Here is a 255,036-nt window from a genome sequence, read left to right on the forward strand (position 1 = left end):
ATGATTTTATAGTTTGGTTTTATATATTTGCTTTTGCACATTTATTTCTTTAATTTTAGTTGTGTTTTAAGAGATGGTCATCACAAGAAAAATGACAGCTTTGTCTTTTTGTTTGTTTTAAATTATTAATAAAGTCTTTTATGTATTTACTTATTTTATGACAAGACAATCATTTCCTGTCATTTCTATCTTATCATTTATCATTTTTAGAATCCCACTGTGCTCACATGCAGGTGACTTATGTGTGTGCTTATTTTGTTCTCAATGCCAACATTCAGTTGAGCAATAATAACAATATTGATTAACTTTATTTCTATAGCACCTTTCACAACCACAGTTACAAATTGCCTCACAAAATACAATACCATACAAGCAGATGATAAAAGAACAAGAAAATTTTTTTTACAAAGAACAGCATGCGCAGAAAATGCAATGAAAACAGGGAGTTCAAGAAGTGGTCGAACAGAAGTATAAAACAAAATATAGAAGCAATAAAATATATTTTTTTAAATTATAGACATTATAAAAATATTACACAAATGCCAGGTGGGTTTTTAAAAGCGATTTAAACTGAGGCACTGACTCAGCTGATTTGATATTGTGACATAAGTGTGACATTGTTTGCTAGCAATCCATTAAAGTCAGAGTTGCAGCTTGAGTTAGTTCTAAGCGGCTTAGATAGTGCAAATAGATTCTCCACAACTCAATCATTTACTGCACCAACTATGTTATGATATGTTAACAAGAGAGATGGAACAGAACTCTTTACCTTGGTCATAATATCTGAACATGTGTCTATTCCTCGATTATTTATATTCCTTTAGTCTGTAAGGGTCCACAAATTAAAATAATCAATTGGTTTTCCATAAAAATGAATCCAACTTGAAATGACAACGGCTACTTTTCCAATTGTCATTGGAACAATATGAGTTCATGTTGGTCACATCGAACAAAATGTGTTTACTGTTACTGAGCTTGCTTTCATATGTTAACAGTGTGATAAAAAAAGCATAGTTTCATCTTCAAATTACCTCGTCAGGAAGAACCATAAAATGGTGAAAATAAATTGAGTGCAGGCAGGCATCGAGAGAGAACAGCGGGGGAGACACCTGTGGCATGCTACAGTAGCTCCTCCAGGGCTCTTCACCCCTGGCAGTGCTGCTAGCAATGTAGCAGGCCGGCAGCCAGAGGAAGGACCCCAGTGCCCATTCATGAAAAAGTCCCCCCGGCAAAAATTTCACAAGCAGTAAAGGATCTTCATGACTCCTGGGTGGAATATTCTCAGTCAGTGAAGATGCAACTTTTTGTATGCATTTCCTAAAGTTGTTGGTACAGTTCTCTCTTCTCACAATTAATATTGTTGCAATATCCAAAATAAAACATACCATTATCAATGAAGCATTGTATCTCTACTGAGATGCCCTTTTCACTACAGTGAAAGTGAAATACAAAAATGACATCTCATCACAATCGCAATCTCTGTCAAAACAATGACAATATGTTTTTTTGCATATAGTTCAGCCCTACTTCTGTTTGCTTTTAGCCGTTATTCTTAGTGAGTAGTACTTTTGAATTATCAAAAATGTTTTTAGTAGGCATATAATAGTTGAAACTGACTTTCAAATGCATACAGCTGCACCAAACCTTTGGTATTCCTGTCTTTACGACAAACTCCATGGCCCCACCAAGACATAATTAAGTGCCACCTGTACAAACAGATAAGTAACTTAACTGGCCAACTGGTAGAGTCAACTGTTTTAACTTAAACAGTGGCTTTCAATTGGAAAAGGTAGTGGAAGTAGGTCAGGCAGACTGACAAGTAGGTGGGTATGTGTGTGTGTGTAAAGGGCAGGGATGACAGGACATGCTGGCGGACCAGCTGACTGAAAATAAGGGACGGGAAAGAGGAAAGATCAGAGATGGTGAAGCGAGGCAGGTTTGCAGGATATACTGCAAGTGGGTCATGTAGATTGACAGAAGACGGTGGGGGTGATGGGGAAGCGGCAAAGAATGAGAGAGGGCAGGTGAATTGACAGGCAGGCTCTTTCATGTCTACAAGTGACGGGTTATAGGAAGGAGGGGAGAGGTTGATAGAAAAGGACTTGAGGGGGTGAAAGTGGGAAGGGGAAATGGAAAGGTGACAGGAATACTTGGGGGTGACAAAAGTGGATGAGGGTGAAGGAGGGAGAAAATGACAGAAAGGGGCTGCAGGGGGTTGTAGCTGGAAGAGGGAGAGACAGCGAAGGAAGCTACAGGGAAGGAGACAGAAAGTAGCAGGTGTGAGGATTAGAGGAGGTCAGGTGAAAAGGTCACAGAAAAACGGTGGGGGGGGGGAAACTGTAAGCAATGACACTGAGAGTGATGGAGGGGAAAAGAAAGAGGGAGCGGAGGAGGGACGTTCCAGCTCCAGCTGCGACACCGTTCACCTCCTGTGATCTCTGTTTCTCCCTCAGCTATCAGGTATGCTGGTTTGTGTGTGTTGGAAGATATTTTCATCAGCTGTTGTGTGTGTGTTGGGGAGCAGTGAGGAAGTATCAGAGAGGAAGGCCTCCCAGGATGCTTGCCCTATCGTAGCGCTGGTGGTTTTCAGGCGGTGTAGAGCTAGGAGGCCTCTCCCAGAGTGATGGGCCTCCACAGCAACCTTTCCACCGGGTCGCCTGTCAGTCAGCGCTATCTCTTCCAACTGACGCCAAGAGGAAGACTCCCAGAAATAGTGAGCTCCCTTGATGGTGCAAGCATGGCGTATATAAAAAGTGTTTTTATTCTTACTTTCTGTTTCTTTTTTATCTTTTTTTTTGGAGCCCCACCAAACAAACAAAGATAATTTCAACAGTCTCAGGTGGGGCAAGTACCAAGTAATAGACAGATCTGGCTGAGATATGGCTTAAAGTTGGCACAGTTAGCATTGGACCAGCACTGGATAAGGCATACACATGAGCCAGACGTGGTCTTTCTAGATAAAGAATAACATGGTGGCCAAGTTATGAGGAATCAAGAGTGCGTTCACAAGTTAAGAAGAGAGACCCAACAATTCCCACCATGAGCAAGCTCATCACACTCAAGAGAAGATCCCAGTCGAGTATCACCTGAAGAGGTCGACAGTTACTTTACATCTGCTGTTAGTGTGGGTTAGAGCTGCTCTGCAGACTTTAGACTTCAGACTTTAGACTACTAGAACTGCTTCTTGACTTGGACTTTGATTTACTTGATACTTGAGAATCTTTGACTTACAACGTTGATTCCAGACAGCTGCTGTGAGAGTTGCAGCATGACGGCAACAAAGATAGGTTGGCGGTAGTTGGGGGAGCGAAACAGCTCAGGGATGGTCACCGTCTTCTCCCTCATCACCTGCTGGCTCTCCTCCTTCATCTCCTGCATGTCCTTGCTCACCTCATCAGTGCCCCACAGCTTCACCAGAACTGCAAATCAGAAGTTCACGTCATACGTCACGACATCCACGTCGGCCTGGAAACGGATTTACAAAGCTGCCACACAGCTGCCTGATACAGGATATATGCGGTCAAACAACAATCTCCATCTGTATTGTTTACGTCAAACAACAATCTCCATCTGTATTGTTTACGTCAATCTACACTCCATTTGCACTTGTTTACTGTTTTGCACTGTTTACTGTGGCTACTGTGTTATAAGTTTTTTTTTTTTTTTTTATTTTATTTTAATATAGATTTAATGTATGCATATTTTATATGCTACTGGATAATTGAATTTCTCTCGGGATAAATAAAGTATACATCTATCTATCTATCTATCTAGAATCAGAAGGAGCTTTATTGCTGTCACACTGTGGGCGTGTCTGCTCTGCTGGTTATTCAGTTCTCAGTCAGTCCAGTTATTTGTAGTCTTTTCTGTATCTGGGTTTTTTCTTCCATGTCTTTGTTCCTTGTTCTGTGCCTTAGTTCATGTTGTATTTGCTTCTAGTTCTTTCTCTGCATCATTTTGGTTTAGTCTGCCCTGTACTTTGTGTTCTAGTTCTGTGTTCTCGTTTAGGTTTTGTCTGTTATGATCCCTGTGTTATAGTTGATCAGTGTTTGTCTGTTTACATGGGTTTCTGTTATTGTCTGAAGTTCGATTTTTGTCTGGTATTTTGTAACATGTGTTCTGTCTGTGTTGGTTATTAATTTTGCCCCATGTCTGCCTGTCAAGTGTTCCGTCTGTTCCCCCAATTCTCTATCGTGTCGAGACTATCTCTCCACCATTACATATTCCATATGTACAGGGATGATCCCCTAAGGTCAGGTACGTGGAAACCTCTTTAAGACACACCGGCTTGCCCGGCCACGCCCTCTAGGTCACCTATAAAGCACCTGCGGCGGCGTGAAATCACTGATTGTCTGCCTTGGGTGAAAGCCCAGGTCAGCGGAAGACGCCAACTCCCTCGAGCGTATTGCCAGTGTTCTGTCGATTTATGCTACCTATCAAGATGTGCTACTTAGTGGTTCTGCGCATGCGCATGGGCCGCCAACACATGCATGGATTGTTTTATATTGCCACCACATACTAGGGAGGCCCGCTGCTGCTTCTTTGAAAGAAGGCGAGCGTGCCCCTCTCTTTCTGAGGAGCCCTGGTTGAAAATGCGCAGAAAGGCTGATGCTAAAACAGACAGAGGGGAGTGTTCAGGGTCCTGGCAGGTTTCCCTTCCTCCCTCTGCTCTTAGACCTTCACTAGGCCTGTTTCATAACCCCCCCCCCACCACCACCACCTCCATGTTGGAGGAGAAGGATGTGGATGTGGAAACTGTGTTCTCCTCCGAGGACGGTGATATGTCCTGCGGGCAGAATGTGGCAGCGCATTCAACGATTCGGAGCTTTGAACAGCTTCTCAGCAGGGCGGTCGCAGCCCTGGGTATTGCCCCCCCCGAAACCCTGACGACGGTTGCCTGCGGGCCCCTCCCTCCGATGGATGAAGCCCTCTCTCCTCTGGTCTCTCCCTCCAGCTCAGCGCTTGGCAAGGGCTGCCTGCCCTAGCAAGAACTGCAGGGTTATGGATGGCCTGCTGGCTAAGCTGCATAGAGCTATGGCTACGCAGACCTGCTTGGCTAATTCTGCGGCCATTATGTCTCTCTACCTGCTCCACATGTCTCATCAGGTGTTGGAGGGTTCTGTCAGCCCCAGTCCTACAGGGGAGCTTCAGGAGGCTTCCTCCATTATGAAGGAGCAGGAAGTAGCTGCAGGCAGGCCTTGGAATCTTTCACAGTTGCAAGGTGCCACCTGTGGCTGTCTCAGTCCCAGCTCCAACAAGCGGATTGTGATTGTTTGCTGAGACTGCCAGTAGAGCCTTCGGCTATGTTTGGACTGGATGCAGCTAAACTGTTGCAGCAGGCACAGGAAAGTTGCCGCTGCACACAGGTGATTTCTGGTAGCTTCTCAAGGCACCCCAGTGGCTACAGGGGGCAGGAAATCATGTACCTCAACCGACGCCAGTTCCGACGTGGGGTTAGGGGAGGCAGCAGGAGGCAGGGAAGTCAGCTGGAACCCTGTGAGGGATGGTGGCGGCGATTAAGGTAGTTCGTGTTGGTGCTTCCACACTGAACGAGCATGACTGTTCCCTTATTTCCCGGTTTCTCAGAGGCTCTCAGAGGCTGGCGGTTTGTAAGACCAGACCTTCAGTTCCTCTTTGGGATTTGGACGTGGTCCTTGGGGCTCTTCAGCAATCCCCCTTTGCCACGTTGGCACACAGAATACAGAATGTCCTATTCTTCCTGGTGGGGCAGCTTACAAACGGAGCTACTGGATCAGCGTCCTGCTTGCGCTGGTTAGATAGTTACTGAAAGCAGCAGGCAAGCTAACAATGTAGCACGTCGGCTAAATGCAGTAAATGTACCGTGATCATTTAACAAGCATGGATTAGTTCAACCTGCAGCTGATAAAACTATTACTGTCACGTTGCAGTACAGGTTTACCTGAGTTTCCAGCATGTTGTGTGAAGCAGTCTCCCTGCCTGCCTATAGCCGCTGTCACTCCGCCTTTTGTCAGGGAGGATTGCGCCGATATGCGGCTCGATGCGCTGAATGAAGCAACGTTATGGAGCTGGTGTTGATCTGCCTAGGACAGGAACGTTGAAGTAACAGAGCCTGAACATGTCTATGTGAAAAGCCACAGCCTGCATGCTGGTGTTTCTGCGTTTATTGCAGGATTTCTGTATGAAAGTGCTTGTGTTTCGGATTATGCTCGCTCATGAGTTCAAGCGAGCACGCGTACGAGCACATGCCTGGTTGCAATCTTAAAACCGCACCACTAGAAACTCCATAATGCCCCTTTAAACCACATTTTCTTTGTTTGTTTATTCTTCTTCTTCTTAATCTTTCTGTTTCTGTTTTAATATAGCAATTCATAGTCATTTTATTTATTTATTCATGCTTTCCCCTCTTCCTGAAAATTAAAAAACATTTATTGCAACATTTCCCTTGTCTATTTCAATGGGTCTATTTCAATTTTAAAATATTTAATTATCACCGAAGTAATTAGATGGCAAATTTTCTTCTTCTTTTGTGTTATGCTGCAAATTTTAGCATATATTATGGTTGTTGATCATTTGAATTCGTTTCTGTTTTTGAAATTACTAACCTTTACTTTGTTGTCATATTAACGTTATCACCTGTGTATGTGCGTGTGTGAATGTGTGTGTGTATGTGTGTGTAATTTACATATAAACCCAAATCGTCCGTTTGTCTCCCTTCATATCTTTATCTCCTTGTTTCTGCTGGTTCCCTTCTTCCCCTGTGGCCCTGTTCTTCCACCCTCTTCCTTGACGCTTCTTCTTCCTTTTTTCCACTCTGTCGGTATAGAACGTGTGGGTGTGTTTGTTTAAATAGTACACATGAGGATTAATATATGTACTGTACATGCTGGATGCAAATTCTTTGTGTAGCTGTGTGATAAGTCTTTATATGAACATGTGAGAGTTTATGTGGGTGTGTACAGGTGTATAAAATATGTGCAAATACATGTTTGCACTTGTGAACATTTGTATATTCGTGCTGCAGGTGCAAATGAGTGTGTGTGAGGGGTTTTGTGTGACCTGTTATATCCACAGCTGTCTCTGAGAGCAGAGAGCTGACTGCTGCATACAAATGATGTCAAAGGGTACAGAATATACCAAGTAATGTTGATTAAAGCTTATGTTACAAAGATAAGCTTGATTAAATCTGCCACTTACTACAGGTTGACAGCCGAACAGATACTGCTAGTTCATTATGAACCACTGTCAAGAGGGAGAACTCTCCACCACCGATCCATGTTTGATTAATTCAGCTCAGACGGATTCCTGATAAAACAGCCTTATGCAGCAACACATTCATTATATTAACTTTAACTTTAAATTCTTCACCATGTAGTTTAATTAGCTAAAGCAGAACTAATGAAAAAGACTAAGTGCCATTGTTAGTATTGTTCCTTATATGTTACCAGGTATATTTCTTCTCTAGCCTTGATTTTTGTCTATGAAATGGGCTCAAACTCATCTCAAGCACATGTGTGTGTATGCACCTTAAGGCAAAATTCTGGTTGCATACAACTTGTAGTTTTGGCTTTAATTCCTATTGGTTATTATAACCCTGTAATACTGAGCTCTAGGAATGCTGCAATTTCGGGAAACAAAAGAGGTCAAGATACAGGGATATAACAAACCTCAAGGTTAGCCAAACCTTGTAATGTAAACCTTGTATGTGCCAAGCAATAATGAAATACAGACCAACTTCCTGTTTTTTTCTCCTAACAAAGTGCTTTAGAGGAACTTTGCTGAAGACAGGGGTTCACATCCTGGATCTTTGTTTAGGTTAAAGGAATAGTCCACATTTTTCCAAGTCTCTCTTAATTCAGATCTTAATTGTTGCTTATTTCCATGCCTCTCGCAGCAAAGGGATTTCAGTGTAAGTGATGCTGGACAAAACCCACTGTGCAAAAAGTAATTTCAAAGTTCGGCCACATGAGGCTATAGCAGTCTGGGTTAGTCAAATCAAATTGATACCTTGCAAGGTTATAGCCTCTGCAATTTGTACAGTGGAAGGATAGTAAGAAAAAGAGGATATTTTGTGCTAAAAAGATCCTCCACACCCTTACTTTCAGTTTTGCTGCACTACATACAGGGCACACAACATTCATTAAAATGAACCTTCTGATTAATAGCGGGGGTGGGGCAGGGAGGTGGGGAAATAGGATGAATCGTCTCCCCGTTAAAAAAGACACTGCACATTTACGCACATACCTGTTCCCATTCTCACATGCTTGCTTTTCTCTGTTGACAGCTAGTCTAAGTAACATTACATAAACCTTACAAAGCCTTGCTGCAAAAGGGCACAATGAGACCATGAAACGAGTCAGATGATGACACAGAGCATCAAAAGTAAGATCTAACCAGCTGCTGATCATTTGTGTGACACACTAAAACTAGAGAGAAGAAGAAGTATCCAGGGATTTTGCCGGAATACAAGGAACTAAGGGCAACCCTACTGGGTACCTTTTTATTGAAACACATTCAACTTTTTGAAAACGTCGCTCTTCAGTTGCCAGTTTGCCAACATGTGCTTCTTCTAGCCAGCCTCATCCTACAAGCAACCTTTGTTCTATTTATTTACATCTATTTTACTAAAGTTATTGTTGTAATATACATATTGTGTGCGATATTTGTTACTTCTAAAGCACTGCTAAACATTACGCATTAAGAATTGTCACAAGCAGATATTGTAGTGAGAACCAATGTCTTTTTTCAATAAACATTTTATAGATGTGTTTACTGTAAACCTTTTGCAACTTTGCAGATATATTCATTAAAAGCCTTTCCTTAATATGCTGTCTAAAAGTAATGTAATCTGGGTGGCATTGCCTGTCTTTCAATACGTATTTACTGTCAATTACTGGCGTAGAAATGTAATTTTCAGGGTTGGCCCATGTTCCTTCAACCTGTAGGACTTTGTGATGTCGCCACTTTCCCAGCTATTATCATAACCAACAGATACATGGAATACTGAAAATAAGACTTGAGTTGTAATAAACCGGATTTTTCCTTTAATAGCCTCAAACAGAACTCATAAAAAAGGCTTGAAGTGCCACAGGCCCCCAGGTAAACAAATAATGAAATAGCTTTTTTCTCACAAGTTTTTTTTCTGAGACTGGTTAAAACTCAAGTCTGAACACAGTGTGTACTATAACCTGAAGTGAACTCCACAGTGTTATAGCACCATAGAAACAGAAGTCAACATTTATATACCCACTCAGAGGACTCGAACCCACAGTGCATAATGCACCCTAACCCGCTGAGCCCCTGTGTTCATCACCGTCAAGTCCTGGATTATAAATAAAGCATCCTCGTAGCGCTGCAGGTATCACAGACCCACAGGAGCACACCTGCTCCGAGGACTCGAACCCATGGCCAGATGCACAGGGTGAACCTTAACCCACTGAGCCACTGTGCTTCTCCGCAGCTGAATATGGGCTTTTTTAATAAAGCAGCTTTATAGCACCACAGGTACCAGAGGCCCTCAGGTAAACAGCTAATGAAATCCCTCTCTCCCTCTCTGACTAAATCATCCAAATAGCAACCGGCACCTCAGGCACAGAGGCAGACGGATGGCAAAGAACCAGGGAGCGACAGAGAGCAGCGGGGAGAGAGGGAGAGTGAGATGTGGAATGAACAGAGAAAAAGATTGGAGGAGTGAGAGCGATGGAGGGAAACCATACAAACAGGTGGGGGGGGGGGGGGGGGGGGATTAGAGTAAAAGAGGGAGAGAAACTGAAACATAAGGTAGAGAAACTGAATGTGTCATTGTGTGTTTATATACTGTTACAGGGTGTTGTAGGGCACCATGGAACAGTAACATTAGATTGTATACCTTACTCATCTCAAGTGCTATAAATCAGTACATTAATAAACCCGGCTCTTGAGATAGCAGGAAGCGTCTGACTGTTATGAATCGAGCCTTTAAGGCCAAGTTGATGAAAAGTAAATTTTCATCAACTTGTCCTGATCCATTGATCGGAGCTTCCACTTTGTGGTCTCACAAATGAGCAGGCCCGTGTCAATGAAAGGGGAAATGTCACTTCATATCCGTTATTACTAGGGCTCAGTTGCAAGTCTTATTTCTTAGTAAAGTAAATTTTTCCTAAATTGTTCATCTTTGGTGTTTCACTTATCGAAAATAGTCCTACAATTGATGTGTCTATATATTAAGATTACTTATATGGCTGTTTTTATATGATTTTTGGATTTAAGAAGTAATTTGCCATTACAATTACCCACCACTTTTGTCCAGACTGAAAGATCACAACAACTATTGGATGGATTACCATGGAATTTGGTTAATACATTCTTTTCCCTATCAGGATGGGACACCAACAACTTTAGCGATCCTCAAACTTTTCATCTAGTGCAATAATCTGGTCAAAATTCCACTTCTTTATGTATATGCAGGGTACGATTTGCCAGGGGTGATGCGTGGGATTTATCCCTTTCTGGTTTACATATCCCTACCTCTGATGAATTATTTTTACCCTCACCCCGCAGAGTTATCAATGCAACTTCACTAGTGATGCAACAGATCACAAAACTCACTGTTCGGATCGATCTGTGGTTTTGTTAGGGTTATATTTATTTTGAAATGCGCTACTTTGGCTCCGATCTAGCTGCCTCTCTCTTTAATCTTTATTTATAGAGCGCTTTTCAAAAAAGTTCTTTAACAAGTGTAAAGACAATAAAACACATAAAACAAATACATGATAAAAGCAAGAAAACACTTAAGAGACTAAAATACACGTTTTTAAAGTAAATATAAAATATATATAAAATACAATAAAATAAAATTGGGAAATGGAACCATAAAACTATGGTTTAAGAAGGGACTTAAAAGAGTTCACTGACTCAGCCGACCTGATTTCCTCAGGCAGGCTGTTCCAGAGCCTCGGGCCCCTGACTGCAGACAGCCTTTAGTTTCCAGTCGAGACTCTGCAACAGACATCAGGCCTCTGCCTGAGGATCTCAAGGTACGTGCTGGTGTGTATGGGACTAAAAGGTCAGAGATTTAACAGGGTAAGAGGCCAAGAAGAGCTTTAAAATGTCGTCATATTTCTTTCTTGAGTTCTGGACAGTCTGGAGTTGATCAATAGATTTTTGGGTCAAGTAAGTAAAAAGGCTGTTGCAGTAATCCAGTAATCCAGTTGATAATAGCCTATGAATAGATTTATTTTCATAAAAAAACCCATCCCCAACTCTGTTTTTTTTTTCTTCACAAATCGCACCCTGTGTATATGGCTTGTGATATACTTGCTAGTCTTCGGTAGGGCCGAAATTAACATCATTTGTTTAACCTGCATAGCCTAATTATAAATAATGTTGTAGAAATATTGTGGTTCTGTAATCCCACACCACAAGTGACAAGCTAACAGGTGACATTTCTTTAGGGCAGAAGCATTTTTAAAACGTAGGTAACAGTGTCACTGTTGGTGCTATATCCAAAATGTTTCCACCCATTACTTGGTTGGTTAGCTTCTTTCAACATTAAAGGAATAGTTTGACATTTAGGGAAATGTGCTTATTGCTCTTTTGTCCAGAGTAAAATGAAAAGTTTGACACCACTTTCATATTTATTTTTACAAACTCCCCCTGCTGGATTACAAAGCTCAGCCCTACACACTGTGAATTTTGAATTTGATATAAAAAATAAAAGATGGAATATCCGACGTCCAAAAGTGAATGTTTTTGAGCTTGCGGCTACGTCACAATGTTCAGAAATTCAGCATCCACTTCACAGTGGAGAGCTGTGACCAGTAGGCAGGCCAGCAAGCCAGGGAGCTGGCTGCACAGCGGAGACCTGTGCTTCCACACTGGAAGCCAATTTCACTGCTCACTGCAGTTTCCTGGTAACCTCTCTGCTTCAAATTGGGTGTAATTTGGTTTTGAGTCCACATTTCTCTATATTTTGGTCCTGGTTTGTTTCCATTGCACCAGTAAACTGTTGTGATTTGGTCTGGGGTTGTTTTACATTTGATATATTATGTTATTATGTTTTCATTTGGTTTCCGCAGGGGGGGGGGGGGATCAGTTTACTTGCTGTGGTTTCCCACCAATGCTGAATGAGTAAAGTTAAAACTGATCAGCACATAGTTCAACAGTTAAAGGTTCAATGAAGTAGAACAAAAAGCTGGCAAGACATTGAGCGCAGGGAGCTGAAAGTTGGAAAGACACCAGCAGTTTATTTGATGAGGCGGCTTCATTGCATCTCTTATTACCGTTCACAGATTGTCTGCCAACAGATTTTCTTCCAAGGAGAGGTCTGACCTTTCATGCAAATTGTTTGATTGTGTTCATTCTAGTTTGTTTTTTATTTTATTTGTTTTACTGGATAACATACAGTGAATACACAGTCTGGTAAGTGGGATGTGAACTAGTGCACCAAAGAAACAAACCATTAAATCGTGTTTTTCAGGAGCAGCATTTTGAAAGGGAACCACAAACTATTTCTCATCTGACATCAATTTAAGCAACACAGTTTATTACAAAATATTATTTTATGGTTTGTTTCTCCAGCTCCCTTATGTGTATTGTAACCTCCCCTGCTCACAGTTGTTACATCCACCAAGGAGGTTATGTTTTTGGTCCCATTTGTTTGTTTGTTATTTAGCAGGATATTTCAAAAACATGTTAACAGATTTCAATTAAGTCTGGTGGAAATTTGGGCCACTTGCCAAGGAACAAGTGATTAGTTTTTGGTGTGGATCCAGGCATTCTTAAAGGGATAGTTCAGGATTTTTGAAGTGGGGCTGTATGAGGTACTTATCCGTAGTCAGTGTAGCAGAGAGTTTTATGGGCACTTAAGGTAAGTAATTTACTGTTGTAGACAGGGTCAGCAGCAAAATATATTTTAGCCACCTAACAGAAGGCCCACCAAAATTAAAATAAAAAAATCAATCAGTTCAAGTATACACATTTTCAGCGCTCAACTCCTTGCCATCAAACAGTTGTTTCCTTTGTTGGAACTACATTTTCTCAACAGTAGAACCTCCGTATTCCTACACATAAACAAACTTGGTTGCATACTGTATAACGCCACTGGAGATCAGCTGTTTGCTTCAGAAAGTGTTGCAAAATCAGTCTGAAATCAAACTTCACTTTCTAAAGATTTAAACAATGTGCTTGTGTTTTTCCAGGCTGTTCAAACAAATATACACTATATGGACAAAAGTACTGGGAAACCTACGCATTATTTCTATAAAATACTTAATCCATATCCATATACATCCGCATTAATATTTGTGCCTACTAGTACTGGATTTCTTAACAAACAATGAAATAATGAAACAGTACTGAAAGTCTCTGGGTGTCTGGGAGCTGCACCTTAGTATAATCTGAAGAGCACTCAGGAGATGTTTGTGTTGGTAATGCAGTTGTCTGAGTGTTGGTTTGTTGTTGTTATTGGTCTGATGTTTGCTGTATGACACACTATGAATTTCCGAAAGGACTAATTAATGACTATCTATCCATCACATTCTCACTCCTGACTCATCACATATTGATGCTTGGTCAAGGCCCTTTGTCGTCGCTTTTAAGCAACACTTAGCAACAACAAATATGCAACGTCCAGTAAAATTAGCAGCAACAAATATGCAATGTTAGACTTTCAAAATAAAACGCTACCATTTCGAAACATCGGCATTTTGAAATGGCACGTTATTAAAGTTGTGAAACGTTGCAGTTTAGTTTGAGTTTGACAGGAGAGGGTGTCACATAAAAAATCACAACAGCATATAGACCCCATAGAATTAATGCAGGTTTGGGTCTTTCCTCTCCTAAGTCAGCCAGAAAACATCATCACATCAGTATTAGTCTTCCTTCAGGGGCTCCCTGCAAATTCAGACATTGATTACAACAAGGCATTAAATGCTCAACAATACATCACCCTTTGACTTAACCAACATAAATCTGCTCAAGCTTGAACTGGTTGTGGGACTACTTTTCACTCACCACACGTCAGAGGAAACAGCAGGAGGCAGAGCCGTCTCCTGCAGCGCCTCCTCCGTCCTGAACAAGCTTAATGTCGATATCTGTCCGGAGGCCAGAATAAAGGCCAGTTTGTTCAAGTGAACTTAAAATAATAATAAAAGAATTTCATTTAAATACATGACTGTTAAGTCAATATCTATCGCAGAATGAGGTAAGACAGTAGTGATTGAGTCTATGACCCACTGATGAAAGCTCTTGCATTTGCAGTGTTATAAACTGTGTATCTGTAAGAGAAAATTCTGTATTAAGTTACTGCTAATGCAAAACGAAAATGTCTTACTGCTGCAGCTTCACATTCATAGTATTTAACTGTTGACTTTTATTGTGAAGTAGTCACATTTAAGGCTGTGTTTGTCAGTGAGATTAGCACTGAAAGCTATCATTCTACAAAACCAGACAACGGCTATTTTTGTCATTTTTTGACAGGGGATCAGTTTAAATATTGCAGAGATTAATGGAGCAAGAAGGAGCAGCCACAGTGAGCTGTTAGATGAAGAGCTGCAGGCAGCAGGCTGCACACCTCCAACTTCTCAGTGAGGTAACCAACTCCTTTCACTCTTACTGTTTATAGACTCATGTGATGTGCAGCATAAAATCAGATCATGGTTTCTCATGATGAATGATGGAAAAAGGCCAATCACTGCCTGACTTCTTACTTAAAAGGACTTAAAATAGTTTGTTTTGCTGTCCCCAGAATTCTGGGACCTGTAGTATTAAATTGTACTTGCTGTCACCACCAGAAACAACATGTGTTGCCAAATTAACCAGAAACAAAATTTTAAGGATTACAATTTACTTTCCCTGCTGTTACCCAGAATTAGGGGCTGCCACTCAGTGCAGCGCCCCGAGCAGTTAGGGGTTCGTTAAGGCCACCTTCGGCAGGAGGTAAACTGGCACCTCTTCAGCTACCAGTCCACGCTCCACAACTCTGGTCCGACGACCATCCGGTTCCCAGCCTAATCCTTACGGACCGAGCTACTGCCGCCCTCTCTGCTTGGTTCTCTGCTGTCGCAGACACTCACACACAACTTGTTTTTGTCACTAAAATGGGGCATCGTATTTACTTACATTCTTTTTGTCAGTATGCTTCAAAGAAAGTGCTCGGTTCTAACAGCATCTGAAACCCCATCCTCCACAGCCTTCCTACATCAAAACTTGGGGCATGCGTTCAACAATTTCTTTCCATAACCGACAATCAGACAAGCATACACATTTCACGTAGTGATTGGTCAGGTGTGCAGAGGTCAGAAAGTAAATTGAGGTATTCGAGCTTCTCTCTTAAGCTCTCTTTTTTCATTCTTAAAGCAACTACTAATTTTCTATGTGCACAAACAAGTGCAATGCCTTGATTGCCTTTGAGACTGTCCAAAAGTGTGCACGGAAACACCTATTTGTAAAATGAATGTAGTCTCACCTGTCTATGTGTAGCCAAGGAATCCAGGGGTACAGAGCTCTATAGTGTTATGTGGGGAAAAATGTTATGTAGTTGCAGGTAGGATTACTGCAGCAATAGTGTTCCCCTTTCTGACAGGTCTCAGGGTAAGCAGAAGTGTCGGCCCAGCGGAGTAGAGTAACTGCAAGAGGTTCATTTTGGTTCATTGGTGGGGAGGATATCTCCATAAACCAGGGTAAAATACATAAATAATCATTAAGAATGACCGAGGAAAGAGTGAATCAACTAGCAGGCTGGGGTATGTGCGTGATGATTGGGTGTTCCAGCTGATTCCTCGATTGATAGCCGTGTGTGTGTGTGTGTATCTTCGCCAGTAGGGACAGCGTGAGTGATGACAAAGTGTATTTTACAAACAAAATCACATAATGTCACACAACTCAGAGATAACTGTTGTTGTGATTTGGCGCTATATAAATAAAATTGAACTGAGTTGAATAATGTTAGTGTATACTGACGTTGTAAATAAACAATATGTATTTCATACTTTTCTGCTGATTTAGAAGGGAAATACGGGAAATACAGAGTTCCTGGTTTGTGTGTGTGGGCTTGTCCTGGGGCACACACTGCACAATAGGTGAGTTACTGATTTGTTTATATATTATAAATCCTGAGTTTCTGTACAAAGTGTTGGCCAAATTATATTTTATGTGTGGAAGTATTTTATGTTTTCTGGTTAATTTAAATATTGTACTTTGAGTTTATGACTATGACTATGTGCATTGTGTGGCTGGATGAATGTATTTATTTATATTTATATCCTTTTTTAAATTTTCTTTATTTAGAAAAGGCCTCTACTGTTGTCTAGATTCTAGATTGTATATTCAAGAGTTTAAGGTCTAGATTGCAGGGTCAAGAGTTTAATGTCTAGAGTTCCTGTTTAGAAGTAACTGAAGTGTACCAGAGTGGGTGTAAACCAGTTTTTGGTAGCTGTTTACATAATGTGATATGATGAGGTACCATAGTGTACTGTTAAATCATATAGTTGAGATCAGATGCAACAAGTGGATAGTAAGTGAAAAAGTATTTCCTGTGTTTTGTATAATCTCCAACTTCAATATCACATGCTGTTCTCATTTGAGTCCAGTCGGGGGAATAAAAACCCAACAATTTTTATTGTGTGTTTGGCCTCATCATTCTTGGTTGGGCCACATATGACAGCAGGCTTTTTGCCCAAATGTGCTTAGCATAGCCATTTGTGTGTAAACACTATTGCCTTAAGACATGCTTGGATGGCGTTCTGTACAAAGTAATTAGTTTGAAACATAGTGAAACCTTTAATCATAATTAAATGTGGGCATTCAGACTGAAATCATTCCTGCGTTAACATGATTTAAGCGAATTGGTTAAGGTACCAGTGAGACAATTGTGGAAAGTTCCCACAATGTACAAACATTTAATTTTTTTGTCACAACAATCGTGAGGTAAACAGTAGAAATGCAGCATTCACGTTACAAATGTAGTACTACACAAAGAAATCCACCATTTGTCCAAGTGTTTGCCCTTGAAACTTTCCCGGTAAATTTCATATTGCTGAAATTCTGCTACATGTTAAGAGCAGTAAAACTTACTTGTCTTCCTGAGACAGCAATCAATAAATCAAATGCTCTGAATCCGCAATCTGTAGCTGACGCAGGACTGTAATAAGCACGGATGAAATGATTGGCTGTCTACCTGCCAGCCTGCACTCTTGGGGGAGTAGCTTTGGACAGAGACCTGAAGGGAGAAGATTTTTGTGTGTGGATACTTTCAAAATGTAGCAGTCTATTGCTAGGTTCTCCAACGTTGCCTGTACCCTAACTTTAACTTGACCTGACTACATTGGCCACATGTTTGACTAAAACATTTGTGATGCTTTGAGTGCTGCTTGTGTTTTATATTGTGGTATGTGAAAACTTGATTTCTCAAATAAAAAGGTAAAAAGGTTTCCAAAGTGTTTCAGTTTAGCATCAGTAATTTTAAAACTGAGCAAGTAAATGAGAAGTGTAACCTCTCTTTCTCCAACACCCAGAGCAATTTGCGGAAAAAATAGTCCCACTCCTGCCATGTAGGGACCATTTATCGCCCCACAAGCCATTGTGTGTACTGGCCCATAGTATAAGAACCCTTTTAGCAGAGAATAGAAAAATCAGACAGGACCTTGGACTGTGGGAGCATACCGTTGGCTGCAAACCAGGAATGAAGGCTTCACTTGATGTCACTTTAATCTACACTTTTTATTCCTTACTGTGTCAGCTTTGTTCATCAGAGGACTCAGCTCTTCAAAGCCTTTCAGCTTTCGACCAGGACTGCACAAACTTTATCCATTTCATTTTTATTTAAGTGCAAACAGATAACATCTGCAAGTATAAATCTGCCAGTAAAGAGGGGGGAAAGTAACTCGTGGCCTTGCGGGGAGGTTGGAGACACACACAGAAAATTGTTGTCAAGCTGAAGCGCATGAAAGAATCCATAATGATTTTATCCAAACGCTGACAGTTCATTCCTCATTCATAAGTGATGGCTGCTTTGCTTGTTCCTATTGCCTGCTGCCTTTTATTTTTACAATTTTCAATTTTAATTCAATTTCAATTTTCAATTTTATCAATATTCATTATTCGTTTTGATCAATATTCAATCTATATTTATATTGAGTGGATAGCACTGTGGCCTCAGAGCAAGTGAGTTCGCGGGTTCAAACCCTGGTCGCCCCGACCTTTCTGTGTGGAGTTTGCATGTTGTCTGCGTGGGTTCTCTCCGGGTGCTCCGGCTTCCTCCCACTGTCCAAAGACATGCGGACTAGGTTGATTGGTGACCATAAATTGTCCTTAGGTGTGAGTGTGAGTGTGACTGGTTGTTTGTCTATGTGTGGCCCTGTGATGGATCGGCGACCTGTCCAGGGTGTACCTTGCCTTTCTATGTCAGTTGGGATTGGTTCCAGTCCCCGCGACCCTGTACACAGGATAAGCGATGAGTGATGCAGTTTGATGTTTAATTATATATACATACATATACAGTATATATATAATTAAACATCAAACTGTGATGGAGGATGGTTTGGTTTTTGGTGATATACTGCATTCCAGGCAACTAGAAAAAGTAATATGGAACGACACAAGTCGGATTTCTTACTTGTGAACTCGGACAAAAAATATCACAAGTAGCAGCCAAATGTCGTCACATAACAATGGCAGCTCCCATGGAAGCACACATTGTAAATGGTAAACCATAAACTCAAAGGCAAAGTATAGTATTAAATTAAAATAATACATACTAGTATCAAATAGTAAAACTTGTTCTGCATGTAAAGTGTAGAAATACTATCAATGTTATTAGGAAGCTGGTTACAGTAAACAATCTTTGAAAGTAATCTTCTATAACTAAAAGTTATTCAGGAAAATGTTAAAAATGCCCAGAAATGTGTAAACATTTGGAAATATAGCCTACAACTTAACTTTTGGTGACTTTTGAGTATTAACCAACTGATGCAACTTGAAGGATACACAGTTAATGGGAAACGTAGGTTTATCACTTGTTTTTTATAAAATGCCCATCCTTCTAATTACACCAAGTGCACTGCTGAGGGTTTAACTGTGCATAAAACTGCCAAAGAAACATAAGTTTGTCACGGTCAGCCATGTTTATTGTTTACATTTGGCATCATGCACCACCATGCACCTGAAATTTCCCAGTTCCGATCAGTCTGGAATTATTAGATATAAATCTCCACCTTGAACTTGGTTGTCAGCTGACTCCTGGTCAATGACCAGTTGATGGAGTGACTCACTTTAGTCACATGTTAAAGCTTGACTTTACTCCTTTTGCACTGGAATAATTGGTTAGCCAATGACAACATACGTTATTTTTAAGAAATCTTTCAATAACGAAATATATGACTTTTATTCAGCTGAAAGTCACACAATGCAAAACGATGCAGGAGCATTTTGAAGTGTTGCTTGCATATTTTTGTTGTCTTGTCTGTCACCTTACACTCATCTCAACGAGAAATATTGCCACATTTTATTATCGCGAGATCCCGTGGCACGATCAGGCTTTTGATAAGCATATGAAATCAGTGGCACGTGCATGTTTTTTCATTTAAAAAACACTGCCAGACTCAGGTCTGTTGTATCACCCCCTGAGCTAAAGATGATCATTCATGCTTATATCATCCCGGCTAGACTACTGCATTTCCCTTTTCGCCTGCATCAGCAAGTCGTCCCTGGACCGTCTCCAAATGGTTCAGAACGCTGCTGCAAGGCTGTTGGCCAGGTGCAGCCATCCTGTTGTCATTTACATCAGCTTCACAGCAAGTCCAGGATTCATTTTAAGATTCTTGTTTTCACATATAGAGACCTGCGTGGTCAGGCGGTCTCTGTTGATGCCTTTAAAACACAGCTGAAGACCCATTTATTCAAACAGGCCTTTGTCTTGCCTCATACTTCCTAGTGTTTGTAGTTATTATTGTATAGTCTTATTTTACTTTTGTGTAGCATGTTGTAACCTTGTTTTGTGAAAGGTGCTATATTAAATAAACTTTACTGACTTATAACTTTACTTATTTATTTATTCAGCAAAAACATGAAACATTTTCTGGTTCCAGCCTCTGAAAATGTCGGGATCTGCTGCTTTTCTCTGTTTCTCATCTCTGTAATAATATTTATTATTTAATCAGGTAAATCAACAGTTGCATTATTCAGAGTTTACCTGTCTGCATGTTTAAAAGTGACTGAGCATCTATAGTGTCACGTGAAGTATCAGCTCGTTGTTAGTAGTATGTACAGAAATGTCCTCACCCAATCTAGTTACATTACGACGATTATATTATTTACCAAAGTGGTTAAGTTGGACGGCGTCAGAGCAGTTCCAAGTCAAGCCTCAAGTTTTTAAAAACATAAGTATTGTAATGAGTCGTGCGGCTGCATTTGGCTAGTATTAACATATATTAACATAAAAAAGGATATAAGATACGAAGCTGTGAAGCTCCAGATGATTTGTCAGACAGCTGCAAATCCTATCAACAGTGTTCAATATCAGAACATGGAGAATGTCTCCAAACACGTGCGACTTTCAAATGCAATAATTATGTATAAATTAAAAGACACGCCTTTAATTGTGTGTGAAGAGCTAGGTAAACTTGCTGTAGGTTTCATCAGTGAAATCAGAAACAGAGCCACCACCAGAGGATCTATGTGTGCTGGATGGAGAGGTTCAGTTTCAGCCTCTTGTCCGGCTCTGTCACGCACAAGTTATAGATATAACCAGGTGAACCAGTGTTTGTTTAGCTGTTTGTGATTTAAGTTTGTGATTTAAGGAGGTTCACCTTGAAATGATCTGCACTCACCATATTCTTTGAGCTAAAGCTTGTTTGAGGGATTTGAACAAAAATGATGAAGGCATCCAGTCATCCCCCATCTAATTTTTTATGATTAAATGCATTTTACGCATGTTAAGTGAAGGATATGGATACTTAATCATCTAATATAAAACCATGGCATGCATCACATTGACATAGCCAGCTGTTATTCAGACATTCTTGTCATGATATGTGGTTGACTGTCGTCATTTTCGTACGTTTTACATTTTCCTGTGAACAATAACACAAGATAATGAATTTCTATTTTCAATTTCTTCAGTGGAGAGGCAACGATTAACACATGACAGGAGACAGCTAATTAAATATGGCTGAACACAATAAAACACACAGAGAAAATGACAGCATGTTGAGCCATGAGAGAAGATCGTTGGCAAGAGACCAGAAACTAAACATGTCACCACTCTAAGCTATTTTATTCCAATTTCTGGTGCCTGCTGCCGTGTTTTGTTTACATACCACATCCAATCATAAAAGGCATGCAGCTTCTGCCCCCACTTGCATAGTGCATGGTTTTGTTCTTCCTTCAGTTTAACTCGCTTCTCTTGTTTGTGTAAACAGATTGAGAGCAAATGTCTAAATCTTCAGAGGAAAAAATAAAACCCTTTGTGGCCTTGGAGAGAAAGGAACTTAAACAGTTTTCATAATGCAGAGGCTACAGCGAAGTTTCCTGCTGTGTTTCCTGTCTTCATTGAAAAGAGCATTCACAGTTATAGTATTACAGACTTTCTTTGTCAGCTTTGGGATTAAACATTGCATCTTATTTCATTATAAACATAGTATATAAAAGGTCAAATAATAAACATCTTTATAAATACTACACTACAGAGAGAGAGATTTGACCATATTAACAAAATAATAATGTGCAAAACAGTTTTGACATCCCTGAAATGTGTCTTGCAACAACTCATGGACATTTAAGCCGGTTGAAAAATGACGCCCCACAGAAGACATTGCACGATGAAGACATTTAGAAACACTGTCTACACATATTTATACATGCAATGTGTTAGATCACAGTGTACCGGAACACAGGCAGACTTCCTTAAAAGAGCAGTATGTCATTAAGACTCAAGAGACTGCAGGTTTTTCACTATTACAGTAGTTGAAGCTGTGCTGATCTGAGAAAGCAGCTGCTGCAGTTGCTTGCCTGGGAATGAAAACCTGTGTTCGCCTGAGTCTGGATGAAACATGGTTGAAAACAAGAGTTATAGATGATAAAACTGCAACAGAACATCACAGCAAATAAGCCTGGAAACCCTCTTTTCTGTAGAGAAAAGGCTATTTTGGATGAGCATGAAATACTGATCCTGCTTTCTGCTTCGTGCAGCACTGCATGATTTGACAAATATCCCATGATTTAAGACACTAGTGATGCTAAAAGTGAGGACAGAGCTCAGCTTGTTCACATCCTAGAATAAAACAGACCTGAGCAGAAGAGAGCAGCAGAGAAAGGTGAAAACTCTAGGAAAAGCCCGTCGTCATCCCAGGAAACTATGCCTGAAGCACTAAAATGCAGAAGCTTGCGAAAGCTGCCCTGCAGCGCTGCTCTCCAAATGCCAGCTAGTAATGTGCCACCTGTTTAAATCTGGAAATTGGACATCCGCAAGCAGAGCGCTGAGCTTCCCTGCTCCAGCCAAAGCCTTTATCCACAGGAAACCACTAGCTTAGTGGAAAAGACTGACCACCAAGGATGAGCTCTCGGGCCTCACACACGCTGCAGAAACAGATTACACTCCTCCTCCTCGTCTTCTTCTTCTTTTGTTTGTGTCTCCTAACTGCAAGTGTGTTTTTTTTAGATCAGCTTTTTCAATCACATGCCAGCCAGCTGTGCACTGGCTTGTGCACAGCTGGTTGAGGTTTAAAGAATTACCCACGTCACCTTGCCAGGTGGAGTCCAGCTTGCTGATGGGCGAGAGCTGTTACATCTTTATCTCCGTCTTCCTTTAGCTTATGTCCTCTATCTCTTTTAGCTCAGCAAATAACACCATTTTTGTTGTTTTGCTCCATCACACACACACACACACACACACACACTATGAGAATAAAACATTCTTGCCATCCTGCTACCCTCTTCTCCTCTCCTTCCTCTCTCCTTCTTTTTCAAATTCAAATTAGTGTTATTGCAAAACGACGGCAACAAAGAAACAAACACTAATTCAGCTTAGTAAAATAATTAATGAAAATACTATCACAGAACTTGCTGCATCTTCTCTAATCTCCCTTCGCTTGAATCTCTTTACCTCACTCCACCAAGCCTCGTCTCTACTATCACCCCCCCACCCCCCTCCTCCTCCTTTGCCTCCTTCTCTTCCTCCTCTTTTCTCAGCAGGATGACTATTGGCAAATCGAGCGAGGCAGGATTAATTGTACTTCAATGTCTATTACTGCCAGTGCTGCTTAGTTCAAGCCACTGCCGTAGGTGAGGAAAGATAGAGGAAGAGAAGCAAAAAAAAGGAGGGGAGAGAAAAGGAGGTAGAGATACAGATGATTGTGAGAGAATTGGAATTAGGGATGAAAAACTGGACAGGAGAGGAGGGTGGAGAGGAAAGGGGAGGAAGGGGGAGAAAGGGGGAGAGATGCCATCTCAATAAGGTGGGGGAGGAAGATCCTGTACAGTGAGAGACAAAAACAGACAGCACCCTGCTGTCAGCAAGGATGTCCAGACTGTCCATGCCCCTGACATTTCCCCCTTGTCTCAGCACAATCTCAGGCCTCATGCTGAACAACACCCCCTCCCTCTCCATCACACACAAACACATTCCCACAACAGCATGAGGAGAAGTTACACACCAAGGGCGAAACCTCCAAGACCTCCAGAGTCAGATCGAGACAAGACGTCATCTGCTTAAAAACCCTACAATGCCTAAACTGAGTTGTGTTTGTAGATGGACAGATAGGTGGTGATGATACATGTAAAATACAACTAACAAAACAATTTCAACTCAAGGTTCACTTACTCCCCTGATCCGTAGCTTTTAACCATAGCTCACAGTCTTCATGAGCAGCCAACATAGATGAGAAGTCCCTGAAAGAATCGTGCAAGTTCTCCATGACCAGTGAGCACCTCCATTTGCTGATGAAGACGTTGTGTGTTACGTTTGAAAGCTTCTGAACCAGTGCGTAAGTGGACCTTGAGTTGAGATTGTTTGTTGAGTGAAATGTCAGTCTTCATGTGGTACAAAAAAAATGACATAATAATAAATGCGAAATTATCATGTTTGAAACAGTGTCCCTCACGTTACAAATAAGGTTAAATTTGTTTTATCATGTGTCCTCATCTGTAACAAAAAATCTAAGAATAAACAATGAACTAGAATAAAACGAATAAAAAAAAAACTTCTAAGACCATACTCGAACGTTAAATATGTTTTGAATATACACTGTACACTGTGTGTATCAAAAAATAGGCATGTTGTCAACAAATACCTAAACATTCAAACTCTTAAGTAATGATGAATTTTACCATCCACCTTCAGTGATCTTCCTATACGGCATGTAAATCTGAAGCCCTGAAGTGAAGTGCAGTGAGAAATCCTGTGATAATAGCTGCATGTTAAACACCTCCATCCACAGCTGATCTTCAAATCATATTATCATATTATCACTTCTGCTGCGATCGAAGGAAACCTGTCACCTGGCGCTATCAGGAGCAAAATGTTCACACCACAGATCGCTGTTGAGTAATGACTGCTACCCAGAGAGAGACCCCACCACCACCACCACCATTGAATTGCACTTAAGATTAATGTGGATGTAAACTGCACCTAAAGCAAAGAGAAAATTGGGAAACAGTTGGAAATAGAAAACAAAATGGACTGTTTCTTGCAGGAGGACTGCAGACTGAGCTCACTGCTGAACCTTCTAGTGGCAAAAACTAGAAAATATTTTTTATTTAAGTTACTGAAATAAAATGTTAAAGCAAAGAAATGATTGCACTTTACATCTCACCCTCTTTGCATTTTGTCTGTTGTTTTTTCTCATATTAAGACATAAATGTAACTGCAAAATGTGACTACTGCTAACCAGAGTGACCAGGAGACTCTTGCTGGCTGCATTACCTTTGGCAGTACTGGGTGAGAAAAATGGATCAGGAAACAACCGAGAGCCCAGCCTGAAGCAGGAGGAAATGTTGGCACCACGCAGTCAGCAGCAGCCAAGCTCACACAAACCACTGTGTCAACAAAAAATACAAATATTGTAACAAAAAAAACTCAATGGAGGGATGGAAGAAGGACTCAGTAAAAACATCTTCCTTTAAGGACTGTGGAGCGGAAAGCTCACAGCAAGTAAACAGTGAGTGATTGAACGAACATGTGACTTTGTGCTAACTTGCATCTAAAAACAATGAAACCATCAGAAATTATAGAAAATGTCCCTGCAGTCAACTGCAAAAGACAAAGTTGCATTTACAGATGCACAAGTCAATATTTATTTAAAAATTCTAGCACAAACCTCTTAATATTTCAGGATACTACTAAACAAAAAAATAAACTGTTAAATAAATAGTTTGGAAAATAGGTCTCTCTGTTGCCAAGAGTTAGATGAGAAGATTGATAACACTCTCATGGCTGCTAAGTATGAAGCTGCAGCCAGATATGCAAAGCTTAGCATAAAAAAATGTAATATGTGCTACAGCCTGTTACTCACTTTGAAACCACAAAATGTTGTTATTACTCACATTTGTGTCACATGTTAATTAGTTAATTTGTGTTGGTTGGTGTATTTTTTAACTTTGGAGAGAAGCATACTTGATGCTTAGTGTTTGTTTATTTATTGCCAAGCTAAGTTAAGTCCCTACTGACTGTAGCTCCATTCTTTTTTCAAGATCATTTTTTATTTATTTTATCTGACAGCCAGTAGAGAGAAAGAGACAGTTAATTTGCAACATGTCATAGCTAAACGCCAAAAATGGATCAATTGTCAAATGTCCCAGTACCAGTACCAGTACAGTGACAGCCGTACAGTACCTAAAGTGCGTTACGATAGTCGTGTCACCTAGGTCACGTGACATTTTGACTTGTGAGGGCGGGCTGAAATATGGGCAAAGAGAGGTGTATTGTGGTTTTGTGGTACTTGTGTCTTAACCATTAGGCGGCTGTAGTTCCATTCTTATCATACAGACATGATATCTATATTCTCATCTAACTCTCATGAGAAAGAGAATCATTTCCCAAAATGTTGAACTATTGCATTAACAGTTTCCTTCTGTTATCTTGTAAACTAGTTGGTATCCTCAAATATATATAACAAGATGGTTAACCTCAAGAGTTTTATCCTTGAATTTTGAAATAAGTGTTTACTAGCAGATCTCTGATTGCATTCCACTTTGTACAGCAAGTTTCTGTGTCTACCGCAGCTGGAGATCCTGCAGGAACATTTTTTATCATTTCTGACAGAAACTTCTTTATCCACTTTCTTTTATGCAAAGCACGCTGAGGATCAAGAAATTATTCCTTCATGAAGCTTTCGGTAACACTTGTAGTGCAGTTCATAAAGTATTACATGGCATAATAAGTGCTGTATATTGTAAGTCTATTGTAAGATTATTAGTGTGAGAAAAAACTTTCCACTTAGTTCAACACTGTAATATATAACATATTACAGTAAAGTACTTTTGCATTTAGATGGCTCATGTGATTCTACTGTGAGAGGTTTTTCTACAGTTGTATATTGTCTGTAATGAGCTCATATTCCTGTAGTTGTGTGGCAGTATAGTGCGCTTTAAAGTGTTATTGAAGTTTCGTATGCAGAATAATTTCCTCTATGTTCAGCCTGTGTATAGGTGTCAGTATCTGCTTCTGGATTGACAGAGAGAGAGAGAAATAAACAGGAGAGGAAGGTGGAGTGGGGGGTTAAGAAAAGAAGGAGCATGAAAACATGAAGAGAAATCAAGAAACAAGGGAAAGAGGTGGACAATGGGGATCCAGAAGAAAGGAGGTAGAGAGATGGTGGAGGAAGAAAAAGAAAGGGAGACACTGAAAGACAGTAAGAGAAAGGTGAGGGAGAGAGAGAGAGATCGAAAAATAAAGGTATAGTGGCACTGAAGGCACGGCTGCTCAGGTCTGCGGTTTGTTAAATAGCTTTTTGATGGAATTGGTAAAGCAGTGAAGCCTGTGACACTGTTAGCTGGCACACCACAGGGAGGGAGGGAGAGAGAGAGATGGAGAGGTCAACAGAAAGAAAGAAAGAAAGAAAGAAAGAACAATAGATGCAGGTTGAAGGTAGGGAGTGAAAATAAAAAATCAGAGGGAGTAAAGGAGAAAAACCTTTTTATTTTACTGTGGAGTCATTCTGCCCTCCAGAGGTGATGAGTGTCATAGCAGATCTGCTGCACCTGAAACATAATGTGTGTTACAGCACTAAGTGTGTGTGCTGATAAGCTGACTGCCATTGGTTGTTTGTTGAGCATATTGCATGTATATTATTGTTTTCATGTGTGCACATGTGTAATAAATGATTTGCCTGTTGATGACATTTGCAGCTGCTTTCTTATGCTAACACCTTTTTATTTGTTTGATTCATAATATTCTACTTAAAGAGTAGAACGAGGAGAACAATTTAAAAAACATATAACATAAAACAAAGCACTCTTCAGGTGTTTCTGAATAATTCACAGACTATGGTCACACACTTGATTGTCTTTTAACCCTGGTTTTAAATTCAATTTAAATGAATAATATGTTTCACAATCTCTAATAACAGTTGGCAGAATATCCCATGTGTGAGTTGCTCTCACTGAAAAAGCTGACTGTCCGAATGCAAGCCTCCTCATAGGTATCTTGCTACAGACCTAGTGTATAATCTCTTTTATTTGTTTGGATTCTGTGTTGTTATCTATTCCCTATTGCAACAGGAACAGATCCCTAACATCTTATTTTACTGCATCTTTTTCTAGAAAGACTGTCACAGTGGAACCATGTATGACAATAGACAACGTAAAGTATTACATTAGTACCTTTCTATAATACTAGTCCATATTCTCTGTATCCATCCTACAGCCACATTCATTTGAACATTTTTCATTAGCAGGCGTTTGATAAATGCTTAACCCCACAGGAACTTTCTTATAACTTATAACTCATTTGTGCAGCTGTATTGTTATAGATACAACTCCATCAGGAGGCAAACAAGGTGCAACACTTCCTCTCCCCACTACCTCTCAATTTATTGATAAAAACGTGATGTTTAGGGCACGGAACATAGATTCAAATCCAGTTATTTAAGAGATTTCCTCTGATCAGTACAATACACAGCTACCCCTTTTGTGAAAGTGTTTCTATCTGCTGTTTTATAGAATATACATCCAGTAAATGGTGTTTTTTTTACCTGTCAAGCAGGGACAAACTGGGACGAACAGGTTTGGAATAAACAGAGGTAGAACTATTATCCCGCGCAGTGTGGCAGAACAGATATAGAAAAGAGTGTTGTCTACATAAACTCAAACTTTATCAACAGAAAATAAGATAAAGATAAATAAGATGTCACAGTTGTTGTGGTGAAATTATATATGATTTCTTGGAGGTGTTATGAAAAAATACCAGAGGAATGACGTACAGCCACGGATGTAATAGTTCAATTTATCTCAGTTGTACAGAGAGTTTTGCAGCTGCCATTGTGTTTTTGAACATACATGGACATACAGAGGATGTGTATGCATAATTACTGTGAAATGTTAAATGTACAAAGGCTTTACATCTGTTTCATGTCAGTTGGCAGTCGTGCCGACAGCCACAGGACACATATTCTACAAACATAGTAATATATAAATAAATAAATAAAATCTCTTTCCAAGAAAATACTTTGACACAAATTTTTTGGGGAGTTCAAGCTTTTCTTGCTGTCAGTCACACAAAGTATTGAAAAGAAGCCCGGTGAACTTCAACTGCTTAAAAACGAATTTGTCTTGTGTTTGAAAAAGCACCATAAGCCAAAACATAAATCGATGTTAATGCGAAAAGTGGGGCTGAAGTTGTTAAATGTGTTCTCAAACTGTTTCTAATTTGTTATAGGCAAGTGGATACAATATTTTACATCTTTTATCTGAATAGATTTTAAGCTTTGTAAAAGGACCCTGAATGCAGCACTGCTCTTGTAACCAATAGCTCCCTGCTGCTGCTTACCCACCATGATACACACACACACACACACACGTTCACACACTTAAAAATTCATACATACGTAAGCCTCTGCTCTTTTCTGCTCCGAAGGGTAAACTTTGATTTCACCCTAAAAATGCTCCTGACAAAATAACACATCACAGCATCAAAGCACTATAAAGAAAGTCTATTTTTGTGATTTTTCCCATTCCCCCTACTTCTCTGTTCCAGATCGATTTGTTTCTTTGAAGACGGATTGTGAGAAGAAAACAGAACGGCTCAATCCATCATTCTGTCTGCCTGAGGCCCTGTGCCATAAACAATACATTACTGGTGGTATCTGAAAGCACCCGTAGGAGCCTGGCACAGTTCAAAGCTATAACCACAAACAAACAGAATGGAACCACACAACTTATTTCAGATAATTCATACCGCTATGCGCCTCTGCGCGAGCTTCCTCTGCTTCACACCACTTAGGATCACTCTGAAGAAGCATTTAGCGCATGCATTTATCAGACACTCTTAACGTGGAACAAGAGGAGACTTAGTCAGCATTCATGATTCACCGTGCAGCCGAAACAAGCTGCTCTGCTCCATCACAGGAGGAACGAGGGAAGCCTGCTGAACAAAACCGGAACAGATGAAGGGTTCAGGATTACAGCTTCACAGATTTTAAGGCTCTGATGTTAAGACAGGGAAACAGGAATCTACATAGTGAGATGTCTGATGTTTTTAAGACTTACAGATGAGATGAGAATGAATTTCACAATGTTATCAACATCTTTATAAATTATTATCATCGTTTCATAGTCCTCATTTGTCCTCAAAGATTAATTAACAATCAGTTTGCATCTTGTTCCCTAATCTTAGGTTTATATTGACCTGAATTCACCTCATCAGTGTATTTACAGTAGAGGACAAGGCTGCTGTTAATTTTGATAGTGTCCACAAAACTACTGAAAAGACCAAAAACATTATGGTAACATTAGCCGATATATAAATATATATATACAAATGTAAATATTTTCATTTCTGTTAAACAGCTGGACAATGGTGTTTTTTACAAACAGACTGGAGTAAATAGTGCATTTGTTGGTGACTATTTTAAGCTGCGTATGAATCCACATTTGGTTCTCAAGAGAGTATTTCCAGCAGCAGAACGGTGTAGGACTGAGTCAAAATAAATTACAATGTGTGTGTTCATGGTGATGAAGGATCATGTCACACAGTGCAACAGTGAGGCTTACTGATGTGTTTTTAACAGTTTTTGGACAACAGTGAAGCTCTATGGCTCAGAGGAAGAAGATATTTCAGGCTTTGACTACACAGAAAATACTAATATCACCAGATTTATCCTTGTCCTTTCGGTGTAGTTCAAAGCTTAAATTTCAAGTAAAAGAGATACAGACATTTTAGCACACAATATACATATTTGCCCCTTGTTACAGCTGTTTACAGCTGACTTATACCTTTACTTTTATTATTTAATTGTCTTGTATTCATAATGTGTTAACTCAAGTCCTGACACATGTTATAAACCAGTTTTTTTTTAATACAATGCTAATTCGTACACTCATTTATTTGTTAATGGTACTCACTGGCAGCCTGAAGTTTCAGTTGTTATTATAGCTCTACAAATAATACATTATGTGTGCACATTTTATATTAATTTGTACACTTTTTATGCAATTTAAATGCAGATCTTCTACACTTTGTACACAACCAGCAAGTTGAATGCCTACATTACAACAGTCACCTGCTATTACCCTAAAACCGTCCTTATGTACAGGCTGTATTTTTGATTCTTTGTTAATTATTAAAGACTGTAGAATTAGTGTTCCTGGAACCAAACCACTTAACAAGATTCAAACCAAAGACAAGTGGAACAGAGTGAAAGACTGACTCAAGGGCAGAAGAATTGTAAACAAAGAAATCGATTCCAAATATTTCTCTTTCACAACAGAATTCAGAAAACAATAAGGTCAAGAAATATTTCTGCTCTTGGCCTTCAGCAATGTTGTTTCAAACAGAAAGGCCATGTCCTGAAACAAATATTTCTCTGACTCAAATTACAATGGATTTTTTTTTCTTCAGATTTTTTGCATCACCAAATAAAGAACTTCTGCTCATGATAGCTTAAGTTTAAATGAGGACATGTCTCATTTAGCCTATGTAGCACAGATACTACTGTTTTGCAAGAAATAACATCCTAAACTCAATGTATTTAAATTATATAATTACGAATAATTTACATTAATTATTTACTTGAGGAAACGTTAAGCGTACTTGGCCTAATTTAAAGAAAATAAGGTTTTCCAGACATGAAAAACATCATTTCTGCTCTTTGCCAATTAGCCACTGCAGCCATCCTCATCAGATTTATGTTAAAGAACCATCTACCATTAAACTGTGCGATACAATTTATTTTGTCATTGTTTCTCCACTGCATGTTACCAAACGAATGGCTCGCTGCTTTAAGGAAAGTTAACCACACGGTCACTTTCCTGAAAACAAAGGATTCTCTGGGTAAAGGCTGGAGATCGGCGCTGGTCCACAGGCTTGTTAACCAGCATCTCTTCTGCTCTATTAGCTGTAATAAAAAAGGTCCCTGAAGGTGGCGGCCCTGTTACTCTCTAGTCCTAGAGACAAAAAGGCTACTTACACACATACTGATCCCTTGAGGCCTCCCAGGTCTGGTTAGCTGGCACAGATGGAGGTCTATTAGCTACTGGTGTTTTTTAATGGAAACAGGGGTTAGTTGCATCAGAGACAGTCACTGAGTGTGACAATGCTGGTGCTTGCCAGTCCCCCAACTTTACACACAAAACAAGATGTCTGCTTCTCTGTCACCAAGACAAAAATAAATACCCTGCTGCTTTCAAGGCCCTGAGCAGAGAAATCTGCTACTTGCTCCTAGTACAAAACACCCACGATGTGTTTACCTTCAACTAACAGGCAGCATAGTTTCCAGAGGCAGAAATAGTTTGCAGTTGTTGTTTGTTTTAACAAAGGCTTTCATTGCCAAAGCGAAGGAGCTGACAAGTTTGGACCGTCAAGAAAGAGACAAGAGAGGGCCTCTAGAAATCAATACACAAACAGTTTATTCAGTCATTCGTTTAGACACACAAGTGGCCCCACAGAAAGACAACCACCTCCTCAGGAATGGCTTGTCTTGCCTCACTCTCTGTCACAAACACTACACACATATCACACAATACATGATGCATGCACACTCACATTAAGCCACATGCAAGTTGGGACCCATGATGTGTGTGCAGCAGTGTGCAAACTATTCCATAGCTTTAGGGGGAGCTCAGTTTTTTTCCCCGGGACGGGGGGGAACAGACTGTGATTCTTACTGCTGAATCATTAATAGCTGCAAGCATGTTGGCCTGGGGCTGAGACTGTGAAAGTATCAGGCATGCTTGTCTTATTATTATAATCATAATTATTATTATTATTATTATTATCATATGTAGACATTTTTCTACAATTACGCTTCACACAACAGTTGTTGCTGTGTTTGCGACCTGACCTTTCTTTTCTCCGTGTGAGGAAACAATTTAGAAAGTTGCGTTGCGCTGCGGAGAGCCCGCAGCTGCAGTAGTAGGCCTAAAAAAGTTGGACCTGGCTCAACTATTGCCAGATCGCAACGCAATGTCCAGCAAAGTGTTGGACAATCAAAGTTGTGCATGTTCCTGTTAATTTACTTTGTAATGTGAACACCACATTTCTATTGTTTGCCTTGGGATCGATTCAACAAAAAAAGCTGCTTTCCTGGATCGAAAAATTTATCATCTGTATAAAGAGACATCATCTTGATATTAGAAAAAAAGTTTGTGCCTAAAACAATCTCACACTTGGTCAACATTAACACATACACACAGGTTTGTGTGCTGTGGGTGCCATCACATGCTGACCTTCAGGGTTACAGCCTTCTAAATCTAGTTTTCTTCCCTTATGCTTAGTTTACTCCTATCGAGCCTGGCTTTAGGTGCTTTCAGCTTTATGTGAGAATCCAAGGCCTCATTGTCTCTCGTTTGGATATCTAATTCATTTGGAATCATAGTCGTCACCCAAACTTCCCCTCCGGCCTCCCTGGCTAGGTGTGTGTCTTTGCACAATGTGAAGTGTGTCTGTGTTCTTTACAAAAATGTGAAGGCAGCAGCATGACAGCGACAGCCTGATTGAGAACACAGAACCTCTTCTATCAATAAACACCTTAAACACTGTTCTAATAAACATGGTGGACATTACCCTCATATTTAGTAGTTATCAAGCTAAGAATATGGAATATTCAAACATCATGGCAGCCAGTTTCCTTCCGAAAGTCAACCTTGATTTCTCTTAAGCATGTCCGCAATCCTTCCGTCTTCTTTTAATCTTGACTGAATGTTCTCTAACCTAAACAAAGTAGTTTTTTTTACCCCCAAACAACTCGGTTTTGCCTAAACACAACCAAACCATACCAATGGGAGATCAAAAATGTTAATATGAATATTTTTGTAACTGTGATTTGTAACAGTTCTGGAAAACATGGACAAATCGTATCAAGCTAAAAGCAGTGTCAGATCAGAAAACGTGGGTCATTTTGGAAAGCCATTAAAATGATGTACTGTATTTGGCGTCTTAGTTTGGAGGACATGTTGACAAATATCACTGACATTGTACAAACTAAATCAAGCTTTACCTGTCAGCCTCCGTGTTGTCACCAGTCTAATGTTCTTCTCAGCACCTTGAAAATAAAGCTCAGGCGGTCATATCTTGGGCTGGCATTGGGAAACATAAATACAAGCATGTTTCTAGAAGGTAACACAATGCAGGTGATCTCATGTCTCTTCTCTCAGAATGAGAAATCAATGCAGCAGCGCAGTATACAGTTTAACAATGAACAATGGGATTATCTCCAAAACTTGTTCATTGGTGCATATGATTAGGTTCATTAGCCGTAATTTAGACTTTCACTGACCTAATATAATGTTTGACCGGTTTGTAATACCGCTGTTTTTATGCCTCTTTATTGTTTTTAAATCATGCTCGTAATACTTCACTAACTTGTGCTGTAAAGATATTTGGCTTGATCTGGACTGATGGATGCTGTCATGTCCTCAGTGAGGAGATGTGATTGAACGGGTCATTTGGTGAAGGCTGAGAAGTCTGACTGATGGACTGTACAGGATGTTGGACTCGGAGAGAAAAGCGGCTTTTAGTCCTCTTCGTTGCACTTCATTTTCTTTCTGGCTTCATCTTGATGCCATTGGCATTTTCATGTAATACATTTAAAAAAGAATTATAATTAAAAGCATAGTTCTGACTAAACCGGTGTTTAATTTCCTGACATTACAGTTCAGCATTCATTAGAGAATGTGATTAGTGTGTTTATGTGATGATTTTTCAAGACTGTGGATTGTGACCTGAGGCTTTTTGTTCACACAATTCTGTCTCTATTTTATTTATGACTGTATGTTTAACTTCTCTATAAAATCACATGACTTTTAAATTTCATACTTGTTGTTTCCTTTACATTCTCCCTGTTGTTCTCTGTACACCATCAGTGCAGGTGGAGAAATCCAGATTCATTTCTTATAGCTTCACAAGAAAGTCATTTATTCTTGTGAAGTGTGAAAAACAACTTCCACAGATTGAAAATTGCCCAAGCTCGATAATCCATCTCACCAACTATGAAGTACTAATTTATTTTTGTCAAAGTTTCTTATTCATCATTATTTCACGGTGCCCATGTTGAGCCTTTTTAAAATATCAGTGTGTGGATTAAGTAACGCTCTGCTTAGTGTCAATCACCTGACACCCACAGGGAGAAATGAAAGGAAGTAGTAATCCCTCGAAACCGCACAAACTTTGTCACGTCCACGCACTCATAATGAGCATGAGGTTTCTTTCTTCAAAACAACACTAGTTTCTTGTTAAATCTCCTGTTCACATCTCTTGACTACACATGCTTTTATTTAACCCCTTCTATCCAGTTATTCTTTAAACCTTTAAAGGTGCTTTCAGACGGCAAGTGGTTGTTTGTTAGTCTGTTGTTCCCAGCATAAACATGATGGCTATTCACGACTGTCGCCAGAGCTGATGGCTGACGATTGACCTGTGAAACCATGACAAGAGGCGTCGCACAAAAATCTGGGCCCTGTACATAAGTATACTCTAAGAGCCCCTCCCAGCATCCACAGCTATTAGTTCTAGTATCTTTATGGGCCCTCCCAGTATGGTCAGCATTAACCCCACCACCACCAGTCCAACACCCCTGACCATGACAACCAAAGAAACAGCACAAAGGCAAATAATGCACGGGGTAATTTCACTGGTCTCTATAGGTTATCTGAATTACACACCAGCAGTGAACACATCACAAAAATCATTGTTTAAGCAACATGAGCTTCAAAGTTTGATGATCCAGTCTGGGCCAATAACACTGTTTATCATATTACTTAAGCTAAACCTGCAGTGTCATTTTACTAACACTGCCTATGTTACAGATTAGAGTAGGTGGATAGCTAGTTGGGATCATAGGTGGGATTTACACTGGGGACGCTGGGGACATGTCCCCACCACATTTTGAAATGGTTGATTTTGTCCCCATTACTTTTTGAAAGCATTTATTAAAAATGTCCTGAAAATAGCTTGCACCAAGAACTTAGTTAAAACCAAGTTAACTAACAAATGAGAAATCATTCAATTCAATTTAAATAATATAAGTAACAAATGTGCATTGTCCAAAAAAGTAACTAGCTAAAATAAACAAGCTGCTGACTACTGCATTATATTTTTATATTTATGAATTGTCACCTTCAAGCTACATTTTTTGTTTCCCTTTACATAAATAGACATTTTCACCATAAATTAGAGAAGAAAATGTCTCAAGAATGCAGGAAATTAAGTGTTTAATGCTCCAATTCATTTTCGTGCATCGTCATGTCTTGTATAATCACGCCCCTACTCTGAGCCCTTATATCCCCACCACTTTTTAACACAAAGTGACGCCCTTGGCTGGGATGATGTTTGCATTGAGTGACTTTGAAATCCAAGACTCCATGTTGTTAATGGTCATCAAGCAGTTGACAATTTTAAACATATTTCCCACATTTCCATTGCTTAACTGGTAACTCCACAAGATTTTCCCAAAGAAGGTTAAAGTCAAGGGCAACTGGACTTGATTGAAGATACTAGAAGATGCTTCGTCCCCCATCCAAGAGACAATTAACTTCTGTGGGGTCGTTTGTCAAGATAATCAATACCGCTGGTTTGTTAGTGCTCCTGGCTGTGGTAACGACAGTCATTATGGTCGTTACCACGGCTGTGCTACTTGTGTTTATTTAAGAGGTTAACCGGGGGGAGATAGTGATTACAATCCGGCCTGGCCAAAAAAATAGCAAATACCTTACAACAACATGAGACAGGCCACAAATTCAAAATCATCCACAATCCACAAATCTAGCTAACATCCAGATGAATCAGAAACAAAAGCACTGTGTGCAAGTTTCCAAGTCTTTTAAAAGAATAGGTTAAAAGCAGAAATGAGCGTATTTGCTTTCTTTTTTAACAATACTCTCATGTCTGTTATGAGGCAGAGCTGGGCGGACATTAAACTATCTTAGTGTAAAGACTGAAGGCGGGGGGAACAGCTGGCCCGGCTTTCTCCAAACTTCAAAAATATGCCTGTGCTGTTGTTTGTCTTCATTCTAGGCTAATTGCCTCCATGCTTAACAGATATGAGAGTGGTATCACACTTCTCATCTAACTTAGTATTACACTTTTACTAAGCTTTAGAAGCTTAAGCTTTTGAAATAAAAGTCCTCCCACATCTTTCCCCCACACTCTTTAGCAAACCTTGTCTAGAGAAGCTGTTTTCAGACAAAGGATTCAATTAGAAGTGTAATTGTTGAAGAATATCAAACTCATTAACAGCCAACGATTACTGTGAGTGACATGTTTACATTTCCCTCCAAAATCTATACAATGTAATGCTAATTGTGCATTTCATTCCAGCTCTGCAATTGTAATCTGGGTCTTGTAAAGTGGCACTGGTTGTGAGCTAATTACAGCCTCTTGGGAAATGTAAAAATCTAATTGAATGAGTTTCGCAGGGGCTCGTTTCACATATTCAGTTAAAACCAATCTATCCTCACCGCTTGAAACATATGATTAGAAAGAAACTCTGGCTAAGTTGACACACATATCCCTAACCACCCACACGCTGTACACACTTACGACTACTATGACTTTATGTGTGTATGTGTGTGTTTCATAATAGTCCATCAGTGTGCAGTAAAAACACAAATTAGTTGAGACGGAGAAACAGACCCACTGGGGTTCAGAGCTAATATGTAGTCATAAAACACACACTCTCATACAGTGTGTCAATATAGATGTTTAACTGAAATATTACTGAGTCTTTGCACAGCAATGTTAAACATTTAGTTTCTGTTCATAAGCGCTTCTCTGTGTTCATATGTGTGTGTGTGTACGTTAGGTTGGGTAGGGTTACACAAATGTTTTTGGGATGTGCTTGTGTGTGCAGTTAACTCTTAATGACTAGGATGTTGAAAGGAAAAATGCAAAATAAAGAGAGTGCAAAAAATTTGACAGACATTCGTTCATTGGCCTTTTAGCGTTGCTGGGAGACAGAAAGAGAGACAGGAGACAAGAAGTAGCAGAGGTCATTATTGCTCTTCTTCACTCCTCGGAGTGAAAAGGAGAGATCATTATGCGTCTCTCTTTTAAACACAGCAGAGAGCAAAGACGTGTCATAAGAGTAATTTTGTGTTTAAATTGCAGAGGTTAAGCTCTGAGTTAAGCTAAGTAAAGAGCTGCTGCTGCTCGCAGAGGGCCGTAAGGGGCAGGTTTCACTTTCTGTGTTTCGAAGTCACTGCTGCTGTCTTCATGCGTATGTTACTCTCAGATAACAGCTGAAACGCTTCCATCTGTAATTGTAGTCTGGTGGCTAGCAGAGGAGACAGAAATGTCAACAGGACTCGACAGCAAATTGCCAGAGCAACTTTTTCCAGATTGTGTGTGTGTGGGCTGGTATTTTTTACTTTTGTGTGCGCTTGTGTTTATTTGGTGGTTATTTCACATTTAATGGTGTGTGTGTGCGTGTGTGTGTGTGTGTGCATTTGTTGTGGAGTGCTCTTTGAGTGTTTGTGCTTGTTTGGCGGTTATTTCACATTTAATGGTGTGTGCTTTTGCTGTGGAGTGTGGACCTATTCTGTGGATTTGGGACAGCTGTCTAACTGGGGAAAATTATTTTCCTCCATTTTGTTTTTTGCAGTTACATTCAGCATCAGCATTTGATTGGGGTTATATTAAAGAAACAATGTGACCGTCTGGTGCATCTCTGACAGTTTAGAGACAGTTTCTGTCCACAGTGCAGAAATAGTCCAGGGGCATATTTAGCCTAGCTTTGGACAGTCTGGTTGCTCAGTCAAAAGGAAATACAGCTCCAAGCCTGTCTACTTTACATGATGTGTCTTGTTAATTTATACAAATATAAAATGTAAAAACAAAACAGAGCAATTTCTATCACAATGTAGGATTTGATATTTTTGGGCTTTGGTGCCCTAAAGACACTGGCATTTGTTTGGCCACTTTGGGGCCATGCAAACAAGCAGCAGACATGGAGCAACATTAACATTTATTTAAAGTCACGTTTCTGGCTATTCTGTTAGCTCTATTTTGTTTTCCACATACTCCTGAGTGAAATATCTGGATCTTAACCTGCTGAATACTCCACTATTTTCACCAGCTGGTCACTAACTCTGTCTGTCTGCTATTTGGTGCTGAGCAGGTAGCATGCAGTCAGTTTTTATGGCTTTTTTGCTCAAAACTGCTGCCTGCTGTGGCTGGAAACCTTACTGATGAACCAAAACAGAAAAGTTACAGGCTGTTATAACAGTGATCTGTCTTCACTTGAGTGTAACAGAGCATGTGTTAGTAAATGGTCTAGCTACAAATATGAACTATTTCATCTTCCCAGCTCGGGACTTACCGTTTTTGTCTTTGACCATTTCACCCTTCCTGCAGCTGTACTAACAAAGACTGTACTTCCTGTTGAGCTCTTGTGTTTTCTGAACAATCTCCGGCTCCTTCTCACAATAAGTTTCCGCACACAGTGTTTTCCGCAGAGAAAGATGTTAAAAACGAAATGGAAAAAGGTTTGACAGCTCAATTTCTCTTGGCAACACGCAACACTTGTGGGGAGCCATCTCAAACCCATGGATATTGCACTTCACATTTTAATGCTTTCTGTGAGGGGATTTTTCTAAGAGGGCTTGATATGGATAAAAGGCGAGGTACTGGGTCATTTACCATTCGTGCCCCGACTCACTTAAAAGTAGAATGACCTCTGTCTCTCTAGCAGTAGGTCTACCGCTGTCTTTGTCTTTGGTTGCATGATGAAGGCACGATGAGGCGTGTCTAAACAGCCAGACAAGAGATATGACGTTCTTCTTCAGTCTAAGATAGGTCTCCAGACAGACTGTCTTCACTTAGAATGTAATACATGATTTGAACATCCAATAAGTGGTTACACATATTTAGGCCAGTAAATGACTTTGTAGACTCTATAGGGACAGTAAAGGGATAAATATTGTGACATCTTCTGGAAACCTTTATCATTAATAAGAATTGACTAGCTCACAAGAATTTCCTTTACACTTGAGTGTTTTTCCCAAACCATTATTAAGTTAGAAACTAACACAAACAGGACTTCTTTAATTGCAATAACAGTACAGTGAATATGCTGAAAAATAAACGCATTGTTTTTGTATTTCTGCTGTGTGGACAAGATGTTATGGCTCATGTAAAACATTAAACTGAACAGAGACTTCACCACTTATCTGACGCCTGCAGGCAAAGCCATGTCTTGACTTTTATCAAATAACTGAACAAAGATGTATATCTGATGTGAATCTGCTATAAATCATGACCCTCTAACTCAGTAAAAGCCAAACAAATTTGTGGTGGGTAAGCACTGCGACAGTCTCAAACTCCAGGTGAGAAAGTGATTGAATCATCAAGAGGGAGCATCTCCTAACACTTCAGGAGAGGAGCAAAGCAACCAAAATAGAGGATTGCTGCTGGGGAAAAAACAAGAAAACAATAGTTTGACTTTATACAGACTTGTCCCCTCCCTAACACACACATTAGTAATGAAGTCTCTCACCCTGTCACCCAGACTCATTTAAAACATATCAACACTCTTGTCATGTCACAACCCAGCAGCAGTGACTCACCGCATACTTAACTTTAGCGGCACGAACTCTAGCACCGAATTGAAAAACGATCTCTTCTTGTTTGCTAAATCGCCTTGAATTTTGCATTGATTTTGTGAGACGTTTGCCGCTGGCTGATCAAGTAGAGATTAAATGCCCTGCTGAGTGGCACAGCTTCTCATTGTCTCCACGTCCATCTGAATGGAGCTCTCCTCCAGCAACTTCAGTTTCTCCATCTCTCTCCACGAAACCCATCACAAAGATCAAATCACTAACACAGCTGAGTGTGAGAGGTGGGACAGGACACACAAGGTAGAAGAGGTCTTATTTCATTTCTAAGATATGAAACAGCCATATCTCTCATTATGTCTTTATTTCTTTTTCTGCTTCCTTCACAAGAGCAGTTTTGACCTTACCAATGTACTGTGTGTGTGCATCCATCCCTCTCAGCCCTCTGCTATTACCGCTAACTACTCCAGGCCACAGTAGTTCAGGTATTGATTTTTCTCCTTGTTCATTCTGTCTTTCTGTCCCCTCCAAACCACTCCCTTGAGAGTGTGTGTGCGTGTGTGTGTGTGTGTGTGTGTGTGTGTGTGTGCTCTCATACGTTTATCTCTGTGCAGACCAATTTCAGTTTTAGAGTGTTCGCACTTTCTGTGGCTTAGATGCTAAATTGCACTTTGTTTTATCGAGGCCTATTTTGTGCAATAACAATAAAGTTAATCTTGAGTCCATTTATGTCAGCGAGGGTCCTCACAAGCATAGAAGTACAATTGTGTTTATGTGTGTGTGTAATTTGTTAGTGGTAGAGGGAAAGAGAGATAGAGAAAGCATGGTCCGTGGTTATGTGACTGCATCGTCTAACTGTTGCACCGCCACCAACTAGAAGAACTGGCCCTTTAAGTCACTTATCTTAATCTTACTTTTGTTAAGTCTGTGTTTGTGTGAATTCAGAACTCACCAGTTGTTATAATCACTCCTTAATATGTGCGTATACTGTCTGTGTGGACATTGTTGTTGAGTTAAAAAAAAATGACAAGAACTGTTGGAGGTGTGTTGTGTGTTTATGAGGAAGCGAGAGATAGAGAGTAAAAGACAGAGAAAAGCGAAAGGAACCAGAGGAGACATAAGACAGACATGGGCGACAAAAAGAGACCATTACTGCATCCCTGAAACAACTGTAATGACAGGAATTGTCCATAAGATGGCGGCAGAGGACTGTGTAAACGTTTCTTTTTTCAATAAAGTTCACTTAAAATGGGCTACTCACCAAATATGCTTTTAGTATCCTGTGTTAGGTTATTATCATGAAAGGCACGGATCATAGTCTATCAAAATACCACATGAGTCAAATGACTTTCCAAAAATCCTTCTGATTATGAGATAAACATGTGAACCGTAGGAGATACACTCGACAGGATAACAGATCTTTAGTGTTAAATGCTACAACAAATTCTAGACCTTAAGTAGTCAGTTGGTCTTACACCAACCTTAAATCAACCATCAACATGCAAAGATTCAAAGATTTGAATCTATGATATCTTAAAACCAACCTTAAATCAACCCTCAAGATTTGTTTGTCACACACATTTGTTTTTATTTAAAAGGGACAGTGCACATTAAGAAACTTTTCAGCTTTTCATCAACATAAATATGACAGGTTTATCTATTTTTCATCTGTAGTCCTCGGCAGGTTGTTACAAGGTCAATATAAAAAAAATTAATAAAATGAACAGAATACACCACAATATACTGCCATTATGCTTTGCTGTGCAGATCATGAGCTGGTTGCTAAAGTAAATATGTTGTAATTCAAAATGTTGTTGTTATGCAGTCTGTAGCAGTGGTTCTCAAACTGATGTGGGGCTGGGGTTTGGATGTTGAGCAGACCTAAAGTTGCAAGAATATGATTCATGTGGTGACATAAACAAACAGATCACAGCTTTGTAACGTATATTAAATGTACTATATGAGATACTAACACCAGATCACACCTGCATAGGATACACCACCACCACCACCACTAGTTTCATCCTCAGTAATGAACACATAGTTGAATTAATACCTCCCTGAAGATTATAACGACCCCAAATTTGGAATTCGTGGAAGATCTGTTGTTTTGGATTACATCAAACTGTTCAAGTGTATCAAAGTGTACCCCTGTTTTTTGACAGTTAACAGTGGGGTTGATCATAATAATAATAATAATAAGCCAAGACCAACAGACCCAACATAGTAGTGAAGGCCAAGAGGGGGAGAACTTGCTCATCGACATGTCCACACCGAAAGAATGCACCTCCCTGAAGACCACAGAAAAACTCTCCAAATATAAAGATCTGGAGATATAAATTGAAAGAATGTGAGGGATGAACACCTCAACAATTCCAGTAGTAATAGGTGCTCTAAGTCCATCCATCCATCCATCGTCAACCGCTTATCCTGCGTACAGAGTACTGGAGCTAATCCCAGCTGACATTGGGCGAAAGGCGGGATACACCCTGGACAGGTCGCCAGCAGGGCCACACATAGACAAACAACCACTCACACCTAAGGACTTTGGATGGTGGGAGGAAGCCAAAGCATCACAGAGAGAACCCACGCAGACACGGCGAGAACATGCAAACTCCACACAGAAAGGCCAGGATGACCAGGGTTTCAACCCACGACCTTCTTGCTGTGAGGCGACAGTGCTAACCCCGGGATGGAAAAGTACATGAACAAAATCCTCGGTAACATTAAGATACAAGAAATCCAGAAGACCATCCTCCTAAGCACTGCTCACATTTTAAGGAGAACATAATCCATCAAATAACTCCATCACACCCTCATTGCAGCCTCAGGTCCATGGAATGGACTTGGCTCTGTGAGTGCCAAAGACTTAAATAATAATAATAATGATAATAAATTGGAAGGTATATTTAAATTTATGCATATTTTTTAATATGCAAAACGCAGGAACATATGAAGTTACATTATTTTAGTTGAGAGTAGGTAAATGGTGTTTTTATCTGTAGTACCATCGATGTCCTCTGGAGGCAGTAGAGATCCTGAGAACTGTTGTTGCATAATAGCAGAAGAAGAGGCTTCAACGCCAGTGGAGGGAACTGACAGCCGCCAGTTTAGTGTAAACATCAGTAAGTCTTCAAACTATTTCACTAACCGCTAAGGCAACACTAAAGGTTTGTATCAAACACTAAGGGAACATTTATTAGAACGTCACTAACATTACACATAACGCTAATTTAGCTAAACAAACTGAAACATTACAGCGGACTTGCACAAATGAAGACATCTTAATTTACGATGTGTTTTGGATCAGTTGGAAAATTCCTATAACGTTACAGCAGGCAGACGTGTGTTTGTTGTGTTTGTCCGTGGTTTCAATGTAATGGGTGGTAAAATAACTACTAACTAACCTTAAATTACTAACGTTTTTTTTTTTACTAACAGGCTTTTTCACTCCCCCTCATTTATATTTTTATTTATTTTAATTCTTGCTCTGGACTCCTCCTCTTTTAGGAAAGCAATGAGTGGAAAGGAATCTAGGAGAGGCTCATGGAGGGGGGAGAGAGGTGGATGGAGAGGAGGAAGGGGAGGATGGAGAGGAGGTGGTGGTGGATGGAGAGGAGGAGGTGGTGGAGGAGGAGGATGGAGAGGAGGGGGAGGATGGAGGAGTAGACCATGGAGAGGAGGATCGACAGGTGGAGGAGGAGGAAGAGGTTCAGGGGGAGCAGCAGCAGCAGCAGCAGCAGGAGGAGGAGGAAGAGGGTGGAGAGGCGGAGGTGGTGTTGCGGGAAGAGGATCAGGAAACTATCAGAGAGGTGAGTTTTATTTGCTTCCATAAACCAGCTTTGAAGAAATTATGTATTTTTGTTTAAATATATCTGCAAAATAAATACAACAAGGATATCTCTGTGTCTGCTGACAGCTTCTCGGAACAATGTGCTCTGTTTTTCTGCATAATTAGAGAATGTGGGGAAAAAACATTGTTTTAAATTGCAAATGAAAAGCTACAACAATGTGTCATAATTTAACTGCCTGTCTACCTCTGTAGTCCTTTGTCAGGCTACCTTAGATGTGTTGTGTCCGTACAAAGGATGGACACTCTACTTCATAGAAGGTACACGTGTGTGTTTATTGCTCCGTTTCACATGATGATAAAGCATGCTATAGACATGGGTCAAAGTCGGTAATGTGTATGTCTCAATGTGTCTTTTTATGTGCAGGCTTCATAGAGAGCTCACCCAGTGTGGCGAAGATCAAAGTGTTTGAGAAATATTTCACCTCCAAGATTCACCTGTATGACAAGGTCGGTTGTCTGACTGTCTGTCTGTCTGTCAATGACATGCATTTTTCTTCAGTTCAGTTGTATGTTTGTGCACAGGATGAAATTGAGCGCCAGGGCAGTGTATTGGTGGACTATGCAGACTTGACTGGAGACAAATATGTGCTTAAAGCACTTCCTGATCTGACCAAAGAGCTGAAGGAACAGCCAGAGGTGATACTCAACTGTTTGGGAATGGCCGTTCACCAGGTACACACACACAGCCGCTATTACACACGTCTTCCTCCACAAGTTACAGCTAAGTTATGATAAATTAATATTTCATGTGTAAAGGCATGCTGAAAATGTCTCTAAATCTAGAAACTATAGAACTGAAACTTTAATCTGTGATGTTTGTGAAGAGGCAAAGCATGGAACTGCTCCACCGAGAGATAAAATACTACAGTTTGATATAATGTGAGTTTGTTTTTCAGGTGCTGACTGTAGATTTGGAGAAACAGGCTGCTGAACTACAAGGGGAAGAGCTTCCTGTCGCTACACCAATCAACATCCCTCACATTAGCGCGAGGTAATGCACACAGCGAAGCACAACCCGTTGTTTGTTTGACTAACCGTACAACTGCCGATCATCAAGATGACTGTATGAATCATCCACAGGCTGTATAACTATGAACCGTTGACTCCGCTGCGGACGCTGCGTGCCAGTGTGTTTGGGCGGCTGGTGTGTGTGAGGGGAACAGTGGTCAGAGTGAGCAATATCAGACCTCTGTGTACCAGGATGGCCTTCAGGTGCCTGGTCTGCTCGAACACACTGTCTCTGCCACTGCAGCATGGGAAATACACTACACCTACCAAGGTATGCCCACACACAGCTAGTGTATGCTAATGTTTCAACAACTTAGCATACACAAATAGTACTGTATACATACAATTTCCTTTCAGCATACACACATAACCATCTTTGACATCATTGCTTAAACTTACAGATTAACAGTTATTTAAATGTGTGTGTTTGTGTGTGTGTATACACGTCTTTAAATCACCTAGTGTATCAAGCCTGACTGTCGCAGTCGTTCCTTCGCCCCCAGCCGGAGTTCTCCTCTTACTCACACAGTAGACTGGCAAATCATCAAGTAAGTATGTCATGTACCAATGTATACAATTGAACGATCAGCAGTGATAAACTGGCGAGACAAGATTGATTAAAATCCTTGTTGCAGTTGGAAAGAATGTAATGTATATGCTCCAGCTGTGTTCTGTGAAAGATGCTTTGAGGTTATGTTTTCAGATCAAAAGTAAGAGGCTTTGCCATTTAAATATAGGCACTAGGAAGACTTGCATGCTTATATTAAAACAGAAAATATCTAAATACAGAAAATATGTCATTATAAGCTGTGCTTAGAAAGTTTGAGTAGGGAGGACACTGGCTGAGTTACATGGGTTTGGTTAGAAATTAATCCTGTTTCACTGTGGCAGTTATTGCCTCTGATTATTATGCAAAATATCTTTTATCAGCAGTGGCACAAAATGCTGACAGATTATCTCGACTAAAAAGTGGATTATTCTGGGAAAGTCACAGCTTTTTTCAGAATGTATTCAAATGCAAAAATGCAGAGCTGAGTCATCATTTCCATACTTGGTTTAAAACGATTTTTTTGTGCTTCTTCAGGGTGCAGGAGTTGATGGGCGGAGAACAGAGGGAGACTGGACGAATCCCGCGTACAGTGGAGTGTCAACTGACCTCTGACCTCTGTGACAGCTGCGTCCCTGGAGACACAGTTACAGTGACAGGGATTGTTAGAGTTACCAACGATGGTACAAACACACTGAAACACACACATTTTTTAACCAGGGCGGGAGGAAGTTTGGGGAAAGCGTTTGCCTTTTACTGGTAGTTAACCAATATGTGAAGATTTATTAACTATATTGTTATCTATACAGTATAAACTATAAACCCATATTTAAGTACAAATGTCTGGTAAGAGGAAATGAATTAAGAAGTGCTCTCCTGCCTTCACATTCAATGTCACAGGGGCCACAAACAAAGAGCACACAAAACTCACACTTATTATTTGTATGCAGGGACTTCGCGGGGGAACAAGGATCAGTGTATGTTCCTCCTCTACCTTGAAGCCATTTCAGTCAGTAATACTAAAGGTACTGAACTTTGTTTTTTTATTTATTCATTTTAAAGTTGGTCTAAAATTGTGTAGAAAAGTTATATTTTTTAATGTAACAGAGCAATAAGGTGTTATTTGTTGTTAATGTGTAGGTCAGCAGTCCAAGTCAGGTCAGGGGTCAAGAGGGTCGCTTGAAGATCGATCTGGGGGGGAGGAGTTCAGTCTGAAGGAGCTGTATGCCATCCAGGAGATCCAGTCACAGCCTGACCTACTGAGACTCATAGTACAGTAAGATATTTATGACCTACACAATATTACATATTTACTGTTATGGCATTTTCTCACACAGAGTTTGAATAACATGAGTCATTGTGAGACAGTTTAAAAAATGTTTAGTGTGTTTGTCATTTTTTTCGCCTCCTTCAGCTCAATGTGTCCCGCCATCTATGGCCACCTGGTGAGCATTTTCATCACAGCGATGTCATTCACACCTAAAAAAACCCCAGCATTTTCTGTCCCCTTGATTTGTCAAAAATCATAAAAGTTCAGTCACAACATCCTGTGTTGTTGTGTGTCCCCAGCTGGTGAAAGCTGGTCTGGCGTTGGTGTTGTTTGGAGGCAGACAGAAACACATGGACAAGAACAGCGTCCCAGTTAGAGGAGACCCACACATACTGATGGTGGGAGACCCTGGACTGGGGAAGAGTCAGATGTTACAGGTAACACAGAAAACACACTAAACACTTTGAACAGAGCAGCCGGCAGCTGGCAGAGATCAACAATGTAATTTTGTTTTAGTTTCAGTGTGTAAATGGAAACTTACATGTTCATGTGTGCTCTGTGTGTAGGCAGTGTGTAATGTGGCTCCCAGAGGAATCTATGTCTGTGGCAATAGCACCAGCACCACGGGTAAATAGTCTTAAAGTATTACTCTGCCTAAATTAAGTTATATACGCAGGTGGTGATGACTCTGGACAGTTATTCAAACCTGTTACAACATAATAAACGTGTTTTTTTTTTTTTTTAGGACTGACGGTGAGTTTATCCCGGGACGCAGGGACAGGGGATTATGCTCTAGAGGCCGGAGCCTTGGTGCTGGCTGACCAAGGTAGGAAAGAGAGTGGAAACCCTGTTTTGTGAACTCTCTGTTTTGACCTTCAGGCAGCAGTAAACCTTCCCTGACCGCAGCAGAGAAAAAAGTTTGTTGTTAAGGGTAATTGAGATCTTTTATATCCCTCTCGGTCCTTGTCCTGCACCTCATGGTGTAACTGACATTTAAGTCTGAAGTTGACATCTGACAGGCAGTCAGTGCTGTTTCCAAACCAGTCGGTGATTTTGCCTGTCGAAAATCTCTATGGTGCAGATGCTGAAAGTCTTTACCACCTTGCGCTAGGGCTGAACTGTTAATCGAAATATATTCTACATCTTAATATATGGCTGCAATTCTTTGATAAAGGTAAAATATGTCACAACATACCATTATAAATGAAGCATTGTGGTGCTACAGAGATGCCCGGTCTACAGTTCATGCTCTCCAGATGTAAGGGAACAGCCCAGCAAAAATCACATCATCGTAATTTTCATATTCAGTGAAAATGAAAGGGAAAAAAATACCATGCCTCTTGGTTGTCCAGGTTTGTGTGGAGAGTCAGACAGACCTCTCAATTCAGAGGAATTAAAAAAACACTTTGAAGCGAAACCTTAGAAATCAACAGGATTAGAGATCCATGATTTCCACTTAGCACTCACTGCCTGTTAGGGCTGCAAGCTTGCAGAACTGCACAAAAAACACGTCTCAACCCCCCCTTCCATCTGTCACTCCTGCTTGTTTCTCTTTTCTTTCTTTCTCCACCTCATGGTCGTCTTCTCCTGGCCTCATTCTTTTTTTTATTCTCTTCCCCTGTCTGCTGTCTTTAGGCCTGTGCTGCATTGATGAGTTTGATAAGTTGGGCCACCAGCAGCAGGCTTTGCTTGAAGCCATGGAGCAGCAGTCTGTGAGTCTGGCTAAGGCTGGAATAGTTTCCTCTCTGCCTGCCAGAACGTCAGTTGTAGCTGCTGCGAACCCCACTGGAGGACATTACAACAGAGGCAAAACTGTTTCTGAAAATCTGAAGTAAGTTAGCTCAACAGCGAATCAGTAAATTATTTGTAGTTTTACACAAGTATTTATAGTGCATTCTTGTCTTTAGAATGGGCTCAGCTCTTCTCTCTCGATTCGACGTTGTCTTCCTCCTTCTGGACATCCCAGATGAGTCACATGACCGCCGCCTGTCAGAACACGTTATGGCAAACAGGGCAGGAAGAGGCAGAACCAGCAGCGCCATAGTTACCAGGGCTGATATCGAATTAGAGACCTCCATCCTACTAGAACACTCAGACATGCCACTATCTGAACGTTTACAGGTAAAATAAAATAGACCGTACTCTACGACCAGTACAGTGATGTCAGTCAAAAACCATTTGCATTTATGTAATGTGTGTATCTGTGTCAAGATCCCTGCAGGTGAAACTATAGATCCCATTCCAGCTTGTTTATTAAGGAAGTATATCAGCTACGCTCGTCAGTATGTCCATCCGGTGCTCTCCCCTGAAGCAGCACAGACACTTCAGGACTTCTACCTGTCACTGAGATCTCAGGCACACACTGCTGATTCCACACCCATCACCACAAGACAGCTCGAGTCTTTGATTAGACTAACTGAGGTAGGCTTCTGTGTGTTTGGTGTAATCCATCAGCAACATACTATGGGTTAAGAAACTAGATAACATCTTCTTTTTTGCTGGTATAGTTGTGGTGGTGGTAGTGGTATACATTCATGAGTTTCCCTCTAGTTTCCAAGTACTGACGTGGTTGACTGTCTGTTTTTGAGCAGGCAAGAGCCAGGTTGGAGCTCAGAGAGACAGCTACCAAGAGTGATGCTGAGGATGTGGTGGACATCATGAAACACAGGTGCCACTACAGGAGTCTCTGTGCATTAGGGCTTAAACTAACAAATGTTTTAATTGTCAATTTAAATCAGATTATTATTTCCTCAAGTCATCTATTAATAGTTCGCTCTATAAATTGTCAGAAAATAAAGAAAAATGAAATCACAAAGTCCAAGGGGATGTGACCAACAATCCAAAACTTAAAGATATTCAGTTTACTATCACATAAGACAAAGAAAAGCAGCCACTCATCAGAAGTGGCTCAAATAATAAATCAGCTATCCAATTAGCCAATTATTTTTTTGTCAATAAACTAATCCATTAATTGTTCTCTGATGTATATATGTAACCTCAAACAGTTAATTTAAGCAGAGAAAACTTGGATTTGTCCACATGTTGCTCTCGCCTCTGGCAGCTAACGGTGTCTGTTAAGTTCAGTGTAGTCCTCCAAAAGATGATAAAATGTATAAAAACAAATATATACTAGCTCAATATACTCCTACACAACCATTACATAACTGATAACTGTGATGACATCTAGTAAGAAAATGCATCTAAGTGTGCAGTCCTCACATTGAATGTACTGTCCTGGGATGTAAATTTCTCTCTCTCTCTGTGTATGTGTGTGTGTGTGTGTGGTTTTGTTTTGCAGTCTGGCTGATACATACTCAGATGGTCTGGGCAATCTGGACTTTGAGCGCTCTCAGCTTGGATCAGGCATGAGTCAGCGCAGCGCTGCAAAACGACTGGTCAACGCACTACACTTGCATGCTCAGAGGACCAGTCAGAAGCAGTTTGACCTTCAGACGCTTCGAGCTGTGGCCAACAAACTGAACATCAAGGTGAAAGAATTCAGATGCACTGAGAAACACCTGCACTATATAAAAACAGTCACGTTAAGACAGTAGGCCAGATTTACATAATTACATAATTGAAAGGCACAAACACCTCCATGTCATTTTCACTCACCGTCTCTGAGAAATTAGATACTTAAGCAATCTGTGACAGGGACTGTCATCTAGGCAAATAAAGCAGACCTCAAGAAGGGCCCTAGTTCAGCTGTAGGGCTTATCAAATAATTTAGTTTTCAACTTGCTATGGATGAAATGAAAAGTTAGGACTTTATCCACCTGAGGAAAAGTATGTGGGTGTCTGCTTCTCATAATCTTAATGCAGTAGGAGTCACTAAACCAACCCCTCAGGAAATGAGAAAAACATAGAATTACATTAAGAGATGCATAATAGAAAGATTTCTGTAGGTTTAAATGTCTCCTTTCAGCACAAACGTTCCCAGTAATCCAAACCACGAGTCTATACATACATGCAGTAAAACCTGATGCTACTCTAAAAACTATCATTGCATGCATGCTGGATAGTTTATTCAGTCATTGGTTGATTCCCTCCAGGTGATGGATTTTGAAGGTCTGGTGAGTTCCCTGAATGAACAGGGTTTCCTGCTGAAGAAAGGAGCCAAGCTGTACCAGCTGCAGACAGTGTGATCACTGGCAGCTGCAACAGAATCAGAAAACACACCTGCTCCTTCCTGCAGACCTCACTACAAGGTCAGTGTTCGGGATGAATGAAGAGGGTCTCTCTTGATAGAAAAGAAGGAAAAGACTTTATGGGAAACCTATTATCCAGAACACTTTCACCAAACCACCAACAATCAGACTGTGTAACTACTAAAACCTTACAAAGGGTATCTCTCTGCGGGAACCTTGCAGAAACCACTATTTCCTGAATTAGCTCAGATTTCCTGGCATGATGGGCCTGACTTGAGATTTAGTTGTACCTGCACCTGTTAAGTGGGACTAATACCTTTTCAGAATTTAATAATACATCTGGGTTTAGACAAGTTTACCCTAAAACAAAAGTTGTGTAGTTGAATTTTGTTTTTCAAATTTCTTTGACAATGTTCTGAACATCTGATAGAAGTGGTGATACTTTACATTCAGTAAATATTTAATAGGTGATTATACTGTCTCACCGTCAGTTGTTTTATACGGTTTGTTTTCCACACGGGGGACTTTTTTGAATACAGTTAAATTTGACTATATATTAAATGTCACTGTTATTTTTATGTACATGAAATAACATGTATGTATTTATGTATAAATGCACAGTGTTTAGCAGATTGGTAAAGTTAAATGTCATTGGAACAGTGATGCAGTGGCACCATGTTGCTATATAACACAATGAACATTCATCTACTGAGGTTCTCTGATCCAACTCAAATACTGAACAAATACAGAACTTTTTTTTTAATGCCATCATATAAGTATCATTAAAAAAATTGCAGCCAATTTAAAATCAGCAATGGCTGAAGCAGGAAGCTTGTTTAGGATTAATCTGTTGATACAGCACCGATATTACTTTCCCTAACCATAATGCAGACTTGTACTGATGGGGTGTTGCCAGTGTATTATCAAATTTTTGGGCGTTGGCCTGAATGATCCCGTATTGGTTGTGTAGTATGTTTATCTAAAATCAAGTGTACAGTATTTGGTTCTCAATTCTTTCTCAAATGTTCTGTATTGTGTAATGTTTCTGGTTTCTCTTTGTATGGTAGGCACTTTATTAGGAACATTCAGTTAATAAATAATTATTTTCCTGTAAATCTCTGCATTTTCTAGTTTTTTACACTATTACACTACAAAACGGGGTTTGATAATACTTTAAAAATAATATTAATTTGTTTAAAATAGTTACTTTTTAATTAATAGCTTAACTCTATAAAGTTATGATTATGGTGTAAAACTTTCAAAATAAAAGCCTTGGTAAGGAAAGTCTTACCGGGGATTTTACGACGCCGTACGCTGGATCAGTTTACGGCAACATGGCAGCCTGCTGGCTTGAGCTGGCAGTCCGTCGGTTCTGATGGTCAGAATCTGAGCATTTATAATGGAAACGATGACGGACAGGTCGGTACCGGAGGGCTGGTGAAGATGATGATGTTGTGTTTACGGAGGACTTCCGCTCCGTTGTGCCGCAACGCAGCAAACGTCCGCGGCCCGGTGCCCGCGACGCGTGCGGGCGTGTGTTGGTTCGAGTCTGCGTCATGGCGGCGGTGCAGACACGCACCTATTACTGACTGCGCGAGGTTGAAACAGTCCCTGGTTAGCGGCTCGCGGTTCTTCACTCTCAAGGGGACTGACAACCGCGTCGCGTGCTGCACCGGGATCCTCCAGCAGGTAAAAGGGACACCTTGGCACGCGCAAGAAGCCGTGCTTCGAGGTCACGAGAGGTCGGCGGTCAGTTGTCTGTTGTCCTCCAAAGCCCGTGGGTTTTGCAGCGGAAAGACCGAGGAGACACCGGAAAGGTCCCCTGTGGCGGACGGGAATGAAGCCAGTCCGGTACCGGAACACGGTTTATTCAAGTTCAAAGAGCTGGTGAGTACAGATCTGCCTCACTGTGGGACAGGCACGTGCAGGAATGTGAAGGAGAAGATGGGGGTAAAGCAACCTGTTAGACCTGTGTTCAGATCAGTGATAGACTTCTTCAGATCCTTAACAACCATTAAAACAAACTCTTGTAACTTTACATGTTTTAAGTAAAAGTATCAAAATGTTATCATAATGATCAAGTTTTAAAAGTGAAGATACTCATTTTGCAGCAGACTGTTCTCTCATTGGGATATAATTAAATATTACAGCACTTTATTGGATTGTTAAAACTGACAGATTTATCTAACACTGTATTTGTACATTAAGTCTGGTGCAGGGAAAAAGTAGCTGTGAAAAGAAAGAATAACATTTCATTCTTAAATGTTGTGAAGTTGAAGTATAAAGAAGTATGAAATGGATCGACTCAAGTAAAGTAGGACAATAGAACTGTAATGATCTGACATTTTAGTCGGTATATTTGCTCGTGAAACTGCAGTACCGATAAGTGAAACGTATGTTACAGGGAATTTAGAAACGGATGAGGTTATTTTTCAACTGTACTGTCTCTTCAGTAGATATCTTTAACAATTCTTTAAAATCTTATTATACGCTGGTGGTTCTAAACGTGGTTATTATGAGTTCTTCATTAATCTTAATAGTTGGTGAAAAAACTGTGTGCCTCCTCTTAAATAAAAAATAAAGAATCGAATCAGAACCCACTCATGAAAAGTAGGTTGATGTGTCTGACACATACTGAGCTTAGAAATGTTTCTGGAATAGGTTTAGGCTGGTTTACCTGTTGGAACCACGTTGGCACTTATTACATGTCTCTGATTTATCTATCTCACTGTTGATCTATGGAGTAACGCATGTTTCTGATTTATTTTTCTGTAGTATGAGAACCCGTGGACAATCCCCAACTTTTTGTGTGTGTGTCGGATTGTGCTGGCTCCGTTTCTGGGACATCTGATCATCCAGCAGCACTTTAACCTCAGTCTCGCTCTGTTCGCACTGGCCGGAGCTACTGACCTGGTAATGCACTAAAACACTAGTTGCAGTTTTTCCAGTATGGAGCTACAACGCAGTGCTAAATTCAGTCCATTTTCATCTACGAATAATTGCAAATGTGTAAACATTTGCAATGGTTTTGACTGAATGTCTGTCCAGCGCACCTGAAACTATGGGCAGAGTTAGGGACTGTCTCAAAAGTGCAATACCATCCATTTCAATCATCACATTTTTGTTTTTAAATATAAAAATCTCAGACAACTGCCAATATAGATAGTGATCACTCATAAACATTTCACAAATGTGAGTTTGTAAATTTCTGGTATCGTGACATCCCTAGTAGCCACATTAAGACAGTTATTGTTTTAAAAACTAGGACTCCTGTACTGATCTGTCTCAAACCCTCTGAAATTGAGTTGAGTTAGAGTCAAAAGACTAGTTTGATTTCTGTCTTGACATGACTCAGAGTGACAAATCGGCTCACTCAGCCAGCCATGTTGCCAGACAGCCTACAAAATGATGGTCATTAAACATGTTTGATAATGATCAGGATAATCGCATACATGGTTAGTAGATCAGAGTGGCGATTAAGAAGGGCCTACCTTCTCATTGCAAGCAGGAAACCGCTCTATTATAACTGCGGATGTCCAATTCTGACATCTAGCAAACACCCAGCATGAGGTGGGCTTGACTCCAGGCCAATATTACTAGGGATGATTACAAAACCCAAGGTTCGGATCATACCGTGGTTTTGGTTCACGGATCTGAAAATTTTTCGGATCACCAAAATAAAAATTAGGGTAACGATTTTGGCTCGGATAGCCGCCTCTTCCTGTCTGTAGTCACACTCAGCGTCCTGAAATCTGTTTAGCTACACGTCACAAGTAATAACTTATTAAGACTGAAGGCTACTGTGCCACAGATGGGCAAAAGACTGGAGCTGCTCTGGTGAGCGAGCAGAGCTGTGTCTCAAAGCTGCAGATACTACTGAAGCTGTTATAAAGATCACAATCATATGATCTGTTTAAATGATCACAAGCGGTCCGGTGTCCCAGCTACACCACTGAAAATGCCCTAACTCACAGGGCTACAGGGTTTCAGTCAATTGAGGTGAAAGCGACAACTTTTAAAGGTTTAGTGTATAATATTTAGGAGGATCTATTGACAGAAATGCAATATAAATACTAGGGCTGACCCCAAATAGTCGAAGATCTGATGCTTTGATGGGCGGAGCCTGCAAAAAAACTCTGCACAAGACCGGTGAATGGCAGGCGATGGAGAGAGAAAGAGAGAGAATGGTCAACAATAAGCCTCAGTTTAGCTTCGGCTCGCAATGGCCGTGCACAAGAAACACACATGGTTCGACTATCAGTCGACTATAGGCAGGACTTGACGATTCTGATTTGACTATGTAAATCCTTAGTGGGGGACAGCCTTTTAATATACATAATTATGTTTTCGGTGGTGTATAAAGACATTACATTATGAACTGTTATGTTTTTATTACCTTACAATGAGCCATTTCTATCAACATACTGGGACTGAACGATTAATTGCATTTGCAACATTATCGCGATATGATAAAACGAGATTTTCTAATCGCAAAGGCTGCGATAACGCTCTGGTCACAGGACACGCGAGAGTAAGCCAGTCTGCAGAGGAATCATCAACTGATACACATTACGCTGTATTGACTTGTTGTTGTACAATAGCCTTAAGCTTGACAGAAGCTGACACTAAAGAAACTTTAGTGTCGCACAGGGAATGCAAGTAGCACCCTCCTCCCGCGGCTTTGACGGACAGGAAAAATTCACAACAGAAAGACAGGTGTAGTAAGGTAAGCGTATTGTGGCGATCGATATCGCAAGCCAAAGTACACACAGCCACCAGTCAGCTCAGGAAATATCTGTGAAACAGCGTTTACAGCCTGGTTACAGCCAGTGCGCTGCTTACCAGCATCGGAGGCTGCTAGAGGACCACATGTACAATTTAGCACAAGAGCTGACAGAGTGTGTCGGCCACCGTAGATTCCCTTGCGCGCTTGGAAAGGGAAGGTTGAGCGTTGCATTCATGAGGTGTTTGAATAATTAATCTTAAATCTTTATTGCAATAGGAGAAATGAACTGTATAGGGGGCATAAAGATAGATACTGTACTTTGATTCGTGCAAAATCTCGTATTGCATGTACATATTTTACAAACGTGATTTGTAATATGGTTATAAAGGTTAGTTTGCTTCCCATGTAAATTAAACAAAATGTCTGCATGCATTGTATATATGCTCTGAAAATGCTAATCCAACACATCTTTGTAGCAGCATCCATGTTGAGCACATAAACGCACACTAAAGTCAGAAGAACAACTTCAGAACTCCGGAAATATGACCATCTGAGGAGTATGTGAATGCACCATGAGCTGCTGGTTGCAATTCGCAACCCTCACCACTAGATGCCACTAAAACTTGCACACTAAACTAAATTAGTTACTCTCCCCTAACCAAATCATTGACCTTTAAAAATAAACATAGCCTGCACCTGTCTTGCACTGCAGCTCTGCATCACGATTTATTAGTCACTTTTATTACATTTATTACTCATATTTATTATCACTAAATATTACTCTCAGATGGGTTATTGTTGGCATGAACTTCAGTGCACTCACCTGATATGAAAACTTGTACGTTGCTACATTTGCTTGGTTATTAAAATGTGTCTAACTCTCTTCTCTTTGACTCAGTTGGATGGTTACATTGCGAGAACGTGGCCCTCTCAAAAGTCGGCCCTGGGCAGCGCTCTCGACCCATTGGCTGATAAGATTCTCATCAGTATTTTATATGTCAGTCTTACCTATGCTGAGCTTATACCAGGTATTGGACTGTATTTCACATGACAGTTCCAGCAGTGATTACGCCATGTTACAAGATTATTTATCATGTTGTTTGTTCTGTTTTTAGCTCCACTGACGGCTCTAGTGATTTCTAGAGACATCGGGTTGATAGCTGCTGTGTTCTGGGTCAGATACAAGACTGTGCCTCCACCGGTGAGAGACTTTAAATTTCACTCTAAACAAGCACATTTGAACACTGAGCATATAATGTACAGTATTTGGTGCAAGACCTGCTAGAAGTAGAAAGTAATTTAAATGTAATCTGGCTTACAGTGGCTGCCAAATGAATCTACTTTTACAATCTCTCCCTCTTTTTCCTCCAGGTGACTCTTAGTAAGTTTTTTAACCCCTGCTACACCACAGCACAGCTCAAGCCAACACTCTTCAGCAAGGTGACCCACACTAACACAAACCACCCACATACTCTCACTGTGTTCTGTACTGGGCTGGATAGTTAGCAATAAATGAGCCTTAAAACACAGCATTTAATGAGTGTGTGTGTGATAATCTTATTATTGTATTTTCTGGCTCTTTACAACCTGTGCAATCACCAGATGCAGGAACTGATAACCTGGCACAGTGCATTACAGAATCTGCACTAGAGCTGTAACAATTGATTATCGATTAATCGGTTTGAGTGGAAATTGTCTAATTTCAGCTTCTTAAATGTGAATATTTTGTGGTTTCTGCAGTCCCGCATGACAGTATTCTGAAAATCTTTGGGTTGTGGACAAAACAAGACATTTAAGGATGTCATCTTGGGCTTTGGGAACTGTGAATCAACATTTTACACCAATTTCTGACATTTTATAGACCATATAACTAATTCATAAATCGATAAAATAATCAATGAAAATGATCGTTAGCTGCAGCCCTTATTTGCACAAAATTTTACTGTCATTTTTACTTATGAAGAGTTGATGTTTATGGAGGTAGCAGATTACAATTAAAATCCAAACAACGTTATTGCAGAATTTTCAAAGAGCAATGTCATAATCAAACCAAAGTTACAGTTTCATCACTCCCACCTAACTGATTATTGCTGTCTCCTTGACATAAAAGTCATCCCTTTAAAGTTTTAATACCCGAGTCCACGATACCTGGAATGCCAAACTCTGTAGCATGAATGCAGAAATCTGTTGTGCAAAATCTGACACATTAAAATTCATCGTCAAAATGTTCCTTTATGGCTCCACCACAAATCCTGCATAATTTATGTTAATACATTTGATTATGTATAGAATACATTGCTGAAAGAAATGGTGGCTGGCAGGAGAAGTTTTTCTTTTAAGCTGCCAGAAAGTGTTGTTTTGTTCTTGGACCCAGCCACAACTCTTGTCACATGCGCAAAAACAAGTTGTCCCAAAAAATAATGAGCTAAGCTTTATATGTTAGAGAAGCAGGTGAAAGGTTTGTGTGCCTTTTTGTTTTATTTTTTAATAATGTTTTTATTTTGACGTGTGTGTTGTCTTTTGTTTTTTTCCTCAGTTGAACACAGCCATCCAGCTCTTTCTGGTTGCAGCTTCTCTGGCTGCTCCAGTCTTCCACTATACAGACAGTGTCCCGCTGCAGTGCTTATGGTAAACCATACACTATATCACATGTATACAAACACAGGTCGCACACATTTGACTTTAATTTCCATAATGTCCTTTTCAGTGGAGTGGTTACAACAGAAAATGTTTATTGTGCAAAGGGGTTTTGAGTATAAATGGTTTAATCTCAGTCAAGCACATAAATTGGGGTTAAGTGCACTGACTCATTTCAATCCACAGCTCCTAGTGAGTTGGAGTAGAGATCCTACTCAGGACAAATATTTTATTGTGTCACAGTAACCTACATTTTTATACAAATTCAGCACTGTTAGAACTAATCTTCACAACAACAGGCATCTCTGTTGCTTGTAAAACAGGAGCGCAAATGTTTGATTGTAATAATTTTTCAGTGGTTGATTTTAAAACACATTTTGTAAATGTATTAATTACATTTCTATTTAAATGGTTCAGTTTTTAAAAAAAAGGTAAATTCATCATAAAATGTACCAATAAATACTACTTTCTTATTTTCTTTAATGCTGGATAAATGAAATAAAATTAAAAAATTAAATTATAAAATTTCCCTTTTCTTCATTTAATAGCATGCATTGCCTCTCCCGCCATGTTTTTTCTTGGCACTACCATTGGGGGGTGCAAATTCACACATTTTCCCAATTTCATTGCAGAATTTATTATTATATTTAACAATTTATTAATTCCTCACATAACACAATAATTATCTGGTAAGATGAGGAAAACTATGCTTTTTAAAATAAATAAATTTGACCAATCAGATGGCTCGAATGAATCTGTTGTTTGAATTACAGTATATGTGATGTGTTGTATTACATTGCAGGTATGTAACAGCGATGACCACGGCAGCGTCGGGCTATAGCTACTGGCACTACGGCCGCAAGACTGTCCGGGTGCTAAACAACAAATCACAATGACAACCACACCAGGAAGCACCAAAAGGGCAGAACAAAAGCAGCGAACAGCCGCCGTAGAGATGCTGAACAGCCGTGGCAAAAGTGGACAGACAGATGGATGATCGCCAGGAGCTTTGAAATCAAGTAGCTGTGACAAACTATTTATGAGTTGCCAAGGCAATGACACACGGAAACCAACCGAGGCCGCAGATGGTTTACTGCAACACTACAGAAAGGCCTAACAGCAGCTCTGCCTCTGGACTGGCTGTGTGTCTAGAGACACATGCACACAAATAGAAACGGCAAACACAAATATAGACCATCCTCCCGCTGACACAAACACAGATATATACTCAAACATATACGTTAAGTGGTCTGATAAGAGCTTGTATTTTTTTCTTTAAATCAACAGGTGGCAAAGTCAGCCCAGTCAATGTCACACAATTGTCAGTTTTGTAAATCAATGATTTATGATTAAAAAAAAAAAAAAAAAAGGGCTTTGGTTTGTCTCTGTGTGTGAGAGAGAGACTGTGTGAATGAAAAGAAAAATATTAAATCTTATGAGACACAAATCTGACAGTTTATCCACTGGAAATTAGGATTGAAGAATGGGTATAAAAATGTGATGACATGCTGCCAGTGTTGCATCAGGACCAGCACGCCCTGTTGGTCCTGATCCATGTGGTGGAATGTTGCAAATTATAGTCCTTATTCACTAGAGCTAAAACAATTATTCTATTCATTGATTAATCTATCAACATTGCCCCTTTGTGTTTTATATCACTGTAAATATTTAATATATTTGCGTAAATGGCAGATTAATCAATAGAGAAAGTAATTATTGGTTGTAGCCTTTTGATTGAGTCATCTGGGATTTTTATTTCTTTTTGGTTAATCATAAAAAAGGCCCATCACAAGTTGACCATGCCAGTTCCCCTTCCTTTAGAGTGAAAGATCTTTAAGGCTAAATCTGGCACATTTGCATTGATCAATATCGCCCAGTATAGATGAAGAGGCCTCCTAAAATTGCTTATTTAGTTACACAAACAGTCAAACGTCTTAAGATATTCCATATAAAATAATATAAAACAGACAAAATCAGCCAAACATCACATTTGAGCTAGCTCGCCAGCTCTATCCTGTGAATGTTTAACATGTTCGTATGACTTTATACGAGTTGTCAGTTTTCTCTAATTGTTTCAGCACTGCAGTATATGTCTCTTACTCAGTTGCAGCACTTGAATCTGAATGGTTTGCTTACTTCCCTGCTCACTGCTGTGTATTAAAATAACCACACATGCTGCAGTGCTCCTTTCAAGTCCTAGTCTCAGGATCAATAAGCCAGAGGTTTATCCAGCTACTACTAGACCTTTTTCACTGAACTCCTCAGGCGGGTTGTATCCGACACTGCTGCTTATTTTCCCTTCAAAAAACTTTTTGAACTCCTCCACATGTTTCCCAGCAATTTTCTGCACCACTTGGGTAATGCTGTTTAATTAGCGCTTGTATGCCGATGACTGCCACGCTTGTGCGAACTGTTTTCGTAGCCTTGTGTGGGATGTCTGCTCATTATCTCTTCACTGAATAATTGAATAGAGTCTTATTCTAAAATGAGATATCCATCACTAGGAACAAATTGATCGCTATGCTCATTAAGTGACTAAAAAGAAGTTCTGGTGTCTTTTTTTTCTTCAGAGAATAGTAACTTAAGTCAATATTGGAAGTGTTTAATTTGAAAGTACTTGATGATGATGAAGTGTTTGGTATTAATTAGTTGTGCCTCAGATGAAAGCTTAAAAAAAAAAAAAAATCAAACTGTTTTTTTCTTTTCAAGCTCTCATCGATGAACATTTAAATTTGCCAGGCTGCATGTCATCATGATTGACAGCTTTTTATTTATATAGTTTTCATTAAGTCAGGAACGCTATTTGATTAGTCTAAAAGATTGAAGATTGATGTATGAATTGAAGCTGGAAAATATCTGATTTATTTTTGATAAAGACTCTGTCGTCTTTGTTTTAGGAGTTTTTACTTGAAATAAAATTTAAAACTTTTAAGTGGTTAAAAAAAAAAAAAGCCACTGAGCAAAATCCATGCAAAGTTAATGTGTGACTTCATGGTTTTTGTAATTATCTGGCCACATTGGAAAGTCATTCCTCAGAGAGCCTCGCATATGCTGAAATCATATTAAGCTATTAGAATTATGTATCCATTAGCCTAACACTGCTCTGTTGATGTAAATGTTCTTTTCCGGTCGTATTCAAAAAATAATGTTTGCCCTCATCTCAGGAAATGACTCCCACTCGCCTTTTGAAATTGGAGTAGATTGAATGTAAAATGAAAGGATTATTTATCTGCTGGTGCAAAGCTGTTGTTTCGAGTCAGTAGAATAAGACACAGGTCAGACCATCATTACAGGGCGTCCTATCAGACAACACTACATTTCAGTGTTACTCATATGCAGCATTTAAATTACAAAAGAAAAGAAATACAATGAAGTAAAATGCAGCTTAATTGTGATTTGATTAAATATGCGTGATGGAGAATAGTCAAACCTGCCATGTTTATTTAAAATATCAATTAAATGAAGTCCAGTTTTTGTCTAGTAAAATAATAAAATGCTTCTGATGACTGCAGCAGCAATAAAACAAAAACTGATGTGGACACCTGTAGTGTCGCACCACGAGACTGCAAAGCAGCTTTTTCCCCCCAAGCTATCAGACTTTTAAACTCAAATTCATCCTCACCACTGCTCCACTGAATATAGTTTATTTCTGTTTACCATTTCTATGATTGCTTTTGTATTACTGTATGTTGTAGTTACAACCTTTACAACCTGTTGTAATTTCACAAACAAACCTACCTTGTACTTGTATTTAATCTCGTCAGGTACTGCTAAAGTATCAGAACTCTGCAGCAAAACCTGAATTCAGTCTTGTTCCTTCATGGGGCCCGTTCACCCTGCTATGAGCATATTAAGGAAGCCACTGTAAGGCCTTTCTCAACCACTACATGGAAGAACCAGATAGATACTGTTAAGGTATAGTAGAGGCCGTGTTCACCCTCATTACTGTTTTCACTGTGGAGGAGGGAGATCCTGTAAGGGAAATCATATCAGGGCATTAAATTGTGTAATGCTGTATATTAGATTAAATATTTTGGAAATTGGATTTAGTCATATTCCATTAGGTTTGAGGTTTCTGTCTGATCATAGCTGCGTGAAGTGTCTATAAAACTTGATAAGCAATTAAAGCACATTAAGCATCAACGTTTTGAACACAAGACCGATTGACAGATTGTTTGCAACAGCAACGAACAACAACTAATTCTTAGTCATTAATGATGAAGCACACACAGTGATATTTTTAGAATTTATAAATAAAAATTTTTGTGACTAACTAACTAATAATCCAGTTTGTCTCAATGCGTTTTCTGTTAGATCCAAAAGCTGTTCAGAGACTATTTCCACCATGACAGGAATATTGTTTATTTGTAAGTGAAATACAGAATCCCAGCCTGTTTTGAAAATGTTTATGTGCAAAATATAGTTTACTGGCAATTTCAAAGTAACAGTTGTGCTGTCAATCAATGTTGCATAACATGCTTTGTTGACTTACTGAAAAGATGCAGGCAAATTTGATCACTTCACCACAAAAGAGACTTTAGAAAGAAATCAGGAGACGGTGGAAATTATGTTAATTTGGCCCTGCTTTCAAAACAGTTTTGCAGAGAGAATTTATTATTACTTGTTTTTTAATGTGTTTATTTTATACATTTCCTTACTCATTCGTTAAACGCTGATCGTGTGTTTGTATTGTGTAACATACTTGTGCTTCCATTTTCAACTAGACAGAGATCTTAGACCGTAGATCTCCAGGGACCATCTTTGTTTTGAGAACATGAGTCTTGGTTTCAAAGCGGCAGCAAGAACCAGTAAGAGTAAAACAGTGATACAGATGATTTAGTGATGGAGGCGAGAGCAGCCAAATTTGGCTCCACACTTCACAGCCCGGCTCTCTAGAACCCACAGACAGGCTGAATCACACTAACAAGGACAAACTTTGGATCTGTGTGCTTATGTCAGCACGGCCCTCCAGCTACCGTTCACTGCCGCAGTCAATCCTGCATCAAGTGAGAGAATCCCGTCTCCAATAGAGCTAAAGAAAGCTTAGCTCTGCTCAATAGGATTGATTCTTTGTTATCCAATTTATTTTACTGAGCAGGAAATAAGATTCATTTGACACGGAGAAGGTAAATGCCAAAACCAGCAGAAATATTTTGCTGTTGTACATTAAGCTTAGCCAAAGGCCAATCAGGTAGAAAGCTTTAGATATGCTCCCGCTCTATTATTTATACCTTTTTCTCTGCTTACAACTCAGAAAGCTGACACTGCGTTGTCCCACTTTACCTGAACCAGTCTGATATTTCTCTGTTTTCTCTTCTGCTAAGAAATTGTCTTTATCGTTCATCATCTTACCTGTCAAATGACTTCTGACCATGGTTTTGAAGTGGCTAACAGTGTGTGGGATTTCTGGTTCCTTTTCACTTGACAATAGTTTTTGGTCCTACACACCAGTAAACAAGCACAGTTTTTGTTTCAGCCAGAATTTAAAACCATTCCTTTCTGGGCAACATCAGTCCATTTCAGTCCAGGCTCCGGTTCATCAGAGACACTGTCAAAAATGTTATCCATCTCCAGTCCAATGAAATTGTCGAAAATCTTGTTTTACACCAAAAACATCCAGCCCGACAATGGATGTTGCCATCCCTAGAGTGTAAGTTTTAGTGGCATCTAGTGGTGAGGGTTGAGAAATGCAACCAGCAGCTCACGGTACATTCACATGCACCTCAGATGGTCCCATTTTCTGAGTCGTGAAGTCGTTCTTCTGATTCCTGTGTGTGTTCATGTGCTCTTAATTTGGAATGTGGAATCAACATGGACGCTGCTGTTGGACTAGCACTATCAGAGCATATAAACAACACACAGACATGTAGTTCACTCTACATGGAAAGCAAACTAACCGTTATAATCATATTACAAATGACATGTTTGCAAAATACACTGAACAAAATTATAAACGCAACACGCCCCTATTCATCATGAGCTGAACTCAAAGATCTAAGACTTTCTCTATGTACACAAAAGGCGTATTTCTAGTGAGCACTTCTTTGCCGAGATAATCCATCCACCTCACAGGTGTGACATATCAAGATGCTGATCAGACAGCATGGGTATTGCACAGGTGTGCCTTACAGATTTTGACAGATTTGTGAACAATATTTGAGAGAAATAGGCCTTTTGTCTACATAGAGAAAGTCTTAGATCTTTGAGTTCAGCTCATCATGAATGGGGGCAAAATCAAAAGTGTTGCATTTATAATTTTGTTCAGTGTATGTTTATGTGATTTTGCACGAATCAGAGTTCTGTATACTTCTTTATGTCCCATGTACCCTTTATTTCTAGTTTTGAAATTAAAGATTTAAGGAGGAAAAAAAAGATTTGGATTATTCCGACACCACTTGAATGCACTGCTCACCCCTCCCTTTCCAAATGCGCAGCAGAAGCTACGGTGGCCGACAGACTCTGTTGGCTCTAAATTATACGTGGTCCTCCATTAGTCCAAATTTCTCTTACTTCTAATAAACCAGTTGACCACGACTACTACTACTAACGGTACTTGTTGTTTGGGCTACTGTAGAAACAGGGTGGCGCAACATTTCTAAGGTAATAAAACATATCAGTTTATTATGTAAGGTCATTTTACACCACTGAAAACATAGTTATGTATATTATATTGCATTTCTGTCAATAGATCCTCCTAAATATTACACACAGAACCTTTAACCCCAAGAGGTAAACAGTCATGCAGATAGTTTTGGTTTTATTTGATCAGATTTGGAGATTTTTTTTTTTCTGCCTCCACCCAATGTGGCGTTGAATACAGTTTAATTTGTGGTGCTCACAGCATTGACCAGTTACATTTACAAAACTCAGTAGCAGCAATGTGTCTTTTCAGAGACTGCGTCCACCCCTTACTCTGTATATTCAACAATACATCTCAGGAAATTCAGAGGGGCTTTTTTGGGAGAACACTGCAATTAAAAGAAGGCTTTGGAAAGGCTCTTATCAGAGGTGTGAGGGAAGCGTTGCTGCTGCCACAACATCCGGGTGCACTTGACATGTCTGTGGCTACAACAAGTAAACATGTAGGAATTTTCCAGTTGCTACACAGCTCTGTGGGATCGCTGCCTTTTAAATGTGTGTGCAGGCAGCTCCGGGGTGTGACTGAACACGTCGTAGGCACAGAGACTCTCTGAGCTGCCAGAGGTTCTGAGCCAAACTTCACTTCAAACTTGACTGGTTATGAAACCCACTGAATCAGAGTCCTTAAAGTCCTTACAGCAGGCCTACACACACACACACACACACACACACACAGAAGCACCAATACATATCCATATGGATACTATAGCCATACGCACACACACAAACACTCACACGCTCACACACATGCACACTTACGTCTTTGCTGGTCCTGAAATAGCTCTCAGCCTCCCACTCTCCCTTATATAAGCTCCTACCACAGAGATCTGCTGGTGAAGACTGGGGTGTGTGCAAGTGTGTGTTAGTGCATGTGCCTGTTTATGTGTGTGCACGTGTGCGCCTCTGTCTGTGCGAATGCCAATGTGTGGGCAGTAGGAGTGTCTTGAATTTTGTGTGTTAAGTATGTGTGGAAACATTTGTATGTGTTTCTGTCAGTGGGCTTCAGCTGGTAATGCAGTGTGCGGCGAAATAGAAAATAATTTCTTGAAGGAGAAATGTCTATTTTTGTAGTTTTGGCCGTCGGCTTATATGATGCCTCTGAGATTTTGTGACATCACAGTGCAGTCTGTCAGGGCAAGCAACACATGCAGTCAGACAGTGGGATAAGTTATAAACAACCCCTGTTTTGACAGTTATCTGAACCAATCTTCAAAGGAAAGGTTCATATTGTCCATTACATTTAAAAACTCAGCTACGGCAAGTTCCACAGGTCACAATCACAGTGATTTTAAATAAATGATATACGGTAGGGCTCTTGATTTTCTACATTTGTTCAAATTATTTCAGCTTATTTGTTTTTATTGTAAAAAAAATAAATAAAAATTACTACTATTACTACTAAAAAAATACTATTTGTAGTACAACCAGTCTGCAGTTTACCTGTTCCATAGAGGGACACTGGTGCATACACACCTCTCCTTTGCATTTTATCCCCATTTTTCCCATTGTATTACCAGAAACATATTTTGAGCTGTCTTTGTTGCAGACACACCTTGTTTATTGTAAGCCATTAAAAACAGTGCCTTCTTGTAGAGAGCAAAGCAACAAGTGTTGCGGGGATATCAATCCCTTTCAGTAAATTAATTTTTTTCTGTTAAAGCTGACAAAAACTGAAAAGAATGATCTTTAATTATATTATAAAACTGGGAATTCATTTACTGCACCTGTTTTGTCTAAAAGCTCTTGTTGCTCATCCTAATAGAGATAAGAGGTTGCAATCGCCATATTAACTTAGGAATGTAAAAATTCATAGGAGGAATCTCTGCCATAAACCGGCAGTACTTAACTACTTACCCATTGGTGGTAGTGTATGTTTTTATTGGACTTTCTGTGTGCAAATTCAGCTGGAAATCCTGAACTGAATCTTTCTGAGACAAAACCTCCCGCCCCTGCTGTGGGAGCTCCTCAATGCCTCCGTCTCATCTCACTGAGGTGCAACACAGAGCACCTTAACAGCTCTTTTGTGCTGACAGCCGTAAAACTGTTCAACGCCTCCCCAGAGGTTACTGAAGCAAAGCGCCTGCTGTGTTTATGTGAACAATACTGTATTGTTATCTGGACTAAATCGCATTTTTATTTGGATTCTGTAAAATCTGTTTAAAATTTGTCCTTAATTATGATCTGATGATGATACTGTAGATGTAAAGACAACGCTCATGTACATCATCTTTTGGTGCAGTGCCAAGTTTGCAACAGTTTTAATTATTTTGGATATTTGCCAGTACATTTGGCTCTGGCACTGATTGGCACGGACTAACAGTATCAGGTTCGAACTCACAGTGTCATGGCAACATGAGTCTCTGCACATGTGTTTTTGTGCATTAAAATGTGTGCGTAGGAGTCTGCAGGCTGGTAAAGCGAGCCTCCAAAGAGTGTATGTCAAAAATGTGATATATTATATTTGTGTGTAAGGCAGTGTGTAGGATACGGGGTCAACCAATGACATTGGCAGGATGCTGTATGTTCTTGTGTCTTATACACTGTACATGTGGAAATCAATATTTTCCTGCATGCCAAGCAAGTAGGCATGTGTGTTAAGGCAAACAGCTATGTGGTTGGTTAGCAGTGTTTGTGTCGTAATGCAAAAACACTAATGGCACTTAAAGATGCTTTAATCAATCACAAAAGCGGATTGGAAGAAAAAGAAAAGTAATTTTTGTTAGTATTGTTTGTATTTTTAGTAATTTAATAAAAATCATTTAAAATATTAATCCAGCAAAATCAACAAACATTTTCTGTGTTTTTCTCTGTTTTATATCGCTGTGAAATTAATTTGATATTTTTGGCGCTTGGATTTGGTCGAACAGAACAAGCAACGTGAAGACGTTAGCTTTGGGCTCTGGGAAGTTGTAATGACAATTTTTCACAATTTTATGACATTTTATTGACACACTGATGGTCCAGTTAATAAAAAGATCATCAGAGAGTATGTCAAATTAGATTATTTATTATTTGCCTCTGTAGTTTGTTGGTTAGTTTTGGTGTTATTCGCTCAGGTTTTGAGATCTCTGCCTCATCAGCTCCAATACAGTTGAAGTAAAAAAATCAACAGTACCTTATCTTTCCAGAAAATGTAGAAGCTAAATCCAATTTCAGACTTGCTAAATCAAAATTACTACACAGAAAGTAAAACATTTTGATTTATCATAAATGATTTGACATTGTATTTTATTTTACAACTTTTCATTCGATTTTTACCTTTTCTAGCAAAAATGGGTGTAATAATGTCTCTTTTACTCTGAATAATCCCCAGACTGCACTGTGAACAGTTTTTATCAGAACTACTTTCTACTTCAAAAAATAGTTGATAAAACTACTGCAATGAAAATGGCAAAGTCTGTGAATAATCAATAATTACATCCCTGCAAAGAGAGATAAATACGTAAGCCACAGACGTCACTGTGATATCAGTGAGATGCATTTTATTGTATTTATGCGTCTGTGTTGTCTGCTGCTCTGCAAGGACATGTTTTATTGAGATTGCTTTACAGGAAACATGACTGGATTTGAATCCACTGATTATTGTTAAACACAACACACAAGGGCAGATATTACAGACATTCACAGGGTCATGTCCTTAAAAGTCCTCATTTGCCTCTCGATGCTATGAATCATTACACACTCTGAACCATGCTCTGTTATTTACTGGACTGTTCATGCACCACAACTGCCAATATCAGATTTTGTATTTGGAGGCAGAAACACATTGTTACTGCTTTCTGCCTGTTTGTCATTGACTGTATATTTTTATTTTTACAATGTTTTTCCAATATTCAATTATTCAATCTCCGCTGTCTCGCCCACTCTCCTCCTTCCTCTGTTATAATTAGTTGTGCATGTGAATATAAAAAAATCAACCTGTGTATTTTTAAGTAGCCTAATAGGGCTTTTCACACTGCATATTCTAAACCCAGGGCAAAAAAGGTTTGGGCTATACGATTTACTCTGCACTTTACTAGACCTGGGTCATATGTCCATTGGAACATGTTTTTACATTATGTTTATATTCGGTTTACTTTAACCCCGTTATACACTGGCACTGTTTAGCCCCGTGTTTATTGTTTTTCAAGGGATAGCCCCCCAAATTTAGGGCTAACCCTGCGCTGGATCAGGGCCAGCAAGCCCTATAGGCTAAAGTCGGGGTTAGCCCACTTTGCAATGTGCCAGTATTATGCAGTGTGAAAACTTTCTGGGACTAACAGGAGGACTAAGCCTGGGGCTTAGAATGAAGAATGCTTTTAGTCCTGGCCTGTGCAATGTGAAAAGTCTCGCCAAAAGTGTGTGGACGCAATCATACATATTTTCTGTTTTGTTTTTTATAATAACAATTAAGGATGATCATAATGTTAAAGCATAGATGAATATTTTAAACAATAATGTGTTTCCAAGACTCTTTTTTGTTACAGCATAACAATTTGTAGGGCTCAGCGATACCACAATATGGGGTTTCTATCCGACATCAAGTAAAACCAGCTCCAGAATCAACACTATTAATACTGATTCAGATATGTTTTATAATCAAAAGTGTCCTATATTTAATGATGTAGGGGACAACCATGTGTCCTTAATTATGAGGTAAATGCATTATGAATAGGTTACTTCTGAATACACATACATTCTCCATTTTACTGTCTACTGTTAATTAGATGTTAAAACGCAAGACCTCCCAACCTTAAAGAGATGAAAGACTTTTGCCAGTTTGGTGGGGCAGAACATTTGCCTGCAAAGAGCGTGACCTTAACTAAATACAATGCCAACTTTGACTGCAAGCCAGGCTTTATCGCCCAATATCACTGCCAAATCTCACTAACGCTGACAAAGAGCAAATCTCCTGAGCCTGGTTCCAAAATCTGATGGAAACCAGAAGACGAGATAAGGTTGGCAGCTGATTAATGCCAATGGTTTAGGACTGAGTATTGCATAATGGTGTAATGTTCGGCGTCCACGTACTTTGGGCATTGTGGTGTATATTCAAAAGTGGCCTCATTTGACTGTAATCCTGGTTTGGTTTTATTCACCCTCCACTGAATTGCCCACTCTCTTTCCCTTTTCTCCCACTACCTCTTTATTCTCTCTCCTCTTCTTTTCCCTCCTTCCTCTTCCTCTCTTTTCATTTCTCTCCATCTCTCCCACTCTCTTCTTTCTTTTTCTCTGTCTCTCCCTGTCGCTCCTGCTCTCTCCCTCTCTTATCCCTCCCCCATCTGTGGGAAGCTGCCGTTGTGCGCATGTCGTCGATGAGTCAATTTGTGGAGGCAGTGCACGCACGCACACACACACACACACACACACACACACACACACACGCGTATCCTGTCTCCCACGAAGGCATCTGTTTCAGTCTGTCTCTCTGTGAGATGCAGCACCAACAGAGGAGAGAGGGGGAGACAAACAGAGGGAGGGAGGGATAAGAAAAGAGAAGAGAGAGGAAGGAAACACAAATCAGAGAGAAAGAGGAGAGGGAAGAAGAAGAAGGACTGAAATTAAAAAGACTGGAAAACAAGTGCAGCCAAGACAGGACAAAACCTGATGGATGAGGATAAGATGCTGCTGCATCTGAGCGTCTCTGCCTGACTTCTGAGGAGTTTGGGCTCGGACATGACAGAGATGCAGCGTCCAAGTGTTTGAGCCTAAGCATCTCCAGTTTTGTGTGTGTGAGAGTGTGTTAATGTGTGTGAAGCCATGGCGAGCGCTCAGCCGGGGGTCCACGCATTGAAACTCCAGCCTCCCTCCGTCTCTCACACACTGAGGAACGGAAGCAACTTCATTAAATGGGACGAGGTAAGGGCACTGATTTTCTTTATTGTAAGTGCTTAATGCCAAAATACAGAAGCTTTTTGTTTTTTTTTGCTTTTATACTCCTATAAATTTGGGGATTTATTTTTATTTTTGGTAATGTCACAATATTATCAATATTATGCCCAATTTCACTGTATCCAGTTGAATTGAATTTGAGTGAGAGAAAAGGAGGAGGAAGAGGAGGAAATGTGCCATGTTGTCAGATGTGTTTACTATTCATTTGTTGATTGAGCTTTGGCAGTAAGTACCTGTGGATTAGATGCCAGCAAGACAAAAGGAGTGTGTGTGTGTGTGTGTGTGTGTGTGTGTGTGTGTGTGTGTGTGTGTGTGTGTGTGTGTGTGTGTGTGTGTGTGTGTGTGTGTGTGAGAGAGAGAGAGAGAAACGCCACTGTGGTCAGTTTCTTCGCTGCCACCTGTTGGTATGGAATTCATTAATATACATTTACTGTACTCTGAGTGCGTGTGTGTATTTAAATGTGAATAAAACACACATGCAGATCTCTAATGCTGTCATGTGCACAGTCAAACACATAATAATTATAGGTATGTGTGGAGTGTGTGTGTGTGTGCGCGAGTGTGTGCGTGCGTTGGTATGCTGGAGTACGGGCCCTGACTATGAGAAACGTGCGGTTGCCGGTTACCATGGTAACTGGCATGGTTACCACCACCTAAACAGATCTGATGTGTGTGTGTGTGAGAAAGAATGGATGTTTGATTGGCTGTGTGTGTGTGTGTGTGCGTGTGTTTGCGTGAATCAATGTCACTGCCGTACAATATCACGCGCTAATCCAATATACTGTTGAATCTGCTCGCCATGATTGAGCCTTGTGTGTTTTCATATTTGAATTTCTTGAATTTGAGCTTTGCGAAAAATAGAATTGGTTGCCATGCCAACAAGTGACAACCAGGCATCTAGTTAACCATCTTTTGTTTTGATATGTATGCTGCACTGAAGGAAAAGCAGTTCAGGCAGAAGAATCCATGACCTTTTCAAAACACATGCAAAGAAATATACAGAACGTTATAAGCGCTGACACCGATACAGATATTGTAGCACACAAAGAGATCCAGCCAGGATGAAATAACAACTGGAGTCTTAAAGCTGGTCACCATGTCATATGTTAAACCTCTCATAGAAACTGTAGATCTATTTCTAATTTCTAAATAATCCCAAAGTTATTGTATAACTCTGAACAGACGCAACATTTTATGTGGAATGAGATATCTGTTCCTGGAGCTGCCGTAACAAGTGAATTTCCCAAGTGCTGGATCAAAAAAGGCGATCATGTCTTATCTTATCTTGTGCTCTTCCTTTAATGTTTTAATGACACGTTCCTCTCCATAAATATGACAGGACTGGTTGTCGGTTCCAACATCTTAAAACAACTAACTGTATGTTTTGTTTCAGTACCTAAACCCAAAGTAGAGTCTTATCGCTCAGTGAAAAATAAAGGTGTAGAGGTCCTTTGCTAGCCTTCATCTCACGTAGCAATCATAATTTGCGTTAAATGCTAACGTCACCTGTTATGCATCATGCGTACGATGCATAACCTTAACAATAACAGTTATTTCTTTGTCATGACAGTAATTTTTCCCTAATCTTAGTCAGCTAGTTTAATTCCCCATTTCTTTTACCTATTTTAAAATTACCTATTTTGTCCTTTATATGAAGTCATATTGTGTCCATCCGGATGCTGCTTTGAACACGTGGAAAGATGAGGACAGATTTCAGTTTTAACGCAACACTGTCTTGTTGAGCATTAATCTTGTTTTGAGCACAGATTAGCTCCGTCCTGGTTCCCATTCTGTAGACCTAATTGTTATAAAATGTTTATTTTGGTTGCAGCTTTGGTTCCATGCAGCTTAGGTTGCTGAATTCAAGTTATATTTGACCACATGAAGCATTGTTAACTTCTAATCTTTGCTTCTGGACATCTCATTTTGAACCAGCTGAAAGTTGGAAGCAATTTGATTCTGAAATTTTAATTAAGTCAAAAGAGTTTCCACTATTATCTCTAAAATTAAACCTCGTCCAACTTGAGGCTATCAAAACCATTTAAAAAAACACTAGTTTAATTGTATATACTATATTTACGTAATGCCTAAGACAGTTTTGCTAATTGGATTTTCACAGAGTCATGCATGCATTGCTTTGTTGTGTGTTTATTTGTACATTTGTCTTAATTCTTGCCTCATTCTTGTTATCTTTTCATTCTGACTTCATTTTGGCTGCAAGCTTAAAGACATCATATTCTTTAACTCCCCTTATGGCTGCCATACTTGCTGCCAAGATTTGTATGAAATAATTTTAGGACTCACACAGCTTAACCCCTGTTTATACTAGATTTAATAGCATCTGAATTTTGCTGAGTGCACACTGTTTTTTTTACACTTTTCCCCACATGAACTGGTCCTACGACGCCTCATATTAAGTGCAAAGGCTTTTCAAACAGCAACACATCAGGACAGCTGCATGGCCTTATTCCACCTGGAGCCAATTACAAACTGTCATGGTGGGTTACTATGGCAACAGGGACAATTGTTGGATGTCATGACAAGTGAACTGAACTTTAGTCTGTAACATGTTACGCTGTGTCCACTCGCTCAGTGTTCCCTGTTTAATGAGCACATTTGAAAGTTGACTTTGGTGTGAGAAGGGAAAAGGAGATCTGGACTTTTATGATCATCGCTTTGCACCGCAGAGTTGCGTAAGGCCCTGATCAGACAGTGAGAGACGTCTTTTTCCAGTTGTTTTCTACAGTCAGTAAGGGTTTTGTGTGTTCCTCTTGCATCCTGGGCGCCTGTCATTTTAGATGCCCTGCGCGCCTTGTGTTTTTGCAGGAGTGCTGTTTTTTGCTCTGAAAACCTCAAGTTGAAAAAACTTGAGACCAGAAAAACGCCCAACGTCATTTATATTTTTTTCCCGTTGTCCAATCAGTATAGATTTGTGAATTTAGGCTAAGTATATGTAACAATAAGCTTCTCTTTTTTTAAATTGTAGGCTTCAACACAAAGCAAAATACAACTGGTCTGATCAGGACCTAATAGTATTTTCACCTTTTCTACTGAAAACACACAATAATGACCTATTCGCCTTTTTGTTTTATTGTGGGAATTTTTGAGTCTATAGTATAGTGCAGAAAATGTTTGCTCTTTGAAAGCTGTTTACTGTTACTGTCATGATCTTTTGATCTTTTTCACTTTATATCTTTCTCTTTAGGATCTGTCCACCGTGACTCCAGTGACTCTACATGTGGATCAACATGGATTTTACCTCTACTGGACTGACCAAAACAAGGTTGAACACACATACACTGATTTGCCTCTTCATGTGGGCCCATATTGTTAATTAGCCAAATGATGTGGAACAAATTTAACTTCATCCTTCATCCTGAGTAGTCAAGTCATCAAAAATGGGATTCAATTCAATTCAATTCAATTTTATTTATATAGCGCCAAATTGCTACAACAGTTATCTCACAGTGCTTTTCATAAAAGAGGAGGTCTAGACCGTACTCTTTGATGTTATTTACAGAAGCCCAACAATTCCCACCAAGAGCAGCACTAGGCGACAGAGGCAAGGAAAAACTGGTTTTAGACTTGGGTCAAAGACTAATTACATGTTAGTTGAAATATAGCAGAGCCATGGTTCCTTTCCTTTCACTGGTGGGTTGACAGCGAATAAAACTGACTACAAATTAACTTTAAAAATGTTTTTTCGTTTAGTAAGCTCCATGATGCTGAGGTTTTTTTGCTTTTACATTGCATTATACGAGAACTGTACAGACATACCGCAATGAAAGGCTGTAGAAACAATAGAATATGTATTATAAAGAGCAATAATATAGACAGCATGTGATCATTGATTGTCACAAACACACACACTCACACACTTTCTCTTCAGGTGGGCTTAAATCCTTAGCAGGAAACAGGATGAAGCATTTACCTCCCAGTAAACAGCTGACTCTGTGTGTGTGTTTGTGTTTCCTTTAGGAGACGGAGTTGTTGGACCTGACTCTTGTAAAAGATGTCAGAACGGGGAGAAGCACCAAAACACCCAAGGTACTCCGCTTCATCTTTCACCCTTGATTCAAGTCAAGTCTATGCTATCTCTAACCTGTATTACCTCTCCCCTGCTCTCTTCTACTCGCCAACTGCATCTCTGTGACCTCTTACTCAATGGCTGCTTATGCTGTTTTAATTATTCAGTTTTCAGTAATTTAGTGCTTGTATTATTCTTTTATTGTGAGTTTGGCTTTTCTGTACAACAAATGAATCTTTTATATGTTTGTCTTATTCTTTTACTGAGATTTTGTACTTTTATTTATATTTTTCTACTATCATATGTTCGGTGTTGATGTCCTGTGATTATGTTTGATCTTTCTACCTCTGGAAAGCTTTTTGTGTATGTTGCTTGAAAAGTGCTCTATAAATAACAAATAATGTGATATTGTTCAGTGGCAGCTACAGCCACACCACTTTCCACCTGACTGGTGTTCCTTGAATGATTTTAAATCATGATTACAATGGCTGCTTCACAAATTTCCCAATAATCCCCTCCCTCTGTTCCTCCACTACCTCCACCTTTATTTTGTCACCCAGATATTGATGTTGATATTTTACGTTGATTTCTGTAGCAGAAGAAAAGCTCCTTAAAAGCTGAAAACTCACTAAGTCTCATCAGTCTGTGCAGGGGAGGGAATTAAAGTTATTGTAATGACCACAAAATTTGTTTAAAAATACATTAAGAATGTTTTAATTCCAGCATTGAATAAATTCAAGAGTCAAATTTGTGGAAACTAGGTCCACTAATAAAAAAGGTAAATGAAGGCATGCTTAGACTGTTTCATGGTGTATTTGGAGTATTCACTTTATTTCGATGATATGGATCAAAGGTGCCTGAGATTTTTTCATGACTAAATCAATGTTGTGTATTGAACATAATGGATAGTGCAGGGCCAATCTTTTGTGCACTCCATTGGCTTTTTGCACGGAATCAGCAGAGTTTTTGCGCTAAATAGCACATGTCACTTTGCCAGCTTAAAGTGCCAGCTTCTTCAGCCAAGAAACAAACACCACATGTAATATTGGCATGGCAAACAGCATGCACATGTCTTTCAGATATTTTGTCATAACTACGTTCAAATGTAATAATATTACTGTACTGCATGTGTGCTGCAGGCTGTCCTAAAGTCAAGAGTTTTGCCGAGGTGGTACATAGACCCCAATGATACATAGGTACACAGACCCAGTTTAAACAGCAGTTTAAAGGGTGTTTTATGTTGAACCACCTTATATGTCACAGATTTTAGTAGTTTAGAATAAGAATCATTACCACAGCCTCTACCAGCTGATAGTTTCTAATGTTCCACCTGCACTCAGTTAAAGCAGGTTTCCACACCCTCGCCAGTACATAACATGCAGCACACCGGCTCCGTTTGTTACAAATATAAAATTTCACATTGGATGTAATTATCTGTGAGACCTAAAATGCTCTTACCATAAGAACAGAACACTTTGTCCATAAGCAGATGAAGCCAAATGGCCTCCACCTCCCCTCACCTCATCGGCCTCCTCTGTGTGTGCGCCTCCAGCATGGCTTTGCTTCAGCTGACAGCTTTTATTCTGTGTCGTCCAATAGGAGGCCAAGCTGCGGGAGCTGCTGGATGTTGGGAATCTGGTTGGCCGGCTTGAGAACCGCATGGTTACCGTGGTTACGGCTTCAGACCTTGTCAACGTCAACCAGCTCAACTTCATTGCTTCACAGGAGGACGAAGCTAAGGTAATGACTGAGCTCACCACAGTGACGATGTCAGGGACTGACGGTGATGGAAATGATGATGATGATGATGATGATGATGATGATGATGGAGTGTCTGAATTCGCTAGGTGTGGTGTGAGGAACTGTTCTCTCTGTCTTCCAACCTGCTGAGCCACAATCTCAATAGAGACCACAGTCTGTTAAAAGCGTGAGTATACACCCACACACACACACACACACACACACACACACATGCGTGTACACACTTTATGCACACTTTTATCTTTAGTCTATTTGGTGGATAAGTCTAGATATTCTTTATCTTTCTTATTGTCAATGACATACAAATCCAAAGTAAAGACCAAAACTAACAATGAATGTACCATTCATGTTCACGCTTTCTGTCTGATCGGGGCCTGATTCTTCTTTGGTCCCCAGGTTAAGAACCACTGCACTAGAGCATCAAATGTGTATTAATCTGCTTCTGAAGATGGTCACCAACAAAGCACTATTTCCTCATGTTTACATGTTTGCTGAAAACCACAATTCCAAGCTTTTTTTAGATTTCAAAAATGAAGCTATATTTGTGACATATTTTTTAAAAGATATGCATCTTCAGCAGGAACAAAGAGGCTTGAACTGATGCATTGTTATTTTTAATCCTTTTATGGGATTTGATAACAGAAATAAAAATGTTGGTCAGATTATAGGTCATATATAAGTCATATCCTAAAAGCTAAGTTTTAATGGTTCTTTGATTTTATATTTTATAAACTCTAAATTTTGTTCTTAAGAAGAATTTATTTAACCAGACAATAAATCCACTGTAAACAGTCGACCAAGTTTTTTAATGACCAATGCCAATATATATAGAGCAGTGCAGTAACCCCAATAACAAAACTTCATGTATAATTCCATTATTCCATGCAGAGTACAGTCTAACATACATGATTATCTTAACCAGTGACGTGTTCTTTTCAATGGATTTTTTTTTGTAATTAATGAAATATAAACATAAATTGAGGCATAACCCAATTTATTTTAAAGGCGATGGACTGGCGACCTGTCCAGGGTGTACCCTGCCTTTCGCCCAATGCCAGCTGGGATTGGCTCCAGCGAACCTGTACGCAGGATTGCCGATGGATGAATTAGATTTCAGAACATGACTGGTCTTTAATAGAAAGTGGGGAAAAGTAGTTTAGCACCATCTCTATAGTCTAACAATATATATTTAACGATAGCCAGTAATGCTGTTTGATTAGATCAGCTGTCCTTTAGGATGATATATTGGCCTTAATTGGCCGACTGATTAATCGGGCTATCACTAATATTTACATCAGATTACAGATTGAAATCTCCAGAATACTCCTACTGTGACATAAACTGTATGTCTTCTAGGTGTCCATGAAATGACAAAGAAATCAAATTTATCTCTTCAAGGCCAGTGCTAAAACGTTGTTGTCATACAGCTCTGAACTTGTCCTCTCTTTGTTTCAGGTACGTCAGATTAACTCTCCAGCCGAACGCAGAGGGGAGAATCCCTGTCAAGAAGTGAGTGCCTGATTATTATTACTTTCCTAATCTTTAATCAATGGCTCTGTGTTAACTTTGAGGCACATGTTACATAAGATGGTTGAGCATGTGAGAAAATAGCCCGACGAAATCTGCAGAGACGTGCACAAACTGAAACTTTGCTCTTTCCTGTCCCTTGCTTCCAAAAATAAACTTAATTCCATGTGCACTTGGGAAAGCAAAAACAGGGACAGGATTCATGAAGGTGCTTAATTCAGCACTGACCTGGTAATCAACTACTGCCAGAGCATGAGATGGATAATACAGTGATGAAGGAAAGCTGTATTTTAGAAGCAAACCAGGAGCTGAATTAAGGCCAGTTGATAATCTTGGAAGTCAGGGGAGGAAAGGTGAAGTTTTAAGAATGTAAGAGGGTTTAAAGTTTGGGTAGTTGAAGGAGGGTTCAAGGAGAGGGTTTGGGGTAGTAAGGACAGTAAGGACGTTCAAATTGTTCGTGTAACATTTGTTGAAGCGACATATTTAGAGTAGGTTTAGGGAAGATAGATTGTGATAAAGGAAGTTTCGTGGAGTTAGAGACAGGTATTTGGGGATGGGGAGGAGAAATTATAAGAAGTCTAAATGTAGGTTTTGAGTTGGTGACATGTTGTGGTTGAGCTGATAATGGTGTGATGTCATTGTCTATTGCAGCATTGTTCGACTGTTTTCATCAGACAGAAAGAGAGTAGAGAATTCCCTGGAGAATTGCAGGCTGCCCTACGGACGGGTAAGCACTTCAGATAAGTTTGTATTATTATTAGTGTCAGTTAAACAGTAGATACACATTAGAGTTTAGAGTTTAACCAATTAAACTTTACCATGGACACATGTTTTGAAAAGCCCTCTCTTTGGATAAGACACACATACACATACACTGTCTTTTTCAACTTTATCCTTCTCTCGCCCCTTTTGTATTTGCTATTGAGGCTTTTATCGGATGCTTTTTGTCCAGAATGTCTCACAGTGCATGGAGGGGTGAAATGAGCTCAAATATCTGGGCCATCAAGTTTTGAAGCAACAAGTGAAAAGCAGAAATGTAGGAGTCGGATTCTTTGCTCAAACAGAATCTCACATTGATTATTCCTCACAGAAAGATTTTTTTACTCCTCAGAGGTCACCACTCAATGCATGCTCGGTAAAATGGGCGGAGCGAGAATACATCCGGGTATTTACCTGTACTTGGCTAAATGTGGACTTTTCAATTGGAACAGTACTTGGGCTGCGACTGATGACGTTTCAGAAGTCCACAAGTACAGACAGCTAATGTCTTTGACACTGGCAGTTTCTGTTCTTGCAAATGTAAAAATGTCCATGTCCTTTATATTTGACAGGGTGACAGTATCAAACTGGAGGACTTCACACTCGAAGTTTACAGGAGCTTTTTGGACAGTCTGTGTCCTCGTCCTGAGCTTGGCAACATCTTTAAACTGCAGTAAGTATTTAGTAAATCTTTTACCTCATTTACAGCTACAATTGCTGACCTCACATCAGCCCAAAGACAGCTCAATGTTGAACAAGCTACTCTGCAAGATAAGCGTGTTGTTATTAGATTCAGGCCATTTTTGGTGTCAAGAATGTTAAGAATAATGAATAAATATTCATCCACACAGAGACAGATTAAAGAGAGGCTGTATCTTTAACTTAAACATTATTATCTCTGTTGTTTTCAGAACATTTAGTCAGGCTGCAAGTAATTAAAATGTTGGTTAATCTGTTTATGATGATAATTGGAAACAACAACGACTGATTGTTTCTAATTTAAACAGAAATTATTTTTTTCTCTAGGGTAATGAAATAGGTCTGTTTATTTGTCAGCTTTTAGTTCAATTAAATTCAATTAAAGAAGGCCAAGCTTATGTGAAAATAACATGGCAAAACATGTGGACCTCATAAACTATATTGGACATCATATATTTTAATACTTTTAAAGGATAATGTAAGATGTTTTTGAGGATCTGTAGACATCCTGTAGCACCCTATGACCCTGCTCTGCTCTGTAGAGGAGGGGATGATGGGACACTGTCAGTCGATCAGATGACAGAGTTCATCAACAACAAGCAGAGAGACCCGAGGCTGAATGAAATCCTCTATCCGCCTCTTCGTCCTGCACTGACAAACTCTCTGATGGAGAGGTACCAACAGGACCAGGCACTGCTGAAGCAAGGTGCACACACACACACACACACACACACACACACACACACACACACAAACACACATACACACACACACACACTGTTGTTGTAGTCTGACATTGCTAGATATTACTTTGAAACACATTTGTTACAGGAAATGGGATCCGGTGTTAATTTAAACAATACAATTGTGTTTCAAGATTCACTATATTTCAAAAAACCTCAATATGATTTCACTATTATACAATATTAAGTATTTATATGTTCCTCTGCTTTTAGCTAAAAAATATTTACATTAGGCATAAGAAGAGAAAAAACACAACATTTCAGTTTATATTTGTGTTTAATCTGTATGTGGTTTTATTTGTCTAAATGTGACCATCAGCAGATCAACACAATCATATAGGTAGATATTAACTTTTCTGTCAAGTTTAATAGGCTGTGTTTTCAAAACTAAAATATTAGAAAACCAACAAGCTGCCAAGAAAGACTCTACAAGGGACCCTTAAGGGTGCATAAAATATTTATACCAAAGGAAATGCCACAAAGATGAATTAGCTCACTCTGATGCTTTATCCTTTTTTTTACCCTTTTTTTTGTTGGAATGTGTTTCTTACTGTTATTTTAATATTATGCTGTGTGTGTGTGTGTGTGTGTGTGTGTGTGTGTGTGTGTGTGTGTGTTTGTGTGTGTTTATGTAGGATTCATCTCTCTCCAGGCATTCTCCAGTTTTCTGTCCAGTGAAGAGAACGGAGTCATCCCACCAGAGAAACTGGATCAGTCTGAAGACATGAGCTTCCCCCTGTCTCACTATATCATCAACTCATCACATAATACATACCTGACAGGTGTGTGCGCACACACACACACACACACACACACACACACAGACAAATACTTTATTTATTTTAAATTTAACCCTTTCAGTCCCAGAACAAAACTGCATTTTTGTACTGCTGCCATTTATCAGCCTCTTTTATTAGCTTCAAATATGGATTTTCTTATTCAGTTCAATAACCAGGACTGCTTGAAAATGAATATTTATTCGATGTTTGTGAAGATTTTTAGTCATCCAGGTCATAGTTAACCATGAAGGGTTGAGTCAAGGACAACTGGACTTGGTTGAAGATACTTGAAAATGTTTTGCCTCTCATCCTCGAGATTTCTTCAGTTCTGACTGACTGGCAGGGAATCCCAGCCATTAAACCCTCTGTGGTTGTTGTCTAAGTGATGGATACCGCTTGGTTCATTAGTGCTCCTGGCTGTTGTACCGTCATTATGGTCGTTAAGAGTCACTTACATATACATTTACTCATTTGGCAGACGCTTTTATCCAAAGCGGCTTAAATTTACAATCATTAACAGAGCATAAAATACAGCACAAGATCTACAACTGACAATGCATATTAATAAAAGCAGCAATAAATACCAGTAAGCGCTAATGGCACATATCGCACCAATGGGGTAACTACCTAGGGAAAGAAGTTAGAATTAACAAAAAGTGCAATCAATACAAGATAATTGTAAGGGATAGAAGAAGAAGAGCACAGGAAGTGCATGTTAGATGTTAGGAGTTAGAGGTGTTATAAGAGGAAGTGTTCTCAGAAGAGATGAGTTTTCAAGAGCTTCTTGAAGTTAGAGAGGGACGCCCCTGCTCTGATGGCGTGTGGAAGCTCGTTCCACCATTGTGGTGTCACAGATGCGGACAGCTGGGACTGGGATTGCTTTGTGTGTAGGGGTGGCAGAGCCAGACCGTGTTCGTTGGAGGAGCGTAGTGGCCGAGAAGGAACGTAAACTTGTACTATGGAGTTTAGGTAGTTGGGTGCAGACCCAGTAGTCGCTCTGTATGCAGCATTAGTGACTTGAATCTGATTCTGGAGGCCACGGGTAGCCAGTGGAGGTCACACAGTAATGGAGTGACATGTGTCCTTTTGGGCTGATCAAAAACCAGACATGCTGCTGCGTTCTGAACCATTTGTAGGGGTTTCACCACACAAGCTGGAAGACCCGCTAGGAGGGCATTGCAATAGTCGAGGCGAGAGATAACCATGACACAACGGCGGCACAACCGAGAGACAGCAGCAACGTGGTCTGAAAAGGACAGCTGGTCATCAATCATGACACCCAAGTTTCTCACCAACCTGGGTAGAGTGATGGTTGAGGAGCCAATTTGTAGTTTGATGTTATGGTGGATAGATTGTTTGGCTGGAATGACCAAGAGTTCAGTCTTAGGGGGCTTTCACGCCTACCTCATTTGGTCTGGACTTTCGGACTTTTCAGTTTGGTCCGAACCAAAAATACAGGTGTGAAATCTCCCCCGTACCACAGTCCGGCACAAACAGATGAAATTTGGTCTGACGAAAAGAGGTAGTCTCGGTCCGGATCAAACTGAACCATGGTTCGGTTTGTTTCTGGTGTGAAAGTATTTTTTGGATGGTTCGGACTTTCAGACCATTTACAGGAAGTTCGGCGTTTGCCATGTAAACCGGAAACAAACAAATGCACGGAGAAATGAGGACACAATTATAAACCTCCCGTGACAGATCATCTTCAAATAAGAGGGCCATTATAGAAGCACACTGCCACCCATCCCTTTAGTCTCTCCTCAAACGGAGGAGCAGAAGGACTGCTTGCTGTCTTCTCCTCCTGTCCTGTCGGCAAAGTTATAATGTTCGCACAACGAGGACGTTTAATTGCTACTAGCCTTCAGTATAGTTGGTGCTGCAGGTAGTAATGCCATAATAATAACAATATAGTGGTGGCAGATATGCAGATGTTCATTTTTTCTTCATTCATTCTTGTCAAAGATACCTGCTGAACTGTTTAATAAACCAATCAATGTCAAGTATAGAGAGACGCAGCCCACATAGATGACAACAAGACGCAAGTGTGTCATGTAAAGTCCTTTAGTGCGGTCGCAGAATTGCAGTGTGAAACCAAACCAAAACTAAACAAATGTATCAAAATGTATCAAAACATGACATTTTGTTCGGACCTTGGTGCGGACTTTCAGATGTGAAAGCCCCCTTAGAGAGGTTTTGTTGAAGGTGCACTGAGCCTTGGGGTACACCTGTGGAGAGGCAGTGGGAGGAGGATAATTGTCCTTGCCACAAAACATTGTTGGAACGCCCCGTGAGGTAGGATTCGTACCACGGGAGTGCTTTACCCGAGATGCCCATTGCTGAGAGTGCGGATAGGAGGATCATGTGATTGACTGTGTCAAAGGCAGCTGATAGGTCAAGCAGGATAAGAACCGAGGATTGGGCGGCAGCCTTAGCTGACCATAGAGCTTCTGTTACAGACAGAAGAGCTGTTTCAGTAGAGTGGACACTCTTAAAACCAGACTGATATGGATCTAGGAGGTCATTCCATGAGAGGAATTCTGAGACCTGTTGGTAATTGGTAGAAGAGAAACTGGCCGATAGTTCTCAACTTGAGTTGGGTTGAGTGAGGGCTTTTTAAGCAAGGGTGTAACCCGAGCCCTTTTGAAAGTGGTCGGGAAGGTTCCTGAAGCCAGAGAAGTATTTATCACATGAGTGATTGCCGGGACCAAAGTAGGAGATATGGCTTGGAGGAGATTCGTAGGAATTGGGTCCAGTGGGCATGTAGTGGGACGGCTATGGGTCAGGAGTTCTGATACTTCGTTCTCCGTGAGAGGAGTAAACGAGGAGAGTGAAGTGCCATTGTACTGGGATGGCAGAGGAACAGATGTAATAGGGCTGCTACATGTTAGCCTTGGTGTTGAGCCTTTTGCGCCATTTCCTGAGGGAGATGAAGGGAGACATGTATAAGGACTGCTACCTGGTTTTCCTGTGCTGTGTTCACACAGTGGGAGCTGACCAGGGCAGGAATAGAATGGTTGATTTTGAGTGATTTAGAGAATTGGCTAGTTGTATCCGCCACTTTGCCTGTGAAGAACGCAGCAAAGGTATCAGCAGACAAGTTTGTGGGTGGAGGAGGATTTAGGAGCATTTTAAAAATGGAAAATTAATTTCAGTGAGTCAGCGGCACTGCTTATTCTGTCATTATAGAACGCAGTTTTGGCAGCACTGATGCTTGTTGAGAAGGAGGATAGGAGCAGTTGGTAGCACTTAAGGGAAAGTCTAAACGATCTTGATTGGCATTGTCACATGAGGCAAAATGTGAGTGTCTGTTCAATCTCCTGGGAAGTGATGAAGGGACTGTAAAGGCCAACTCTTTGAACCAGTTGAGACAGAAGAAGGACAAGCAGGAAATGTGTAGGTTGAAATGCGATGCTACCAAGCAGACCAATCACAGTTCTTGCTTTGTGTTTGCGTTGCTGTGACGTGTAGTTAAATTAGTTTTTGGGGGGCGTGCGTCAGGCTATGGCAAAGGTTACAGGGCTATGCATAGACTACGGCATAGATTTGACACAGAATTATAAATTGGCCTTAAGAGGGGGTGGTAGACGCCATCCCCTGTTGAGAGATGGTATCTCTACTTTGGTGTAAATGGTTTCTTTTACTCCTCTTGCAAACCGTTAAGTTTATTGTCTTTATCCTGACTTTTTTGAGTTTGTTTGAAAATCTTGATTGTAAATTATAAAATCAATAAACTATGTAAACAAAGGACAACAAATAACCATTATTATTATTACAAGCTTTTATTGATTCACAGAATATAATGTTTATTTTGACAACGTGAACAAGAGGTATCAGTGTAGTTTGCTGTTGTCATAATGTCTTAATTTCTTGTGTTTTAGCGGGCCAGCTGGCAGGGAGCTCCTCAGTAGAGATGTACAGGCAGGTGCTTCTGGCTGGATGCCGCTGTGTGGAATTAGATGTGTGGAAAGGACGAACGGCTGAGGAGGAACCTGTCATCACGCATGGGTTTACCATGACATCAGAAATCCCTTTTAAGGTGTGTACACATGTAGTAACACAAGTCCCTTAAGCTTCTGATTAATTTCACAGAACAGCTTGACAGAAGGTCATTTTAAATACCAATTTAGCAATTCCTTGCCATTTAAACAAGTTAACTAGAGAATTTGAGTTTAATGAAATTCAGTTAAAATCAAACGGGCCTTATTGGCATGGGAAACAAACGTTTACATTGCCAAAGCAAGTAATTGCTCGCCTTGCTTCTGTGACTACTTCAAAATGCTGCTGCCAGACTGTCAACAAGAAAGAGCAAATGTGATCACATCACACCAGCTCTCAGATGCATCCTCTCTGCACTGGCTGATTACAACATTTCACACATTACCCGATCTCTCTCTTCCCTCATTTCATTTCTCTCTTGTTGTTTGAAATAAAGTCATAAAATGCCCAAAATGTCACAAAACTGTATTTGTGTCTACAAACCTCTCACGTCATCTGGCACAGGCTTTCACATTCTTCCAACTACCAATTCATTAGTTGACGAAGCTGCTTTTTGGTTTTTATGGTCTTCGCTGTTGGAATATGTTTGTATGAGTTGTGTTCCAAAATAATAGGTGTGTAGTCTGAAAACACACTCATGTACATTTGATTGTACATTTCTCTTTTTGTGTCTATGTTTATGTTTTAACAGTATCTCCTCTGGAATGAAATATGTAATAAAAATATTTTGCTTGCATGCTAACTTTCTTGCTACTGTCTGATGTCATTTTGTTATTAGGAAGTGATTGAAGCTATTGCAGAGTGCGCCTTCAAGACTTCACCTTTCCCTGTCATACTCTCCTTTGAAAACCACGTGGACTCGTGAGAACCTCTGTCATTATTAATTTGTTTATTTATGTGACAATTGATCTATGGGTTACACTGTAAGAAATCTATCTATCTATCTATCTATCTATCTATCTATCTATCTATCTATCTATCTATCTATCTATCTATCTATCTATCTATCTATCTATCTATCTATCTATCTATCTATCTCAGTTTGAAGCAGCAGGCTAAAATGGCTGAATACTGTCGATCTATTTTCGGAGATGCGCTGTTGATTGACCCTCTGGACAAATATCCTGTAAGTAACACACACAGGACAAATGTTATATTAAACATTTAGTAACTGTTGAACAAATGCATATTGTGTGTTCTAAGTTAACTACAACCAGCGATTGTCATCTCCATTGTGTATGTAGCTGGAGTCAGGCGTCCCCCTGCCCAGTCCTCAGGAGCTAATGGGCAAAATTCTCATCAAGAACAAGAAATCCCACAAACCCTCCAATAACACGGACACCAAACGACTGACGGATCAACCTGCCAATCAGAGCAACGAACAAGTGTGTCCTAGCAACAACACGGGAGGTAAGACACAAAGACTTTTTCAGCCTAGAAATGCATGTGAAAAGGGTTTGGCTGTGACACACTGACAGTCTTTTTATCAAAACACAAAACAGACTATAATGACTCAGGCTGCCAGAACTGCACATGGCTGGAAAATATTAGTACAGAGATTTCAAGCCTTAATTTAGTGGCAATAATAATGAAATAGAGTTTTATATTTGAATCTTTCAAACTGTTTTCATACAGCAAATATGAGTCACCACCAAATTAGCTTCATTTTGAAAAGGTAGTGATGGCGTCAGCGCTGCCACTGGTGGCTGCTGTTGAGAGATTTAGACAACAGAGATTATTTTTACATATTTATTGAACAAACTGACGGAGAGAGAGAAGAAGGATTTGGAGAAAGAGGGCACAATGTGACAAATATCATCGGCTGAGCGTCATTAATTTCTATTTTTTTATTTAAAAGACTGCAGGAATATCATAAGCTTGGCGTTACAGAGTTTATTTTACTGTAGCTTAGAAAAACATATTTAAATTAAAGTTAATAAATGTAAATCAGTTCGATTATATGGTTATCGCACAAAATTATTCTGGATTCAGAGTCTTCTTAGGAGTGCCTCTGTCAGAGGACACCTCTCATTATTCAGCCATAATTTCCATCAAGATCTTGGCCAAAGTGACAAATCTGCTTCTTCTGCCCACACTGATGTCTTTGATGTTCTTCTGCAGTCCGCTGCTCCTCATCAGGGATGTTTCAGTAATGAGCAGGACATCCCAGAAGAGGTCAGAAGCTCAGAACAGCAATTAAACAGTGGCGCAGGGGGAAATTAGGAAGCCTTATTGACACGTCTGACGTGCAGATCCTGAAAACAGGTCTGGGACTGAGAGCCCAGCCGGTACACAAAGAGCTAGACTAGTAGCTGTGCTTAAGTACATACTCATACATCACTATGACCCTTCAGTTAGCGAGTGGGCTGAATAATCACCTGCAGACAAGTTAAAGCAGTGGGTTGTTTACAAAACTACAGGCATCTGTTTGGTTTATGTTCTCTGCAAAAATCTCTTACAGACTGAGAGAAAGTTCTCCTACATTTCTACAAAAGGACATTTCTTAAAATTATAATAAATTTAGCATATTGCCGTGTAGTTTCTGGATGATCAGTTAAATCATATTTGATCAGCTGTTTTCCTGAACCTAAATTTCCTCCACAGAAGGTATTTTTTATCCTGACCCTGACTTGCCACCATCTTTACTCTTAATAAATTGAAGTGATCATGTGATGGTGTTTTATTTGCAGTGATTCTACAGGTCCTAGTGACTGATTACAAGTCAGCCTTGTAATCAGTTATCCTGTATACGCAGTGTATTTAGGGGCAAAAAAGAAGAAGGGATGAAGAGACGATGAGGATGAAGACTTTGTTTAACTTTAATTTTAACAGAGATCGAGGCTGAGAGTGAGGAAGATGATGATGATGAAGATGATGATGGTAAAAAGGTCAGTGGTGACATCATACTAAGCTGAGGGCGGGTCACCCTCACTGCTGTCGCCATTTGTTAATGTTTACAAGTGTTGTTTACTGTCATTGTTTGTTTGCCTTTTCTTTATGCCATTGTCGTTGTTAATCTTGTTATGTTCTGTAAATGTTATTCGTGTTGTTAACAGCTGCTGCTTTTCTCTGTCTTTTTTGTTTTATTTTTGCTGTTGTCTCTGCAGTGTGTAACTGTTTAGTCCTCTTCTTGTTGTTGTTTATTGTTAATGTTTTCTTGAGATTACTGTTCGCAGTGAGCCTGAGCTTTAGCCATAGAGGCAATGATGGCTTACTGTCTACAGGTGTATCTAAGTTTTGATTAAAAAAGTACTCTACAGATTTAGCATTGCTTTCTTTTAACAATAGTAAAAAAAACTCTAAATCAATACAGTAGAACCAGAGAAACAGTCTTTTTTATTACACACATTTTTCTTCCCAGTCAAAACCTGGAGCCTACATTTCCCACAATGCAACTCCACCACAGATAGTTTGATCTAAGATTTGGTTGTGTTATGCTAGTTGCAGCTAATGTAGCCTCCAGCCTCTAACCTCAAGCAGAGAGTTGGTTGCAGAGGTCTGGTAAGCTTGAGGGACTTGAGGCAATATATCAGATTTTGCGCTGCTCCCTCTGGAGCCACAAAAGGCTTCATACAACTTTTTTTCACATATGCAGCTACAACCTGTAAACACACTTTAGGCTCTTCTTCACACACAGAAACAGGAGAGACAATCTGGTAAAACGGACAGATAGGTGTGTTGGGTCACTTTAGAGCAGAGAATAATAGGACGAAAACTAATGCAAACAAGAACAAGAACGGCCGAGGAGAAACCGAAAAGAAAACCAGGCCTGCTGTGAGGGAAGGTTTGTGTGTATTTGAGTTTGAACGTGGATGTCTTATAGGAATTGGTGCTGTTTATTCTTGCTGTGACGTTGATGTTACTGTTCACTGTCAGATGATGATGCTGTTTTTGTCACTAAGTGCTGAAAACTCTAGACTACATTTTGTTGAAGTACTTGTGTATCTGCCCTGTGTATCTGTTAAACGTGTCCCCCCCAAACATTTGCCCAGTTCATGTTAACTGGAAATCACATGCAGTCATCAGTCCATTAAATCCAGAACCGTGATTTCAATATGTGAAACTTTACTCTTAAACTTTATTCCTTTTGTCATTTATTTTTAGGGCTCAGCAGAGCGGGAGGCAGTGGCTACGGAGGAAATGTCAACTCTAGTAAACTATGTTCAGCCAACCAAGTTCACCTCCTTCGAAGCCTCCAAGAGTAAGAAAAACAGATCAGAATCCATCCCTGTACAATGACAAACATTTCTTCTCACAACCTTGAAAATTTACAGTGGCAGAGCAGCAATGTCTCCGTCATTGATCTCATTGTTTTCTTGAAATGACATGATTGTGAAATGATTGTGAGTAAAATTGTGAGTAAAATAAGAAGTCATCTGATGTTTCATACAAGGAATGCAGAGTTTGGGTCCTTGCATTTTACCACAGTGGCATAAAAATTACTTAATGGCAGAAAGTTATTGCAGTTAATATCCAAACAAAATGTGGGAATTGTTTTGTGTGTGTGTGTGTGTGTGTGTGTGTGTGTGTAGAGGCGGCCCGCTGTTACCACATGTCGTCTTTTGTGGAGACCAAAGCTTTGGAGCACCTCACAAAGTCACCAGTGGAGTTTGTTGAGTATCCTTATCAACAATTACCACAGTTTCTCCACTCCATGTGATCTTCTTCTCTCTTTTGATGCCTTTTTTTGTATAAACCTTCAGAAAATCTGTCTAAGTCTCTGAGTGACTTTTAACATTAATTTTAATTTAAATAATAGCAGTATTATCAGTAAGTCTCTGTGCCAGTGGGAACCAGTTATAATGCATTTTACCTGTTTGTATGTGATGATGTAACAAGTAGTTTTAATAGCACAGTAGTGGTAGCAGTTATAGTAATATTTATACTAAAGTGCAGTGTGTATGTTTTGGTGGCATCTAGTGGTGAGGATTGTGAATTGCAACCAGAAGCTCACTCACCGCTCACCCCTCCCTGTCCAAGAGCGTAGGAGGAGCTATGGTGGCCTAAATAATAACATCATTATATAGCTGCAGTGCCGGAGGCTGCACGTCTACCGTGAGGCCGATATGTGCGTTAACCGGTCGACACGCATTTAATCAATAACTTAGGTTTGGACACACACTCGGTGATGGTTGTGGTAAGGGTAATTGGGTTCGGGGGGCTGTCAAGAGTAACATAGCTAGCTAGCTAGCTAGCCAGCCAGCCAGCTAGCTGGCAGTATCAAAGTAAACAAGGGTCCTAGAAATGCAGTTCCGGTCCTAGGATTGCAGTCCTGAAACTGCAGCCTCCGGTACTGCAGCTACATACTACTCAATAATACGTGTGGTCCTCTATTTGTACAAATTTCACTTCTCTTTTTCTAATAAACCAGACAACTGCTACTAATACTTCTTCTTGTATGTATTCAACATAGTGACGAAATACACTCTTTGAGTAGTTTGTCCAATTGGGCTACTGTAAACATGGAAACATGGCGGTCCAACATGGTTTCATCCATGTAAGAGGACCTGCGGTGTAAGTAAATATAAATGGCTCATTCTAAGGTAATAACGATTCATTATGTAAGGTCTTTATACACCATTGTTCTTAACCTTACATTAACCAGATATAATAAATATCAGTTGAGTCGTATCTATCCAAAAGGAACCAGAGTCGACTCATCCAACTTCATGCCTCAACTCTTTTGGAACGCCGGCTGTCAGCTGGTGGCTCTCAACTACCAAACTATAGGTGAGAGCCTGAGCTTTGACCACCAGATTGTAAGTGTAGTAAAAACCAAAGCACCATAGTAGACATAGGCCTTTCTTTTCTGAAATAGAGCAGTGACGATTTTTATACTTTATGAAAGGTTGTGACCAGTTCAACCACAATGAGATTCTTCCTTCTCAAGTTGTTAGAAGCATAAAGAGTTAAATGTTTCAACTAATTCACAAGAAAAGGACACAATAGACAAAAGCTTATTATAACATAATTGTGTGTAACAGAAATACAGTATGTTTTTATTTATATACAGTCTATACAAAGGATGTAGTCACCATGATGTCACCTATTGGTTTGCAGACTACTGTCTGGTAGCCTCAAGTTTGGCATTTTGGCCATTTTTTTGGAACCAGACGTGACTGGACGTGACCATATTTGGACAAGCTAGCTAACTTGGTTAGCAATAGCGGATACGATTCACCTCTATCCTGACTTAGAGGTCGTCATAGTAGCAACTTGCCAAACACAAGATCACGTCACGCCCCAAAGCATCTCCTTTAGGCCTATCGTCTGTTTTCCTTTAAATAGGACAATAATTAAATTAAATTAATTAATTAATTGTGGTGGTGATGGAACAGTGGATAAGACACATGCCTTTGGTGTGAGAGACCTGGATTCGAATCCACTGTTAGACACCATTGTGTCCCTGAGCAAGACACTTAACCCCTGTATAGCAATTGTAAGTCGCTTTGGATAAAAGCGTCAGCTAAATGAATAGATGTAAATGTAAATTTACAAAATGAACATCTTGCTGTTTTGAACGAAACTAGTGACTGAGACCATAAACTCACTAGTAAAGTGCTTACTGAGGTAATAAATCAAGTGAGAAGTAGGGTCATTTTGCCATCAAGTCCAATGCACTCTGACTTATTTTTGCAACCAGTGGAGTCGCCCCCTGCTGGACATTAGAAAGAATTGCCAGCAGGCCACTGGCTTTACTTTTCATACCCGGAGGTTGCCGCTTGGGGGGTAAATAACACCAAGGTTGGGAACCACTGCGATAGTGTAATCCAGTAAGTGGAGGTGCAGATAAATTAGCGTTTTAAAGTTACCTTTGTCGTCATCAAAATGGAAACACAAGACTCCTGGAGTATTATTAGTAGTATTAGCTAAAAGTATGATAAATTATGCTCTGGCCAGTGGTTATGATTAATTTAACTCTTTTTCAACAGCCATTACAAACATTACATTACATTTACTTAGCATCAATAAAGCATCATTACAGTAAGAGATTAACAACTGACAATAGATACTAGTAAGAGCAGCAATAAATATTAGTAGGAACTAATATCACATACAGCATCAATGGGGTAAATACCTAGGGGAAGAAGTAAGAGTTAACAAGTTAGCTCAATGGCTAAAGGATTGCAACAAGTCACCTCAAGCCTTTGTACCCCTAAACTTAATATTAGCTTTTTGTTCCAGATTTGTCCATGCAGCTCAATCTCTTCATGTTCGAGTACAACGGTCGGAGTGGCTACAGACTGAAGCCTGAGTTCATGAGACGGCCAGACAAACACTTTGACCCCTTCACAGAAAACACAGTGGATGGTATCGTTGCCAACACGCTGTCTGTGAAGGTACAACGGCAGAAGTTTTGTTTTGCTAAAGCCTTTATTGTGATTATAGCATCCTGCAACTTCAGAAAAAGAAAAATCCTTGTTAAAAACAGACAGACATTATTTTAGATATTTATTGGCTGACTGATGTGTTTGTATGTCTGTTTCTATGTCTCTGTGTGTGTTGTAGGTGATTTCAGGCCAGTTTCTGACTGAACGGCGGGTGGGTGTGTATGTGGAGGTGGAGATGTTTGGACTTCCTGTGGACACCAGAAGGAAAGCGCTGAAGACCAAAACCTCTCAGAACAACAACGCCATCAACCCAGTTTGGGACGAAGAGCCGATCGTCTTCAAAAAGGTGAGATGCAGCAGAGAGACAGAAAGGGATTAATGCTGAAGGATCCAATCTGACACTACAACTACGTAATCTGTCTGTTAACGGTGTGACAGGTGATTCTTCCTACTCTGGCGTCTCTGAGAATTGCTGCTTTTGAGGAAGGAGGGAAGTTTATTGGTCATCGGATTATTCCAGTGACTGCCATAAGACCAGGTTGTTATTTTATTCACTAATCCTTTTATCTCTGACTTTCTCTCTGTCTATTGTGAAACTTTGGTTATCTGTGACCTCTTGGTTTTTGGTTTTTGATGTACTGCTCGCTGCTGGATTGTTTTCTGCACTGCAACTCCCAGATATCCAGTCAGTGTGGCGTCTTCATCCATTTATGTCCGTAAAGTTTGAGTTTCTATATATTTCACTCTTTTCTTTCCACTCCAGTTTTAATTAAATTGGCTTTTGCGTGTGTAAATGCCAGAAAACTCAACAGACGATTGTTTGAAACAATCAAAACTAGAATTATGATAAATTACTATTGTATTATGTCAAAAAGTAGTATTGAGTGATAGAAATGGACATGAAAATGCGACACATTATTATGTTAATGCCTAACTTGAAAGATGAATACATGCATACTAAATTTTCCTGTAAATTGTATTAGTTGTAATGTATTTGTCCCATTATTTCCTGCTGTCTTCATCTCCTGGGAGACACATCCTGGATCCCACTGTTTTAAGAAAAACTAATTTAAAACAGCTTGCAGAGACATGCTGCTTCTTTGAAAAATGTCATCCACCACTTTAAATGAAATTACTGGTAATTTTTCCTTCATGTCATCATTACATGACTGATGTTTGTGTGAACTCAACTGCATCTCTCTCTCTCTCTCTCTCTCTCTCTCTGTTGTTTTTGCCAGATTCACTGTTCACCCTAAATAACCCAAATGATCATAACATCAGACTCTTTGTTGGTAAATGTTTCCTTTAGGTTACCGTTACATCGGTTTGAGGAATGAGAAAAATCAATCTCTGATTCTACCAGCTGTGTTTGTCTACATCGAGGTCAAAGATTACGTCCCAGACACCTTTGCAGGTACACATTTCAAGTCAAAACTTCCATTTGACCAACACTTTGGTCTGTGACTTAAAAGAGTAAGAAACACTTCCCATAGAGTTGCTGCAGATATTCATGCAAGGAGGATATTTGCGCGTCACAAGAAATCTAAATGTCAAATGCACAGATTGTCGTGAACTCGATTGAGCAAATTCATGCTCCCCAGCTCGCTAGAGCCACCCACAGGATAAACAAGGAACAGAAGACAGACCGCTAACAAGTTCCCTGAGTTAAAGCACCTATTTGTCAAGTGAAGTAGCAACAGATTACTCACATTCATATTCAGGTGGTGGAGGACATGTTCAGAGTGATAATACCACAGTGTAAAACTGCTTTGTTACCAGTAAAAGTCCCGTATTGAAAATGTTCATTAAGTATGGAAGTATAATCAGGAAAATGTTTTAAAATTAAAAGTACTCAATGTGGAAAAATGTCCCCTGTGATTGTTGTACCATTATGGGTTCTGTCATTAGATTGTTATTATGTGGATTTTTACTGTTGCAATTGTTCACACCTTCGCAATCTGTTTTTTGTCCAAACCTCAACATTATTAAAAATAAATAATTAAAATGATTAAAATAATTAAAATGAAAAGCAGTAGTTTGTAGTAAGTACAGTACATGAGTAAATGCACACAGTTATATTCCACCACTGGCCTTTTCTCTAGCCTAGGTGTTTAAACACAACACAACATGAATGCTTTATTATTATGGGGTGTAAAGTTGCAGCATCAGGGAGACTTTACGTTTGAAGTGTCTTAGATATAACCAGGTCCGTGTAACTAACTTAGACCCTCTCAGGCACAACCACCTGCTCAGTATTTATCTATTTCTATATATTTCCTGTATAGATGTGATAGAGGCTTTGTCCAACCCCATTCGATATGTCAACCTCCTGGAGCAGAGGTCTAAACAGCTGGCGGCTCTGACACTGGAGGACGGGGAGGAGGACACGCAGACCGAGGTCAGTCCTCCTTTCCGGTGTTTTTCTGTCTTTGTCTTGAAAGCAGGACATTTGGCCATAACTCAGGCTGGTGATGTTATTCAGGATGAGGCTGACACTTGTGCAGAGCGTAAGAACGATCTGAAATCAGCTCCACTGGAGAACGGTTTGAGCCCCGCCTCTGGCCCTACAGGACACACCCCCATCACCACGACGCCCAAAGCTTCCGCAGCCAATCAGCAAGCAGCTACGACAGGTAGCATCCACCTATATTTTTTGATTAAACCTAGATTAAAGTAGATCTTAATACGCTAATGTTAATAATAATAAAAATAGCACCAGCACTAAAAGTACTGTATTTTTATTGTTGTTATTGATACTGTGATTGTGTTTTTTAGATGCAGCCAAACCAGCAGCAAAGAGTGAAGATCTGGTTTTAAGTATTTTGATAGGTCAGTATACAAATTTCTTTTCACTAATCATCAATTGCTGGTATGCAATCAGTTAATTATAATTAATTAAATTAATGTGAATGTGTAGAAGTGGTAAAAGAAGACGGGTGAAACCATAAAGCTGATGATACACAGGGCAACTTTTTCAGCAATGTTGCTGGGCAATCGTGCTGGTGGCAAGTACGACGATGTTTTGAAGAGGTAGCAGCAGGGCGGGCATGGGGGTTTACAGTAGTAATCTTTATTCATTAACACTGACGGTAACATTGCTCTAAAAGTTGCTCTGTGCATCATCAGCTTAAGAGAACTCTCAAAAATAATGAATGCTAATACAAGCTTGTCCAAGCTTTAAAGGTATTGTGTGAAGCTATTTACCATAAAACTTCAATTATCAGACTGGGCTTCTATTTGCTTCAACCATTGAACTCGTGCCTTTATTTGTCTAAATCCTTTATAAACTCTTGCTCTGCACAGATGGGAAATAGACTACTATCAAATTATTTATTAAAGTCAGTATGAATATTACTTGTATAAAAATTAGGCTATTGAATAACATCACTTACGAATCATTCTTTTAATCTACCTCGAGAGACAGCCCATCGAGGCCAACCTCATGCACAGAGATAGAAAGAGGCAGGGAGTGACAGAAAGGCCGTATCAAAATAGTGTAGCCTACCCTAAAAAGGATGAAGGTTGCCATAGTTTGTTCAATTTGCATTCATTTTTATGAAAAACAGTTTTGATTCTTTTGATCTGTGGACCCTTATGGAGTAAAGGAATAAAAATAGTCAAGGAAAGGCCACATGGTCTGACTTTATGACAGCTTCAACGGTAGAGAGTCATCATTTTTTATCCCTCTCTCTTGCTTACCATGTCAGTAATAGGGATGCAGCGATTACCGGATTTCACTATTATTAACCGCACTTCAAAACGTCATGGTTAATTAATCGTAAAGGCTCCGCTACACCGAAACTGTGGCAACTTGCACCAAACGAAAACAAAGTTACAGGAGCGGTGCACCAGCTTAAGTGTTGTGCTAATCAGAGGCTACTGCACACTGGCTAAACTATGACAGAGGGATCAAACTGTGAAGCTTTAGTTCCACCAGAAACAGCTGAAGTCAGCAGGTACACCAAGTCTGACCAGGGCCTTTCTGAAGATGACAGATCACCTGTTCAAAAACTTGCCATTAAAATGTTCCTGCTAAAGGAACTAATAACTACATTAAACTTCACCACCCAGCTTTGCACGCCCAAGTAAAGTAAAGACCTAATACATTATATTAAATAACGTAGCAAGTTGGTAGGGAATTAAATATAAACGTGTCACTTACAGTCGAGCTTTCAGTGCAACGTAAACAAACAAAGCAGGTGTAACCTTTCAGACCCACCACAACGACAGCCCTGCTGTGCTACTTGGCCCTTTATTTTGCCAGGTTGGTTTGTTGCTGCGTCGAGCAACGTGCACCAGTCAAAGCAGTTGAACTTTGGCGCTGAGCAGCAGTGAAAATCGCTTATTTTCTGAAAGAGCCTTTATGGAAGACAGAACATAGTCCTCTCAAGACCTTCAGTCACTGAACATTTTACATTTTAATGTTACATCGTCCTGTCTGTGCTGAGAAAATGTTGCCAGATGTAAAACACTATACATCAGGAGCTTATAGACTTTCAGGACTATGGGCTACTGATTAACTGCATTTCAGTTATCATTTTCACTAAAACACATGTATGGATGAGAGTTGATGACAGTAACAGTTCAGTTTATTCCCTCCTTTATATCAATTTCCCCTGGAGGATAAAAGTTAATATTCCTCTTAGATTAATAATACTTACATATTATAGAAATATAATTGTTAATGTAATTAAAAATCAACTTAAGTCCTTACTAGTGTTATGAAATTAATTAATGCATAATAATCTTAATAATCGTGAAACTGTGATTATTTCTCAAAATCTGTAATCCTTGCATCCCTAGTCAGTAAATCTGAATCTGATTTATACTTTGATGCTGGGTAATCCATAAAATGAAATTAACTGAACGTTTGAATTGTGGAGAATCTAACAGATCTAACAATGTGTAGCATGTCCATATGGACAAAAGTTTAAGCATTTATATTTGTATGCATGATCTAAGCAGTCCACTATATCTCCCGCTCCTGATCGGAGCTGCTGTAAATCACCGGGGTGCTATATTCCCTGTCCTCAAACTGGCCTCTGTCAGTCTCAGAGGCTGTGTTCGGTCCCGGTCTGGTCGTGTTCAATGTTTTGGCTGATACCCAGGATGCTCGCTTGCACCTACAGAGCAACGTGAGCAACAGGATGCTGACTGCAGTTCACTCAAGGACCATCAGTGTCAAAAAAACAAGGCTATTCTGGAAATTCCACATAGTACCTTTAAAAGAAACACAAGAAAGACATCAGAGTTTTATTAATCCATCCATATAAAGGCCTGTTAGAATATTCTGTATGTTTACTTGTGGTAACAGATGTCCCAGTGTGCACCATAGAGAGTCTTCAGCAGTCAAAGGTTTACCAGAAGGAGCAGAGACGTCAGTTTAAAGAGCTGAAAGAGTTAGTGAGACGGCACCAGAAGAAAACCTCAGAGCTCCTCCGAGAGTTCAACAACAAGTACAAGAAGATGGCCAGACAGTGCAGCAAGAGCAGGTAAGCACACACAGTGTGATATTATTTTAATTACTGTATTTCCTCGTCTCTCTAATCATCTTATTACTTTAAAATTTAATCAATGTGAAAAATATTATTTCATTGTACAGATTCCAAGTGTCTTAGTACAAATATAAAAGATCAGTACCTTTTCTTGTTCAGTATGAAGTGAGAGCTGCTTATTTATTGTAATGAAAAGGTCTGTACTTTTATGTAAAGCACATCTGTGTGTTTATTTATGTGTATTCGTTCATCAGGGCTTCGTGTTCGGACAGTGAGAAAGACGACTGCCTCCAGCGGCTGAGAGACGAGCAGCAGCAGCAGCTCTTGGCTCTGAGGCAGGAACAGTACTACAGTCAAAAGTATCTGCAGAGAGAACATATTAAAATGGTAAAGTCTTACAAATCCTACTGGTGTTGCTGACCCTAACCATAGTCAATAAAGTTTTGTTTATCTATTTTTGGAATTTGGATGAACTAAAGCTCTCGCTCTGTTGAAGGAAGTTCATTTGACATGGGAAGTTCAAAATAAAAAAAAATTCAAAATGCTAAATAAGTGTCATTGAATGAAGGACAACATAACAATATAATGAAATTAATAAAAACTTGATTTCATTAAAAAGCTTCTGTTCTGTGAGATTAGGTTATATGCTGTGTTTTACATTCAGGGTTTGAGGAACCAGGTTCTGTGGTAATTAGTTTTACGTTCCACAGGCCCTGTCTTAGGTCGGCCCAGTATGCTTTGCACAGTAATGAGATAATAAATAAATATCAAAGTAAACTGTTGAGAAGTTAAGAGTTTCTGTTTCCTCCAGCTGACAGAGCGACTGAGCAATCTGGCGGAGGAAAGTCACAACTCCCAGATGAAGAAACTCAAAGATATCTGTGACAAGTAAGTTACACATGTGGGACTAAAATAACACACATTAGGGTGTTAAACATCCGTGGGGAATTACACAGAGAATTAAATTGTTAAGAGCTACTTTCATAGCAGCCGTAGCTTCAGGAGCATTTCCTCCGAGCTGTTCCAGAGCTACTTGTCATGCTCACAGTATGTACTAGTAAAAAGTCTGATGCCATGACATTGAAAAAATCTGAAAAGTAAAGCTTTAAGAAACAAATCCAAAACATGGTTATGTTTGCAACTTGAAAATCTAGTTTTTTAAGATTAGAAGTAGAACTGACATGTTGACTTTGACCAGGGACATCTTTGGATTTTAGAAAGGTCACTTTCCCACCAAGAAATATCACTCTTACAACATCTTAAGGTTGGCCAGTAAGCACCTTTTACCACTTTTTACTGTAACATTTTCACATTTTAACACTTTTCCTGCTGCAGATTCAACCATTTTCAACTCCGAACACACCTACCTGTAATTTAGCATTTTATGTTTGCCATATGCAGTATATACACTTTTTGTTTGGATGCTTTTGTACCATGTAAAGCACATTGACCTGCCCTTCTGTATGTATAATTGTGCTATACAAATAAAGTTGCCTTTCCTTGCTGCTACAGGGAGAAAAAAGAGCTGAAGAGGCAGATGGATCGAAGGAGAACAGAGAAGATCAACCAAGCAAAGACCAAAGAGAAACATCTGGCTGAAGAGTACGATCCATAAACACACTGACACACACCGATATTAATCTACTGCAGCTCACCCTAGATACCTGCTGCAGCTCCTTCATCTACTTCATGCACTGATCCATCCAGCTAGTCTTTTCAGAAGAGAAAAATATTTAGCTCAAACCCCTCTGACTGTGTGTTACCAGGGAGAAGATGGAGATCAATAAGTCCTACGTCAATGAAGTCGTCCAGAACATAAAACGGGTGAGCAGAGGATGGAGAATCTGAGCAGCACAGGATTTTTAAATGGGTTTTTCTATAGACTGATGAATACTGTTGTGACGATGATGAAAATGTTTGGGACATTATCTCCCTGTCTAGCTGTATCCCAGTCTCTCTTCAATCATAAAACGCTTCATTAGACTCTTAGACTGTTTGTCTGTTTTTTTCTCCAGCTTGAGGAGACTCAGGCGAAGCGCCACGATCAGCTGGTGGAACAGCACAGCGAGCTCCTGCAGGAGATACAAGACCAGAAACCAAAGGTAAAATACACATGTAAATTGTCTTTTTCTAGTCTCTGGTTTGCCAGTTTCTGTATATTATGAGGTTAATTTAATTGTTCTGTCCTGCCTCAGTGAAAATGCACCTCCTACCACTTTGCATACTTCACTCGAATGCTCCACACAGCAAGAAATGTCTTCTGCTGCTGCTGTCTGTAGCTCCACATCTACACAGCTTTGGCATCACTACTGACGTCAACATAGGGCGTTGCGTAAATGTGTAACCCATCTGTATCAACAGTAGGAAATGAACAATGCAAATTTCTGTGTTTTAACTGGGAACTGAGCCATCACCAGTACCTTTAACTGATTCGATTCCTGATTTGTTTACAGCAGTAGCTAATCGTGGTGTCTGCTGAACAAACCATCAGCAGGCAATCTGTCTGAAAGAAATCTGTAATCAATTATGAATCACAATTCTCTTTTCTCTCTTCAGCTGCAAGGGGCCGTGGAGGCAGATTTTCAGGAGAGGTTCCAGTGTTTGCCGGGAGAGATTGAAGACTTTCTGCAGGACAGGAAGACAGAGGTTAGAGGTCACAGCAAGTCCCGGCCATCGACCCCACACGAAGCTCTGTCAGAGGAGGACTGAAGAGAAACAAATGTGCAGACGAGTCATGGGAGTGTGAAGAAGAAGAATCGATGAATCAATGGAAGCAGAGTGGAGTGAATCAAGAAGTGGATCAAAATACAAGGAAGTAAGAAATGCAAAAGGGAAGCATTGATGAAAGGCTAGTGCGGGAGTAAATAAAAGCAGAAGAGATATCAAGATTATAAAGACTGTTACTTTTCTTTTTAATGGAAGAATGCTTTAATGATGTATTTTTTAATTCCATTCAAGCATGCACTTTGCTGTACTTCAGCATTTAATCAGAACCCATTTAGTCTTATTTTCTTTCACTTGTTATTTTAGAGGACAACTGAATCAATCTATCTATCTATCTATCTATCTATCTATCTATCTGACAGTTTGTACTATTTATTTGTGTTCATACATTTGAATATCAGTGTACATACATCAGACTCGAGGACGGTCTCTATTTTATATGCACATGGAGAGATGTTACACAATGTTACACAAATGCTACGAATCCAAACCACACATTTTTTTGAGCAGCGTTCAACAAACTCTAAGCAGCTATTTTATCTTCTTATTAGTCAGCCACCGTGGCGGCCTCGACGACTTCTACAATGGGCACTGCTAGTTCCTCAGCTGTGTCTTATAAACACTTATTTATCATTTTTTGCAATGCTCTCTTTTCATATAGTTGCACACATTCCCACTCTGAAACTTCTGATGCATATGGATAGTCTGATCTTTTGGCCTCTGAGCAGCTTTGCTGGAGCATCTGGAGTTCAGTGGTAATGATGGAGATTTATCCACCACATTTTGCTAGTTTGAAATAATGTAGAATTAGAAATGTTGCATACTTTAAAAATACAGAATGATGTACGCAGCAGTACAAGATAACACACATACCATAGCGTAATGTCAATATTATATACTTTTCACTGATTTTTACGGTCATGGTTTTATGTTACATCAGTGCATTTAATGCCATGTAATATTTCAAGAGCATATTATCAGGCCGTTTTATGGGGTTGTTTTTAAAGCTGACAGTCATCTGTGTAACAAGTAAGACCTTAACAGGGATAAAGCCCATATTCAGACCATGAATGAGTATGTTGACACACTTGTTGCAAGATTTATGCGATAGGCGACTGGATCATTTATTGAATCCTCACTTATTTGCTTTGATTATGCACTTATTTATTTATTTATTCTTATTTATTTATTTCTTCTTGAGATTATTGGAGAAAATGTATCTCAATGGAAATTTCTGTTAAGTTATTAAAATTATTTTTCATAGCATGACTGTTAGCCTAAGACATTTATGGATTGATGTACTTTACTAAAGTTAAGGGAACTAGGAGGATTTGCACAGAAAAATTATGCGATAAAATTCACCTATTTTTTTTTTTTTAATGATCAGAGTTTTCTGACCAGTAGCAGCAACATCCCACCAGTTCCCTTCGCCTGCTGTACTAATGGTCTGACGGTTGGATGTCCTGTTAGATGTGGAAGAGCCTCAAAGTTTGCTGCCACTGCATGATTTATTTGTTTTGATGTGAAAGTTGTTTTAACAGAGTCATCACTCGGATGATCTCTTTATTTATTGATTGTTATTTTCATGATAATTAAGGATCAACAACATAAACAATTTATAAAACTGTTAAAATAGTTTTAGAGTGCAAAGTCAACCTTTTTTTTTTGTAAAAATGTAAAATGATCGGAGCTTGACACTCTTTGTACAGTGATCTTCTAGAAAATATCTGTCGGAACATTTTCCATGTTTTCCTTTTCTTCCGGACGTATACAACTAAGGCTTAAGCTGTGTTCAACAACCTTTTTTGCAGGGAACCGTTTCTTAAAATTTAAGCCACTGTTGATTGAGATTGAACAATCTTGGCCACGGTCTGTACCCGACCTCATTAAGGTAGCCTACACTGCAGTTTCGATGGCAATATTTTAGACTCAGCTGCTAACTCTGTGTGCTAACATTAAAGTACCTCACTATTCTGTCACCACTGTAGGTCAAAATTATCTGTTAAAAACATGTTTAAGTCTACAAAGTGGCTGAGGTTCTCCAACAAAATGTCTTGCTGAACGCACCCTTGCTTTAGTGATTAAACTGAGCATGCTTTATTGTCTTGGATTTCTCTGCCAGTTGAATTGTTTCTTGGTTTTACTGAATGCTATTTTAATTCAAAGACTATTAAAAAGATTTGATCTAAAAAATGAGGTGTTAGCAGTTGATATTACGAGTGCTACAGTCCTATAGGATCTCAGCTGCATTAACTTTTAACATGCTCTGGTGAGGCGTGTGAGAGGAGGTAATTGCTGTTGTCATTCACATCAAGACAAACCCACTGCACTCGTGTCTGTACACAAAACTCTGCTGTTGCTGTAATTTTGTGTGTGAGCAAGATAATGTGGGCTTTCACAGAGAGGCAGTGTGCTATGTACTCGTCATGGGGGAGGAAGGTGGAGGAGGGTTTCAAGCTGAGAGATGGTCTGTCATTATTTTGTTTGGACTACAATAAGTAAACTTTCTGCCTGTCTAAGTCACTGACAGTATGGACATTTAATAAATAAATTGAATATATATATAGTGAATATATAAATTTGGATTTGTTGCTTATTGTGGAAGGCTTATTTGTTTGTGTATTTATTCAAAAAGAAGACATCAACTTTATTAATCTCTCTATGAGAAATTAATTTGTTTTCTTTCAAAATGTACGGTATTTGTTTTATTTATTTTTGTATTTACCTTGCAGACCTCACTTGTGTCATATTATTTGCATTTTTTCTTTAAATAGTCCATTTTAACTTAACTTAAGTGAACCTTCAGTAAGTCAATTATTACATGTTTAAACCCACATTTAAATTACATTACATTTACTCATTTGGTCGCTTTTATCCAAAGCGACTTATATTTGAGGAACAACATACAAGCATCAACAGAGCATCAAATACAGCAGGACAATACATACTAGTAAGAGCAGCAATAAATACTAGTAAGAGCTAATAGCACATATCACATAAATGGGGTAAATACCTAGGGAAAGAAGTAAGGGTTAACAAAAAAGTGCAGTCAACACAAGATAATTGTAAGGGGATAGAAGAAGAAGAGCACAGGAAGTGCATGTTAGATGTTAGGAGTTAGAGGAAGTTATTTTTTCATTTCTACTCATGATCACAAGATGACCAAAGATATTAAATATGTCAAAGTAATTACAAATAATGTGTTTAAAATGATGCACAAGAACTCTTCAATTAAAAGCCAATAGAAATTTGCATCCGAGATTCTAAACTTCACTAATCAATATTATTTAATAATAACATTGGATTAATGAATCTGTGTTATTTGAAATGGGTTCATCACATTACCACAGAAAGTCACCAGTTGTGCAGTTTCTCAGATCTTTTTTTAGCCTCTTTTAGCTCATTGTTTGTTTTACTGCATATTTGCTGTGATTCAGACTCCTCTCTTTCTCAACCTCATTTCCAGCAGCAACTTTAACAAAAAAGCTCTGATACATTTATTGACACTTCCTGCGCAGCACCAAACCAGCTGTAAAGACAACACTAACGTATTATTTCCTTTTCATAGGTATGGGGAACTTGTTTGCCAACAGTGTCTTATTGCACACATCCAGCAGTCACAGAGAAGCAGCATCATTCATTTTGGATTCATGTTTGTGACCATCTGTCCAGTATTCACTCATTTTAGCTCTGAGTTTAGTTTCCACCAACTGCTGCTCTTTGGTGCTGAGCATGTGATGTAGCCTACAGTGGATTTATCACAGAGCCTTTTCACTAAAACTAGCTGCATGCAGTGGAGAGTGCTGAGAGAAACTTCAGTGTAGGATGATCATTCCCTTCTTATGCAAGTACCGTAGTCATGTGAGCTGTTGTTACTATAAAAACACTGATTATTGCATCATTGGGGTCTTTTTTTGGCTTTCCTTTATTTTGTTATATATTTATTTTGTATATGTATTAAGTTTGCAAATTGAAAAAGCCCAAATTCCGCCTCAAAGGAATTTATTTACCGTCTCCCACAGTAAACACTGCTCCTGAACTGCCTGAACAGCTTGATTGTAGTCCAGCCTTAACTTCTGTAAACTATCTGCATTAAGGTATGCCACGCCCACAGAAACGCTGGTGAAAGAAACACACTGAGCTGCAGAGCACCGTTACAAGACGTACGCCCACTCCCCTCACCTCCACCCTCCCTACTGCACTTACTCTCCAGGCTGTCAGTGGACATAAAGTTGTTGTGATGTAGAGACACAGTTATTAAAACGTAACGTATGAAAGATAAATTAAGAACTTTACTTCACTCTACTTTGCTGGCCCTATTGGCGAGTTGTCCTTACCTACGTACTGTACATGTGCAACTCCCAACAAAGATTTTATAGAAGTGAGATGCTTCACTTCGTAGCTAAAATGGAGCATTTAAAACAGGGTGAAAAGCAGTGCTGCAGCAATGTGCAGTGTGACAATAATATGGTGTTTTTTGAAAATTATACCATGTAAATCTGTTCTCGTACAACCCCTAAATAAAAATATGAATCTAAAAATTAGCACAATATGACCTCTTTAAGGTGATATGTCAGAAATGTGTGTGTTTCAGCTTGCTGAATGGTTCTACTGCCCCCTAGTGGCCATATGTCAAGCATTAATCATTGGGGGAAATTAGCTAATTGGCGTAATGTGGGATGTTTAAGGAGAAATTTGATGCTCAAACATTCAAGCTATTATTTTCTTTAAAATTGACAACTTTGGGAATTTTATACAGAATAATTAGGTCCTGTTAAAATCGCTTCACATCCAGAGTTATCTAGAGTAATTAGAGTAATGCTTTTGCAAAGAGGTGTTGCCCTTATTTAAAAAAAAATCAAATTAATAAATGTTATGTGAACCACAAACAAAATTCAACTTTCCTTTATTTTATGTGAGTGGGCGCTAAATCTAAGAGACGGATATCACCACTACAGGTAATCGAGTAAATATAATAATGTTTCTTTTTGTAAGTCTGTTGTTTTTTGAGGCCCACTTCTAGATCAGTTCAGTTTAGTTCAGGTAATTTTATTATCCCAACTGAGAAACTTGACTTGCAGTCACGGTAGCTGCAAGATTAAAATATCTAAGAACAACACATGAACAAAAACAAAACAAAACAAATACAAAACATGTGACCAGTACAGTAGGCTACACTATATAAAAAAAACACCCTACAAACGTAAAACAATCTAAAAACCACTTAACTTTAACTAGACTGTTAGCCTCTCCGATTGTTTCCAGCAGATGGTGGCAATGAGCCACAAATGACCTTTCTCTCTCCGCAGAAGAAGAGCTGCAGCCTCTCAGCATCAGCACCCATCAGCACCAGACGTCAACCCCTCTGCTCTGCTCTCCTCTCCGTCCACTGCGGAACATCGGCCTGTTTTCCTCCCATCACTCCTCCAGCGGCAGACCCAGCTCGCCATGGACAACACCGGCAAAGAGAAGGAGGCCATGCAGCTGATGGCTGAAGCCGACAAAAAGGTCAAAGCGTCTGGATCCTTCCTCGGAGGGATGTTCGGGTAAAGGATGCCCTCTCTTCACTGTCTCTGTTTACCTCTCTCTTTCTTTCTCTCTCGCTCTCATTTTGGTTTGGTGGAGAGATTGGGGCCCATCAAAGCCTCTTAAGTGCTTCTGATTGTCTTGACGGAAAAATTTCTGTAACATCCTTATAATATTAAAGGCCCAGCCGTATTGCGTTTATGTGGTGCTTTAGCTTTAGAGGCCCGATCAGACCCTGTATTGTTAAATTTTATAGGCCTGATCAGATCGTATACTCTTGGAGCTGATAACTTTCACTATGACATTGTGTCCTCCTGAAATATTTCTCCAAGGATTACCAGAGCTTCCCTTTTCAATGATTGTGTGCCAAAAATGAACTGTCATCGCAGCATCGCAGATAATGTGGCCTGCGTGTCGTGGCTTGTGATGCAAGAGAAATGTAAAAATGTGGCACATCGCCTGCTGCTGCTGCAGGATGTGAGCGGGCTCGTACGGAGCGTGAGGCCGGGTAAGAGATGCAGGGAGGCGGGGAGAGCAGCGCAGCAAGGACGGTGTGCCAGAAGACAGTCGGTGGTGATGTGGTGATGCGGGGGCTGGTTTTTTATGTGGTTTAGGTGTGTGTGTGTGAGAAAGAGAGAGAGAGAGAGACAGAGAGAGAGACAGAGAGAGAGAGACAGACAGAGACAGAGAGAGAGAGACAGAGACAGAGAGACAGAGACAGAGACAGAGAGAGAGAGACAGAGACAGAGAGAGAGAGAGACAGAGAGCGCAGATGGGAGTGGACCTTAATGTGTGGGAGTGGCGGATGTTTACAAGTAAAATGGAAAGACTGGAATATAAATTTGAAATGATGTAACCAGATAGATATATAGGATCGAAATTGTGGATAAATGCAGAAAGTGGAGTAAAAATTCACATGAAATAGATATAATAAAAGGAACTCAAAAGTGGACTGACATACAAGGTTCACGGCTCAATTAATGCCTGAAACTTGATCTACAGGAATATTTTAACACATTTAAACACTATTTAATATGTGTGATAATAATAATTTCCGGTTTGGATTGTTGGTAGGACAAACCAGAGATTTGAAGACATCCTTGCGCTTTAGGAACTTGTGACAGATATTTTCTGACATTGTAGCAAACAATTATCAATACTTAAAATAATTGTTATCTGCAGCTTAAAGCGTAAGATATAGATAACCACAAGAATACATGTTGAAGAAATATAAACTAAGACAATATATATATATCAGTTTCACATCGAGGTATAAGAAGTTTTAAAACATTAACCAAATTAGTAAAATTCAAATGTAGTTACAGCATATTGTACCACTTTCCCTTGCAACCCCCCCCCCCCCCCCCCGCTGTGTTCACATTTTTCATCTTCATGATATTAAATCAATGTTACAGATAAATAACATCATACCACTTGATTCTGTAATCAGGCAGTGGTCCTCAAATTAAAGTGGGTCACGTCTGTTTCACCCACATGAGCACCAGCATGTTTTTTTAATGAGCCTCAGCACCGAGTTAGTTAAGAGATGAAGCAAACTCAGCGGGGGTCATTTAGTGGTTTTGGCAGGTTGTGAGAATCCACTGTGCATCAACGGTAAATAAGTGTGTGATCTTAAAATGTGTGTAGACTCGCCTTAAAGTTGCAAATCCATATGTTCATTTTGACTGATGATACAGGAACCAATACGTTTCATTTCAGTGGTATAAACTAGAAATGTGCCTCTAAAAAAGACAAGTGTTGGAAAAGCTACCACAGAACAAATGATAATAACAAGATCCCAAACATTGTCCACTGCTCACAAACCAGAACACTTTATTTATCAAACAGACAGCGTTGCAATCTGATGAAAATCCTTGATTGATTAAAACCTTGTCTGTTTGATAAATAAAGACTTGAACAAGATACAGGATCTTCATTATTGGCATAATGAACATTTTTTAATATCTTTGTTGTTGCATGTTTTTTCTACAGCAGATTTCTCTGTAAGATACTGACTATCACGCTTTTACCCGAAGTAAACAACAAACTGGAGGACTCCCTTCAACCATATTCAGAAATGCACAGAGAGCCAGATATTAACTTTACTGAGTTCTGTTATGGCAAATGAAAATACACACCAATGTTATGTACTTCAAATCTGAATTTGTGACCTTTCTGTCTCTACACTGGCTGCTTGCTTCACCTTTGTCCATGTTGTTCTTCTCCATCAAACAGATGCAGAACGGCAAAGCCCGAGCTCTGTGCCATGGAGAAAACACTGTGTGAACTAGTTCAAGCTGCAGTCACCTGGCCACACACAGATATTTATGTATATATATATATATATATATAGTAGAAGAGTCAGATACACAAATTAACCTAATTCAAATATGAAACTGAATTCCATTTGAGTTTTATATCTATTCATACTGCATTAAAAAAAAGGAGAGAGTTTAGAGAGTTTTGGCTGCAGGGTGAAAGTATCCTCAGCTGCTGGACCACACGCGCTAGTTGCACGTCCCCCAATATGCCCTTTCATATTGGGACAAAGTTAAAGTGGGGCGGTTTTCCCCCTAGATTAAAATAAATAAACAATTAGAATAAAAGAAAAGTAAACAAATACTTTTGTTTGTCTTTGCCTTTCGTGTGTGTGTGTGTGTGTGTGTTATACAGGGGAAACCATAAGGTGGAGGATGCCTGTGAAATGTACGCCAGAGCAGCCAATATGTTTAAGATGGCAAAGAACTGGAGTGGTAGGTGACACACACACACACATATATATATGTTATAATGCATACAAAAAAACACACTGTGCACAAACAAACAAACTCCCACATAAGCACCCACACACACATTTATTTGAATATTTTGTTCCATCCACATTTTAACAGGATATAAATGATTCAACAGCCTGAAGGCAGTATGATATTACCATTTACAGCGATAAGATCTTTAAATATATACATACATACATACATGTAGGTAAATTCAGGACAGTATGGACAGATAAGGGAGACATTCTTGGCTGCAGAAACCAGTGTGTGCTCTAGATGTGCCAATAATAGCTCATGCTAAGCAGAGTTTAGTGTTTAGTTGTGTGTTTTGATGTTTCTGCAGCCTGATGTGTCGACAGACAAAATTGTGAAACAGTCATGTAGATCAGCGAGAGTAACACAGGTTTAGTACAAATAGAAACTGAATTTGGATTACAATTGCATTAATTTAGGCTTTTCCCACTCAAACTGCGGCTGTGTGTTTGTGTCTAGCTGCGGGGAATGCTTTCTGTCAGGCCGCTCGGCTCCACATGCAGCTCCAAAACAAACTGGACTCTGCCACCAGCTTCGTTGATGCCGGCAACGCCTACAAGAAGGCCGACCCACAGGGTGAGCACTGCTGTCTTACAAACACACACACATGGTGGAGTCAGTGATCGAGGATCTTATCCACTGCAGCTCTGTTCTGTCGCAGTTACTCCTACAAACTTAAATGCCATGTTTTCCAAAAAGATGTTAAAAACAGAACATTTAGTCTTTATATTTCATACAGTTTCTTTCTTTCTTTTCCTGACATAAAACATGTTTATCACTTTTGTTATGTAAGAAAAGAAAACATCAGGCGTAAATGCATGGCTAAAAGCACATAAACAAGTAGCTACACAGATGATTGGGCTTATTATATGTTGGATTTGGAGTCTAGTTTTGACAGGTTGCTGTTTATAATCCTGAGATAAAATCAAAGGTTCATATCAGCTGGGAGTTCAAATAATGTGCGTATGTGTTGTTTATAAATTTGTTTGCTTTCCGATCAAAGTCACTCTCAGTCCTTCCTGTTGCGGTTGCCATTTCTCTGCATCCACCATTTCACGCAAATTTGCCTTCTTTTCTCAGTTTCTTCATCTTCATCTCATAAATAAGGAATTGATAGATGTCCATATCTACATTGGTACAGGCGCTTGCAAGAACTTGTGTTTTCACTGGATTTGAGGTGCTGCTCAGCTCTTCGTTATTTGTTATTCATTCTTTTCTTCTGTAACTACTGAGTTGTCCAGTTGTGGTGTGTGTTGGCAGAAATCAGTCTTTATGTGTTCCCAAATTTACAGATGCTTAAAGACCTGATCTAAAATATTTTTCTACATGCTAATCCACGTGTGTGTGTGTGTGTGAACCTGGAAACCTTATTTTTTGCCTGGAGTCTCTGACTATTGTGGCAGGAAAGTGTGGCGTCAACACAGGATGTGCACCTGACTATATCGGGTGCAAGATGTTGTATGGTGGTTGTATTTTTTTTCAAAGCTAGTCACAAAAGAGCCTCTACACTTTGTCTATGTAGGAGCAGGCAATATGGGCAAACTCTTATATTAATGTACATGTCATTTCTTTCATAATTTGATTTAATTTGCTTCAAAACAATGCACAAGATATTTTCACATTGTTGATCGTTGGCGCTAAGCTAAAGGAGAAGGAAGGAAACAAACAAACAACAAAAATAAATAATAAAAGATCTTACAAAGGACACATTTAACACACATTTATACTCACTTTCCCTCAGTTACTATTTTGTACAGGCAAATCATGTACACACATATCATATATGTTACATGGATATGTCAGGAATGTCTCCTTCCCGATTTGAATTAAGTCAATTTGATCACCGGGTCATTTATGAGAGGTTGCCATAGATCTGTTATCCACCTATAGTATATCTGATCTCAATACCATTGTGCAACACTAGAAGGTTTTTCATGGATATAGTCAAATAGTATGCATTTTTTTCATTCAGATGATTGTCTATTTTTGGCAAACACACTGAATATAAGTATTTTGCAGAACATTTTTCAAACACATTACAGCCTAAGGAGAGGAACATATTCTCCCTGATCACCTTTAGCCTCTGAATATTGTGCTCAGCTGTGGTGGTTGCTGCTTCGTCATCGTTCCTCAGCTGCTGGAGGTATTTGGATTGGTCAGATTATTGATTTATTTTGGACCTGGTTACTTGCAAGATGTGACCCAGCAGTAGCAACCCAAATCAGGGCCTCAGGCTTTCAGTGATATCACGGCTGATCGATCCATGTTTTTATACAGTCTAAACAGGGAAATTCTGTTAAAATGTGTTTAGCGGCGCTGCAAAGAAGTCAAGAACAATTATGAGATACTTTCTGCTGCTTTACACTAAATTGATATAATACCGTTTGCAGATTGAGATTAATAATCATAGGTGTCATTTACACAGGGGACGCCGGCGAAATGTCCCCATCACTTTTTGAAATGCCGATTTTGTCCCCGTCACTTTTTGAAAGCATTTGTTTAAAACGTATCTAAAAATACCTTGCACCAAAAAATGTTAACTAATAAATGAAAATACTCTGAGAAAGGTTTATTTGCACAATAAGAAAATATGAAATGCAATTTAAATATAGAAGAAAGAAATGTGCATTGTCCAAAAAAGTAACTTAAGGCAAAAAAACAAGCTGCTGATTACTGCATTATATTCTGTTATATTTTAATATTTATGAATTGTCACCTGCCATCTGAATTTTGTTTACCTTTATATAAATACATAAACTGGAACAGAAAATTCCTCCAGAATGCAGGAATTAAAGGTTAATTGCTCTAATTTTCTGAGTGAGAACCCCCAGACCTCCCCCCATATATTTCAGCATTTACCATTTCTATTATATCTTCAAAATAGCATTGTCACATCTTGTGATCCAAGTGTATCATCACACCCCTAATCTGAGCCCTTATGTCCCCACCACTTTTCAACACAAAGTGACGGCCTTGTTAATAATACGAAACATAATCAACAAATAAATTATGATAAATAATCATAGGTGAAGATGAGACTTTATTGATCCTCAGACCTAAATTCACAAGCTCCCCAGCAGAATATAAATCAAGTAAAATTAGCTCTGCCTTTACCAGCTGCAACATTAAAGTGATTAATGCATCAATAATTATAATCCAATAACATAGATTATTCTGAAATGGGCCATTCTGCAATGAGTACTTTAACTTCTGGTAATATAATATTTTAACGAATACTTTATGAAAGTTTGAATGCATAACTTTTACTTCTAACAGAGTATTTCTACACTGTGTTGTTGCTACTTTTACTTAAGTAAGAGTACTTCTTCCACCACTGGTGCTTTGCTGCTTCTTTTTCTTCGTAAATATGAGGGGAAGCCTCTCACTGTATCGCTTCTCTTCACAGTGAGAGTTGGGACCCTGAGGTGGTATTGTTGGAAGATTAAAATGGGTCCCTGGGTTGCTCTAGGAAAACTGATATCTGGGTTATGTTGCAACAGCCCTCCTGCCTCTCCCTGTGATGAGCTTAATAAAATACTGTGGGTTAGCAGGTTAGTAGTCGCAGGGGGAGAAAACTGAAAGAGTTTTAATTTGAATGAGTGGACTCGGAAGGCTTCAGCAGACTCTTTTCATTTTCTTTGTATTTATAACTTCCCTCCTCACCCCCTTATCTGTCTCCTTCCAGAGGCCATCAACTGTCTAAATCAGGCCATTGACATCTACACTGACATGGTAAGCTTTGCCTCAACCACCCATCTGCTCCCTGAGACAATCATTCTTGTCTTGATAATTCTCTCTATGTGTGTGTGTATGTTTCAGGGTCGGTTTACCATCGCAGCCAAACATCACATCACTATAGCGGAGGTTTATGAGGCTGAGCTGGTTGATATTGAAAAGGTTTGTCTCAGTAGATTAGTGATTTTTGATTATGTTTTTGTTTAGTATAACTTACGCATGAAATCAGGTTTTTAAATTTAAACATAAATGGTGATCTACTGTGCTGACTTACGTGTTTTTGTTTTGTTTTCAGGCCATTGCTCACTATGAGCAGGCAGCAGACTACTACAAGGGAGAAGAATCTAACAGGTATTTGTGTCTGAAACGAGTAGTTGATTAATCAGTCAGCCTGTCAGTGGGACATTACTCTGCAACTATTTTAATACTTAAATAATAATTTAATACTAAGTCAGTTTTTAAGCAAAAATGGCAAAAATTTGTTGCTCTTACTTTTCTTACATTACAGTAATGTGAATATATTTCGATGTTATACCATTTGTCAGACAAAAAAAAATATTTGAAGATGTCCCCTTGGAAATTGTGTTGAGATCTTTCGTTATTTCCTGATGTTGTTTAAACCAAAACATAATAATAAGAATGATGACAATAATAATAATAATAATAATAATAATAATACAAAGTGCTTTAACAAGTGCAAAGACAATGAAACACAGATAAAAACAAATACACAATAAAAGCAAGAAAACACTTAAGAGACTAAAATACATCATATATATAAAAGAGAATAAAATAAAATCATCTAAAATCAGGAAAGGCTCTCCTATAAAAGTATTCTTTAAGAAAGGACTTAAAAGAGTTCAGTGACTCAGCTGACCTGATAATTGCCAAGCTGACTGATTATCATGCATGAATATAAATATAAATATTTTCACTATGTAGCTAACTTCAGTTAGCCTTTTAGCACAGATATTTGACCGGACTGTGGACTAAATGTTGTTGACACTGGAGCTTTGAGTCACACTAAAAAGTGCAATCCTGTAACAATATGATGAGGTGGTCAGTGCATAATGTTGACTCGCAATCCCATAGATGTATCACAGCACAGCCAGTTGGCCTTTACAGTATGGTAATACAACTTCCATCATCTAAATTAGACTTCTAATATTTGCTCGGCCTCACAAATATTCCTGTTTTTACTCTCAGGCGGTGAGGATATTGGTGGAAACATTTGTATGTACAATATGCATATTAACCTTTAACTCGTGGATTTCTTTGTTTGTGTGTTTCAGTTCAGCCAACAAATGTCTTCTCAAGGTCGGACACTACAGCGCTCAGCTGGAGCAGTACCAGAAAGCTATTGAGATTTATGAACAGGTATCAGCTGAGTACAGAATAATTAGCTCACCTCTGTATGGTACTGCAAAATCTAATAAATATTACATTTGTTAATGTTCAATTCTGATTTATTTCTGTGGCGTCAGAGAAATATTGACTTAACTTCATACAGAGACTGTAATTTGTGATTTTTTATTTGACAGCGTTGAATTGTAAGGTGTTAAATTAAATAGTTTTTTATAATATGAATAAACATTATTTATCTAGAACCTTACTTAGCCAAGTCTCTGAGTGCTCCAGTGTGTAAAGCAAACACCTATAAACATGTACACACAGTAAAACAAAATATTTGTGAAACCCCATGAGATTATAAGAACATACGATCTGATCACATGCTGCCTTAAAGGTCAGTCATTTTGTGCATTTCTGTATTTGTTTCAGGTTGCTATGAGCACCATGGACAATCCTCTGTTGAAGTACAATGCTAAAGAGTATTTCTTCAAGGCTTCACTGTGCCACTTCATAGTGGACGAACTGAACGCCAAGGTAACACAAACACACATATTGAACCCATACTGAGACTGTCAGGCAGCCACTTGCATACTGACACACACAAACGTGATGCATAGTTATAGTTTTAAATATTTTAAAACGTTGTATGGTGACCTTATTTGTGAATGTAAGCAAGCATCCACAATTTTGTCCTAATATGCATACATTTGTGTGTGTGTGTGTGTGTGTGTGTGTGTATTTCAGCTGGCCATAGAGAAATATGAGGAGATGTTTCCAGCCTTCTCAGACTCCAGAGAGCTCAAACTGTTAAAGGTACATTTATTTCCATATTCTATTCTAACATTTTGTAAAACATAAACATGCTCGGCCCAAACTAACACGAACACAACAGACTGAAAAGTACTTTTTCATGAAGAGTTTTAGTGTGTCATTTAAAAAGGTGTAAAAAATGTATTAAAAGTCACATTTGCTACTGTTATCAGCAGCCAATAATAAAACGTTTTAATTATTAAGGAATATTAAACAAGTATTTTGTTGGTTAATTTGAACATTTTTATTAAAGATATGAGCTCTTCCGTGTTCAATATGCACACTCATCATCCCTTAGTGTTATTAAAGTGTCATGTTTTGTTACCACAGAAACTTCTAGAAGCCCATGAGGAGCAGAACTGCGAGGCGTTCACGGAGGCCGTCAAGGACTACGACTCGGTGTCTCGTCTGGACCAGTGGTTGACCACGATGCTGCTCCGCATCAAAAAGACCATCCAGGGAGACGCAGGGGACCTGAAATAGACAAATGTAGAGATAGGGGACGAAGGGAGGGAGACGGTGGAGAGGGGTGGTAATTAAATGACAGGTAAGGGAGTGTAAAGATGTATTTTGGTAAAAAGAAAAGGTCAAAATGAAGATAGAAAGGGAGGCAGAAAGATGAAAAAAAAAGGTGGGTGGGACTGAGGAAGTTTACAGTTGTACATATCAGTCTGCATGTGACCCCCAACTAGCTAAGCATCACCTTTACACCACCTTTAGATGACTCCGTGCCCCCTGGTCCTACAGTATTGCTCTCATAACACTGGACAGAATTGTATTTAAAGAGGAAGAGTGGAAATAAAAAGGTGTGTGTGTGAGAGAGAGAGAGAGAGAGAGAGAGAGTGTGTGTGTGTGTGTGTGTCCATTGCAGTAAAGTAAATTATACTATTTGACGGGAAGCTCATATCAGATTTAAGGATATATGTTACTGAGAAGAGATAATAATGTTATTTATGAGATTATTGATATTTATTGCCAATACTAAAAATATTTATTGTTTATTATGGTGCTCAGTGTTACTATTTGTCTTAATATTTTAGGTATTAGCCCCTCTCTTCTTTTATTCTCCTTCCTCTCCTCATTTTTTCTTCCTCCTCCTCCTCCTCCTCCTCTCATCCCTCTCTGTCTCCCCTCGTCCTCTCCTCACTCCCACGCCCCATCAAGTCAGTGATATCACCTCTTGTGATTGGTTGGTTCTTTTTGTTCTGGCCAACAGTTGGTCGCCGCAGTCAGCCGCCAGTGCTTAATCCTGTCTACTGCCTTGTTTGTGCATGTCTGTTGTCATGGTTGATGTGAGTGTTCTCCGTGTCGTGCTAACGTGTAACGAACATACATGTAGCCTGGTATCATTTGTGTGAAGTAAAATATGTACCTCAGATACCGAGATGAAATAAAAAACGCCATCGCTCCACATATCTGATCTTTTTGGTGTTTTTTCCCCCCCGGCATTTAGCATGAATATAAGCAGATGGTTGGACCACTTGGCGTACTTGCAGCAATGAGTGGTTGTAAAATCAAGGTCACATCATGACTGTAGCACTGAGAGGACTTTGTTTAATGCAACAACTAGCTGGCCATGACGTCATGCTGCAGCAATGGCAGCTCCCAAAGTACAACGTCACTCTGGACTAAATTGATGCTTGATTTTAACACAAAACAAGCTTGTTTTAATCCCTTAAAATTACATTTAAGGGTGTTTTAGGTTATAGAAAAGCAACTCTGAACTGTAACTGTCATTGCTTAGGTATGGAGTGCTTTCAATGGTGACAGCAGGTAGGCTAGAGTCTTTACTTGAAATGAAATCTTGGCACATGATTGTGCATACTTGAGTGACCGGACAGTGGTAGGGAACAGGGAGAGAGATAGGGGACCACATGCAGCAAAAAATCCTGCAGGATGGACTCAAAACGGGCAGCTGCAGTAAGGATGTGGGCACTCTGCCAAGTGAGCTCACCACACTCATAAACAGACTTTTTAAAAATACTACATAGGTGTAAGCAAATGTATTGGCAAATGATTTTACAGTAGACTTATTACAAAAACGACATAATTAAGCCCTGTATATTATTCCTAGAACTGCTGGTGGACTACTACTGTGCACCTGGCTGTTAAATATCTGTATTTAATACATAAAGTGATAGGACAGGTTGTAAAGGTTTATGGTAGCATATGACATTATTAAACTATTATGTTTTTATGTGTTTGTCTTAATGAAACAAAATTCGTTATTATCATTTGTTGTAATTAGTCTCCGGTGTGGAAATTTGCAGATGTATCTGTATATTATATTTTAATTTTAAAAGCGTGAAAACAAAGCACAGATAGATTTTGATTTGTACAGGTGTTACGTCGAAGTCTGTTCCCCCTTCGAAAAGTTTCCCCTTAAACCGTTGGCATTTGGGGCCAGAGCCTGTGTTATGTTATTAGTAGGCGTCAAAAAGATAACTGGTTGGGACTGGGGTAATGTTTTGATTAGTTTATGATTATTTAAATTAAGTTTGGGCTCCAGTTGTGGTAAAGCGGAAACATTATTCCGCTGGAGGGGGTGACAGATTTCCTCGCTTGTAGAACAACACCCACAATACATTGCGGCGGACCCGTTTCCGGTGTGGTGCACGCTCGTTGGTCCCTCGCATTTCTCTGTGTGTTGGATTTCAGTTTGAGTGTAAATCGTGACCGTCATTTATATTCTGAACTGGTTGAGAATCAGTTATAACAGTTTTACTGCGGGAGGAGAGAGAAACGAGCCGCAAAGATGCCGCGAATTATGATAAAAGGAGGCGTCTGGCGCAACACTGAGGTACGTGTTTACACGGCTAGCTGCGTTAGCATAGCGCTAACCGCTCATCGTAAACCTATGAGGCTTAGTTAGCATGAAGCTAGCTGCTCACTTCACGGACTTTAGCTCGCTTAGCAAGTTTTTGGTTTATTTGTGTTGCTGTCAGCGATTGCGAAAGACTTTAGTAAATACTGCTTTTGTGAAGTGAACAGTAACGTGTTTAGTTAGTAAATATGGCTACGTCATTAGCAAGCACTACTGCAACCTGCAATACTTTGTAAATGTTAGCAAGAGAGCTAACGTAAAGTGAGAATAATTGACAGCAGTGGGTTTGTCTTATGGTGATTACAGAATGTGTTGATTCAGGATTCAAGAAGGTTATTGTCATAAGCACAGTAAAAACCGCAACGGCTTGGACCATACAACGAAAATCTTGTTTTGGAAGTAAAATATTTAACGTTTCTTATGTCGATATATGCAAAAAACATTAAATACAACAACATATGCAGACTACAAAATAAAGTTAGGCGCAGCAGAGTAGGTTCAAGTGGAAACAAAACCTAGGAGCCTTGTGCTACGGAAGGGCAAAAGTCAGCAGGAGTGATGGAGAGTGGAGCAGAAGGTTGTAATAATAATGTTTTATATAAAGAGGCTTTCAGAACACTCAAGGTCACCTGACAGAACATAATAAAACAGTATAGCAATAAATCAATAAAATTAACAAAAACTGAAATTACAGTGCAAATAATCAAGGTAGATAAACAACTGGAAACATAAGATCGCTGTGGCCAGAAGAACAGTGATCAGGTTGGATAGGCCGGTTTGTAAGATGTGTTTTAAGGTGGGATTTAAACATGGGAATGTGATGTTGGGTGTACTGTTCAAGAGTCTGATGCACTGTGGGAAAAAGTTTATTGGGAGTCTTTTTGATTATCATCAGTGTTCTGATTGGATTAAAAAAGGTGATAGGATCATACTTTTGTGACTCTTTTCTAATCTGCACATCTATCCAGGATGAGATCCTCAAGGCAGCGGTGATGAAATATGGGAAGAACCAGTGGTCCCGTATCGCCTCCTTGCTGCACCGCAAGTCTGCCAAACAATGTAAAGCCCGATGGTGAGTCAAGAGACAAAGACATGTGCTGCAAATAACAGCAACTTCATTTCTAAAACTCTAATGTTGGAAGTTTTTAGAGATGTCCATGATTTTTTCAGATGTTTGTACGCATCAGCTTGTTTGTAACTGGCTGTGTTTGTTGTGTGTCTCTCTTGATCGTGATCTCAGTTAGATTGCCTCTTTAATTAAATGTCCTGCACTTCGGCTTTGTGTCTGTCTGTCTGCAGGTACGAGTGGTTGGACCCCAGCATCAAGAAGACAGAATGGTCCAGAGAAGAGGAGGAGAAGCTGCTTCATTTGGCCAAGCTGATGCCGACTCAGTGGAGGACCATTGCTCCTATCATAGGACGCACTGCTGCCCAGTGTCTGGAGCACTATGAATACCTGCTGTACGATTTTACACTATTTAAAACACATTTATAATCAAATTGTTAGTTCAAAGCAGACTCTCCCAGACCCTTGACCTTTATTCTAGAGTTATTTGCAAAGCAGTGTCTGGAGCACTTGGATTAAGTGTATCACGATTAGTGCAAAATGCTGTTGATTCACAATTTGTGTGTATTTATGTGTGTGTTTAGAGACAAGGCAGCTCAAAGAGACAATGAGGAAGAAGTGGGAGACGACCCCAGGAAGTTAAAACCAGGAGAGATTGACCCTAATCCTGAAACTAAACCTGCCAGGCCTGACCCTGTGGACATGGACGAAGGTATGTTCAATTAAGACAATGATGGCGAGACTGACTTTTTAATTAAACTTCATCCAACCCAAGGGACAGAATGCACCCGGGTCCTGAGAATATCTACTCTATATGTGCTCTCACAGTTGTCTTTTACATTTCTAGTAGTAGTTTTTATTTACTCTTAAATGAAGAATTTCAAATCTAACAGGTTAAACTTAAGCCTAGTTCGCACTACTTGATTTGCCAGTCAACAAGCTCACCGACCGGTCTGTTGTGTTTGCGGGCAAATCAACGTGTCTTACTCACCTCCAACTCTCCATGTAGCACAGACAATCCCTGCTACCCGCATGTGCTAATCCATTCTTTTACCCACATTGTTTGTCTTTAGGACGTTTACCTCTATAATAATTAACAAATCCTGTTTTGTGTGTAGATTTGCACATTTCCCGTTTCACATTTCACCTTTTTCTTGACAAAATGTGGTTTGGAGACCAGCCGTCAGGTGATAGTCGTTGTCAGTTTCTGTAGTGTGAGATCAATCTCGTAGCATGAACACCATAATGATTTCAGTCACAAGCCAGCAAGTCGTGTAGTCGGAACAGCACAGCTATCTGCCAGCGTTGAAAGTCATGTAGTCTGCACGAGCCTTCAACAGCATCTTGTGTCCTCATTAATTGAGTCTGTCTGTCTGTAGATGAGCTGGAGATGCTGTCAGAGGCCAGGGCTCGACTGGCCAATACCCAGGGCAAGAAAGCCAAGAGGAAGGCCAGAGAGAAACAGCTGGAGGAAGCCAGGTTGGATACACACAAACACAGTATTTACAAATACTGAGTTGTTATTTCTTTATTCAAACGGCTTTCTCTGAAATGTAATCATATTTTTTCATGCTTAATGTTTGTGTTGTTACTGTAGGTATGGGAAAGTTGCTGACAAGTACAAAATAATTGAATGTCCCTCACTTTGTGCTGCAGACGGTTGGCTGCTCTGCAGAAGCGCAGAGAGTTGAGAGCGGCAGGAATCGATGTTCAGAAGAAGAGGAAGAAGAAGAGAGGAGTTGACTACAACGCTGAAATTCCCTTTGAAAAGAAGCCAGCACAGGTAACTTTTAATTGATTTTGTTCATTTGAACAGAACCCAAAACAACAGCACAGCATTTGGGCTCAATCTAATTTTATTAACTGTGTAATTTCTTTTTTTAACTTTAAGGGTTTCTATGACACCAGCATGGAGCAGTACGTCGGACTGGAGCCAAACTTCAAACGACTCAGACAGCAGCACTTGGATGGAGAACTTCGCAAGTCAGTAATATTAGACACTACAATATTTTACTACATAAAGTTTGGATGGCAACACACACGAGGCTTATAATAATAAAAAGTACAGTAAATACACAACAAAGATATACGCAGAACCGTTAAATCACAAAGTCATGTTCAGCTTCATATAAACAACTACAATATTAAAGTTTAAACAGAAAACAGAAACACTTAATTAACAAGATTGATGCACATCGTACACAATAAAGACACACACACACAATCAACCCGTGGTCTTCATTCATAAACCTGCTTGTGTTTGTGTGTAGTGAGCAAGAGGAAAAGGATAGAAAGAAAGACAAACAGAAGATCAAGAAGAAGAAAGAGAGCGATCTTCCATCTGCCATCCTGCAGACCAGCGGCGTGGCTGAGTTCACCAAGAAACGCTCCAAACTGGTTTTACCTACTCCACAGGTAACCCACTACGCACAAGCACCTTTTAACTTTAATGTCCAAAAAGTCTGTCAAACCAGTGTAGGTACTCCTGTTTAAAGCACACTTAGTTTGTTTAATTGATCCTCTTTTACCAGATAAGGTCTTTTTAATTGTATTTAATTTAACATTCTTCATAGATCAGCGATGCTGAGCTGGAGGAAGTCGTGAAATTGGGTGTTGCTAGTGAGGTCGCCCGTCAAGCTGCTGAGGAGAGCGAAAGCGGAAACTCCGCCTCCTCGGCCCTCCTGTCAGAGTACAGCGTCACTAACAACATGGCGACGGGGCTACGCACCCCTCGCACCCCCGCTGTCCAGGACAGGATACTGCAGGTAACAGACACTCACACGGAATATTTTGATACTTTAAACACACATGCTGAATTTATGAGCACATATTAAAGGCTCAATACGCCACTGAAGTATTTAGATTCTCAATTTTAAGTATTTCTAGCTGTAGTATATTTCAGGTGTGTATATATTATTTTTATTTATTGACTACATGATTGCATTGTATTTTATCACTGATGTTTTATGAAATTTTGTTTATGTTAAAATTAGGCCTGGACGATTAATAGTTTTCAAATTGAAATTGCGATTTGAAAGAACGCGATTGTAACTGTGAAGATTGTGATTAAAATGTAGGTTTATTATACAGCACATCTGACCCAATGTGGGATCTTCAACTAAACCTCTCTAAGACTGAACTCTTGGTCATTCCAGCCAAGCAGTCTATCCACCATAACATCAAACTACAAATTGGCTCCTCAAACATCACTCCAACCTGGTTGGTGAGAAACTTGCGTGTCACAATTGATGAAAATCAATTGTGACACGCAAAATCAATGACCAGCTGTCCTTTTCAGACCACGTTGCTGCTGTCTCTCTGTCGTGCCGCTTTACTCTATACAACATAAGGAAAATCAGGCCCTACCTCACTCAGTATGCCACCCAGCTTCTGGTACAGGCCATGGTTATTTCTCGCATCGACTATTGCAATGCCCTCCTAGCAGGTCTTCCAGCTTGTGCGGTGAAACCCTTACAAATGGTTCAGAACGCAGCAGCGCGTTTGGTTTTTGATCAGCCCAAAAGGACTCATGTCACTCCATTACTGCAGCCTCCAGAATCAAATTCAAGTCACTAATGCTGCATACAGAGTGACTACTCGGTCTGCACCCATCTACCAAAACTACATAATACAAGTTTACGTTCCTTCTCGCCCGCTACGCTCCTCCAACAAACGCCGCCTGGCTCTGCCAACCCCGTTACACAAAGCAATCCCAGTCCCGGCTATTCTCATCTGTGACACCACGATGGTGGAACGAGCTCCCACACGCCATCAGAGCAGGGGCGTCTCTCTCTAACTTCAAGAAGTTCTTGAAAACTCATCTCTTCTGAGAACACTTCCTCTTATAACACCTCTAACTCCTAACCCCTAACATGCACTTCCTGTGCTCTTCTTCTATCCCCTTACAATTATATTATATTGATTGCACTTTTTGTTAACTCTTACTTCCTTCCCTCGGTATCAACCCCATTGATGTGATATGTACTGTGAGCTCTTACAAGTATTTATTGTCAGTTGTAGATCTTTATTTGATGCTCTGTTGATGCTTGTATATTGTTCCTCAAATGTATGTCGCTTTGGATAAAAGCGTCTGCCAAATGAGTAAATGTAAATGTCAGTGTTGGCCATCATGCATCAAAACTAAATCTACAGCATATACTTTGAAGTATGTCTCTGTCACAGCTCAGTGATAACCATATTCAAAGATCCTCACTAAATGGGTGTGTTTATGTTCAGGTTTATAACGAATATTTTCAATAATCTTTTTTAAATATTTACTACCTGCATCTGTCTGTATCTTCAGGAAGCCCAGAACCTGATGGCTCTGACCAACATTGACACTCCTCTAAAGGGAGGCCTCAACACGCCGCTGCACGAGAGCGACTTCAGCGGAGTGACACCTCAGCGCCAGCAGATACAAACACCCAACACTGTTCTCAGCACACCATTCAGGTAAAAGTGCCATCACTTCTGCACTGATACAGCACTGTACCAGCCCGTACTGTAAATGTTAACGTTCGTGGTCGTGTCGTCTCCAACAGAACTCCTGGACAAGGTCAGGGGCAAGAGGGCATGACCCCTCAAGGTGTAGGAGCGATCACCCCGCGCGGGGCAGTGACCCCAAGTTTGACCCCCATTCGCACACCGCTGAGAGACAAATTGAATATTAACAGTGAGGATCAACTGGCTGACCCTGCATTCGCTAAACACATGGTAATCCTTGTACACATGTAGTATTGTAAATACACAACTCACTTCTGAATATATGTAAGTTTTCTGATGCCAGATACTCAGTTGTATTTAGTAAATGTTACCAATTGAAACAGGTCAAATAAAATGTCAACAAAACTTGTCACTAATAAGGTTAATAATAATTAAAATAATGAATTAACTGCTGTCTCTCTTCCCTCACACACAGCAAAGAGAAAGTTTGCAGCAGTTGAGGCAGGGCCTGATGTCACTTCCTGTTCCCAAGAACGACTTTGAGATCGTTCTTCCGGAAAACGCAGAGAAAGAACTGGAAGAGACAGAAACAGAAACAGGGTTCACGGAGGACTCTGCAGACATAGAGGCACGCAAGCAGGTATGCATGTGCAGACAACGTCGGAGCACTTTTGAGTTTCGGTTAGGGGATAACATCATTTTCTTGAGTGCACAATCTCATTTAATGATATTCAGATGCTTTTTGAAATATTTGAATATCGAGGAACAGTTCCTTTGAACTATACTGAACCTGCTGATTAGAGCTCTTCTCAGGTCGACATTTCTGTATTATCAATTCTTTAAGTCTGTAATATTTTGATATACTGGTTTCTATGAAAACTTTTTGTTTTAATCATCAAAAAACAAAACAAAAAATCATATAATATTTCACTCTGTCTAAGGAATCTAGAATATATGAGAATTTAACTTTGTTAAACTACAGAAAAATCTTAACTTTTAACTTTTCCCCAACATTCAAAATTTTTGAGATGCACCTGTAAACCTTTGTTTGACAAACCTTTGTTTGACAAACTTTATTTAAACTAAAGGCATACTAACAAGGGTATACATTTGTTGTTTGTGTGTGTTAGGCCCAACGTGACGCAGAAAGAGAGAAGGAGCTGAAGCTGCGACACACTCCCGTTCAGAGGGCTCTCCCCAGACCCACTGAGGTAACAAACACTCGTTTCCTGAGGGCATTTCCTGCAGTAAACAACACAGTGTGTTGCTTTTCTGATGAGAAAACTCACACAGAACAACTAAGACCAATCTTCTTCTTACCTTTAGCTGGCATTAAAGGTTCAGTGTGTAATATATCTGAGGATATATTGACGGAAATGCAATATAAGATCCATAACTATGTTTTCAGTGGTGTGTAAAGACCTTACATAATAAACACATTATGTTTTTATTACCTTAGAATAAGCCATTTATATCTCCATAACCGCGGGTCCCCCCTTTCATGGTAGTCGCCACATTGCATCGTCATTTTCAAGAGCACGTTTCATCACTACAGTCAGGGCTCAACGTTGAACTTTTTTGCAACTGGCCCCAACGGGCCATTGGGTTTGAAACTTTACTGTCCCTCCTTCCTGAAGTTATTTATCAGTGTTACAACAAAACCAAAGACTCATAAGTTATGTTATACTGTTAACACAAGTACTAACTTGTCAATAATCACATTGTTCAGCATTTGAAAGTTTGCTGTAGCACGTCACACTTTTTTTTTAATGTCCTGCCCCATCCAGGCTGTGATTGGTCGGTTAACAAAAAGTGAAACTTACAGGAACGTCGGCTTTGTGAAAAGTTGAACAACAAAAGGCACCGACACAGCTAACGTTATATAGCCAGCAAGCCAAATTAATTATTGTAATTATCTTCTTTCTTACCTTTAACTTTCGACGACGTCTCTGTCACAGAGCGACCGGGTCAGACTATGTAAACAATTAGTGGCGGGGCAGGGAGGGGGTTACAGTAGGTTGTTGTCTTAAGGTAATCGCACACTGCTCATAAATAATTTTTCTCATTGCACGTAGTCTTATCGGTTTTAAGGGCTCGTGCGAGAGCCCGGTGTGGGTGGAGATAACGTCTCTAACGTAGAGAAGAGAGCGCCACATACACTTTTTCTCATTTATTAAATCGCACACTTACGTAATCACACTTGACGACATTGCGATTAAATTAATTTTGCAGCCCTAGTCTTAGCAGCAGGGTAGGAGGCAGTGGTACACTGAACCTTTTAAAGAGTCGGAAATACATGGTCAAGACCTTTTAGACCCCCTGCCTTAGTGTTGTTTTGATGTTTAAACCTCAAGGTTTGTTTTCATTGTTGTTGTGTTGGAGTAATCCAGGAGGATGATGAATATGAACATCTGTTAATTGTATCAGCATGATGATATCACCTTGTTATTGTCCGTCTCTGCAGGTGAACGAGTCCGTCCTCCGTCCCACCTCCATGGAGCAGCTCTCGGACCTCCAGCTGGCGGAGGAGCTAATCAAACAGGAAATGATTACCATGCTGCACTACGACTGCCTGCACCACCCGCCAGCCAACGCAGCCAGTCAACTGCAGCGCGGCAAAACCAGGGGCCCCACCTCCACATCTAACAACGCGTCGCATATAGCGTACCTGGATACACAACCTTACAAGCCAGTCAGTACAGAGGAGATGGAGCAGGTAACACACACATCGCCAACATTGTGTTCGCTTATAAACGTGCACAAACAATCTGCTGATCATTGTGACAGTGATGTGTAACCTGTATACTGTATATAAGACGTGGTAATTAATGATAACCATCACGTGCGTTCATGTGTGGTGTTAATAAACAGGCAAAGGTGGCACTGGTAGCAGAAATGGAGGTGGTGAAGGCAGGAATGGGCCACGGTGATCTCAGCATGGAGGCCTACAGCCAGGTGTGGGAGGAATGCTACGGACAGGTAAGCATATCATCTGACCTTCATCCTCTGAACATCAACCCTTCATCAGTAGCTGTTTAATTCTTATCTGGTCTGCCTCTCTCTTTCTGCAGGTTTTGTATCTTCCTGCTCAGAACAGGTACACCAGAGCTAACCTGGCATCAAAGAAAGACCGTATTGAAAGCCTGGAGAAGAAACTAGATGTGAGAAAACACACAGACACTTGGAGAGCTCGTAGACCTTATATTAGAGCTGTGGTCTGAAACACTGAGGTCGCTGTATCCGTCTCCCTCCAGGTAAACCGTGGACACATGACAGCAGAGGCCCGTAAGGCAGCTAAACTGGAGAAGAAACTCAAAATCCTGCTGGGAGGGTTTCAGTCCAGAGCCCTGGGGCTCCTGAAGCAGCACAATGAACTCTGGGAACAGGTACTGAACGTGACAGGAAAAGTTCCCTGTAAATTTAGTCCCACACTTTCCCTCTACTCTAGACATCTGACTTGTTTGATTTGTCATTTTACAGATCATATCTTATCAGTGAAGAATTATCTCAAAGAAGCTTTATGAAATATGGAATCTTGTCCTGAACAGATAAAATACTTACTTTGTAGTCAGTTTCCCAGCAGACTGTAGATTATCGTCGTGTCTAAAACAATGTAATTCCTATAAATAACAATAAACGAGTATTGTATTATTGTAATAACAATAATATTGTACTTGTGATGTCCACCAGGTGGAGCAGGCAGCCACAGAACTCCAGACCTTCACTCAGCTGAAGAAACAAGAGGATGCTGCGATTCCCAGGAGAAAAGAGGTAACACACACACACACACACACACTACTGTACAAGTTTATATTCAATTTCCAACATCATTCTGATCACAGTGAACAACAAGCTTGCGGTGTTCTGGTGCTGAAACAATTAGTCTATTAGTCAATTTTGACAGTTGATTAATAATTTAGGCCATTGATCAAGCTTAACAACAGTTGGTTCCAGCTTCTCAAATGTGAAAAAAATGCTATTTATATTATTTCTTAGTGAGAAAGTAAGCATTTTGTCAGACTAACATATTATAGTCTGAATGTTTGTACATTTTATCGCTTCTTTTCTACCAGTGGCCATCAAACTATAAATCCTTTCCCGTTTTCAGGAAGGACAGCTAAAACATCGGACACTGAATATCATGTGCAATATTACTCTTTTTTTTACTCTTTGTATTTTAGTTTTTTATTAAATTAGACACATATTTATGACTCTTATTTTTATGTTACTGTAATCTTGAGCAATTTCTGTCTCAGATATATCTTATTAAATATTATTATCGTAGTAGTTCCTTTTTTCAAAGTGGTGGCAGGTTAGAAATATTCTGTTAAACATTTGATCATCTTTCTGTGTGTGTGCGCTTTAGGCCCTGCGGGAGGACGTGGAGAGGCAGATGGAGAGAGAGCGAGAACTTCAGCAGAGATACGGAGAGCTGCTGATGGAGAGAGAGGCGCTGCTGAACAGTGCTCAGAAATACTGAGCCACACATTCATTCATTCATGCTACTCACACTCACTCATCAATGAGACACCGATAAAGCTAACACCTGCTCTGAGAAACAACAAACAAGTTTTTGCGCTCTTCAGCCCTCAAGTTGTCATATTGACCTTTTTTTTCCCCTCATTTTTCATTGTGGCAATCCCAGAGATAAGTCCCGCCTCTGTGTGTTCATGTTGCTGTGATATCACAAGCTGAGTTTTGAACATGCTCAGTTGCCCCTTGCGTTTCTGTATTAGTGACCAATAAAGTTTCTTTTCAACAATGACAAAGCAGCGAGTTGCAGTGAGTGTTTGTCTGCCAAAAAAAAAATACTAATCTGGTGTATTTTAACAACGCTAACTCATGAGAGAAACATTCGTGAGCTTTTCTGTCAGAAATACAAACAAACTTACTGAAAAGTCTTTATTACAACAATAGAACAAAAAAATTAGTGCAGGTAAGATTGTGTTGCATCTTCAGCAGGCAAGGAAGGCCATCCCACTCCTCCAACATGAACTCTGAGAGAGAAAAAGGAGGATTTGTTTTAAACCATAGCTTCATAAGTGTCTGGTTTTAAAGTAGACATTTTTCCCCAAAGTCTTATCTTAATACTACACTAAAAAATGAAGTTGACCCACTTTATCAGTCTGACTGCTGAAGCATGTTATTTAGCGTTGAGTAAACTTGCAGATAAAAAGGACAGATTTTTTTGTTGTTCCCCATCTCTTAAGGTGCAATCACATCATTATTTCTGTAGGAATGATGTAGCCAATTACTTTCTATATATAAAGTGAGCATTTTATTGAGACTTAAATACTCCAAACTGATCTCTGAAATAAGTTATGTATAATAAAATGTGAATCTGATGATCAGTGTTGTGTCTGTACACACCGTGTGTCTGTAGTTGTATCTTCTAATAGCCTCTCTGATGTGACAGGGCAGGATGGCTCCGCTGGGAGGTTCCACTGTAGCCGGAGAGCTCTGAAACAAATACTGTATTAATACAACATGGGACACCACGGTCATGTCTTTGCTGTGGTTTGTGTGAATTTTTGTTTTTAAAAAACTGAGAAGTCAACATTTAAAAGATAAAAACAGATCACATACGATGGGGTTTTAAATTATTCAGATATTTGTTGCACTCAATATTAACATTTGATTTCAATAAAACAGGGATTTTTATTTACATTATTTACACACATGTATACATATAACACACACGTAAGACTGGTCACTGTGTCACGACCTCTCTATGACTGCGTTCATATGTTATTCTGACACCAATCATACCTAAAAAAAACAACCTGTTTTTGAGGTACAAGCAGGCTAAAACGCACACCTTTTTGCGTTTCCTCTGTCGCGCCCGGCCGTCCAGACTGCCATTACCCTGCAGGAGGGGCTTCGAGGAATGGGAGGAGCCTGGAGTGGACGGGGGGGTAGCTTCAGGTGAGTCTGGATCTTTCTTTACCTGGTGGAGAGAAAAACAGAAGACGGAATTTATTTATTTCAAACATAACTGTGGTTTTAGTGATTTAAAAAAAAATCTGAAGGTGGGAAAACTGCATTTGTGTGTGTGTGTACCTCAGCATGAGTGTTGTAGTGGATGTAGCTGGCAGAGATCACATGACTGATGGGATTGCTCTTCGCAGTCATTTCCTGCTTTACCAACAGAGACAAATCCACAATCTGGAGAGGGAAGAAAATGGAAAGACACAGGAGACAGATTTTATCACACACATATATATATAAAGCATTAACATGATATGTGCGACATCCTGACTCAACACATTACCTGGGCAACAGTCTCATAGGCCAGGTAGGACAGGATCTCCATTGCAATGCTGTTGGGTTTCAGCTCTAAACTGCTGCAATCCAGCCAGTCCCGAAACTTTGACGCTTTCTTAGCTGGAGACACATTCACACACACACACACACACACAAACAGACCAGGTGGACAGCACATACACAAGCAAACAAAAAACATAACAAGGAATTAAGATTAGCTCTGTGTGGTTTTGGTGCCATTTTGAAATGCTGAATCATCAAAAGTACAGTTTAATAAAGCACCTTTCACAGAAAAAAGTCACAAAGTGCTTTAAAAGAGTAAATATAAAAAATAAGATCATCATCAAAAATTATTATCAAAAAATATTTTTATATTATATTATAATAATAAAATCTATGCATCAACATCATAAAAACAATAATAATCAGTCAGTAAGACATAAGCAATAACAGACCTTAAAACACACGTTTGCACACTGCAACACAAAGGCCAGTTTGAATAAAAGTCTGGAACGTCTGGAACGTCAGCAGATGGCAGAACGTAAGAATGGTCTTCCACAGTGTCGGAGCCACGACTTCAAATGCACGATCACTTTTTGTTGTTAGTCGAGCACGTGGAACAACTACTTAGACCTAGTGGTGATTTAGGGGTTAAAGCAGGTCGGAGATGTACCCAGGTGCCTGACCATGCAGGGCTTTTTTATGTGAAAACGAGAAGCTTAAACTGAATCCTGGTGTAATGTGACCGGTCCTGCTGAACCTGACCAACAGCCTTTCAGCAGCGTTCTGGACCAGCTGTAGACGGTCCAGAGACGACTTGCTGAGGCAGGTGAAAAGGTGAAAAGGGAATTGTAGTAGTTTAATTGGGATGAAAGCACGAAAGCATGAAAGTATGAACGATCATCTCTAGTTCTGGTTTTGACACAACAGGTCTGACATTTTGGACTGTTCTGATATTGGGAACATAGCTTGAGTTTTGACTGTATCCCTCATTGATCTGCACAGGAAACAAATAATTTTTAAATTAATTATATTTGGTAATCTGAAATGATAGGCACCTGTTAAGATGCTTTGTTTTAAATTTGATTTAATTACCATTGACCTCTATCCTTGTGCATCATCAAACTGAACACCTTCTGTTGTGAAGACATGGAAGAGGAATATTGGCTTTGAAACTACATACAATCCAGCAGGATAGGATAGCAAAGACTAGCTACATAAACTACATCTGTGTGTTTTTTTCCAGACTTCCCTAAAACTATGATTATTATAGAGGTACTTAATAACTTGATTAAAGTCTTACCAAAGCTGAGCTGTCGACTCTCACAGAACTCCACGTACTGAGCCTGGTCCATAGCTCGAGTCTGACGCTCTAAACGCTGAAGATACATAGACACACAGAACAATTAATTATCATTTTAATGGTCATCTTCGTCATATCTCATTTTAAAGAAACATAAATCTGCTGATGCCTGCGGTCGAATCTGTGCTACCAGTGTGTCATCATGGACAATAAAAATGGTGAAGAACAGAGTGATCTTTGTGCAGACGACATCAAAATAACCTCTAACCTCCATCCGCTCTTGTTTGATGGGGTCTACTTCCTGCCGCTCAGCCAATGACAGGAGGTCGCCCGTCTGATCCATCCACACCAGAAAATCCTGGGCCAATCGCTGCCTCCGCTGGTTACCACCGGCAGCAGCACCTGCAAACACATGACAAAACAAAAAATGAAATTAAAATTAAAAACAATTCGATCTTCTCTGTCATAGATAGTGTATGTTGTGGTGTACCCGTTTCTTGCTGCATGTCTTCATCCTCTACAGTCTTGAGTAGTTTGGATTTATAATCTCTAAACTGAAGATATTTTATTAACCTCGCCACTTTAATCTGGTCAGGAGACATTGAGGCAGACAGACAGAGAAAGAGAGAAAGAGAAGAACAGAAAGAACAGAAAAAGAAAGGTGAGGAGAATCACTATTCACTTCAAAGCTATATACCATTGATGATGCTAATATTTTGTAATATAATAATATAATTATATTTTAATGTGGGGTTTCATTTGTGTGTTTTGTTTACTTTGTCCCTCCTCATCAAGAACAGGATGTCCTCGGCTGAAATGACCCTTGAGCCACGAAGAGTTGCCCCCTCGCATGCCTGATGCAGCTGATAAACAAACCAAGAAGAGGATATGATCAGACTCTTAGTGCCTTACATGTCGCTGACATTAACCTTATGGAATCAGAGTTACCACAATGACAAACAGCCTCATATTTTCTCTCATCTGTATACATGAAAATAAATCCCACTGAAAGTTCAGATTTTAGTCTCTCAACTGAAACCACACTGAAGTCTATACACTGAAAGGATAAGTGTTGTGTGATGCATATAAAATATATAGTATATTTTATATATCTAGTTGTAATCTTGTGTTTATTTGGCACAAAGAGAATGTTAAATCAAAAGACTGTTCATAAAGGAAAATGACAGTAATGAATTATTGAGTTTGTGCAATTGAATTGTAAATTCGAGCTGTAGTAAACTTCAAAAAAAAAAAAAAAAGACCAAAAAGGATAATTTCGGCCCTTTTTTTACACATATTGGTGTGGAAATGACTAATAGGTACAAAATGTTTTGGAATCTGTGCAGTAGATGGTTATAGCCTGCAGCAAAGAACAGGCTGCAGAGGCTGCCATGTGTTCCTTCGGGGCAATTTTCAAAGTCAAAGTTACATCTACAAAAAGTGCTTCTTTTTGCCACCAACAGGCTCAGACTTTTATACCAGGTATCGGACAACACCATGGAAAGGATCCCTATGTGTGGCACCCGGTGACACCAGCCGGATTGTGGCAACTATCTTCTGCACAGATTCCCAAACCTTTTGTACCTACTTGTCATTTTAACCACAAAATATGTGAAAATATGGGCCCAGGTTTAAAAATAGCAAATCAACCCTTTATTAAATTGTTACATTTACAGCTGGTTTAAAAAGTCTTACTTCCATGTGAAAACTGCTAATTTTCTATTACCACCATTATATCTGCGCACAAGAGTACACTATTTATGTTACCATAGTAATGAGCTGTGTGTGCACAATGTCCTCCACCAGAGCGGCTGTCTCGTGCAGAGGCCTGCGACTATCTCCCAGAGCAAACCTGAAACACACACACACACAAAACAATAGCACTAAAGACGTGTATGATTAAACCTAATTCATATATACATTCATACATTCGCAGTATAATACTACAGACAACAGCACTAATGACTAACTTACTGAGTACTCACACCACATTGGCCAATCCCTTTAAGTACTTAAATATAACGAGGTATTAAACCACAATACTTTTTCAAAAGCAAATACCACAAACTACATGTACTGCAAGCTGGTATTGAATGTTTTAAATCTAAATTCTGATGATTTTTAATACAAAAACAGTCTTCTTTTTGCTAAACTAAAAACATGCTTTTATAAAAATAAAATAAAAACAATCGGTACTAAAACTTTGTATCTATGCATTAATGTATTGATTTTTATACTCCGACCTTAAGTTGAACACATGAGCATAATGTAAAACCTTAAACACCTTAAAACAGGAGTGTAAAATTAAAGTTACTGTAACACGTCAAATCTCAAGTAACAAAACAATAAACATGTCGCTGTCCAAATACAGTAAACACAGAGCTCTCAAATGTATTTGTAAGTGTCACGCTGAGGTCGACAAGCCACACACACTCTTTGACCTCAGTTTGGTCAAAACTCAATTTGCATCCAGAACAGCCACTTCCATCATGCCAGACCAACCTAAACCCACATCCTGAAGCTCTTTCCATCTTTCATTTCTTCCCTTTCCCTCTGTCTCTCCATCTATTCTTTCCCCAGACAACCCGCCTTGTTGACTCTGCCCCCCCCCCTTATCTGCACTGTGATTGGCTGATTGCAGCTATCAATCACACAGGTGAGCATGGCTTTGGTTTGGGGTTGTGGGCAGGTAGGCCTCAGGTTCAGAGCTTGGCTTTGGGTTGAGCGCTGTTTTTAGGTTTTGGGGTTTAGTTGGGTTTCAGCCTCTCTGACCACCAACACCATCTCTCTGCAGTCCACACACACAACAAGGTGAGTACGCTAAAAAAACACACTCACTCGCTCACACTTTCATTAGTGTGAGCGAGTGAGTGTGTAATTTCGGAAAGAAGTAATCTGTGACAGAAAAAAAACTTGCTTTTTCCCAGTACAGATAAAAAAAAAAACTGTTAAATCATAGTGACAGCGTAAATGTTGTACAAGTGCACATTGCAAATATTTCAAGATCAAGATTGTCTGTAAAATTTAAAATCCATTAGTTACAATAGCAAAGACGTACCAATTTCTGCTTCTACCATTTTCATTGAGTACAATCTCAGCACAAATATCTTTATTGTTTCCTCCACTGCAACTTAAGGCTGCAACTAACGATTATTTTTATCATTGATTAATCTGTCTGAATTCCTTGATCGATTGTTCGGTCAATAAAATATCAGAGAATGGTGTCAACAGTTCAAAATCCAAAGCAATTCAGTTTACCGCAGAGTAAGACAAAGAAACCAGCAAATCCTCTTATTTGAGAATCAGGAACGAGGTAACATCATCTAATGTTTGTCAAACAATTAATAAATTATCAAAAAAGATGATGATTAACTTTAAGCCAATCGACTCATGGATTAATCGAGAAATCGTTTCAGCTTTACTGTAAAGAAAAAATATGTCAATTTCAGCTAGACTTTATTGTCATACTCTCCTGCTGCTGAAGTGTTTTTTGTTAATGAATAATCAAAGTACATTTTTTTGTACTTGTTCTATTAATTAGTTCTCAATTTTTAGAAACTTTACTTGACATTGTTGTGAACTGAAAGTCTATTGATGATTTCTTAAAATGTGCACTGATTATTATTATTATTCTTGTTATTAGGGATGATGTAACTGTAACATTTCTTTTTACACTTCATTTAACATGCCTTAACAATCCAGCCATCCGCTTTATTACATCAAATGGTTTGTTTAGTTTGTGATAACTTTCTTAATTAAGCTCATACTTTGGCAAGTAAACACGCGCTAACTATATTTCTTTAATAATGCTTTGAGTGTAAAACATGATGTATCAAAGTTAGGGGTTGTAGACTGTTTTAAGACACCTGTGTTTGTTTTTTATTATCCAGATTTTGCAAAGTATCATTAGCCAAAACACGTCCCAGTGTGATTACACTCTGTCATTTGTTAAAAACAGGTTTCTATGGCTTCAAACAGTCTGTTCAGCAGCAGCAGTCCGATGCTGTACTGGGGTGAGTCTCTTTCTCTGTGTGTGTGTGTGTGTGTGTGTCTCACATCATGCTCTGTAGCTCTGGAATGAAGCTGGTCCTGGAAACTGGACGGTCTTTAGAGGTGGAGGCGGCGGAGACAGCCATGGGACTGCTCATAACCACACCCACCTGATGACAAGAACAAGACAAAGAAACAGAGCTGCGTTAAACTAGGGATCGAAATTAACTGAAGTAGCATTTTAACTGACTCCTTTTTGTAAATCCAACCAGATAGCATGTGTTGTATATCACAACGTTAAATAACGTCAAGATTGATATTTGACCTCTGGAAACACTTTTCTCCCGGCAGATAACAAAGATGCTGCACAACTTATCCAACCTGTAAACCTGCATCATCTAGTAAATATTTAGTCATTGCAAGTGTCTCATTGTCACATCTTCTGCTGCTGTGACGACCTGATTTCCACCTTTAAAGCCTCAATTAATCCAATTCTGTAAGTCATCCTTACCTAATGCAATAAGAACACAGACCCAAGCCTTTTTAATTCTTTACTTTATTAATGTTTAAAATCATGTTGTTCAGTTGTCTTCTGTTGTTTTAAAGCTGTGTTGTAAAGCCAAATACAATTCCTACAATGTGGAGGACAAAATAGTTTGAAACTAATTAATATTCATACTTGGTATTTTGGGCAGACATACACTCAATTGCTGGTTTATTAGGGTCCAAATAGCTAAAATTAATACAGTCAATGCATTAGTCATGCGAGAACTCATTACATTAACTGATGCTTTTATCCAAAGCAACTTACAGTTACTATATATTTATGTAAGAGGTCGCACGCCTCTGGAGCAACTAGGGTTTAAGTGTCTCCCTCACCAAAGGCACATGTCTTATCTGCTGTGCCATCAAAAATCCTACCTCCTCTTACCAACAACCACTTTTAGAGGTGCTGATTCAGCTAGTCATACTGCAGACTGTGGTTTGTGGTGCTGTTGACGTGTACTGCATTGTTCAGTAAAAACGAACATTATAACCTTTATGAACAAGTTTATTAAAGTGGTTTTGGTTAAGCTTGGTGCTCTTATTAGACTGACAACTGGTGGTCTGAGTGTTAAAAATCTTTAAGATGTGAAATCCAACAAAAAGACACAATCACTGTTCAAAATGCAGTCTGTAATGTGCATTTTGGGCTTTTGGGATCATTTAACCAAAACAAAACTAGTCAGCTGTGTAGGACAGAACAGAAGCCGAGAGCCTAAAATAACAATATAGCAGAACAGACATGAAGCAAATCAACACACACAAATATATATACACACATATGTACAGAGGGAACAGGTGGTGTGACCGCAGTAACTTCCCCTCCGCCAGTAAAATCTGAATGACAATACAGCGCAGTTCCCTCCTATTCAAACACTGCGGTGAGAAAAACACAATGCAGAAAACGAGAGGAGCAACAGAGAACCAGAGAGGCGGAGAGAGAGTTTAAAATCCTCACCAAAGTCGTTCAAGAAAAACGCTGCTGCTGCTCCTGTTGTTTACACTTTTCTGGGTGTTTTTCGGCGCGATTTGATGACGTAAATCGGCTCAGAAAGTGCGGGGTGTTTTTTGGTAGTTGTAGTTTTCTACACTTTCTGGTCATGAAACGTCCTCTCAGTTTCCCCACGGTTGTTGAAACTCTTAAAGGTTTTATTTATTTATTTATTTATTGAGAAAACACCAGCTGGACGAGGGATGAGCTATAATTAGTGGTGAACAAGGGGAACAACACTTTGCTGCAACTTTGTCCAAATTAGCAAGCAAGGAGGAGGGTACCAGCATGCTAGGCTAATTAAATATTTCAACTAGGCTTAATTGTTAAATACCAGTTTTAAAAAAGCAAAAGACTTCTTACCAACGTGGTTTTAGACTGAGGAATTGCAATTCAAGTCATATTTCACAGACATACATTTTTAACATGTATTTAAACCTATGAATTAAATTATCTTTTTCTTAATAAAGGTGGTAGCAGCACTGATGAAGTCTTGCTTGACCTTAATATCAGGTTAAAAGCTGAGTTTTAGTCCCTACAGGGAAAGATGTGTCAGACCACAGTGAGGGAAAATATTTCACCATTAGATCACTGATTCAAAAGAAAGTTTGATATCTAAGTTAAACATTTAAGGTTTATGGTAAACCATCGTCATTGGGAACTGTGCATAGTCTGGCTTGGAAAAGTAAGATATAGCCTACAAAGCAGACGTCTTATTCTTTTTCCTCTGCCTTCCTTCATTCACCTTCAAGCTTTTTTATTGCTGGATTACAAAGATTAGTGTGTGAATGCAGGTTTTTTTTAATTAATTAATTTGTATCATGTCTTTATACAGTTATGGTCTACTACATGAATTTAGATTTAGAAACAGACACATTAAAGACAGATATCTGGCTGCCATTTCAGAGGACTGAGCAAAAAAAATGAAAGACAAAGGTAGAAAAATCTTTCTATTGTTCCCTCTCAGATCCTGTTTTAAAACGTCGGCCAGCAACATCACCCACCGGCCGCCAACTGGAGGACCAGCGCAGCACAGCACCACCCAGAGGCCTGGTACAGACCGACAGCCCAAACTTCCTCTGCAGTGGCCTGCCGCAGCACTGGAGGTGTAACAAGACCCTGCCGAGAACCTTCACTGTGAGCATCTATCTATCTATCTATCTCCCATCTCTCATTGAGACTGGCTTCAGTTTATAATGTCAAAGGTCATCAGAGGTCAGTGGGACATTTTGCCCTGATCCTTCCAGGCTGACCATTTTCCTCAGACTCTTTACAAATCCCCTTTTTCAAAGTTAAAGGACCAGTCCTGACTTTTTTCCATCCTCCAGGTTGTCGCCCTAGGCAATGACGTGCCAGACGGCGTTGCTGTCACAGTGATGGCTGGCAATGAAGAAAATAGCAGCGCTGAGCTACGCAACGCCACAGCAACCATGAAGCAAGGCTACGCCCACTTTAATGACCTCCGCTTCATAGGTCGCAGCGGGAGAGGTAAATAGACAGATACACTACTGATACAATAATTAAATACATAAACAGAGTATCAGAAGCTTGTGATGGGGCGCTGCAAAGTGGCCGGTTATGAGGTTCGAGTCACACTGGAGGGTCAACACATTGAAGAAAAACAGTAGCTACCCCATTGATTTTGACCTTTTGTAATTGAAATGTCTTCCCTCACACATAAATTAGGCATTTTGTCTTGATCTTCTCTCCAATATGGTGGGATGTGCCATTAGACGTTTGCCACTTTCTCTTACAACACCTCTAACATGCACTTCCTGTGCTCCTTTTCTTCTGTCTCCTTACAATTATCTAGCATTGATTGCACCATTGTTAACTCTTACTTCTTCCCCTAGGTATTTACCCCATTGATGCACTAATAGCTTTTACTAGTATCTATTGTTGCTCTCAGATCTCTTACTGTACTGATGTTTGTTTGTTGTTCCTCAAATGTAAGTCGCTTTGAATAAAAGCAAATAATTAATGTAAATGTAGAAGGATAAACAGAAGGAAGACAGGAATGCTTGTCCTATTCAATCAGAAATTTATTAGTATCAATCTTGTGACCATCAGTCAAGTTTATTTATATAATCTAAAATTAAAAGTTTCTCCTCCATTGCAGTAAATTTTTTCCAACATTTGACACCCTCTATACTTAGGGAAAACTGACTTGATTTAACTTTAAACAGCCTGTTACACTTACCATAACAAGCCACCCTATGTAATTATATTGTTGTGTGTGTGTGTTATTCTTTTTAGGCAAGAGTTTCACGCTCTCCATCAATGTGCTGACCTCGCCTCCTCAAATCGCCACCTTACACAGAGCCATCAAGGTGACTGTGGACGGACAGCGGCTGCCAAGACGTCAGTGCACACCAGAGAAAATGATAGGATGGGTTTATCCAAGCTTTCAGTCAGAAGTACCATCTTCTTCCCTGTCTCTCTCTCTCTCTCTCTCTCAGGGCAGAGGCAGAAGGAGGTGAAGTCAGGAGTGTTCAGGTCATCCTGCAGCGGCACTGCATCATCAGGTATGAGAAGAGGGACGGTATTTAAATCCCGACAAACCATGTCAGTGTGAACTTTCACATACAGGACTGCAAATATGGAACAGTGTGCACATGTGTAGTGTCTCCACAGAAGCATGTTTCAACCTTTATTTTTTTATCAAACAGAGCAGAACACACTATATTTCCAAGTACAAAGAGTGAAATAACAGAAAATACCTCATAAAGTAACTCAAAACTGCACTACAGTAGTTTAATAAATACATACTATGACTGAAGGAAATGGAAAATTGATAATAGCAGCAATTTATTTTAAATAGCAACCAACTAAAGTAGAAAATAATGGAAAACAAATGTGCTCAACAAATAAAATTCAAGGTCCACTTAGCTTTTTGCCTGACCTTTCGACCGCATCTCACGTGTTCAGCTGTTATAACGATGGGTAACAAAGAAATTGGACTAACTCCATCTGCTGAAGACCATTTGATGTAGTTGAAAGCTCTGGAAAAAAACAGCAGTCCTTAAAGTAAGTTCATTTTAGTCAAAGGTCAAGAATGGACTGTCATGCTGTTGATGTTGTCTCTCTCCAGATTGTAGGTCCTTTTCCTCCACCCTGTGGACCAACGATTCTACGTTCCTGGGCCAGGTGAACTCGTTGACTTCCTCCTTCACTCCAAGTCCCAGAATGCACCACCTGCCTGCGCTCTCCTACTCCACCCAGCACACACCCTACAGCTCCTACCTGTCTTCTGCTGCTCCTCCTCCTCCTCCTCCTCCCCCTCCGCTGAGCCACAGTGGTCCGTTCCAGCCGGGCAGCTTCTACTACGGACCGAACCAACAGCTCCAAACAACAGGGGAGGACCGCAATGTTGTCGCAGCACTGACTAATTATATTGAAGGGGCGTGTCTTTCCATAAGAGGGGAAGAGCCTGTCTGGAGACCTTATTGATGATTAAATATTTCACTGTTTTTTGGAAAGTTTTACTTTATTTTCACTCTTGGACTCTCTAAAATAAAAAAAATTAACTTCTCTGTTGTTTGTCAGCAACTGTAACTTCTGTGTACTACGGTGATTATGCTGTTCTTATTTACTGTAATGCATTATGTATTTATTTGATTGTTTATTATTATTTAATACTTCTACATATACAATGGGTTAAACAATAAATTAATAATCTTATTAAATTCATGTAGCAGCTTCCCTTTTGATATTAAAGTCAGGATTTCACAAATACTTTGTTGTACAATAGTTGTGTTTATTAAAGCAACAGTGTAAAAAAACATTAACTTCAAAACCTGGATACCCTAAATATAATATCTCATTAACAATTAAACAATTAACCCTAAATCAAACTCCTATTATGACAATATAGAAAGCAAACTGTTGTGTAAAGTAGATTCATATGAGATGTGGTGAAACTATAAAAATGTTGTCAGGAAGATAGGGTTACCTCTACTCTACCTCTGTACTTAAGATTAAAAGGATCCGTGTCACTCAATGAATACACTTTATGTTTTATATAACTGCGGACCACTTTTCAAAGTACCAAATATGGGTTTTCTCCAGGCAGAAACTTTTTTTTAATGAAGTCTGAACTTGCAGAGACTTAAACTTGCTTGAGAAAAGTAATCATCCAGCACAATATGTGTTTACTGAGCTTTATTCATTTATTGCCTAAGTTGCAATATTATCTGATGATAATGGAAGTACAAAATAAACTGTTTTTTTTATGTGTTCTGCTGTTTGCATAAAACAAATAAATTGTGTTTTGTGTAATTGTGGGCCACGTTTGTACATCAGCTGGGTGAATAAGCTCAGTCTGTGGGGAGTTAGCTCGGGAACCACACGGTTGCACACTGTTAAAGGTGCCCCTGAGAAAGGCCCTGAACCGCTAACAGCTCCCCGGGCGCTGCGCAAAGGCAGCTCCTTATTAGGAGGTGAAAATGCAGAGGACACATTCTGCATTCATTGCACTGTGTGTAAAATTGTATGCGGCCAAATTAAGTTGATTATGGCGGGATTATGTAGTGAGAGTACTTTGAGTAATGAGTGAAAAGGAGACTACTGTATAATGGATTACATCTTCCCACCACAGCAGCAGTTCAGTGTTGACTGTCCACCTGTAAAGTGCTGAGTTCAGCCACTCTTTTGCTCCACTCTTCTTCTGTCATTTCTTCTTCTTCTCCTTCTTTAACATCCTCCTCTACATGATGCTCTCCTGAAACACAGATGACCATGTTACAAAGATAAAAAGAAAAATATCACCAGCTGCCTAGCAGTGAGGGAAACCTAAACTCTCTAAAATCTAGAAGCAGCCAAATGTATCTACCCAAATTATTACAATATCCAAATTAAAGTCCTCACCGGTGCAGGTCAGAGCGGTGCAGACCCAGTTTCCACAGGCACACACACACTTGTTACACTCCATCTGAGTCTCAGCTCCGTCCTCGAACACTTCATCCTCCAGAGCACACTCTTCATGCACACACATAATATACAGGTAGTAAATGGGCATGTAAGAAAAACAGCAAAAACTGCTAACACAGTCTGAAAGGATTTAGCATTGTTTGTTTGGAGTTTTGTGCTGAAAAATGTGTGTGTAAAAATTAAAATTATTGTAAAATTAAATGTATTTGTCAGATTCAGCACGGGATTATATATTTATATATATGTATATATATTTAATGTCTGTTTACATTTTATTTGGTCCTAGGAAAAAGAAGTCAATATGTCATTTGTCAGGATCAATCATACATACCGATGACACTCTTGTTTGAGTTTGTGTGTGTGTGATTACTTCTCTCATATGGATGGTAGGTGGGTGTCAGGCAGTTGATGAACTCAGTTAAACTCAGCTTCCAGTCTGCGTTTTCATCCGACAGCTCGATCAAAGCGTCGACACACAGAGACCTGAGAGACGGACAGAGAGTGAGTGAGCGACATTAATTAACTACTTAGACACTAAGGATTCATTTACAAAATGAGCACGTTTTTTCAGGAAATCACATTGAAAACAAAATGTGCGGTTCAGACTTTACTTGCAGCTGTGGCAGAAAAGCTGTGTTATGTTTAGGTTTTGTTATGTTGTATTTATTTTCATTAATCCGCTCTGTGTCTAATCATTTCCTGTGTCTGTATTCTTGTTCTTTGCCCTTGATTCTTTTCTCCTGTGTTATTTTGTAGTTTTCTGCCTGTTGTGTCTTGTCTTACTTTGTTTCCTCTCAGTGTTGATTGAAATTATCCCTTGTAACTCATCCTGTGCCCCAGCTTTTTCCTGTGCATGGATTTTTTCCCAATATGGATTTTGTTTTTTTGTCTATTGGATCACTGCTTTTCTGTTGGTTTCTGGATTGTGGAGATACTTTGCATTTGGACTGCCTGATTTATTATTTATTTATAAATTAAAATATTTATATTTTTTTCACCATAGCTTTATTAAACGTTATGGACTGTACCTGCTCCGTCTTGGTGTCTGCATTTTGGGTCAGATCCCCTGTTTCATTGAGTTTACGCTTGGCAAAACACAACAAGATAGGGCTATCGTTTCAGTCTCAGTCTCATTTATTTTGGACAATTTCAGAAGAAACTTTGGTGTGTATAAAAGGATTACATTAAATAAAAAACAGGATGGAGATTTATTTTTCCAAATACATGGAGTCTTTTCATCGAGAAGCTTTTTGCATGTTGCTAATCCCAATATGAAGTTTTGAATCATACTTTGTACATTATGTGATGCTTAAAACCGAATATATCATGACTGTCTTACCCATGATAGTTAAACAGACCCAATGGTGGAAGGTAACTAAGCACATTTACTCAAGTACTGTATTTTGAGGCACTTTACTTTACTATATTTATTTTATTTACATTTATTTAAAATAATACAAATATAATAAAATAAATGTATTATTATGGGTTAAGAGACTTTATTGATCCCGGGAGGGATAATCACAAGCTACCCAGCATTAATGTGATGTAAACATTAATGCATCAATAATTATAATCCAATATAATTATTCAGAAAGGTGCCTTTCTGCATAATGAGTACTTTTACTTTTCACTTTAAAAAAATTCAGATGCATGTCTTTTACTTTACTTGACTTGGGAATTGTTGGGCTTCTGTAAATAACATCACAGAGTACGGTCTAGACCTGCTCTTTAATGAAAAGCACTGTGAGATAAATGTTGTTGTTAATTGGGCGCTATATAAATAAAATTGAATTGAATTGAATTGAACTTGTAGCAGAGTATTTTTACACAGTGGTATTACTGCTTTTATATACTTCGTAAAAGATCTGCGTACTTCTTCCACCACTGAACAGACCTTCTTTAACCCCCCTCCAAATTTTCTAATTCTCATAACATAACATAACATATTAACAGTTTATTTTATTACATCACACTATTGTATACCTCAGTAGCAAGTTAGTCTCCAGAGTATTAGAGTATGTGAGGTTGAGGGCCGTCTCATTATGTTTCAGGAAGCTCAGGAACTCTTTTGAATCGAGCTCAGAATCCCCGTTGTCATACGCCTGCAACACACAAATAGTTCAGTCAAATATGTTGTATTTTAAATATCTTCTTCAGTTATTCTTAAGTAGCTGGAGTACTGTTGGCTCATTACTTTATGCAAAATATGCACCTGATATCACACTTAAAAACAATATTTTTATTATATATTCGTATTTTTTGTTATTTGAAATTAAGCTCATGGTCAGTAAAACTAGTCTACTGGGATAAAAACTGATGATTGTGAGAGGGAGTGAAAAGTTTTCTGACTTTGAAATACTTTTGCAGGAGGTCGTTGGCTGAGGACACATTTGAGGCCAGGTTGTCCGATTCTACCTCCTCTTGAATCCACTGGATCACTCGTTCTCTGAGCCAGTCACGATCAGACAGGAAACACACGACTACACATTTAAAATAAGATGGTTAATGCAAATAAAATGGCAAAGGAAGGCTACAGTCCTTAAACTCATGAGTGTTAATACAAATTATTAACAGGAAAGGATTAATCAACAAAACATGTCTGTAATAATGCTGCAGACTTACTGGGGCTCACGTCTGTCTTTGTTGGCTTCTCTGCAAATAGAAACACACAGACCACTGTCTCAAATCACAGACTGTACACAACTTTAGCTGTTTGTACTTCAAAGGCAGAGAGCAGTAACTACAGAAGTGAAGTTGAGAACAAAAGGTTGGAAGTTTTTTTAGGTTGGATGGCAAACTTTAAAACAGATACAAAGATTCTTCCCCTCATTCTACCCAAACAACACCTAAAAAAACACAGAAACTTTAGCTTTATTATATTTTACATAGCTTTACGTATAGGAATCAAGTGTTTAGCTAAGTCTGAGTTATATCAATAGCCTATTTATATTATACATTAATTTACAATTTAATTCATTTAAGTATGTGATTTAAAGAATCACAACCAGAAAAATCACATGAAATTCACTAGTCAAAAAATGAGATAGGAGCTATCTGCTAAGCTAGCAAACTTTTTAAAAATTGATTTAGCTGCTGCCTTTTTAATTATGTGGAATAATAAACTGACTAACCAAAATGTCAGTTCATCAAAGTTTATATTTTTCCAATTACAAAAAACCTGGGGGGAAATAACTAACTAAACTTAGTTTTTGTAAGTTTAAGCCAAGGCTATCTCACAAACTAGCTTTCACTACAAAGGTAGCACTCTTATTGAAACTGTCTAGTAAGCTTTCTTTCTAAGGCCAAGAGTGCAGTAAAATGACATTTCTATGGCATAATATTTCTAACTCTAACACAGATAAGCCAGATCAAGGTCGCGTGTGCACTGACCCGGACAGTGTCCTTTGTGCTCTGCATGTATCTTGGTCTGAGTGATGCAGGCGTCTCTGTGCAGCTCACAGTGGTTTATATAGGATCTGCCGTTACTGCCACACACCCAGTGCTCTGTCATGTTACACCGCTGCAGAGAAAAGAGGGGATCATCAGAGGTTTCCCAAAAAATGGCCTACACAACAAAACTTAAGGTGTGAAACTAGATTTATGAGAGCACAGTCTGATGTCCACTGCAGGGCCTAGTGATCGGTCAAAACATAATTTATTGATGAACAATGTATGTGTTTGTGGATGTAATAATTCAGTATGTGTGAGCAAATGCATAAATTATATGTGTTTTCAGTTACTATTGACTATTTATGTATCATCAAGGTAATCAGTGTTTTTATTATACTGTGTTACACTGTGTACTTTTGCCATTGCAACATAGGCTAATAAATGTTTATACAAATTTCATTTGAATTTTAGAGAGAGAGACAGATGACAGATCAATAAAGAGGAACAGGTAATGAGACTTTAGGTATACAGTTATAAGGAGTGGTAATTTCTCACTGTTGTCTTTATTTCTGCCCTCCTTTTGTCCCTTCATTATTTCTTAATCTATTCTTTCTATTAGTTTTTGCTCTTCCTCACTCCTTTTCATACATTTTTTTCTTTTCTGGTCAGTCAGTGTAAATAAATCCAATATATAAGACCTTAAGTATCTTCAGTAAAGATACAAAGTCAAATCAGGTATTGTTTTACTACAAACAGTAAAATGCAAATAGGGTTTAACAATATTATTTGTGTGAATGTTTCCACTTTAAATACTTTAGTAACAAGTCTACAGCTAGCAGCTCTACACAGCGCTGCTTTGAGCTACATGTTCAGGCCGGTCGGTTTGAACAAGTGTAACGACGAGGTATTCAGTAGCTTTACCTGTAAACAGCGACAGACCGGCTCTCCTCTGTCGCTCGATACACACTCTCGACCTGCGCCGCAGAAAGTCCTGTCACACACTGACTGATCCTAAAGCACAGAGAGAGAAATATTCCTGATTTATAAGGTAAACCATGAAAAGAAATGAGAAGTGTGTGTGTGTGTGTTTCAGACTCCAGATGGTGACCTAAGACCTCCCACTGGGGGAGACACATGCCGTTTTGAATGACAAAAGACTCTCTCAACACACACGCTTTTTATTAGTGAGGCAGCTGGACAGCGGTACAGCTCATTTTGAGGGTTTCTTTCTTTGGTCATCATTCCTGTCAGCTGTAGACATTTTACTCACCAAATTAATTTACTTAGAACTTTTTTTACACAGATTTACTTTGCAGTTCAAAACTGTGTCAGGAGTGGGATTTGAACCCACGCCTCCATTTGGAGACGAGAATTCCCTTTGATCAGGAAGGAGTTGATCCTTGAGTCTGGCGCCTTAGACCACTCGGCCATCTGAGTTTCTCTCTGTGTGTGTTTACTAACTATTGGTAAGAATTTCCCCTTGCTGCATAAAATGATTTTGCACCAGTGTTGGCGGATTCAAAATACTCTGTATACCAACTCTGCTGCTTTAAATTGCGTCCAAAAGAAGAAAAAAAGAGTTAAACTTGTTGTTATGCCGACAATCACAGTTCAAAACTGTGTCAGGAGTGGGATTTGAACCCACGCCTCCATTTGGAGACCATCCTGACAACTACGGAGGAGACAAAAAGAATACGTAACACTAATTTGACCCACTTTATCGTAAAACCACCTTTATGAATCTGGCTCCACATCAAGTTTCTCTCTCTCCATTATGTGTTTACTAACTATTGGTAAGAATTTCCCCTTGCTGCATAAAATGATTTTGCACCAGTGTTGGCGGATTCAAAATACTCTGTATACCAACTCTGCTGCTTTAAATTGCGTCCAAAAGAAAAAAAGAGTTAAACTTGCTGTTATGCCGACAATCACAGTTCAAAACTGTGTCAGGAGTGGGATTTGAACCCACGCCTCCATTTGGAGACCATCCTGACAACTACGGAGGAGACAAAAAGAATACGTAACACTAATTTAACCCATTTTGTCGTAAAACCACCTTTATGAATTTGGCTCCACATCAAGTGTCTCTCTCTGTGTGTTTACTAACTATTGGTAAGAATTTCCCCTTGCTGCATAAAATGATTTTGCACCAACTCTGCTGCTTTAAATTGCTTCCAAAAGAAAAAAAAGAGTTAAACTTGTTGTTCTGCCGACAATCACAGTTCAAAACTGTGTCAGGAGTGGGATTTGAACCCACGCCTCCATTTGGAGACCATCCTGACAACTACGGAGGAGACAAAAAGAATACGTAACACTAATTTGACCCACTTTATCGTAAAACCACCTTTATGAATTTGGCTCCACATCAAGTTTCTCTCTCCCATTATGTGTTTACTAACTATTGGTAAGAATTTCCCCTTGCTGCATAAAATGATTTTGCACCAGTGTTGGCGGATTCAAAATACTCTGTATACCAACTCTGCTGCTTTAAATTGCGTCCAAAAGAAAAAAAAGAGTTAAACTTGTTGTTATGCCGACAATCACAGTTCAAAACTGTGTCAGGAGTGGGATTTGAACCCACGCCTCCATTTGGAGACCATCCTGACAACTACGGAGGAGACAAAAAGAATACGTAACACTAATTTGACCCATTTTATCGTAAAACCACGTTTATGAATTTGGCTCCACATCAAGTGTCTCTCTCTGTGTGTTTACTAACTATTGGTAAGAATTTCCCCTTGCTGCATAAAATGATTTTGCACCAGTGTTGGCGGATTCAAAATACTCTGTATACCAACTCTGCTGCTTTAAATTGCGTCCAAAAGAAGAAAAAAAGAGTTAAACTTGTTGTTATGCCGACAATCACAGTTCAAACTGTGTCAGGAGTGGGATTTGAACCCACGCCTCCATTTGGAGACTAGAATTCCCTTTGATCAGGAAGGAGTTGATCCTTGAGTCTGGCGCCTTAGACCACTCGGCCATCCTGACAACTACAGAGGTGTCAAAAGAATACGTAACACTAATTTGACCTATCTTGTCGTAAAACCACCTTTATGAATTTGGCTCCACATCAAGTGTCTCTCTCTGTGTGTTTACTAACTATTGGTAAGAATTTCCCCTTGCTGCATAAAATGATTTTGCACCAACTCTGCTGCTTTAAATTGCTTCCAAAAGAAAAAAAAGAGTTAAACTTGTTGTTATGCTGACAATCACAGTTCAAAACTGTGTCAGGAGTGGGATTTGAACCCACGCCTCCATTTGGAGACCATCCTGACAACTACGGAGGAGACAAAAAGAATACGTAACACTAATTTGACCCATTTTATCATAAAACCACCTTTATGAATTTGGCTCCACATCAAGTGTCTCTCTCTGTGTGTTTACTAACTATTGGTAAGAATTTCCCCTTGCTGCATAAAATGATTTTGCACCAGTGTTGGCGGATTCAAAATACTCTGTATACCAACTCTGCTGCTTTAAATTGCGTCCAAAAGAAAAAAAAGAGTTAAACTTGTTGTTATGCCGACAATCACAGTTCAAAACTGTGTCAGGAGTGGGATTTGAACCCACGCCTCCATTTGGAGACCAGAATTCCCTTTGATCAGGAAGGAGTGATCCTTGAGTCTGGCGCCTTAGACCACTCGGCCATCCTGACAACTACAGAGGTGTCAAAAGAATACGTAACACTAATTTGACCTATCTTGTCGTAAAACCACCTTTATGAATTTGGCTCCACATCAAGTGTCTCTCTCTGTGTGTTTACTAACTATTGGTAAGAATTTCCCCTTGCTGCATAAAATGATTTTGCAACCAGTGTTGGCGGATTCAAAATACTCTGTATACCAACTCTGCTGCTTTAAATTGCTTCCAAAAGAAAAAAAAGAGTTAAACTTGTTGTTATGCCGACAATCACAGTTCAAAACTGTGTCAGGAGTGGGATTTGAACCCACGCCTCCATTTGGAGACCATCCTGACAACTACGGAGGAGACAAAAAGAATACGTAACACTAATTTGACCCACTTTATCGTAAAACCACCTTTATGAATTGGCTCCACATCAAGTTTCTCTCTCTCCATTATGTGTTTACTAACTATTGGTAAGAATTTCCCCTTGCTGCATAAAATGATTTTGCACCAGTGTTGGCGGATTCAAAATACTCTGTATACCAACTCTGCTGCTTTAAATTGCGTCCAAAAGAAAAAAAAGAGTTAAACTTGTTGTTATGCCGACAATCACAGTTCAAAACTGTGTCAGGAGTGGGATTTGAACCCACGCCTCCATTTGGAGACCATCCTGACAACTACGGAGGAGACAAAAGAATACGTAACACTAATTTGACCCATTTATCGTAAAACCACGTTTATGAATTTGGCTCCACATCAAGTGTCTCTCTCTGTGTGTTTACTAACTAATGGTAAGAATTTCCCCTTGCTGCATAAAATGATTTTGCACCAGTGTTGGCGGATTCAAAATACTCTGTATACCAACTCTGCTGCTTTAAATTGCTTCCAAAAGAGAAAAAAAAGAGTTAAACTTGTTGTTATGCCGACAATCACAGTTCAAAACTGTGTCAGGAGTGGGATTTGAACCCACGCCTCCATTTGGAGACCAGAATTCCCTTTAATCAGGAAGGAGTTGATCCTTGAGTCTGGCACCTTAGACCACTCGGCCATCCTGACAACTACAGAGGTGTCAAAAAGTACGTAACACTAATTTGACCTATCTTGTCGTAAAACCACCTTTATGAATTTGGCTCCACATCAATTGTCTCTCTCTGTGTGTTTACTAACTATTGGTAAGAATTTCCCCTTGCTGCATAAAATGATTTTGCACCAACTCTGCTGCTTTAAATTGCTTCCAAAAGAAAAAAAAGAGTTAAACTTGTTGTTATGCCGACAATCACAGTTCAAAACTGTGTCAGGAGTGGGATTTGAACCCACGCCTCCATTTGGAGACCATCCTGACAACTACGGAGGAGACAAAAAGAATACGTAACACTAATTTGACCCATTTTATCGTAAAACCACCTTTATGAATTTGGCTCCACATCAAGTGTCTCTCTCTGTGTGTTTACTAACTATTGGTAAGAATTTCCCCTTGCTGCATAAAATGATTTTGCACCAGTGTTGGCGGATTCAAAATACTCTGTATACCAACTCTGCTGCTTTAAATTGCGTCCAAAAGAAAAAAAAGAGTTAAACTTGTTGTTATGCCGACAATCACAGTTCAAAACTGTGTCAGGAGTGGGATTTGAACCCACGCCTCCATTTGGAGACCAGAATTCCCTTTGATCAGGAAGGAGTGATCCTTGAGTCTGGCGCCTTAGACCACTCGGCCATCCTGACAACTACAGAGGTGTCAAAAGAATACGTAACACTAATTTGACCTATCTTGTCGTAAAACCACCTTTATGAATTTGGCTCCACATCAAGTGTCTCTCTCTGTGTGTTTACTAACTATTGGTAAGAATTTCCCCTTGCTGCATAAAATGATTTTGCAACCAGTGTTGGCGGATTCAAAATACTCTGTATACCAACTCTGCTGCTTTAAATTGCTTCCAAAAGAAAAAAAAGAGTTAAACTTGTTGTTATGCCGACAATCACAGTTCAAAACTGTGTCAGGAGTGGGATTTGAACCCACGCCTCCATTTGGAGACCATCCTGACAACTACGGAGGAGACAAAAAGAATACGTAACACTAATTTGACCCACTTTATCGTAAAACCACCTTTATGAATTGGCTCCACATCAAGTTTCTCTCTCTCCATTATGTGTTTACTAACTATTGGTAAGAATTTCCCCTTGCTGCATAAAATGATTTTGCACCAGTGTTGGCGGATTCAAAATACTCTGTATACCAACTCTGCTGCTTTAAATTGCGTCCAAAAGAAAAAAAAGAGTTAAACTTGTTGTTATGCCGACAATCACAGTTCAAAACTGTGTCAGGAGTGGGATTTGAACCCACGCCTCCATTTGGAGACCATCCTGACAACTACGGAGGAGACAAAAAGAATACGTAACACTAATTTGACCCATTTTATCGTAAAACCACGTTTATGAATTTGGCTCCACATCAAGTGTCTCTCTCTGTGTGTTTACTAACTATTGGTAAGAATTTCCCCTTGCTGCATAAAATGATTTTGCACCAGTGTTGGCGGATTCAAAATACTCTGTATATCAACTCTGCTGCTTTAAATTGCTTCCAAAAGAAAAAAAAGAGTTAACCTTGTTGTTATGCCGACAATCACAGTTCAAAACTGTGTCAGGAGTGGGATTTGAACCCACGCCTCCATTTGGAGACCATCCTGACAACTACGGAGGAGACAAAAAGAATACGTAACACTAATTTGACCCACTTTATCGTAAAACCACCTTTATGAATTTGGCTCCACATCAAGTTTCTCTCTCTCCATTATGTGTTTACTAACTATTGGTAAGAATTTCCCCTTGCTGCATAAAATGATTTTGCACCAGTGTTGGCGGATTCAAAATACTCTGTATACCAACTCTGCTGCTTTAAATTGCGTCCAAAAGAAAAAAAAGAGTTAAACTTGTTGTTATGCCGACAATCACAGTTCAAAACTGTGTCAGGAGTGGGATTTGAACCCACGCCTCCATTTGGAGACCATCCTGACAACTACGGAGGAGACAAAAAGAATACGTAACACTAATTTGACCCATTTTATCGTAAAACCACGTTTATGAATTTGGCTCCACATCAAGTGTCTCTCTCTGTGTGTTTACTAACTATTGGTAAGAATTTCCCCTTGCTGCATAAAATGATTTTGCACCAGTGTTGGCGGATTCAAAATACTCTGTATACCAACTCTGCTGCTTTAAATTGCGTCCAAAAGAAAAAAAAAGAGTTAAACTTGTTGTTATGCCGACAATCACAGTTCAAAACTGTGTCAGGAGTGGGATTTGAACCCACGCCTCCATTTGGAGACCAGAATTCCCTTTGATCAGGAAGGAGTTGATCCTTGAGTCTGGCGCCTTAGACCACTCGGCCATCCTGACAACTACAGAGGTGTCAAAAAGAATACGTAACACTAATTTGACCTATCTTGTCGTAAAACCACCTTTATGAATTTGGCTCCACATCAAGTGTCTCTCTCTGTGTGTTTACTAACTATTGGTAAGAATTTCCCCTTGCTGCATAAAATGATTTTGCAACCAGTGTTGGCGGATTCAAAATACTCTGTATACCAACTCTGCTGCTTTAAATTGCTTCCAAAAGAAAAAAAAGAGTTAAACTTGTTGTTATGCCGACAATCACAGTTCAAAACTGTGTCAGGAGTGGGATTTGAACCCACGCCTCCATTTGGAGACCATCCTGACAACTACGGAGGAGACAAAAAGAATACGTAACACTAATTTGACCCACTTTATCGTAAAACCACCTTTATGAATTGGCTCCACATCAAGTTTCTCTCTCCATTATGTGTTTACTAACTATTGGTAAGAATTTCCCCTTGCTGCATAAAATGATTTTGCACCAGTGTTGGCGGATTCAAAATACTCTGTATACCAACTCTGCTGCTTTAAATTGCGTCCAAAAGAAAAAAAAGAGTTAAACTTGTTGTTATGCCGACAATCACAGTTCAAAACTGTGTCAGGAGTGGGATTTGAACCCACGCCTCCATTTGGAGACCATCCTGACAACTACGGAGGAGACAAAAAGAATACGTAACACTAATTTGACCCATTTTATCGTAAAACCACGTTTATGAATTTGGCTCCACATCAAGTGTCTCTCTCTGTGTGTTTACTAACTATTGGTAAGAATTTCCCCTTGCTGCATAAAATGATTTTGCACCAGTGTTGGCGGATTCAAAATACTCTGTATACCAACTCTGCTGCTTTAAATTGCGTCCAAAAGAGAAAAAAAAGAGTTAAACTTGTTGTTATGCCGACAATCACAGTTCAAAACTGTGTCAGGAGTGGGATTTGAACCCACGCCTCCATTTGGAGACCAGAATTCCCTTTGATCAGGAAGGAGTTGATCCTTGAGTCTGGCGCCTTAGACCACTCGGCCATCCTGACAACTACAGAGGTGTCAAAAGAATACGTAACACTAATTTGACCTATCTTGTCGTAAAACCACCTTTATGAATTTGGCTCCACATCAAGTGTCTCTCTCTGTGTGTTTACTAACTATTGGTAAGAATTTCCCCTTGCTGCATAAAATGATTTTGCAACCAGTGTTGGCGGATTCAAAATACTCTGTATACCAACTCTGCTGCTTTAAATTGCTTCCAAAAGAAAAAAAAGAGTTAAACTTGTTGTTATGCCGACAATCACAGTTCAAAACTGTGTCAGGAGTGGGATTTGAACCCACGCCTCCATTTGGAGACCATCCTGACAACTACGGAGGAGACAAAAAGAATACGTAACACTAATTTGACCCACTTTATCGTAAAACCACCTTTATGAATTTGGCTCCACATCAAGTTTCTCTCTCTTATGTGTTTACTAACTATTGGTAAGAATTTCCCCTTGCTGCATAAAATGATTTTGCACCAGTGTTGGCGGATTCAAAATACTCTGTATACCAACTCTGCTGCTTTAAATTGCGTCCAAAAGAGAAAAAAAAGAGTTAAACTTGTTGTTATGCCGACAATCACAGTTCAAAACTGTGTCAGGAGTGGGATTTGAACCCACGCCTCCATTTGGAGACCAGAATTCCCTTTGATCAGGAAGGAGTTGATCCTTGAGTCTGGCGCCTTAGACCACTCGGCCATCCTGACAACTACAGAGGTGTCAAAAGAATACGTAACACTAATTTGACCTATCTTGTCGTAAAACCACCTTTATGAATTTGGCTCCACATCAAGTGTCTCTCTCTGTGTGTTTACTAACTATTGGTAAGAATTTCCCCTTGCTGCATAAAATGATTTTGCAACCAGTGTTGGCGGATTCAAAATACTCTGTATACCAACTCTGCTGCTTTAAATTGCTTCCAAAAGAAAAAAAAGAGTTAAACTTGTTGTTATGCCGACAATCACAGTTCAAAACTGTGTCAGGAGTGGGATTTGAACCCACGCCTCCATTTGGAGACCATCCTGACAACTACGGAGGAGACAAAAAGAATACGTAACACTAATTTGACCCATTTTATCGTAAAACCACGTTTATGAATTTGGCTCCACATCAAGTGTCTCTCTCTGTGTTTTACTAACTATTGGTAAGAATTTCCCCTTGCTGCATAAAATGATTTTGCACCAGTGTTGGCGGATTCAAAATACTCTGTATACCAACTCTGCTGCTTTAAATTGCGTCCAAAAGAGAAAAAAAAGAGTTAAACTTGTTGTTATGCCGACAATCACAGTTCAAAACTGTGTCAGGAGTGGGATTTGAACCCACGCCTCCATTTGGAGACCAGAATTCCCTTTGATCAGGAAGGAGTTGATCCTTGAGTCTGGCGCCTTAGACCACTCGGCCATCCTGACAACTACAGAGGTGTCAAAAAGAATACGTAACACTAATTTGACCTATCTTGTCGTAAAACCACCTTTATGAATTTGGCTCCACATCAAGTGTCTCTCTCTGTGTGTTTACTAACTATTGGTAAGAATTTCCCCTTGCTGCATAAAATGATTTTGCAACCAGTGTTGGCGGATTCAAAATACTCTGTATACCAACTCTGCTGCTTTAAATTGCGTCCAAAAGAAGAAAAAAAGAGTTAAACTTGTTGTTATGCCGACAATCACAGTTCAAAACTGTGTCAGGAGTGGGATTTGAACCCACGCCTCCATTTGGAGACCATCCTGACAACTACGGAGGAGAAAAAAGAATACGTAACACTAATTTGACCCACTTTATCGTAAAACCACCTTTATGAATTGGCTCCACATCAAGTTTCTCTCTCTCCATTATGTGTTTACTAACTATTGGTAAGAATTTCCCCTTGCTGCATAAAATGATTTTGCACCAGTGTTGGCGGATTCAAAATACTCTGTATACCAACTCTGCTGCTTTAAATTGCGTCCAAAAGAAAAAAAAGAGTTAAACTTGTTGTTATGCCGACAATCACAGTTCAAAACTGTGTCAGGAGTGGGATTTGAACCCACGCCTCCATTTGGAGACCATCCTGACAACTACGGAGGAGACAAAAAGAATACGTAACACTAATTTGACCCATTTTATCGTAAAACCACGTTTATGAATTTGGCTCCACATCAAGTGTCTCTCTCTGTGTGTTTACTAACTATTGGTAAGAATTTCCCCTTGCTGCATAAAATGATTTTGCACCAGTGTTGGCGGATTCAAAATACTCTGTATACCAACTCTGCTGCTTTAAATTGCGTCCAAAAGAAGAAAAAAAGAGTTAAACTTGTTGTTATGCCGACAATCACAGTTCAAACTGTGTCAGGAGTGGGATTTGAACCCACGCCTCCATTTGGAGACCAGAATTCCCTTTGATCAGGAAGGAGTTGATCCTTGAGTCTGGCGCCTTAGACCACTCGGCCATCCTGACAACTACAGAGGTGTCAAAAAGAATACGTAACACTAATTTGACCTATCTTGTCGTAAAACCACCTTTATGAATTTGGCTCCACATCAAGTGTCTCTCTCTGTGTGTTTACTAACTATTGGTAAGAATTTCCCCTTGCTGCATAAAATGATTTTGCACCAACTCTGCTGCTTTAAATTGCTTCCAAAAGAAAAAAAAGAGTTAAACTTGTTGTTATGCCGACAATCACAGTTCAAAACTGTGTCAGGAGTGGGATTTGAACCCACGCCTCCATTTGGAGACCATCCTGACAACTACGGAGGAGACAAAAAGAATACGTAACACTAATTTGACCCATTTTATCATAAAACCACCTTTATGAATTTGGCTCCACATCAAGTGTCTCTCTCTGTGTGTTTACTAACTATTGGTAAGAATTTCCCCTTGCTGCATAAAATGATTTTGCACCAGTGTTGGCGGATTCAAAATACTCTGTATACCAACTCTGCTGCTTTAAATTGCGTCCAAAAGAAAAAAAAGAGTTAAACTTGTTGTTATGCCGACAATCACAGTTCAAAACTGTGTCAGGAGTGGGATTTGAACCCACGCCTCCATTTGGAGACCAGAATTCCCTTTGATCAGGAAGGAGTTGATCCTTGAGTCTGGCGCCTTAGACCACTCGGCCATCCTGACAACTACAGAGGTGTCAAAAGAATACGTAACACTAATTTGACCTATCTTGTCGTAAAACCACCTTTATGAATTTGGCTCCACATCAAGTGTCTCTCTCTGTGTGTTTACTAACTATTGGTAAGAATTTCCCCTTGCTGCATAAAATGATTTTGCAACCAGTGTTGGCGGATTCAAAATACTCTGTATACCAACTCTGCTGCTTTAAATTGCTTCCAAAAGAAAAAAAAGAGTTAAACTTGTTGTTATGCCGACAATCACAGTTCAAAACTGTGTCAGGAGTGGGATTTGAACCCACGCCTCCATTTGGAGACCATCCTGACAACTACGGAGGAGACAAAAAGAATACGTAACACTAATTTGACCCACTTTATCGTAAAACCACCTTTATGAATTTGGCTCCACATCAAGTTTCTCTCTCTCCATTATGTGTTTACTAACTATTGGTAAGAATTTCCCCTTGCTGCATAAAATGATTTTGCACCAGTGTTGGCGGATTCAAAATACTCTGTATACCAACTCTGCTGCTTTAAATTGCGTCCAAAAGAAAAAAAAGAGTTAAACTTGTTGTTATGCCGACAATCACAGTTCAAAACTGTGTCAGGAGTGGGATTTGAACCCACGCCTCCATTTGGAGACCATCCTGACAACTACGGAGGAGACAAAAAGAATACGTAACACTAATTTGACCCATTTTATCGTAAAACCACGTTTATGAATTTGGCTCCACATCAAGTGTCTCTCTGTGTGTTTACTAACTATTGGTAAGAATTTCCCCTTGCTGCATAAAATGATTTTGCACCAGTGTTGGCGGATTCAAAATACTCTGTATACCAACTCTGCTGCTTTAAATTGCGTCCAAAAGAAAAAAAAGAGTTAAACTTGTTGTTATGCCGACAATCACAGTTCAAAACTGTGTCAGGAGTGGGATTTGAACCCACGCCTCCATTTGGAGACCAGAATTCCCTTTGATCAGGAAGGAGTTGATCCTTGAGTCTGGCGCCTTAGACCACTCGGCCATCCTGACAACTACAGAGGTGTCAAAAGAATACGTAACACTAATTTGACCTATCTTGTCGTAAAACCACCTTTATGAATTTGGCTCCACATCAAGTGTCTCTCTCTGTGTGTTTACTAACTATTGGTAAGAATTTCCCCTTGCTGCATAAAATGATTTTGCAACCAGTGTTGGCGGATTCAAAATACTCTGTATACCAACTCTGCTGCTTTAAATTGCTTCCAAAAGAAAAAAAAGAGTTAAACTTGTTGTTATGCCGACAATCACAGTTCAAAACTGTGTCAGGAGTGGGATTTGAACCCACGCCTCCATTTGGAGACCATCCTGACAACTACGGAGGAGACAAAAAGAATACGTAACACTAATTTGACCCACTTTATCGTAAAACCACCTTTATGAATTGGCTCCACATCAAGTTCTCTCTCTCCATTATGTGTTTACTAACTATTGGTAAGAATTTCCCCTTGCTGCATAAAATGATTTTGCACCAGTGTTGGCGGATTCAAAATACTCTGTATACCAACTCTGCTGCTTTAAATTGCGTCCAAAAGAAAAAAAAGAGTTAAACTTGTTGTTATGCCGACAATCACAGTTCAAAACTGTGTCAGGAGTGGGATTTGAACCCACGCCTCCATTTGGAGACCATCCTGACAACTACGGAGGAGACAAAAAGAATACGTAACACTAATTTGACCCATTTTATCGTAAAACCACGTTTATGAATTTGGCTCCACATCAAGTGTCTCTCTCTGTGTGTTTACTAACTATTGGTAAGAATTTCCCCTTGCTGCATAAAATGATTTTGCACCAGTGTTGGCGGATTCAAAATACTCTGTATACCAACTCTGCTGCTTTAAATTGCGTCCAAAAGAGAAAAAAGAGTTAAACTTGTTGTTATGCCGACAATCACAGTTCAAAACTGTGTCAGGAGTGGGATTTGAACCCACGCCTCCATTTGGAGACCAGAATTCCCTTTGATCAGGAAGGAGTTGATCCTTGAGTCTGGCGCCTTAGACCACTCGGCCATCCTGACAACTACAGAGGTGTCAAAAGAATACGTAACACTAATTTGACCTATCTTGTCGTAAAACCACCTTTATGAATTTGGCTCCACATCAAGTGTCTCTCTCTGTGTGTTTACTAACTATTGGTAAGAATTTCCCCTTGCTGCATAAAATGATTTTGCAACCAGTGTTGGCGGATTCAAAATACTCTGTATACCAACTCTGCTGCTTTAAATTGCGTCCAAAAGAAGAAAAAAGAGTTAAACTTGTTGTTATGCCGACAATCACAGTTCAAAACTGTGTCAGGAGTGGGATTTGAACCCACGCCTCCATTTGGAGACCATCCTGACAACTACGGAGGAGAAAAAAGAATACGTAACACTAATTTGACCCACTTTATCGTAAAACCACCTTTATGAATCTGGCTCCACATCAAGTTTCTCTCTCTCCATTATGTGTTTACTAACTATTGGTAAGAATTTCCCCTGCTGCATAAAATGATTTTGCACCAACTCTGCTGCTTTAAATTGCTTCCAAAAGAAAAAAAAGAGTTAAACTTGTTGTTATGCTGACAATCACAGTTCAAAACTGTGTCAGGAGTGGGATTTGAACCCACGCCTCCATTTGGAGACCATCCTGACAACTACGGAGGAGACAAAAAGAATACGTAACACTAATTTGACCCATTTTATCATAAAACCACCTTTATGAATTTGGCTCCACATCAAGTGTCTCTCTCTGTGTGTTTACTAACTATTGGTAAGAATTTCCCCTTGCTGCATAAAATGATTTTGCACCAGTGTTGGCGGATTCAAAATACTCTGTATACCAACTCTGCTGCTTTAAATTGCGTCCAAAAGAAAAAAAAGAGTTAAACTTGTTGTTATGCCGACAATCACAGTTCAAAACTGTGTCAGGAGTGGGATTTGAACCCACGCCTCCATTTGGAGACCAGAATTCCCTTTGATCAGGAAGGAGTTGATCCTTGAGTCTGGCGCCTTAGACCACTCGGCCATCCTGACAACTACAGAGGTGTCAAAAGAATACGTAACACTAATTTGACCTATCTTGTCGTAAAACCACCTTTATGAATTTGGCTCCACATCAAGTGTCTCTCTCTGTGTGTTTACTAACTATTGGTAAGAATTTCCCCTTGCTGCATAAAATGATTTTGCAACCAGTGTTGGCGGATTCAAAATACTCTGTATACCAACTCTGCTGCTTTAAATTGCTTCCAAAAGAAAAAAAAGAGTTAAACTTGTTGTTATGCCGACAATCACAGTTCAAAACTGTGTCAGGAGTGGGATTTGAACCCACGCCTCCATTTGGAGACCATCCTGACAACTACGGAGGAGACAAAAAGAATACGTAACACTAATTTGACCCACTTTATCGTAAAACCACCTTTATGAATCTGGCTCCACATCAAGTTTCTCTCTCCATTATGTGTTTACTAACTATTGGTAAGAATTTCCCCTTGCTGCATAAAATGATTTTGCACCAGTGTTGGCGGATTCAAAATACTCTGTATACCAACTCTGCTGCTTTAAATTGCGTCCAAAAGAAAAAAAAGAGTTAAACTTGTTGTTATGCCGACAATCACAGTTCAAACTGTGTCAGGAGTGGGATTTGAACCCACGCCTCCATTTGGAGACCAGAATTCCCTTTGATCAGGAAGGAGGTGTTCCTTGAGTCTGGCGCCTTAGACCACTCGGCCATCCTGACAACTACAGAGGTGTCATAAAGAATACGTAACACTAATTTGACCTATCTTGTCGTAAAACCACCTTTATGAATTTGGCTCCACATCAAGTGTCTCTCTCTGTGTGTTTACTAACTATTGGTAAGAATTTCCCCTTGCTGCATAAAATGATTTTGCAACCAGTGTTGGCGGATTCAAAATACTCTGTATACCAACTCTGCTGCTTTAAATTGCTTCCAAAAGAAAAAAAGAGTTAAACTTGTTGTTATGCCGACAATCACAGTTCAAAACTGTGTCAGGAGTGGGATTTGAACCCACGCCTCCATTTGGAGACCATCCTGACAACTACGGAGGAGACAAAAAGAATACGTAACACTAATTTGACCCATTTTATCGTAAAACCACCTTTATGAATCTGGCTCCACATCAAGTTTCTCTCTCCATTATGTGTTTACTAACTATTGGTAAGAATTTCCCCTTGCTGCATAAAATGATTTTGCACCAGTGTTGGCGGATTCAAAATACTCTGTATACCAACTCTGCTGCTTTAAATTGCGTCCAAAAGAGAAAAAAAAGAGTTAAACTTGTTGTTATGCCGACAATCACAGTTCAAAACTGTGTCAGGAGTGGGATTTGAACCACGCCTCCATTTGGAGACCAGAATTCCCTTTGATCAGGAAGGAGTTGATCCTTGAGTCTGGCGCCTTAGACCACTCGGCCATCCTGACAACTACAGAGGTGTCAAAAAGAATACGTAACACTAATTTAACCCATTTTGTCGTAAAACCACCTTTATGAATTTGGCTCCACATCAAGTGTCTCTCTCTGTGTGTTTACTAACTATTGGTAAGAATTTCCCCTTGCTGCATAAAATGATTTTGCACCAACTCTGCTGCTTTAAATTGCTTCCAAAAGAAAAAAAGAGTTAAACTTGTTGTTATGCCGACAATCACAGTTCAAAACTGTATCAGGAGTGGGATTTGAACCCACGCCTCCATTTGGAGACCATCCTGACAACTACGGAGGAGACAAAAAGAATATGTAACACTAATTTGACCCATTTTGTCGTAAAACCACCTTTATGAATTTGGCTCCACATCAAGTTTCTCTCTCTCCATTATGTGTTTACTAACTATTGGTAAGAATTTCCCCTTGCTGCATAAAATGATTTTGCAACCAGTGTTGGCGGATTCAAAATACTCTGTATACCAACTCTGCTGCTTTAAATTGCTTCCAAAAGAAAAAAAAGAGTTAAACTTGTTGTTATGCCGACAATCACAGTTCAAAACTGTGTCAGGAGTGGGATTTGAACCCACGCCTCCATTTGGAGACCATCCTGACAACTACAGAGGAGACAAAAAGAATACGTAACACTAATTTGACCCATTTTATCATAAAACCACCTTTATGAATTTGGCTCCACATCAAGTGTCTCTCTCTGTGTGTTTACTAACTATTGGTAAGAATTTCCCCTTGCTGCATAAAATGATTTTGCACCAGTGTTCAAAATACTCTGTATACCAACTCTGCTGCTTTAAATTGCGTCCAAAAGAAGAAAAAAAGAGTTAAACTTGTTGTTATGCCGACAATCACAGTTCAAAACTGTGTCAGGAGTGGGATTTGAACCCACGCCTCCATTTGGAGACCAGAATTCCCTTTGATCAGGAAGGAGTTGATCCTTGAGTCTGGCGCCTTAGACCACTCGGCCATCCTGACAACTACAGAGGTGTCAAAAAGAATACGTAACACTAATTTGACCTATCTTGTCGTAAAACCACCTTTATGAATTTGGCTCCACATCAAGTGTCTCTCTCTGTGTGTTTACTAACTATTGGTAAGAATTTCCCCTTGCTGCATAAAATGATTTTGCACCAGTGTTGGCGGATTCAAAATACTCTGTATACCAACTCTGCTGCTTTAAATTGCGTCAAAAAGAAGAAAAAAAGAGTAAAACTAGTTGTTATGCCGACAATCACAGTTCAAAACTGTGTCAGGAGTGGGATTTGAACCCACGCCTCCATTTGGAGACCAGAATTCCCTTTGATCAGGAAGGAGTTGATCCTTGAGTCTGGCGCCTTAGACCACTCGGCCATCCTGACAACTACGGAGGTGTCATAAAGAATACGTAACACTAATTTGACCTATCTTGTCGTAAAACCACCTTTATGAATTTGCTCCACATCAAGTGTCTCTCTCTGTGTGTTTACTAACTATTGGTAAGAATTTCCCCTTGCTGCATAAAATGATTTTGCACCAACTCTGCTGCTTTAAATTGCTTCCAAAAGAAAAAAAAGAGTTAAACTTGTTGTTATGCCGACAATCACAGTTCAAAACTGTGTCAGGAGTGGGATTTGAACCCACGCCTCCATTTGGAGACCATCCTGTCAACTACGGAGGAGACGAAAAGAATACGTAACACTAATTTGACCCATTTTATCGTAAAACCACCTTTATGAATTTGGCTCCACATCAAGTTTCTCTCTCTCCATTATGTGTTTACTAACTATTGGTAAGAATTTCCCCTTGCTGCATAAAATGATTTTGCAACCAGTGTTGGCGGATTCAAAATACTCTGTATACCAACTCTGCTGCTTTAAATTGCTTCCAAAAGAAAAAAAAGAGTTAAACTTGTTGTTATGCCGACAATCACAGTTCAAAACTGTGCCAGGAGTGGGATTTGAACCCACGCCTCCATTTGGAGACCATCCTGACAACTACGGAGGAGACAAAAAGAATACGTAACACTAATTTGACCCATTTTATCATAAAACCACGTTTATGAATTTGGCTCCACATCAAGTGTCTCTCTCTGTGTGTTTACTAACTATTGGTAAGAATTTCCCCTTGCTGCATAAAATGATTTTGCACCAGTGTTGGCGGATTCAAAATACTCTGTATACCAACTCTGCTGCTTTAAATTGCGTCCAAAAGAAGAAAAAAGAGTAAAACTAGTTGTTATGCCGACAATCACAGTTCAGAACTGTGTCAGGAGTGGGATTTGAACCCACGCCTCCATTTGGAGACCAGAATTCCCTTTGATCAGGAAGGAGTTGATCCTTGAGTCTGGCGCCTTAGACCACTCGGCCATCCTGACAACTACAGAGGTGTCAAAAAGAATACGTAACACTAATTTGACCTATCTTGTCGTAAAACCACCTTTATGAATTTGGCTCCACATCAAGTTTCTCTCTCTCCATTATGTGTTTACTAACTATTGGTAAGAATTTCCCCTTGCTGCATAAAATGATTTTGCAACCAGTGTTGGCGGATTCAAAATACTCTGTATACCAACTCTGCTGCTTTAAATTGCTTCCAAAAGAAAAAAAAGAGTTAAACTTGTTGTTATGCCGACAATCACAGTTCAAAACTGTGTCAGGAGTGGGATTTGAACCCACGCCTCCATTTGGAGACCATCCTGACAACTACGGAGGAGACAAAAAGAATACGTAACACTAATTTGACCCATTTTATCATAAAACCACGTTTATGAATTTGGCTCCACATCAAGTGTCTCTCTCTGTGTGTTTACTAACTATTGGTAAGAATTTCCCCTTGCTGCATAAAATGATTTTGCACCAGTGTTGGCGGATTCAAAATACTCTGTATACCAACTCTGCTGCTTTAAATTGCGTCCAAAAGAGAAAAAAAAGAGTTAAACTTGTTGTTATGCCGACAATCACAGTTCAAAACTGTGTCAGGAGTGGGATTTGAACCCACGCCTCCTTTTGGAGAGCAGAATTCCCTTTGATCAGGAAGGAGTTGATCCTTGAGTCTGGCGCCTTAGACCACTCGGCCATCCTGACAACTACAGAGGTGTCAAAAAGAATACGTAACACTAATTTGACCTATCTTGTCGTAAAACCACCTTTATGAATTTGGCTCCACATCAAGTGTCTCTCTCTGTGTGTTTACTAACTATTGGTAAGAATTTCCCCTTGCTGCATAAAATGATTTTGCACCAACTCTGCTGCTTTAAATTGCTTCCAAAAAAAAAAAAGAGTTAAATTTGTTGTTCTGCCGACAATCACAGTTCAAAAGTGTGTCAGGAGTGGGATTTGAACCCACGCCTCCATTTGGAGACCATCCTGTCAACTACGGAGGAGACGAAAAGAATACGTAACACTAATTTGACCCACTTTATCGTAAAACCACCTTTATGAATTTGGCTCCACATCAAGTTTCTCTCTCTCCATTATGTGTTTACTAACTATTGGTAAGAATTTCCCCTTGCTGCATAAAATGATTTTGCACCAGTGTTGGCGGATTCAAAATACTCTGTATACCAACTCTGCTGCTTTAAATTGCGTCCAAAAGAAAAAAAAAAGAGTTAAACTTGTTGTTATGCCGACAATCACAGTTCAAAACTGTGTCAGGAGTGGGATTTGAACCCACGCCTCCATTTGAAGACCAGAAGTCCCTTTGATCAGGAAGGAGTTGATCCTTGAGTCTGGCGCCTTAGACCACTCGGCCATCCTGACAACTACAGAGGTGTCAAAAAGAATACGTAACACTAATTTGACCTATCTTGTCGTAAAACCACCTTTATGAATTTGGCTCCACATCAAGTGTCTCTCTCTGTGTGTTTACTAACTATTGGTAAGAATTTCCCCTTGCTGCATAAAATGATTTTGCACCAACTCTGCTGCTTTAAATTGCTTCCAAAAGAAAAAAAAGAGTTAAACTTGTTGTTCTGCCGACAATCACAGTTCAAAAGTGCGTCAGGAGTGGGATTTGAACCCACGCCTCCATTTGGAGACCATCCTGTCAACTACGGAGGAGACAAAAAGAATACGTAACACTAATTTGACCCACTTTATCGTAAAACCACCTTTATGAATTTGGCTCCACATCAAGTTTCTCTCTCTCCATTATGTGTTTACTAACTATTGGTAAGAATTTCCCCTTGCTGCATAAAATGATTTTGCACCAGTGTTGGCGGATTCAAAATACTCTGTATACCAACTCTGCTGCTTTAAATTGCGTCCAAAAGAAGAAAAAAAAGAGTTAAACTTGTTGTTATGCCGACAATCACAGTTCAAAACTGTGTCAGGAGTGGGATTTGAACCTACGCCTCCATTTGGAGACCATCCTGACAACTACGGAGGAGACAAAAAGAATACGTAACACTAATTTGACCCATTTTATCGTAAAACCACATTTATGAATTTGGCTCCACATCAAGTGTCTCTCTCTGTGTGTTTACTAACTATTGGTAAGAATTTCCCCTTGCTGCATAAAATGATTTTGCACCAGTGTTGGCGGATTCAAAATACTCTGTATACCAACTCTGCTGCTTTAAATTGCGTCCAAAAGAAGAAAAAAAGAGTTAAACTTGTTGTTATGCCGACAATCACAGTTCAAAACTGTGACAGGAGTGGGATTTGAACCCACGCCTTCATTTGGAGACCAGAATTCCCGTTGATCAGGAAGGAGTTGATCCTTGAGTCTGGCGCCTTAGTCCACTCGGCCATCCTGACAACTACAGAGGTGTCAAAAAGAATACGTAACACTAATTTGACCTATCTTGTCGTAAAACCACCTTTATGAATTTGGCTCCACATCAAGTGTCTCTCTCTGTGTGTTTACTAACTATTGGTAAGAATTTCCCCTTGCTGCATAAAATGATTTTGCACCAACTCTGCTGCTTTAAATTGCTTCCAAAAAAAAAAAAGAGTTAAATTTGTTGTTCTGCCGACAATCACAGTTCAAAAGTGTGTCAGGAGTGGGATTTGAACCCACGCCTCCATTTGGAGACCATCCTGTCAACTACGGAGGAGACGAAAAGAATACGTAACACTAATTTGACCCACTTTATCGTAAAACCACCTTTATGAATTTGGCTCCACATCAAGTTTCTCTCTCTCCATTATGTGTTTACTAACTATTGGTAAGAATTTCCCCTTGCTGCATAAAATGATTTTGCACCAGTGTTGGCGGATTCAAAATACTCTGTATACCAACTCTGCTGCTTTAAATTGCGTCCAAAAGAAAAAAAAAGAGTTAAACTTGTTGTTATGCCGACAATCACAGTTCAAAACTGTGTCAGGAGTGGGATTTGAACCCACGCCTCCATTTGGAGACCAGAATTCCCTTTGATCAGGAAGGAGTTGATCCTTGAGTCTGGCGCCTTAGACCACTCGGCCATCCTGACAACTACAGAGGTGTCAAAAAGAATACGTAACACTAATTTGACCTATCTTGTCGTAAAACCACCTTTATGAATTTGGCTCCACATCAAGTGTCTCTCTCTGTGTGTTTACTAACTATTGGTAAGAATTTCCCCTTGCTGCATAAAATGATTTTGCACCAACTCTGCTGCTTTAAATTGCTTCCAAAAGAAAAAAAAGAGTTAAACTTGTTGTTCTGCCGACAATCACAGTTCAAAAGTGCGTCAGGAGTGGGATTTGAACCCACGCCTCCATTTGGAGACCATCCTGTCAACTACGGAGGAGACAAAAAGAATACGTAACACTAATTTGACCCACTTTATCGTAAAACCACCTTTATGAATTTGGCTCCACATCAAGTTTCTCTCTCCATTATGTGTTTACTAACTATTGGTAAGAATTTCCCCTTGCTGCATAAAATGATTTTGCACCAGTGTTGGCGGATTCAAAATACTCTGTATACCAACTCTGCTGCTTTAAATTGCGTCCAAAAGAAGAAAAAAAAGAGTTAAACTTGTTGTTATGCCGACAATCACAGTTCAAAACTGTGTCAGGAGTGGGATTTGAACCTACGCCTCCATTTGGAGACCATCCTGACAACTACGGAGGAGACAAAAAGAATACGTAACACTAATTTAACCCATTTTATCATAAAACCACCTTTATGAATTTGGCTCCACATCAAGTGTCTCTCTCTGTGTGTTTACTAACTATTGGTAAGAATTTCCCCTTGCTGCATAAAATGATTTTGCACCAACTCTGCTGCTTTAAATTGCTTCCAAAAGAAAAAAAAAAGAGTTAAACTCGTTGTCATGCCGACAATTCAGATTTTAAATAAGTGACTGAAGCTTTTGAAATTAAATGTTAACATACACAAAGTGAATGGTTCATATAATCCATTGAAGCGAAGAACTGTGTTCACACACCATTATAACAAGTACCACAAGTTAAAAATTTCAAGTACAGTTTGGCTTTAATGTCGCTATCTGGTTTACCACCGAACAGATAGATTGAGTAATATGTTAAAACTAGGGATTTGCTTATCACCTCCATTTTTATCTGACAAAACTGACCCACCATATCTCAGCAATCAAGTTGGAAGTAAGAAAAGTTATAATCACCAACATGAACACTGGCCACAAACTGGACCTGTGTAATAATAAGTATACAGAATTTACCTCTCTATTCTTTATTTTTAGTCTGATGAGGAAAACTTTTTCTTTTGGGACATTTTTCTTTGATAGCTGCAAAATCGCAGGTAGTGAATGGAGAAAAAGATGAACCCCCCAGCCCAGGGAACGTTAATGTGAGCATCTTAATCCCTAGGCCACCCGAGTGCTACATGATTGTTCATGTTACTGAACAAAGACAAACTGTTCGGAAAGTCTATTAAGACAGATGGAAACACTCATAGGGAAAATCCTTCTACAAAATCATTTCATAATGACACAATTCTGTTGAGGATGATCAGACACACATAGTGCACATACACATTTAGGTGCCAGTTTATGAGGTATAGTTATAACTTATACAGCTATACTGCAGTCCTGCAATAAATCCTACCATCATTAAGGTTACAGTGCTCAGCTTTTGATGAGCTGATTATGTTGAGATGTATTGCGTGATACCGAGAGGTGTTTCTGTTATTCAGCCTACCCTCACTGATACAAATGGGTTGGACAAAATAATAGATACCTATCAGTGTAATGCAATACAATTCTACAGTGCCACAAAATACATCATCAACAAACACCGAACGTTATAACCTTCATGAAGGGTCAATTTGTTGCAGGACTGTTGTATTAATGTATTACCGAAGAAGCCTCCTGGATGAGAGGTGAAACATCTTGAAGTATCATCAGCCACGTCCAATTGTCCTTGATTTTAACCCATCTTGGATAACTATGACCTAGATGACTGACAAACTTGACAGACATAGACTGTAGTTTTAGCCAGGTGTACCTCATAAACTGGATACTGAGTGTACACTACACACTTCAACACACTTAGAAACATAGTGTAGATTCTCATAAACAGGTGTTTACATACAAATTCCACACATTACTCTATAATTACAGCAAACCTAAAACACACACGCACACTAACTTAAATCATCATAACTACTGACCCTGACCGCCGCAGTAACATTAAAACAAATCCTACTATTGAACAGCCCATTGGAGAGGAGAGGACTGGACAAAAAGTTGTCACTTTCCAAACGTATTCACATTTTTTGAAAATGTCTTCACACCCAGGGTCCTACAAGAGCACGCACACACACACACACACACACACACACACACACACACTGGATACATCTGTCGCCTCCAGCTGACATCTGCTTCACCGCAAACCTGCTGTTAGCAACCAGCTGACGGAAGCAACACACACAAACACACACTGCAGTGGTGTGACGGTGTATTTCAAGTTCATGTCTGACCCTGTTTTGGTTTGTACAACAATTTGTCCTCCTCGTTTTGAATCTTGTCTCCTCTCAGTCTCTCTCTTTCCTTTCGTCTCTTCCTCCTTAACTCTCACTTTTCATTCATCTTTTCTTTTCCCAAGTTCATCGTCATTATTGCTGCCTCCTCTCCATCTATTCTTTCTGTTTGCTTTTTCCCCCTTCTACTTTGTTATGTTTTTGTCTTTTCTGGTCAGTCAGTGTAAATCTAAACCTGTAATTAATCCTTTACTTCCAACACGTACTGTCTTAAAATGAGATGAACATGCCTCATATGTTGACGATTTATTGATATTGATTATTGATATTTTGTATTTCAATGTGCTGCCGCAATGAAATGATTTTCTCGTAGTAATTTACTACATTTTCCATTTCAGAAAAGTTTAGTTTATATTTAGGTTTATTTTCAGTATTGTCACTGTCAATGTTTTTGTTTAAGTGCAAGATAGGAAGTCATAACAGCTATTGTTTAATTTATTTGAACATTATTTTCATGAATAATCCCACTTATATAGTTTAGCAACAAGACTACAGCTGTGATGTTGTACTCAGTGGTGCTTAGAACTAAATGCCAACGTTATGCTAACATTATCACAATGAAAATGTTAACATGCCAATGTCAAGCTGGTATAATCTGACCATCTTAATTAAGCAAGTTAGCTTGCTAACATTTGCACAGTTAGTACAAAACACAAATGTAAAGTTGAAGCTGATTTTGTTCATTTTGCAGGTATTCATAAACTAAAGTTTAAAGGACAAATGTTGACTTGATGGTGTTGAGGATCACAAAAGTGATTAAAATTCATCCTGTGGTCAATGTCCCTGCCTATTTTCAAATGTGACCCTCACAGTGGCGCTAGAGGAAAATCAGTATCATTAAAGTTAAACTGTCTGGGAACCATGAATGTCCGTACCAAATATTGTCCCAATCGATCCAGTAGTTTTTTTAGATATTTCAGTTTGGACCAAAGTGGCGGACCGACGACCAACCCTAGAGCCACACGGTTAGCATGAACAAAAAAAAGCACAGCTCAGAAAGAACCTCATATAAACACAGATGGTAAATATCTTTATTTTTTACATGTAGACAAGATAGTCTGATCTCAGAGTGACAAGTTAGATTTTTATTTTACTGCTACACGTTCTATCTTGTTTTGTTTTTAACTGAAAGGAAAATGTAATGAATCAGCGCCTTTTGATTTGGATTTCTGACTCAAAGGTGATAAAACAGCTGCAGGAGAAACGATTTACAGAAGAGTGTGTTTAAATCAGAATTACAGCTCGAGGGGCTGAGCTCAGAGATGAGCTGCTGACAACTCTAATCACACACATACCTGAGGACCAGCTCACTCTCTGTGTGTGTGTAACTTTTGGGTTTCTTCAGTAACGTTTGGAAACAAACAGTCTGACAGCTTTCAGAGCAAAACATATTTCACATTTCACCTCAATGTGCCAATGCCTTTCTACACTGTTTCCCCTCTTGACCCAAAGACATACCTCCTGGAGTCAGAGGTCAACATCAGTCATCACCACTTGAGAAGGATTTACACCCGAAAGAAAAGTACAAAACGAAAATAATATTGGATATGTCATCACTGGAAAGATATTTTAACCTTGGAGTCATCAGATATAATAAAACATTGACTGAGTACTTGTACTTTGGATAGTTGTTAGTATTTTTTGCTGATAATACTTTAAATTAAGGTTTTTTGAATGCAGCTGTGTATCACAATGTGGAATTACAGTTTTTCTCGATTGCTTAAACACATTTCTTGAAATTAGGCCTCTTTTTCTCAAAACTCTAAACACAAATCCACAACTTCTCACCCAATTCCCCACACATCCTATTTTCAGGTCAAAATGAACCATTCAATCTTGCTGAAAAACAAACTTTGCCCCCAGACATAAACACAAGCCCTCAAACACACACACACACACACACACACACACACTGCAACACAGTCTTACACACTGGTGAGATAAATTCAATACTTCAAAAACTGGTTATTAGTAATGTTGCTTGTGATTCTCCTCCTCAAAAAGCTTTTCACATGATAAACACAAAAAAATAAACAACAAATGTATACATTTGCACATTTTTTTTATCCCTTTGTGTGCTTCCTCCTCTCTCCTCATCTGCCCTGCTCCTGCTCTGCTCCGCCTCCTTATACCCTATCCCATCTCCTCCTCCAACTCCTACTGTTCCTTCACCTCTTACTGCTCTCCATACTGATCTTCCTCCTCCTCTTCCTCCCTGGTGTCCTCTAACTCTTCCTTCAGAAGTAAAGAATCTGAGTACTTCTTCCACCACTGCATAACAGGAACCTACATATCAACCTCACAGCTTTACAGGAATCATTGTTGTGTAAATTGTAAAACTTTAGTGTCCAAAGACAGAATCAGATATTTTGTAAACAACAAAGAAACAAAAGTTTACCTTGGGTAGAGGAGAGGAGGAGGCAGGAGGAGAGGAGAGGAGCAACGGCAGCAGGAGCACTGAGATGGTCAACATCTGGAGAGGAGAAATGCGGAGGAAAGAAGAGGAGAAGCGAGAGAGGAGATGATAACAGGAGAGATGAGGAGGATAGAGGAGAGGAGAGAAGAGGAGGAGACGAGGAAAGAGAAGGAGAGAAGAGAAGAGATGAAGCGAGGAGGAATGAGGAAACATTTATTAGATAAATAATCATTAAATTATCTCAATAAAAAACAAATACTTACAATTTTAACAGTAAAACTACTCATTTTACATGCTCACTTCTATTAATTGTTATTACTGCTACTGTAGTACTGCTATTACTCCTACTACTACTATGAATACTGCTACCATCTATGATAATAATAATAATAATAGCATTAAAGCAGCCGTACCGTGTCAGTCGAAATTCGTTCGTCCAGAAGATGTTGATCTGAATTCAACCAGTCAGCATTAAAACAGCCTAAGAACCAGTCAATCGGTATAGTTGGATGTTGTCACTCTACTGAAAAAGTAATCATAAAACTATCCAGAGAATCAGTCAGGTGGTGAATTAATATCCAAATAGTCAGAATGGATCCATTTAAATGACTTTATATGCAACGATCAGTGAAGCCATCTGCTTTGCTCTGCAGTGAAACAACCTCTGAGCTACAAAAAGAAAGAGGAGGAGGAGGGATGTTGGGAGAGAAAGAAGACCAGCTGTCCAGAGTCACCCCTCCTCCCCCACCTCCCTCCTCCATGCAGCCTCTGAAACACACACACACAAAACTCAGCATCCAGACACAAACACAAACACACGAGCTGCCTTCTTGAAGAATGATAAGTTAAAGGCACGCGACCAGCTGACATGTTCAGACAACATTTGCAACAGCCGAGGGGAGACAACGAGGTGAAATTATTAGTGACAAAAAATACATGATTACTGTGCAAAAACCTCTTCATGTTTAGATTGTGTTGTTAGGACCTGAATGATCCAAACTGCCAACTTTTTATTACAAAAGGATAAAATAAAGAAGCTTATTTTTAAAATTCAAATTCCTGAGTGACCCATAACACAGTCATCCAGTTGAAGAGCAGCTTTCCACACTTCACATAACAACAAAGCAATAATAATTAAACTTAATATAATATCATAAATAAAACTAATTTAAAAATTGAAATTTATTAGTAATTTCAGTTAATAGTATTCTATTAAGTAATGTGTAATTATTATGTATTTTGTAAGTTTTTATGTTTTTGTAACAAGTATTGCATGTAGCCTATTAGCCTATGTATTTTTATTACGTACTTTTAGCTCACTTCCTCAGTAGTCACCTTATCTTCTATACCTGTTTCTCACCGTGAGAGTAAGTTAACATTCATATATGCTTTGAAAAGAGGTGGATGCAAATCTCAGCAGATGGTCAATAACATCTGCCTCCAACAGCACGTTGGCTCTGTTGTAATGCTACACTGTGACCAGCAGAGGACAGGGTCACCATGTTGCATACATGCAATTTAAGTATTAGCTGGAATAATGCTGCCTGGCCCCAAGTTTTCTGTCTGTAAATTCATCTGTAGTATTTTTCATAAAATTATTTTTAGACCACAAATCTACAACATAAACAGAAAGTTTAAGGGCTTATTGCTCCTCTGCAAGAAAGAGCCACAGCATCAGGTAATAATGCAGGTTGACTAAGTTGTTATTTTACTGATATTTGTAACAAAACAAGTTAACACCCAGTGATCTTAGGCTTTCCGGATCCTATAGATCTGGGGCCCTCTTTGCTAGTTTGTAATCCAGCCATGATAACTTTACAAATACAATCATCTTAAAGTGATCTCTTTGGGAACACAAATGTTCTCAGTGTTTTAATTTGGTCAAGTTCAGCTTCAAACTTTTCCCATTTGCTCCCTCGCTCTCTCTCTCTCTCTCTCTGGTGTGACTGTCAGCTGTGTGTCAGAGGAGGTGCTGAGGTTCAGATAAACCCACCCTCCTGGTGTGCGCTGTAACACCAATGGAGCACTTCCTAAAAATAGCACAGAGAGGTCAGCCAGTGTGTGTGCACATAATTCGCGTGTGTGTGTCTTTTAAGGAAAGGTATGTTATCGTTCTTCTTGTGATCTTAATGCAAGATGATAACAGAGGTGTGATACATGCAAAGACACACTGAAATGCACACACACACACACACACAGATGATGACAAGAAGGAAAGGTCTGCTCAGGCTCTCCTCGTGTCTCTACATCATTGAATCTCTGGTTCTTTCAGAAGAGATGATCAAACCCTTGGGTTGAATCTAATTTACAATTTTCATTATCAATTAATATTTTGGTTGTTTTTTCATGAATTATTTTATGCTTAAAATGCCCAACAAAAGTATTTAGGATATAAATTTTGCTAGAAAAGCAGCAAATCCTCTTGTCCTTGAAGTTCTAACCAGTGAACGTTATAACGTTGTAATTTGTGCTTGATAAATTACTTGAACCTCAAAAAACTCTAAATTCACTGAAGACTAAATTACTAATGTTTCAGGATTGTACAGCCAGCGCGAAGCACCATGATATACTTCATAAACATAAAAACATTTGATACACACAAAATCTTTACATGTCACACAATTTTTGTAACCTCTCACTCAAAGAGCAAAATGTCATCTCAAATCTCCAAAACCATTAGCTATTTCTCAGCCTTTCACGCAGTTTTCAGTTGCGTAAAACCCTTTTTTAAAACACTACACATAATTCTCTACTTAAGTCACAAAAATCTAACAGGAAGTGACTTGCTTTCCTTTCCAAAACACAACAAATCAAAACAACACTTATTCACCAGGTCACACAGCCACTCCTTGCATGTGCAAACACTAACGCTAACATTAACTGATCACTAACCAATCACTGCTTTAGTTTACAGTAGACCTATAGGTCATTGGCCAGATTACCTGTTTTGAACAATGGATGCCTACGATGGACAGAGAGCAAGGGGCGGGGGGGGGGGGGGGGGTCAACAGCAGGTTGACCATGAGAGAAGCTGGACTCAGAGTTAAGCCCAACTTGAGTCGCTTTTCATTGGCGTCCATAATTTGAACCTTCAGAAATTAAAAATTCTTTCTACAGTACATTATTGTAAAATAAGTATACATTTGTTGCAATAAAAGTAAAACTTACACTTTTGGTTTACATATGTTTATGGTTTGCTTTCCCTGTATGCTACTCACCTGTCAGCAGATTACTTTCACTCTACAACATTATATGGAAATGTACACATAAGCCTATGAAAGACAAAAGTGCTTTAGATTTGGAACAACAGTGTGCAAATGGTATATCAAAGAACTTACTATCTTGAAAAAAGTGTTTGCCATCTGATGCAAATGCTTCATTTTGGAATGTGCTTGTGACATTTTGAATGCAGTGTAGGACATTTGAGACATTTTGCATTTTGTGTGAGCAGTTGTGGGAATTGTGTGTAGAGTTTTGAAAAAAGGTGACATGGTTTTGAAAATGTGTGAAGCAGTTGGAAAAAAACTGTAAGTTAGTAAACTGAAGTAACATCCTATGAAAGTACCTCTTATAACTCCATGGTAGTTTATTTGGAAATTTGATGTCATTGAACAAATAGAAATATACAATATATGTATATAGTTTTGTTGTGATGGAAGGTACAAGCTGCCATTACCTGAAGCTGTTTTGAACTAGACTTGTTTATCAGTACCACACATCGTGCAGGCTTTGTAAAAAGCATGAATTACTGTTTAAAAGTTCAGCTTTGATGAGAAGGTCATAAACATTATTTATCGTGAAGGAATACTGATAAGGATTCAAGACTAAGGATAGTCTTGTTCCAACTTAATGGCTTGTCTGTTGGAACAGATGAGAAAGAGGCAGGAGTTTCAATGCAAAGAATTTGCGATCTATGCTTTTTAGTATTCAAATTAAATGATTTAATCAATGAATTGTTTCAGCACTAAACCTAACCATGTAGTTTTGTTGTCTAAACCAGACTTTTTACAACGTTAACTACTACTTTTATTTTGAAAGTTTAACCAGACATTACATATGTATTGTCGCCAACTGGACTGCGGAGCTCTAGACGTTAGTGCGTTAAAAACGCAACGCCAAGGGGTCTTGACCAAGCGTCCATATGTGACGAGAAGAGAGTGAGAATGTGTTGCAAAGGGTTTTCCACAGGTGAGCTGGCTGCCAATTTTGATTCTGAGGCTCTGTCCATCCAGGAAGGCAGGTAGAGGAAGGATAGAGTGGGATTCAGGTCTGGAGTTGCGTGAAAGACGGCTTTTGCCAAAATGAAATGAAAATGAAAAAAAGTTCAAGGAAGGTGCAGCTTTCCACTGTTTTATCGCCTTTATCTAACTCACATACTGTGTTGGTTTTGTTCTTATTTAGGCAGAGAAGTCTTATTTTCTACTTCTTTTGTTTTGTTGCCCAGTAGTTAGTCCCTCGTTTAGGAGGGATCTCTTTTGATAATATTGTTTTCATTTGTTTACGCAGCACCATTTTCCATTTGTAGATGTTGGTGAAACTCTCGCCTTCAAATATTCAACTTCCTTTTACTAAGAACAACTGGTTTACGTGTACGTCTCTTTGGGTTCTCTCCGGGTGCTCCGGCTTCCTCCCACCGTCCAAAGACATGTGGCCTAGGTTAACTGGTGGCTCTAAATTGTCCTTAGGTGTGCGTGCGTGCATGGTTGTTTGTCTATGTGTGGCCCTGCGATGTACTGGATGTACCTCACCTTTCACCCGATGTCAGCTGGGATTGGCTCCAGTCCCCCGTGACCCTGTATGCAGGATATGCGGTTGACCTCATTTTTAAGAACCCGTGTTGAATCAGTCAGGTCGATTATTCAAGATCCAACTTGTGAGCCTCCGGTTAAGTATTGTTGTTCACCAGCATGTTTTAAGTGTCACATGGTGTAACCACAGTTTCAGATGAATTGAAGGGGAACTCTGATCTTTACTACACACACACACACACACACACACACACACACACACGCACACAATAATCGCCTGGAGGAATCAGTCTCCATTTGACACTATCACAAGTTCACTAGAAAAAAGACATCTTCCATGCTGACAAAAGAAGCCTTGAGCTAAATTCGGTTATTATATTTAACCCCTCTGTCATCCTGAGGTCACGGATGGTTGTCACTTTACTGCACAGTCTGCTGTGACTCAGATGACTTGTAGCATTATTAATTTATTTGACGTATTGTTTATTTACAGTTAGACAAATAAATTAGCTTAGATTTATGAGTTGAATTGAACTGACCTTGAGTTACAGTGAAATTGCAAAAAGAAAAGTGGGATACCAAAAGTATATAACAATACAATTGTTCCCATGACGCCTCTGCAGGGGCCCTGACAAACAGCAGGAAGACATGATCCCTTACCGGCTTCCCACATCATCAACTGACTATTGTATTTGTTAGAAAGGCCAGAAGCAATGCTCCTTATATTTCCATTTAGAATTTTGTGTTAAAAGACGTGAATGGACACACAACACATAAGTGCAGTGTAGGTATACAGTATCTAGTCTATGTACTGCTGAATCCAAAAGGAGAGTCCTACATTTGTCTTATTTATTTATCATGAGCGTTTTTGTCTTCAATACGTCTTCTGTTTCTATATCAGCAGAGTGACACGTGTTATTTTGTCATTTTTATAAATGTCTTGTGTATCCAATCAATAATGCAAACTAAAAAAATAAATAATTCATAAAAGTAATGACACATTTCATATTAAAGGAGCAGTGCAACATTTTAGGTCATAAGCAGTGAGCTGGTATACAGGCATTGTTTTAGACAGAGTGTGAGGAGCAAGCTTGTTAAAGTATGCTCGTAGAGTCCTCTGATGTTTGACTGGTCCACCAATAGGGGAGAAGTTAATCACTTGACACACAGCCCCTCCTTATTTGCATAATGAGGCAGAAATGCATAGAGAAAAGTAAAAAGGACATGCAGAAATAAATACCATTGGGGAAATAAATAGGGCAGAAATGCAAAGGAAGAATAAAACAGACAAAAATAATAAAACACACACATAAATAAATACATTTAAAAGTAATTAATAAAAAAAGTTGAAGATGATAACGGACAATAAATAAATAAGGTAATTATTATAAAGGTGAATAAATAAATATTAAAATATATATATACATTTATGTCTCATTGTATAATTTAATTACTGCCTACATTTATTTATTTACTTTATTTTTTGAGCATTTAATCAGATGCTTATTTATTTATTGAGCATTTAATTATTTCTGTATTTATTTCTTAATCTGTCAGGATCAGTCCTCCATACTCATTTAACTCTTGGTAAGAAAAAGCATACTTCCAGAAATGTCAAACTATTCCTTAAAGTAAAATGTAGCAATGAAGATCACAAATTACTAAGAGTTACAAAAGAGTTGCTGCTCTTTAAATTATACGATATTATTAGAATTATTATCTGTATTCAGCACAAGTTGATGGAAACAATAGTTATTTGATGATTGGCTTGCTGACTTTTTTGGAACTTTGTTTAAAAATTGGACAAAATGTATATGGGAACTTTCTATTTATCTATTTTCTCGCACTTAGAGTGTTCAAGCCTACCGGTACTTTAAATTTAAGTTGGTTCTCAGTCACACTGACAAAGCGACCGAACACAGAGACGAAGTGAGACAGAGAGAGAAGGAATGCAGGACTGGGACCTGCAGCCATTGTGTCCTCATACAATATCTGACTTCCTTTAGATGCCAGACACCACAAACACACACACACGTACATACATAAGAGTTGAATAGCAGGCAGCAAGGCACCAGGCCCATTTCCTCTGCTGCAGATGTAGGCGATGGAGAAAGAGAGAGAGGGAGGGAGGGAGGGAGAGAGAGAGGGAGAGAGAGAGGGAGAGAGAGGCTGGTACAAACTACAGTCTCACACATATTTCAGTTCAGACCTCTGGACACACACTGCTGTCATCTGTCTGCTGCTGGACCACCTGTCTCACTTTCAAATCAACTGTATTTCTTTGTACACTTGTTCATCTGTTTGTTTCGGTGTTTTTGAAGCCGTTCTTCTTCATTCAACTTAAGTTGGACAGCAACACACAAAAGTTGCGACTAGGGGAAGACATTAATACACATAAAACAACTGGAAGACACTTGAACCGGTGCAACCACCTCTCATCTTCGGCTGCTGGCCGCTGAGGTTCACTGGAAGGGGAAGAAATGCCTTGCTCAAAGGCAGCTCAGTAAAAACTCCTGAGGGAGAGGAGAGCAGCCGCTTTACCAACTTTGTCAAGATTTTCTCAGGACTACTGTGATTCCCTGCCTCTTACTCCTAAATCAGGTAAAGTGTGTATATTCGTCCACCAGGTAGATTCTTAAACCCAACACATTGAATAGTTTGGCAACTAAACACAAATTTCAAGTATTTAAATTTGATTCAACTTTCACCATTTTTGAGTTTCCTTATTAATCATATCCCTGTCATAGTAGAACTAAATACATTTACTCAACTACTGTACAAATTTGAGGTACTTGTACTTGAGTATTTTTCTATTTTATGCTACTTTATACTTCTACTCGACACCATCTCAGAGACAGATATTGTACATTTTACTTCACCACATTCGTCTGCCGGCTTTTGTTACTTTCCAGATTACAAAAAGTAACGAAAGCCCTCTTGTCTTGTGAAAACCATGTATCTCCAAAGTTGGTGATTTTGAATTAGAATCGTTCTGATAAACTAAAGGATAAAGTTTGTTTATGATGAAGTCATCCTCCTTCTTAAGCTAAATAAACAATTTGAACCCCTCCTGGATCAGCGGAAAAATGCATCGTCACAAAGCTGGAAACAGGGCTGTTTCTGAGCTCATGAAAAGTTCACTTTTTAGAGATATGTGTTTCTCACAAGACAGCAACATTACAAATATTTGATCTTATAGAATATGATGCTTTGCTGTAGATTAAATTACCCAACAGCATATAAAAGTGTTTAAACGAGCTCAACAACAAACATCTGCTGCAGTAAATGCAACTTAGACATTAATGCAGCAGGAAAATGAATCTAGAAACATCAGATATAACAGAGAAACACTGACAGGGAATATTTTACTGAGTACTTTTATTTAAGTAAGGTTTTAATTGCAGGACTGTTATAATGTAGTATTTTCACAATGTCGTATTACAGAGTACTTTTACTTAATTAAAGGATCTGAATACTTCCTCCACCACTGGAAACAACTAACTCTCCACTCAAACTAACATTTGTGACATTTCTCAAAAAGCATTTTGAGAAAGTGCTCAAAACAGCCATGTTAGGCCTATAAGTTAGGTGTTAACATTTAAATGCAGAAACAAGAAAACCATCGCAGGTTTAACAGGCAGAGTAGCTGTGGTCAGGAATCAGCCGCTGTCATCATAAACAAAGTGCACCTCCGATATCTGATATCCGATATCTGATGTGTCAGTGACAAACAGGCAGACAGATGATTTAATAAGGCCGTATTCTGGCAAATAATGTCTAAAGTTCTTCAAACTTGTGTTAAGATTATTTCCTTCCAAACTTCTTAGCATGAGGGGAAAAACTAAAATATAAATATAAACCAAACAAATGTTATTTGTAAATGTTTCAGGAATCAGTGAAAAAAAAGGCTTTTTGATTAATGTGAACACATTTGTTATCATGTTGACCTATTAATACCTTGTAAAATATATATAGTGTAAGTTATAAATACTGTTTATTATCAGACTAAAAACATCCTCAGGTCTAACGGTTTATCATTTATTATTGTAAACCAGCAGAGGATCTTTGGGTGTGTGTGTTCGCCCGTTATCAAGACAGGATGCAGAACAATGCTGAGTGCTGGGTAATAGGCACACATACACACAAACACGGACACACACGTTTGCAAAGGTCAGGCGAAAGTCTATACAAGGAAGTAATATTGTTATTAATGATGCTGGGAGCACTTGTGAAAGACATAAATACACACAAATATACACACACACAGTTTGTTCAAAGCTATTGGGTTTTACAAAAACAGGAAGGGAGGGGCATTTAAGGGACATTTAATAAATAAGGGACTATCAATGGTTTAATGTCTTTTTTTCCCCACAGGCAAAGTTCGTTTTAGTCTTGTTCATAGCTTTTTATTTGAAATTAGGACCGTTTGAACCATGAGTCTTCTGAAACAGACTTTAATAATTGAATCCTACAGTTAAAAAAATACAAGTTGAAGTTATCTATTAATGATATAGATCAGCGATCAGTCACATGTGCGGCCCCACCATAAACATGTGTTTGGCTTGTTGTTGATCCACTGGATGTTTGAGCTTCACTGTACAGAATGATGCATGTGCAGATACGCATCTGCTGAAGGAGGAACGTTTCTCTGTGCTCAACTAAAATTTCAATTTAAGACATGGCTGTACGAGCAGGACTTTGTCACATTACAATTCTGCAAGCCAATCAGGATCCAGTATGCAACTTACACAAGTGTCATGTGGAAACTTAAAACCTGCTGTGCAGATATGAAAATGAACTTTTCAGTGAAGTAGGAGACATCTGGTGTGCAGCAGCTAAACTTTTCAAACAGGCAATATTTCCATATTCAGCCCATCGTCACCTCAAAAACGGCCATGTAAGTTGTTTATTAATTCAATTCAATTCACTTCAAATTAGCTTTATTGGCATGAATGTGTAACAACAAGATTGCCAAAGCATCATATATACAACACCAAAGAGGTGTTATATCAATTATCAATTATTATATAGCTTATTATGACCCCTATTTGCAATTTCTGGTAGGCCGCAACCTCCAGTGGCAGAAGAAGTCAGGTGACGTAGTATAAAGAGCAACAAAGAGGGTGGTGGGGTGGACGGATGTGTCAAGTTAGCTAAGGACTTTCACTCAGGAGAACGATGTTCGAGTCCTGTATAGAAGAAAGTCAAAGATGACATGTTAATAACATTTTGTAGATGACTCACCTCATGTGACTAACTTTACTTATGTCACGTGATGTATTTATTTTAACCCAAACCAACTTTCCAACGGACATAGATGTCGTTTAAGAACACTTGACAATTAAGCTATTTTGACATTTGGTATGAGGACGTGTTGGCATATTCATAGATTCTGGATATTTGTCCACGAGGGAGAACGAGTGGATGTCATTTAGAGAATTTGTAACAAGATTATTGAACTTTGTTGTGGAAAAAAAAGCTCAGACACACATTAGTATTCAAAGCAGAGCATCTTTATATGCCTTTTAAAAAGTATACACTGGAACAGTGTATACTTTTTAGTTGTGAGTTGTTCACTAGATAACCCAAAGAACAAAAGTGGCAACAATATTCATCCGATCACACTAAAAATATCTAGAGATGCAGTTCTCTTGTGTGCCTTTCTTTCTCCTCTTAATAATCTACCCCACGCTGCTATTCTGGCCAAGAGATAATTTATCTCAAGGGACTTAAATAAAGATGAAAAAAATAATTTTTTTATTAACTTACAACTATCTAAAACATAAATGGGAACAACATGTGCTTTTGGTGTCAGGGCGAAGACTTCTTAAAAAACCTTTGCATTGACTTTCAGCTGTCTTACAGGGAGAATTGCGGGGGAGGAGGAGATTTTCTGTAATAATAAGTAACAATGCAATACATGTAACCTTTTAGTCTCTTTTTTATAACTCTACATCAAAGTTATGAGGAAATTACCTCTTACTGAGTCATTATTACAAAACACAACATCACTGGAACGTGTCATGCAGTCAGATTACCGGGAAATTTACTTTCTTGTTCTTCAGCGAGCACTTACTCCCTGGACAAAAACTTTTTTAACTTCACTTCTGGTTCTAATGAACACCAAAGCCTCTTTAGGGACTGCTAGCCAAGCTTCAGACTTCTGGTCTTATTTGTGTTTTACAGAGGAGGAAAACAGTAGTAGTACACACAGCATACATAAACATACCCACATATCCACAGTGACAGAGAGAAGGACAGACTATGTGTGTGTTTACAGTCGACGTCTAGTTTTCCTTCCCCAGAGACAGACGGAGGGAAGTGTGGGAACCGAGTATGAAGCTAAACTAAGACATGGGCGCAGACATTTTTATTAATGGGGTCGAGGCCAGGGTGGAGAGAGGGTCACGGGGTCAAGATAATATAAGAACACACATACACACACTTGCTAACCACCATCAGACACCAAGCAGTCAGGTTGCAGCAACAACCAGAACAAACTGTGTTCTTCAGTGGTGTTTCCATCCAAATTTAGTGCAAATATTTTATGAATTTTCAGATCATTGGCAAAAGAAAAAGTGAATTTATGTGTGTTTTATGACTGCATATTAGGGCCATCGTGGTTTTGTGCAGGCGGGATATGGGGCAATAATCTGAAGAAAAAACACATTCTGAAATTAAAGTCTTACATTTATGAGAAAAAAGTGGCACTTTATTACTTTATTATTAATGCAAGACAAGAGTCAGTGCAGGCATAAGAGGGGGAGGGCCAACAAAGCCACAGATCTTAGCCAGTTTTTTATGGTTTTGGTCTTTGAGATGGTATCTCATGATACTTGTTGGCTAAGTAACAAATTTTCTGCCTCAGTGTCCTGTCTTTGGTCTAGGACAAGCCAGAGATTCTTGTTCTCCACCTCTTTCTTCACCTCCTCCTCCTCCGCTCTACTCTTGCTCCGCGTCCTCCTACTCTTCCTCATTCATTTAAAGAACATTACTGTCTCCTTATCAGTCCACACTGATCTGGGCGTTTCCTGCTAACAATTGATCTTAGTTAAAAGAGTTTTCTACGAAAGCTCTTAGATTTCTACTTATGCTTCTAACTGTATGCTTAAGTCTATATAACATACTGCAGTCACAATATCTCACATCTTGTATATCTTCTTATTGTGCAGCCCTTTAAGAATAACAAAACATTTTAATGTAAATTTAAAAAATAAATCCAGAGGTCTGTGTGTGAGTTTTAGTGACATTGATATTCTATCAAAACAGATATAACGTTCAATGCAACAAGCTAACAGGTTCTGTATGTTTAAAGGTGGCTGTTTGCTTTATCTAAGGAACACGTTTTCACACTATCTGAGTTTTGGCATTCTGGAAAATGTGGGAAATAACTAACCGAAGCAAAAGTAGATCGTGGATAGGCAAAAATAGATGCATAATCTATGTAGAATAGTTTTACACAAAATAAGTCCCAACATTTATTGAACATAATAAACAATTTGAGATATACATTGGTGCAGCAGTATGTAAGGGTGGAGAGCGCTGTAACATTTTCTTTGGCTGAAGTCTCGTACATATTTGTCTCTGTCAACAAATGAGCCACCTGACCCTGCTGCAGACATGACACCTGTGTGTGCTGTCTGTTCCTCAGGTGAGTCTCTTACCTGCAAAGTGACTGCTGAGAATAAATCTGAGCTGAGCCTGTGATCGGTCATGGCAGACTGGAGCCTGCTGGGAAACTTCTTGGAGGAGGTACAAGAGCACTCTACCTCTGTCGGCAAGGTATGACACACAAACAGACGCGTACATGTACACACTGCACATACTGTATACCAGCCAGCGCGGCACCAGAGTGACTTCCTCTGGACATGCTGGGAAAAAAGATAAACAGACATAAACATACTCAAAATAAAACATACTCAAAATAATACAGTAGTATATTTCTAAAATCATCATGTTTTTATTTTGAGCATCCTGACCCATTGTCTAATTTAATAATAAGCAGAAGTTTATGTTAGCATGGGTATGTTTGTTTACATTGTACATCCCTAGAAAAAATCATTAAGCTTTAAAATAATCTAAAATAACAACAAAATGTTTTATGTAACTGCCTCAAAAATACCCCAATACCTGTTCATATTATCTTAAAGTAATGCTTCTATTATAATTTCTCCTCACACATTATTTTTTATTTAATTTAAACTTTATTATCCTTGAGTACTGAAACAAAATGCGTGAGCAACATGTAATTTAGTCATTCAGTCATGTAGACAAAACCTTTTTATGGCATTTTCAAAAAATCCTCATTACCTCATTAGTTCTGTACAGTATCCATATTATTGTTTCTGATGGCTTGATATTTATTTTTATATATGTTATAAATATCTTATTTGCTGTTTTTCTCTCCACAGGTGTGGCTGACCATCCTGTTTATCTTCCGTATCCTGGTGCTCGGTACTGCTGCCGAGTCATCATGGGGAGACGAACAGGAAGATTTTGACTGTGACACTGAACAGCCGGGTTGCGAGAACGTTTGTTACGATCAAGCTTTCCCTATCGCACATATACGATACTGGGTAATAAACACAACCTAACGTCATGTGATGAATACAGAGATAAAATGATGTGGGAAAAGGCTACAAGTCGCATTTACTTTATGGTGTTGCTTACCAATGTTTAAAGTATGCCACAAGTTTTAAGCTTTCCTTTTATTTCAGTACAGAAAATTAACTTGCAGCTGCTGGGTCCTTGTTTTTTTATATCACAGCTAATATTACACCCTTTTCTTTATGCGCTTCTGCAGATGCAAGCAAGGACTGATGTTGCATTTAAGGAAACTCTACCATCTAGATTTGTGAAGTCTTTTACATAACCTAATCATATTATATAGGAACATGGGTCATGGAGAAGATGTGAGAAGTCTCAGATGTTAGAGCACGCCTGCTTGTACCAGCATTACCATTGCAGTGACCAACATACTAAACTGGATGCACTGAAAGGCAAATCTCCCTCTAATTGAAACATGAAAGACCAGTTTGAATGGATATTCAGAGTCCTGCAAGTTGAAATTGGGGCATGGGAAACAAAACAAATTTGCAAGACATATCACACATTATCATAGTTGAATCTGGGAGCAGTAAGAATGCAATTAATCTTCATATTTATGGTGTGTTTTTACGTGGTTAGCAGTGATGCATAGTCTTTTAGAAATGTGGTAAATTGCCTCAAACTTGTTAGCTTCGTCATTTAATTTTAATTCAACTGGTTTTAATTACAAATCTTGCTCGTCTCCTCCCAGGTGCTCCAGATTGTGTTTGTGTCCACTCCAAGTCTGATCTACATGGGCCACGCCATGCACACTGTTCGCAGAGAGGAGAAGAGGAGGAGCAGAGAGGAGGAGGGGGGAGGGAGGGAGGAGGACCCAGGAGGAGGTGACGGAGGAGGAGGAGGAGGAGGAGGAGGAGGAGGAGGAGAAAAACAGGGGAGGGAAGGAGAGGAGGTTGAAGGAAATGAGAAAAGCGAAGGTCCATCAGCAGGTCGAATCCGTCTGAAGGGAGCGCTGCTGAAGACCTACATACTGAGTATTCTGATACGAAGCATCATGGAGGTACATGATACAATTACTGCTGCTGCCCTACTACTATCAGCTCTGTGGGTAAATAAAAAAGTTTTAGTTTTGAGGCACATTTACTGTTTGGTTCAGTACAGCACCCATTTCTAGCAGCAGTAGGCAGCTGTTTTCAGCAAACCAGCATTGATAATGTTGATGTTGAGGCAGAAGTACAATTAATTAACAAGTTATGGTTTCCCTTTTTTTTATTATTATTTTGTTATTAGTGATTAAGTAAAGCAGATTATCTCTTATCTGTGCTCCATTGTGTTGTACATTAGCCATGACAATCTAACATACTGCATGATATATCATGATAATCCAAGGAAGGTTAAGATCAAGAGCAACTGGACTTGGTTATAGAGACTCGAAGCAGTTCGCCCCTTTCTTAGATGAGGGACGAAACGTCTTTGAGTATCCTCAACCAAGTCCAGTTGTCTCCCTGATTTTAGCCTTCCTTGGATTACTAAGACCCGGATGAATGATAACCTTTGAAGATATCATTATAATGGTATTTTAAACCAAAACGTACTTGAATGAGAGATTAAAGCAAAAAGGAGAAGGGGGGTAAATAAAACACTATAAATCAATATAGTGTAAAACCAGTGGTGGCAAATAACCAAGTACATGTACTCGCGTTCTGTACTTTAGTACAGTTTTGAGGTACTTTTATTTGAGTAATTACGTTTTCTGCTACTTTATACTACTACTACACACTAAAAGATCTGAGTACTTTTTGTTTTGAGTAAAACAATGCAGCTGACTGTGATTGGACGCCCATACAGGTGGTGTTTCTGTGTCTCCAGTACTTCCTATATGGAGTCTTCCTCAATCCTCTGTATGTCTGCAAGGTAAAACCCGAAACCCAGATCATTTTGAATTCCTGCTACATCTAAAACAAGATATTCAATTATATACTCTCCCTCCCTCTCAGGCCTGGCCGTGTCCACATCCAGTGAACTGTTATGTCTCCAGACCGACAGAGAAAAACATCTTCATAGTGTTCATGTTGGTTGTGTCGGCTGTCTCTCTGGTCCTCAGTGTGCTCGAACTGCATCACCTGGCATGGAGACGCTGCTGCAGGTGCGTGTTCTTATTCATAAACGCATTGATTTGAGTTTAAAAAAAGACAACATTACTGCAGGAAATTACCATAGGCTCTCTGTAACATCTAAAACACCACAAAGCCATGGATGTATGTGTGTTAAGTCCTCTGCTCTCTGGAGAAATCCAGGAACAAGTTAGTTAGTAAAAAACAAAAAAACACTATAACACTAAACACTATAGACACTATTGTACTTCAACACAATATAAAGACCCCATGAAGAACGATTGAGTCAAAAACCAACCAGTGGTGCTGTTGGGAAAGGCATTTTTTTACCTCTCTGCCAATTAAATGGCTTTCAAGAGATCTTGTTATCTTGATTTTGTTGACTAAATTTGCACTTTGACCTTACATATCTGAGATAAATAACCCATCATGGTGAGCGTCCCATTTATTAATTGGTCAGAGTTAAAGTATCATTGTCATGTTTGCTGCCTGGTGGTTAAAGGTAGCTTTGACATGTACATGTTGCTGATGCTAAATTCAGAATGTTTTACGTCTAAACATCCTGGGGTTGCAAAGCAGCAGTACCTTTTTTAACAGAACAAGCGATGATCATAAAGGTGACTAAATATTAAAGTCTGAAAGCTTTAAAAAAAGCTTAAAAATAAATAAATAAAAAAGAGTAGCCTGTCCCAAAAAAAGGATTGAATTAAAATGTATAGAGTCAGTAATGCATGGATATGCAGTTTTTGGGGGAAGGGGAACTCCACCGATTTTAAGCATCAAAGTCAATTTTCGCATCACAAGGAGTCCCATTCAACCAAAAACAGCTGTTTAATGTTGTCTGTGGCTCTGGGGAACTTCTGTAAAGTCTGAGATTATAAATGTGATGATATTATCAGGGTTACAGTAACTTGGATCAAGCTTGGGGACTTAAAACGTATAACAGAAAGCCTGTGTTTCAAGCTAGGGGCACTGACTTTAAAATAAATGGGCATTTACCAGGAAGGGAGATTCAAATAAAAAGCCACACATGAATGTAGAGGTTTTTGCAGCTTGAACTATACTAGGGACTGAAAGTCAGGATATCTTGGCCTTTAACTTTATGGAGGTAAAATACTACATTGTTGGCTTATAACCAGAACAAAAAAATATGACCACATTACTCCTATTTTAGCTTCATTACACTGGCTCCCAGTGTGTTTTAGAATTGACTTTAAAATGTTATTGATCACTTTTAAAGCTCTTCATGGCCTCTCGCCTTGTTATATTTCTGACCTTTTAGTCCCATACGCACCAGCACGTACCTTGAGATCCTCGGGCAGAGGTCTGTTGTCTGTTCCAGAGTCTCGACTGAAAACTAAAGGGGACAGACAAACAAAGTTCTTGAAACATCTAAAGTACATTTCCCACACCGAGAGTTCTATAACTATTTTCAGCCCCCTGTGATTCAGCTTTTACTTCCTGTAATTACACGTAAAAGCCGAACTGTGTGAACAAAAACCCTGGGGCCGGAAACTGGGTGCCCACTTCTTCTGAGAACAAACAGCCAACTTCCAGAACATCAAATAGCATATTAAACCTGACTTACTTATTGGTTCTACAAGAGCACATACCATAGTTTAACAACTTCTTACTGGAACTCATGCTACAGTTAAAACATCTTGTTTACTAATCTAGTTCTTTATGGTGAGATTGTATCGTATCTGTTAACTGGCTAAAACTCTCTTGCAGGCAGTTCTTCACAGAGAAGGCCGTCACTCCTGCCAATGCTTTGCTGGCGCGACAGCTCTCTCTGTCTCCTCCACCGCCGTCAACCCCCCCTCCAGACTTCAGCCATCGTGTGATTGGCTCCTCACACTTCATGCCCCTCCCTTTCCCTAACCACCGTCTGGCTAACCAACAAAACTCTGAGAACATGGCCACAGAGAAGCACAAAATGGCCGTCGCTGTGGAGGGGGTAAACGTCCTCCAGATGAGCTGCTACCCTCCCGGGTGGCAGGGCGCTAGTAATAATCAGATCCAAGATGGCGGATACCTGACGACCGATACTAACTGCTACAGCCCTGGGAGCAGGGAGATCAGCTGCCCTAAGATCCTAAATGGCGGCCCAGACGAGCTGTTGCTTTGCCCAAATGGAGGGCTCTGTCAGACAGACAAACGAAGATTCAGCAAAACCAGCAGAACCAGCAGCCGCACTAGAGCAGATGACCTCTCTGTTTAGAAAGAAAGACGAAACTGATGAGTTCAGCTCCTCATACACCTGCTACATTACATGCTGCCCATTTAGCATGAATGCTAACTCTGTTTTTCTGCCATTAAAAAGAGTGAAACTCCACTCTGACTTGATTAGGAGATAATTCCTTCAGACATTATTCTGCTCGTAACACGACAACAATGGAGAACTCAAAGATTGCACTAAACTCTGACCACAATCGGACTTTGGGGTGTTCAGGTTAAAGTTTAAGTCTGTATGTGTGTTTTTTTTTAAATCAAAAAACAGGACAGTACATGTAGAGTTGTCATGAGAGTCATCTAAATGCAGACAATCCTTAAAAGCGGCTCACACTGTGATTTTACCCAACACTTTTGAAGCTTGAAGGCGCAACTGAAATCTTCCATCCATTTGTAGCCGCAAGCTGAATGTCTACAAACCTGAGATGAGAAAGAGATCACAATCACAATGCACTCAACGTTTAGGTGCTATGTATATTTTCCTCAAGCCTACTATGGTTTGTTACTTTTTGAAAATATTACAATTTCTAAACTGTTTTTATTTATGCAGTTCAGTGACACATTTTTGCTGAAACTTTTATACAATCGTCAGCTGTAATATTTACATTTATCTCTAAATTTCAGAGGAGTGGACACGAGTCACATGATTTGCACTCTAGTCAGATTCAAGTCACATATGTTGACTTTACAAAATCAAAAAAGACTTGCAGCTGGACTTACCATCAGTGACTTGTGACTTCACTTGGACTTGAGCGTTTTGACTTGAACTGTCTTGATAGCCTCCCCGAGCCCAAATATAAATTATGATATAAAAACAACTGTGTGCAACGCATCAGTTTAACAGATTACAGTTTGAATCCAACAGCAAGCAATCAAACTGTGTGAGCAGAGAAAAGTTGCGAGTGCAGAATCCCAAAAGTTGTAATTTTGGGATATAAAGACTATGCTGTAGTCAAGAAAAAGATGGCCGCAACTTGCAAAACAAAAATTAGCGATAGAGATACAATAACTTCCAACTTTGTTTGACATTTGAAGCTGCACAAAAAAACGATATGTCGTAGTTAATACAGCCGACAGCACATTATGACCTGTGTAGGACTCGAAACTCAAAATTTAGGACTTTGGACTTGCCAGTCTCGACTTGAGACTTGACCTTGACACTTGAGTGCTAAGACTTGAGACTTACTTGTAAAACAATTATTTGGTCCCACCTCTGCTGACTTTTGGTGAAAGTTTATCACTCTCAAAGACTGGCCATTGCTGCAGAGGAAGATTTTATTTCATTTACAGCCCTCAAATCTCCCTATGCAAGTGACGACTGAGCCAAACAACTGTGAAAGTCAAAACACTGGGGGTGTTTGGGAACTGACCCCCCTTAAGCAACCAAAGTTTTATCTGTGGACTGAGCCCTTAACTCACTCATTTTCTGGCTGAAATTGTCGTCGGACGCTGAAGTAGTGAATTAACAGGAACTTAACTTGTGATATATGTGAAATTTTTATTGTTATGAGCCTCAAAGAAACATTTTGTCTGTCATCATTTTTACTGTGTATCTAAGAGTGTAACCTGTTTTGGGCTTGTTTAAGTTTTAACTGCAGCAGTATCTGTTTCATTCCCATCGGATGCATATGTTTGTTCAACCTATTCATCGGTGAATATGAACATGAAGCACAAACACCGATTCCATCTTCACACCGGCGTGTTTTAACCATTTCTTCACTTTTTAAAAGCTATGTTTTAATTTCTCATACTTGTCCTATATTGTTGTTGTAGTGTTGTCGTCAAGATGACGACTGGTGAGTTTCTGCTGCAGTTTCTCATTGTGGGTACAACATCTGGACTGAAGCACAATGGACTACAATCTCTATGATCTGAAATGTAAGGTTGTGTGTTTTGTTTTTAGTGGTTACTACGCAAGAGTACAACAAATTATACTTTTCCAAAAATCATTAGGTAATTACTACATATATGTGTGTAGATAGATATACTATCAACAATAATTTAAAATTGTCATTTCGTATATTGTAGTTTTATAATTATTATTCCACAACGCAGACATTATTCTTCTCACAGTATTGCCCAAGAAATCAGGGGGTAATAAGAGCCATACTGGACCTGTGTGTCCCGAAAGGCTACGGTGCGCAGAGGTCTTTTCGGATGCCCATCAAGCCGAGTGACGGGATAACCTCCATAGACCTGATCAATGCATTCTTCCACGTCTCCATCCTGCTGTCCCACAGGAAGTACCTGCGTTTTGCGGTTTTGCGAGATGGATTGACACAGTGGCCAAAATGTGTAATAACAGCTTCTGCATGTGTCACTGGAGCAACAATACTTTTTTCCCACAGACTTATAATGTGTAAGAAGCGGCTGTTGAAAAAAAGTGGAAATGACTTGTTTCACTTCCAGATTTTGATCCATTCAGTCTGAAAGTCTAGAAGAGCCGCACGATTAAATCATTTTATCCCAGTTTAGGTTAGCAGAGGGCTGAACCGGTTAGCTAGGCTATGCTTGCCACAGCGTGCTACTTTTTCATATGTGGAAAAATATCGAAACTTCGCATGTGCAGAGTGAATCAGGTGATTAGTAACTTGTTCCTGATAGGAGAAATTGGACGGGTTACAACTGACCTGTGTTACAACCATCCCTGGTCTCCCCTACTGCTATAATAATTAACACTACTTGGAGGTAACTAAGTGATCTGTGAAGTTTGAGAATACGCATTTATCATTTGTGAACATTCATTTTACAAATAAATACCTGTGATATGTGTAGTTCAGAAATGGCCGGCCACTGCTGCTGTGGACTATCGTTATGCCCACAAGAGATCGCATTTCACCACATGAAGTCTCTTCGTATGTCCACTTCTGACCAAGTGACTTCCTTTCATTGTTACACAAGAGCTGGACAAAAGAGAAACTTCAGTGATGGACAGTTTAAGACAGGGACACACAGGAATAAAAAAAGCATGTCTGGTTCTCATGGCAAATGTCCAGCTTGGATCAGGAGCTGATGGGAGAATTCCCAGAAAGGTCATCTGAATACATCAGGAATGTTTGGGAACTGCAACACTGAAGGGCTTTCTGTTTTCTTTCCCATCTGTGGTAGCAATGTTTTACACAACGCTGCTGCATGGGCGAAAACTCTCCAGCTTTTCGACTTTAGAGTGCATGAAAATAAAGCATCATTATATTAGTTCCTAAATGACTCTGTCCATCTTTATTAAATTGCATAGTAGGCCGCTGATGAAATCACCTGCTGGAATAACAACACTAAGTTAAGTGAGAAAAAGTCAGTTACATCATATGAATAGTTACACAATAGTTTTACATAAAGGTATTATTCCAATGCAAGAGAAAAAGGTAAAGGAATAATTATTTTACCCTACTATTAAGGAGAATCATATTTAAATGTTAAAAAGAAAAAAAGGAAATTAAGAGGTAAAACTTGACACTGTTACAATAAATTAAAATTGTTAGATGGACATTTGAATTAAAAGGTCAAAACTGAAAAAACGTGACATGCAATATGACTGAGCTGAAATTTTAAATTGGTAACAGAAATGGAAACCATATGTAATAAAAATGAAAATGGAAAACGAACTGCATAGAAGAGCCTGCTTGGGGGGAAAAGGGCTTAAATTTAAAGTTATAATGGAAAAGGAAAACATAAATATTCTCAAGACAACTGGAAAGGACAAAACTCAAACACCTCTAATTTTAATATCTAAATAAAGAATGTTAAAGTCGTCTGTGCTGCAGTCACTGGAAAACACGCCACCACAAAACAATTCTGTGGACAACGGCGTCCTCCTATGTCCAAATACATAACTGCAGGACTAAAATGACCACTAATGACCAAACACCATAATATATAATTAGTAACTGATTAAACAAAGCGTGGACAATACAGATAAATAAACCCACTGACATAATGGCTGTAATAACCCATCATGCTGAACTTGTTCTCTGATGTGAGGAGCACTTGAAGACTGGATGAAAACTGGATTTAGGTGCACGGGTTTTTCTGCTGGGTGACGGTTCATGTGTGCTGAAGTTTGTCTAATTTCCTGTGCCAGTTATAAGAGCTGTGTCTCTTTGTCTTTTATAAAGTTTATGGCCTTTCCTCACTAAAGTGTCAGTGTTACAACATTAAATTTGTCCTTGTGGGTTGCCGTGTTTCTCTACAGTGAGAAGGTCAAAGTGTCCCTTGTTACAAGGTTTTCATGCAATACGCATTGATCTTACTGTATTTAAGGTACTTCTGAGTACTTAAATGTGTTTTATCAAAGTAATTTTACAATTTCTTTTGCAATCTGGGTGTTTCTTACATTTTTTTATAATTACTATCAGTGTTAATAACATTTTACTCACCAGCTTAGCTCGGTGAGTTATGGGGGCGCTGCTTTACAACCGAGTTGTAGGTGATGATAAAGTAAACTACTAAAGGAAAAGGATTTTTAATTAAAGATAAATTTAGATAAAGTGCAATTACAGCTTTCTACATATAAAAAACATTGCAGAGTAACTGCAGGTATATAAAATAACTATAATTAGATACACAATCATTCTCAACAGCTGTTTAGCTTATGTTTATGAGTTTACAGCCTGACAGCACACATACCTTAATTTACTGTAGCTCTCTGTAACCTGGCAGGTTGTTTGAAGACAGATCCAGACATCTCTGCTGCCGACTGAGCTTTGATCGAGCTGCCCTCGGTTAATGAGCGGTGGGGGATTATATAACATAGGCAGTATATGACCAGGCGTGGCTCTTATAAAGCAGCCAAAAGTGATGATTTGCATTTACACAGGACAAAGGGGCAGACATTTTAACTTTCAAGGGTTGTAGTCCAATCAAATCTGTGCAAATCAAACAAGCATGTGCTCTTTTAACAGTAGGATCAGATTCACCCGACTAAACTGGTAATCCAAATTGCATACTCTGGTTTGATCAATAGAGAAGACACTGAAGGACAAGTGGTCTTTTCTCGTGCTCTTAAATATGTAAATACAAGCACCTTTACCCCTCAACAGCTGCAGACACATTTGTAGAATTGCTCTGCTCTTGACCAAAGCTAAAATCAAGAGTACTCGTAATATCAGATGTCGACTTTTACCGTTCAGCACTGTTACTAAGAAATAAACACCTTGAAATGAAGAGACGAGCAGTCACGTTTTAATTTCTATAAGTTTTCTTTTAATTGAGCCTTCGTCCATCCTGTCCACAACTACACAACATGGCTACCACATTATAATATTGTTTATGTGTGTGTACACCGAGAGCAAGCAGCCCCATCAAAATGCTTTACACTCTGTCAGGTTACAGTAAAATAAGTTAAAACGGTGGGTCTTTCAGGCCTGTGAAACCAGGTAAATAACAAAATCTTCCTTCCCTCCAGCTGGTACCCCTGATGGTTTGTCTGTACAGTACAGTAGCTTGACAACATTGTTTGGCATAGTGATTGTATGCCCGCTGATTTCACACTGTAGGGATCTCAGCAGGGTGGTGGTTTTAAAAGGCAGTAATATTCATTCATACCCCACAATTCCTAACTGTAAGGAGGCAGAAAGCAGTGTGTCACCCTTATTTTAAAAACTCGTACTGAGCCCGATAACATGTCAGCAGGGGGTAGAAACAGGAGCTCAGAGGGGCTGCTTTAGGAGTCGTAAAATGCAACAGTAGGTTTAGTCCAAATGTTTTAAAGACATGTTCAGTGTGTCGTATCTAAAGGGCATTCATGGCAAGTGGTAGTTTCTGACCATCAATATATAAGGATAGACAAGAGGGAGTGCAGAAAAGTCACACTGCGTCACCCCTTGTAAGGTTAGAAACTCCAGTTGGCATGAAAACTGAGAGCAGCACCAGTTAACCACCAAAAATCTAAAGATTTCCAACCTGTATCACTCTGATATTAGATTCCTTTTTTTTAGTAATAGTTTTTAAAATGATGTTGATGGTGGATGGCTCTGCTGGCAGAAAGAAATGGACAAGTGTTGTCATGGAAAACAGAATGAGACAGGTCAGGTAACCTATCACAGCTAGAAATAATGTCATTAGTTTTCTTTTCATATGAGTCAAAGTACAGATTGACAAAATAAACAAAACTTGACTAGTTTTATGTTTAGCCACTTGAACAATTTGCTCACATCCTGACCTTAAAGACGAAGTGACACTCGGTGTGAACTCACTGGCTCACAAGTAGTGCCACGTTTCCAACTCTCAACATAATTTAACCATATGTACAAATGACTAAAAATAAAACTATATTCAACATGTGCAAACCCAAAAAATTACAATAAAATGACATTAAATATTCCGATTTCTATGACTGCTCATGATGTTGCCGATTTAAGGTATGCAATGAGGTCCTGGCGCTCTCCCTTCTTCTTGATACCAGCAAAGATCATTTTAGTTCCAGGAATGTACTTCTTGGGGTTCTCCAGGTACTCCATCAAGGTTTCCTCACTCCACACAATACCTGAGAAAAGACGGTACATGGGTTTCAGATTTTAAATTTCTTTTTATGGAAATTCTTTAAATATGGAAAGCACTCTGCTAATACACGAAAAGTCTATTTAAATTAAATATTTAACATTATCTAATATATGGCAGGGTGATTAGAACACACACATTACCACAATAAGAAATTTGATATCAATAATCAGTTTATATACACCATTATAAAATTTTAAATGTCTTGATGTCAGTGTCAGACAATGATGCTCCCCATCTTCACTTGATTGATATCCAAAAAAGGTAGAAGGTTATTCAAAGCCTCATTTAACCACACATCAACTGACCTTTACTCTTGTTGGCGTCTGTGTACGAGAAGCCCTCTGCCTGCCCAGTCTTGCGTCCGAACAGACCCCAGAGGTTGGGCCCCACCTTGTGCTTCCCCCCCTGCTCTACTGTGTGGCACTGAGCACACTTCTGGACAAAAGTCTTCTTCCCTTTGTCAATGTCTCCCATAGTCAGCTGGAGAATCACAAAGTGAGGGAAAAGTGGACAGAAAGAAAAGTTACAAATGTTATTTTTTACAATTTATGATATTCTAACCATCTAAATCCTAACCCTGTTCATACTCCTAAGTGATAATGTTTGTGAATTTAATTCCATAAATACATCTACTATATATACATACTATTATTAGATCATAGTTGTGGCAGGAAGCTCATTTACTGGTCTGACCGGCGCCATCTTGTAAAGGTCATTTAAGGTGATAACTTTATCTTGCACGTGTACAGCAGCTTTCTTTACACTTCATTCAAACCCGTCATGACATTAATCTGTGCACTGGCACCCTGCCGAGGTCATTCCAGGGAAATCCAACATGCACAGGAAAATGCACCAACACACCCTTAAGGACACGTTAGCTTAGCTTCCTTTCGCTCCCCTCTGGCGTCTGTTACTTAAGAAAGACTTCCAGGCTTGTCCAGTAAATAAGGTTTGATTTGATAGTGTCACGTAATGAAGGTTTAGCTTCAACATGTTGCGCTTGTCAGTGAGTTTAAACCGGGCCAACATTAATGTGCTTAACTAAAGGGTGTGTTAATGATATGAGCAGAGGTCTGACCAGTGCTTTGCCAAAAAGGTGTTTCCTTACTTGTTCTGTGCTCAAATTACTGAATAAGCCTTTACTATGTATGAATAATCAGGTAATTAACTTTTGATAAATTAGCTTGACGTATGTTCAGAAACAAGGGACGCTTCCACTAACGTATAAAGTAGTGAAGTGGATTAAAGTAAGGACTTAATGTCACCTGGAAACACCTAAATAGGCACATTTTTGGCTCAACATCTCACCGGTTTGTCTGTCGTTACTTGACCTCAGTGTTTGCATACCCGCAGCAGCAACACCAAGACTGTTAACTAGCCAAATGTGACACATGTTGCTTGGGAAAGCTTGGATCAAAAAGCCATTTACAACAACTGGTATCATCTCAAATAGATATCCTAATGTTAAGTTAGCTTCAAAACAATGATTTCTTGTCGTATTTGACAACGTTACCCAACACACGACTGAAAGTTAACTTTCAGGTTACTGCCGTAGCAAGTTGATCTCGAGTTAACTTATATAACGTGTAACTTACACCCAGCTAACTGCAATTGTTTCTTTCTATAACGTTATTTAATGGACCATAATCTACACAAGACCTTGAACATTGTAATTTCTGAAGTAACGTTAAAGGGCGATGGTAGTTAGCGTCGGTGTCACAGCCTTAAACATGGCGGGCATAAAGCATCAAGGACATCCTGTCTAACGTTACAAACTAAAGGCAGCCTCTTTGCACAGACAGATAACCTTAGATATAACGTCGTATTTACGACCACAATTTGTATTTGACAAGATGAATCTCACTGAGATTATGTTATCATTAAAGCTAAGCCTGGTTAGCATGCTAGTAGAGTTAGCCGGGGATGTGTCAACCCCTCCAAGGATGCTTCAATGTCGGCGTCTGAGTATCGCACTCCACTGCAGTTATTAGCTACCGTAGCTAATAATGTAAATATTTAAATCAATAATTCAATCCAACATAAAAATACCACACTACAAATAATAAGGTGTAAGATGATTAACTCTTTTTAGTTCACACAAAGACAAAGCTAAAGACTAACAAGGGAGCTAACGTCAGCTAACTTGCTAACCGTTAGGGCATCCTTTTGAGTAACAAAGCCGTAAAATACAGTTTATTATCGCTGTAAGTGCTCTATGTGAAGTATAAATTCTTACCTTTTGGTTAAAATCCCTCCGGAGCAGGTATAAAACTGCGTCTCTCAGCAGACGTGCGGTTTCTGGCGGTCGTAAAGAAGGTCACTTCACTTTTACAGGCACCGGCTTTCGACGTCATCATCCGGGCTTTCCTGTGAACCGTGACGCGCTGCCTTCAATCCGGCCGAGTCTCATTTCCACAAACACGCGTTTCCTTAGCCGACTTTATATAATTAGGCCACATGTTATATGGAATTCGCTTTTTTTGGCACACAAAGCACAAATACACATACATTCAACAATAATGATTAAGAAAATTAAATATAATGTTGCAGATTTTTTCGCTACTGCCTTAAAAGATGAGACGAGGGTGCAAGAAAGGACGCGAAAAGTGCGTTTTGGTACTGACGCCCGTATTTTGTCGCATTCCCCATTCAATGGTAGAGAAAAAGGCACCTGCTGGAGGAGCCTTATATGGAGATAAATGCATTTATTTACTGTTAATATGGACAAAATTAAGTATCTACACTGCTCAAAAAAATAAAGGGACCACTAAAATAACACATCCTAGATCTGAATGAATGAAATAATCTCATTAAATACTCCTTTCTTTACATAGTTGAATGTGCTGACAACAAAATCACACAAAAATTATCAATGAAAATCAAATTTATCAACCCATGGAGGTCTGGATTTGGAGTCACACTCAAAATCAAAGTGGAAAACCAAACTACAGGCCGATCCAACTTTCATGTAATGTTTCTTAAAAGAAGTCAAAATGAGGCTCAGTAGTGTGTTTGGCCTCCACGTGCCTGTATGACCTCCCTACAACGCCTGGGGCATGCTCCTGATGAGGTGGCGAATGGTCTCCTGAGGAATCTCCTCCCAGACCTGGACTAAAGCATCCGCCAACTCCTGGACAGTCTGTGGTGCAACGTGGCGTTGGTGGATGGAGCGAGACATGATGTCCCAGATGTGCTCCATTGGATTTAGGTCTGGGGAACGGGCGGGCCAGTCCACAGCATCAATGCCTTCCTCTTGCAGGAACTGCTGACACACTCCAGCCACATGAGGTCTAGCATTGTCTTGCATTAGGAGGAACCCAGGGCCAACCGCACCAGCATATGGTCTCACAAGGGGTCTGAGGATCTCATCTCGGTACCTAATGGCAGTCAGGCTACCTCTGGCGAGCACATGGAGGAAATGCCACCCCACACCATTACTGACCCACCGCCAAACCGGTCATGCTGGAGGATGTTGCAGGCAGCAGAACGTTCTCCACAGCGTCTCCAGACTCTGTCACGTCTGTCACGTGTGCTCAGTGTGAATCTGCTTTCATCTGTGAAGAGCACAGGACGCCAGTGGAAAATTTGCCAATCTTGGTGTTCTCTGGCAAATGCCAAACGTCCTGCACGGTGTTGGGCTGTAAGCACAACCCCCACCTGTGGACGTCGGGCCCTCATACCACCCTCATGGAGTCTGTTTCTGACCGTTTGAGCAGACACATGCACATTTGTGGCCTGCTGGAGGTCATTTTGCAGGGCTCTGGCAGTGCTTCTCCTGCTCCTCCTTGCACAAAGACGGAGGTAGCGGTCCTGCTGCTGGGTTGTTGCCCTCTTACGGCCTCCTCCACGTCTCCTGATGTACTGGCCTGTCTCCTGGCAGCGCCTCCATGCTCTGGACACTACGCTGACAGACACAGCAAACCTTCTTGCCACAGCTCGCATTGATGTGCCATCCTGGATGAGCTGCACTACCTGAGCCACTTCTGTGGGTTGTAGACTCCGTCTCATGCTACCACTGGAGTGAAAGCACCGCCAGCATTCAAAAGTGACCAAAACATCAGCCAGGAAGCATAGGAACTGAGAAGTGGTCTGTGGTCACCACCTGCAGAACCACTCCTTTATTGGGGGTGTCTTGCTAATTGCCTATAATTTCCACCTGTTGTCTATTCCATTTGCACAACAGCATGTGAAATTGATTGTCAATCAGTGTTGCTTCCTAAGTGGACAGTTTGATTTCACAGGAGTGTGATTGACTTGGAGTTAAATTGTGTTGTTTAAGTGTTCCCTTTATTTTTTGAGCAGTATAATTTTATCCATACATAACTTTTCAGTTCGTTTGGGAATCATGTTTTTGGCTCAATTTAATATAAATATAAATATAAAATGTTTTGGGTAGGTATTGAAGTTGTCACTAGACATTTAAATTTAAATTCACATTTCAGATTTTAAAAAACTGAGAAAACTGTGGCACTTATCAGTAACTAGTCTTTTATAAGTATTCAAATCCCTTACTTAAGTAAAAGTGGAAATATCACAGTTTAAAATACTCTACTCTCTCTCTCTCTACTTAATACTCCAATACTTCAAGTCCTGAATTCAGAATGTTTTATATTATTTTGTATATAACAAATAGCCTCTGTGTAAAAATATTTTGATGTTGATGTAGAACCAATTTAAATACTTTGTACAACACTGGGTAGATTAGTAGCCCAGTACTGCATCATATCATGTTTTCTTATGGGAAAGTACCTATAAGTGTCAGACAAATGGAGTATTATATTTGCTTCTGAAATGTAGTGCAGTGGAAGTATAAAGTAGCATTCAATGAAAATAAAGTACAAGTACATGAAAATTGTCTTGAGCTGTTTTTTAAAAGGTGACTTTGGTGTCCTCTGACTAAAGGGAGACAGTTAAAGTTTATTATGAGTTACAACCTCAAAGTCCCCTTTAGTTTTCAATCTGGTGAAGGAGTTCAACATTATTGACTTTGTCTTCATAACTCCCTACCTCTGTCTAATAATACTCTTAGGTGCAATAAAGTAAACTAGATAATTGCAGATGGTTGGCAAAATTCACATACCACAATATAAGTTTATTTTAGGAACACAGTGAAAAGGCTGACACTTGCTATAAACACGCACACATACACCCACACCCACACACACACACACGCATGGCATATACAGATATAGATCATTCCTGAGACCTTCACCCCGCCCAGCAAACAAGTCACAAGCCTCTGACATCATATCATCAGCTGACGGCCGTATGTCTTGTTTTACTCTTTCATTCATTTTCTATTTGTCTGTGCTTATGTGTTCTTGAAGGTTTTTTAATATGCCGTCATATATATTTAATCACATCCATGAATAAAATATAGTTAGTATATTTAGTTGTTATAATTTTGTATAATCCATTAATAATATATTTTATTTTTAACATATACAAACAGGATATGTTTAACATTGTCATTATCATCATCACTATTATTATTACTATATGTTTTTCTCCCTTTCCCATAACCTGATGTAAAATACCCTACAACAAGCTTAGGGTGTCCAGGTGAAATATTTTTCTTTCTTAAAATGATTTACACTTGTGAGTGCTGTACTTATGTACAAATGTAAGGTACTTTTACTTTACTTGAGTATTTTCTTCTCAGGCTACTCTATATGTTTACTTCTGCTCCAGTAGAATTTAGACCAAAATATTGTGCTTTTTGCTTTACTATATTTATTTGACTAATTAAATTACTGTTTAATAATGAAGATTGTTGCATACAAAACGTGTAATGATAAAATACGAGTACGGCTGAAACAATAAGTTGATTAATCAATTAACAGAAAAATAAATGTTATAATGCCATTCATGCTTTTAATATTGTGAATAATTTAAGAATTTTGCACAGTTGATTGGACAAAACAGGCTTTGTGAAGGTGTCCCTTTGGTGTCTGGGTAATTGTGAGGGCATTCTTCATTATTTTCAGAATCTTTAACAAACCAAACAATCAATCAATCAATGGAGAAAATAATCAGCAGCTGCAGTCTAGTACAAAATTTGTTCCACCTCAACTAACTACAAATCAACTGTAAAATCCTGCTTTAACATTCATGCATGAGTAACAATATCCCTATCATAACCTGTAATAATAGTATGATAATAGTATGTAATAACAGTCACAGGCTACATTTTCCAGATTACTTACATACTTTTGCTTAAAATTTTCAGTGCAAGACATGTATTTGAGTATTTTAGTGTGGTATCAGCACTTTATATAGTACTAATATGCAGTACTTTTACTTAAGTAAAGGATGTGATTACTTGCTTTCCAGTGATTAGCTCTCTGCAGAGTGCTTTTACAACTCCCGTACAGTAGATGGCGGTACATTGAGGGGCGCTGCACTGAAATCTCGTTGAACTACGTTCAATGCCATTAAAGCTTTCTGAATTTTGACTCTGATTCTGATAACTCATGATTAAGTATATAAAATATTGAGATCACATGACTGATTGAAATGTTGTACTCACGATTCTATCAACTTAACACACTACCTACATCCTCCACACAAGTTGGAGTTGCCATCTTTGGACTCTTTGCTAAGCTGCAGCCGGAAGTTCCGAGGAGCCCTGAAGGCAGCACCAACGGCTACTGGCAGCATCATTCTGCTGAGTGGGAAGCAAAGATGGAGGAGTATCCTTCTAAACAAGTGACCGAAAACCTCGACGACCCTCCCAACAGCCGCCTTTTCGCGGTCACAAGTCGGTCCATAACCGAAGATGAGCTCCGGGAAAGTTTCTCTGTGTTTGGGGAAATCCAGGGGGTCTGGGTGGTCAAGGACAAGCAGACAAAGGAATCCAAAGGAATCTCCTATGTGAAATTCGCCAAGTCTTCGCAGGCCTGCCTGGCCATGGAGGAAATGCACGGCAAAGTGCTGGTGGACGGGACTAAACCCATCAAGGTAACGTTAACAGCTAGGCCACCGAGCAGCTGTGTAAGCTTAATGCAATAATATGAAAGTTTTAGTTAAAACAATGGAATCAGAACATACGTTACGTCTCGTTAGCAGCTAACTAGCTTGCTAACAAGGGGCGTTGACGTCAACAAATCAGAGGGCGACACCTGAGTTTAAGTTCGCCCGAATTAACAAACTCCACACCAGCGTTATTTGCTGAGATTGTGCGATCTAGATTTTAGTCTCCACCGCAATATAACTGAGGTGAAGTTGATGAAAACGAGCGCTTGAAAAACCCCATATACAACTTGTTTTTCCAGAAACAACGCCTCGGTTATTCAGGAAAATCCGCAAGCCTCAGTTTCATTTCACACCACGTCCTACTAAAGAAACAGTCTCTATGATGATGATGATAACAACAAGGAATGTGGATTATCTTGATTAATCAGGAGCTAGGTGAATCTCCTTTCAACTGCTTTGTAATGGGCGTCACCAGTGGTTAAAGAAGTATTCAGATCTTATATATCTCTTATATATATATCTCTTCATATCTACTTATGTAAAAGTAGTAATATCACACTGAGAAAAGGCACCACTACAAGTAATTGCATTAAAAACATTACTTAAGTAAAAGTATGTAACTATTATCAGCAAAATGTACTTAAAAGTACCACAAAAGCAACAAAAGCAACAGACACAGTGAACCTGAAGATTTTGGGGTCCCTGAATGTCTGCAGCCTTGAGTCAGTTGCACACTTCACCCAGTTGGTCATCCATCTATAATAAACTAAATCAAAATGATTGTAGGGTTTTTAATCATGAGGTATCAAGTAGTCAAAGTATACATAGTAGTGGTTGACTGGATATTTTCATTTCATACCGTGAAACAGGTAAATACGCCATGCCTACAGTCTTTTTTTAATTGCAAAATCCATCATTTATGAGGTTCTTGCTATCAATATCTGAATGTTTTGTAACTAATTACTAATTACCAATCTTTTTTTCCCCTTTCTCTGCTTGTTTGTGTAGGTGTTTATTGCCCAGTCACGGTCTTCAACAAGACACAGAGACGTTGAGGATGAGGAGCTGACCAGGATCTTCGTCATGATCCCCAAAACCTTCACAGAGGAGGACCTTAAAAACACGTTCAAAGTAACACGCAATTCTTACTTTGTCATATACCATTTCTGTGCTTTTACATCTCATTGCTTGCCTATATTTTCTTTCTTCTTTCTGCCTTTACCGTTGCCTATATGTAAAATAACTATACATATATGTGAAACTATGCAAGATAGGAAATGTCTGATAAATTAGATGGAGGTTTACAGATATTTTACCTTCACATATTAAGTGATTAAATAAATAATAGGCAGCAGGTTCATTATACCTCACACATTATCTTTATTCCTATGGTATATACCAGTGGATTCTTATTTTTATATTTTTAAAGTCATTAAAACAGTCTAAATTTAAATTTTAGACTCTCTTAAAATACTCTATATTGACTCTAACTGTTGTTTCTTGCCATATCTGATGTCCCAAACAACTGGTATAAAATGAGGAATATCCCTGGCTGTTGCCTCTGTCTGTCAATTCAATTCAAAATAGCTTTATTGGCATGAATGTGTAACAACAATATTGCCAAAGCATCATACAAACTACACAAGAACAATCAACCCCATACATTTCACTAAACAAGTAATTAAAGCGTAAAATAAAGTGTATGTGTTTGTGTTTTAAAAAAAAGAAAAATAATATAAATGAATAAAACAGTAAGTGTGTGGTGTGTGTCCAAAAAATATGTCTCTCTTTCAGGAGTATGGTGATATTGAGTATTGCGTGATCATCAAGAATAAGACCACAGGGGAAAGTAAAGGACTGGGCTACGTGAGATACTACAAACCCTCCCAAGCTGCCCTCGCTATAGAGAACTGTGACAAATGTAAGATTATGTTACATTATTTTAGTGAATCAGTATTTGTAGAAGAAGTAGCTGGAGGGGAAAAGTACTGGGAGACCTTAATTTCTACTGCACTCATACTAAACAATTAACAGAATAATTCGTTTTCAGCCATCGTGTCTTTTCACTGTTGTTGTTGCTGTGGAGATTTTTGTCTCAGAACTGTGGTGTTAATGAAGATGATGGTGTTATTAGCTTACAGAGCCATCCTGGCTGAACCTCGCACCAAGGCTGCAGCAACAGAAGAGTACACAGGGGGGTCGGCCAGAGGTGAATACATGGGCGGTGGAGGCGGCGGCGGCGGCGGCAGTGACTCCATGAACCAGTATGCCTTCCCTCTGGGTAAGCAGTTGGTTTAGATCCTAATTCACTTTCTTTTCTCTTTAAATCTGGGTTTAATGTTTCCGTTTTTTAAATTCTATGACCAGCAGTTAAAGTCAGTCAGACACCGATTCCTGTATTTCGTGTTGCTGTCAAAATGCATTATAGTTAATGGCACTTGGGAAGACATTATTACAACATTATTTAGGTTTTTTGATATTATTATATCTTAATCAATATTTAAGGTCACTCCTTTGAAGTGTTGTGTGACAGCTCAGAACAAGTAACCAGTAGCTAGTTACTATTTAAAGTTACCCTGTGGATTTGTTTAGCAATGTTTCTCTAAGTGGGTTCCCATTTCACATTATTCCACTGATCTGCAGGTGGCGGTAACACGCCAAGAAACACAGCAGTGCACCATCAAAGGCAGGGAAGAAGACTGCTAGCAAGTAAACATAGATATAAATAATGCACGTTACAAATTGTTTGTTCAAAAAATGTCACTTAAGACACTGAAAATTACCTCAAATACAAATTCAAGCAGCTGATGAGGTCAGGTTCATGGGAGTTATTAGTTATTTAGGGAGCTTATGTCCCACAGGGCATGTAGAGGATACATTTTTCTGTTGTATTGTTTCATTCACTTAAAGGTGATCCAAGAAGGGGAAGCACTTAATTAAAATGGGAACTTGCTGCAGCTTTCTCTGTCCTGTTATTGACCCGGAGGTCCCTCTTCCCTTTACAGCTGACCCTGGCAACTACCCGGTCATGGACTACCGCTCCGGTGACTTCACGCGGTGCCTGATGATGTCAACACGGGCTGCACTTTCCCAAGAGCAGATTTTTGCTTTGTTTGACATCATTCCTGGCATGGAGTACTGTGAGCTGCAGAGAGACGCTTATGGAATGAGCAAAGGTGAGTGATTGAGCACAAACTATGGGCTTAATTCATTTGGGCACAATGAAAGTGTCTTTGATAGAATATTCTAAACTAGAAGTTCACTTACTAGATTTTTCTCATGATAAATGTGTGACCTGAGTTTTGTACATAGCCTATGTGATGACACTAAAGCATCTAGTCCGATAAAGTTGCGTTATTACTTCCTGTGATATGGAAAACCATTTCAGCTGTCCCAAAAGGAGAAGTCTTTGCTTTCCACTTTAAAGAAGAGGAAACTGTTACACTGTTTAATTTCCAGACCATTTATGACCAAATGTGGGTGGCCACGCTCGTATGGAAGTTAGAGCAACAGTTAATTGTGTACTGACAGACATAAACCAAAAGGGTATTCAATTTTGTAATGATATCGAATAAATAAAATAAGCAAATCCTCATATTTAAGAAACTGGAATTGGCAGATGTCAAAGGTCAAAACATCGATTAATAATTGTTATTTGTAATTTTATTAGTTTTCTGTTGGTCGGGTGCTTGATCAGTTCGAACTCAAATCCTTCTTTCTGACAGGTCAAACTTTATTTTGGAACAAAAAAAGTAATTTTCTTTATTTCATAAAATTAAAATTGGTTCACTGTAGTTTGTAATGTTTCGTAAATGTGGGTGTTTTGTAACTGCAAATTTTAATGACTTTAAAATTAAAGCATTCAACTTAAATCTTAAAGTCTTGTTGGCTGTTTTTGTTTCCTGTGTGTCGTGTGCCTTCAGGTCATGCGTTGATTCGCTACAGTAACCTCGGATCAGCGGTTTACGCCAAAGAAAAGCTGAATGGCTTTGAATATCCACCTGGCAACAGACTGGCAGTAAATTTTGTTGACGACGGAGAGGAACGCAGCAGGTACACACACACGCACATGCATGTGTACACTTACTTACACACAACAGCATACACTCACTGTGTGTCTGCAGAAGGGTCACAATTAATGGAGGCATGAGGTAGAAATGCCCTTTAAAGTTAATATATCATTAATAAAAACTTGGGACAGATATGCCAACGATAACTAACAGTAACGTCTGCACGTATTTTTGGTAAATTTTTTATTTTTTTTATTGTTAAAAATATTCATAATGACCCCTCCCCCCCGTGGGCCATAGTGACCGGGTGGTTGTTTTCCAGAGCGCTTCGATGAAGGTGAAAAGGAGCAAACAGTCTTTATAAAGTAAACAACTAAGAACATATTCTGAAGCAGTAAAAGTTGTTGGCACCACACAGTGAAGGCATAGAGGAAGAACCCCATGCCAGTGGAAGTGTTACACAAATGTTAAGTAAAGGGACCTAAAAAGGTTTAAAGTGACCAATAAAATACACAAAGTAATTTGTATTGACCTGGCATGTTCCCTGTACAAATTTGATATCTGTAATGGAGTGTCTCCCCTTTCTGTCTGTCTGTATACAGCCTAGTCTTTAAGTAATTTGGTCACAGCAACTTAGTGGGTATGAACCAATGACGATCAGCTTGTGTTTGTGTGTAGTCCTGTAGGTCGGATGGCCATGCAGTTCGTTGCAACCCAGATGATGTCTGCAGTGTGGAACGGACCCTCGTCCAGCCAAGTAATGAAATCTCCTGTGAGTACATTAAATCAGCGCCTAAATGAACAAAGTTGTATCAGATCACCTTGCTATTTATTGCTCTTATTTGAGTTATTTTTTGCCACTGTTTCTGCTTGCTTGAGATTCACACTCTTTAATTCCTCTCAAGACTTTTTGAGGTTTCTGAACACCATTCCTGCATTTTAGTTTTATTGAATCAGTGGTGATGGGATCAAAAAATACTGTATTTGCAAAGTCACTTTCTTCATTTCTAAAAAGGTGTATTTACAAACAAATTCATCAGAATATCAGACGGATTTATGATAAACTAATCTAAACAACTGCCACAAAAAAAAAAAAAAATATATATATATATATATATATATATATATATATATATATATATATATATATATATATATATATATATATATATATATATATATATATATATATATATTGTAAGCACATCACATTTTGTCTAACCCTTTTGTCTAACTTTAGAAAACAACTCACCCTGTAAATAACAACTCAAGGTTAATTACTGTTCTGGGTAATTATTCCTCCAGGCCTCCTCTGCCATCTATAGCGTTTTACAGATTAAATAATTTATCAAATAAAAATTGGTAATTGCAAAAGGTTTAACACATTTTACCTGGGAACTGTTGTTCATAAGAATAATACAATATTTAAGCTGAATCGCTGATCCTGTGTGTTTGTTGGTATCCTCCAGGGCTTCTCTGCTGTCTCCCCAATGTCCCGGGTTCAGACAGACGTCAGTCTGCCCCCTCTGAAGAAGCTTGCGCCGCCTGACAGCAAGGCGAAGGAGCGCTTGTTTGTAGTGTTCAGCCCCTCCCCTCTGCCCCTGGATGTCCTGGAGGACGTTTTCTGGTAAATGTCCCATACGTTAAAACGCAATTTCACTTCTTTATAACATTGTAAATATATATCGTATATGTCACAAAGTACAGAAAACAGTGTGCGTATGATGGAAACAATGGTCCATTAGAGGTTCAGTCACGACTCTAAGCTTAGTTACTGCAAACAACTCTGGATGAGAGCATCAAGCGAAATGGTCTGAAATGACAATTCAATGTTAGTGAAAAGGTGCTCCAGACAATCAGCCTTAACAAATCCTGCTGCAAAATTAAACTCTGTCTCCCTTTGTCTGTCTCTCCATAGTCGCTTTGGTTCCCTTATTGAGGTCCATTTGGTTCCTGGCAGAAAGGTTGGATACATGAAGTATGCAGACAAACAGGTGAGACTCTGAACTGATGGAGGATAAGCTCTTAAATAATGAAAGAAGTGAAGTTATGAAAATAGAGAAGATTGCCCAAGTCTTCCCTCTTTATGTTCATCTCTGTCTCTCTCTTTCAGTGTGCAGATGAGGCCATGGCAGTGCTCCACGGTCGGGTCGTCAATGGAGTAAAGATGAAGGTGATGCTGGCTGATCCTCCCAGAGAAGAATCTCATAAACGTCCTCGTACCTACTAGGACCGCGTGAAAGAAATGACCGGTAAGTTCCAGGTTTTCTCCTGCAGGGAACACCAGTATGAATAACTGGACAATTGGATGCCCAAGTATTTTGGTAACAAAGTAATAGTGTAAGTGTATTCTGGGTGAGGCCTGTTACATGGCTTGTGCCTGCGACACACTCACGCATACATTTCTCATATATTCTTGCTGAGGACATTTCTTAATGCTACCCCAGCGTGTGTTGCAGTTATCATATGCTTCAGGTAGACGTGCAGAACAAACAGACAATACAGTACAGATGTTCTTTACAAACATCAATCAGCCAATCAAAGTCTTAATTTAGCATACGAAATGTGGTGCAAATGGTGGAAAGTTATGTGCTGTATCAGTGCAAACACAGAAACACGCTCAGTGGCAGTTTGAGGAGACCTCACAGTAACTGTATGATGATGGAAATGTAGTCTACAGTCTATAACTGAAAACAAAACGTAATTTAACCTGAGATGCAGTCACTACAACTGCATCATACAACGTAGTACTGTGATGTCACATGTATAACATCAGGTATTCCTAATTATAACTTAATACTCTCTGGCTGAACTTGCAGATTCATTGCCCTCTGTGACACAAGCCTTTAAAAAATGACAAAGAAAGCTTGTTAGCAGGGCTTTCCCCTAGTCTACCACCATGCTGCCTCCGTTACATGGTGTTAGATTATATTATGATGCAGTTTCTGTACATAAAATACAGTAAAAAAATCAAGTTTTACCTCCCAGTGAAAATTCTTTGTAGACTGTGTGTCAGAGCTTCCGTCTTGACAAGCCCACCAGCAGTCTTCTTACACACCTGTGCGCACCTGTCAAACTGTTATTGGCCGTTCGTACGGGAAGCAGTTCTTTGACAAGATGTCAACAAGTTTCTGATGACAGTTGTTTCTCTTCCTGTGAATAACACTGCAGCTTCTTGTTCCCTGTAGGCGACTCTTGTCATGACACAATGACACCTGACCTGACAGACCGACCGACCGACATCGAGACCTTCACCCGACCTCTGACACGACCTTTGACACCTGTCTGACCTTACTTTTGGGTCAGTGACCTTGCTGTGACTCACTGATATACCAAGTACACAGAAGCATCCACTACTAAAATGGAATCATATGCATTCTGTGAACAGAAGCAACAACGCCAGTTTGTGTAGTTTGTGGTGAGTGTCGTGCTTTTTACGCAGACTACTGAATTCATTTTAAGTTTAAAAGTTTTGTAGTTCAGGAGGTTGGCAGTATTTTCTTCTTGAAGAACTGTGGGCAGGAGGCTGCACTCTGTTGAGGAGCTAAAAAACAAGATTTGTAAAGCTGGATCTAGACAGTTTTGTTTTTCACACCTGGTCCTTCCTTTTTTTTCTCTTATGGTATGACCTGTAATCTCATTTCCAGCTTAGTGCAAATGTGTTTACCAGATTCACTGTGAACTGTTGTTTCAGTAAAAATAAAGATCAGGTGAACACACATTCAGTTTGTCTTGTCTCTTTTGTAGCTGCAGGTGAATAACTGGACAGTTATGTTTTAATAAAAAATTTCGTTATGTGAAATGTAAAAAACTGTCTGTCTGTCCTGGATGACAGCTTAAAGTTCATCTTTGAATCTTTTTTTTTGTTGTCTGAAAATGTGCCAGATCTCTTGTTGTATTTCTTTCATGTGATTGTTTTGCTAAATAGATGTTATTCTTCAGAATAGTGGTGGAATAAAAAGAAAGTATGCTAAATGGAATCAATGGGACAATGTGTATGCAGAGGGAAATGTAAATTATGTAGATTTTATGGGACACATACCAAGTCTTTGTCAAATCACTGCCAGCTGCCTATTAAATTACTAATTTTCTGAATATGGATGACAGCTGCTCAACAAGCCTCCCCCCGGTAGGTATGAGTGTGTGACAGTTGTAAATGTGGTAGGCTGACATTTTTATGAAGCTATATTAGTTTTTCAGGTTTAATCAAGACGATACTTCACTTACATGTAAATCTGGGCCACTTCAACGATGTGTGTGTATTAGTGATAGACTGATTAATCGGCCGATGCCTGCTCTCAGAAGGCCAAAAACACAAGATGTCTGAAGACAAATTTGCAGGCACTCTTTTCAGTGTGACTGCTGTGGAATGATCATAGCGATGGTTTTGAGCCCTAAATGTCCTCAGTCACCACCGTCTTTTGGAAATGTTAACACTTCTCATAAATGACAGCCGGCCTAATGAAAGACCATTACCGGCTAGCTTTAAATATATATGGTAATACTGTAGAGAATAATGCAGTTGAATGACGTCACTTCTGACAAACTATCTCGCTCTCCCTTAAACACCAGTCACGTTCTACAATGTACTTTTTTATTTCATTAATTAATTAAAAGCCCACATAAAACAACGTTACTGGCTAAGATAATATGTATGTTAGATTGTTTTCTGTATGGAATAATAGAAATATACATGGCATATCAGTTATCGGCCACTCTGCTCTGTAAATATCGGTCAACCACTAATCTGTTTACTTTGATTACCCTCATGATGCGCCAGCCATGTAATCATTTTAGGCAGAATGCCATGATTAAGAACCCTAAAAGCATTTTGATCTGAAGAAATGCAGTTTATATTCAACATCAATGGCATTGCTTTCAGGCCACAGACCTTCAGGGACCCCAAAATCTTTAGGTTCACTGTCTCAGTTGGCAATTTGATTATGTGCAAAAAAATTTTTCTAATTAACAATATCACCTGGGTCCTGCATTATTACTTAATCGTTTGGCCCTGGCATATAGAAGGGCCTTTATGCTTAACCTGGTGCAAACCCTGAAATGATGCCGTGTCTCAAACTACCTTAAACTGCCGTACAGGCAACCTGGGTCCAGTATATTATTTGGTTTGTGGGGTCTCTGCAAAATTATCTGCAGTCTATAGTGTGCCTTGATGCTGCTGCTCTCTACTTGATGGGAACTTGGAGGTAACAGGAGTCCCCATACAGGTTGAATTAGCCGTAATGGGAAAAAGAAATTACTTCAGTTCCCAAAAACTGCATGTACACATTTCTACAAACAGGTGGGTATCGCAAAAATATGGCAAACGTGTCAGTAAACAGTTATTATTGACCATCTGGAGTTGTTTATTAGTTTATTCATTCTCTTCTAGCTGTTTTAAGTCTCTACTAAGTCCTGAGGTAATTATTTCGCTTTAGCTGTGAATAAATCCAGTATGTTCACGAGCAAGTCTCCCAACTGTCTGTCCATTTGGTGCTGAGCAGATAGTCAGTGGGTTTTTAGAGCTTGTTCTCTGACACTGACCGCTGCAGCCAAAAACACATCAGTGTGAACCAAAACAGCTGAACAATGAGCTGAAACTGACTATAAAGCAGAAGGAAGCGGCTTTTCTGTAGGCTCATCACTACAAGCGACCCGCTTTCACGTCATTTAATACATCACTATAAAAATGTTGATAATAGCAGCTTTAATTCATAACGTAGGACTTAACATTCAAGAAGAGACACACACTGGATGTACAGTAATCTTTTATTTCTTCAGGAGGCGACTCGAGAACATTATTTACAATACTGGGCTGATACCATTTGGTTTCCCTGCTGGAGCTTCATTGTAGCACTAATCAGGTCTCAGAAACATGGCTGACATTTTAGAAGCTTGGTCTGGACTTTTCCTTCAAAAGGTTGCATGACAGATTTCCATAACACAAGAAGGGAAAGAATCTTCAGTAGAAGGAAAGTGCAACCTCAAACTAGAGCTTTTATTTTGGTATGAGAGCAGGTGAGGCTCTGAACAGATTCAGTTTCTTACAACAGAATCACCCTGTTCATGGCCCACATTGTTCAGCTCTTTCAAACATCTGTCAATGATGTTATTGGATTTATTGAAGTGTTATCCCACTGTACAATCAGTATAGTGCTTTCATTTTTAAGCCCTTACATCGTCTCACTCAGAAAATTATTATATTCAATATTTAACTGATTATCGAGAAGCAACCAAAGCCCAATTTATTAAAAGTAATTTCAGTTTCAACGTTAGCCAGCGAGTTTGCCGAGCAACAAAAGTGCACAACAAATTCTCCTCCTACAAGAAACATTCACGTGAAGTTGGCCCTGGTAAACCCTAACTGGCCCTTGCTGTGAAAATTTGGACACCCAATGGACAAAAGGGCCAAGGACATGGTAACCTGTGAGAGGGGTGATACAAAAAACAGAGGGGGGCAGAGACAGGAAGTGATGTCATGATATAATCAGGCTTTATTACTGGAGTCTCTGAATTTTAAAATCATTCAAACATCTGGTCTCTTTGTTGTTTAGCTCCATGCATCCATCAGTCCATCCGTTAGTCATTTAGTCCGTCCTAACTTCCACCTCACGCTCCCTCCCTCTCACGCGCTCCCTTTCTCAGTCGTCCAGCGCCAGTGTGTTCAGTTCCTCGTCGAGCTCCTCTAGATCTTCTCCTGTGAAAAGGTTCTCGTCCACCGGTACCTCCTCTTCTTCCTCCTCCCCTCCTCCGTCCTCCTCCCCGTCTCCCTCTGCTCCCGAAAGCCCGTTGGCCTCAGCGCCACCACAGGCTTCGTTCATCTGCTCCCCTGTAGATGTGAAGAGAAAGGAAGCGGGGATTGTTTGTGTATCAAAAGTATTGATCATTTTCATCTGTATTGGCTTGTTACAGATTGTGGTGAAGCCAACAAACTGACCAGCACTGACATGGCAACTAGGCAGAAATCACTTTTATAATCAGCAAGTTTTTCCTACCGTTGTCCATTTCTGTCCGCTGAGTCTTTTTCCTAGAGGTGAAACGGTCTGTGGATGCTACCGTAATGCCCGAGTGGTCAACCTCTTGTGGAACAAAGCGGGATAAGTCTATGTCCTGGACGTCTGTGCTGTTACTGATCTGAAAGAAAATATAAAGGTTTAGACAGGAGAAGGGATGTCATGATACCAGAAATGTATTAGTCGATACAGATACCAGTAAAATTCCACGATGCAGGATAAGCGGGTGAGGATGAATGGATTGATTTCCTTTATAAACTCACTGGTGTGAAATGTTGAAGGGTGGGCACCATCTATATTGGCAGTGGTTTGAGATTTTTATATTGAAAAACAAAAAAGTTATTGATGATTAAAATGGACTGTATTGCACTTTAAAATCTTGTACAGTTGGTCTGTGTGTTGTGGATTTGGGAGAATAAAAAGATTCTTTCATGTTGGTTCTAGCTGAAAAAACCCCACTCAATTAAATTAACAGCAGATTTATTTGCTTGAGATTTATTACAACAGTGTGACTTTTGTTCTATTTGAAACAACATAAAATCTGACTGTTCACATGTCCTGAAAGTGTGTTGGTCATATAAAGCGACAAGGAGTCATTTTGCCCTCAGTGCAGCGTTCAGGGTTAATTCTGGATGCTGACTAAGAGTGAGTCTTTTATACTAAGTACTTTGTATAAATAAGGTAACAGATTTGTAATTAGCTGTATCAGGATATCTGCAATATTCAGAGACAAATTGAAAGCTTCTTAAGAGAATTTCTGAATAAATACTTCAAAGTTGGCACCAAAAACAGATTTTCACAAAACAAAATGCTTGCACATTTTAGTACCAGAGGACAAAACAATTAATGAAATTAATTAAGGGACCATAAGCGATGTTGTGTTTAATTAAGTTTAGATTAATTAAAGGAATTAATGAAAAATGTTTTATTGTTGCATTTAACTTGTGCACTTTATTTACAGCCTTGAATCTACTAAGGAGCACACAAGTGTACAACAGGTGCAGATAATTAACAGGCAAATCACTTGCTGTGTAAAAAGGCAGGCAGCTGCAATTCAGCAGGAATTAGACCATTTAAATACAAAAAATGCCACAATGTCTGCAGCAAACACTTTGCATCACCTGTAAGAAATATGAAATATAATTGCTTACGGATGAGGCAATACAGTGTAGGGAAAAAATACGTCCGGTCTCATATTTAAGGTGTGGAAACTGTAGGGATTACTTGTCGTCCGCGCCTTGGTTTTAGTTTGACTTCACTTTGTGCAGTTTGGGCTCTAGTTGTGATTCTATTTTAACCAGTTATTGGACATTAAAGCAGTAAGAGATATATTATCTGTAGGATACACGTTTTATGGTCTACGTCTCTCCTACACTGTTCAACAGAGCAGCAGCTCATGGTGTGAGGATATTTCTTTCCTCCTCCCGGATGGAGGGGTTCATTTGCATAATTTCAACAAATCTTAGCACTACAGAAACACACTTGATGCCTTTGTTCCCTGTGTTAAAATATTTAAATACTTGAAGCTTAATTAAAATATTTAAAGCTTTAGAATATTTCAGAAAAATATCCGACAATACCGACCTCACAGCATGACCAAAAAGACTGAAACACAGAGAGCCAGTATCACAACACTGTTACACTGCAGATATTTTGTACAAACAATGCAAACTATATGAGACATCAAACAACGTTGAGTGCAGTTATTGTGCTGGGACACCTCACTTCAAGTGTTGAGGACCATAGAGCACAAATAAATATGAAGTCATACAAAGCCAAATTAAATAACCACTGACCGTAGGAGGTTTTCATCTGCTCAGGAGGCAGAGAGCAGAGTCTCACACATTCTGTGAAACATTTGTAAAGTGTTGATAATTTCACAATTACCTCTTCCTCATCATCTTCCCCGTCTTCGCTGGCATATCTAGTGTCACTGGCTTCAGCATCGTCATCGTCGACCAACTCTGGATGGAACTCAAACACCTCGCGGCCGCTTACCTGCAGATGCATGAGATTTAATTAAATCCTGGAAATACTGTCTGCTGTAGCATCACTGTCGGTAAAACGAGACAAGATAAAGACTCAAAGTGACCACAGAAATTTAAGTCGGAGCCACACTTACCACAAGCGATTTTCCAGCCTTAAAGTCAGCCTTCTTCTTCTCCATCTCCTCCCTCGCTTTGTCCACCTGTTAATGAAGAGCATTTTTTTAAGTGTATCCACATAGAATTACTAAGTCTTCTGATTTAATCATAGAATAAAAACTCATCACAATGTCCTTAATCATCAGAAGACCTAATTTCCGCAGGTAAATGTAAGTCAAGTCCATTTTATTTATAGAGCCCAATATCACAAATCCCAATTTGCCTCAGGGGCCTTAAAATTAAACATTTCTGGTGACAAACTGATGTTAATAAAATGATTAAATATGTCCCAACCTTCTCCTGCCTTTTCCTCTTCTTCCAAGCCAGGAAAGTCTCCAGGGTGATTCGAGTCACATCAGCACCAAGAGCGGCACGCTGCAGGGGAAGACACAGACATCAGGGTGCGGACAGTAGAGAGAGCTTCATAACATCGGCCATGGACAGTATTTAGAGAGCATTTGACATCGGACCCTGTGTGATAGCCATGTTGGAGTTCCTAAGCTTTTGGGCGGCAATATCTAAACGCAAGCAGTTACAGTTCGTTACATCCAATTTGGCTTTCTGAGATTTATATCTGTGTTATAAAATAGTTTTACTGTGCTTTATTGGACTATACTCTGTGTGAAGTTGCAATACAAATAAAGCTCATTCCCTTTATTACTAGTACTAATCAAACATATAATTAGTAAACGAAAAATTATTCGGAGAGATCACAACCCTGACTAATGTTAGCCAACAAGGATGGTAGCTAACCACCACTGTCTTGTTAACACTTCTGACATTTCCACTAGAAGCTACCTGTAGTGTGCATTTGTTTAAACTTTCTTCTTCTTATTAATTTGATTTAATAATTCAGCACCAACATCAGCAATTTCTCCTTTTCATTTGTGCACACCCAATTCAACACGTGACCGCCAGGATGGCGGCAACCTTGCTTGTTGAGATACAGGAAGCAGTACAAAGCCTATGTTATGGAACAAAGATGGTCTGCACATTAATAATGTGATGAAGCATCCTCACATTCATTCCTCTCAGCTCATCTCTTCTAAGCCGCCTTTGCTGCTCTTATAAACCCCAAGCATCCAAAAATATCAGAGTTGGATTGTAGTAACTGTTTTCCCTTGTGACTTTGCATCACTCCATCCATCCTTACCTCATTTTCTATCAGTTCCTCCAGCGAAATCTCCTCCTCTTTCTCCTCCTTTTTCTTGTCTTTTTTAAGTACAAAGCCGGGTGGCAGGGCGTGCCGGTACATACATTCTCCACCGCCCCCAGGACACACCCAGAACCAGCCGTACTTATTATTCTCTATGGCGTCCAGGAAGTACTTACACACCTGCAGACGACACAACAGAGTAGATAATGTTACACAGAGGGGAACCGGGAAACATACAGCATCTTAGCATCTATTATTACCTTACTGAATATTAACTTCCACTGACTGTCAAGTGGGTCCACATGTTTGGGGGACAAACTGAATTCATCACCAACATTAATTCCTTGTGTTTTTTGTTTTATTGCCCCCAGCAATAAGAGGAATACATCAGGGATCAAAGATGTATGTAATGATTGATCAAAGCTAAAACCTCCACTGCTGCCCAAACCTTCCGGTTTAAACCGTCCCTGGAAACCCTTGTAGATTTTTCACCCTTGGATTTGGTTCTCTCTTCTTCTTCATCCCTTTCATCATCCCCATACTTCTGTCTGATCTCCTTTACATGACTTAATTTCTCCACATGCAGATTGCAACACTGGAAAACCAATTTGGGCTCCTTTTGGGCAGTTTACATACAAAGTCAATGCAAAGACACGTAGACACGTATATTTTCAACTCAAGCGAAGAAGTCGCATGACGTTGAGCCGCGATAGCCTATCAGTGTTGAGATTGTCTGTATGTGACTGAGGCTTCAGAGCGATGTGTGGAGAGGGCCGGGCAGAGCGGGGGATTAAAAATCTGCTGGCCGGCTGAGAGCTGCTAAACTTGGGGGAGAGGAGCAGGGAGCAACGCTGCAAACATTGGACAAATAATCACCCGTAGTCAGTCGGATTTGGCTCTGACAACTACGCCGTTTACTCGCGGGAGGAGCTCGGAGTAAACTGCTTTTATTAAATTATCTTTTTACTTTAGTTTTTGGGATTACAACATTGATTTATCTTCCATGAAGCTTCTCAGCAGCTTCCGTGCACATCCGGTTCCAGTGTGGTTGATAGCATCGTTAGCTCAGTTGGACTACGACTTCATATTTATATAAAAAACGGACAAAACTGGACATTACTTGGAGAAAAGAAAGCGAGGAGGTTGAACTACCTGGTCAGTTCAGAAAACATGTGTCTGTAACTTTATTCCAGCTATCGTTGTACTTTACTGTGACCCATAGCCCTGATCGATCCGAACTCCATTCAGAAAACAAACATTTTAGAAGTTGTTGTCCTGCTGTCTTGCTGACAGACCTGACAAAGCATGAATTCATATGTTTAAGAAATCTGCATTATGTTGTAGTTATTTTGGCATCAGTTTAACCCGTTTATTGCTTTTTAATCACAGCAAAATGTTTACTTTGGGTTCATACAGTTGTAGTAATGGCAAGTTGTGTTTATTCACGTTAAAATCGCCTTCTCGCGTTGTGTGTGTGAACACTTGCAGCGAATGTACTCAAGCGAGGAAAGCGTCGCGAGGTGAGAATTCCTTACAATTTTTGGAAACAACTGTTCATTTATCATCAATTATCAAATGGACCATTTAATGGGCCATTTGATTTCCCTGTCTTCAGTCATTGTTCATTATTCATCATCAGAACAGACTTACAATTTGTGTTTTGGCCTTTTTCTTCTCGGCCTCTCCGTGTTTTTTGTTGACCACCTCCTCCAGCTTCTTCTCATCCCAGTTATCCATAGTGTCTAAACAGAACACAACAGGCCCGATGTTCAATAATACAACAAGTACTCAAGAGTTTTACAAAAAAAGAAACAATGAGAAAGGGAATGCACAACAGTATCTGATTTTCTGGTGATTAAAAATGAGCTCTTTTCTGTAATGCTGAAAAAAATCACTTCAAGTTTAAATAAAACAAAGAAGAAATCTTACAATTCACGTAATTCTAATATTGAATGCCAAGCAATTGCAAGTTTTTAATCAGATGGCCTACATATTAAGTTGTTGTAACTTTTTAAAATTTGGAAAGATTATATCAAACATAATTTTTATTAAGAAAAAATTATGATGTAGAAATTCTGAGGTCGCTCAGCGTCATACAGTAATATAACACATTACGGCCTCTTCAGATGGGAAGCAATTGAAGAGCCTGGTAATTCATTTTCAATGAGAGGCGAGCAGGTAGGAAGGGAAGCGCGGGCAATCTTATAGGCAGAGTGACAAGTGGGCGCAATACTGTCAGTTTCACGGTATTGCACATGTCCGCTGCCAGAGTTAAATTCCTTAAAAGTTTTTCTACGCGATGCACAGTGTGTTTTAGAGATTCCTCAATTATATAACCGTTTCCTTGACAGTTATCAGGACATAAACAGGCAATGACCTTTGCTGCTTTCCCCTATTCAATAAAAATAAATTTAACAACTTACACAGCTGGAGGACCACCCTTCGACGCCGATCTATAGTTAAACTCGCAGAGAACTAGATAGTATACTCAACTAAATTCTAAAAATCATAAGTGACGTAATTTGAAATTTAGCAGTTATACCTTTTAGTTACAGACTCTTTCATCATTTCTAGAAGATATTTTAATTATTTCTACAGCCTATGAAACGAGACAGTCGGAGAAATAAGCGAGTCAGAAGTAATTTCACATGGCATGTTCTAAAAAGAGAAACGTAGACGGCGAAAAGAGCTTTTAATGAAGAATGGACAGACTCTTACACGTTCATTCTTCCCACAAGCTCAATTAATGGTGATTACTGAAAGCAACAATGAAGCACCACAAACGTTACAAGACAAAGTACGGAGCATCTTTTGAGCAAACGTACCCACTCAAATCCAAACTGAGCGCATAGAAAATAAACAATGTAAGAGCCAATATGATCAATCTGTACTGTAATACCACCCAAAGCCTATAATACATCCTGGTTACCTGCACTATACACTGACCTTTCTCCAGGTCTTCGTCTCTTTCATCCACGTAGACACTTCTCTTCTCACATTTCCTCTCCATTGACAAATCGTGGCTGAACTTGCACTTGTCACCTTTGGTACACTGACCCTGCTTAAAGAATGCACACAGCACTGACTTTGGGTCAACACCTGCAGAAAAGAGAGGAGAGTGAACAATTGATTATCTTTTCCAGTACATTGTTCAAATGTAATGGAGGCACACAAGAACACCGGCATTAATTAAATGATGAACAACTAAAATCGAAGATTAGCAAGAGGAAAGTTACAATTCATTCATCTTCGGTCACTTTGTTTACCTTTGCTGACTTTCTGGGCAGCGACTACGGGTTTAAAAAGCTCATTGAGTTCTTCCAACTCTTTCTTCTTGTCAGTCTTCTTGCCGGTCTTATCTGCCTCAGCCTACACAAACAGAGAAGGTAGATATATTCAAAGATGATCTGATCCAATGAAATTAGCTCACAAAGATTTAAACCAGTGGTAAGTTGTTGCATTTGTTGTACATATGACATAGAAATTATTTGGTAGAAGGAGAAAATCAATAAAGTGAGAAACAGCAAACCAGAGAGACAAGAGTGTTTGATTTGAGGACCAAATCAAAGACAGTCAGCGATATAAAAGGATGGAGAAAAACAACAAAACAAGAAATGCCTCCTAACCTGTCTGGCACTTTGTTGTCCATGTTTGACTTGCTGAGTGACGTTCTTGATGAACTTTTGCTGCTTGGCCCCTTTCTTGTTCTTCAAGCCAAATGTCTTGTCCTAGAAGGAACAAAAATACAAATCGCTGGTTCCATAATTGACTTCCAATAAACATCCCCTGAACAGGCAGTTCCAATTTAACAAGAACGAGTTCCTGCACTTGTTTTCCTTAATTACAAAATCAACAAAATACAAATGATAAGGAGGAAAGCCACTTAAAGCAGCACAGAGCTGAAAGGTCCCTGTACACTGTGTGGTTGTGGAAAGTTTTGAAAGGGAAATCTTTGACTGGTAAAATGGTGATTCTACATTGCATTGTTTAACATGTCCACCAACATCTGATTTAGAGCTCTAGTGACCAAATACTAACAGTGTTAAATAACAACATGACAGGGCTATACACATCTACCCTTTCAACTGGTAGTTGAGCTGGAGTGGTAAGACTAAAGACAATAAGGAGAAGATAAGCAAGGGTTGAGTTTGTCTAGCTGGCATTTAGCTACAAAGGGTCTTCTTAGAGAAACAAGGCTGTTTAAAATTGAGGAATGTGGCTGGCATTATGTAACAATGTCTTAAAGTATTAGGGCTGGGCGATATGGCCAAAAATGTTATCACGAAATTAAATATCATTCCATATTGATAATAATTATCACGATAAATGTCAAAGTATTATTTCTTTCAAGTTTAGAGCCTGATTTTTGCTCCTGAGTGAAAGTTGAAGAAAACAGATGGTTAATTGTGGTTTTAATCTTTTCTTCATGGTCAGAACAAACACTTGATGCCAAACAGTGGATTCACTTCACAAATCTGAGGCAACATGATGAAATCCTTTTTCAACAAATATAGATGTAATGAAGATGTAAATATATAGTTTTACTCTAAAAAAAAAAGGGCTCAGTAATTCAAAATAGCTGGGTATTTTGGACATATTACTCAAAACACTAGTGTGTTTTAGGGACTGCATTAAGTCACAGATTAAAATGTCGTTGTCACTCACGACTTCCTGGACAACAATGAAGGTCTATGGCAAAGAGGAATAAGCTATATCAGGCTTTGAATACACAAACAATACTTTTAATAGCATAAAGTCATTGTTCTTGGACTTTTGGTGGGATTTGTAAGCAATAAATCTTATTTTGGATGGTACACGAAATGCCATCACACAAGTGGGCTTACTAAGTTCTTCTAACCTGTTGTAAAGTCAAAACAGTCAATGCAGATAAAACATGACAATTTCTGAATTAATAAATCATAGGGGGAAAAAAACTAACTCCAGTGCAATCTGTGTTAACTAATGTACATCAGCAAAAGGCGGCTAACGCTAACAAGCCGGTGTGGTTACGTTGACAGAAAGATGATTAGCCGAATCAACAGCTGCTTTCAGGGCACGACATCGGCATTAACAGAAACATATTTGACAACACACACATTAAGTTTAATAATGACCAGCTTCTGACCGGTTTTAGCTCGGATCGAAACAGGCTAAAATCGGGTCCCTCGTCTCTCCTGTGGGGCCGAACAGGCCCGTGGCACCGCGCTTCGACGCCCTCTCATGTAAGTTATAACCAAGACATTCATGTGATACGCTACAAATACATTGTGTTATGTCTCATAATTTAAGCTGCTGACGTTAGTGGCATAGATCAACCTTAATGGGACAAATGCGAACACTTACAGCGGCGGCAAGGCCCTGATAGCTTCACCGCTAACGTGCATATGTCCGTTAGCACGTCAGCTAACGCTAAACACCGACATGCTAACTCAAGTTAGTTTGTACCTCAATTATCTTTTCCTTTTTCTTCTCTTGAGTTTTTTTATTCCCCGCGGGTGCGGCGGGTTTCTTCGGAGGCATGTCGGCTCAGGTATAGCTGTGTACAAACGGGAAATATTTATTTTAATGTGGCGTCTCTGCTGGGAAGTCAGCTCCACATTCCCCGGTCGTTGCTAGCAGCACAGCAGCAACGGCGCTCTCTTTAGGCCACATGTGAGTTGTTGATGTTCTGTGGCGTCATCGCGCAGCACGAAGAGCATGACGGTTAATGTAGTATATAGAAAAAAACGATGTTTTCTAGCTAAGTATGATATAAACTTAACAAAGTCAGAGTTATTTATTTGCAGTGTTGGGGAGTAACTAGTTACATGTAATTTAGTTACGTAATTTAATTACAAAATAAATATAATTGTAGCCTAATCGGTTACAGTTACTGGGATAAAATGTGTAATAGTAAAAAATAAAAGTACAGTACTTATGAAAATGGGGTTTACATCTGAATGTTTTCTCTAAAAAGCAATATGTGTGTGTGTGTGTATTTACTCCAGCATCCTTCACTTTTTTCTTTAAAAAAGTATATATATCTATGAATAATGTAAGAAGAAAGCAAACAAAGAGTGCAGACATCCTAAATCAAAAAAATGAAAATGTCCAGATTGTGCCCAAAATGTCAATATTGTGTTTATTATTATTATTATTGTTGTTGTTGTTGTTGTTGTTGTTGTTGTTATTTCCCAGCACTGCCTTAACCCTCTTGGGCATGGAGTTCACCAGAGCTTCACAGGTTACCACTGGAGTCCTCTTCCACTCCTCCATGACGACACCACGGAGCTGGTGGATGTTAGAGACCTTGCGCTCCTCCACCTTCCTTCTGTTTGAGGACGCCCCACTGATGCTCAATAGGGTTTAGGTCTGGAGACATGCTTGGCCAGTTCATCACCTTTACCCTCAGCTTCTTTAGCAAGGCAGTGGTCGTCTTGGAGGTGTGTTTGGGGCCGTTATCATGTTGGAATACTGCCCTGCAGCCCAGTCTCCGAAGGGAGGGGATCCTGCTCTGCTTCAGTATGTCACAGTACATGTTGGCATTCATGGTTCCCTCAATGAACTGTTGCTCCCCAGTGGCAGCAGCACTCATGCAGTCTCAGATCGTGACACTCGCACCACTATGCTTGAATGTAGGCAAGACACACCTCCTCAACTGGTTGCCGCCACACATGCTTGACACCATCTGAACCAAATAAGTTTATCTTGGTGTCATCAGACCACAGGACATGGTTCCAGTTGTCCATGTCCTTAGTCTGCTTGTCTTCAGTAAACTGTTTGCGGGCTTTCTTGTGCATCATCTTTAGAAGAGGCTTCCTTCTGGGACGACAGCCATGCAGACTAATTTGATGCAGTGAGCAGCATATGGTCTGAGCACTGACAGGCAGACCCCCACCCCTTCAACCTCTGCAGCAGTGCTGGTAGCACTCATATTTTTATTTCCCAAAGACAACCTCTGGATATGACGCTGAGCGCATGCACTCAACTTCATTGGTCGACCATGGCGAGGCCTCTTCTGAGTGGAACCTGTCCTATTGAACCACTGTATGGTCTTGGCCACCGTGCTGCAGCTCAGTTTCACAGTCTTGGCAATCTTCTTATAGCCTAGGCCAGGGGTTTTCAAAGACTGAGACTGCGGGCTTCCGCTCAGACAAAGCTTGGGAAACGGTACCCCCGGCAACCACATCTTTACTTTATTTGGTAAGCTTTACTCAATTCCTGGATGCCTATGGGGTCATGGTTATATTATTTGTGCTGTTTGACATAAGTTCTGACTGCACCAAATAGTCATAAAAAGGTCTGTCCTAAGGCATTTATTAGTTTCTGGCTCTGATGGGGAGGAAACAGTTCCCAACAACTATTGTATCTCTGAACTCTCACACATGTAGGCTACTCTATGTGATCTCCTTTTGATAACTAATGCAATAACTAATGCAATATTTTTTCACTTCCATTCACTAAGGCTCCCCTGAAACTGTTTGGGAGCCCCCTGAGGGAGGCCCGCTTCACACTTTGAAAACCCCTGCCCTAGGCCATCTTTATGTAGAGCAACAATTCTTTTTTTCAGATCCTCAGAGAGTGCTTTGCTATGAGGGGCCATGTTGAACTTCCAGTGACCAGTATGAGGGAGTATGAGAGCTATAACACCAAATATTACAAATCTGCTCTCTATTTGCACCTGAGACCTTGTAACACTAATGAGTCACATGACACTGAGGAGTGAAAATGGCTAATTGGGCCCAATTTGGACATTTTCACTTAGGGGTGTACTCACTTTTGTTGCCAGCAGTTTAGACATTAATGGCTGTGTGACGTGTTATTTTGAGGGGACAGCAAATTTACACTGTTATACAAGCTGTACACTCACTAGCAAAGTGTTGTTCTTCAGTGTTGTCACATGAAAATATATAGTTATATATTTATAAAAATTTGTGAGGGGTGTATTAATATTATATATTTCTGGTTTGAACAACATGTTTCCTGGAAACGGTGTGCAACGTGTGTTCAGCGGTGAAGCCACTTCGCGTTTTTGACCGGAGAGCAGGGAAGCCAATGTTGGTCCTATTTAGTACATGGTTACTTCTTATTGGCACCAGGGTCTACTGTGAATGTGCAGTATAAGATGCACTTTAATGATGTAGAGCAACGGCAGAAAAACACTAGTAGCTGTGTGGCTGCGCCAAAAAAGTCTTGTGGTTCAGTGTGTCGATCTGACTTGGACTGTGACTTTAATTAGCCCACCTAAGGCTTACTTGCCAAAGACCAACGTAGCATCACCAGTGGCTGAATAGGTTATATAGATTCCCCCAAGAGCTTCTCCTCTAAACAATGCGGTTACATATCTCATGTGCGATGGGATGTCGCAGGGTCGTTTTTGGACCTACATAGAACCCTCCGTGGAGGCTTTGGTTAGCTTCACTGTTTGAACTCTCACTTACCCCCTTGTAGGTAGGCCTACTCTTGAACTGTACAGCAAGTGGAGGGTTTCTCTCAGGTTCTGCTATAATTTCATTGTAGTTTTGGTATTTAGCAGCCAGGTGTCAGTGTTGCAATATCTGACAGTTGAGGCGAGACATTACAGATGAGAAAGGCAATGACTAGTTTAGTGGTCAGGTATAACCACAACATATCCAACATAAATCCTTAGAGAACACAGAATTGATATCAGACTGAGAACAAGAATAAGAAACACAGTCCTTAGAAGCAATTGGCTGACTACTAGCACCTGAACAGAAACTCAATCTAGGTGACAAAGGGGAAAAAATTACCAACTATGTCAAGTGTCTGCAGATTCACAGCGCGCCTTAGAACTGATTGACGAGTAGCAGCCAAATGATGAAGACAAGCGATTCAGAAATCATGGCTTATGGGAGTCCAGAGAAGTTGGAAATGATTGAATGAATGATTTAGGAGGAGTTTACACAAATAGCCTACACGATTAAGAAAATTCAATAGGCTGCAGAATTCTGTGTTGCAGAAATTAATGTTCTAGTGTCATCTCGTACCAAGAAATCATGGGAGGGAAAAGGAATTGTGCTTTTATGATAGGCGGTTTACAAAAACTGAAAACATAAAAAACGTCATTACAGAGCCACCATCTGGTCAGTGGGCATATGACCGTTTTATTAGCATTTTGCCTCTGTTTAATAGTTTGATTATATAGACTGCTGGTCAATTAGGACCCCCCTGGTGTGGCTTTTACTGCCTGAATATTGGATGAAATTTTGACCTATCGGGAAACCTTGAGCTCAAAGTGCCTCTGGGGAAAATAAGGGGAGAGCAGAAAAAGAAGAACAACAACCTGTGTAACAACAAGGCTGCAGTCCCTTTGTGTTGGAACAAACTCATTTTTTGTAACCAGAAGCAGGAGATCGTGTCATGGCTGCAGGGGGCGGAGAGCCGACCAGCAGTGATTTTACCGCTTCAGCTGCTGATTCCACTTGATTTAATTAGATTTCACTTTAAGTTACTAATGTGATTTCATTTGGCACATTTGACATTTGCGGCCTTCATCCACACCCTGTCCCAGTTTGTCACATAGTTCACTGTTCAAGATGTGTGTGTGTGTGTGTGTCGTCCAGCTAACTACGGCGCAGTCACAAGCCAAAATGGGTCACACACGCCTGCTCCTTTTGGGCTCTCATTTGCTCTCGTGTGTTTTAATGAGCCTTGGTTTTAAGGGACAACATTTACTTAGTTTGGGTGCCCACATAATGGGAGTACGAGTAGTGTGCTTTAATGAGTCCCACAGTGAGACAATGAATTTACTCTAGTAACAGCATCCTTGGCTACAAACATGTCATGAAGCCATGTGTTAGTATCCTTTCTGCTGACTGTGTGTCTGCTCTCCGATGCAACTTTATTTCATTCTGATGTGGAGGTATTTATTTATAACACATTTGTCATACACGATGCCCTCACACCATGCAGATCAGTTAGCTGGAGAATGCGTTCTGCGTCTATGATAACCTATATTGACACAACTCTGACTGCATGGCTGAAGGCTGGATTTTAAGACAACAGAGGTGGGTAATATTGCCTCGAGCAAACTTTCTCTCTGTGTTTCTCTCCTTCTCCCACTCCCTCTTTCTCTTGTACTGTGAGGATCTTTGTGTTAGTGAGAGCAGTCTAATAAATCACTATGTCTTGGTACATGACAATTTTCCCCCTATAACTGCCTTCTTCATATTCATACAAACATCGATCTTTTGCGCAGAGGGCATGCATGTCATGTGCACACACACAAACACAACCACACACGAGAATGCACTTGAATCCACTAACGCCTGCAGATGGAAGGAAAATATCTCCTGCCTAATTAGCAAAGCACAACAGTTGAGCTTCTTCCCGTGGTATTGCAGAAAACTTGACACCACACAACCTATCCTAGTCCAATTTTTCTGAGGCAGTAATCGAAAAGGGTCCTGGTATTCAGTCTAGCTCGGCCTCCTCCTGCTTCCAAGGACACACTGCAGCACCTTGTCTGCACTGCTGACTGCTGAGCGGGTCATCGGCTGTCAGCTGCTCCCCATCAAGGAGCTGCATGACACCAGGGGCAAAGAAAAGGGCAGGAAAGATTGCCTCCAACCAGGCCCACCCTGGCAGCTACCTGCTAAAAAAGAAAAACATAAAACTTGACTGTGGGTGGGAAAGAAAGTGTACTGCTGCATAACCACCCAGACCTCCCATCTTCTTACCGGCTTCTTTGCCGCACACCGCTGAGATCCGATCAGTCTGTGATGCTCCTTGCAATCCAGAACTGTTTTTTTTGTGCAGTTGTTGTAATTTCCTCTTTTTCACCCCCTTTTTTCATGCGAATCCCACTTTCCCCTCAACCTGCCTTGTTTGCATTTACTTCACATGATGATTTCCCACAACCCCAAGAGAGCAGGCTTGAACTTGTTGCATTTAGCTTGGTGTTTTATGTTCAGGTAATGAGCAATAGCAGGAGCGGGAGTGATAGTGACAGCAAGAGAACACGTTTTTTCATCCCAGAAAAGGAAGAATCGTATCCTTGATAACACAACTCATCTGCTGGATATATTGTACTCCGGTCCCCAGAGGATACTGTCGGTGGAGAGATTTTTGTGTGTTCCTCCTCTCTTGGTGGATTTCTTTCTCCCTGTGTGACGGTTAAAAGTCTGTGCACAATGAAGAGTCTAGAAAGGAGCGCTTTGCTCAATAATCCTGAGGGACTGACACCAAAACAAGATGTTTAGCCTACTGTTGATATTTTAGAGAATTTAGTGCTGCATTGTGGTCCTTTTTACTTTTTTTATAGCATTGTAGCTGCACTGGAAATATCTCGTAATATCCACAGTTATAGAGTTAGAATTTGAGATTCTTTTTCCACTTGCTATTTTTAAACAATGTTAAACTGTTCCCAGGAGGATTTTTCCTTTAACTAGATGTCCCATTATTCACTCACTGCAAAATGTCTAGACTCCTCACAACTGAATAGAGCTGTTTGTAAAGCTTATTACTGCCAGTCACAAGTGCTACCACCAATTCATTTTGGTGGATGCACCGGCAGCACTGATGACTGAGTTTGTTTTTTTATTGCAGTATATTCAGCTATTGACTCCCTGCAGGGTTTTATCAGCTCATTCTCGTCTGCGTAGCAATGTTGGTTGTTTTTTTCACATTTTACTTGTGTTCCTTTATTTTATTGCATTCCTACTATGCTTTTTTATTGTGTATTTCAATTTCATTATTTTATTGTTGACTCCATCTGCAAACCATATTCATCTCGTGGGACAATAAAGATTGAACTGAACTGCACTGAGTCAGGGACTGAGTGGAGGGCAATGCTATACTGGCAGATAGCTGGAAACGATAGGAACATTAACAAAGAAAGTAATAACATAAGAGCTGCTGGAAAACAAGCTCACAACTAGGTCCATTTTGTAATGGGGCATTTGAACATATCACATTATCTGCCTCAGCAGATGGAATCAACATTGATGAGTCCTTAAAGAAAAAATGAAATGACAACAACATTGTCAAACTCTGCTGATGAAGATCATGTGATATGATCAAAAGCTCCAGAACTGCAACAAAACAGACATTTTCTCAACCTCTGAACTTTAAACCTCATCACGAGGCATTTCTAATGTCTAACGTGTTTTTATTCTTTGCATAAGAAACAGTAGAAAGCTAAATTATACATGGCCACGATGGTTCCACACGTCTGAATCACTGTCAACATCTTTGATTCTTTCAGAGATTAAAATAGGTCTGGTGTTGTGCTCCATTTAGCCGCTTATAATGTAGCGGCAAGGGAGGGAAAACCCACTTAAAATGGGTGCAGGCAGCATACGAGACAGCAGGTATGATGCTGAATCTCAGTCAACTGATAATCAAACAACAGCAGGTAGTGGAGATGTTGTAGTGAACTTTAATTTCATCTTTTCAGAGCTTGGCACAGACAATCCAGCGCCTTTTCCATTTGGATTCTGCCATGACAATCTACCTGAAAATGTGTCTTCACAATGATGTTGACACGTGATATTTTGTTAACAATCACCTTCAAATTGAATTTGGCACCTGTGCAAGTGTAAATCTTTTCCACTTGGCACTGGAATAGCCAAGCCAATCAGAGCTTTGTAGACAGGATCAAGAACAGGGAAATCATCTTCCTGTGCCAGAGCAAGAAAAACTTTCCATGCATTCAGCGCAGCTGCACAGGTCACTGTAGGTCAACTTACACGAATAACTTGTCAGGGTCATGAGATATAATTAACAGCTCCAGAACGGCTACTACTGTCCTGTTTTACCCTGTTTTTTATCCTATTTTTATAATGTGTTTTATTTTTTCAATTTCCCTGTGTTGCTTTTATGTCTGATGTAAAGCACTTTGAATTGCCTTGTTGTTGAAATGTGCTATCCAAATAAACTTGCCTTTCCCTGCCTTGCCTTACTAAATGGAGAGTGTGGTGAGATTGAGAATGTGAGATTGATGAGTTCGTAAAGTCCTCAGGAATAAAATGGAAATGTGATTTGATTCCACAACGAACTCCATCTGCTGAGGAAGATCATGTGAAATGCTCAAAAGTTCCAATAAAGATACTGAATGCAAATTGTGAGGAGATTAGTTAGAAATATAATAACCCATACAGGGCAAAAAAACCCAAAACTGCATACATGTAAACAATAAATATATGATTAACTTTCAGTGATGGGGTATCCCCCATATGAGCCGTTAGTCAAGACTATGAGAGTCTCGTCTAGATTAGATTGTGTCTGACAGATAACTAAGTGTCTTCACATTAAAAATGTATATGTTGTCTCACTGTTGCAATGCAGCCCTCTTTCATTATTGATACCAAAAGACACAGTTAAGGATCATGCACCAAAAACTGACGAGCACCCTCTTGTGCAGATGGATTTGGCAAAAAACACATTTTTAAAATGCTTCAGGAAGATGGAAAAAAGGTCACATAGAATAGTTATACTATTCAAATCTTAGACCAGACTTAAAGAAAAGCATAAGACTTTCATTCTCAAATTATACATCTACCACAAATATATATATATATATATATATATATATATATATATATATATGTGTGTGTATATGTATATTACGCCCACCAGCAGATGATTGCTCGCAGTAGCTCAGTACTATTACTACCAGAGTTAAGAGTCATGTCACGTTTGTTCTGCAAATTGTTACAATTTAGGGACTTAATAAAGTGTGATTCTGAAATATTAACAGATGAATTTCAGACAGTAAAGACAAATTTATTGCAGCTTGAAATGAAACCTGTAAATCAGTTTCAGTTCCATGACTGAGGCTCTTGTTATTGCCAATAAAACAATACAGATGAACATTTCACCTGCTGTCATTCACAGCTTGTCGGAGCCTTGCAGGCATGCCTGCATTTTAATAACCTTTTGTTTTTATTAAAGCAACATGGAAGATAATTTATACACATAGACTGTTAGTTCAAACTTTAAATAACTAAAGGGAATCATCCCTTTCTGAAGTCCAGTCACGAACGGCGTACAGCTCAACTCAAACTATTTTGATTAGAGTTGAAATGAACTCTGCTTTAATGATCTGAGCGTTTCAGTTGAGATTTGCAATCAGCTAAATGGCTCAATTTAGAACAACTGAAATAAACCAAATAATTAATTTGGAGACATTGGAAAAGCGCAGAAAGATTAATTTTGAAAGTGGCAAAGAAGTAAATGATTAATCTGAGCAGAAGTGGAAGGAGTTTAATGTTGAATGGAAGCAAGTGATTCATTCAGAGGAGTCAGTTCTATATGACTCTGAGCCAGTTTCATCCTGAAGTTAAAAATAGACTTTCTGTGGTTGAAGAAGATCACACACACACACACACATACACACACACACACACACACAGATGTTGATACACACACTGTGGCCTAGCACGTGCACGCACGCACGCACACACACACACACACACGCAGGCACGCATGCACGCAGGGACCTCAAAACACCACAATTACAGTTTTCTGAACTCGCTTACACACACACAGACTGTCACACTTTCTGTCACTAGCTCTCTTTTTTGTTCTTTCACTTGCTGACACACAAATACACACACACATGTTCACTGACACGCTCCCTCACGCTCCCTCACACACACACACACACACACACACACACACACACTCTCTCTCTCTCTCGCGCTCTGGCTCATGAATTAAAGAGCAGAGCTGGTCCAGGGGGAAGAAATTATTCAGGCAGATCTGCTCTTTGACAGAGGAGTGGGAGGGAGGAGAGGAGAAGGAAGAGAGGGAGGGAGAAGGGTGGAAAAAGAAGAGGAATAAATAGGAGAGAGAAAACAGAAGAGAAGGGAAGAAAAAGGCCGTTAATAAGGAATGCACTGATTTGACACAGAGAGGCGATCAATGGCACGCTGTGTGTGTGTCTGTGTGTGTGTGCGTGTGTGTGTGTGTGTGTGTGTGTGTGTGTGTGTGTGTGTGTGCGTGTGTGAGAGTGTGTTTCAGTTCTGTGTCTCCTCCTCTATGAGTGTGTGTGTTTGTGTGTACTTCTTCATTGATTGAGTGTGTGAAATGGATGTGGGAATGCATGTATCCATTTCTCTCAGAGTGTACATGTCCACGATTTGTATCTGTGTGAGCATTCAGATATATGTGTGTTTGTGTCCACGCCACAGGTGAAACAGGTGATAAAAGACATTTTCTGTCCAAGCTCCCTGATGAGGTGAAAATTAAAGGCACACTGATAAACCTGCAGAACATCTATCTAACCGCAGCACACAGGCGGGTCTATATTAAAAGCTAACTTCCAGCTTTGCTACTGCTCTGTTTAATGGAAGGTCATAAAGTAGAGGTCTTAACTCGTGCAAAAAGAAGATCCCAATCTGAATTGTGAACAGCTGATCTGATTTGATCTGATCAAGAGCCTATAGGATAAATAGACCCAATCTAATATATGGTCAACCTAAACAGACCCAAATCGACACAGACATGGCGTGGACTTGATTTACATTACTTGGACTCTAATCAGACTTGAATCACATGTCCAATGGCATTCAGGCCAAAAAAAGCCCGGCGTTACCACAACATGAGGGGCTGCGTTAGTGAGGGCAGGTATCGGTGAGACACAAACTCCAGTTTGAGGAACAGATGCACGAGTTTGAAGGCTTTTGAGTTTATAATACCATGAGACAGCTATCATATAGACAGTTTTTATATCTTTTGTTGTGAAAATTGCAAAGTTAACAGCAGTAACACAACTTTCCTGTTAAAAAGATTGATTTGATTGGACTCTGCAGAATTTTGTCAGATGACATCGTGTTGTATTGCGACAAAAGTTGAGCCTGGTCCCTCAGTCTCCCTCAAGTTGGGCAGCAAGACAGTCCCTGTCTCTTTCTCTTTTGAGAGGTCATTTAGCTCTTTGAAATCTGAGATTACAGAGTTAAAGTAGACTAAATGTTCCTTATTTTATTGACTGTTTTTACATTGTAGGAGGAAGTGCATCTCTGTCTCGGCCTCACCTGTCAGACACTGGCCATTTGTTCTGTATTATTTTGGGTATATACAGATGATTAACTTGAGTAAAAGTAACAATACCATAGTGTAAACATACTCTGTTACAAGTACAAGTCAAGCATTCCTGATAATACTTAAGCTAAAGTATGTATAGTAGTATCCAGAACATTTTCTTAAAGCGTCAAAAGTAAAAGTCCTCATCATGTAGAACAGATCTTGTCAGGGTTAAACTTTTATATATCATTGATATGTACCAATAACATCATGCAAAATAGTTGTACACATACTTATTATGCTGTTTTGTAGTTTAATCAATAATCCTGCATCATATTTTATAAGGCGATCATATATTTTGTATGTAAAATGTAGCCTCCAAGTCCACCCACACAGGTGTTTTACCTTAATTAGAACTCTTCCAAGGACTGTGTGGGCACATACAAACTGAGATTGATTGGCAGCTCTCTCACAACCTCTGCTTATTATGTGGTACCCGGGTAAACTTTATTATTTCTATTAGTAGGCTACACAGCGTTTGAGACATAGCTGTAGTCTAGTTAGTATGTTTGGTGAAAGAGGGTACTACTCTGCTAAAGTGCAGGCAACACCCTTCGTTTACTTGCTTAGTTTTGCTCAGTTCCTGAATACCTATAGGATCATGATTATGTTAAATGAACACAAACATTTCACACACTCAACATTTCAGCCAAATATTGCTATTTGACAAAATTCAGCCTACACCAAATACATAAAAAAGGTCTGATCTAAGGCATTTATTAGTTTCTGACTCTGGGGAAGTGGGAAAAACAGTACAAGTCCTCCAAAATGACTGTATCCCCCTGGGGAGGCCCGCCTCCCACTTTGAAAAACATGCAGATAATGTGAATCAGATACACCCTGTCTGTCTGGCTCTCTTTGCTTCCCGCCATGGATGTGCTTATTTAACAGCTTGCTTTGTTATACAGGTCATATTATATACTATAACTTGTTTGCCTGGACACTAAAGCTGTGATTGCTGACAAAATGAACACAGCCTGCTGAGGATTTCAATCAATGTGGAATTAGTTTGCATAAATAATAGAATATTGCCTGCCTTCGTTGGCTATTTCTTTTGGTATGCCAAACCAAGTCATGTATTTGATACATGCACAGCTACTTTTTTTTCATGTAAAGGAAAACTTCAGTACTTCTTTATCACAATATTTGAACTGTTGTGGTGTATCATTTTGTATGGCAAGAGGACTATTTTAGTCATACCTCTACAATGAGCATGGTTTGTGAACATAAATCTGAACATCTTCCAACAAAATGTTCTGAAGTTAAGGTTCACTTTTAGCTGACGGGACCGATTTCCAACAACTTTAACAGAGTGATACATCTTTTCTCTGGTGGAATGTGTCAATTCAATTTCAAGAGTCACAGTCTCCCAGTTAATCTTAAATTTATCATATCAATAATTTAAGATGATCAACTTTAGTTTAGAATTTACTATTTGGATCAAGTAGCTCATGAAAAATAATGTGTGCTGAATGTAGTAGGCTGCAGATGTTCGGTGTATCAGATATATATTTAATCAACATTCAGATAAATATAAATATCGGATTTGACGCTGTATTGGCAGATATTAAAGGACTCAGATTGAGATTGGGCCAAAAACGTGATCGGGACATCCCTAGCCTGCACTGCTCTTTCAGTCTCTTACCCTTGCTGTTTCACACATGAAGTGCTCCCCACAGTTGTTGCAAGTGAAAGAGAGAGTTTCATACACCACTCTGGTGGTCATCAAGTCTGGCTTGAAGATAAGGTGTTGAATGGTTTGTGGTAGGTGTTAACTTCTGTATCCTTGTGATCCTTGAGTTCAGAATTTCTTCACATTTTTTCCCCCCCCTCAAGATCAAGATTGTACATCTATGCTCAAATCTGAATTTGTTGACTGAATTTGTAATCGGTCAAATGACACAGTGTCCTACTTCAGCCATAACTTTATGACCACTGACAGGTTAAGTGAACACTGATTATCTCGTTACCATGGTACCTGTCAGTTGGTGGGATATGTTAGGTAGTAAGTGAACATTTTGTCCTCATAGTAGAAAAATGGGCAAGTGTAAGGATTTGAGCGACTTTGACAGGGGCCAAAGTGTTATAGCTAGATGACTGGGTCACAGCTTCTCCAACAGTCTGCATGTCACATTCTGCCTGATCGGTCCTGTTAAGGTCTCTGTGAGTTTTGTTCATTGGTCTGTTTGGTATCTGTTATTTAGTATGCGTTTTTGGTCCATCCCTTGTGTTATACTGTTTCGCCTCGTTTATTCCTCTCTCATTATGTTTTCTTGTCCTACTACTTAGTCAAGCGTTTCAGTTCTGTGTCTCAGTTCATGTCTTAGTGTTTACTCCTGGTCTGTGTACTTCGGTGTTTGTTATTTTGCCCATGTCTGCTCTGTGTTCTGTTTAATCTTTGTTTCAGTCTGTTTCCCTTGTTGTGCTGTAGTCCATCTGTATAAGTTTGTATCTACGCTGTGCCTTTAGTGCTGTTTAGTCTGTTTCCTGTCTATTTTGGTTTTGATCCATGACTGCTTTGTTCTCTTTCTGTTATTATCTGGTGTTTGCTTCATGCTTAGTTTCTCTCTGCCTGTCACTCCGCCTGCCTGCCTGTCTCTCTGTTTTCCCCTGCTGTCTCTCTGCCTCGTTAGCCCTGATCCCGGTCACCTGTGTTGCTCCCGCCCTGCTCGTTAGTCCCTGAGTATATATGTTTGGTGTTTCTGTTCATTCCCTGTCCGGTCATTGTAGTGTGTTTACACTCAGTCGTGTCTTGTGTTGAGTGTTCTGCCTGTTCTTCTGCTGTATAAGTCTGTTGGATTTTGGATGCCTCAACTGCCTGTAAGCCTGAGATCCTGCATTTGTTGGAATTAAAATCCCTGAACTGCTTCTCTGCTCTAGTGTCTTGAATTTGGACTCTCTCCTGTTGCACTTAATCTCAGACTTGTGACACTGCAGTGGTCAGCACCTATCAAAGTGGTCCAAGGAAGGAGAAGCGGTAAATCAATGACAGGGTCATTGGTGCATGTGGGGAGTGAAAGCTGACCCATGTGGTCCGATCCAACAGACGAGCTCCTGTAGGTCACATTCCTGAAAAAAGTTGATGCTGGTTCTGATAGAAAGGTGTCAGAACACACAGGGTGTGTTCAAAACAAGTAATAATGTTGTCTCAGAAGGTGTCTAACAGAACAGCGAGGCAGCAAGTGCTGTTCAAAACGGATCAAACAATCTTTCCCTGTTTCGTTAAATGTTTCAGCTGTAGGTGCAAAATGCAAATGCTGCTAATTGACCAACCACACAGAGAGAAACAGCCACTTCCATGAGCCAGTTATGAAAGTTGCTTGATGCTGTGGGCCTGCATTAGCTCATGAAATTGATAAGATGGCGGACAACGGTTTTGGGCAGTAACGCATTACTAGTAGCGTTAATAGTAACGCGTTACTGTAATACTATTGCTTTCCCAGTAACTAGTAGTGTAACTAATTACTTTTCTAAAACAGTAATATTATTACTAGTTACTAAGGCAAGTAACGCGTTTCTCGTTACTGAACACACCATACTTGACGTGAATCCAGATATATGGACTTTGTTGTTTATGTCCGCTGATGGCCAAAAACTAAAGGAAGAATGGAGAACGAGGGGGAGAGACGTTCTTTCCACAGCTGTAAGTAGCTACTGCCATTATTGTGCCACAGTCTAAGATGCAAAGAACATTGTCGTCTATTGTCAACTCTGTGACCAGCAAAAAGCTTTCAACTGCGAACATTTCTACATCTGATTTATTGAAGCATCTGCTGAAGCAGCACAGCGACGTGAAACTTAGGCCTAGGCTATATGCTTTGTATAAACCACACTCCTGCGGCTGTTGAATATGATATTGGTTAAAAAGTTGGGAGAGACTCTTTGTTTGAGGGTGAAGGGGGGTGGTAGTAAAAGCAGTGTTTCCCATAATTAGCCTATAATTTGGATAATTATCAACGCTGACCGGCACATATTGATTTTCAAATTTTTTTACTAGGTGTATTTAAAATCATCTTTGATTGAGGAGCTGTATTGAGGAGCATATATTCGCTCTTTCTCTCTCTCTCTCTCTCTCATGAACACCGCTGAACAAAGTTTACCCCCCCGGCTGACCTGTTTCAAAAACTCATGCAGTTACAAATTCATTCCATTGTCATACTTGTGTGACAGATCTGCTCGCCAGTCACAAGCGCCATGCGCCTCCTGTTACGGTCCTACTCACCAATCAGTAGGCACATGGCGTTGCACATGTTACAACAACAAACGAAACTAGAGGAAAACGTGGGATAATGGCGCCAGCCAAACAGACAAAGGCAGCACCTGTGCCATGTTTTTTTCCGGCGTCAACTCTCACTGAAGCGTTTCAGCAGCAGAGCGTTTAGCCTACACGTTAACGTGATGTTAATTTGTCATTCTGTGTGCTTCCTTACGGATAACAGCTCTCTGTGAACCCGTTCCGCTCAGCTCTCTGCAGGCTAGGTTACATATCCACATGGAGCATTTCAGAATAAGAGCGTTTTGCCCGTCTGATTTTGTTGTCTTGTTCAGATTTTGCTTATTTGTTCAGTTGTCCTTGATTTTTGTGCTTCTACTATGGTTAAGTAAGCTACATAGTTAATTTGTGTATTTTTTTTGTCTGTTTTAACTGTGTTTATTGTTGATGTACGATCGGGAGTCTGCAAAGGGTGTTTTATTTTGAAAATCGAATTCTCAGTGTCTGACTTCCTGCCTGGTTCATCTGGTCTGTGCTACTTGACATGGATTCCGTCAAAAATAGACTGGCAGTGAATATTGAACTTAAGCAAAACTTCAATAAAAAAATTGTTTAGTATGATTTCTGAGATGTCTGTTAGCCATTAGCTTTTTCAATAGCTTGCCGCTAAGGATAGTGGCTGACAGCCAGTAGAGAATCAAGACAGTATGCTGATGTCACACCTTGCCATAAGTGCTGCCCTAAAAGGCTGTTCAAAACCAATGTTCTTAGAAGATGCCTTCACTCAAAATAATGCCTTCTGAGGCAGCTGTCTATTACGATAGCGAGGCGGTGAGGGACAGTGGAGTCCATGCCTCTGCAGTTCAGCTCTGTTTTGGCGGCAAAAGGAGGCCAGAATTATGACCAGCAGGTGGTCATTATGTTATGGCTGATCAGTGTTTTAACTTTCCTTTGCAACACTTAGTCTCCCAGTTAAATTAAAAGCCCTCTCCAAAACGGCAGGACTTACACTTACTGACATAGTAAAAGTACTTGTGTATCTTACTAATGTGCGTCTCAACACACATGAATAAAAAACATAATGTAACCTAATGTGCAACGAACAGACCCACCAGAAATGTTGTAATGTATGACGAACCCATCTGGATGTTAAATGTTTCAGGTGTAGGCACAAAATGCAAATGCTGCTATTTGAAGAGCCACACAGAGAGAAGCACTTCCACGAGTGGCCAACATGTAAGTGCTGCAGCTGCTAATGAGTGTTGATCACAGTCGGTTCTTGCCTCGGCACGATAGCCACGCTTGTCATGAGTAATCGGGTGCAATATGAAGAAAGAGATTGTCAGATTGAATCTCATATCTGAAGACACAGGAAATGCTTTTCATCTGTGGAGCTGTACAACTACAAAACTAAAGAGCAATATTCCTATTCTTGTAGCCATCACACATGTGACATCCACTTTCAGATATTTTCTATAATTTACTTGCACTGAATGAAACAAACAAACTGTGCTGGAGCCATTTTTAAATGCACATCTCAGTCTGCACAGACACTGTTGCTCATGTTTGTCACGAGGAAACACTACAGAATCAGAATATGCCCTTCAGCATTTCACCATATAAATAAATTTCACTGCTTCATACATGTGAAAATCACACATGACAGTTTATCAATTACAGTAGATCATGCTCTGTATATCAAAAACTAATAAACACATTTGTGTCAATTGATCTGGCACAACAAGGAGGCAGGAGATGAACATTTTCCGGAGAGTGCATGACAATATTTTCTATATTCGGACTTCTGTATATATCGAGCTTACACCACAGCTGCTAAAGAAAATGTAGGTTGTGTTGAAAACATTATTTACAATTTAACTTATAGTGAGGTCCAAGTGTTTGAAGTGTCTTTAATGGACACCTGTCTGCCAATCAGAAATAAGTATTTTCCATTGTGATGGTATAAAAGACATGACTGTTGGCATTTAGTTTTTTCTCTCCTTATTTTGGTCATTTTAATCAATCATTTTTCACACACATGTTCAACAAAGCTTTACATATCAGACAGCTTTTATACCGAACAATATGTCACCAACTTAATCTTCAACTTCTTAGCGGCAACCAATGATTATTTTCATCATCAATTAATCTGTCTTAATTATTTTTACCATTAACCAATTAATCATTTGGTCTAAAAATGTTAGAAAACAGTTTTAATTTACAGTGATATAAAACAAAGCTGTTTTTCAATTTTCATCTAATTAATGAATCGACTTATTGTTTCAGTACTAATTTATAGTAGTGTTTCAATTAAAGAAACCATTAAATGGTTTAATACTGTACATTTTCACACTCCTTTATATATATATTTTATATCTAGATGTTTAGATTTGTATATTTCGCTATATTTTCTACTTTCTATTATTTCTTTTCCTCAATATCTTGATATGCAAAGTGAGCAATTGTAACAAATAATTAGTATTTCTGTATTAGTATTTCTACCCAGTGGTTGATAAATAAGATGTTATTATTATTTCTGAAATATCTTAAGAGCAGAATGAAAGAAATGACAACTCACAGGATATAAAAACGTTTTGTTTTGTCGTTATTAATAATGATTAATTGCATGAAGACTGCTGCCTATACTGAGCTTGAGTTTCACTCAACTGCTTGACCACTGACGCTTTGTTCTCATTCACAGTCACCAGCTGAGTTTGTAACAGCAGCAGAAGTTTCACATTGAGAGGGCAAGCAGTCATAATGGCACATAAAATCAATTTTTATCTGTTTCATCCTGTTCTGAGTGCTGTTTTTTTTCCTACAGAAACTCAAGGTTGGCATGTGATGGCTTTTTCTGTAGCTTTCAAGATCAATATGTGCAGACAGAGGACCATTCCTCTTGAAAAGTATGACCCTGGGCACAAAGAGAGAAATAATATTACATGGGTCTATTGCATTTGGCATACAGTGTGTCCTAGAAGTGTTTTCTTCTATGTTTTTAAAATAAATGTAAGTGACTGTGGGTCCCCAGAGCAGCTAATACAGCAGCTGATTATTCCTACTCTCCTGCAGAGAAAATATCCTGCCAAAAGGTAGACAGAACATTAAATCCATAATGTTGTTTTTTGTCTCTTCTTCCTTAGTTTTTTTTTTTTTCATAAAACCAGTTTTGGTCACGCTTCTGAAACAAAACTGCCCTAGATTGAGATATTTCACCTCCAGCTGCTCCATCAGAGCTCCACCAGCCAGCAGGGTAGCACTGGGCAGCTCCCGGAGCTTTATATCCAGATGTGATCTGCTGGATCAATATCTGGACCAATCACTGCCTATTGTAACGATTGCTGTCTGCTAAGTAAAGCCGGCCAAATCCATTAGCTCATTGTGATGTTTAATATGTAAGATACTGTTACATGTCTATGAACAACTAAGCTTCATGGAAAGACAGCACAGGCATCAACAACATGTATTTGAAGAGTAGGTTGATTGTTTAGACTTTTCAACATCCAAATCACATTTTCTTGTCAGCCTCTACGAACCTCTCTTTGGGTAAAGCTTGCTGTATGGTCTGATATTTGTCTCAGTAGAATCTGAGTTTGAATAATTTAGATCTGAATTTGAATTGCTCAACCTGAATAACTGTATTAAAAACTGAATTTGAACAGCATAATTTGAAATTGAATTTATTACTTTGAAACTGAATTCTAATAAACTTGAAACAAAATGTAATATTATGAAACTGAATTCAGTTGCAACTGAAACTATATTTTAGCTCACTAAAAATTCAACTCTTATATATATATAAGCAGCTGTTCAGCTTGTTTTGGAGAGGAGACCAACTTCAGCTCTGTGTAAAAACTTTCTGACTGATGAAAACTTAAAACAACTCAGGTCCCAGTATTTAGCATTACTCCATCAGCTGTTCGCTGTAAACACACTACTGCAGCTGGCTGCTATTTCCGAGCAATACATTCAATGCCGACGTACATGTGTGCTATTTGACTGTTGATTGTGATTTATTGGTTTGCAAACAACGGTGGAAAAGAGAGGAGCAGTCACAGAAAAACAACAGACATTCTCCAGTTAAAGCCAGTAGCCTCTACTCACCCAATCAGAGTTTCACCACAAGGCAACAGTCCTTTTCAACACAACGTGATGTTCATTTAGGTCCCATTTAGTGGAAAATAGCCGATAAAGCAGCGTACGCTTTAGGGTGGGACAAACTTGCGGGTATTCAAGCGTCACTTTTTTAGCATGGTGAAGCATGACAAAAGGCACCAACCATGATCTTTGCCTAAACCAGAATCATCTGCAGCTCAACGTGACAAAGACTAAGGAGCTGGTTGTGGATCTAAGGAAAACCAAAACAACAGTGACCCCTGTTTCCATCCAGGGGGTCAGTGTGGACACTGTGGAGGACTACAAGAACCTGGGAGTGCACATGGACAATAAACTGGACTGGGCCAAAAACTAAAGCTCTCTAGAGGAAGGGTCAGAGCCGTCTCTATTGAGGAGGCTGAGGTCCCTCAACATGTGCCGGACGATGCTGAGGATGTTTTATCTCTGTGGTGGCCACAGTGAGTCTGTGGTGGCCAGTGCTATCCTGTTTGCCTTTGCATGCTGGGGCAGCAGGTTGAAGGTAGCGGACGCTGAGAGACTCAACAAACAGATCCGCAAATCACTCTGAGATGGATTTGTGATCTGAGGCTGTATTGATAAACTTCATTTGAGTGGACCACAAGACCACCTTGCCTGAGCTGTAAACCCTAACCGTGAATGGCAGTACTATGCAAAACACTATTTGATGTTAAAACAGTATCAACATCACCAACATCAGATTAGTTCATATTCATACATCATAAAAACAGGATTTTGAAGAGGAATCTTAGAGCAGCAGCCTCTTTAGTCGTTGTTGTGCTTTGATTACAGACACATTTTGACAAAGATTGAACTTGTCTGAGGTTTTCACATACTTTCATGTTTTACAGCAAGTGTCTGACCCTGACTGATTTATCTGCCAAAGACAAATTTTACTGCCATTTTCCTCTTGACAGGCTGTAATTTTGCACCTCGCCTGTAACCAATTTACATTTTTGGTTTTATACTGAGGATCATAAAATCCTCATCAGTTGCTCTTGCTGTGTAAAGGGGCTTTCAGATGGGACACAGTGTCCAGAAAGATTGACAAGAAGTGAAGTACAAAGGAGAGGGCAGGAGAGAGGGGCTAGTAAAATTAGAAATTAGAAATTAGAATAAAGCAAAGAGAAATATACTCAAACACATTTTAAAGCTTAAAACAGCAATTGGTATTCAGTGTAATGTAGTAGTCTGAATTCTGTTCAACAAGTGATCTTGTTTGTGAAACAATTGTGTGTCTTAAATTTTGGCTGGTTAGATACTTGGTTACTGAGCTGGCCTGGTAGAAAAATCTGTTACATGTCATTTTGATGATTAATTTTGTCCTGCTGTTTGTTTATATATCCCTGAGCATTGATCAGGAATGTTAACTTCATGGCTATCTTCGGCTCTTGATGCCTCACTGTCTGCACTCATCTGCACATCGGGACAGAGCCTAGTTTCTGAAATTACAAACATTTTTTATCTTTCATTTATAGCTCTTTAATCTTTTATCTTTCATTTTACACTCTGCTTTCTTGCCATCTGAAAGAAAATGTTGTTAAACATCTGTAAACCGTAAGCAAAAATATTTAAGCTAGAAAAACTAAATAGAAGAAATAGCTGCAGGCTGGGTAAAATGTTCCTGGAAAAACTGCATTTTTGTGTCATACTACAGTATTTGTGACAGTAATAGTAATATTAATGCAGTTTGGAGAAGCCGCCTTTGCTTCAGTACACACAGACATCTTCAGGAGTGAATTTCTAGTGGAAAACCACGTTAAATTTTGGTATTTCAATTCCCCAGTGTCACCATGGATGCCTCCTTTTTGTCTGTGTGGAGGTTTAGAGTGCGCGACAATGTGATGCTTATCTGAGAGCAGATTCATAAGGAGGATCATAACCCTGCTGGGTTATGTGAATACTTTCCTGTATTGTGGTTTTGACTCCCAGCTCTGAGAGCGATGTTTTATCTCTCCACCAATTTCACAAATATTTCAAGAAGACAGCAAAGTACATATAAACAAGTTCCTGGCTGCTCGTGTTTCTGTCCCCATCATCACCCATCTCATTACCTGCAGCATTATTCATCAATACTCCCACCTCGATACCCCTCTCTTTCACCAGCAGCACACATATACCCCCACTGGGGAGGATAGCAGTCTCAACAGCCAGAGTAAATGGGCACCTCATCTTAGTGTGTGTGTGTGTGTGTGTGTGTGACAAGTGCTGACAGTCCAGGAGCTTGGCCTCGTACAAGGTCAGCATCTGTGAGTTTCATCAGTGTGTGTGTGTGTGTGTCTACAAACAATATACCACCTGTGCCCCCCTGCCATGCCCGCACCCAGCAGATGCTCTGAAAGTCATACTCAGTCTTATACATGCACACACACACACATACACACACACACACACACATACACACACCTAGTCATGAGTACCATGCTGAGTTATCAAAGTCAGCGGAGGTTGGTTGTAGTGTTATGAGTGTGATAAATATGATAAAATATGGACCATAAATTCAGCTCATATGGAGGGAGGACAGGTCTTAAAGGCTCACAAACACACACACAGTGCGTTCCATTTACCTCTGAAGTCGGAGTACGGAATTGGGAATGATGTTACACCCGAGTTGATGGCGTTCCAGTTAACAAGTTGGAAAACCTCGCTCGGCCAGCCATTGTTTACAACTAGCCAGGGGTGCGTTTCCCAAAAGCATCATTGCTAGCTATGGTAGCAACTTCCTTAGTTGGAACTATGCAGTTGTGAAGCAATAGTTTCCCAAAACCCTAGTTCGAGTTGCATCAGCTCCTCACCTGTGGTTAGAAGTTTAGTTCCTGGTGACTACGTCATAGATAGCAGAAAATGCAGTTATATATAATAATGTGAGCAAGCATGGGATGTTTGATAATCTTGCTTTACAAACATATTTCAGTTGAAGTTTTCTTTTTTAATGTAGTTGTAAAACTTCTTTTAAATGTATTTGTCGGATCATGGGTCAGGATGCAGCGATTACCGGATTTCGCTATTAACCGCACTTCAAAACGTCATGGTTAATTAATAATAATCCGCTAACCGAAACTGTGACAAACACAAAACAAGAACAAAGTTACAGGAGCGGTGCACCAGCTTAAGTGCTGTGCTAATCAGAGGCTACTGCACACTGGCTAAACTATGACAGAGGGATCAAACTGTGAAGCTTTAGTTCCACCATAGAAACGGCTGAAGTCAGCAGTGTGGGAGCAGGTACACCAAGTCTGACCAGGGCCTTTCTGAAGATGACAGATCACGTGTTTAAAAACTTGCCGTTAAAAGGTTGCTGCTGAAGGAGCTAATAACTACATTAAACTCGATGCAGCACCTGCGGGATCACCACCCAGCTTTGCACGCCCGATTAAAGGTAGACCTAATACGTTATATTAAATAACGTAGCAAGTTGGTAGGGAATTAAATATAAACGTGTCACTTGCAATCAATGCCGTAGCGGTCGAGCTTTCAGTGCAACGTAGAACTGTAGTACAATTATCACGTGAGGTGAACTCGCGAGGAAGGAAAAAGGGCGACACATAATCGTCAGATGTTCCAAGTGGGGCGAACAGGAACTTGAGAGGATTTTGGTCCCCTTTGGGCTACACCAGTTGTTGTTTATTATGAAACTGACTCCTCCGCCTCTTGTTTTACCGGACTCTTCTGTTCTGTCCAAGCGAAAGACTGGAGTAACCGCTGTGTCCGGTACGAGGGAAGTCAGCCATGTTTCCGACAGACAAAAGATGTTACAGTCCCTTATGTCCCGCTGGAACGTTATCCTGGCTCTGAAGTCATCCAACTTATTTTCTAGAGATTGGACGATTGCGACCAGGATACTCGGCAAAGGTGGTCGATGGGCCTGAGATTTAGGCATAATATCACAAAGTTTTTGGGAGTTTCCTGCTGTGAAAAACAGACAAACACAGGTGGAAACATGTTGTTGGTTCAAACTAAGTTAGTTCAAACCACGGTGGTTCCAACAAGGTACGACAGTTTTGGGAAATGGTGGTACTTCAGATGTTGGTTAGTTTAACGATGCATCGTACGAAGATGCTACCTTCCATGGTTGTATGGAGCCATTGTTACACGGTTTGGTAAAAAAAAACACATCCACGGACAGCAGTTGGACAGCACTTTGTGTAGGAAAATGTATATGAGACACAAGTACACAGAAGTGCTAATAAACTACAGCTTTCACTAACTGTTGATACATGTTGAAGCAGCCGTCTTCGATCACAAAGTCGGGGTAGTGCGGTTCTTCTGACTTTCTGACAAGTTGGAAATCCAACTTAAGGGGGCATTCCCTTTGAAATTTCCGACTTTGAACTCAGAAATTCCGACTTCCCATGTCAAATGGAAAGCACCAATACACCAATACACATACATCTTGGGACAGCTGTATTGAGTTTTGAATTAAATGTGGGTGCAAACAACGAAACACTGAATCAAGTCTTCTTTCAGAGGCAGCTGATTTTGTTCAATCTAGTCGTGAAGTGACAGAATCACATCTTTTTTTTTTTTTTTTTTTTTAAACCTGTCCTGCCCAGCAGCCTGGTATAGAGTATGATGACCTGGATACCATATTGTGCCAGACAGATTTTACTTTAACAAGAGAGTATTAAAATACTCCTTTGTCTGTTTTATTATTTATTTAATTATGTATTGATTTGTCACCGGGCCGTACAGGGGGGCAGACACGGGGATGGGGGGGCACAAACAGACAGCACAGAGAAAGGACAACACCTGCAAGAGAAGGGGAAAGGGGGATGGAGGGTGGGGACAACAGGGAAAAGCTGTGGGAAACACCAATTGCAGAAAGCAACGAAACCTGCAAGAGAACAGAGAGGGGGGCTTGGGGAGGAGAAAAACAACAACAAACAAACACAAACAAAAAAAACAATAAAAATAATTATAATAGTAAAAGACAACCAGCCGAACAGCAGCAATAAACAGCTGACATATTAATGACATATTAAGACAACTAAGAGAACAATGAAAACAAGAAACAGTCACACACACTAAATAAGCAACACAACACAGCCACGAGAGCTGGAATAATAATTAATTTAAATAAGTAACTGAAAGAAAGGCATCAGGAATAGTTCTACCAGGGACAACCTAAGTTTGTTTGTGTCTGTGTGTGTCTGTGTGCGTGTGGGTGAATGTGTCTGTATGTGTGTGTGTGTACATGTGTGTGCGCATAAGCCTGTTAAAGAATGTAGTTGTTAGAGAGAGTGGGACGCCACGACTGTAACAGGCAGGCAAGAACCCCAGTAGCCAATAGGGGTGGAAGAAAGAAAAAGAATAAATCAAATCAAAAAAAAACAAAGACTCCCAGATGCACCGCGATGCAAACGCAGAAGACCCCGACCCAAATGCCAGTTGACAACGTAATGCCGACGGAACGCAAAAGAGGAAGAGCAGCGCCCGGACCGACCGCGGCGCGGACACAACATAGACCAGTGGCCCCCCCCATCCAGCACCCCACCGCCGCGCAGCAAACAACCACAATGCCCAAATGCCACGCAATCATCAACACCAATGCACAAGTGACGAGCCCAACGCGCACACTGCGCGAGCACGGCAACACCCATGCCCAGCAGCCCCCCCGCGAATCCCGCGTGCGAGGTCGGGCAAATGAGAGAGAGCAAACGGAACAACACGACAGCGAAAGCCAGCGGAGAGAAACACCAGCAGCAAGTCCCAGCCCGGCAGCAAACGCGCCGCACAGGTCACCGTGCACCCGCCAATAAAAGTCCACCGTCCCCCCAACCGCCGGAAAAAACTAAGGCCGCCGGCGCCAGCCGACATCCCCCATGCCCAGCGCGCCCCCCGGCAAACCACCAGCCAAACCAGCAACGAGGCAAAATCAACTAGCTCAGCTGCATGCCACCAACAACCCACCCATCCATCAAGGGCCGAGAACTCCAGGCACAAACCCAGAACAAACCAGAGCACAGCCCTGCCCCGCACCCACACTGCACATCCCGAAAACTAACTATATACCTCAGTATCCAGAGGGGTCCAACAACTGGCCGACAGAGAAATGGGCAAGCACGGATCCGAGGCCAACGAAGCAAAACAGGAACGCAAACAGGTCCCTCCAAGCCAACGAGGAGATGCCTCCCCCGGACTCCAATGCACAAACTAAACGCCCAGCAGCCATCCAGAGACCCTGCCCAGGGAAAAGTATAATGCATCAAGATGCATCGACAATCGCCCCACAATCCCACCGCAGCCCACCAAACCGCAATTGGATCAACCCGCACAGAGACCCCCACCCCCAGAAGCCAGGACACCCTGCGACCCCCCAAAGCGCAAAGGACCCCAGACCGCATGTCCAGGGGGAAGCTGTACCCCGCCCCAAGGAAGAACAGCAGAAAGCCGTGCCGGTAAGCTCGCTACCGCCAGGGAGCGATAACGCGGGAGAACCAGGCCAACGGTCCCCCCAGCCCAGCCAGAGGCATCCCTCCCTACAGTGCAGGCAGTGACAGCAGCCCCCGAGGCCGACAGAATCACATCTTACTTGATTACGTAACACTGGCTCTGCGTAAATGCTCGGCCACACCATTTAGTAGGATAACCAGTTTGTCTCCTCCTTTAAAAGTACAAGGTACAAGAAAAACAAATAAACTAGCTCTAATTTACTTAGTCTTGGAAATCATAAAAAAGAAATATAACTAACATAGATGTACTGGATGCTGCCTTTGAGATTATAGACAGCAAAAATGTTTAAAACTGAGATTGTAACAATCAACAATGTGCAGTCGTTGCTCATTTCCTTTCCACTCATTCTTTAAATAACTGATACGCTAAAAAAAATAAGATCCTCACTTAAATATCACTTTCGCCATTGTCTTTCACTTCTGCACTGGATTTCAGACCAGTACTTAATGACTAATTAAGTACAACAGCCAATATTAAGTCACACAATTATATTCTGATGTTGACCAAATATAAACTACATACTTTGTTTTCCTGGCGGGTCAGGATAGAACCTCATCCTCTAATAACAAAAACTAAATTGATCTGAATTTTATTAACACTTCAATAAAAGCGTCTGGTATGTCAAGACAGAATGTTTGAATTTTAAGCAGGGCGAAAAAAGCGCAGCACGACGGGAGGCAATACTGTGACAGCAAGAGCCAGAGGGAGGCATTATTGTTATGGTCTCCCTTGGTGGTGACTCGCTTGCAATCCTGCATTGCTATTAGAGAGCAACATAAAAATAAAATCAGATTAAATGCACATGACAGGAGGCAAAGTCTCCAACTGAAGTCAAGTTTATGACAAGCTTGTGTCATTTACCGTGACTGCATGATTTATTTGGCCTTGCTGGGAGTGGAGGAGGCAAGCTGGGAGTTTTCTAATTCCTTTCTCCGTCATTTCTACAGCCATCAGTCAAAGCCGCCAGAGAGCAGGGGCTAAATGTGAATGCTCGATAAGTGGGCTATTAAAGCTGCCAAGTTACATTTCCAGTCTTTGTTATTTCTAGCCTCATTTGAGATTTACGTTTTGAACTTCTGCATTCTTGTTTCAGCCTTTTTGAACAGACCGGCAGCTCTGTTTTTTCTGTTTATTTCGGACTCTGTGGTCTCAAATGCTGGGCCAGAGATTAGCAACCAGTTCAGACTGACACGAGATCTCGTTGTAATTATGGGAGACGAAATCCTAATTTGCTCATTCACCCTTCTTATCCAATCTGTTCTCACTCCCAAGTCATCAGATATGGGTGCATGGTCAAGACTGGGAAGACCTTTAGCGTCATTGTTGAACGCTAAAAGTAAGCTTAGAATAAACATAAAGTCAGACTAAAGGTTATGGTTGTAATCTTTACCAGTATACTGTGCTCGTAAAATAAATTTTTAGGGCATAAGCGACTAACATGACTTCCTCCTTAGCTCCTGCCATTAGAGGTCACCGCCTAACAACAAACGGTATTATTGTATATGTATGTGTAAGTATGTTTACGTTGAAAAGACCTAGTGGCCGCATTAATTAAGACAGAAGCAAAGGACCGAGTCAGTTGACGTCATTATAGAGCGATAAAGTCACACTACATCGGACTTTAACACGGGAGAGGGCTGTTTGTGACCTCAACCTTAACCATGTGGTTATTTCTGTAACCATGACAACAGAGGTCTTCTAGCCTTAACAAAGTAGTCGTTTGATTGCGAAACAACGATGTTTTCCAAATTGGCCCTCGATTTCCGTTAGGATCTTTGAACTATAGTTATTGGACATTTAATGAAAATCTATTAAAATGTATCAAAATCAAAGTAATCTATTAAGGACTTGATTAGATGTAATATTGGTTCAAATGATCTTAGTTTAGAGAGCAGGATGCCTTTAAGTACTCACTTAGAGGTCATGAAATTCAATGTTATTCACAAAAAGACTGAGAGGGGAAAAAAAACCCCAAACAAAATACATTTTCTAACCCTGCAGACAGATTCTTCTGTGTACACTGACTGAAGTGCAGGATTATCTACAGCATATATAAATAAATGGAGAGAAATGATCAATGTTTCAGAAGTTTATTTATCACTAATGTAAAGAATGAGACAGATAATGCAAAGCTGGAGTGTCAGTCTCAGTCACCCAGGTTGCATTACTGATCATATTGTTTACAAAACTCAGAGTTGGAAGTCAGTCCTAAATTTTTCTTTGGTTCTACTTGAAGCATTTAATAAACGTTCTTAAAGGGAGAGTAAATGATTCTGCAGCAGGATTGTTGATATTTCTGCAGGGCCAAGTACAATTAAGTTTCCCCCGCTGTTTTTACTACTTTACCAAGACTTTAGGGCAAACTATCTGGATTCCCGGTGACGATCAGGATTAAGGGGAAATAAATATCGTATGAGGTCTGACAGAAAAATGGGAAATCAAAAAAGCAACCAATGGAAGATGAAATGTTATGAGTTTAATTTGGGTTATGTTTGAGTTGTATTTTTCCCTGTGTGTTTCTGGTTTTTGCCATTGTTTCATGTGTCTTTCTATTTGTTATTTATCTCTTATCTCTTATCTTAGGTCTTTTCCCTGCATTTTAGTTATTTGCCTCAGTTCTTAGTACAGTGCCTTAGTTCTTGTTCTGTGCTTTAGTTCATGTTTGTCTTACTCCTGCTCTGTGTAGTCATGTATTATTTTGGTCATGTTTGCTCTGTGTTCTGTTAAATCTTAGTTCAGTCTGTTAGTGGTAGTTTATCGGCATCTGTCTGTTTTCCCCTGCTGTCTCTCTGCCTCGTTAGTCCCGGTCACCAGTGTTTCTCCCGCCCTGCTCATTAGTCCCTGGTGTTAAATGTTTGCTGTGTGTCTTCAGTCCTTGTCCGGTCATTGTGGCATGTATACTCTCTGTCGTGTAGTAAGTGTGCTCGCCTTTTGTTTGCCACAATTAACCTTTTTGAACTGTACCTGCTCCGCTTTGCGTCCTGCATTTGGGTCCACCAACCTTCTCCACACCACAAACCGTAACATGAAAAGCTCAATTATTTGTAACCCATTAGAACTATGGGTGAAAAAATAGGTTTACTGCATACAATAACCTGCTTTTATTTTAGATTTAACTCTTTTTAACCACCTAATTATTACTTTTACCTTTAATTGTATTTTTTAATATTTCCCTATGATGCTTTTTGTGTATTATGTATTGCTGAAATGTGCTATACAAATAAAATTGCCTTGTCTTGCCCCATCCACACTACTCCGTTTTAGCTTACAAACGGAGAATTGAAACAAATACGATCTCCGTCCACACCAGCTTTTTAGCTGCGTATCAGAGTTGATCTCCGTCTACATTAAAACGACAAAACACATCTATTTTTCTTCCATAGTTTTCTTCCATACTTAGCCCACAGAAGATTTGGCGAAAGAATAAAGAAATGCAGACGAACAATCGGACCAGATTTTTTTTGCATGCACCAATAACAAGCTGAATGTAACACGGGACTGTGACGGCAGAAAACAGACTGGGAGTCGTTGCAAAGTAAATGGCGACATGCACAGAAGCCTGAAGTGTTATTTGCACGTACAGAATATTTGAATAAAAACACCAACTCAAAAACTGTCAGTAGCATCCAATCAGTAGACCCAATCAGAGAGAGCTAAGCATGAGCGTCTGTGTCATCGTTCATAAAGTCCTCTGTTTTGGCCCGTCTTCACTAAAACGTTCTCCGGAGTTTCACAACGAAAACGGTGTCTGCAGCGTTTCCAAACTTCTCCATTTTAGGTCTTCGTTTTCGGCGTTTTAGTCTGGACAGGAGGTGCAAAGGTAGCAAAAGGACAGAAGTGTGGATGGGGCCTTAGAGTCATTTGAATGTGCCGGTTTATAGAAGTCTCTCTCCCACTGCTCCTGTGCACGAGCAATAACGCCACCTGTTGTTGATTGGCTGGAACAATGTTTTGTCGCAAAGTCTGCACCACCGGAAAATACATAATTTTTTTTTTCAGAGCACACACAAAATGGAAAAATAGAGAGGAAATGTTCACTGAATTTAACATTGAACTTTAAAGTGTACTGGATCACAAACGCTTACTCTCCCTATAACCTTGTAAATCACTCCATATATCTGAGGATTTATTAAGCTGCAGAGCTGTCCTCAACTTTCAGGTGTTCCCAGGTGAACAAACATACGTGGGAGATGTGGATATGTGAGGAACGCTTCATTTTAAAACAATAACAAGTTTCCTCAAAGACACTGTCTGGATTCAAACTTTTTGTGACTGATTTCGTTTGGGATCTCCAGAACCACAGAAGACAAATTCATTCATTTCAGGCTTAATTGAAAACAAGGAAATATAGACACAACAGAGATGATTTAGCTACCATTTTGTTGCACCTGAAAGATCCATTACTGTGCACATTTACCCATTTTCTCCTTTCTTCTCCTAATCCTTATTTTACAGTTCCATTTGACGCTTTAGCATTATGTTGGTTCAGCAAACTCCATGATTTGTTTTTGTTGTTTTTATGTCTTCAGGAGTAATATTTGTCTCACAGGCACACACAGAAGTTAAACCACTGATCAGTAGTCACAGATGCCTTTTGGTTTTGAATGCCTGAAGCAGATATCTGTATTTTAATTTTTAATCTTTTTCAAAATTCCACAGCTGAAACAATAACGGGAGCATCTTCAAACACAAAGAAGTTCACAGTGCTTTACATAAAGCAAAACATATATAATAAAACTGACGGATTACTCCAGTGGTTCTCAAACTTTGGTTCTCATTTTATCAGTCATTAAAACAGGTGACCGAAATAAACAAAAGAGAACCACTGGATTAGTCAGTTAATTGATTAGATAAATAAATAATCAACAGAAAAATAATTACTTTTAAATACATTTTCAAGCAGAATGCCACATGAGAATCTGCCACTCTTCCTAGTCTTGTGATAATAAATTGAATGTCTGCAGACTGTGTGGACTGTTGATCAGACAAATCAAACCATTTGATTAAGTCATGTTGGGCTTTAGGAATTAGTGTGTCCAATACTTTGATTTATGATCCAATACAGGCAACAATAAAAATATTCCCATCATCATTATTAACGTATTATAGTAATTTGATTACTTTTTTCAGTAATTACTTTACAGTAATTTACTTTAAAGGCACCTTTGACAGGGCTGGAGTAACGAATGTAATGACACTGGTAATGCATTACTTTTGCTGTTGAGTAATTAGTATTAGTAATTAGTAATGTGATTAAAATTGTTAATTTAATTTACTGAGACACAAATAAAGACAGAAGTGTGATATACACTATACTACTACCGCTTTCACTCATGTTGCAACCATTTATTTTGAGGTCAGGGTTGGTGAGGTTCTCCCGGCTTTCCGAGTCAGAAATCCAACGTAAGGGGGCGTTCCAGTTGAAATTTCCGACTGGGAACTCAGATATTCCGACTTCCTAGTACAACTGGGACGCACCGTAAGTCACATGACGTTTAACGTGGTAAACGTTGTGAAAAGGTGGTAAACAGCTTTCTCGCTCTTAATTCTACGTCACCTGACTTCTTCAGCCACTAGATGTTGGTGGCCTAACAAAAAAACATAAATATTGGTTGTAATAAGCGGCTGCATATTCGACCTAGACAATCGTTTGATGAGGACGGGCTGCTGAGACCACACACTGCTCCTTGTCAATCAAATTATCACAAACACACAGGCTGAACATTTGGGGATCATATTTATCTCGTTAAAAAAGAAAAGTACAAACGGGGAAAGTGTTTTAAATGTTATTACTGTTTAATTTGTTTTACAGGAGTGAAGGAAAGAATGGGAGAAAGATTCGCCTCCTCACCAGCACAAACATACATCTCATACCACTCTAGCTTTGATATTCTGTTATAAGATTATAGATTTCCCACCATCTCTTAGTATAATCTCATACTGACTTGACCTCATATTAATAATTCATTTAGCCAGAAAAAAAAACTCAGAACTTGCTCATGAGTTTAAAACTTTTAGTTCCAGCGTTAGCACTTCTGGTGAGGACAAACTTTAACTATGAGTAAGCTGTATTTCCTCCTGACGTCAGACACATGAATTCAGGTTCTCTTCTTGTTTCTTTTTGTCTGTCTCCTTAATTCTCTTCTTTTCTTACTCACTGTCGCACACCTACTCATGCCTCCTCTCTTTGATTTCTCCCCTAGTTCGTAGGTTCATGTGTGTCTGTATGAACCTGTTTACCCCAAGCATATTGCTTAAAATATTAGAAATTTGGCCTCTATTCAAAAAGAAGAGTAGTTTCTCCAAAAAGACGATGATTGAAGCTTTTTCTCTTAAACCATTATCACGAGGAGGTAGATCAAAGCAAATACTGGAGCATTACACCTCTTAAGGAAGCATTTTCCATTAGTAGATGTAGCCCATCGTATTATCACTTTCAACAGTTGTTTGGAAGCTTCTAAAGAAATGATGGTACGTGTGGTGGCCAAAATATCCTGTGAGTGACAATGAGAGAAAAAATAGCTTGAGCCTCAAAGCTCCAAGAGCATGCAGATTCTTATTTGCTGGTTGTGGTTTGTTTAGAACATAAAATCCCAAAACACTCAGTACCAATTTGCGCAGTACTTTAACACTGCAGATCAGGTTTTACATTCTGAGTGTTTTTGGTATAGGCACAAAAGCACATGGTTAAGGTAAAAAAAGAAAAAAAGATTTTGGGTTGGGTTAAATGCCGTTTCTTGTGCTTTAAGTCATTAGGACTTTTTAAACACTAGGCCAAGGGCGCCATCTTTCCTTAAACTTAACCAAGTGCTTTGAGTTGCCTGAACTTAACTATAAAAAAGTTTAATAGCACTTTAGTTGCTACGAACTATTGTGATTGTAGGAAAAACAAATTAAATTGAATATTTGGCCGGCCCTGTTTGCACGAAGTATTTTCAAAACCTTGAGTTTTCTACGTGGTTTGGCCGTTCGTCCACACAGAAACGCAGCATCACGTCACTGAAACCGATATTTTGAAAACCCCTGCCAGGGTGCAGATTTTAAGAAACTCCGGTTGCATTGTTGTCGTGTAGACAGTAAGTTTTGCCTTACAACATCAGAGTGCGTGCCGTTATCTGCTGGTTTGACATCGGACTGTGCGCCACTGCCTGCTTTATTTACCATTTTAATAGGCTCAGATTGGACAACATGGCTTTACGATTAGGGTCATATCGCTGCCTGGTGGTTTGGTATGACCTTCACAGCGCTTAGATATTTACACAGATATTTTTTATTCTTTATATTTTATGCATTTCGTGTAGACAGAGATTTTTTTAAATAAAGGGGGAAAACTCCGTTTATAAAAATCCCCTTGTACATGTGGACTAAGCCACAGATACATTCATTACAAACTCATTATGTTGATAGAAAACAAAATCCGATCGCCGTTATGTTTGTTGCTCTTGCATATTAGTAGTATATAAACATTATTTCTGGGAGACTGGGTTGCTATATAGTGATAACGAGGTCGTAATAAGCATCAGTGGGTTAGTGGGTAACTGTGTTATACTCTATGTTGATATTTAAAAAGACTGATCATGGAGAGGGTTTGAGGTGACATAAATGTGTTCTCTTATGTCTACTACCACACAGCCCCAATCGTGTCGGAGAAGGCTTATGTACATTTTTCCTGTCCACGCTTTTCCTGGCCACATCAGATTAGTCGTTCAGTGTAGACATGGTCTAAATCAGAGGCGTTTCTTATTAAGTCTGGTTTGATTGGCCAGTTGAGAACGATGACAACTGAGATGTTAAGAGAGAGAAAACGTCTGAAAACACAAGAGTTTATGACTGCAAGTAAATTGATGTTGGCATCTGACAGACAGAAGCTTCAAGAGCCTAAACAGTCTGAGCTGATGCTTATATTCAGCTATTTCCTCTGCAGCAAATGATGGCAAGAAGTGCAGACAACTTTATTCTCCCCACTGCCAAAATATCAGAATGAGCTGACAGGGTACAAGAACATTTTTTTCCTCCCCAGTACAGGAGCTGCTGCTTGTGGGGTGTTTTTACTGTTGTTTACAAGCTCTGGTATGCTAGTAATTGAACAGAGTGAATGAGTAAGAACCCAACTCAAAAAATGCAACAAAAGAGCATTTCTGCAGAGCCAAAGACAAAAAA

At 39.6% G+C, this 255,036-nt stretch overlaps 12 protein-coding genes, 1 long non-coding RNA gene and 22 other non-coding genes across 37 annotated transcripts; 8 read left to right on the forward strand and 27 right to left on the reverse strand.

Annotated features, from left to right (window-relative positions):
* The first annotated feature begins 43,598 nt into the window (after positions 1–43,598).
* On the forward strand, positions 43,599–52,093 carry mcm8 (minichromosome maintenance 8 homologous recombination repair factor). The gene is made up of 20 exons (XM_038731559.1): positions 43,599–43,964; positions 44,198–44,263; positions 44,370–44,452; positions 44,528–44,677; positions 44,902–44,996; positions 45,086–45,284; positions 45,476–45,561; positions 46,098–46,243; positions 46,511–46,585; positions 46,701–46,836; positions 46,975–47,005; positions 47,130–47,267; positions 47,397–47,457; positions 47,576–47,656; positions 48,466–48,661; positions 48,738–48,951; positions 49,042–49,251; positions 49,422–49,498; positions 50,129–50,318; positions 50,883–52,093. The coding sequence occupies exons 1-20, from the start codon at positions 43,670–43,672 to the stop codon at positions 50,973–50,975; spliced, it is 2,622 nt and encodes an 873-aa protein (XP_038587487.1). The 5' UTR covers positions 43,599–43,669; the 3' UTR covers positions 50,976–52,093.
* Positions 50,386–52,399, reverse strand: LOC119912388. Its single transcript, XR_005446147.1, has 2 exons — positions 52,270–52,399; positions 50,386–51,070 (listed from the first exon to the last, which is right to left on the reverse strand). It is a non-coding gene; the product is annotated as an uncharacterized LOC119912388 (long non-coding RNA).
* crls1 (cardiolipin synthase 1) lies at positions 52,292–59,708 on the forward strand. The gene is made up of 7 exons (XM_038731560.1): positions 52,292–52,865; positions 53,754–53,891; positions 56,603–56,732; positions 56,820–56,905; positions 57,076–57,144; positions 58,241–58,332; positions 59,144–59,708. The coding sequence occupies exons 1-7, from the start codon at positions 52,422–52,424 to the stop codon at positions 59,235–59,237; spliced, it is 1,053 nt and encodes a 350-aa protein (XP_038587488.1). The 5' UTR covers positions 52,292–52,421; the 3' UTR covers positions 59,238–59,708.
* A 10,683-nt stretch (positions 59,709–70,391) lies between these two features.
* On the forward strand, positions 70,392–102,885 carry LOC119913412 (1-phosphatidylinositol 4,5-bisphosphate phosphodiesterase beta-1). Its single transcript, XM_038732827.1, has 32 exons — positions 70,392–70,818; positions 74,057–74,134; positions 74,830–74,898; positions 76,478–76,618; positions 76,726–76,805; positions 78,095–78,148; positions 78,818–78,893; positions 79,498–79,598; positions 80,167–80,330; positions 81,003–81,149; positions 85,025–85,182; positions 85,921–86,003; positions 86,184–86,268; positions 86,387–86,552; positions 87,975–88,030; positions 89,247–89,343; positions 89,675–89,759; positions 90,748–90,872; positions 92,328–92,482; positions 92,652–92,819; positions 92,912–93,011; positions 93,783–93,887; positions 94,759–94,871; positions 94,956–95,106; positions 95,249–95,302; positions 97,788–97,965; positions 98,223–98,355; positions 98,780–98,856; positions 99,481–99,570; positions 99,735–99,792; positions 99,984–100,070; positions 100,525–102,885. The coding sequence occupies exons 1-32, from the start codon at positions 70,720–70,722 to the stop codon at positions 100,675–100,677; spliced, it is 3,486 nt and encodes a 1,161-aa protein (XP_038588755.1). The 5' UTR covers positions 70,392–70,719; the 3' UTR covers positions 100,678–102,885.
* A 3,114-nt stretch (positions 102,886–105,999) lies between these two features.
* On the forward strand, positions 106,000–116,336 carry napba (N-ethylmaleimide-sensitive factor attachment protein, beta a). Of its 2 annotated transcripts, XM_038731168.1 has the most exons (10): positions 106,000–106,238; positions 108,892–108,971; positions 109,485–109,601; positions 112,711–112,757; positions 112,845–112,922; positions 113,056–113,111; positions 114,053–114,137; positions 114,540–114,644; positions 114,855–114,923; positions 115,251–116,336. In XM_038731168.1, exons 1-10 carry the CDS (start codon positions 106,141–106,143, stop codon positions 115,401–115,403), a joined length of 888 nt encoding a protein of 295 aa, XP_038587096.1. In that variant the 5' UTR covers positions 106,000–106,140; the 3' UTR covers positions 115,404–116,336. The 2 variants fall into 2 exon arrangements, with proteins under 2 accessions (XP_038587096.1, XP_038587097.1); XM_038731169.1 differs by lacking the exons at positions 106,000–106,238; positions 108,892–108,971; positions 112,711–112,757 and having other exon boundaries at positions 109,494–109,601.
* Positions 116,337–117,495: 1,159 nt separating this feature from the next.
* cdc5l (CDC5 cell division cycle 5-like (S. pombe)) lies at positions 117,496–128,022 on the forward strand. The gene is made up of 19 exons (XM_038731170.1): positions 117,496–117,720; positions 118,713–118,816; positions 119,044–119,205; positions 119,395–119,522; positions 120,190–120,289; positions 120,467–120,593; positions 120,702–120,793; positions 121,081–121,225; positions 121,384–121,575; positions 123,114–123,262; positions 123,352–123,523; positions 123,729–123,893; positions 124,384–124,464; positions 125,718–125,969; positions 126,125–126,232; positions 126,325–126,414; positions 126,508–126,639; positions 126,944–127,024; positions 127,620–128,022. The coding sequence occupies exons 1-19, from the start codon at positions 117,676–117,678 to the stop codon at positions 127,731–127,733; spliced, it is 2,439 nt and encodes an 812-aa protein (XP_038587098.1). The 5' UTR covers positions 117,496–117,675; the 3' UTR covers positions 127,734–128,022.
* A 119-nt stretch (positions 128,023–128,141) lies between these two features.
* supt3h (SPT3 homolog, SAGA and STAGA complex component) lies at positions 128,142–136,407 on the reverse strand. The gene is made up of 12 exons (XM_038731172.1): positions 136,312–136,407; positions 134,877–134,980; positions 132,588–132,672; positions 131,597–131,683; positions 131,311–131,407; positions 131,089–131,222; positions 130,821–130,896; positions 129,525–129,637; positions 129,314–129,418; positions 129,072–129,200; positions 128,624–128,713; positions 128,142–128,250 (listed from the first exon to the last, which is right to left on the reverse strand). Exons 2-12 carry the CDS (start codon positions 134,966–134,968, stop codon positions 128,209–128,211), a joined length of 1,050 nt encoding a protein of 349 aa, XP_038587100.1. The 5' UTR covers positions 134,969–134,980; positions 136,312–136,407; the 3' UTR covers positions 128,142–128,208.
* A 484-nt stretch (positions 136,408–136,891) lies between these two features.
* LOC119913365 (runt-related transcription factor 3-like) lies at positions 136,892–139,794 on the forward strand. The gene is made up of 6 exons (XM_038732777.1): positions 136,892–136,906; positions 137,281–137,481; positions 137,673–137,832; positions 138,601–138,705; positions 138,804–138,869; positions 139,436–139,794. The coding sequence occupies exons 1-6, from the start codon at positions 136,892–136,894 to the stop codon at positions 139,792–139,794; spliced, it is 906 nt and encodes a 301-aa protein (XP_038588705.1).
* Positions 139,795–140,079: 285 nt separating this feature from the next.
* On the reverse strand, positions 140,080–171,264 carry LOC119912145 (follistatin-related protein 1-like). The gene is made up of 10 exons (XM_038731173.1): positions 171,030–171,264; positions 170,599–170,673; positions 145,588–145,677; positions 144,667–144,796; positions 143,899–143,928; positions 143,626–143,756; positions 143,260–143,378; positions 141,644–141,756; positions 141,211–141,321; positions 140,080–141,064 (listed from the first exon to the last, which is right to left on the reverse strand). The coding sequence occupies exons 2-10, from the start codon at positions 170,671–170,673 to the stop codon at positions 140,949–140,951; spliced, it is 915 nt and encodes a 304-aa protein (XP_038587101.1). The 5' UTR covers positions 171,030–171,264; the 3' UTR covers positions 140,080–140,948.
* Positions 147,544–147,654, reverse strand: trnal-caa. The gene is made up of 2 exons: positions 147,617–147,654; positions 147,544–147,589 (listed from the first exon to the last, which is right to left on the reverse strand). It is a non-coding gene; the product is annotated as a tRNA-Leu (tRNA).
* trnal-caa lies at positions 148,212–148,321 on the reverse strand. Its single transcript has 2 exons — positions 148,284–148,321; positions 148,212–148,257 (listed from the first exon to the last, which is right to left on the reverse strand). It is a non-coding gene; the product is annotated as a tRNA-Leu (tRNA).
* trnal-caa lies at positions 149,236–149,346 on the reverse strand. Its single transcript has 2 exons — positions 149,309–149,346; positions 149,236–149,281 (listed from the first exon to the last, which is right to left on the reverse strand). It is a non-coding gene; the product is annotated as a tRNA-Leu (tRNA).
* Positions 149,903–150,012, reverse strand: trnal-caa. The gene is made up of 2 exons: positions 149,975–150,012; positions 149,903–149,948 (listed from the first exon to the last, which is right to left on the reverse strand). It is a non-coding gene; the product is annotated as a tRNA-Leu (tRNA).
* Positions 151,573–151,683, reverse strand: trnal-caa. Its single transcript has 2 exons — positions 151,646–151,683; positions 151,573–151,618 (listed from the first exon to the last, which is right to left on the reverse strand). It is a non-coding gene; the product is annotated as a tRNA-Leu (tRNA).
* trnal-caa lies at positions 152,599–152,709 on the reverse strand. Its single transcript has 2 exons — positions 152,672–152,709; positions 152,599–152,644 (listed from the first exon to the last, which is right to left on the reverse strand). It is a non-coding gene; the product is annotated as a tRNA-Leu (tRNA).
* trnal-caa lies at positions 153,303–153,413 on the reverse strand. Its single transcript has 2 exons — positions 153,376–153,413; positions 153,303–153,348 (listed from the first exon to the last, which is right to left on the reverse strand). It is a non-coding gene; the product is annotated as a tRNA-Leu (tRNA).
* Positions 154,005–154,115, reverse strand: trnal-caa. Its single transcript has 2 exons — positions 154,078–154,115; positions 154,005–154,050 (listed from the first exon to the last, which is right to left on the reverse strand). It is a non-coding gene; the product is annotated as a tRNA-Leu (tRNA).
* trnal-caa lies at positions 155,033–155,143 on the reverse strand. The gene is made up of 2 exons: positions 155,106–155,143; positions 155,033–155,078 (listed from the first exon to the last, which is right to left on the reverse strand). It is a non-coding gene; the product is annotated as a tRNA-Leu (tRNA).
* Positions 155,702–155,812, reverse strand: trnal-caa. Its single transcript has 2 exons — positions 155,775–155,812; positions 155,702–155,747 (listed from the first exon to the last, which is right to left on the reverse strand). It is a non-coding gene; the product is annotated as a tRNA-Leu (tRNA).
* Positions 156,726–156,836, reverse strand: trnal-caa. Its single transcript has 2 exons — positions 156,799–156,836; positions 156,726–156,771 (listed from the first exon to the last, which is right to left on the reverse strand). It is a non-coding gene; the product is annotated as a tRNA-Leu (tRNA).
* Positions 157,750–157,860, reverse strand: trnal-caa. Its single transcript has 2 exons — positions 157,823–157,860; positions 157,750–157,795 (listed from the first exon to the last, which is right to left on the reverse strand). It is a non-coding gene; the product is annotated as a tRNA-Leu (tRNA).
* Positions 158,743–158,853, reverse strand: trnal-caa. The gene is made up of 2 exons: positions 158,816–158,853; positions 158,743–158,788 (listed from the first exon to the last, which is right to left on the reverse strand). It is a non-coding gene; the product is annotated as a tRNA-Leu (tRNA).
* Positions 159,446–159,556, reverse strand: trnal-caa. Its single transcript has 2 exons — positions 159,519–159,556; positions 159,446–159,491 (listed from the first exon to the last, which is right to left on the reverse strand). It is a non-coding gene; the product is annotated as a tRNA-Leu (tRNA).
* Positions 160,152–160,261, reverse strand: trnal-caa. Its single transcript has 2 exons — positions 160,224–160,261; positions 160,152–160,196 (listed from the first exon to the last, which is right to left on the reverse strand). It is a non-coding gene; the product is annotated as a tRNA-Leu (tRNA).
* On the reverse strand, positions 161,139–161,249 carry trnal-caa. Its single transcript has 2 exons — positions 161,212–161,249; positions 161,139–161,184 (listed from the first exon to the last, which is right to left on the reverse strand). It is a non-coding gene; the product is annotated as a tRNA-Leu (tRNA).
* On the reverse strand, positions 161,522–161,632 carry trnal-caa. Its single transcript has 2 exons — positions 161,595–161,632; positions 161,522–161,567 (listed from the first exon to the last, which is right to left on the reverse strand). It is a non-coding gene; the product is annotated as a tRNA-Leu (tRNA).
* On the reverse strand, positions 162,517–162,627 carry trnal-caa. The gene is made up of 2 exons: positions 162,590–162,627; positions 162,517–162,562 (listed from the first exon to the last, which is right to left on the reverse strand). It is a non-coding gene; the product is annotated as a tRNA-Leu (tRNA).
* Positions 163,226–163,336, reverse strand: trnal-caa. The gene is made up of 2 exons: positions 163,299–163,336; positions 163,226–163,271 (listed from the first exon to the last, which is right to left on the reverse strand). It is a non-coding gene; the product is annotated as a tRNA-Leu (tRNA).
* trnal-caa lies at positions 163,901–164,011 on the reverse strand. The gene is made up of 2 exons: positions 163,974–164,011; positions 163,901–163,946 (listed from the first exon to the last, which is right to left on the reverse strand). It is a non-coding gene; the product is annotated as a tRNA-Leu (tRNA).
* trnal-caa lies at positions 164,900–165,010 on the reverse strand. Its single transcript has 2 exons — positions 164,973–165,010; positions 164,900–164,945 (listed from the first exon to the last, which is right to left on the reverse strand). It is a non-coding gene; the product is annotated as a tRNA-Leu (tRNA).
* Positions 165,574–165,684, reverse strand: trnal-caa. The gene is made up of 2 exons: positions 165,647–165,684; positions 165,574–165,619 (listed from the first exon to the last, which is right to left on the reverse strand). It is a non-coding gene; the product is annotated as a tRNA-Leu (tRNA).
* A 6,267-nt stretch (positions 171,265–177,531) lies between the features above and the next one.
* LOC119913319 (gap junction alpha-5 protein-like) lies at positions 177,532–188,360 on the forward strand. Its single transcript, XM_038732725.1, has 7 exons — positions 177,532–177,965; positions 183,016–183,146; positions 183,776–183,940; positions 184,663–184,971; positions 185,760–185,825; positions 185,909–186,057; positions 187,757–188,360. The coding sequence occupies exons 2-7, from the start codon at positions 183,078–183,080 to the stop codon at positions 188,244–188,246; spliced, it is 1,248 nt and encodes a 415-aa protein (XP_038588653.1). The 5' UTR covers positions 177,532–177,965; positions 183,016–183,077; the 3' UTR covers positions 188,247–188,360.
* A 5,073-nt stretch (positions 188,361–193,433) lies between these two features.
* Positions 193,434–197,145, reverse strand: LOC119912565 (cytochrome c). The gene is made up of 3 exons (XM_038731804.1): positions 196,992–197,145; positions 195,061–195,235; positions 193,434–194,738 (listed from the first exon to the last, which is right to left on the reverse strand). The coding sequence occupies exons 2-3, from the start codon at positions 195,227–195,229 to the stop codon at positions 194,593–194,595; spliced, it is 315 nt and encodes a 104-aa protein (XP_038587732.1). The 5' UTR covers positions 195,230–195,235; positions 196,992–197,145; the 3' UTR covers positions 193,434–194,592.
* Positions 197,146–201,256: 4,111 nt separating this feature from the next.
* Positions 201,257–209,461, forward strand: LOC119912129 (RNA-binding protein 45-like). Of its 2 annotated transcripts, XM_038731144.1 has the most exons (12): positions 201,257–201,715; positions 202,739–202,861; positions 203,525–203,651; positions 203,865–204,011; positions 204,374–204,439; positions 204,736–204,906; positions 205,654–205,783; positions 206,419–206,512; positions 207,210–207,367; positions 207,659–207,734; positions 207,854–207,992; positions 208,929–209,461. In XM_038731144.1, exons 1-11 carry the CDS (start codon positions 201,272–201,274, stop codon positions 207,968–207,970), a joined length of 1,653 nt encoding a protein of 550 aa, XP_038587072.1. In that variant the 5' UTR covers positions 201,257–201,271; the 3' UTR covers positions 207,971–207,992; positions 208,929–209,461. The 2 variants fall into 2 exon arrangements, with proteins under 2 accessions (XP_038587072.1, XP_038587073.1); XM_038731145.1 differs by lacking the exon at positions 204,374–204,439.
* A 2,027-nt stretch (positions 209,462–211,488) lies between these two features.
* LOC119912131 (zinc finger CCCH domain-containing protein 15-like) lies at positions 211,489–221,691 on the reverse strand. The gene is made up of 11 exons (XM_038731146.1): positions 221,496–221,691; positions 219,677–219,778; positions 219,317–219,419; positions 218,997–219,149; positions 217,701–217,792; positions 216,048–216,230; positions 215,189–215,269; positions 214,873–214,938; positions 214,638–214,748; positions 212,733–212,871; positions 211,489–212,566 (listed from the first exon to the last, which is right to left on the reverse strand). The coding sequence occupies exons 1-11, from the start codon at positions 221,568–221,570 to the stop codon at positions 212,379–212,381; spliced, it is 1,293 nt and encodes a 430-aa protein (XP_038587074.1). The 5' UTR covers positions 221,571–221,691; the 3' UTR covers positions 211,489–212,378.
* Between the last annotated feature and the right edge of the window lie 33,345 nt (positions 221,692–255,036).

This window comes from Micropterus salmoides, unplaced genomic scaffold (assembly GCF_014851395.1).
Source record: "Micropterus salmoides isolate LMB-PRFRI ecotype aquatic unplaced genomic scaffold, ASM1485139v1 Ms_hic_scaffold_2, whole genome shotgun sequence".
NCBI classification, from domain to species: domain Eukaryota; kingdom Metazoa; phylum Chordata; class Actinopteri; order Centrarchiformes; family Centrarchidae; genus Micropterus; species Micropterus salmoides.

Excerpts from the sequence above, each read along its gene's own strand:
- LOC119912145 (XM_038731173.1), bottom strand. The coding sequence starts at position 170,673 with ATGTTGACCATCTCAGTGCTCCTGCTGCCGTTGCTCCTCTCCTCTCCT. Across the intron at positions 143,757-143,898 it reads AAAGACAGACGTGAGCCCCA|TCGTGTGTTTCCTGTCTGAT; the intron begins GTAAGTCTGCAG and ends TTAAATGTGTAG. Across the intron at positions 141,322-141,643 it reads CTACCATCCATATGAGAGAA|AGTGTGCTCTGGAGGATGAA; the intron begins GTAATCACACAC and ends GTGTGCATGAAG.
- LOC119913319 (XM_038732725.1), top strand. The coding sequence starts at position 183,078 with ATGGCAGACTGGAGCCTGCTGGGAAACTTCTTGGAGGAGGTACAAGAG. Across the intron at positions 184,972-185,759 it reads TGATACGAAGCATCATGGAG|GTGGTGTTTCTGTGTCTCCA; the intron begins GTACATGATACA and ends ACGCCCATACAG. Across the intron at positions 185,826-185,908 it reads ATCCTCTGTATGTCTGCAAG|GCCTGGCCGTGTCCACATCC; the intron begins GTAAAACCCGAA and ends CCTCCCTCTCAG.
- cdc5l (XM_038731170.1), top strand. The coding sequence starts at position 117,676 with ATGCCGCGAATTATGATAAAAGGAGGCGTCTGGCGCAACACTGAG. Across the intron at positions 120,794-121,080 it reads TTGGATGGAGAACTTCGCAA|TGAGCAAGAGGAAAAGGATA; the intron begins GTCAGTAATATT and ends GTTTGTGTGTAG. Across the intron at positions 121,226-121,383 it reads TGGTTTTACCTACTCCACAG|ATCAGCGATGCTGAGCTGGA; the intron begins GTAACCCACTAC and ends CATTCTTCATAG.
- crls1 (XM_038731560.1), top strand. The coding sequence starts at position 52,422 with ATGATGATGTTGTGTTTACGGAGGACTTCCGCTCCGTTGTGCCGCAAC. Across the intron at positions 56,906-57,075 it reads ACAAGACTGTGCCTCCACCG|GTGACTCTTAGTAAGTTTTT; the intron begins GTGAGAGACTTT and ends TTTTTCCTCCAG. Across the intron at positions 57,145-58,240 it reads AGCCAACACTCTTCAGCAAG|TTGAACACAGCCATCCAGCT; the intron begins GTGACCCACACT and ends TTTTTTCCTCAG.
- LOC119913412 (XM_038732827.1), top strand. The coding sequence starts at position 70,720 with ATGGCGAGCGCTCAGCCGGGGGTCCACGCATTGAAACTCCAGCCTCCC. Across the intron at positions 76,806-78,094 it reads GACCACAGTCTGTTAAAAGC|GTACGTCAGATTAACTCTCC; the intron begins GTGAGTATACAC and ends TCTTTGTTTCAG. Across the intron at positions 99,571-99,734 it reads GAGAAACATCTGGCTGAAGA|GGAGAAGATGGAGATCAATA; the intron begins GTACGATCCATA and ends GTGTGTTACCAG.
- napba (XM_038731168.1), top strand. The coding sequence starts at position 106,141 with ATGGACAACACCGGCAAAGAGAAGGAGGCCATGCAGCTGATGGCTGAA. Across the intron at positions 112,923-113,055 it reads AGCTGGTTGATATTGAAAAG|GCCATTGCTCACTATGAGCA; the intron begins GTTTGTCTCAGT and ends TTTTGTTTTCAG. Across the intron at positions 113,112-114,052 it reads AAGGGAGAAGAATCTAACAG|TTCAGCCAACAAATGTCTTC; the intron begins GTATTTGTGTCT and ends TGTGTGTTTCAG.
- LOC119912131 (XM_038731146.1), bottom strand. The coding sequence starts at position 221,570 with ATGCCTCCGAAGAAACCCGCCGCACCCGCGGGGAATAAAAAAACTCAA. Across the intron at positions 217,793-218,996 it reads AGACGAAGACCTGGAGAAAG|ACACTATGGATAACTGGGAT; the intron begins GTCAGTGTATAG and ends TGTTCTGTTTAG. Across the intron at positions 216,231-217,700 it reads AAAAGGCCAAAACACAAATT|GTGTGTAAGTACTTCCTGGA; the intron begins GTAAGTCTGTTC and ends TGTCGTCTGCAG.
- LOC119912565 (XM_038731804.1), bottom strand. The coding sequence starts at position 195,229 with ATGGGAGACATTGACAAAGGGAAGAAGACTTTTGTCCAGAAGTGTGCT. Across the intron at positions 194,739-195,060 it reads AGACGCCAACAAGAGTAAAG|GTATTGTGTGGAGTGAGGAA; the intron begins GTCAGTTGATGT and ends GTCTTTTCTCAG.
- LOC119913365 (XM_038732777.1), top strand. Across the intron at positions 137,833-138,600 it reads CATAGGTCGCAGCGGGAGAG|GCAAGAGTTTCACGCTCTCC; the intron begins GTAAATAGACAG and ends TATTCTTTTTAG. Across the intron at positions 138,706-138,803 it reads CGGACAGCGGCTGCCAAGAC|GGCAGAGGCAGAAGGAGGTG; the intron begins GTCAGTGCACAC and ends TCTCTCTCTCAG.
- supt3h (XM_038731172.1), bottom strand. The coding sequence starts at position 134,968 with ATGAGCAGTCCCATGGCTGTCTCCGCCGCCTCCACCTCTAAAGACCGT. Across the intron at positions 131,684-132,587 it reads ACACACAGCTCATTACTATG|CTGCATCAGGCATGCGAGGG; the intron begins GTAACATAAATA and ends TTTGTTTATCAG. Across the intron at positions 129,419-129,524 it reads CCTATGAGACTGTTGCCCAG|ATTGTGGATTTGTCTCTGTT; the intron begins GTAATGTGTTGA and ends TTCCCTCTCCAG.
- LOC119912129 (XM_038731144.1), top strand. The coding sequence starts at position 201,272 with ATGTTGTACTCACGATTCTATCAACTTAACACACTACCTACATCCTCC. Across the intron at positions 201,716-202,738 it reads ACGGGACTAAACCCATCAAG|GTGTTTATTGCCCAGTCACG; the intron begins GTAACGTTAACA and ends TTGTTTGTGTAG. Across the intron at positions 206,513-207,209 it reads GCCAAGTAATGAAATCTCCT|GGCTTCTCTGCTGTCTCCCC; the intron begins GTGAGTACATTA and ends GGTATCCTCCAG.
- mcm8 (XM_038731559.1), top strand. The coding sequence starts at position 43,670 with ATGAGTGGAAAGGAATCTAGGAGAGGCTCATGGAGGGGGGAGAGAGGT. Across the intron at positions 44,997-45,085 it reads ATCCCTCACATTAGCGCGAG|GCTGTATAACTATGAACCGT; the intron begins GTAATGCACACA and ends AATCATCCACAG. Across the intron at positions 49,252-49,421 it reads CTTTGATTAGACTAACTGAG|GCAAGAGCCAGGTTGGAGCT; the intron begins GTAGGCTTCTGT and ends GTTTTTGAGCAG.